Source organism: Liolophura sinensis, chromosome 13 (genome assembly GCF_032854445.1).
Source record: "Liolophura sinensis isolate JHLJ2023 chromosome 13, CUHK_Ljap_v2, whole genome shotgun sequence".
Classification (NCBI taxonomy): Eukaryota; Metazoa; Mollusca; class Polyplacophora; order Chitonida; family Chitonidae; genus Liolophura; species Liolophura sinensis.
This window is the reverse complement of record NC_088307.1, coordinates 27,177,392-27,465,749: the sequence shown is the minus strand read 5'-3', so window position 1 is coordinate 27,465,749 and position 288,358 is coordinate 27,177,392. Positions and strand designations below refer to the sequence as shown.

At 40.5% G+C, this 288,358-nt stretch overlaps 8 protein-coding genes across 9 annotated transcripts in view; 3 read left to right on the top strand and 5 right to left on the bottom strand.

The window, feature by feature from the left end:
* Positions 1-6,104: 6,104 nt before the first annotated feature.
* LOC135480657 (uncharacterized) lies at positions 6,105-9,625 on the bottom strand. Its single transcript, XM_064760552.1, has 5 exons — positions 9,522-9,625; positions 8,912-9,067; positions 8,510-8,656; positions 7,824-7,925; positions 6,105-7,021 (listed from the first exon to the last, which is right to left on the bottom strand). Exons 1-5 carry the CDS (start codon positions 9,564-9,566, stop codon positions 6,833-6,835), a joined length of 639 nt encoding a protein of 212 aa, XP_064616622.1. The 5' UTR covers positions 9,567-9,625; the 3' UTR covers positions 6,105-6,832.
* A 35,488-nt stretch (positions 9,626-45,113) lies between these two features.
* Positions 45,114-110,046, top strand: LOC135481081 (laminin subunit gamma-1-like). The gene is made up of 27 exons (XM_064761013.1): positions 45,114-45,539; positions 63,175-63,476; positions 68,036-68,166; positions 71,082-71,260; positions 74,897-75,085; positions 76,651-76,768; positions 78,833-78,940; positions 79,617-79,753; positions 81,163-81,282; positions 82,161-82,466; positions 82,970-83,197; positions 87,837-88,022; positions 88,698-88,827; positions 90,747-90,859; positions 92,100-92,255; positions 92,770-92,922; positions 93,358-93,495; positions 95,162-95,362; positions 95,746-96,055; positions 97,859-97,996; positions 99,221-99,398; positions 101,869-101,991; positions 103,069-103,183; positions 103,897-104,096; positions 104,993-105,151; positions 105,514-105,613; positions 106,220-110,046. Exons 1-27 carry the CDS (start codon positions 45,158-45,160, stop codon positions 106,486-106,488), a joined length of 4,869 nt encoding a protein of 1,622 aa, XP_064617083.1. The 5' UTR covers positions 45,114-45,157; the 3' UTR covers positions 106,489-110,046.
* A 1,614-nt stretch (positions 110,047-111,660) lies between these two features.
* Positions 111,661-112,425, top strand: LOC135481027 (uncharacterized). Its single transcript, XM_064760958.1, has one exon. It carries the CDS (start codon positions 111,661-111,663, stop codon positions 112,423-112,425), a length of 765 nt encoding a protein of 254 aa, XP_064617028.1.
* A 35-nt stretch (positions 112,426-112,460) lies between these two features.
* On the bottom strand, positions 112,461-174,391 carry LOC135481026 (laminin subunit gamma-1-like). Its single transcript, XM_064760957.1, has 37 exons — positions 174,321-174,391; positions 169,136-170,321; positions 167,054-167,251; positions 166,296-166,407; positions 165,419-165,607; positions 163,607-163,630; positions 162,025-162,051; positions 161,462-161,617; positions 156,975-157,087; positions 154,679-154,894; positions 154,181-154,330; positions 152,695-152,830; positions 151,319-151,431; positions 149,900-150,074; positions 148,798-148,947; positions 147,950-148,078; positions 147,339-147,462; positions 142,631-142,773; positions 141,808-142,039; positions 141,098-141,350; positions 139,366-139,488; positions 138,685-138,801; positions 137,134-137,347; positions 135,889-136,058; positions 133,529-133,691; positions 131,245-131,432; positions 129,988-130,084; positions 129,263-129,403; positions 126,770-126,802; positions 125,383-125,505; positions 124,676-124,809; positions 123,156-123,791; positions 121,669-121,949; positions 120,435-120,576; positions 118,777-118,953; positions 117,238-117,394; positions 112,461-116,073 (listed from the first exon to the last, which is right to left on the bottom strand). Exons 2-37 carry the CDS (start codon positions 169,805-169,807, stop codon positions 115,931-115,933), a joined length of 6,351 nt encoding a protein of 2,116 aa, XP_064617027.1. The 5' UTR covers positions 169,808-170,321; positions 174,321-174,391; the 3' UTR covers positions 112,461-115,930.
* Positions 174,392-187,753: 13,362 nt separating this feature from the next.
* On the bottom strand, positions 187,754-191,870 carry LOC135480647 (uncharacterized). The gene is made up of 2 exons (XM_064760542.1): positions 189,937-191,870; positions 187,754-189,477 (listed from the first exon to the last, which is right to left on the bottom strand). The coding sequence occupies exons 1-2, from the start codon at positions 190,124-190,126 to the stop codon at positions 188,450-188,452; spliced, it is 1,218 nt and encodes a 405-aa protein (XP_064616612.1). The 5' UTR covers positions 190,127-191,870; the 3' UTR covers positions 187,754-188,449.
* A 2,676-nt stretch (positions 191,871-194,546) lies between these two features.
* Positions 194,547-209,837, bottom strand: LOC135480179 (mitochondrial-processing peptidase subunit alpha-like). Its single transcript, XM_064759945.1, has 12 exons — positions 209,777-209,837; positions 208,059-208,270; positions 206,379-206,458; positions 205,328-205,410; positions 204,608-204,710; positions 203,387-203,479; positions 201,985-202,257; positions 200,528-200,739; positions 199,581-199,671; positions 198,253-198,315; positions 197,584-197,728; positions 194,547-197,236 (listed from the first exon to the last, which is right to left on the bottom strand). Exons 1-12 carry the CDS (start codon positions 209,830-209,832, stop codon positions 197,064-197,066), a joined length of 1,584 nt encoding a protein of 527 aa, XP_064616015.1. The 5' UTR covers positions 209,833-209,837; the 3' UTR covers positions 194,547-197,063.
* A 1,131-nt stretch (positions 209,838-210,968) lies between these two features.
* On the top strand, positions 210,969-266,727 carry LOC135480118 (laminin subunit gamma-1-like). The gene is made up of 26 exons (XM_064759881.1): positions 210,969-211,032; positions 212,350-213,380; positions 214,251-214,846; positions 218,071-218,237; positions 218,759-218,926; positions 220,263-220,442; positions 222,182-222,330; positions 223,519-223,820; positions 226,005-226,201; positions 226,522-226,701; positions 227,182-227,319; positions 227,895-228,041; positions 246,210-246,531; positions 247,494-247,724; positions 248,854-249,026; positions 251,415-251,543; positions 252,617-252,787; positions 253,649-253,912; positions 255,036-255,182; positions 255,695-255,870; positions 257,842-258,058; positions 259,181-259,359; positions 261,085-261,351; positions 262,132-262,366; positions 264,091-264,269; positions 265,013-266,727. The coding sequence occupies exons 2-26, from the start codon at positions 213,147-213,149 to the stop codon at positions 265,499-265,501; spliced, it is 5,637 nt and encodes a 1,878-aa protein (XP_064615951.1). The 5' UTR covers positions 210,969-211,032; positions 212,350-213,146; the 3' UTR covers positions 265,502-266,727.
* An 11,276-nt stretch (positions 266,728-278,003) lies between these two features.
* The window catches only part of LOC135480585 (probable E3 ubiquitin-protein ligase MID2), a 10,645-nt gene continuing 290 nt past the window's right edge, over positions 278,004-288,358 (bottom strand). The window contains exons 2-8 of one of the 2 annotated variants that reach the window (XM_064760456.1): positions 286,186-286,966; positions 284,222-284,317; positions 282,216-282,446; positions 281,423-281,442; positions 280,958-281,121; positions 280,064-280,136; positions 278,004-279,413 (exon numbers count right to left, since the gene is read on the bottom strand). In XM_064760456.1, coding sequence (XP_064616526.1) covers positions 279,239-279,413; positions 280,064-280,136; positions 280,958-281,121; positions 281,423-281,442; positions 282,216-282,446; positions 284,222-284,317; positions 286,186-286,866 — 1,440 coding nt within the window. In that variant the 5' untranslated portion in view covers positions 286,867-286,966 and the 3' untranslated portion in view covers positions 278,004-279,238. The remainder of the gene's footprint in view (positions 279,414-280,063; positions 280,137-280,957; positions 281,122-281,422; positions 281,443-282,215; positions 282,447-284,221; positions 284,318-286,185; positions 286,967-288,358) is intronic. The other variant, XM_064760457.1, reaches the window with a different exon arrangement.

Here is a 288,358-nt window from a genome sequence, read left to right as displayed (position 1 = left end):
AGAATATTTTTCTTTTGTAAATTTTTTATTCTTTGTGTAGGACAGTATTTTCCGTGAAAAATGTATTTGACTAACGTTCCCGACAAATCTTTTGAAAATCGCCATGCTAACCAGAATATGTAGAAAACCTACAAAAAACTCAAATGAGAAGTCAAACAGATTGATAAATCAACATGTTGTCAATATAGGCTACATGGATGTAAGACGTGTGTATACTGAAAATAAGAGATCTAAATCATTTCAAATTGTCGTAACAGTTTTCCAATACATCTAATGTTCACCTTAGCTTAGCTTACCACATTCCTTGAATCCGACTTTTCTGCCATTTTCAGTCCAGTCATCCTGCTTATTTCCAACCAGTGTATCAGGAAGCTGTCCCCAGTTCCCCAGATGTTCGAGCAGAGTGTTCACGCAGATTGCACCCAGTCCAGCAGCGGCTGCGCAATCACATCGGCGCGTTCGACTTTTATACAAATCTTGATATACAAAGCTTCACACCAGTGGAAATACTGTCAATAAGGAAGAAGTTCCTGATTGGTTTGGAAGCCACCAATGGTATCAATTTTCTTTGAGAATATGTCAAGCGTGTCTTTCAAAGAAGACACCACATCAATTCATTTCTGTGTTTAGTTTTCAGGTTGCGTTAGACACGGCGGGAGGTTCTTTGCTCAATAGAGGGAGGACACCGTCCTCAAGGAACAAAAGATAAATAAGGGAATACATAAGAGGTCGATCTAAAGTGTCAAACTTGGCAGAATGGTATGGAATTAATGTGTGCCTTCTTTATACAACTGAAAGCCTTTCACAAGAACACCGTTGGTCATAAATAAATAGCCCGTATTCTCCTAAGCTACTGAGTAATCCAGTATACGGAGACATTTAACTTGAGCTTCCAAATGGGTTTGGTTTTGAATTGGATTTGCCTTCAAATGTAAAACATATATCCATATCAAGATCCGATTCAACGGCATAACAGGATTTTTCATGAATGCGGGTCGTACAGAAAATATCTGTATGATGATTTGGATACTCAAAGAGCGCGTTTTAATCTGTATTAAATGCTGACGCATATAGGCCTACTTTACAGGATAGACCTGTGCGGAGTATATAGGGCCTATTGGCAGTAGTCAAAATTTCTCTCCAGAAATGTACGAGCGCCTGTCTCTATCATATAACGTTATACACCAAGGGAAATCTGTGAAAATCTTGTGAAAGTGTGAAAAAAATGCTCATTCGGTGAGATGAATTAAGATAGTTGAACTATACATGTACATTTAACGAAAAGGTGATTTCTTGTTTATTTATTTATTGATTTATTTATTTATTTATTTATTTATTTATTTATTTATTTAGTGTTTTACGGCGTACTCACTTATGCAACGGCTGACAGCATTATGTGGTGGGAGGAAACCGGGCAGAGCCCGGTGTAAACCCACGACCATCCGCAGGTCGTTTTTTTCTGCGCTTCGACCAAGTTTTATATATCTGATTCGGAAATGTACAAAAGTGAGCTTTGGGGCTCTGGGGCCGATTCTCCGCCTTACCGCACCACGATTTTTTAGCAAGGGTCGTAAAATTCCAAGACAACGAAGGCAATTTCAGAAGTCTTCAAACTATACATAACAGTTTATACATTAAATGTGTATTATTGTGTACAATGTGATTCGGGGCTCGGGGTAGGTACCGTTGTCGGAATCAGCTGTGTCAGTGTACGAAACGACACTACTGCAAATAACTTCATTTACTTCGACGTATATTCTTCAGGTTATTTTTAGTTTGCCGAAGTGAAATGCTACCATTATTGCTGTTCTTTAGGGCAAATGTTTTTTACCTGTATACTTACGTGGCCAAAATTCGAACTCCGATCATTCCCGAACAATATCACACTTTCTCACATTTTCTATGACATTGTCATAAGTGTGTTTATCAATGATGCCGCTTCCATCTTTGTGAATTATTGCAGGAATTTCTAACCCAAACCTGTTGTCTATCCTGAGACCGACAAAAAGTCATGATAATGTTTTAAAATAAGTAGTTAATATTATATATATATATATATATATATATATATACATGTATGCCTCGGGTTCTAATCTAATATTTGCTTTCACAGGGTGTTGGACATTTTGTACTATTTCTCCGTGTGCATCCTGTCGTGCTCCGTTTACAGCCATTCTACGTACGTGTATGCCTTGTGTTAATGACTGCCTGTGTGTGGGGGGTCTTGTCAATTGTTATTCAATCTTATCAGTTTACAAAGTATTGCTAATATTTTATTTATATCCTTCTAATGTTTAAAGCGAGTGGTTGTTCACTGCGAGTTGGTTGACGAAACTCCTGAATCATTTAACAGTGTCAGTCATATATGTACCCTGTGTGTGATTTTGGGTTACGGGTCATGCTGGTTGACGGAAGCCCTGCATCATTTCCCAGTGTCTGTCATACATGTACCTTGTGTGTGTGAATTTGGGTTACGGGATGTTTATTGTACCATAGTACGCATGAATGCCGTTCAGTCTTTTCTCACAATTGTCCCTATGCGGTCATTTTTAAAAATTCTTATCGCAACGCTATTGGAAAAAAAGACACGGTCAGCTGGTAGGAAAATTTCGTTTTGTGCTCTCTAATGAAAAGAGATTGGAATTTTAAAGAAATAAAAAATTTAGGAAAAATCAAAAGCCCAGTAATGTGAAGAATGGCCCATTTTTGGAGGGTGGGCCATGTGTAACCCAACGAACATATTTTTATAGTGGCCTAGCTGTCACTTTACCTAGTGAATTGCTAGGTGTTAAGTGTTTGTGAAGTCTTCAGACGTTGACTCTAAATTTTAAAACCAGTTTGAATTCTGCTGAAATCTCGCAAAATCTCGGAAGTCGAATACATTTATCTGTGTATTTGTCCATGTCGCCGATGGAGTAATCTGGCTTCCTCGCGTATATTTATTTTTGCAGGGACAAGTATTACTGCATCAGAAAATACATGTCCTCTTTGTTGCAATTTGTCTTTCCCACCTGAAAATAAGTAAATAAGTATGAAATTCTATCTACATTGTTAGATGCATCGATCACGAAGGCAGAAAGCGACAGAAGCGCTTGACTTCTGGACGGGTCTATGGTAGTTCTGTGGGTGGATAGAGGTTGTTGTTTACATTGAATAAACAGTGAGTGAGTGCTTGGGGTTTAACGTCGTACTAAACAATTTTTCAGTCATATGACGATGAAGGAATCCTTAGAGTGCATGTAAATGTGCCTCCTTGTTGCAGGACGGATTTCCACCGCTCTTTTATCCAGTGCTGCTTCACTGAGACGGCTTACCGAAGGCAAGTATGCCGCTCTGCCCGAACCATTATACTGATACGGGTCAATCAGTGCTGAACGCCAAGCGAGGAAGTTTCAGCTTTGTCTTTTAACGTCTTAGGTGTGATTCGTCCAAGGACTGATCCTGGATCCAAGGCTCCAGAAGCTCTACCAACTGTGTTATCCGGGCCGGTCACCTTGAATAAAGATTAAACGGGCCTAGAGTTCGTCTACATGGCTTTTAATGAAAATGACAAATGTCACAAAGGAATCAACAGCCGAGAAAATAATAAACAAACGAATGTATGCTTCGGGAGATGATACGCGCCCTGTGCACAGTATCAAGCTGTATCTGCAGGAAAAAATTCTTCCTGCGAGTCTTTCTTTCATCGGCCTCTCCAAAACGTCCCAGTTGACCACAAACCATGGTAGTGCAATCAACCAATGCGTCACAAAACGATCGGGTCCATGATGTCTGATCTTTCCCGCAATGCAAAACTTATCTGCCGTTACACGATTCACTGCGTCCGTGGTACGACAACCACAGTTCTTGCTGGTACCAGGGTTTTTGTGATGGACGTTATGCCTGTGACGGGCCACCCCAATGAATCCTGTGTAAGCCCTATGGAGTTATGTCACCAAACCGTCCGTCTCAAAACGCCGTGAAATCAGCAATCTCCTGCATGCTTGAAGTGTATAAGAAGACGCTGAAAGTGAAAAAGTGAAACGTCACTCCCAGTGCAAATGCCCGATGCTGTCACGCCTCAAAGTCTTGGAGGGATGTTCAGCACAGTTCACATCAACTTCACATCAACTTCACATCAATTTCACATCCTCTGGATAGCGGACTGGCTGCAGACCGTCCTTTTCAACTCCCAATCCTTGTTTGATGTTTATCCGTGTTAAACTGTTGTTTTTTTTTTCAGAATGTTAAGTCAGTTTACTCATGTTTTCTCTCCGCAAACGCTATTGCCTGACTGCCGACAATATATTACCGCTGACCCATATCTTCAAATTTGGTACATCATGTGACTTTTATGCATCAGTGTGACGCATATATTTTACGTAACAATTCTGGTACGGCGCACGGAGTGAAACATGTGCACGTGGCTGGTTTAATGTACATATAACCTTGTACAGATTGCGTGATTACAAATATAAATTGTGATAGCCATCCATTGTATTTCACAATACTACAAACGCAAATCATATTTATCCTCATGATAACTTGAACATATAAATTATAATATATTTATTTGCTTTCTTGTAATAACCATAAACACATAATCATAATGCTGTTATTGTTTTGACATTTTTCAATATATGTTGAGAAATTAACAATGAATTGAAAATGTGAACTGAAGTGCTCCATTATTTCAACATTCGTTACCCAGTGTCTATGAATTTGATATAGAATACAACACGACCCCAAAGAATTTACGCAAGCAAACCAAATAAAACTCAGTGTCCAACTAATTCAAACTTTAATTACGTTTAAACAGTTGAATTCCCCATTTTTGTTGTCGTTTTGCTGATTCCAGAGGTCTCCAGCTCCTTTAGCTCTGTGAAACTGAGTTTGAAAAATGTTTTGACATATCCGAACTCTCGCTGCCAGCAACGGGCTACACCGGCTCACCGTCAGTATGGTTGCAATTTGACACCGTGCCTGTCTCACCGAAGCCTACCCTGATAACAGCGCCTTAACTGAAAGCAGCATAATATAAAAGCATCTCTGCAAATGTTTTATTTTATAATGCTATATTTTATAGTCGGAATCTTTTTCGAGAAACAAACATATTCTTTTTTTTTATTCTATACTAGTCGTGAAGCACGTCGGTAATATTTACTATCGCATGTTAAACGCCTGTAAAACACATCATGGTTTCGTCCAGAATTAGGTCAAGCCTCTTGAGAACGTTCGGTTTGACGCAAACAACGTGTAAGGAAAAGTGAGGGCGTTTGTCTCTCTTAATCTATATCGCAAATGGCGTTTTTGTTATAATTACAAAACATTTTGCTGCTACAAATATAATAGTATAGAAATAATGTTTGCGTCAGGGTAGTCTAACGGTGGTTTGACATCAAATCGACCTTAGACTTAAAATATAAACTCTTACGCATCGATTTGATTATTTCTTAAACAGGCCACTCATTTATGCTTGACATCAATTCGCCATACTAATGGGAAAGTTCGTCAGTAACTTGTCAGTGGTCAATGGTGGAAAATTCTTCACTATGGTATTAGCCAACACTTAAAAATAAAGCTCTGCTGAGACTTTTACGTAAATGTCCGCTTGGTTGACTCAACACGTGTACACATAGTTAAACATTATATACCAGATCATTGACACAACAAGTGTAACATATAGTTTAACATAATATACCAGGTTCCTGACACAACACGTGTAACATATAGTTAGTGAAAAAATATAATGTATGATAGAGAGGCGATAACTCATTGACATTCTTCCGCCTAGTAATAAATACAATCGAACAAATAATCCCATTAATTATTTTACGTTAAAAGCGTATGGTAAGCTTAACTTTAAATTCCACGCGAATATGTATACAGGCGAGTGTGGGTTTCAAGTCGATTTTTGCTGACGCCTCCAGGCTCGCTGACAACTGTCGCTTCACAACACCTGTGGAACGGAAAATATAAAACTCGTAAGACAAAGAAACAAGAAAACAGGCTAATTTTTCAAAAACGTATGCGAAGGGGAAGAAGATCAAGAAAGCCATCCCTAAAACCAGCAAGGGCAACAACAACAAGGAAGACAACAACAAGGGCAACAACAACAAGGGCAAAAGTATCAAGTACAACAACTGCACCTATGTATCTGCTCTTCACAGCTGAAACAGTTTTTCGATTACAACTAAATTTATTTTAAAAAATGACGCGCCATGTATATTCCAATTTTATTAAGATTTGGTATTTATTATAAATCCTATTATTTTTTTTATTGTTAGCTTATCATAGGATATGTCGTGACGTACAAAAGTACTAAAATGTTCTGAGGATTATTGCCGTGTGGCAAAAGTGATTTTTACAGTCTTAATTCCTCAAACCCTAGCAATCAGTCCCAAAACTAGGAGGGTTTCTGTCCTGACGTAAACGAAGGGGGAGGGGGGTAGGGGGATGAAGGGAGGCATTCAACATAAATCGGTAATTAAGTTCACTGTCGACTTCATTTTCGAACTAAGTGGCCAACGGACCACAACAAAAACGCTTAAAATACAGGATCAATATTATGACAAAAAGCAGGCCACAAAAATAAAAAAACATTTTTGGGGGTGACATTTTCCCCCACATAATCAATATCTTTCTTGTTGGGTGCTTTTCGAGATTTCTTCAGATATGGTGATATTCAGCGTAATTGGTTGACTGACAGAGTGATTGATTAATGCATTGACGTTAAGAATATTTTTTCTTTATTCGAAGTAAACCACGTGAACTTTTCAAGAACCTTATGGAATTTCCAATAATTCCATTTTTAGTATGTGTTGAAAGGGTTTCACACTGAAGTTTTGAAAAATCAGGTAAAGAGGAATAAAGCAGGGTAAAAGATGAATGATGTAAATGATTCACCTGTCTCCTTGACATCGAACCAATGAGCTGGGACTCCATCACAAAACTGGCGCAACTTGGGCCCTAATTCTGATGACGTCATGTTGCGAACCTGGGCTTCACCTTCCATCAATGGCTGAAGATCAAGAGTCTTCCCCTGGAGAAATGGAATCATAAAAATATGATATGCTTCTTAGTTGACAACTGTAATATTTACCAAAGATTTTTGCAGGAAGACGAGAAAATGGTTCATTATGGGCGTGTGGAAATACTTGAACTCGACAAATTCAGATTTTCATTATGCCATATTTCAATTAGTTTATCTCTCTTTTGTCCCTCTTTGGGGGCCTCCGTGGCTCAGTTTAGCGCGCTAGCGAAGCGTAATGACCCAGCAGCCTCTCACCAACGCGGTCGCTGTGAATTCAAATCCACCTCATGCTGGCTTCCTCTCCGGCCATAAGTGGGAAGGTCTTGCAGCAACCTGCGGATGGTCGTGGGTTTGCCCCGGGCTCTGCCGGGTTTCCTCCCACCATAATGCTGTCCGCCGTCGAATAAGTGAAATATTCTTGAGTACGACGTACTCAAGCAATCAAACAAAAAAAATAAATAAATCAGTAGCGGTAGTATTTGAATTATTTAAATTTAACAAGCATTTAAATTTAACAATAATAGAAGTCATTGCACAAAACCACTTTTATCATATATGAAATATTGTATATCCATGACACCTGTGTGGATTTTCATCTTGTTTTCGTTGCTAGGGATATAGACTGGTAGTCAGTGTCTGTGCAGGCCACCAGGGTTGTAACCTCAGAAAAAATTGTTTTCATTTATTAAATCGTTTATTTGCAAACCATAAAACGGCGGACAAATCTAATAATCTATAAATCTGGCATAACTATAAAATAACCATTATAACAAAATTCAATCACAGAACGAGTGCTCATCAAGTGACTTACCTGTCTTGCTTCCAGCATTTGCTTAACGGACTGGAAATCCGGATTTTTCACCTTGGTAACCAAGCAAACGTTCTGCTTAAAGTCTCTCAGTGCCACATAGCCCTACATTAACAGCAAGCAAGCCATAAACATAGACTGTCAACATGCTGAAGAATGTACAGGCTTTCTATAACCAAGACTACATATATCTTTAAGACTTGTTATTCAGGAACCTTTTTACACTTATCACACACGGTTTGCAATAATAACCTTATAGCTGTTGCACAGATAGAAACATCAGCTGGCCATCAGATGAACCTTATTTTAAAGTTTACACTCACTTTAAGTCTTAAAGTTAAATGTGACAACCACACATCATTTTGAGTAATTCTAGACCAGTGACCAGTGACCAGTCTAATATATTGCAGTTAACATCATTGTATTTGTTTTATCTAATCCTACATAAGCCATGATGTTAGGGGCCGTGTAATTTGCTTCTGTTTAAACAATTGTATAAACAGTTAGAATAAAACTTTAACAGAGGTAAAAGGACAGGAGGTCGTATTTCACCGGTTACGTGTGACCAGTTGCCAGCTATCACACTATCGTCGGTTATCTGGTTTAACGTTGCACTTTTTCAGCCATATGACGACGAGCAGTCACTAGGTTTGTGAGAAGACACCAAGCACATGTATGCAGGTACTCACAAGTTTGAAGTCGTGAAGGGCCATAGAGTTCTCCTCGCGAATCCTGTACGCCTCCGCCGACACCATGAGAATCGTTTCTTCTTTGTCATCAATCAAAACCGACTCGTGGATGTCCACATTTCCGGTTTTCCGGATCCAAGATACCCACTGAGAAGGCAGAAATGCAGACAAAGGTCAGAACCATATGTTCGTGATATCAGAGTGCAAAGTATAACTAAATATAACCATACACTTTGTACCACCGAGATTTAAATGTTTAAAATTTTAGCTAATGAATGACATATTAAATGTATAATATTAAAACTCTTTAACGTGAAAAACATTTCACATGTACACATTTATAAATTCAGACACAAAATGTACTTGCAAAATAACACATTGGCAAATAATTATCTAGTTTACCTCCGGTTTCTCTTCAGCTTTCTGTTCTTGGAGGTAGAATATGACACCGAAGAATATTGAGCCAAGGACCAGTGCCGTGGAGAGTGAAGCAATCACACCTATTAGTACGGAACGCCTCTTCTCTCCTCTACTTGGCTGGCTTCCCTCTGGTGTTGCCTGAAAAAAAGCATATTGTCAGCCTTTAGTTTAAAACATGTATACAAAAGTAAGCCCCTTGGAGGAACAGTTAATGCTATTATTCTCTAATGGGCGCGGGGCTTGCTTGATCTACTGCATAAAATAAATTATCACCGATCTGAAACCCAGTAATGTGTAGAATGTAGAATTATATATTTATTTGATTGGTATTTACGCCGTACCCAAGGGAGGAAACAGGGCAGATCCCACGGTCATTATATATATATATATATATATATATATATATATATATATATACAATATGTAGAAAACCTACAAAAAGATTCAAATGAGAAGTTCAAACAGAATGATAAATCAAATGTGGTCAGTATGCGCTACATGTATGTAAGACCTGTGCATACTGAAAATAAGAGATCTAAATCATTTCAAACAGTTTTCCAATATATTTTATTTTCAACTTAGCTTAGCTTACCACTTTCCCTGAATCCGACTTTTCTGCCATTTTCATTCCAGTCATCCTGCTTATTTCCAACCAATGTTTCAAGAAGCTGTCCCCCAGTTCCCCGGATGTGTGATCAGAATGTTCACGCAGATTGGACCCAGTCCAGCAGCGGCTGTGCAATTCCATTGCTGCGTCAGACTTTTATACAAATCTTGATTTTGGCTGCCATTATTTCAATGTTTCGTCTTCCACCAATGGAAATGCTGTCAATAAGGAAGAAGTTCCTGATTGGTTTGGGAGCCACCAATGGTATCAATTTTCTTTGAGGGTACATCAAGTATGGCTTTCAAAGGGGGCCAGTTCATTTCTGTGTTTTCTTTCTGGGTTGAGTTAGGCACTGCTGGTGGTCGCGGACTTAAAACTCTTGTTCAATAGAGCGAGGACATCGTCCTCCGAGTACAAATAAAAACATAAAAACGTGAATACATACGAAATTGCTAAATGGTATCAAACTTAATAGAATGGCATGGAAATGATATGGGCCTCTCTTTATACAGCTGAAAGCCTTTCAAAAGAACACCGTTGGTCATAAGTAAATAGCCTATCTATTTATTCACTCCAAAACTGACGGACAACCCAGGCTACGAGGGCTTCCAAATGCAACTGGGGGTGCCTTTAAATGTAAAACATATATCTATATTAGATCCGGTTCAAAGGCATATCAGGTTCATTCATGAATGTGGGTCGTCCTAAAAATGCCAGCGCAGAGTGAACACAGTTTTCATTGTTTGGACATTCGAAGGGCGCCTTTTGAACAATATTAATTGCTGACACATATACACCTTTACTCTGAAAAGAAATTCATGTGTACAGCGCTACGGACAGACCTGTGCGGAGTATACAGGGGCTAGTTGCAGAAGACAAGACTTCTCTCCAGAGATGAACGTGTGTCTATCTCTATCACATAACGTTATACACCAAGGTAAATCTGTGAAAATCTTGTGAAGGTGTGAAAAATAATGCTCATTCGGTGGCATGAATTAAGATAGGTGAACTATTCATGTACATTTTCACAAAAAAGGATTCCTAGTTTTGTGTTTTGTCTTAATAATTTAATATTAATATTAATTTACACGACATAATATGTATAGATTATCAAAAGACCTGGTATGGTAAAACGTGTTACTGGACCCAGTGCAAGAAACTGTACACCTCAACAAGCAAAACTGATTGTAGTCGTGATTGGCAACTATTGACACCTTTGTGAGGTCACTTTTGTTTTCAGTTTGGTTTCGTTCCTCTGTTCTTGTTACATGACAAGCGTGCGATTTATGAAACTTGCGAAATTTCTATAAATGTTTTACCTACCAAATAAATAACTATATAACGACTGTAATATTCAACCTTGTAATTCAGGTACATATTACATATAGCGTGGCAAGTTAATGACAGACGACCAAATGGGCTCTCGAGCAGGATTCACGTGCGATTTCGGTCTAGTGGCCAAGTGTAGCATATTAGCCCACATGCACCTTAACAATTATTGATTCTGCTTCATGAAAATACATGTTAAATACAAACCAGACAATATCTTTACTTACACAAAATTATGTTTCCAAAGAAAAAAAGGTACGACAAAAAATCGAACTCTTTGTCAATGTGCTACGGGTACTCCACAGAGGATTCGTCTATTCACTGTACAATGAAGGATGCCTTACATATTTCGGGAAATAACACTGATTTTGAACTCGCCAAAGTGTTATTTGACACACAAGGCAATACATTACGTGAGAGTTTCAAAAAAAAGTATTTTTGGCCTAACGTCGATCTTCATACAGTAATTTTTTTTAAAAAAAAAACCTCGTTTGAAGAAAAATTTTCGTTTTGGATCGATAGTGCATAATTGTTTGGCTATTAGTAATCAATCATCTCTGCTAAAATTCTACGACAAAGTTTTATATATCTGATTCGTAAATGTACAGAACTGTGCTTTCTTATTGTACCTTTCTGGGGCCGATTCCCCGCCTTACCGCACCAGGTTTTTTTAGCAAGAGTCGTAACATTCAAAAACAACGAAAGCAATATTGCAATTTCAGAACTCTTCAAACTGTGTATGATAGTTTATACATTAAGTATGTATTATTGTGTACAATGAGTTTCGGGGCTCGGGTTAGGTACCGTTGTCGGAATCAGCTATGTCAGTGCATGAAGCTGCTGTAAATAACTTCAATCCCTTCGACATATCTTTCTCGGGCTATTTTTTGTAAATGCGGTCAGGACTAAATGCAACCATTATTGTTGTTCTTTAAGGCAAGTTTTTTTTACCTGTATACGTACGTGGCAAAGATTCGAACTCCGATCATTCCTGAACAATATCACACTTTCTCACATTTTCTATTACACCGTCAGAAGTGTGCTAATCGATGATACCGTTTCTGTCTGTGTGAATTATTGCAGATAGTTCTAACCCAAACTTGTCGTTTATCCTGAGCCCGGTAAGAAATTTTAAATGTTTTGAAATTCCTTAAGTTTATGAATTTTTTCTTTCACACGCTGTTGAACATTTTGTACCTTTTCTCAGTGTGTGTCCTCTCGTGCCAGTTTAACCGCCATTCTGCGCATGCCTTGTGCTGTTGACTGCCTCTGTGTGGACTTCTTGTCACTTGTTATTCAATCCTATCAGTTTACACGTATTGCTAGTATTTATTTATATCCTTCTAATGTTTGTGGCGAAGACACCAGTAACATCAACCAACCAACCATTCAAAGCCAAATTTTGGTGTAACAGGGATGTGTGTGGGTGTTTTTGTTCACTGCGAGCAGTTTGCTTTCGTATATTACGTTATGCCAGGGGTAGAAATGTCCAGGAGCACAGGACATGTGGAGCGTGACGACCACATCACGTAAGCTTGGAGTTTTTGACTTGATATTCCGTACGTGTATTTGGCCAATACCACGTGACGGGTAACTGAGATCATGATAATGAACCAACAGGGAAAATGTGATAGCTATTAAAATTTCACTAAGTATCTTGTCATAAAATGTACAGGTAGCATACGTGACATGTTTTACATTATCAGTAGTAACAAAAAAATAATTTCAGACTGCTGTTAATATGTACAGTAAATCCAAATTTGCTTCTAACAGGTATGGCATTGAGCCGACCGAACAGGACAGACCACGTGATCTATTAGCCCATAACTCAAGGTGTTAAAGCAGAAATTTATTACGTTTTCTGATATGTATATTTACATAGGTACGTTCACTCTTGAAATCAGCAATAGATTCAATAGATTTCTTCAATTCAACATAAGAAAACGAACCGAGACATTTTTATATACTTACATTTTTTATGAAATTAAAAAAAGTTCATTCAAATTGTGCTACAAAATAATTTCAAAACTTAAATCATAACATTCTAAAACTAAATTGAAATTGATTCAAGTTTTCTGTATGTTTTTTTGTTTCAAAGCACTTGACCAAAGAGACTATAAAAAAAGTGACAACAAATGCTTAAAAATATACCCACGATTGTCCATATCTGCTGTTTGAATTTTAAAGAATTTCTTGAAATCAACACTCCAAATATCAGTCCTAATAGGGAGCCCCACTGTGTATTTAAAATTAGTTTTCCTAGCATTCCTGGATCAGCTGTGTGATCCTCAAACCTTCTTTCACGCAGTACACAATTTATATGGCAGAATACAAGTTGAAAAATTAGCGTAAGTGAACAAGTTGCATGGAATTGATCATACCCACATATATATTGGATTATATATTATAAATTTATTTATTTATTTTGATTTGATTGATGTTTTACGCCTTACTCTAGAATATTTCACTAATACGACGGTGGCCAGCTTTATGGTGGGAGGAAACCGGGCAGGGAACGAAGAGAAAACTCTCGACCATCCGCCGGTTCCTGGAGAACTTTCTGACGTAAGATTGGAGAGGAAACCGGTTTGAGCTGAATTTGCGCTCAGAGTGACCGCATTGGTGAGAGACACCTGTGTTATTGCGTCTCACTGGCGTGCTTACCACCTTTGCCACGAGTCCTGCAAAATAAGCACTAAAACAAACAAGCTATTGTAAACAAAATAAACGTAAATCAGACAAACTATTGTAAAAAAAAACGTAAAACAGACAAGCTAATGTAAGAAAAGTCAAACAGACAAGCTATTTTAAAGAGCGTAAAACAGACAAGAGTGCAAGTTCCATTAATATAAACTAATATATGTTTTCTCTTAAGAAAGGCTACAAAAGACAGTTCAAAGACTTTCGGCTTGCTCCGTTATAATACACATGTGACAAAATCTCCACGACATCCTGGGCCTATGATCCAATGGTATGGATGAATCTACGAGCCAGGGACAACTCCACGAGCCAGAGACAAGCCCACGAGACGGACACAAGTCCATAATCGAGACAAAAGTCCACGAACCAGACACAAGTCCACTATCCAGACACAAGTCCACGAGCCAGATACAAGATCACGAGCCAGACGGGCCAGACACAAGTCCACGGGCCAGACAAAACCACGAGCCAGACACAAGTCCACTAGCCAGACACAAGTCCACGATCCAGACGAAAGTCCACGATCCAGGCACAAGACCACAATCCACACACAAGTCCGTGAGCCAGACACAAACCCACAAGCCAGACACAAATCCACAATCCACACACGTCCACGAGCCAGCCACAAGCCCACGAGCCAGACACAAATCCACAATCCATACACAAGTCCACCAGCCAGGGACAAGTCCATGGGCCAGGGACAAGTCCACGATCAAGACACAAGTCCACGATCCAGACACAAGTCCACGAGCCAGACACAAATCCACGAGCCCGGCACCGTAATTTTGATCCTCAGGCAATATCCCTCAGGCAATATCACATATATTTTTAACGAGGCATACACTCGTAATCATCAATAAACCTAAATCAAATGGTGAAGTTAAAATCACATTACATGTGCACTTATGACTAAATCCTCAAATATTGGCAATGTCCGACTAAATGTATAATGTGGCAATGTCCGACTAAATGTATAGTGATGGGGTGGAATAACAACTAGCCACGCTTTTTATTGAGTATTACACATGTATAAATAAATGGTCTTTGGTGATTCAAGGGAAACAACTCCGTCAGAACAGGGCGTTATTGTATCGCTTCATTCACGTTTCTTTGACATGGAGTAAAAATTCAGAAATGACGTTACATGTAAATTGTAAGATCAGGTTTCATTTGCCAGTTGTTCAGGCTATGCTGATACGTAAGTCTGTCCCCTAACTGAGAGAGACTATCAGCGGGTGGCCTTAGTTAAGCCATGTAACCCCTATTTCGAGTGTATCGTATTGTCTCTACACATGTAGGTGTCAGTACGAAATCTAGGGCACACGAGGCAAGGGTTTGAACCCAGCCTTGGACAGGCATTTTGTTCATTCACCCGTTTTCACTACTTGTGCGACCTTGAGGACAATAAGCGGTGGACGACGGTTGTGTGGGCGTTAGCCCAATCTGACGGTCGGTAAAGATCACAGTCCTGGCTAAAAATTGGAAAACTGCTTAAAATCAACTGAAATAATCATACACGTAAATGAATTCAGCTAAAATACACTATGGCGCTAGATTTAAAAATGTATTTAGAGCTCAAATGTAGGCCTACAGTGTACGTGTTGAAGGTAGCAATCAAGCGTTAAAATATATCCTGTGTCAGTAAAATTGCTCGATCACAGTAAATACGTACACTGCCAGAAACTCGTACATATATAGCGTACATATTGGATCTCGTGCGATTTGACAGGATCCCTGCTTAAAGATAGATCCAGGACTTCTTTTTACCTTTGCCCTCTCTTTCCAAATTACTGACCAAATGTCTCAAACAAGTGTACATTACAATAAGGCCGCTACAATAAGGTCGTATAGATAAAATATCGTAGACCTTATAAAGCGTTGGAAGTTTATTTGAGCGCTGGGGTAAGCCATGTACGAGCCGTCAGTCTGTCGATGGATCAACTCTGGGTGAGCGCTCTCGTCTTGATCAAACGATCTGAATCTCAAACGAAGTCAGAGAGAGAGGTTTGCATTTCTCAAAATACATTTTCCTAAATGCCAACCCATCAATAAAAAGAATAACATAGCTTTTTTGGTATTTTTGTAATATAAGTTATGGTATGTCAGAATATATAGACGTGACTATTACGTGCTCCATTTTGCTCGACGAATAACTCTGGATTGTCTGCTTTTATCGTCACGCGATCCATATTACTTGCTGGAGGTGACATCGGCGACATTCCGCCCAAGTGTATAACGCACTTAAAATGTCTGATACGCCACAAATCCACATGATGTTCGAACAGTTGTTACATTCCTCGTGAATGTGTGTGGTCCGTTATCAGCGAATTTGTTATTCATTAACGCCATTTGAGGAAGCACTTTAATACTACAAAACCGAGTACATGCAAATTTGGGGTTATTCGGGCAACTTATTAGGGAAATTTGGTTGCCATACATGTTCGGGTGACTTGGAGTGTAACCATGACGACCCAGTTCAGTGGTGATAACATAGAGTTATATCAGCACTCGCTTCTAGTCTAAATATATAGTATCAGTGAATCTGAATATGTAGCTCCGGTGCTCATTCCTGGGACGAGTGAATGTCTCAGAATGAAGTCAGCCCTTTGTCTTTTTGCAAAAAGGGATTATGCTTCCAGGTACTTACTGTAAACAGATAGGGATTGAGAGCCGAATTCAGTGGTAAGAATAATGATGCTGGTACAGACGCCATCCCTCTGTCGACAGGATGACCCAAAACGCACATGAGGCTTGTTAGCATTAGAGCTGCAAGATACAGTCCTATCAGGAGATCAGAAATGCTTAGATTAAACACCAACACGGATGGAACGCCAGATAACTGCTTATGTAGTCTCCAGAAAATGACGACAATGTTGCCAACTAATGATATTATCCCAATTGCTTCAACAACGACACGAAGACCGTCACTAGAAAGCAAATCTGAACACAAGCTGGAATCTCGCACTGCCGGAAAACAGAAATGAACATTATCGCCAACCACATAACAGAATTTGTACGAATCCATCTTTAATGTACTCACACTTAGATTTTGTAAGCTGCCCCCATTTGGCAGCTCCAGAGAGTGGTTTTCTAGTAGTAGCAGTTCCAGATGTGGAAGAGAGGCAAAGGTGTCTGAGGATAGATTATATATCTTGTTATTGGAAACGTCAAGTGACTTAAGATTATTCCGGACTGCGAAGGAAAGGGGACCTAACTCTGTTGACAATATTCCGCTGAGGTTAAGCCTCGACAGAGGCGAAAGGCCATGAAAACTCCCTGAGGTTATTTTGTGGATAGGGTTGCCCTGTAATTCCAGACATTTAAGTTCATCAGGCCCACGAATACAAAGGCCGGAATGACAGCTATGTCGTTGTCCCTCAAGTCTAAAACCAATAGGTTAGGAGTGTTAATAAAGGCTTCGAGAGGTATATATTTTATGTTATTTTACGGGAGGTAAACTTGTGAGAAGTAGGGAAAAAATTCCCAGGGTAACGTTGGATAAAAAGATGTTATTTTGTCCAAGATGAAGAACCCGGACATTTGTCATGATGTCAATATCAGAAATGTTTTGCAATTCTTTATTATTACAGTTGATTGAATATCCAATACAAGTGCAATTTAGAGGGCATGAAAAATAGAGCAAATCACAAAATCTTTCGTCTGACCAATCTTGCTTACAGTTGATCACCCCATCACAAACATTCGCCTGTGAGACACACTGAGATGTTGAGCCACATCTTAGTTTTCCAGGGCAAGGATTCTCATCACAGCCTGACTCGTCTTCTCCTCTCACACAATCCTTCACGTCATCACAGACTTTATGGTATTGGATGTAGTAAGATTTCGGACACTTGAACATATCCGGGCACTCAAACTCCTCACAATATTTTAAGTGGGGCATTTCGGCAGTATTTTAGGTGACCATACACGTCGTGATCGTAAACACAAGTTTTATCAGCAGGGTAACACTTTGAATGGCGTTCATGACAACGAACTTCATTAAGACGTCCAAAGCAATCAAAACCTAAATAGGCATAGAAGGTTTCGTCAGCCTGGGTTTTATCGGGACAGTCCGGTTGTAAGTCGGCAACAGCATTTGGCATGACACATCCATCCACAGGACATTTCATCCCTTACAATTCCGCTCGTAGTCACAATTCTCCTCGTCTGAGCCATCAATACAGTCGGCTTTCTCATCACACCATAATCGCTACAGAAACACACTGACCATTATTACAGCGCTGTTCATTTTCAGAACAGTTTCGGTGAACACAGTTAACTTCGTCACTTAAGTCTAAACAATCAATATGGAAGTCGCATCTGTTACTTGCAGAGACATTCTGACCATTATCACACCTGAACTGGTTAGTTATGAACAGATCACAGTTCCATTCATCGTCACCCTGTGGGCAGTCTCTGCGCAAGTCGCAGACACGGTCCGGATGTAAGCAGGTGCCGCCACGACAGGAGAATTGTGGGTAACTACGTACAATCTCAACAGGTTCCATTTTACAGATGCAGGCCCATCGAAGGTAAAAAAAGGCATACATACTATGGCGACGTGACAATGGAACACGCTCAGTCTTACCGGATGAATGCCTCATCCAGCAGCCATCCATATCGAGGCTAATCCCTCTGGAGGTCAGAAAGTAGTCGGTCCATGGCAATTTGGTCTATATTAGAAAGTCTCCCCCCTTGCACGTTACAGTGCTCATTAGCAACACTGAGTGAATTATAGTCTATCTGGGGATTAAGGATGGATCTTGTCAGCAACAACAAGCAGGTGTTGAAAACATAACTCCAACCTTCTTGACAGCGATATGCCGGTTGTGACATTGGAATTGCATTTTGGCTGCCCTTGTGCCGAGTAGATCTCGTGGTGTTGTACTCACACAGGCTGTAAACTGCCGAGGAGAAGTGAGACCTGTAACAGTTGACTTTGCGCCAATTTGTAGACTGGTTAGCCGGAACCATAGCTACACATTTCTGGGATGGATCCGTCACAGGTTGAAAGAGTCGATGATCAATGGGTGGATCCGGACCATACGGCAACGTGTCTTCGCCAAGTGGATAATACCAATCTGTGAATGTGAGAGGACTTCCCTCTTCCCTGCGAAAACCATCGGCCTGAAACGATAGCATCGAGAAAAGGATTCAAAGCATTTCAGTTTTAAATATAATTTATACACACGTATTATCAGTTGCATATCATAATTCATACCTTCCGGAAACTTTGAACATATACCGTTGTGTGTTATTTTCACAATATTTGTTATGATCACAGTTCCACTGATCCTAACCTCGAAATAAGAACAATTACGTTGTTGCCATCCACAGCCCTTCTTTTAGCAAAATGATTTTTGGACACCACTGGGTACATACATGTCTCATGCTATCACTTATTAGTCATTCTCCATTGATCAGCATTGGTACACCTTGTTATAACACCTTGTTATAATGTTATTTTACCTATCAGTGCGTTTTTGTACATAAATTGGTATGTGTGTAAACCGTGACTTTAGCTCTGTCATCGCATGTGTATGTACTACTTTGCAGTTTGCTACATGCATGTACCCGATGACAGATAAAATTACTTTCCAAATTGATTTCAAAGAAACGATCATGTTTCTGTCTTGGCGTTTATAACAAACATTCCTGGGGCTTAATCCACCTATTCTCTCTCTTACCTTGTTCTGTAGACCATTATAGATCAATCCACGGCCATTGCCGTAAAACGACTCGAACCAAAAACTGGAAAGGGCTTTCTTCAACAATTGTAATTCCTTTACGGTATTTATACTGACCAAATAGCCACCGCGTTTTGAACACGTGTCCTGAGCGGCGAGCGATGACGTGGACATGGCGTGATAGGTAAACGTGTAGCAGCCGTCTTGGAGTATGTGGCAGCCTTCATTCCATTTTGTTTGGCCCATCTTTTGATATCAATTATCAGGGTCTCAAAATCAATGTGTATTAAATTAGCATAAATCGCTAAGATCAAGTCAGTGCCTTTCATCAAATAGATATTATATGGCTCATGTCCGAACGTAACATCATGGATCCAAGTTGATAGCTTGACGTTAAGGCTCTTATGGCGTTCTACAATATCTAGACAACTCCCTTCCTAAGGTAGATAATAAATCAGATGCCAATAGTGATCTGTTGATGTTTTAGGCATGGGAAGCTCATAAACACATTTTTGTACTGGTGATTCAGGCAACAATGTACCACACGGCATTGTAAATGTGTACATTTTTCTGCAGAGCATTTTGTAATGAAGCCACACTGATCACTCGAAACAGAACCAAGATCAATTCGGACGTATCGTTGAGGCCATCCACTACTGGTGGAGACAGGAATGATAACTTCTCTTTCTTCGTTTCTAAGGAACGTTCTATCGGTACATCTTTCCTTTGTTTCAAGGTTGGAGACTGTGGAACATTCAGAGTGGTCACAGGGATCATGGATGTCCCAACGCCTGCAGACCCTGTAGCTAAACGTCCCCGTGAAAGATATCTTGATATCCCTCTTGCTTGTGAAGTATCGTAGTATTTGAACCTTTACGCAGTGTGTGCGGTTTCGTTATATCCAATGCTGATGTTCCACAGAGAATCTGTCATGTTAACCCTCACGCAGAAGTGATTTGTTGTGTATAATTTTACTGGTGGTAATCTTTCGCTTAGGGTAAATCCTGTGCATATCGAAAACAGAAGTTCTTTCGATTTCATCGACATACTTTCAGGGACAGAAAGCTTTGTATAATCATAAAACACTGACAGGTACAGAGATGAGCTGATGAAGAGATTTGCTACAGTGTGCAGATAAGAAGGATTTGTGTCACAGAATGGTCCAATCAGGTTCGCCGGTGTCATTTCCCCGTCATACATAGCAAAGCCAGTATAAGCATGGAATGTTTCATGTTGGCAGGGTTGGAAACATCAATCACTGCTACAAGATGGAACCCGTCCAAAGATACAGTATTCCCCCGGATCCGCGCTTTCTGAAATGTTAAGTCAGGGCCATCATAATATAATATATCGTAAAGGGAAGTCTCCTCTATTTGAATTTGTATGGCAAATCCTGGGAGCGTCCTGAACTTCCACCTAAGCCTCACACTACCGTCTATGTCTAATCCAGAGAAGGCTTTTGTCTGGGGATATAATTTCACTTGACTCTTCCAAACTGCCACTGGGTAACAAGAGACCAGGGCATCCAGTTTAAAGCCGATCAGAAAACCACCTATGCTATCCAATCTATCCGTGATAAAAGATTGGCGGACTTCTGTGAAAAAAGTGGCCATGGTCCATGGGTGATGACATCCACAAAGTCTCGCCAACAGTTTGTCATCATGAGAGTTATTTAACCCCTTCTTACCCCAGACATCTATCCTGTCATACAGACAATCGGGGCCAGAGAACTCGATTTCCAGTCGGTTAAAGCTTAATGTTTTCTACTTGTTGGGAACACCGGTCAGTTTCCAGTTACAGTTGAGATTGGCGGGGTATTGATCTCTTTCCTGATCTAGTTTGGTGCGCAATGGAAGCTCTTCCTTGCTATATGGATTCACAGAGTTGATGATCAGAAACGGGAATGCCTGTGACCTCCAGGAAAACCTCTGGTGCTGAACTGATGGATCAGACACAAATTCAACAGCAAACCCACAGCTTACGACTGATGCTGTCAGATTTGTCTGTTGGCTGATGTTTCCACACAAGGATCCCACACAAGGAGAGTTGTGACACCAGACACGTTATCCGACGATTTTATATGCAACTTGTCGAATTTACACCCCTCTGATTTTTCTATTGATAAGTATGTGACGTTGATTGTGAACGACATCAAGCTAAATATTTCAACATTCCACACCACGGAAATGTCAGCTGGGTAGTCTTCAGGAAAGGAAGGTGACGTAATCGTCATGTTAGCGCTTCTGACATCGTACTTCCGGTGGTCTGAAAAGACGTAGACAACACAGGAAAGGACGAAAACGGCCTTAACCGTCTTCATCGTGCCCGGATGCCCAGATCTAACGGATAAATATAAAAACAGGTTCAATTACGGGAAATAACGCGGGTGAAAGGGCACAGGCTTGTTTTCCTAACCCACCGGTCGGCTTGGTGGGGCGGTAGATCCAAGGTCAACCTTGGGTGCGATCAAACCTTACACGTTACAAGAGAAAGTAACTTCCCCTTATAACTTGTAACTTCCTCGCTTTGCGTTCAGCATTAAAAGGATAGCCCAACGACTGGTCGATCCATATCAGTATAATGGCTTAGGTGAGTCGTCTTCGGTAAGACGTCTCAGTGAAGCAGCACTAGATAAAAGAGCGGTGGAAATCCGTCCTGCAACAAAGATTCTAAGGACTCCTTGGTCGTCATATGACTGAAAAATTGTTAAGTGTGACGTAAGAATCCAAACAGTCACTCACTTTAACACAAGATTTTTTGTATCATTTATAAGGCGGTGATCAACTTTATGGGCAGCGGTAAAGAAGCGCTAAGAGCAAACTGTCCGTCAAGCACTGCCTGACTAATGGATATAGCGAGAGTTGGTTTCGAATCTGTGACCTATTGCTCAGCAGTAACTGGGTTACAACAACAACATTAAGGGCGAACGAGCCGACAAGCGAAGACCTTAAACTCTTTACTTCGTCGCCCAATAAATGCCCGTCTGCCTCATCCATTCATATACCTGTGAAAGTACCGTAAAGATCCCGAGTCTGGTGTGTTTTCGATCAGGAGAAAAAGACTTGATTAGAATTTTCAAAAGGTGTCCCTAAATACCCACAAATGGGGTTGTCGCATGATTAAAAATCTGGTTGCGCTCGTCCTACCTGCATGAAAATAGGCCTATATGGGAGGAATCGAGGTGGTTAGGAAGTTTTATCAGTGCTATACCTGGAGTCTATTCAAAACCATTTAATCGATTTGCGAGGAGGATTACAATCTGCCCTGCGATTTGTTACTTGAACACGACTCTAGACGTAGAAATCTATGCATGACACGTGCTTTCTTCTGTTCACTGCTTCTGTGTGTGTGTCAACACCATGTAGTCAATGGCTTTTAACATAGTGGACGAGACCAGATATGTCGTTCCACCTACAAATGCGTGTAATTTGTGTTTAATTTCAATGTTTCAGGCTACCCGTGGCCGGTAAATATAAAGATGTGTTTATATATGTGTCTTCTAATTTTGATAATCGTACATGTAGAATGCATTTATCCCTTAAATAAATAAACATATTCTAAATCACAAATAGAATTGTTTTCATTTTAAACTGACGGCCAAAAGAAATTTTACAAAGAGTTCGTCAATTTATTTTACCAAAGCAAAAACAGGATGACTGAAGGTTAATATACTGATACGACCAATGACTTTAGATATTGAAAGTCTTGAGTAAGAACGGACAAAGCAGCTCTCAAATCATTTTGCAAGTGAATAAATAGAGCAGGGGTAGAAAAATAGCCATTCCATCTTGGTTAACAATGGGCAGAGTATACAAAAAGTTGATTATTTTCAAATCAGTCAATATCAAAACAAGTCAATATCGCCTATCGATGCATACAAAAATTTTCCGACGCATAGAAAAAGTCAGTCGTCTGATGAGATGACGTGGGATTCCTTGCTATTCATCTTAAATAGCGAATGCCAGTAATTGTAGGTTGGGTGAAAGGTGTCGCCGTCTTACTCGATGACCCATGATATCCCAAAAGTGTTCTATGGAGGACATGTCTGGGAACCTGCAGGCCAAGGCAAGACGTTGAAGTTGATGCCGTCCAGGAAGTTCTGCATAACTCGAGCTGTATGGGGTCTGTCGTTGTCATGCTTGTACAGGACACAACGTGGCTGCTGTTGAACGAATGACAGGACAACAGGGCGTAGAATTTCATCCACGTAAGGTTGAGCTGTTAGGTTCCCGTAGATGATGACCCGTGGTGTCCGTTCCTCTCCACAAATCCCACCCCACACCATCACGCTGCAGCCACCAAACGGTATCACTTCCTGGACGCGTGATGTAGCCGTTCGATCGCCTCTTCGACGGTGAACTCGCTGTCTGCCTTCGTCTCGGAACAGGCAGAAGCGGCTTTCATCTGTGAAAACAACAACTGTCCTCTGAATGGCCGATAGGCCCTAATTCCGTGAGCCATGAATCTCCTGGACTCGGTTTGCCGACTGACCAGGTGACCTAAAGCATTGATTGATGATGACGTCACTGTCAGGAAGCGGTTCCTCTGGTGTAAGGTGCGCAGGTACCCGTCTTCTCAGGGCGTACTTACCCTAGGCTTGCCTGTTCTTGGCCTGTCCGATGTCTGCCCTGTCTGTCTGTAACGTTGCATCAGCTTTGATACAGTTCCACGAGAGCAGGCGAAGGCCCTAGCAATGTGGGAATGGATAGGTCCCAGCATATCCCATGGATACCATACCCAGGGCCCTCTCGCGTTGTTCTGGAGGCAATCGAGACATTACTTTGGTGGTTTTCAGTGTGCAAGTCCAGCACACTGTGTGTAACGTTTTTATACACTTATTACATGTGCACTTCCGGCCACCCATTGGTCACGTGATTTTTCAACTTTCTTCTTTGTCTCAAAACGGCTTCGTATGGGCGTACACGACGATTGTCGCACATGGGAATGTGCTTCGTACAATGTTTCCCTACAATAATTTGGTATTATTTGCTGAAAAGGCTGGTTAAATTTAACTCAAGCAATAATAAAGTGTCTTTTGGCCGTCAGTTTATTTCACATCCGTCCAATCGCTTTTGATGGTACACATCCTAGACATGTCAGCATTACAATTATAGGTGCAATACAGATACAGGATAGAAACCATACTCGTTAAAGACATCGAACATAAGTAGTATTCAACTTCAGTATGGCTTATAAAATGTTGTAACAATCAGTAACGGTGTGTTACACAGGGCACAGTGTACCTCTGTAATCAATACCGGTATGTTACACAGGGCACGGTATACGTCTATAATCAGTACCGGTATGTTACACAGGGAACAGTGTACCTCTGTGGTATGTTACACAGAGCCCAGTGTACCTCTATGGCATGTTACACAGGGCACAGTGTACCCCTATGATATGTTACACAGGGCACAGTGCACCTGCATGTTTTAGCACTACTGCATGTAGTATAATTTTTTTTTTTGATTGGTGTTTTACGCCGTACGACGGCGGCCAGCATTATGGTTGGTTGAAACCGCGCAGAGCCCGGGAGAAACCCACTTATAGTATAATCGGTATCTGTGTGTTACACAGGGCACAGTGTGCCTCTATGTTATGTTACACAGGGCACGGTGTACCTCTATGGTATGTTACACAGGGCACAGTGTACCTCTATGGTATGTTACACAGGGCACAGTGTACCCCTATGATATGTTACACAGGGCTCAGTATACCTCTATGATTTAGTATTGCTACATGTAGTATAATCAGTGCCAGTATGTTACACAGTGCTCTGTATACCTCTGTAATTTAGCATTGCTACATGTAGTATAACCAGTACCGGTATGTTACACAGTGCTCAGTGTACCTCTAAGATTTAGCATTGCTGCATGTAGTATAATCAGTACCGGTATGTTACACAGGACACAGTATACCTCTGTAATTTAACATTGCTAAATGTAGTATAATCAGTACCGGTATGTTACTTAGGGCACGGTGTACCTCTATGGTATGTTACACAGGGCACACTGTACCTCTATCATGGTATGTTACACAGGGCACAGTGTGCCTCTGTGATTTAGCATTGTTACATGTAGTATGATCAGTACAGGTATGTTACACAGGACAGTGCTAGCAGTATGGGGTATTATATATGTACGTATGTACACTTGGGTTTATACATATTCGTGTTACTTAGTGCTTGAGATGGTCTGTCGGCAACCTGTGGGATAACCACGGTTTCTGTTTTCCATCCTGAACTTTGTAGACTGGAGAGCATCAAAACAAGACGTTCTTGGCACACGACATTGTCTGATATGCAGACTAACAGGAACAAAACTTTGATTTTCACTGAAAATTTATTCTACCGAAATTTTAAGATTTTAAAGTAACCAAGTAATGTAGAATTTTCCATGTAAAGCCCTACTGTATAAGTGCGTATACAACATAACTATATTCAAAATATATTTATAAACAAAATATATATTCAAGACTACAGTGTAGAGAATAAAACCAGAGCATCAACGACAATGCGATAAACAAATGGGTCCTCCGTGGCTCAGTTAGTTAGCGCAGCGTAATGACCCAGAACCTTCTCATCAATGCGGTCGCTGTGAGTTCAAGTCCAGCTCATGCTGACTTCCTCTCTGGCCGTATGTGAGAAGGCCTACCAGCAACCTGCGGATCGTCCTGGGTTTGCCATGGGCTCTGCTTGATTTCTTCCCACCATAATGCTGGCGGGCGTCGTATAAGTGAAATATTCACTTATATATTGTGTAAAACACCAATAAATAAATGAATAAATAAATGATCTTGCACACAGGCATATACGATGAAATTCGTAATTTTCAATTAAGTAGGGTTTGACTATAACTGCATTTTCATGTAAATAGTAGCAACTTCAAGTTGCACGCCCCAAGCATCATGGTTTCAACAGGATTGTAGGATTAACTAAGGAAGGTAAAACTCGAGCATTTCAGTATATGGATACACGCCCGAAATCTGGGTGGGTAACATGTACGTGTACACTGGGGCTCCGTTGCTTTGTCTTAAGCGGGATCACGAAGGTGGCAATCCAAAATGGACGCTATCAGCCATCATATTTGCAGGTAAAGACAGTCCAAAATTAAAGTAAGCAGTGTCAGATATTCTGCTGAAACCTATATATGAGAGTAAATTGACATTTTATAGTGGAATTAAATGGATTGTGAACGCAGAATTCTAAATCTTTCAACGCAATTTATTCTCGTAAAACTTATATAAAAGAAAATATTTATAAGCGTTGGTTTCGGTTGTTCACAACTTTTATCAGATAACAATTAAGAAACGCACAAATGATGGACCACTATAAAAGATTTACAGTCTACAGAGTAAAACAAGAGCAGCGAGGATCATTGGCAAATGGGCGCAAGTACCACTGAAATATGATCTCATCTCTGGCGAATACTGCTGGTCACGGCTACGTGTTGGTTTCAGTCCCTTTGTAGATATTGACATAAAACTAGCCTCTTCCCAAAGCCCATTGCCAAACGGGCATCACTTTCTATATTAGCGTTAAGTTGGCCCTTTTTCATGTTTAGTCAAACGGCGCTATACAAGACTGATATTTGTGATCCGAGGCAGGTGTGTCGGTTGAGGTACACTATCTGACAGCAGAAAGTGTCCCAATGTCAGCGTGACGTAACACCGCACCCAATCACACTGTACATTGACTGCAGACGTAAAACCTCACGCAATCACACAGTACGTTGACAGCAGGCTTAATGCAGCACCCAATCACACAGAACACTGACAACAGGTGTAAAACAGCACTCAATCACACAATGCACTGACGACGGGCGTAACACCTCACCCAATCACACAATACACTAACAACAGGTGTAAAAACAGCACCCAATTACACAATACACTGACAACGGGCGTAACACAGCACCCAATGACACAGTACACTGACAACAGGTGTAAAACAGCACTCAATCACACAATACACTGACGACGGGCGTAACACCTCACCCAGTCACACAATGCACTGACAACAGGTGTAAAACAGCACCCAATCACACAGTACATTGACTGCAGGCATAACATAGCACTCAATCACACAGTTCACTGACAACAGGGGTAACGCAGCACCCGATCACACAGAACACTGACAACAGGTGTAAAACAGCACTCAATCACACAATACACTGACTGCAGGCATAACATAGCACTCAATCACACAGTTCACTGACAGCAGGGGTAACGCAGCACCCAATCACACAGAACACTGACAATGGGCGTAACACCTCACCCAATCACACAGTACACTCACAACAGGTGTAAAACAGCACTCAATTACACAATACACTGACGACGGGCGTAACACCTCACCCAATCACACAGTACACTGACAACAGGTGTAAAACAGCACCCAATCACACAGTACATTGACTGCAGGCGTAACACCTCACCCAATCACACAGTACACTGACAGAAGGGGTAACGCAGCACCCAATCACACAATACACTGACAACGGGCGTAACACCGTACCCAATCACACAGTACACTGACAACAGTACAAAACAGCACCCAATCACACAATACACTGACGACGGGCGTAACACCGCACATAATGACACAGTACACTGACCACAGGTGTAAAACAGCACCCAATTACACAATACACTGACGACGGGCGTAACACCTCACCCAATCACACAGTACACTGACAACAGGTGTAAAACAGCACCCAATCACACAATACACTGACGACGGGCGTAACACCGCACATAATGATACAGTACACTGACAACAGGTGTAAAACAGCACCCAATTACACAATACACTGACGACGGGCGTAACACCTCACCCAATCACACAGTACACTGACAACAGGTGTAAAACAGCACTCTATCACACAGTACACTGACAACAGGTGTAAAACAGCACCCAATCACACAATACACTGACGACGGGCGTAACACCTCACCCAATCACACAGTACACTGACAACAGGTGTAAAACAGCACCCAATCACACAATACATTGACTGCAGGCATAGCATAGCACTCAATCACACAGCACACTGACAACGGGCGTAACACCTCACCCAATGACACAATACACTGACAACAGGTGTAAAACAGCACCCAATCACACAATACACTGACGACGGGCGTAACACCTCACCCAATGACACAATACACTGACAACAGGTGTAAAACAGCACCCAATCACACAATACACTGACAACGGGCGTAACACCTCACCCAATGACACAATACACTGACAACAGGTGTAAAACAGCACCCAATCACACAATACACTGACAACAGGTGTACAACAGCACCCAATTACACAATACACTGACCACGGGCGTAACACCGCATCTCAATCACACACTGACGACAGGCACCCAGTCACACAGTAGCCTGACAACGATTCTTCCAACTTCATCTTCGGGACCGGTAGATCCAGGATCAATCCTTGGTCGAGTCACACCTAAGACTTTAAAAGAGGAAGTTGTAACTTCCTCGCTTGGCGTTCAGCATGAAGGGGATAGTGCAACGACTGGTTGACCCGTATCAGTATAATGGCTCGGGCGGGGCGGCTTACTTGCCTTCGGTAAGTCGTCTCAGTGATGCAACACTAAATAAAAGAGCGGTGGAAATCCGTCCTGCAACAAGGAGGCACAATTTCACGTGCATGCACCCTAATGATTCCTTCGTCGTCATATGACTGAAAAATTGTTGAGTCCGACGTTAAATCCCAAGCACTCACTCACTCACTCCAACTTCATCTTGGCTCCCTGCAGATCTTTTATGAAGTCTGTTACTTAAGGTAGCTTGTCGTCCATTCTGTCAACAAATTAAACAAACAACAAACAAACGATGCACTAAGTCAGGTATTTTAGAGCTGCCAGATTTACAACATTTGATTATTCGTAACTTTAAACTTAATAACCGGGGATTCATAATCAGCCGTCGCCATTTATGTTGTACATCAAGACTTTCATCGTTTTGTCATCGACTATCAAATTGTAAATGTAGACAGGTTATCAGCAATCAGCCTTCAAAGTGCACGTGTAGACTGTGAGTCAGTAATCACTTTCAAGCTGTACATGTGCATGGGTAATCGAAACTCCTCGGGGTACACTGAGCGACCCTGTAAAATTTTTCACAATTAACCAATATCACAAGTATGCTGTGCTCTCTTGACTGATTTAGGAGAGTCATTCACAAAACGAGCAGGACCGACGTTTTCGGCTCATTTATCGTGGCAACAAACGTGGAACACGTGTCTCATATCGTGACAGCAAACGTGGAACACGTGTCTCATATCGTGACAGCAAACCTGGAACACGTGTCTCATGTCGTGACAACAAACGTGGCACATGAGTCTCACATCGTAACCACAAACGTGGCACACGAGTCTCACATCCTGACAACAAACGTGCCACCAGTTGTAAACTTTTTATCTCAGACGACCCCAGCTGGCTTGTGCGCTGGTCTTGTTGGTGTTATGGTGCCAACGGAGAACGAGCTGTTACATCCTCAGAACCGATGTACAGGTTCGATCCGGCGTGATTAGCCGGGGTTTATCCTTTACAGATAGGACATACAAGATTGAAGTGAATGGCAATCCATATCTTTTACAACGCATCTCATATAACTTCAATTAACAATCACTAGATGGTCGTGGGATTCCCCTGGACGCCCGATTTCCTCTCACCATAATGCTGGCCGCCGTCGTATAGGTGAAATATTATTGAGTTCGGCGTAAAACATCAACCCAAACAACAAATAAATAAATAATCACTACACACTGAGGCTTATCTTGCAGTCAGATTCCTTGACATTTGAAAGCATAAAAAAGAAAAAACAGTTAAAATCTTTGCAATAGCAACACAAGTTGCTCATACATTACGAAACATTTACATGTATTGTCTGGGTCAGCCTATTGCAATGGCCATCTGGTTGAGGCGCTCACGTATGTTAGTGTGACGGCTCAGAGAAGAATTGACATGTGTTTTAGTGTATTGGGCTGATGTCACTTTCTGAACCCATCTGTCGTAATGGCCATCTGGTTGAGGAGCTCACGTATGTCAGTGTGACGGCTCAGAGAAGAATTAACATGTGTTTTAGTGTATTGGGCTGATGTCACTTTCTGAACCCATCTGTCGTAATGGCCATCTGGTTGAGGCGCTCACGTATGTTAGTGTGACGGCTCAGAGAAGAATTGACATGTGTTTAATGTATTGGGCCGATTTCACTTTCAGAGCCCGCTGGTCGCAATGGTCATTCGTGTGTGGCGTTGACGTACATAAATGCAAGTGTGATGGCTCAGAGTATTGACACATGCTTCAGCGTATTAACCTGTTGTCACTTTCTGAGTCCACTTGTAATGGCCATCTGGTTGTGGCGCTGGCATTCATGTATGCTAGTGTGGTGGCTCAGAGAAGTACTGAAGTTCCTGAGTCCACTTGTCGTAATGGCCATCTGGGTGCGGTGCTGACGTACATGTATGCTAGTGTAATGGCTCAGAGTGTTGACGTGTACAAGTCCATTAAAATATTTGACATGGGAGATTGTTATTCGCGCCTACTTTCTCTGCCTTGGTTTTCACGTGATAGTATGTTAAATGTGATAATCACACAGCATTTTGAGTAATTCTACACCAGGGACGTCTGATAAATGGCAGTTAACATCACTGTATTGTTTTCACCTTGTTTGCCTTATGCCTTGGATACACATAGCTGCCTTCGCTCAATTGGTTTTACTCTCTATGTGTTGTAAGTGTTTTATTACATAGTAATGATATGAACAGTTAAAACCAATGTAGTTGTAGTGTAGTTGGGATTTGTCTTTATGGATACTTAATACATGACTATATTTAAAAAAACGACGTATTCCTTATCTGTAAGATAGTATAAGAGAGGGAAGTTGGGAGATCCACTTCCTCTTGTATCATTTTCTCGACTTCTGCCAGTTTCATGGGAAGTTCCATTAAGACTGTCTTTGTCTGGTTGGTGAAAGGGGGGAATAAATATCGGTGCCAATAAGCTTCAGGGCATCTCTTCTCTATGAATTCAACACTTTCAGGCCTTGACGATAACCATTTTTAATCTCTGGTTTGTGTCTTCTTCCTTTCCCTGCGAATTGGAACGGCTGTTGTTTTTGTTTTGTAAACTTTATTATATTTTACTGTTTTCGTAATATTCGCTTTAAGTAAGTTCAAACGTTTGTTTTTATAGGGTCTGCTAAGCCTGTTTAACTACTTCCCTTTCTCGAAAATCTCTCGTCATTTTGATACCTGGATATTAAGTTAAGTTAATATGATACAACAATATACCTATGGGTCTCCTCGTACTCCATCCTGGTAGGCTGCAGGTCTGGATCTGGGATCACAGAGCGACCTTAGACTGAAGTAAAAAATTTCAAATCACTTTAAAATTGTTAGCTTTCATGTAGCAAGGTCAAAATCTTGCTGGACAACGTGAATCCTGGGTAAATTACAGAAAAGTTTCTACTAAAATAGCAGAAAGGAATATAACCAATTTAATGATTAAAATTTTGACTTAACTCTAAGATTACCTCGTGTTATTTGCACGACTGCTGTCAGCTTCTAAATTTAGCTTGCCACTGTTTACATATGCTGAGTTCAGGGCCTGCTGTCTGTCTCTACCTTAGAATGTTCCAGAATACCCTCAGTTCGGGGCCTGTTTGTTTACAACAAGTGTTCAAGAATTATCTTATTCTAGACAATTCCACGAGTCTATATAAGAACTATGAAAACAGGTCAAAAGAGGAGAAAGGAGAATTATTGAGACTTTTGGATGCTTTCGCTGTGTGTTACTTTAGTAGGCCTTTTGTGCTGAATTTTGGTGTCTTTATAGCCTCTGGCTTTGTTATATCCTATCTCCACCGATCACTTGTTCAGTCTGAACTTGTATATTTAATTTGTGCTCTTGTGTACACAGTGCTTATTAGTACACGGACCCTGCCTGTGGAATTTTGTGTATATTTCGTCATACACTCAGTTATACTGTGGATTTTCCCTCTTATTTGTGCATTTATGTCTGTATGGTTTTCCGCATCGTGGAATATATGCGTCCGTTTGGACTTGACACCGTTGTACATGTCAGTACTTTAGTATTTGTATAGATACTGCTATCCTTTCTTGTTAAACTTAAGTACTTTAGTATTTGTAAAAGTCTTGTTATCTGTTCTTGTTAAACCTAATAAATTTTTGTAAAATAAAATCTGCTGGTTTTGGTTACTTTTTTGTGCGGCTAAACTGTCGTGTATTTCCATCAAGCCATCTCTTAATAATACAGACAGTTTCGGTCGTAACAAATTGGGGGCTTGTCCGGGAATTTAATTTGAATTGGAATTGAAAGGATTTTGTGTAAGTTGTGTCATTTTTCTAGTCTTTGACTTTGTAGTAAATTTTGCCAGCAGATTTTATTCATCATGTCGGATTTTAAGCCCGACGAGTTTATGGAAGCGCCAGATCAGGACATTTTTGATGTGTTAAATAAGAATGATTTGTATGCTTAAGCAAGTACCTGAATCTTAATATCAAAAGATCCTTACGCAAGAAAGATATGCAGTTTAGTATTGCTAAATGTTTGGTAGAATTACAGGAGTTTGATGAAAGTGCATTAGATGTGTACAGGTCTGAGGGCGATGATTCCACTGTAATAAGACTGGAGGAGTTAGAACTGAAGGAAAAGGAAAATGAAAGATTGTTTAAAGAAAAGGAAAATGAAAGATTGTTTAAAGAAAAGGAAAATGAAAGACTGTTTAAAGAGAATGAAAATAAAGATTGTTTAAAGAAAATGAAAGATTCTTTAAAGAAAGGGAAAGTGAAAGGTTGTTTAAAGAAAGGGAAAATGAAAGAGTGTTCGAATTGGAGAAATTGAGACTTCAGAGCGAAATTGAAGCGAGGAAACTAGAAGGAGATAGGTCTGGCTTAAGTTTTTCTGATATGCCTCCAAAATTTGACCTCGCTAGAAACATAAGATTTGTGCCTCAATTTCGTGAGACTGATGTAGATAAATATTTTCTACAGTTTGAGAAGATTGCTCAAAATTTAGAGTGGCCTAAAAAGTTTTGGACTACCCTTTAGCAGAGTGTGTTAACTGGCAAAGCTATGGATATATACACAGAGTTATCAACAGAACAGGCTGCAGAATATGATTTTGTGAAAGATGTTATCTTAAAAAGATATGAGCTTGTGCCAGAGGCCTATCGGCAGAAAGTTAGAAATTTTGAGAAAAGAGATCAGACTTACATTGAATTTGCTAAGCAGAAGGAACAATTGTTTGAGCGGTGGTGTTCTGCTAAACGTGTAGATAAAGATTATGAAAAGTTAAAACAGATCATTCTGATTGAAGACTTTAAAACGTGTATTAATGATGATGTCAGAACTTTCATTGAGGGCAAAGAGGCTGATACTTTAGAAGCAGCAGCCATTATGGCCGATACTTACACAGTTACACATAAGGTTTCATTTCAGAAAAAGCCGTCTACATTTAGAAAGCCTCAATCTTTTTCCACAGTTTATTTAAATCAAATTCAGGCGCACCGAAACAGACTCAAAATTTTGACAAATCAAGTGAGCATAGAAGCCCTGTTAATTCGAACACTACTCAACGAAGGTCTGACCATACATTTACTGATAGACAGTTTAGCAGGGTTACATGTAATTTTTGTAGGAAGCCAGGCCATGTCATGTCAAATTGTTATACTTTAAAGAGAAGGCAAGAACAGGAGGGTGGCTTCAAGCCTACTGTTTTGTGTGTTACTGCTAAAAAGTCTGATATGGTGAACAATGTTGATGCATTTGATTATGTTAAGACTCCACCAGTAGATTGTACACAGAATTCACAGGATAATGTTATGAAGGTTTTTGAGCCATTTATTTGTGACGGTAAATTCTCACTTAAAAGTGACATGTCTTATGATACAAAGATCAGGGTATTAAGAGATACTGGAGCTTCTCAGTCTTTATTGTTACAAGATGTTTTGCCATTTTCTGATGAGTCATATTCTGGATCAAATGTATTAATTAGAGGTGTAAGCTCTGCTGAATTTGAATCTGTGCCTCTTCACAAAGCTTACTTGTCAGATATTATTTCGGGTCCTGTTACTGTCGGCATTAGGCCTACTTTGCCTTTTGATCTTGGTAATGATCTTGCTGGTGACAAAGTAATGGTTAATCCTATTGTGACTGATAAACCTTGTTTAAATCAAACTGTTGATCCTGTTGAGAAAGAAATTCCAGATTTGTATCCTTCTTGTGCTGTAACGAGGTCTATGTCAAACAAACTTTCTGATAACGGCAAAAACACAGTAACGGTCTTACAAGACACATTTCTTACACAAATGTTTAATCAAGGCGACTGCATTGATAATGATGAATCAGACCATTGTACACCCAGTGACATATCACATGTTTCTAAACATCAGCTTGTAACTGAACAGAATAAAGACCCAGAAATTTCATGTTTGCTTGACAGAGCTCTCGATGATTGTGTTATTTCATCTGAACCTGTGTGTTATTATGTCAAGTCTGATATACTTATGCGTATATGGAGACCACCTGATGTATCTGTTGATGGTGACTGGGCTGTTAAACATCAGATTGTTGTACCTAAGGCATGCCAAACTGAAATTTTGCGTATGGCACATGAAATGCCATTAGCTGGTCACCTGGGTGTTACCAAAACCTACTACAGGATACTGAACCACTTCTTTTGGCCAGGATTAAAGGGAGATGTAACTCAGTTTTGTAAATCATGTCATATATGCCAGGTAGTGGGTAAGCCTAATCAGACTATTCCTAAGGCACCATCAGAGCCTGTACCAGCTTTTCAAGAGCCATTCAGCAAAATATTGATTGATTGTGTAGGCCCTCTACCTTAGACGAAGTCTGGGAATCAGTATGTGTTAACTATTATGTGTACAGCAACCAGATTTCCCGAGGCTGTTCATTTAAGGAATATAAACACCAAGTCTGTTGTCAAAGCTTTAACAAAGTTTTTTACTCTGTTTGGTTTACCCAAATCCATACAGTCTGATCAAGGTTCAAACTTTATGTCTGGTATTTTTCAGCAAGTTATGTACCAGTTTAGCATTAAACAATACAGGTCTTCTGCCTACCACCCAGAAAGTCAAGGTGCAATTGAAAGATTTCACCAAACATTAAAGAACATGGTTAAGACTTATTGTTATGACACAGAGAAAAACTGGGATGAAGGTATTCCATTTCTTATGTTTGCTGTTCGAGAGGCAGTACAAGAATCATTGGGTTTCAGTCCATTTGATTTAGTATTTGGACATACTGTTAGAGGACCATTGTTAATTTACAAGGAACAGTTTCTCAATGATGACACAAGTAATGTAAATCTTTTGGATTATGTATCAGATTTTCGTGCTAAGCTTGTCAGAGCATGTGAATTGGCTAAAGCCAATCTTGAATGTACTCAGAAGAATATGAAACGTAGATATGATGAGAAATTTGTTGTTCGGTCATTTCAACCTGGTCAGAAAGTTTTAGTATTGTTTCCTGTACCTGGTAAATGCTTTGATGTCAGATGTTTTGGTCCATATGTTGTTGACAAAAAGCTGAGTGAGCTTAACTATGTTGTTAAAACACCTGATCGGCGCAAATCAAGTCAGTTATGTCACATTAACATATTGAAACCCGATGTAAGCAGAAATGACACTGACAACACTGCTGTACATTCTGTTAATGTTGTTGCTGCTGACATTGACAAGAGTTGCTGTAATACAGATGATATTGGCGAACAGTTGGTTGATTCTAAACTCAATTCTTCAAAGCTTCAGAATTCAGATGTTTTAAAACAACTTGATTCTAAACTGCAACATCTGGAACCCATTCAGCAACAGTAACTGTCTGAACTTGTTTATGAGTTTTCACATTTGTTTCCGGATGTACCATCAAGAACTGATTTCATTTTTCACGATGTTGATGTTGGTGATGCCTCACCTATTAAACAGCACCCTAACAGGTTAAACCCAGTGAAGGATAGGTACCTCTCTAATGAGATTAAGTACCTGTTAGACAATCTTGGTGTTGATCATCCAGTTTGTTTCTTTTCCAGTAAACTTAACAAGTTTCAGAGAAGTTATTCAACTGTTGAAAAAGAATGTTTGTCTGTTAGTTTAGCTCTGCAACATTTTGAAATTTATGTGACATCTTCGAGACAACCTGTGATTATATATACTGATCACAGTCCACTTTTGTTTCTACAGAAAGTTAAGGGAAAGAATCAGGGATTGTTACGGTGGAGTTTATTGTTGCAGGAATACAATCTTGAAATCAAACATGTTAAGGGAAAAGATAATGTTATTGCAGATTGCTTGTCTCGTGTATAAGTTGTGTATAAAATGTTTAATTGCATGTGGTTTTACAATGTTGTATATATTATTGTTTAGCATATATTGTTTAACATATATTGTAAGTAGAAAAAAAGTTAGGGAAACTTTTTTTCTTGAAGGGTGGGTGTGTTATGTGCACGACTGCTGTCAGCTTCTAAATTTAGCTTGCCACTGTTTACATATGCTGAGTTCAGGGCATGCTGTCTGCCTCTGCCTTAGAATGTTCCAGAATACCCTCAGTTCGGGGCCTGTTTGTTTATAACAAGTGTTCAAGAATTTTCTTATTCTAGACAATTCCACCAGTCTATATAAGGCCTATGAAAGCAGGTCAAAAGAGGAGAAAGGAGAATTATTGAGACTTTTGGATGCTTTCGCTGTGTGTTACTTTAGTAGGCCTTTTGTGCTGAATTTTGGTGTCTTTGTAGCCTCTGGCTTTGTTATATCATATCTCCACCGAGCACTTGTTCAGTCTGAACTTGTATATTTAATTTGTGCTCTTGTGTACACAGTGCTTATTAGTACACGAACCCTGTCTGTGGAATTTTGTGTATATTTCGTCATACACTCAGTTATACTGTGGATTTTCCCTCTTATTTGTGCATTTATGCCTGTATGGTTTTCCGCATTGTGGAATATATGCGTCCATTTGGACTTGACACCGTTGTACATGTCAGTACTTTAGTATTTGTATAGATACTGCTATCCTTTCTTGTTAAACTTAAGTACTTTAGTATTTGTAAAAGTCTTGTTATCTGTTCTTGTTAAACCTAATAAATTTTTGTAAAATAAAATCTGCTGGTTTTGGTTACTTTTTTGTGCGGCTAAACTGTCGTGTATTTCGAACAAGCCATCTCTTAATAATGCAGACAGTTTCAGTCGTAACACTCGTGATTCCGGGACCTGGACTGTGGATAAAATACACTAACTTTTGAATAAAGCACAAACCTCGATATCCTCAAAAAAAACAATTCACTTCAGAAACAAAACCAGTCATGTTGTCTTTCAGCTCTTTACACTGTTCAGTTCCCTTGTGCGTACGTGTGCGCGTTCGCGCGTGCGCGTACGTGTGTGTATACATCACGTGGGTCAAATCGGTGTCCACTACCATGGTGGTCAGTATATATGTATGTGTACGTCTATACGTCACATGTGGAGCAAATCGTCATTAATTTGATAAAATTAATTTTGTCAAAAAACTGGAGGAGATGACACACAAAGCTGGCCGACATAACACACAAAACTGGCCGATAAAACACACAAAACTGATCAACATAACACACAAAACTGGCCGATAAAATACACAAAGCTGGCCGACATAAGGCAAAAAAATTGCCAACATAACACACTAAACTGGCCTATAAAACACACAAAACTGACCGACATAACCCACAAAACTAGCCGACATAACCCACAAAACTGAGCGATATGACATATAAACTTGGCCGACACACCATATAAAACTTGCCGACATCGTGTAAGTGAAAAATTCATTGAGTATGGCCTAAAAGTAACACGCAAATCTAATTAAAAAATCTTCAGCAATTGAAGCCGATAAATTAAAAGAGGCTATACCGGAGACTTTGGCAAAAATCCATATTCGGTAATCAAGCCAGATTTTCCATATTCACCAAGAATAGCTCAAATTACCGTCTTTCAGAAAGTATTAGACTCTTACTTAAGCTATAATTGAAAGTTAAGAAGATATAAATTTTACCAACTATTCCAGATTGAAGACTAAATATTTCAAAAGAAGCAGAAGTATGACGGTTCGCTGCACCCTGTGCTAACTCCTTGTGTTAATGTGTAAGTCAATTGCCCATTGCTCCAGAATAACCTTTTTGGGGGGAGGAGCATATTTGAGTGTTATCAAGTGTCTTTCCTCATCTTCATCGTGAAAGGCAAAAAGGAACGACAATGGGAAACTGTAACAATCTGGCAAAAGATGAAATAAACAATTGCCAAATCCTTCCGGTGTAATGTGATAATCGTGTAAAACGTCTTGCATATATGACTGTGCAGCAAAGGGTGGGTAGACTGTTTATAGAGTGTCTTTGTTGGGTAAGGACAAATCGCGGCTTTTATCATGTCGCAAATTCTGTTTTTCTGCCACAAACACAACAAAATGTTCCTTTTTTACATTATATAGAGTTTATAATAGTTTTGAAAATTCTAAGAACGAGTCACTGATTAGTACTGGAGGAAATGCAGGCATGGACAACCATTAGTTTTCTATTTCACACTTCAGCAAATCAGGGACTATTCGGTATATTTCAGACTTGTTTAATAAACGAAACACTATACTTATCTGTAGTTCTGTAGCAATGCTTTTAGTTTTCTTCCCTTTGCCTCTACCAAGTTTAGTCAGTAAATTTTGTGATGGGCAGCATTCTTCAGAGCCTAGATTTGAGATGACATCTGAAAGTTTAGTTGTAAAGATCAGTGTATAACATCTTATAATAACTGTGTTATGACTGCGGAAGCTATCGAATTAATGATGCTTATTGACCTACATCCGAGTTACATCAGATGCTGCAGTTATTTAATGGAAAAGAAAACATAAAAATGATGCCAAAATCAGATGAAAGAGCGTCAAAAGATTTGCAAATATGATCTGTAATATTTTTTTGGGATATTTTTTTCAAGAGAAAAGGGTATTTGAAAATATTTCTCTAAGGTGGGTATTTGGGACAAACTTTTGGTAGTTATCGTTGTTGCATAATAATGTTTTAAATAAGGATGAGATGCTTGTCTAATGAATTTATTTGAATGTAAATTTGTTGTTTATATCGAAACATATGCATTTAATCCAAATTGTGATAATATTTATGAACATAAAATTGAGATTTAATACATTTGTTAGCAGAAAAGAAGAAATTCTAGTGCAAAATTATTTAAACCTGTGTTACATCCTCATTTATTACATTACTAAAAAAAGACTATAAATACCGAAAGATGGTCCAAATATCCACCATACAAAAATTACTTTCAAGTGTCTTTTTCTCCTTAAGGAAAAATCGGAAAAAATATTAAATACCACATTTAGGAATAACTTTTCGCACCCCTTCATCTGAACTTTATGTCATTTTTATGTTTTCTCCACCTTTATATACGCGTCGAAATATATTGTGATGGTGCGATGGGCACAATAAGTAAAAGTCAACGCACTGAAAGAACAAAATGGCAAGTACTCACCAAAAATACAAGGGTCGGTGGAAAAAGTAAAATTGCGCGAAATATGAACATATCATTTAGACATATGTTAATGTGCAAATGACCGCGATATGATTACCTCCCTTATAACATTTAAACATATTGTTCACACCTTAGTCTAAGCAAAGCGTTTATGAGAGATGATAGAATATTGCAAATACTTTGTGATTTGCTTTATTATTTTTTGCTCGAATAATGCCAGACACAACAATATATCTACCTCGGCGATAGGCCTACTGTAAGTTCTCAATACGGAGGATTTATTTCATAACTTGAAAAAAAATGTTTCAAAAACTTTTGTTAAATCGGACGCCTTTATTTTGAGAAAGTATCCATTAACTTGCAGAAAATAATGCAAATATATTCAGATTATGCGATGACGGTCATTGAGAACTTTTAACTGACTATAATAGGTCTAGATGCTCTCAATAAAGTGCATAGTTCCATGTTTGGCGGTGAACAGGCTGATCTTGAACACACTGATACGTTACGACTTCTTGGCAGACGCCGGGGATGAACGGGTTGATTTTTAGCACACTGATACGTTACGAATTCTTGGCAGACGGTATTGATGAACGGGTTGATCTTCAGCACACTGATACGTTACGACTTCTTGGCAGAGGATAGGGATGAATGGGTTGATCTTTAGCACACTGATACGTTACCACTCCTTGGCAAACGCTGGGGATGAACAGGTTTATCTTTAGAACACTGGTACGTTACGACTCCTTCGCAGACGCTAAGGATGAACGGGTTGATCTTTAGCACACTGATACGTTACGACTCCTTCGCAAACGCTAGGGATGAACAGGTTGATCTTTAGCACACCGTTACGTCACGACTTCTAGGCAGACGGTAGGGATGAACAGGCTGATCTTGAGCACACTGATACGTTACGACTTCTTGGCCGACGCTCGGGATGAACAGTTTGATCTTTAGCACACCGGTACGTCACGACTTCTTGGCAGACGCTGGGGATGAACAGGCTGATCTTGAGCACACTGATAGGTTATGACTTCTTAGCAGACGCAAGGGATGAACAGGTTGATCTTTAGCACACTGATACGTTATAACTTCTTGGCAAGCGCTAAGGTTGAACAGGTTCATCTTTAGAAAACTGATAGGTTACGACTCCTTCGCAGACGCTAGGGATGAACAGGTTGATTTTTAGCATACTGATAGGTAACGACTCTTTGGCAGACGCTAGGGATGAACAGGCTGATCTTGAGCACACTGATACGTTACGACTTCTTGGCAGACGCTCTAGATGAACAGGTTGACCTTTAGCACATTGATAGGTTACGAATTCTTGGCAGACGCTAGGGATGAACAGGTTGACCTTTAGCACACTGATAGGTTACGAATTATTGGCAGACGCTCGGGATGAACAGGTTGACCTTGAGCACACTGATAGGTTACGACTCCTTGGCAGACGCTAGAGATGAACAGGTTAATCTTTAGCATACTGATACGTTACGACTTCGTGACAGACGCTCGGGATGAACAGGTTGATCTCTGGTATACAAAACGTATAAGCTAAGACTTGAACAGTTTGATCATTGGTACAGTGGTATGTTACGACCCTTTGGCAGATGTTAAGACCTGAACAGGTTAATCCTTTGTATAAACTCCTTGACAGTTTGAGATCTGGTATACGGATACGTTACGGCGCATTGACATACGCTATGACTTACACAGGTTGAGCACTGGTACACGGATACGTTACGGCGCCTTGACAGACGCTAAGACCTACAGAGGTTGAGCACTGGTACACGGATACGTTACGGCGCCTTGACAGAGGTTGAGAATTACACTCGTTGAGCACTGCTACACTGATACGTTACTTCTCCTTGAATGCCTGCGCCATGGTGACCTTGGTCAGATCTTTGCGATTAATGCACACATCATGTTGTATGGACAGGATGTGATTATTATTATTTATTTAGTTAATTATTTGATGTGTTTCTAACGCTGTTCTCTATCAATGTCCAAGGGAACCTCCGTAGCCGATGGGGTTAGCACGCTTCATAACCACGAGATTAAAGTGAAAGACACCACCTGACTAAAGTTTATGTGCACTGAAAGACTGCAGTTCAAAGTACCTTAAACCGGCATTAAATATTTTTATGGAGTTTTTCAACCCAGTGAATGTTTAGTGAAGGTTTGTCTTGACACAGCTTTAGCATGTCTCCATTATCGAGAGTAATGTGACGTCACGTTTACTCTAGTTCTCTAACGTCGAAGGTATATTCCGCATAATAGCCTAAGCAGTAGCTTATGACAGATAAAGGTTGTGGACTTGGGCGATGAATGCTCAAGCGATGAAAATAGTTTTCTCGGAAATTGGACATACTGGAAGAATATATACAGGCCTGCTATATCATTTACAAGGAACTCCTGTGACCCTGTTTCAATAGCCTAGCTGCAGATGCACGGTCAGGATATTCTTAAATCAGGTCGTAGCCTCCGAAGGGGTGGTGCTGGTACTTTTGACCCAATTAAATGTTATCAAAATTACAATAGGATCGTTGTACAACTAGATTCATGCTCAGTCCTGTAACAAATGGAATTAAGTCTACCACTGAGCCTGATCAAAGCATTTGTGTGTCACTGGATTTTAAGCTTCAGTTTTGTAGCGGTTGCTTTTAAGATGAAAGCAGTGCTGACCTAGTTGTCCCAGAGGTCAGAGAAAGTACCTCGGCTTGAACGCGGCGTTTTAATAATTTTACTGTATTTTATAAGAGAAAAGGGAAAAAAACAACCCTTGTATGCGAGAAAGACAGAGGAGCAAAATTTAAGTTCGTAAGCTGTAATAAATTCAGAGAAAAAAAATTATTTTATAAGATTTTTAATTAATTTTAGGCATTGTCCAGTGAGATGCCGTTTTCTCATTCCCATAAACCTTCGGCATCCGTAATGAATTTTGCGCTGACCCTGATATTTGTTATTTACAAACTGCTTACTAAACGCTAAAATGAACGACAAAAAATGTATGTGGGGAGATGAATGTGGTTTGGGTCGAGGCGCACTGTCCGACGTAATTTGTGATACCGTCATTGAATATATATACGGCTTGTAAATCAACTGATTTTTCGCCTGTGGTGGTCTGTATGTGGTACAGATCTGCCCCACAACACTTTTGTGAAATGACCCTTCACCCACACACAACTAAATCGTTGTAAACGATCCTAAAATGATGTCCTAAGCAATAGTTCTGTGTTTTCATTTGTCGTTTCATGGAGTGAATGGGTGAAGGCTAAGTCACAGCTTAGGTCGCTCATTCTGATAGCAACATGTTTAATAGGAAACAAATATCAAGATCGCTGCCTCGGCTCACACCAGCCATTTGTGCAGTATTGTCATTTTGTTCTACATGTTATTCGATGAAATCTCATTAAAATGATCAAGTGTGTTACTTTTTACAAAGCTCGGGTATCCAGCTTTCGACTGAAATATATTTAGCCAGTTGCCGTCTTGTCCTTTAACAGGTTTGTCTCTTCATAATCACAAGATTAACTGGTTGCTTGAGTCATAAGTTTGATATACTGTCTTTCAGACAAAGTTTGACTGAGTTACTTCTTTAATTGCATGGCTGGCTGGTTTGATTGAATCATTCACTGAATTATGTCACTGATTGACTGGCTACCTTTTACCTTTTTACCTTTACCGATTTTAATGATGGACGACTCCTTTGACTATCTGACTGACAATTTGACTTGACTGAATGATCGACTGGCTAGACTGACATATTGTCCGTAATGAGGGGTGACTCCTTTGAATACTTGACCCACCGATGGACTTGTGAGATCGACAGACTATTTTAGCGAAGGCCAGGTGACTCCAACTTAATCATGGGTGACTCCAGCTTAATCATGGGTGTCTCCAACTTAATCATGGGTGACTCCTTTGAATATCTGACCTATTGGCATGACTGAATGACTAGTTAGTTGACTAAGCAAATGTTGTCATTTGATACTTGAGTGAAATCACTGACTGTATTATTGATGGATGGGTGGATTCAGAAAATTGGTGGATGGGTAGATGGGTGGATGAGTAGATGCATTCACCGGTTTATTAGCTTGCTTCACTCTAAGGGGTTGGTTAGGTCATAATTCCGGTTCATGACCACCGGAATACCCGCTTTGTTTTTTCATAATCCCACGATAAAGAGATTTGGTGATTCCTAATACCTCGATTACCAGGCTGGTGAATTGATCATAACACATATACCTGTTTCTGAGTGTAGTGATGTATTTATTTATTTGATTTGTGTTTTACGCCATATTCAAGAATATTTCACTTCTGCGATGGATTGCATTAAGCTGGAAGAAACCAGGCTAAATCCGCGGCCATCCTCAAGTCGCTGCCTGTAGTGGGATCACTTTACATAGTTACACATTTACCTACACACGCAAGCATATGTAATCCCGCGCAGAATGCAGTAGACGAGTAGGCGTTCATACAGGTTAACACAATAGTTTTTATACAGGACAGATTGAAATATCGAGAATAACCAAGCCCCGTGAAATTGTATTCATTCAAAAAATTAATCTGTTAATTTTAACAGAAAGTCTGTTATCTGAGTGATTCTGTTATTATAACACAATATTCTGTCATATTCAACACAATATTATATTATTAAGTCTCAAAGAATCTTTGTATTGAATTAATAGAATATGTGTGTTACAGTTAACAGAACAATCTGCTACAACAGCAGGATACATTCCTGCATCGCTCAGGAGACTTTCGATTTACTAGGCCTAAATAGGCCCTATGCGTGATTTCGCTTAGCTTGAACTGCGATTTCTCCGTTATCCAACATCACACCAAAAGAAAATAAAACAATATCTCTCGCAGTATATTCGATTAATATTTTGAACTGCACGCTGGGCAAAATGAGGAAGTTTGCTTAAGAGGGGTGCAAATATCATTAACACACGAGTTCACACGGGGCGGGTATATACTGTAGGGTGAGAGAAGAATGCCGTACCCGTTTAAATGGTCTTACTGCACTTGAACAGTTTATAGCGTATGTGTAAGTCGTAGATATCGTTTCGGACCGTCCAGCTGTAGCCGATACGTTATGTTGCCTACAAGCCCCCTGCCCTCCCCCACCCAACCTCTGTACGAACTGGGCCGGCGAGCTCTAAGTATGTGGGGTCAACTTCCTAAAGTTTTGTAAAGTTCAAGTGCTATCCCAGGATGCATCAGTCTGTAAGTTGATCCAGGCTAGTTGCGGATAGCATGGCGGCGGTGCGAGCTGCTGGTGAGACGAGAGGGGTGTGCAGGAAAATCGTGCCCAGGCTCCCTAAACCGGGCACGATGAGGGTTGCAAGTGTCATCTTATTGCTCCTAGGATGTCTGGTCAATTTCTCTGACGGACAATCCGGACGTTTCAGCTGCTACGACGAGCAGCGAAGGGCAAGACGTTGCATGCCGTCGTTCGAAAACGCTGCTTTTCGTTTGCCCGTCGACGCGACCAACACGTGTGGAATTAGTAAAGTGACAGAATATTGTCTTCAGACTGGAGTGACCGGGGCCACGAAGTCATGCCAGTACTGCGACGCCAGGGTGCCCAATCTGGCCCACCCTGCAGAGCATATGACGGATTTCAACACCCATTTAAACTGGACTTGGTGGCAGAGTGAAACAATGTTAGAGGGAGTCCAGTATCCGAACACAGTCAACTTAACACTACATCTGAGTAAGTATACCTTCTTTGTATGTGTGTCATATAGAACTGTTAAACGTCCCCACCCACCTCACTCCCTGAGACGTGGGGAACAGGGCTACGCCTTCGTGCGTCGAGAATTAACTCCATACATGTATATTCACCCTTTATTTTTTTGGTTAGTTGCACTTGCAATTCGGATATGTCGAGATTTCTTTTTCTTCCACACAAATCCAAGGAGATTACCACTGGTTCATTCAGGGAAATAATCGGATTTTCTGTGGAGTTTGCACTGCGATAAAATCCGTTTGGTCCGCTCTTATCTCTTTGACCAACTCCTATACCCACTTAACACTATCCCCCACCCCCTCACCACACTTCACATGCAGGCACACTTGACAGTCCTGTCTCTAGTAAATCGCTGGTCCACCAAACAAGAGCCCTGCCAGTCCTCTGTGGTCCGCATATGTTGTGGTCTGAAGTTGTTCGGGTGCTTTCAGCTCTGTTGAATGAGTCTTTGTTAACAGCAGACAGTGTAAGCCTGAGGGAAGCAAGTTAGATTAACCCATCCCTGATAAGAAAAGGAAAAAAAAAAAAATAAACAAATTCAAGAGTGTATTAGTCTGAAAACTCTTGGTTTTCTTAATTAATGTAGAGAACTGCTCACTGTGACTTACTCAGTACTTTGGCTAGTGTACTAAATTAATAAACAGGTATGCTGTTCATGAAAGGGTGGGTGTTGTGAAATAAGCTAATGTTAAGATGTGTTTATTTTGAGGTCAATATGTAGTGTAAATTTGTAAAATATAGCTTCAGTTAATTGACAAATATGAGACGATGTGTTGATCAGTTTAACACCGATTTTTAATGGCAAAATCAAGTTATGATTCTATTTATTTTCCTTCATGCCAAATGTCTACATTGTGTTTCGTAAACATTTTGCAATAAGTTCATGTTTTATATTGTTAAAAGGTCTTTGTTTTCAAAGTAACACATTTGCTATTCAAGTAGATTATGTACACAAAATTAGGAGTAGGGTGTTTACAGCTGTGTATCTGTGTGCAACAAATCAACTGTCATGTTATGAAATGTTGATAAAATATTAAAGTGTTGTACAAACATTGTGTGTGTGTGTGTGTGTGTGTGTGTGTATATATATATATATATATATATATATATAACTAGGTTCATTAAAGTTTGTTATTTCAATACTCAGTGTCTAAAAATGCCCTAAACAATGGACAAAATTTATACACTTCACTTCCAAAAGTTTGTCACAGACTTTTTTGTTTTAATTTGACAAAATTGTTTCAGTGAACAACTCTTTAAGTAGAATCAAGTGATAATGTGTATATATCACTAACATTTTAATTCCTGCCCTGGGGATCAATTTGATGCGCTGCTTTCCATTATTTTAGCTGAAATTTGTAGTACAATAACTTACCCAGAATTTACATTGTCAAGCAATATTTTGATCTTGTTAAATAACAGTCATAAGGTGTTGTGAAATTTTGACTTAAGTCTAAGATCGCTTTGTGATCCCACGGCCAGATATTTTGTTTTTCTTTCAAACTCTCTCAAGAATGGGATTACAAATTAGCTAGGAAACGTGGTAAAGCTTAGATTCGTTTGAATTTGAACAAACTTAGGCATTCTTTTGAGCATAGTTTTAAACTTGCTCTCTATTAATTTTAGGCCTATATGCATGGCTACACACACATACACTAATGCCTGCATGCTCAGAACATGTGAATTAATTGACATTAGAAGTGACTTTAATTAGAGGAAATGTGACCAGCTGATAAGTACATAGGAACCCCTCAGCGAGAACAGTGTCACCTCTCCGGGTATCTGAGCTTGTCAGCAGTGGTAGTGAATATGTAACTGGTCTGGCATAAGGACTGCTGGAATAGAACACTCAAAAAATTAATGTATTAATTTTAACAGAATGTCTGTTGTCTGAGTGATGCCAGAGCCAGAAAGTACTCTGTTATTATAACAGAATATTCTGTCATATTCAACACAATATTATTATGTTAGTCTAATAGATTCTTTGTACTGAATTAATAGAATATGTGTGTTATAGTTAACAGAGCAATCTGCCGAAATAACAGAATACATTCTAGCATGACTCAGACAACAGCAACAAATTAATTTTTTGAGTGAAGGGTTGGAAACACAAGAGTGCCGTCATGTTGTTGAGCCAGAGGAAACCTTCATTGTCCCTAGAACCTTCATTGTCCCGAGAACCTTCCCTGAAACCTTCATCTTCCCTAGAACCTTCATTGTCCCTAGAACCTTCCTGGAACCTTCATTGTCCCTAGAACCTTCATTGTCCCGAGAACCTTCCCTGAAACCTTCATCTTCCCTAGAACCTTCATTGTCCCTAGAACCTTCCTGGAACCTTCATTGTCCCTAGAACCTTCATTGTCCCTAGAACCTTCCCTGGAAGCTTCATTGTCCCTAGAACCTTCATTGTCCCTAGAACCTTCCCTGGAAGCTTCATTGTCCCTAGAACCTTAATTCAGTAGATACATGTACCACATTTCAGTTCACAGGGATTCACGTCAGTTTTACAAACTCATTCCGTTCGTAAACTTGAGTGTTAAGGTCAAGTTTCACGCCAAAAACAGAATAGTTTCAGTAAGAAAAATTCAGTGTTAACTAGAGAAATAACTTTACTCCCCAGTTTGATTGCTGATAACTGAATGTTGAAAGAGCATGATTAGCAATGTTTGATCTATACTTTTGAAGAAAACCACTCTAGTCTGAATTCTTCGAAATGCGGCATGTGGGCATTCTACTTTACGTCGTTGAAAACGGGAAGCTAGCCCCCTGTAGACCACTTCAAAAGTCCAAATGATGTTTTGGGTTATCTCCCTTAGAACCCCATTACCATGCGCACATGCTTCATTTCGCACCGAAAGTTGTAGGTTAAACGAATAGACCGGATTCGTGCAGTCATGCTATGTTCATATGGTAGGGAGGTTCATCTATCCACCATGGATAGATGCTTTGAAGCTTTCAGTTTGAAAAGGTTATGATAATCAGTGCACCTCTCAGGCAGTGTTCTGCGTGAAAGTGACTACTTATACATGCGTGAAAGTGACTATGTATACATGCGTGAAAGTGACTACTTCTACATGCGTGAAAGTGACTACTTATACATGCGTGAAAGTGACTACTTATACATGCGGGGCAGTAGGGTGTAATTATCCTAAAGGGAGAATGAATTCAGTTTTTATGTAAGTTTCTCTCAATGATATTACAAGAAGCAAGAAGGACAAATATGTATGGTAGACTATGGCTGAAAAGAAGAACTTACAAGCTAAAACTGCTGTGTGGTTTGTAACAAGAAATGAGCACAAAATACCAGTACAGTAAATGATACACAAAGTTTGCCAGGATATCGGGAGTGTCAGAGTGGGAGTTGAACCTTTGTTTTTACAATATGTCTTTATGTGAAATGTGACGCCTAATCCATCCACAACTGTCATTGGTTGTTTCAGGGGGCTGTCATTATATCCAAGCTCCCATAGTTAAACCTCTCCCATCCCAGTTATATATTTGCTACTAACTTTTTAGGGCTGAAACAATTTGTCTATACTGTGAAGTGTTCAGTGATTGTTTTAAGTAACATCAACTTTCTAAAACTGTCCAGATTAAACTTGTGACCTTATATATGAGGGTGTTCGTAGCATGTACAAGATTGAATCAGAGAGAATAGAGATGTTATTTTTTCAAAATATGTTGGTGTTATACATGTTGTTAAGTTTTAATACATTTCAGATTGTAAATTTGTGAATCCATGACTGTTTGTCTATTGTTTGACCTTCTGTGTCAACCCCAAACTATGGTGTGACTGCATGTCCTCTGTGAATATCCCTCCTCAAGAGTTGTGTTGTTTAGTCATTCATATTTGACTGTTTGGCGGTGTGTATTTACTGAGACAAACCCAGACATGGAAAATTGTGTGTAGTATACATATATGTGTGTATGCATATGCTTATTATAGTACATACGTGTACCTGCTGGTACTAGTGGCTGAGCTATGGGCACAAATCATTCGTCAGAATGGGGCGGCCATTAAACCAATATATATATGCATATATATATTATATATATGTATATATATATATGTATATATGTATATATATATATATATATATATATATATGTGTGTGTTGTGTGTGTAGATATCAGATATGTATAGGTAATGCAAATAATACAGCATAAAGTTTAGCTTGGTTGTAAAACATATTTTAACCCAATACAGACTCCAATTGATCGGTAATTGTTTTTTTAACAAAATCTGATTCAAAATTCAATTTTTGAGTTTCGGTGTGTAAAATTTGGACTTGTATATATCCCTGGTTCATTGTGTGATCATTGTTAAATCTTAATAGCTTATATACAAAACTGGTACAAAATGGCCTAGCACTTCCCCCTGGCTGTGAGCTCCACATTTGTCTAATCCAAGACAACGTGACATCACACTGTTTGGAGTAAATCTCGACCAGAGACATTGAAAAATTGCAACTAACATCACCAACATGTGTTTTACTTGATTCTGCATAAGCCATGGTCCTTAGTTGGGTGTGTGTGTGCTTGTGTGTTGCTACTTTTTAAGCATACATGTAGTATGGACAGTCAAAATAAAACACCAACTGGGGTAAATCGTGAGGCCAGATTATATGAGATCAGCAAGCCAACTTGTGGATGGTCTTGAGTTTCTTCTGGGGTCTTCCCTCTTTCTCCCCACCATAATCCTGGCTGTGTTTGTATAAGTGAAGACATCAATCAAAATTAATTAATAAAATAACTTGATTCTCAAAACAAGTGTACGTTAGCTGTACTTTTGCTAATCTGGCAATCTTCAAGTAAGCTTTATAAAAAAGTGTAGAAACATATGCCTAAAAATATTGAAATAAACGCCTTGTAAATTAACGTGTGTATTCCAGTGGTTGACCTGGCATTGCCGTTGTGTATGGTAGGTTTATTTGCACACAGTGAAGCCTTTGTGGTTGACACAGTGTATAGGTAAGGAAGGAAATGCCTGGCTGTTGGTTTCCTTGGTGAACCCCTGGGTCAAGTGGTTCCCAAGTTTTCTGAGGTTGGTATTTTGAACCGCATGAAAGCTGTGGTTTGTAGGGGGACATGCACATACTGTAGGCCTGTGTGTGCTCTACCATCAATCATCAAGCTGGCCCGCTACAATTAAATGGCTATTACGGATCTTTAATGGAGCATTATGACATTATTATTCAGTATAATAACAGATCATTCTATACATGTGTGTGTGATTTGGTAATTAGAGCACAGTAATTGATGAAGTGGTATATATAGCCGTAGGTCTGCATAGCAATGTAGCTTAGGGTGTGCTTGTCTAGACAAATCAAAGTTAAATTGACAAAAATCAGTCTATACTACATGTAATCTAATCTAATTTTTCATGTTATTTTAGAGTAGCCCAAATAATTCACTGATTACAAAATATCAGCTTCATCTGTGCACATTTTACTGTTCAAAATCAGTAATAAATGCCCTAAAATTACAGGTTGTATTAAGTTTTTTGAGCTTCAGGGGCCAGTTTTACAATAAGTCCAAAGGCAATGATTATAGGCAACTGTCTCAGCTGACTAGAAAATATGTCTAACCGCTACAAAAAGAAACCATTGCCTACATCGACTAAAGCTTTTTGTCTTAGATGTTGAAAGATACCCCAAAACTTTAGTCACATCCAGAGTGGCTGGGATGAAAGAAATTCAGCTCCAAAAGTCTGACTCTGAAATCAAACTGTGTACATGTCTCACTTAAATGATGATGTTTTTGCTTTCATGTACTGTATTTCATTTAAAATTTTGTCACAAGCCTCCCTAGTGGAGGGGGGTTAGCAAGCTAATGTGGCGCAATGACCCAGGAACCTCTCGCGGATGATCTCATTGTGGGCTTTCTCTTTGGTTGTACGTCGGAAGGTCAGTGAGCAACTTGCGGAAAGTCGTTGGTTCCCCCCAGGTTCTGTCTAGTTCCTTCCTACCATAATGCTGGCCACCGTGGTGTAGGTGAAATATTCTTGAGTGCAGCATCAAGCACCAATCAAATAAATAAATAAATGATTATGTCTCCATCTACTTTGCGTTGTTAAAAATGGTTCTTGTTGCTGTCTTGCTTGGTGCTCAGCACTAAGGGGTTAGAGCAAGGATACAAAACTGGATGGCCTGGTGTCAGTATATTGTGGCTAGGTGGGTGTCATGTCTGGTGTCTTCAACATGATACTTCAGTGGCGGCAGCTCCTTGGCGGCATGGACTCACCCAGCCACAAGAAGACACAGTATATGTGCGCACACCAAATGGCAACCTCGTCGTCATATGACTGGAAAATTGTTAAGTACGACGTAAAACACCAAGAATTCATTCATTCATTCTACTTTGCATTGTCCAGTCCTTAGCCTGTTACACTAATGTAAGTAAACAGTATTAGGATGAAGGAGAAGAAATGAGTCGATACATTTGTGAAATATACCACTATTTTTCCTGGTTTTTCCTGTAAATGTTTTATCCACCTCAATACCCTTGTATTGAACTAAAAGAAGACCTCTCTATTCTGATTAAGTCATCACACAATCAGTACCTTGCCCAAGATGGTGTCCTTGTGCCGGGCAGTTTGGTTTTCTGCACCTATAATACATGAAAACTTTTTCTGGAACACGGAGCGGCGCAACATTCTGATAAACAAATGTAACTGTAACAGACTTCCTGTCCAATATACATCTGTTTAATATCCAAGTTTCTATGCTGTGTTTTATACATACACTGTGGTAATATCCAAGTTTCCATGCCGTATTATATACGTGCACTGTGGTAATATCCAAGTTTCCGTGCCGTATTATATATGTGCACTGTGGTAATATCCCAGTTTCCATGCCTTGTTATATTCGTGCACTGTGGTAATATCCAAGTTTCCGTGCCGTATTATATACGTGCACTGTGGTAATATCCCAGTTCCTGTGTCGTATTGTATACGTGTACTGTGGTAATATCCAAGTTTTCATGCTGTATGATATACGTGCACTGTGGTAATATCCAAGTTTCCATGCCTTGTTATATACATGCGCTGTGGTAATATCCCAGTTTCCATGCCATGTTATATAGGTGCACTGTGGTAATATCCAAGTTTCCGTGTCATATTATATACATGTACTGTGGTAATATCCCAGTTTCCATGCCGTATTACATAACTGCACTGTGGTAATACCCAAGTTTTCATGCCGTGTTATATACATGCACTGTGGTAATACCCCAGTTTCCATGCCATGTTGTATAGGTGCACTGTGGTAATATCCAAGTTTCCATGCTGTATTATATATATGCACTGTGGTAATACCCAAGTTTCCATGCTGTATTGTATACGTGCACTTTTGTAATATCCAAGTTCCCATGCCATGTTGTATACATGCACTGTGGTAATATCCAAGTTTCTGTGCCGTATTATATATGTGCACTGTGGTAATATCCAAGTTTCCCTGCCGTATTATATACATTCACTGTGGTAATATCCCAGTTTCCATGCTGTATTATATCATGCATTGTGGTAATATCCCAGTTTCCATGCCCCATTATAGACGTGCATTGTGGTAATATCCCAGTTTCCGTGCCGTATTATATACGTGCACTGTGGGTAATATATAGGTTTCCCTGCCGTATTATATATGTGCACTGTGGTAATATCCCAGTTTCCATGCCGTATTATATACGTGTACTGTGGTAATATCCCAGTTTCCATGCCATATTATATATGTGCACTGTGGTAATATCCCAGTTTCCATGCCGTATTATATACGTGTACTGTGGTAATATCCCCAGTTTCCATGCTGTATTATATATGTGCACTGTGGTAATATCCCAGTTTCTGTGCTGTATTATATACGTGCACTGTGGTAATACCCAAGTTTCCGTGCCGTGTTATATACGTGCACTGTGGTAATATATAGGTTTTCCGTGCGTATTATATATGTGCAACTGTGGTAATATTCCCAGTTTCCATGCCGTAATTATATACGTGTACTGTGGTAATACCCCAGTTTCTGTGCCGTATTATATACGTGCACTGTGGGTAATACCCAAGTTTCCGTGCCGTGTTATATACGTGCACTGTGGTAATATATAGGTTTCCGTGCCGTATTATATTATGTGCACTGTGGTAATATCCCAGTTTCCATGCTGTATTATATACGTGCACTGTGGTAATATATAGGTTTCCCTGCTGTATTATATATGTGCACTGTGGTAATATCCCAGTTTCCATGCCGTATTATATACGTGTACTGTGGTAATATATAGGTTTCCATGGCGTATTGTATACGTGCACTGTGGTAATACCCAAGTTTCCATGCTGTATTATATATGTGCACTGTGGTAATATCCAAGTTTCTGTGCTGTATTATATACGTGCACTGTGGTAATACCCAAGTTTCCGTGCCGTATTATATACGTGCACTGTGATAATATATAGGTTTCCCTGCTGTATTATATATGTACACTGTGGTAATACCCAAGTTTCCGTGCTGTATTATATACGATGCACTGTGGTAATATATAGGTTTCCATGGCGTATTGTATACGTGCACTGTGGTAATACCCAAGTTTCCATGCTGTATTATATATGTGCACTGTGGTAATATCCAAGTTTCTGTGCTGTATTATATACGTGCACTGTGGTAATATCCCAGTTTCCATTGGGCGTATTGTATATGTGCACTGTGGTAATACCCAAGTTTCCATGCTGTATTATATATGTGTACTGTGGTAATACCCAAGTTTCTGTGCCGTATTATATACGTGTACTGTGGTAATACCCAAGTTTCCATGCTGTATTATATATGTGCACTGTGGTAATATCCCAGTTTCCATGCCGTATTATATACGTGTACTGTGGTAATACCCAAGTTTCCATGCTGTATTTATATATGTGCACTGTGGTAATACCCAAGTTTCCATGCTGTATTATATATGTGCACTGTGGTAATACCCTAGTTTTCATGCTGTGTTATATACGTGCACTGTTGTAATATCCCAGTTTCTGTGCTGTATTGTATACGTGCACTGTGGTAATATCCCAGTTTCCATGGCGTATTGTATACGTGCACTGTGGTAATATCCCAGTTTCCTTGTTGTATTATATACGTGCACTGTGGTAATATCCCAGTTTCCGTGCTGTATTACATACGTGCACTGTGGTATATAGTCACATGACACCTGTCACTTCACTATCAGACTTGTGAACTTTAGCTCACCTCCTGCAGACCTTTCTTTTGCACCTAGCTCGGGGACATGTACCTCATATCGCATTCCTGGCTTTGTTTACCTGGTGGTTATCAGGTAATAACGAGGTAATCTGATTTTAGCGTCGGCAACATGATCTTTTTTGTGTGACCCAGTGATGCGGAAGAGCGTGGCGCAGAACATTAAACACGATGACGTGACAGAAGCGTTTTGTCAGAGTGGTAATAATGGGTTCGCTTTGTTGTGAGGATGTGTGTAGACACTCAGTCTAACCCCCCAAACCTTTTAAGGGTCTGTAAGATTTCATAGTTACCAATCTTCAGGAGGAGATGGGGTACCACGTACACACCAATACTTGGAGTATATTTATGTTAATATATTCTCTAGGTGACACCAATGTTAATTTGTGTTTTGTGAGTGAGCCGACATTAATAAATCCAAAAAGACAGTAGATGTAAAAATTTGACTGTGTTTTGGGCACTAGCCAGCTTGAGCAGATTAAGCACTGGCCCACTGCAACTGTCCCACCCTTGTCTAGTGAGGCTGTGTCTTGTGTAAAGCAGCTGTTGGCTGGAGCTTTTAGTCAGGTTCTTTGTTAGGTACATGTATCTGAGAAAGGGTTGTGTATGATTGTGGGTGCTGAGTTTTCCTTGGCTAATAAAATAAAACTCAAATTCTTGAGTGGGGCATTTAACAGGAGAGATTCTAGAGGAACATTACTTGGTGTCAATAAATATAACCGTCTGATCATGTTGTCTCCACCTAGACGATTTGTAGGAAGTGGAAGAAAAGGATAATATATTTTTCATGAGGGATAGATTAGACATGTGTCATCAGTGTCGATTCACTGCAGAAGTGAAATTTAGCCACCTGTTCAACGTGCTTTGTTTGCTAACGAACATTTGCGGTAGGTGATGATTCTTACGTATAAGGTTTACATAAACACCACTTGGATTATGTTGCCTACGCGTATTGTAATCCGTAGTAGTGAATGACATCTACATGTGGATTATTTGGCAGGTGTGTATATAGCAGGCCTAGCTATACTTCACTCTGCTGAAACCCTGTGTTACTGATAATGTAACGCAGGAGTTAGTGATAAAAACAAGATTCACCTGATGATGATATAATAAAGGTGCCAAAATATCAAGTCAAAATGGAGTTTTGTTTTATGGTGTTACTCAGCTCATTCTGTTGGTCAGACTACTGAATGTTCTGATATGGAGAACAAGTATAAAAGAACAACATGCAAGGAAACCTTCTCAAATTTGTACATCATTGTATAACGATGCGAGTTACTGTCTCATGTATTCAGAACAGGGACCAGTACTCCCCAGTATTGATGTTATTTCTTCCATGTTTTTGAAAGTATCCCTCATTGTGTTGCTGAACAGGTCTGTCAAACAGCGCTGTCCCCCCATTTCCCCTGACACCCCAAAACTCCCCACAGAGCGAATTAATTGTTACCATGCGGTGTCATTTACATACCAGCTCATATGGCTTACTGACTTGTGAAAGGAGTCCAGTTTGCTGAGGACTGGCCATTTCTATAGGAAGTGTCATCATTAGTCATGGTTCAGTTCCTGACCCTGGAAGTCCATACAGGGGACTGATGGAGGGAGGGGAGCGGGGGGGGGGGGGGGGAGACAGGGCTGGCTATAATGTGACCTGTAACTCACACTGCATTGCTATAGCACTGCCACATACCCTCTGGCCTCTTGTCTTCTCCTTCAAACTTAGATTTTACAGCCAGTTTTCACCATTTTTAAGAGTACATATATATGATGTCAGTGGAGGTCATATGATGTAATATATATATAAATGTGTGTTTGTTCAGGGTGTATAATATGTCTCTATATTGTCTGTATGTCCCTGTGTGGTATCTTTTATAGTACATGTATATCACAGGGCCTCAGTTATGCTGTCAGTCTGTAGTGTGTTTGAAGCAGGATGTTAAAAGTGAAAAACAGAGCAACTGTCAATTTTTGCTGTCAGTTTTGATGCACCTATTGTGAGTCAAATTTGTATAAAATACAGTCCAAGGTTAAATTTGGAAAGCACCTGTGAAAGGGACCTCCTGTTGTTTTGTCGATTTGAGGCTTAAAGCTGGTTCATTGTGTAAAGATGAGATGAGGCAGACACGGGGACATGTATGTGCAAACCTGTTCTCCATGTCTATCCTCTCTGTCTGACTCTTACCATGTTATTAAGGCCAATAATAGTTGTGTTTTTATACACGGAGACTTGCCATAGACATGTTAAAATGTGCCTAGGTACATATACATGTCAGTCTGTGTACACTGTACAACATGGTATGTGTATATGGGACAGATATACAGACAGGAGTTTCAGATCTGTGCAGAAAGCTTGCTTCTTCCACTTTGTGCCATATTTTCAGGGTGTTTATTTAAGGATATTCTGAAGGTATTATTCCTTTTTGACTGATGAAATTATACTTTTTATGAAGCCCTGATATTGGCCAATCCAACCAATGTAGTTTTATCTCTGAAATCTGGTGATGAACATGCATACATTGGACTGAAAGTTGCACTTTCCTGTACGAGAAGGTTGAGGAATTTGGACATACTGAATAGGGTATGTGATTGACCTAAAGTTTTGGCCATGACAAAGTTACACATGTAGTTTCCCTGACCCTGTGACCTCTGTGAATCTTATTGAAGGTGTTTTCATATTTCTTGGGCAGTTAGGAGGATATCCTTCTGGAAAAATTTAAATTTTAGCTCCAAAAGCAATGTACATGTAAGTTATAAAATTTATTTGCATTCGAAAAATGCACCTTTTGAAGTCAAAATTTGAGGTCATTCACCATATATATTCTGTTGATGGCTCTGCTGGAAGTCCACTAGTCTTTGGGTGCATACATGACGCCGTAGGCGAAAATCCAACTCTCCACGTCAAGAGATTTGTTAGGTACATGCGATTGGTCTGCAATGGTGGTTTACACCAAAGCTCTGACTAGATTCTTTACTTGAATGCATTTGCTGTGAGATCATGTCCAGTTTGCGCTGTCTTCCTCTCTGGTCGAACATGGGAAGGTTCTCCAGCAACCTAGCGGATCGTCATGGGTTCCCCCCGAGCTCTGCCCGCTTTCTTCTAACATAATACTGGCTGTTGGTCACATAATCGACATATTCTTGACCAATCAGCAATCAGATAAATAAGTAAATCCTTTGGACCTTGCATGAACTTCAGCGTACATCTGACGCTGAAACTGTCTGACCATACGCCTGGTGCAACATCCTTGGCCAGACGTATACAGTATACAGATACATGATACCCTGGTAAATGCTCTTGGCATAGGGATGTGAAAGCTTAATTTTTGTAAGATGAACCTCTTATCCTACATGTATACTCCTGTACAGTTTAAAACAAACAAACAAACATTTGAGAGAAGTAATACATGTATATGCAGTAATTTACAATGTAGGTATTTTCTTGCTAAATTCTGCTCGGATTTACAACATGCGACTGACATACATTGCATGATGTCCACACGTGTTTTTCCCCAAAAAACGAATTTCCTTATTTATACAAAAATTAGTTTATTGCAAAAATTATTTTGGTGAACAGTTTTTAGAAAATGGGGTACTGTTATTTATGTTAGGAATAAATACATACTGTGTGGGTTAAGTACCACTTCAGTGCACTGTAGGGAGAGCTTAAAAACTTAAGTTTTTCTCCATACTACGCTCTACGTTAAAATGTTTCCAATTGTGAGCGGATCACAAAATCCGTAAATATGTCCTGTTACAATCTTGAGAGTTTAGATAAGGAACTTTCAGTAGCTATATATGGAGGTGTGTTGAGAGAAATGCATCACAACCTGGACTTCAGGAGAATTAAAACTCCCCTTGTTCATCAGTTTTAAATTTTGTGTTTAGTAAAGTCCGGTACCCTCTGGGATCTGGCCGTTATGGCCTGCTACATTATACATGTACTGTACATCTTCAACATTTTCCACCAATAAAGCAGTTTTAATGAGTGGAATTATGGATACATTTATTATGAAAATGACACTAAAATGATTAGTTTGTGTCGCTAAAGATTCAAGCTTCATAAAACTGAGCAAGTTATTTTTCTGCAACTTATAGTTCTCTCAGAATGTTTCAAAATGTTGGTGCAGAAGTGTTTGAAAATATTGAAGAATGAGGGTATACATGCAGATCAAGCCGTCTACAGACTATTGGTAGATGGTGGGTGGTTAGGGTTAATGGAGTATGATTCATGCAGTTCCATGTACATGTACATTATGTAGCTATAGCTCTGCTCTCAGTGTACTGAACTCAGCATGTTAAAGGGGCTCTTGTCAAGTAGCAGGCAGTTTTTCCACAGGCGCATTTTTGTGGTTTCACCCCCATTCATGTGTGAAAAGAGCTGCACACCAACGCGTCTGGCCTTTCCAACCTGTATGCATTGAGTCTTGTCTGTGGTTTTCATGCCTCCTATACTTGAGCAGGGAATTGAGGATCTGGTGGGGGATTTCTCTTAGTCTGTTATTTACTCACTTCTAATCCTTTTATTTATATCTATGGGGCCTCTGTGGGTTGGTGGTTTAGCGTGCAAGTGTAGAACAATGATCATGACTCAGTAGTCTCCCACCAGCATGCTTACCGTGAGTTCAAATCCAGCTCATTCTGACTTCCTTGGCGGTTGTACGCAAGACAGTCTGCTTGGAACCACCATGGCGTTGGTTTGCCCTGGGTTTCTATCTGGTTTCTCTCCACTCGATTCTAAAAAAGAAACTTGATAAACATTTGTATCTCTGCGAAACCAGTTATAGAAGAATAACATGGTGAATATTAGACAACAGACTAAGGCTTGATATATATTGACCAATTTCTGCTGTTGTGACCCACACCAGTGTGAGGTGAACTTTTTGGGACTCACTAACAGTATGGTATAAATTATAGACCTAAAGTATCTCCCATGACTGAGGTGCACGTTTTGTTTGATTATGAGAGTTTAAGCCCTGGGATCATGAAGCAATATTAGACCTAAGTCAAAATTTCAAATGATTTTAAGATTGTTGATTCTTACATTACACCTGTGTTCACTATATCATTGGTCTGTAGCCCTTACAAGACCATTTTTCTTATAAGGTTAAAATTTTGTCTGACAACATAAATTCTGGGTGAGGTATTGTACAAGAAATTTCAGCTGAAAGAACGAAAATGTGTATAAAGCAAAAGGGCTGGTGCTATGTGTGCACATTAATTACAGAAAATTACCAAATTCACAATTTCAGTTCTTTATACATTGAGCTGCATGAAGATTTGCATTCATGTGTCTCCCACAAACCAACCGTTTGGTAGCCTTGTTCAGAACCTGAGCTTTTGATATAGTTTGGTTGCTTTTCTTTGTAAAATTTCTGCCTTTCCGTTGGACCATTTGATAGTCAAATGAGAGCACGAAGTAGTGCAGCATTCACTTGTACAGGGAACATCTACTGCACATCTGTACATGTACATCTGTGTTAACTATGTCGTTGGTCTGTAGTCTTTACAAGACCATTTTAACTCCGCTGGGAAACTATTTGGGACTGGCAGCACGATCATATTTCACCATGGATAAATCTGATACTGCTAATCTGAAATGTAGGTTGAAATTTAACAGCTGTGAATTAAAATACCTTCGTCTCTGACAACAGATTTCATATTGCTAATATTCTGTGGACTTGATACACCTGTCTGCAGTCATCATCGCCTGGATCAGAGTGTGTTTTCATTAAGAATTAGAGACAATACATGCAGGTTTAGAACTGGTGTAATGTACCAAGGGTGTGGAAATAAGGGCGATTTTGATGTAGTGCTATGTATGTATTTCGTCGCAGGATTCTATAGATTTCAAAATTTCAAAATAAACATCAAGAGCATCATTAAAGCTTTGTTAGGGTGTAAGATATCCTGTTTTCCAAAACAGCACCTTTCTTTAAATCTTTTAATTGCATTGTTTTTGAGGGTTTTTTTTGTCTCAAAATATTAATTTAAAAAAAAAAAATCTTTTTCGTGGGCAAAAATTATTACCAGATTTCCCACCAACAAAGGATGGCATGGCTTTATACATGTGCACGACCGACAGATTTGTCGAAACTTACATGTTGTTTCTTGTCAAAAATTCTCTGCACAATCAGCCATCATTAGGTCAGATTGTATGTTTGAAACCTGATCCACTTTGTTGCAACTCCCTAAGTCTGCAGTGACAGCAACTTTGTGTAAACATAGCGGTTTCTCACATGTAAGCCTTGCCATTTCTTACATGTGTTTGCCTGTCTCACATACAATGACCTGTTACTCACATGTAAACTTGCCTGTTTCTTACATGAAAACGTGACGGTTTCTCATATGTAGACTGACTCGTTTCTCACATATAAATTTGCCTGTTTCTGACGTAAACTTGCCCATTTTTCACATGTACATGTAGGCCTACAAATGTAACTTTGCGACTATTGTACAGTTAAGACAAGTCCAAAATTGTCTGGTTTGCCTTACCATTATATCTGATGGCATTAAAATTTGGTCATGATATGATCTTTTTAGTTCAGTATAATTTATGCCAAACCCTGAGTATTGGCATTAGCGTTCAGCAACAGAGAAAGCAATGTTAACATAAATGATTTGGGTGGTTTATTATAAAGTGCTGCAGATATTGAGTTAAGGTTTTGCAAATATGTGGAGCACACAATAACACTGTGTCCTAGAATGTGGTCATAGAATGTCTGCCTTGAAATCTGGAGACCTGAGTTCAAACCTGGGTCATACCAAAGGCTTCAGAATGGTACTTATTGCTGCCTCCCTTGGGGGGTGCTCAATGCTGAAAGGTTAGAGCAAGGAAACATGACTGGTTGGCCCGGTGTCAGTATAATGTGCATGACTGGGTAGGCTGTCATGTCTGGTGTCTCCGCAGGGTTCACACAGGTTCTTGAAAAGCTTGAGAGTACTTGAATTTGACCATTTTTATGTGGACGTCCTTAAAAGTACTTGATTTGTTTGTGTCACATGCAGAAAGTTATTCTGTGGTAAAAATCTATGAATCAACTGGCAACGGGCATGCACCTAAGGCGGCCGCCAGTGGTATGTACGGGGTCGTACTTTTGTGCCACTGCAGATTTCTTTTCTCCACCAGAGGGCGCTAAGATCGCGATTTTTTGATTTGGCTGTAAGAACTTACGCTGTAGTCATTAAGAGTGATTTGGTGCATGAAAAAAAAGCATTAGAGATGCCAGGCAACTGTCGTTTCAGCAATGAATGGCTGCGGTTCTCAGATTTCAAGAACTGGCTTGTGAGCGACGCCAGCAGTGTCAATCGGGTGTACTGCCGATTGGGTCTCAAAAGTATAAATGTCTCCAGTAGGGGCAAGTCCACCCTGGAGTCCACCTTTAAGCTGCACTTTTTATTCTGACGGACAGTGGAAAATTTATAAGAATCAATGAAGGGTTGTCTGATTATCAGTGATGTCTGCACGGACTGAAGGTTGAATACAAGGCTGCGTACCGGTCGAATGACATGGCATGGCTGTACCACGCTTACGAAAGGACCTAAAAAAGTATTCAAGCTGCACCTGTTGTCGTAGTTTGTACGCGAAAGCGGAGATTGTGACTGTTGTTTGAGGTACTTGAATTTGTATTTTAAGTACTTGAATTTTTTTGGCCTTCAGGTGTGCGATTCAGTAGCACTTTGTAGCACTTTTGCAGCATGGACTTGCCCTACCACAAGAAGACACAGTACATTGTATTTGAAAACAAATCTAATGTCTCCTCGTTATCGTATGACTCCTCGTTGTCGTATGACTCCTCGTTGTCATATGACTCCTTGTTGCCATATGACTCCGCATTGTCATATGACTCCATGTTATATGACTCCATGTTATGACTCCATGTTGTCATATGACTATGCCTTGTCATATGACTCTGCATTGCCATATGACTGTGTTGTCATATGACTCAGCATTGTCATATGACTCAGCATTGTCATATGACTCGGCATTGTCATATGACTCTGCGTTGTCAAGACTGAAAAATTGCGTATTGCATATTGTGTATTAGAATTGATGTTAAAGTAAATGTTAGGAGGTGGTGTCTGTAAAAGTACTGTATGTACTGAAGGAAGGTTTTACATCCATGTAAAGCACAGTGACACCAGGGGGCTGTTCCATTGTTGATGCATTGTGTGCTTATTAATTACCATAGATTACAGAATTCCTGACTTCAGGGCTTTATGTATTGAGCTGAAGTTTTACATTTGTGTGTCTCCTACAGGTGAGCTTTCTGCTAACCTTTCTGCAGTGTCTAAGATTTATGGTTCTGGGATTAGCATTTTTGTTCTACGTTAAAGATGAAGTAATTTTTCTTTTTTATATTTTCTTCCAGAAAAAGCCTATGATATCACATATGTAAGGATTCGCTTCCACTCGAGCCGTCCTGAGAGTTTTGCCATCTACAAGAAAACAAGGGAAGACAGTGGGTGGGAGCCTTTCCAGTTCTATAGTGCTTCCTGTGAATCTACCTTCAGCATGGGAACGGACCAGGTTATTCGCCGTGGTAACGAAGCGCGGGCGATATGTACCGATGATTACAGTGACATCTCCCCATTGACGGGAGGGACGGTGGCCTTCAGTACCTTAGTGGGACGACCCAGTGCTTATGACTTCGACAACAGCCCAGAACTTCAGGTATGTAGTTAGTGTTAAAGTGTGATGAAGTCTATGTAATGTAAAGCCTGGGGCAAAATTGTTCATTTATTTTCTTATAAGGTTTGCTGCACTATGAAGAGCATGTAAAGCATGATAGATTTTGGTGGTGTTTTGGAAGAAAAACCTGTGACTGATGTGACAACATTCTGAAACCTTTGTATAAAAAATCATCTCTGAAGAATGTTCTAGAATCTTTCTAACAAGTTTTAGTGGATTTTTAGACGCTCAAAATATTTTGAAACAAATCGAAACATAGGGTCTCAAAAACCCTCGTTACAAAATAATTGTTTTTGTTGAAATTCTTGGTGAAGAAAATGTTCATGCACTGTTCTCTGTTACATTTTATTTGAAACGCACTAATTTAGACTTTATGTAGACTTTAATCATCGGGTACTTTGACAGCAGGATGCAGCCGCTTGTCTTCCAGGCGTATGGTTGTCTGTGTGTTCTGACTGGGGACAGGAAGTTGATCAATTCTTGTTTAAATAACAATATACAAAGAAAAACACAGACTATTATTGCCCATATTGCTGTTAAGAATTGTCTGGCTTCCTACTGATCCTCATATTTTTTGACTTGACAATAGAACTTGCAGGAAGGATGCTGAAGGTGCGAAGACCTTACATACACATGTAGATATCATTGTGGGGGTCAGACGAGATACTTGTTAACTTTTAGTTTTGACCCAAAAATCCTGTATGTCTCCCAAAGCTTTGCAATTAATGAGACACGTTCAGAAGCATGCAAAACTATAAAATGATATTTTGATGCGAGTGCATAAGTCATTCTGATAACAAATCATTCAAATTTTAAAAAAAAATATTCTTAAGTGACCCTACATTGATAATTTTGAGGAATCCAGCAGAATTACTTAGAGAAAGTAATTTAAAGAAGTGTCACTTAGAGAAATAACTTCATGCAGGTAAAATACAATACCTGTTAACTGTTTTCTTAAGTGACAGAAATATTTAAATATACACTGAAAGTGTGAGTGAGTGAGTGAGTGCTTGGGGTTTAATGTCGTACTCACCACTTCTTCAGTCATGGGACGACGAAGGAATCCTTAAGGTGGATTTCCACTGCTCTTTTATCTAGTGATGCTTCACTGAGACGACTTACCGAAGGCAAGTAATCCACCCCGCCTGAGCCATGATACTGATGCGGATCAACCAGTCGTTGCAATATCCCCTTGCTGAATAATGCCAAGCGAGGAAGCTACAACTTGCTCTTTTAAAGTGTTAGGTGTGATTTGAGTCAGGATTGATCCTGGATCTACCGCTTTCGAAGCGGATGCTCTACCAGCTGTGCTATCTGGGCCAGTGACACTGAAAGTAAAAACAGTAATGATCTTGTTACGGTAAATTAGACAAGAGATATGTACTAATGTTGAAGACTTTAATGTGACATCAATATTGAACATCACCTCCCCCTCCTCACACACACAGAAATTAAACTTACCTCTCCATCCCAAACACGCAAGCTTCACCTGTACAGGTGGTACTGCTAGACCCCCCCCCCCAGGTAACTGGCTCCCTGTTTAATTAAAAGGGGATGATTGGGACTGCAAGATTTGGTTGATTAAAAAAGGTACTATGAAATAAAGAGTATGCTTTGAAGGAAAATTAAGACAGATATGCCAAAAAGAATATCTCGCTTTTGAGGCATATTTTATGTTTCTTTTTAATCCCTGTATTTTATGCATATTTTCTGTCGGTTGTCGGAAATATTCACAAAGGACATTGTCTTTGAACATACTGGGAAAGTAGCAGCAGCTTGGCTCCCCCAGTTTGGGCTCTGCTCTTAGCAAAGCTGTTTTGATGCCTGTCTTCCTTGACGTCACCACAGCAGGCTACATGTCCTTAATGTCCAGATTGGTAGTTTTACACCCTAAGCAGAAAGATGAGAAGCTTTTTTTGGTACTTTCGTATGTTGGGCCTGTCATACACTCAGTATAAAAACCAAACCTTTCATGTAACCTTTAATAGTTCAGGTGTGGCAGTTATTTGCTAAAACTGTGTTATTAAACTTTGGTGTAACGCTAAATTATAGACTTGCCATTTTAACGGACACATTTTAACTGTCACATTTTTGAAAATATTCCAAGTAAGTCCAAAGTTCAAATTGACAATAAAACCATGTAGCAAACACGAGGTGGAGTAAATCCTGCATAGCGCGGTGCAGTGACCCAAGAGCCTCTCATCAGTGCAGTCAGTGTGAGTTCAAACCTATCTCATGCTGGCCTCCTCTCTGACCATATGTGGGATGGTCTGTCGGCAACCTTTAGATTTTTGTGTATCTCCACTGGACTCTTCTTGGTTCCTTCCATAGCACATTCAGCTATGGCGTTGTCCTTGTAACAGCCAGTTAGCTTTCAGCTATGAGGTCACAGGCTCAATTCCAGCTTTTGCAGATTTAGCGATGATTTTCAGTCAGGGAATATGTCTGATATCTGGCCAAAGAAAAGTCCCTCCTAGCCTTTCTTATTAGCAGAATGATTGAGAACAGTACAATTAAGGATATCAGAATAAAATTTGTTCTACAATGTACATGTATATTGCTCAAAAGATGGCTGAGTCTGTCATTGGTCTACATGTACATGTATATATCAATAAGTTGTTTAACAGGCCTAGAGGGCCGCTGAGTGGCTGAGTTATCATGCCAGCGCCGCAATGATCCAGAAGCCTCCCACCAATGTAGGTGCTGTGAATTCCAAGTCCAGCTCATGCTGGCTTCCTTTCCGGCCATACACAAAAAGGTTTATGAGCAACCTGCAGATTTTCGTGGGTCCGTCAGCAACCTGCGGATAGTCGTGGGTTTCCCCCGGACTTATACCGTGGTATAAGTGAAATATTCTGGAGTACGGCGTAAAACACCAGTCAAATAAATAAATATATATTCTTGTTTTCTCTGTATTTGTCTACACTGCTTGTATGTAAATTAGGATTTTCTTTGTTATTCTTCACTTACTCAATAAGTATGGTAGAATATACATCCAAACGTCGCAAGAAAAAACTGAGAAGTTGTTATTCATAAAGGAACTTTGTGATGTCATATATGAACAAACCAAACAAAATGTGTAAATGAAGTATATTTGTAGTGGACAAATGCCTGATGATAGTAGAGAAATAATTGAATCGTAAAACAGTGAAAAAAAGTTGTCACCAAGCATTAATTATTCAGGTGGATAAGATGTCTAGCTGATGACATTGTAAAACCTGTTCCTGCTCCACAATGATGTCCAGGTACTTTTCTACATATACTGTGTACCTGTATATATACGCCATGAATATTCATGAGTGTGCAATGACATACAAAGTGGTCTACTAAACACCTGGATATACATATATTAGCAGCCTTGGACCACTTTGGTGGCCTAATGATTTGAGAGCCCGCCTAGACGTTGGCATACCTGGGATCAAACCTGGGTCAGGTCACACCAGAGGTTTTGAAAAAAGGTACTTGTTCCGGCACTCCACACTGAGGGGTTGGTGCAAGGAAACAGTACTGGTTTGCCCATTGTCACTATAATATGAGTGGGTGGGTTGTTATCTCTTGTGTCATCGGTATGATACTTCAGTGCCGGCAGCGATTTGGTAGCATGGACTTAGACTGCCACAAAAAGACACAGCTAGTATGTATGTGTGCACACACCTAATTGTCGCCATTGTATACACTGGTCAAATAACTAAAAGTTGTTAAGTAAAACCCCAAGTACATGTGTAGATACATGTCCCTACATCATCTGTTATTCTCAGTTGCCACTGGCTGATCAGATGGGTTAAAATGTTGACATACAGTATGATACACTTGTCAGAGCTGCAGGCCATGCCCATAAAAGGTATATTCAAACCCAGCAAAACTGAACTAACTTTTGGTTGACGTCATTTTTAAAAATTTCACAACCAGGGTTTAAATCCCCATATTTCCTTCTCAGCATTCTGATAACTTAAAGTACACAATTGGCAGTGGTGAGCTAGTGGCATACGGCACCATATACTCACCAACCACAACCATAACTTGTATACTATAGGCAGAAGTCTAGAGGAGTGATTGTGGAATGCTAGAAGCCTACTACAAGTGTGGTAGTGGTGAACTAGTGGCATACGGCACCATATACTCACCAACCACAACCATAACTTGTATACTATAGGCAGAAGGCTAGGGGAGTGATTGTGGAATGCTAGAAGCCTACTACAAGTGTGCTAGTGGTGAGCTAGTGGCATACAGCACCATATACTCACCAACCACAACCATAACTTGTATACTACAGGCAGAAGTCTAGGGGAGTGATTGTGGAATGCTGGAAGCCTACTACAAGTGAGCTAGTGGTGAACTAGTGGCATACAGCACCATATACTCACCAATCACAACCATAACTTGTATACTATAGGCAGAAGGCTAGGGGAGTGATTGTGGAATGCTAGAAACCTAGCTACCAAGTCTAAGTTTATATTGTGTTGAAACTGTTACCAGAGAAAACGTTAAATGAACAACGTGTATGTTTCCTGGCTTACCATTCCCCTGTTCATGTCTTCCAGGAATGGGTAACGGCCTCAAAGATCATGATAGTGCTGACTCGACTCAACACATTTGGAGACGAAGTGTTCGAGGACCCACAGGTGCTGAAATCCTACTTCTATGCCATCTCAGATTTGGCTGTCGGCGCCAGGTAATGTCAAAGCACAGGTGTGCAGTTCAGTTGCCCTTTCATGTGGCATATTTTATAGCTCTTAACAACCCCTGTATTTTATGCATATTTTCCATCAGTGTATGCAGAAATAACTTGATTCGGTGGGGAGAAAGTTTAGATCATTTACCACATGTTTAAGTTACGGTAAATTCAGCTGCTGATTTTGAGGTTTGACATCACGGCATGGTTAAGCAAAGGAAATTCTTCAACCTTTTCAAATGTTTGCAAGGTGTATATGGAAACATATTTTGAAGACATTATTATGTGTAGACTGATTAACTTATATTTTTTGTGAAGCCCTGAAATTGGCAATTCCACCAATTCATTGTAGTTTTGCCTCCAAAATCAAATTAAAAATGTGTATAAATTTAACTAAAAGTTGCTCTTTCATATGCGAAAAGGTTGTGTGAGACATTGGACAGTCTGGAATATTAACCATGGTTTTTCCAATTCGCTGAACAATCCGCTGAACTGGGACATTTTCAGAGGCTCATACAGGTTCTAAAATATTAATATTGAAACTTGTATCTTTGCACTAAGATATACCAACCCCAAAACACCTTTCTTGTATCTAAAATCAATGAAACTCTGTGGTAATGAGGCAAAATGGGTATAAAGTTTGCTTGGACAAAATTTTACATTATTTATGGTAATTGAAGGTCAGTTTGAGGAGTAAGTTACATATAAGACCTGTATGAATACCAGCATGTACTTAACCATGCAGTGAAGATAAAAGGTTCAACCAGGAAATCTGTGAACAATACGTGACCTTTTGACCTAATTATTAAGACTAGTACTTGAAAATGCTATTACCAGCATGTGGGCCTTGTGAAGCTGGTGGTATTACCCGTAATAAGGATTTGGAAATGTTCTGGAGAAAAGCCTGTACCATATGGATCATGTTAATGGTGTAACACTTGTATGAATATCCATGTTAATAAGTGAGGTGATTATAGACCCACTGGCTCTGTTGTGTTCGGCAGAGTCTGTCAAAAACGAAATCAGTCACCTGTTTAAAACAAATGACATCACTAGACCAAAGGTATACATAACATAAGTAAAATATCTCGTGTGAAATTTATAAAAGTAACTCTTTTTATTTTGATAATGTTGCATAACTGAGGTATCACAGTTCAAAGTAAGCAAAACATTGCGGAGAGGAAAAAATCCTTACCAATTTTTATAGATCAGTATAGAATGAGTTGTTTCTGTCCAGGGACAAAGCAGTTTCCGCTAAGGTTGCCCAAACCCTGTTTTACGTCTTAACCATATTTGCCTGAGGTACAAGTGATGCGACATCATGTTCCTGGTTGCTTTAAGATGGCCTTGTGTAAATTCCAGATTGAAACTTAATTCATAGAGTTACCAATTAATAGAGAATAAAGATAACTCTAAGAAATTCAAGGCTGTCATTGTGGTACCCTAATTCCTCAACCTTTTCAAACATGAGCAACTTTCAGTGCAATTTATGCACATTTTTAAGTTGATTGTGGGGACAAAACTACATTGTCTGGATTGGCCAGTTTCAGGGCTTCATAAAAAGCACAGTCTTATTAGTGTATATGCAGAATAAAGCTGTAAGACTATGCCTGATTAAACTCCGTGCAAACGTCTGAAACGGTTGAAAGATTACAAGAGATCTATATTTCAACATACATTCATGCCATCATCAGGGAATATATAATTCATACAACAATTAGTTCAAAAGTTAGATAAAAAGACCTAACAATGTTCACGGCAGCTAAACCAGCAATGATACCATGAAAAGAAAAGAAAACAAGTAAACACAAAGGTGAAGTGGAGGGTGAGGGCCTTTGACTTTCTTCAAAGTTATGTTTATTCTCTATTACTTGGAACGAATAGGTGCATCCTACAGAGTTGTCAAGCATGTTAGAAAAAAATATCTGTGGACGTTTTGTTCTGTTTTCACCCTCTTCCTAAATATCACAGGATGCATGGTTTCTTGTGTATTCTGTTATGTGTATCTCTGTGTTAGGAGTTGTGCTATAGTATATGTTGCCAAGCATTTAGATATGGTAGATACGGACATATACCCGAACAGGCATTTGTGAATGGAGCTGGTTAAAATCTTACCAACAGTGTGGCATAATTTTAAATCACCAATCAAATAAGAAGGTAGATAAATAAATGATACCTTTATTAAATGTTACATATAAAAGTGGAAGATGAGTACATATATTTGTTGTGTTTTGAGTGAATAAACTTTGTGTGTTTTAGTCATCCTGTGTTCTGTGTATTAAAAGGTGATGCCCAGAATGCCCTATTCCAGGTGTAAATTTAAGATGCTTGGTAACGGTATCCAAGTGTTTATGTGACTGAAACTACGATTTTACTCTAATTCAGTTATAAATTTAATAACTTAAACTGTCTCCATTTCATGTGCAACTATAACAACCACGTTTCGCTATTTCAGGTGTAACTCTAACAACCATGTTTCCCTATTTCAGGTGTAACTGTAACAACCATGTTTCTCTATTTCAGGTGTAAAAGTAATGGCCTTGTTTGTGTGTTCCAGGTGTAAGATTAACAGTACATTACTGTACTTGCAGGTGTAAAAGTTCATGTACTTTTACACCTGTTTCTTTGTTCCACTTGTAAATGTAAAAATCGTGTTAGTGTAACGATTTCACATATTTGCAAGGTGTTTAAATCAAGCATATTCTGAAGGCAATTTTGGGCGTATACTGATAAAATTATACTTTTTAGGAAGCCCTGAAATTTTGCTAATCCAACCAATGCAGTTTAGTCTCGTAAATCAAATTCAAAATGTGCATGAATTGCAGTGAAAATTGCCCTTTCATATATGAAAAGGTTGAGGAAATGGTGTACCTTACTCTACGTGTAAAACTAGTCACTGTCTTTCTTTGTTCCAGGTGTAAATGTAATGGCCATGCCAGCGAGTGTATCAGCCAGACCGGTCAGGGTCTGGAGGATCGTCTTGTGTGTAAATGTGAACACAACACCATGGGGCCAGACTGCGGCCAGTGTCTGCCCTTCTACAACGACAGACCCTGGCGAGTAGCCACCACCACAGATGCATTTGAATGCCAACGTAAGTTTTTATGGAGGATGCAGACTCCACTCAGAAGATCTTCACTTTGCCATGCGATATTGATTTATTTGATTGGTTATTTATTTGATTATTTTTACATGACACTCAAGAATATTTCACTCATACAACTCATACAAGTTCATATATGTTGTCAAATCTAATTTGCATACATATAAGTACATATATATTGTCACACCTAATTTGCATACATAACATAGTGCATAAATGTTAGATGCAAATCTAATTTGCATATATACAAGTACATATATGTGGTCAAATCTAATTTGGTACATATAAGTACATATACATGTATGTTGCCAAACCTAATTTGCATACATGTAATACATTATATGTCGTCAAACAGCATTTATTTATTTACTTATTTGATTGGTATTGTACTCCGTACTCAAGAATATTTCACTTATAAGATGGAGGAAATTGGGCAGAGCCCGTCAGAAGCCCATGCATACGCAAACAGACCTTCCCACGCATGAGTCAGACATAGGTACATATGTGTGGAAACAATCTAAGTTTTTTGACTTGGATACAAAGATGCCTACATGTACCTCGTAGTTATCCGTTCGCACATGCGTCTGTCGGTCTGTGTAGAACTATCAGTTCTTCTCAAACATGAAGTTTAGCACAACCTTTGTTTGATATAGTATTATCAAGAAGTGTTTTCTTGTCTTTTTGCCTCACTCATATCACAGGAATGAAGGATCGGCTGTAAGTACATGTAGTTTCAGTCAGCTGTTTTAATTGTCAAATGTTGTGTTTTGTTGTCATAAGTGTCTTTAAAGCCGGTGTAGGTGAGTGAGTCTAACTTGTGACTCGACCTGGTGGTTCAACATTGTGACATGACCTCATGACTTGACCTGGTGGCTCAGCATTAATTGTGACTCAACCTTGTGACAGCATTGTGACGACCTTGTGACAAAGCATTGTGACTCGACTTTGTGACTTAACCTTGTGACTCAATATTGCCACTCATCCATGCCAGTGAGCAGGGCTTTTCACGACCTGAAGCATTTCTGAACATCTGGAAGTAATTTTGCTGAGAGCATCTGATTGATGGCTTCATCATTAATTGTCAGTTTCGTGGAGTTCTACTTACTGTGACTAGAAGCATCCAGTTATTTCCAGATAACCTTGCCTGCACCCAAGTGAATCTGCAAGGTTTTGTCAGTCATTTCATCATAAGCATTATGTTGATGATTGACTTTGTGGAGTTGGACCCAGATGTTGATTGACTTTGTGGAGTTGGACCCAGATGTTGATGATTGACTTTGTGCAGTTGGACCCAGATGTTGATGATTGACTTTGTGCAGTTGAGCCCAGATGTTGATGACTGACTTTGTGCAGTTGGACCCAGATGTTGATGACTGACTTTGTGCAGTTGGACCCAGATGTTGATGATTGACTTTGTCCAGTTGGACCCAGATGTTGATGATTGACTTTGTCCAGTTGGACCCAGATGTTGATGATTGACTTTGTGCAGTTGGACGCAGATGTTGACGATTGACTTTGTGCAGTTGGACCCAGATGTTGATGATTGACTTTGTGCAGTTGGACCCAGATGTTGATGATTGACTTTGTGCAGTTGGACGCAGATGTTGATGATTGACTTTGTGCAGTTGGACCCAGATGTTGATGATTGACTTTGTGCAGTTGGACCCAGATGTCGATGATTGACTTTGTGGATTTGGACCCAGATGTTGATGATTAACTTTGTGCAGTTGGACCCAGATGTTGATGATTGACTTTGTGCAGTTGGACCCAGATGTTGATGATTGACTTTGTGGATTTGGACCCGGATGTTGATGATCGACTTTGTGGAGTTGGACCCAGATGTTGATGATTGACTTTGTGGATTTGGACCCAGATGTTGATGACTGACTTTCTGGAGTTGGACCCAGATGTCGATGATTGACTTTGTCCAGTTGGACCCAGGTGCTGATGATTGACTTTGTGGAGTTGGTCCCAGATTTTGATGATTAACTTTGTGGAGTTGGACCCAGATGTTGATGATTGACTTTGTGCAGTTGGACCCAGATGTTGATGATTGACTTTGTGCAGTTGGACGCAGATGTTGATGATTGACTTTGTGGATTTGGACCCAGATGTTGATGATTGACTTTGTGCAGTTGGACCCAGATGTTGATGACTGACTTTCTGGAGTTGGACCCAGATGTTGATGATAGCAAGTTGACTGATGCCCGGCTTTGTGTCATTTCCTTCTTTTGTTGGAGTGGGGTGGGGTTAGGATGGATAGACTGACAAATGACCAAAATATAGTATATATAAACTGCAACATTCTGATACAGCAGTAGGGTTGAAGTACAAGATGACCAGCTGTTGTACAAACTTTGGGATCATTTAACACACTACAGCTATAAATTCCAATATTTCTGATACAAAAACTTGTAAATGTTATACTTTGTTGTAAAATTTCTTAATGATGTACATTGTAAGAAACCACCCTCAACTCTGAAGTGTAACAACATTCCTAGTTTGCAGAACAACAGTTTTCAGTGAGACTAACATTGATACAGTCATGTTGACGGGATGACAGGATGATTTTACAGGACGAGCAATGATCTGTTCTTGTGGTATTGCATTGTTACTGTTCATGATGCCACATCTCTCAGAAATTGTTTTTTCAAGTTTAGTATTTATTTCATTTGCTTGGAGTTGTATGCTGTATTCAAAAATTATAAACATTATGGAGAAAGAAATCGGGGCATAGCCTGGGGGGAAACCCACAATTAGGCCTCTGCAGGTTGCTGACAGATCTTCCCTTGTATGCTTGGAGGGGAAGCCAGCAAGGACTGGGTTTGAAGTCACAGAAACCACATATGTCAAAGGCTCCTGAGTCATTGTGCTGCAATTATGTTATACCACTTAGCTACGGAGGCCATTCAGATTTTTTTTAGAACTTTCTTCATCACTCGCGTGATGAGTTTTCTGAATTCCTTTCATGCACTCTTTTACAACGAAAAGGACGTACACTTTGGTGTCCCATTGGGTAGAGGGTCTACAGTGAAGTAGGGAGACCCTGGATCAAACCCGGGCTGGGTCATACTAAAGACTTCAGCACTGAATGAAAGGTTAGAGCAAGGAAGCGTGACTGGTTGGCCCAGCATCAGTATAATGTGACTGGATGGGGTACCCTGTCTGGTGTCTTTGGCGTGATACTTCAGTGACCTCAGCTCTTGGGCAGCATGGACTCGCCCTATCAGCTGTGCAATTTAATGTTTGTTGAAGACAACTTGTGTTCAGTGTGGTGGTGTGCATACACATGTACACATGAACATTGCATAGGTTGGTGGCTTACCTTGTGCTCTCTGAAGTTCTTCCCTGTAAAAACTGACTGCTAGCCTGTGAGCTAGGAGTTCTTGAGTATTCTTGAAGATTTATCTATTTATTTATTTGATTGCTGTTTTACTCTGTACTCATGAATATTTCACTGATACGACAGCGGCCAGCATTATGGTATGAGGAAACTGGGCAGAGCCCGGGGGTATTCTTGACTGTATCTATTAACACATTTTAAGCATATGAAATAGAGCATCCCAAGCTCAACAGTCACAAAGAATGGACAATAAAAGTTACTTAATTTGACGTATTTCATTGCAGCGTGCGAGTGTAACAACCGAGCTACTGAGTGTTACTTCGATGAGGAACTCTACCGGCGCACAGGACGGGGAGGCTACTGCAAAGATTGCCGGGACAACACTGCGGGGGCGAACTGCGAGCTGTGTAAGCGGAATCACTTCCGTCGCCCTGCGGATGACAGGTGTACTGATTGCCAGTGTAATGAAATAGGTAAGAAGAGATTGGTATCAGTTAATTGGTTTAATTCAGTTAATTTCATCATGAACATCATGCATGACTGACCCTATACAGCCCTACCCAGATCTGAGATCAGTGAGGAAAGTAGCGTGATATTTCTCAGCTGTTTGCGCAAGCATAAAGTTCAAAGTGAGCGTCTGCATTACTTTGGATGAATGACACACTCAATGGCTTGGCCGTAAAACCTGCGTACTTGCACATAGCATGCGTACGGTCAAAACATTCTGCTGTGCTCAACAATTAATTAGCTGATATGAATGGACAGTGTGATTTTGTGATATAAAATGTGCTGTAAACTGAGCAGTTTATTTAATAAACACTGGAAAAGACATTTCAACTGGTTTGTTTTTATCTCGGTTCAGTAAAGTGCAAAGTAAAATGTTTTGGAGATTTGTTGGACAAACCTGGGCTTTCTTCCGTGAAGCTTCAGGAATCAATTATCATTTCTTATCTTATCTTAGCATAAGATCACTCTGCTTATAAATCTGAACTGATTTGGTGGCCTGATGGATAGAGCATCTGCTGCGAAGTCGGGAGTCCCAAGGTCAAACCCGGGTGGAGTCATTCCAAAGATTTTAGTAATGGTGCTGGATGCTGCCTCGATTGGCACTCAGCACTGAAGGGTTAGAGTAAGGAAACAGGACTGGTTGGCATGGTGTCAGTATAATGTGACTGGCTGAGGTTTCATGTCTGGTATCTTCGGCATGATACTTCAGAAGTGGCAGCACTTTGGCGCCATGGACTCTACCTGCCACAAGGAGACAAGTTATACATGTATGTCCACACACCTAATGACTCTTCAATGTCATATGACTGGAAAAGTGTTAAGGATGATGTTAAAACCTCAAGCATTCATTCATTCATTCATTCATTCATTCATTCATTCATTCATTCTTATAAGACTGATCACCTCAAGGAGCTATCAATCAATAGAATGTTATACATTTATGTACAAAAATGTCAGAAAAATGTGATATGCAAAATTGAGTTTCATGAAATTGGCCCCTGCCTGCTGTTCGTTATCAGTGAAGATTGTGATCTCAGGTGGTCAGGAAGCGGATTGCTTTTTAGGGTTATTTTAATTTCATCTTACATGAAGGCCATTTGCTTTTTACGAATATGACATATAATTTGCATATGAAAATCTGTCTTGATTACTTCGGCCGCTCCATTTTGTCCTGCGCCTGTAACTCATCGCTGTTTTTAACACGATCCAAACACAACACAAGCTTAAAATCATGCTAGATACAAAGAAAACAGATGAACAGACAAGTCTACTTTAGCCTAGAAAAGATTATGAAGTTCACACAGGACATAATTGTAAATGTTCCAGCTGTTCTTATTAGTAGAAAATTTACGTCGCAGTTTTATCCTGTACCTAACAATTTGTCCTTTTTAAAATAATATTTGGCGCAGAACATTGCCCTTGTCTTTGTGCTTACTTCCACTTTAGGGAAATATAAAAACTTGTGCAAAGTGAATTGATTGTCGGTTGTCAAGCCTGTCGGTTTCCTGTAGTCTTAGTCTCTCTGCTTCAGGTTCTGTCACGTTACAGTGCGACGCTCTGGGACGTTGTCGTTGTAAGCCGGGAGTGACGGGTGACAAGTGTGACCGGTGTCAGACGAACTACTACAGCTTTGGGCCTCAGGGATGCAGGTGAGCTGTCAGCAAAGTGAAAGTGAAAGTCATATGTAAATCCTTTGTCAAGAAGTCTGGTCAATGTGAATGTTATGAATCGTAAATCATTTTTGGCTGGCCTGCAAGAAGATGGTGGTGTCCATTTAAGGTTTGTGTTTTATTGTTTTATTTTTTAGCAACTGTATAAAGGGATCTCATACATGGTCTGAAGGTTAAGCTTTTTTTTTGTAGCACTTGTATATTGTACTTGCATTGAAGGTTAGGCTTTTACATTTTGTTCCCTAGTGTAAGGTACGGTGTGTAAATGCACATTCTCACAGTCTCGGATTGCTGATTAAGCTTTTTTTTTAACCTGTTGTATAATGGCAATCATTATAAAGATCTCAAACATACAGTGATTTAAAGTTATGTTTTGTTGTTTGATTTTTTATTTTTTTTTTTGCCTGTGTATGAAAAGGGCCTACTGATGGATTGAACTGTTTTATTGGTTTTAGTTTTATAGGCTTTGTGAATGTTTTTTTATGATTTTAATTGATAGACTTTCAGTGCAAAAGTTCACCAGTTATATTAACAGTTTGTTTTCTGTAGTAAACATGTTCTCTAGAATTAAGCCTCCATGCAGGGCAACAGTTTCTTGTAAAATGGATTTCTGTGACTTCCTTGCTTATGAGATTTATGGACTTTGCCACATTTTGTAATCAAGAAAAGTTTCATGTAGGGCTACAATTTTTATGTCTACCAACATGTAAGAGAACAAGAAGGGTATTGGGTTCGTCTGGTGATTTTTTCCAGATTTGTCACCATTTTCCATGTTTTGTGGACACGCAATCAGATTGACTTCATTTCTACAAGCCTTTCTTGCAGGGCTACAGTTTCTTATGTAATCACTTATCTAGATAAGCTTTCTGTCTCTCCAGCTACTTCACCAGATTTGAACAGAGTAAGAATTTACAGCAGATACACCAATGTATCTGGTGTACTTAGTATCTGTAGAAAGCCTTCCACATCTGTATCAGTTTTAGCAGCCTATACTGTGACGAAATTGTTAAACCATCCGCGCAGACATTGACTGTTGTCAGCTGAGTTGTTGCTCAGCCAATCAGAGGGCTACAGTGGCCACCCATAGTACACGGATAGCCCATCATGGGAAGCAATTTGCATATCAAAGACCACTCCAACGAGTTAGTACTCGAATGAAGTTCTTTTACTACCATAGCTGAACATTTGCTCAGCCATTTTCCATTTTATCTTACATGCCCAACAGACACAGTCTACTGCCAGCATGAGCCCAGTCTTCCAGTCCCTCACAAAGGTTTTCCAGATTATTTATAACACATTTAATCATACTGAACTGGGCCTTGGGGCAATGTACTGGACGTCACTCTAAACAAGTTACAGATCAAGTTTGAATTTCCAACTCTTACATCCAAAATGGGCAAAATTTTGGTCCTTTTTTCTAAACAGTTTTCTGGACTTTTCGCAAAACAGTTCATAGTATTTGCAAAACAGTTAATTGTAATTGCAAAACTGTTGATTGTGTTGAATTGGAACTTGGAAGATGGCTTCAGCATAACAAGTTACAGATTAAGTTAGAGTTTTCAACACCTACATCAAATCTGGACAAAATTCTGATGGTCATTTCGGCACATTATTAAAGTCAACTATTCATGAATGCTCCAGTGAAATAAAAACACAAAATACAAATCTGAAATACAAACTTACGGTACATGAAAATCAAATTTGTTAAATTAGAATTTGCAATGACAGTGTTTTTATGTATACAATGAATCTGTTCATAGGGGGCCTTGTGGCAAAATTGGTTAGCGTGCTAGCGCAGTGTAATGACCTAGGAGCCTCTCACCAATGCGGTTGCTGTGAGTTCAAGTCCAGCTCATGCTGGCTTCCTGGGAAGGTCTGCAGCAACCTGCGAATGGTCGGGTGTTTCTGCCCGGTTTCCACTCACAATAATGCTGGCTGTGGCCGTTTAAGTGAAATTCTTGAGTAAGGTATAAAACACCTTTTTCTTGCTAGCATTATTCATTGTGAACTGATATTATTGTTTTATTTTTTTTTGGCCCACAGATCCTGTGCCTGTGTGGAGGCTGGTTCCCTTGACAACAACCCTCGCTGCTCTCCTGACACAGGGGATTGTTCCTGTAAGGATAATGTGGAGGGGCAGGACTGTGACAGGTAGGCTATTACAGAGTCACACTTGTATCACGCTTGATTTCACTGGAGACAGATAAAAACACCTGGAATTATGACCAAACTGAATATATAGTTCACAAATCTGTTCTTACTAGCACTGTAGCTGTAGAGTAATATGGAGGACCTGTGTTCAAAATCCAGTTCACAACTACAGACCTACATGTACGAGACACCATGTGCAAGACATGATGTAGGAGACCTAATGGGCATGTTCAAACCCAGCACATTAAGGTCTTAAAGTGCTACTTTGGATAACGTTTTTCTGAAACAAAAATTGATCAGTCTTTACGAAAATCTCTTACATAGCCCAATAAGGTGGATGAATAAATTAAGATAGGAAATTGTAGCTTCCTTGGCTTGGCATTCAGCATTAAGGGGATAGTGCAAAGACTGGTTGACATGTTTCAGTATAATGGCTCGGGTTTTCTCAGTGAAGCAGCACTGGATAAAATAGCGGTGGAAATCCAGCCTGCAACAAGGAGGCACATTACGTGCATTCTAAGGACTTCTTCGTCATCAGATGACTGAAAAATTGTTAAGTATGACATTAAACCCTAAGCACTCACTCACTCTCTTGAAAAATGCTAAATTTTGATGTTTTTCCCATTTCATGCAAGTCTGGTAAATTCATTGATTACACAATTCCTTCTTCATTCAGATGTAAGCCCGGATACTTTGGCCTGTCCTACAACAACCCGTTTGGTTGTGAGGCTTGTTTCTGCTACGGCCATTCATCCATCTGTAACTCGGCTGCAGGATACTACTCCAGGATCATAGAGTCAAACTTTGAAAATGGTAGGGATTACCTATCCTCTTGTCTTCCACGTATACGGTTCACATATCTGTATATCACAGGATCATAGTCAAACTTTGAAAATGGTAGGGATTACCTATCCTCTTGTCTTCCACGTGTATGGTTCACATGTCTGTATATCACAGGATCATAGAGTCAAACTTCGAAAATGGTAGGGATTACCTATCCTCTTGTCTTCCACGTATATGGTTCACATATCTGTATATCACAGGATCATGGAGTCAAACTTTGAAAATAGTAGGGATTACTTATCCTCTTGTCTTCCACCTATATGGTTCGCATGTCTGTATATCACAGGATCATAGAGTCAAACTTTGAAAATGGTAGGGATTACTTATCCTCTTGTCTTCCACCTATATGGTTCGCATGTCTGTATATCACAGGATCATAGAGTCAAACTTTGAAAATGGTAGGGATTACTTATCCTCTTGTCTTCCACCTATATGGTTCGCATGTCTGTATATCACAGGATCATAGAGTCAAACTTTGAAAATGGTAGGGATTACTTATCCTCTTGTCTTCCACCTATATGGTTCGCATATCTGTATATCACAGGATCATAGAGTCAAACTTTGAAAATGGTAGGGATTACCTATCCTCTTGTCTTCCACATATATGGTTCGCATATCTGTATATCACACGTAGGAAAGTTTGTCAGTAACTTTCCAACGATCAGTGGTTTTACCCCCACAGCACTGTGGTTTCCTCAACCCATGAACTGATTGATCACCAACAACGTTCAAGAGAAACATTTTTAAGTATGGCAATTAATCTGTGTGTGAAAATGTGTGTTTTGCGAATGGGGAAAAGTTATGATAAAGATTGTTTGTATGCACTTGTGTAACGGACCAATAAGTGATATTAACCCATATACTGATTGATCACCAACAACGTTCAAGAGAAACATTTTTAAGTATGGCAATTAATCTGTGTGTGAAAATGTGTGTTTTGTGGATGGGGAAAAGTTAAGATAAAGATTGTTTGTATGCTCTTTCACTTGTGTAACGGACCAATAAGTGATATTAACCCATATACTGATTGATCACCAACAACGTTCAAGAGAAACATTTTTAAGTATGGCAATTAATCTGTGTTTGAAAATGTGTGTTTTGAGGATGGGAAAAAGTCAAGATAAAGATTGTTTGTATGCACTTGTGTAACGGACCAATAAGTGATATTTTCTTCACTGTTAATTAGGAAATAGATAAAATAAAAAAATCCTGGACACTGTGTCTCTCACTGGTTTCATCTTTATTATGTCTCTGTATTCACTTTATGTATTTAATTCCTCCCAAGAGGTGCTATGATAGGTATATGTACGAACAACTCTGTCACTTCTCCATGTTATTAATCTATCACCTATTCATGCTTTTCATGCTTATTTGTCCAGGTAAGGACAGGTGGGAGGGTACGGACAGACAGCACAATAAGATCTCCACACAGTACAGCCTTACCAAGGAGCTGGGCATATCCTCCGATGGTCAAGAAGCAGCCTACTTCAGGGCACCACGTAAGTTAAGGAGATAACTCTGTATCCGTAATTGGTAACAAGCTGAAAAGCTGAAATCTTTGGTCAGGTGAGGCAAGTAATTAGCAGAAATCTTTGGTCAGGTGAGGCAAGTAATTAGCAGAAATCTTTGGTCAGGTGAGGCAAGTAATTAGCAGAAATCTTTGCTCAGGTGAGGCAAGTAATTATCCATGGCAAATGTGGGCTAATAAAATATTTCACCATATTATGTTTTTGCACGTGGGGCTACAGCTTTGTACATCTGTCTCTCCATCTGTAAACTCATGAACATTACGACTATATCTGCCCAATCACTTCACTTGGCGATATTCCAGACAGTGCTCATGGAGGAACTTGCTTGCAGCAGTAGCTACTGTAGCAGATGAGGCAGTGAAAGACGTCATGGGAAGATGTAGAGAAATGAACAACACTGGATGATATTGTGACAACTGTGCCTGATATAATAATCGGAAATTATAGTGTGGTAGACAACAGATCAGTCTGCATAAGTAAATTGTGACTGTTAAAAAATAAATGGGGTTTTTTGTGTTATCTAGGCAATAAATACACAGCCATGCCTCCATGAGTAAAGTCTATTAAAGTGAGTTAAGTTTTCAGGACAGATTTTCTGGTAAATTCTGTGTTTGAATAATTATGTCATTATCAGATCAATATCAGACAATTTGGGGTCTAATTGTTCAACGCCAAATTTCCTGTCATTGTCTTTATCGCTGCATCGACTTTAGTGATGAGCAATTATTGAAATTCCGAGACTCTAGATTCTTGTTGAACCCATGTGCAGGCAAACATTTTGTTGATGTAAATGGAACATTTGCATTATGCTTTTTGCTCACATTGCTTTCAAAATTTTTGTTTCACAGCGCGTTACCTAGGTGACCAGCGATTCAGCTACAACCAGTATTTGCGATTCACGTTGAGAATTGGGGAAGAGCAGGCTGTCAGGGCGTCCATTTTGGATGTTGTGCTGGAAGGAAATGGACAGACGCTGTCCATTCCCATCTTTGGGCAGGGGAATTCCCTACCCAAGGTCACAAGGCAGAACTACCAGTTCCGCTTGCACGAGCACACCAATTACCAGTGGACACCTCGCCTCAAAGCTCAAGACTTTGTGGCAATCCTGTCCAATCTGACAGATCTGAAGATCAGGGGGACATACACACCAGGAGGTTTGTGGCTTCTCTTCCACTCTCACATTTTGGTAGCCACAAACATACAGCCCTAAAGCAAACATCCGGGCCATCAAATAAGATAAGTAACTCCATAGGAGTTCATTTTGACGGTATTCCTATATTTCAAGTCGGTCCTGCAACCTGCGGATGGTCGTGGGTTTCCCCCGGGCCTCTGCCCGGTTTCCACCCACCATAATGCTGACTGCTGTCGCATAAGTGAAATATTCTGAGTACGGTGTAAAAGACCAATCAAATAAGTAAATATATTTCAAGTCACTCCAAGGAGAATTGACACCTTGCTTCTCCTGAGGTTAACTTAATTAAATTCGAAATATTGAGATTTCAGAGTGAATTTCGAAACTTCCTAAGCTAAACTGTTAAGTGGATGAACTAGATTTTGGGCCATCAAATAGCTAGAGGAATTTAATACTCTTCATTAGTCGATGCCACATCAATCAAATACATTTTGACAATAATCCATTTCTCACTTTTTGTTTCAGGAGTTGGGTTCATAGATGACATTCAGCTGGATACAGCGCGGCGAGGATTTAATGGAGGCGAGGAGGCAGGGTGGGTTGAGCAGTGTACATGCCCAGAGGGTTATGTGGGGCAGTTTTGTGAGTCGTGTGCCCCAGGGTATAGGCGTGATCCAGCCAATGGAGGACCTTTCGCAAAGTGTATCCCCTGTAACTGTCATGGCCACTCTGACGTCTGCGAGGTCAACACAGGTAAGCTGACGGGAGTGGGGGTGAGCGGGGTGGGGGTGGTCGTCTGATGAGGAAGGACTAAATGACCTAAAATTTCAGCCACAAAAGTGCATTTTTATAAGTAAATAAAGGTTACAAAGTATTAGTTTTGGGGCTGAAACTTACAATTTTCCAGCAGAAATGTCATCTCATGTTCCAAGCAAACCTCAAAACACCTTCCTGAAATCAGTAGAACTCTCTGAATCATGAAAATGGGGCAAGCTAGTCATAGAAGAAATTTATGGACATTTAGCGGTATTGAAGCATTAGTGACACATATTGAAGCATTAGGGACACATCACTTCAGCCAAAATCTTCTTCAGTCTTGACGAATGTAAGGATAGGTTTCTCACTCCTTGGTTTCCTCAGGATTGTTTTACCTGTTAATCTCCTTTGTAACATGTTGTACTTTGAGCAGTTCCAAGTGCATTTCATGTTATTAAGATAATGCACTGCTCTCCCCAATTTGACTGAATCTCCTGTTACTAAGGTAATGCACTGCTCTCCCCAGTTTGACTGAATCTCCTGTTGCTAAGGTAATGCACTGCTCTCCCCAGTTTGACTGAATCTCCTGTTGCTAAGGTAATGCACTGCTCTCCCCAGTTTGACTGAATCTCCTGTTACTAAGGTAATGCACTGCTCTCCCCAGTTTGACTGAATCTCATGTTACTAAGGTAATGCACTGCTCTCCCCAGTTTGACTGAATCTCATGTTACTAAGGTAATGCACTGCTCTCCCCAGTTTGACTGAATCTCCTGTTGCTAAGGTAATGCACTGCTCTCCCCAGTTTGACCCAATCTCATGTTACTAAGGTAATGCACTGCTCTCCCCAGTTTGACTGAATCTCATGTTACTAAGGTAATGCACTGCTCTCCCCAGTTTGACTGAATCTCCTGTTGCTAAGGTAATGCACTGCTCTCCCCAGTGTGACTGAATCTCATGTTACTAAGGTAATGCACTGCTCTCCCCAGTTTGACTGAATCTCATGTTACTAAGGTAATGCACTGCTCTCCCCAGTTTGACTGAATCTCATGTTACTGAGGTAATGCACTGCTCTCCCCCCTGTTTGACTGAATCTCCTGTTGCTAAGGTGATGCACTGCTCTCCCCAGTTTGACTGAATATCCTGTTGCTAAGGTAATGCACTTCTCTCCCCAGTTTGACTGAATCTCCTGTTACTAAGGTAATGCACTGCTCTCCCCAGTTTGACTGAATCTCCTGTTACTAAGGTGATGCACTGCTCTCCCCAGTTTGACTGAATCTCCTGTTACTAAGGTGATGCACTGCTCTCCCCAGTTTGACTGAATCTCCTGTTACTAAGGTGATGCACTTCTCTCCCTAGTTTGACTGAATCTCATGTTGCTAAGGTAATGCACTGCTCTCCCTAGTTTGACTGAATCTCCTTTTACTAAGGAAATGCACTGCTCTCCCCAGTTTGACTGAATCTCCTGTTACTAACAGGCATGGGAATTTTCCGTCTTTAGACGGAATTCCGTCTTTTTTTTGTATGAAAATGTCGTTTCTGAGATTCGTATCAATCCGGTGAGAAAATGGGGGGGGGTGAAGAGCTTGAATCTGACCTGAGCAAGAGTTTCAAACCTGCATTGACTTTATTTAATATCTGTAATCTTTCACTTCATCTGGTCTTCCGACTTCCCGAGTTGCGCGTATCGGGCATTCGTGTACTGCCGTAAACTGAAGTGATATTTGGTTGTCGCAATCCGGACAACCCCATTCCCATAAGACACGTACAGAAACTAAATGATACAAATAGAAGTGGAGATTGACCTGCCTTCGAGACTATGTGAACTAGAATGAGTACAGTTTTCGGTAGTCGTTAAACCGGAAATCGCCAACCGCGTGTGCGTGAAGGTCGGTCCGTGAAGGTCATCGTCGTCCGGAAAGAAATTGTATCGATCGATCAAAGATAGATGTGAGTACTCCCTGAATTTCAAATAGTCAGAAATATATCTTCTTTATAAATGTGTAAATGTAACTTTTTTTGTGATGCTCTGCGTGTTTTACACACAGTGAAGATAACATTTCTAAATCTGTCTCCTCTGCTTGATACTGAGTGAACTTCTCCAAAGTTGTCTCCCCTGAATATCGGGTTACGAAAACAGCAGGCTTTTGAATTGATTGATCAAGACAACGAAATATTTTTATTCAACAAATCTGAGTATTTGGTTTATGAATAGTGAGACAGATTACATTATAATTAACAGTGTTAGTAGTCTCCTATCGGCGGAATAGATGGGGACTTTACTTCAGGGTTGCACTCTCTCTGTCTGACCCATCTTTGTAGGCTATCTATTCTTTCTAATTTTATTTTTGTTTTACTTTTTGATATTTTACTGAAACTTGGTATACAGGTCAATTATGAATAACTGTCATATGTTGCATAACCAATTGAAGTTTAAGAAAAATTTGCGATTTTTTTTCTCAAGGTAATTACCAGTTTTCCCACTTTCTGAGCTTAGAAAATTTCACACAAAATCATCCTCTCATCCACAAACTCCACGATGAACAGTTGCAACTGACAAAAGACTTCCTGTCCTGTTTCGTCCCACCAGAGAAGGTCAACAAAACCTCTAAACAGCTGAAGTCCCTCAACCTCTCTGACAAGGATAATCAACTATCAGATGACCTGGTTTTCTTTGGCGGCGAGAAGGTACAGACAATCCTAAAAGAAGCAAAGAAACAGGATTGGGCTGTAGAGGATTTCAAGAAGAAAGCCAAAGCTGCTTATATTGCTTGTGGTGCTTATTTACTAAAGAAGATGCCATTTGGCAATCGTCTCCTAAGAAACCTGTCTTCACTTGACCCATTATGCAGAGGCCATAAACTTGCCATGAAGTACATGGAAAACCTGCCTACAATTGTTACAAACGTGCTGAAAGAAGAAGAGAAAGGTTTGTTTTCCTCGGAAGTGAGGCGGTTTCATGTTGATGACAGTCTGCCATCTTATGAACCCAATACACGACTGGACACATGGTGGACATTAGTGTTCAAGAGTGGCAAATATCCGTTATTGTCAAAGATGACAGCAGCTTTGATTGGGTGTTTTCATGGGCCACAGGTTGAGAGCTCATTCAGTGTGATGAACTACGTACTGGACAGTCACTCAGCCGAAATGAAGATTCCCACATTCAATGCCATACAAACTATCAAGTACACTCTCAAAGTAGCTGACAAATGTTCTGTTGATTACTTCCGCAGAAATGATTACCTTCATGATCCTATCAATATGAAAGTTGTCCAGACCATACGGGGAGCTGCAAAGGATTACAAACAAGAGAAAGAGGTGGCTCGTTTGGCGTTAGAGGAGAAAAAAGCTGTACACTCCGTAACCCAAGAAAAGGCGATCAGCAAAAAAGCAATCCGTATTGTTGGCAGGGAAAGCTTCCAAACGGGCTAGGAATGCTCACCTTCGGGGTGTTCTGGAGAAGCTAACAGCTAAGAAGAGGGCAGGGGTACCAGGTACAGATACCAGTCCGAGGAAGAAGGCCAAACGTGTTTGATGGGATGGGAAGCTGACGGTGTTAATATGTATATACAATTGTTGTAAATAATCAGTAAAAATGTTGTGACAGTGTGAGGCTATGGAAATGGCCCTATCCGTGAATTTATAAATATGTGAAGTCCTGACTGAACTTTCCAGAAGTGAAGGTGTGTCATTGACCAGAAAAAAAGCGGCCAATTTGGAAGGTAACATTTGTGAAAAGTAAATAACATCTGAAAGCTTTTATTGTATGTTAGGGTAACTGAAGAAGATCCAAGAAAAACACTTTTTTTTTCACCTATGGTCACGAAACATTGTTATTTCATCTAAAATTCGCCCGACGGCGAGAGGGGGGCGCAACCGCTCTCGGCTCCGGCGCTTTCGCGCCGTCAATTTATCAGTCTTTTTTATTATCACCTGTTCCCATGCCTGTACTAAGGTGATGCACTGCTCTCCCCAGTTTGACTGAATCTCATGTTGCTAAGGAAATGCACTGCTCTCCCCAGTTTGACTGAATCTCCTGTTACTAAGGTGATGCACTGCTCTCCCCAGTTTGACTGAATCTCATCTTGCTAAGGAAATGCACTTCTCTCCCCAGTTTGACTGAATCTCCTGTTGCTAAGGTGATGCACTGCTCTCCCCAGTTTGACTGAATCTCCTGTTACTAAGGTGATGCACTGCTCTCCCCAGTTTGACTGAATCTCCTGTTACTAAGGTGATGCACTTCTCTCCCCAGTTTGACTGAATCTCCTGTTACTAAGGTGATGCACTTCTCTCCCCAGTTTGACTGAATCTCATGTTGCTAAGGAAATGCACTTCTCTCCCCAGTTTGACTGAATCTCATGTTGCTAAGGAAATGCACTTCTCTCCCCAGTTTGACTGCAGCTGTAAAGTCAGATGGTTTTTCAGGTACCTTTAATTCATAGGGCCATTAACATGATTTGCGTCTGCGCAAAAATTGATTTGTGCGGTGTTGAGCACTGATCAAGTCTGTGTGTCAATAATTCTCATTACTTCTCAGTGTAATTTCTTCTCAGGTCTGAATTTTCTCAGAACCTGAAGAAATGAAGTGTTTAAGACTGTAACAATTCCATACCTTGCTAACCGTCTCTTTCTGTAGGACGCTGCATCTGTGAGCACAACACTATGGGTGGCAACTGTGAGCGCTGTGCATCTGGTTATTATGGAAATGCACTGCTGGGTAACCCTGACGACTGCCAGCGTTGTCCGTGCCCAGGGGGTGGTCCCTGTGTGGAGCTGGCCAATGGCGAGGTTGTTTGTACAGAGTGCCGTGAAGGATACACGGGTAAACACATAACATTGCATGTCAAATGGTCCTGTAGAAAGATTCTCTGTCCACAGTCTGATGGAAAATCCCCATATCACTTATTGGAGAGAAAAGCTCACCATTCTAGAAAAGCATTTAGCCTTTCAGAATAATGTTAAAGTCTTTCTCTAATCAGTCGGTATTTAAAGTAGCTGATGCTTTAAGAATCAAAAGTTGGCTGGCATGCAAACGTCAGTTCATACGTGGTACTGCCAGCAACCTGCAGATTGGTTTCCCTCTCTCCGGTTTAACCATAATGCTGGGTGCCATAGTATAAGGACAATTTTCTTCAGCATGGCATGAAGCACCAATTATATAAATAAATCAAATGTAATCATTTACAGTCTAATTAAAAACTCTCAGAGAGCATCCTTTTCACTTTTTACTCAACTGTAAATAGTAGCTAAATGTACATGTAATTCCGATTGGTGGCATCGATTTCCAATTAAAGGGAAAGAAATGTTTAAGTAAATTTTAGGGGGGCTGTCCTAAAAAGTCCAGGTGCAGCATGTTCTGAGCTCAGGTTTTTCATACATGTCCAGTAGAAAAAAATTCCAAATGTGAAGGAGATCCTGTTGTAGTGGAAAGCTAAAAAGAAAGAAGTTGTGGGCCTTGTGTTATATTGTCTAATTTTTTTTTTTTTTTTTTTTTCAGGCAGTCGCTGTGAGTTCTGTGCAGATGGTTACTATGGTGATCCCACTGGTCGCTACGGTGCACCTCGGCAGTGTGAAAGATGCAGTTGTAATGACAACATTGACCCCAATGCTGTTGCTAACTGTAACAGGTACTAAAGCATGAACTTAGAATGAGTTCAAGTCCCTTAATGCAAACTTGACAAGGTTGAAGGCGTTTACAGGTGGCTTGCAGGTAAGGTGCATGACTGGCCGCTGTTGACGAACTACAGATAGAGGTACAGGTATGTGTGCAGGCTCATTCTCCACTTTGAACTTAATGGGGCTGTTGGTATGTTTGTGTTGACATATACCTTGCTAATTTGTACGTCATGCCTTGATGGGGCTGTTGGCACATTTCTGTTGACATAGACCTTGCTAATCTGTACGTCACGCCTTGATGGGGTTGTTGGCACGTTTCTGTTGACATAGACCTTGCTAATCTGTATGTCACGCCTTGATGGGGCTGTTGGCACGTTTCTGTTGACATAGACCTTACTAATCTGTACGTCATGCCTTGGTGGGGCTGTTGGCACGTTTCTGTTGACATATACCTTGCTAATCTATATGTCAGGCCTTGATGGGGCCGTTGGCACATTTCTGTTGACATACACCTTGCTATTCTGTATGTCATGTCTTGATGGGGCTGTTGGCACGTTTCTGTTGACATATACCTTGCTAATCTGTCCGCACGCCTTGATGGGACCGTTGGCACGTTCCTGTTGACATATACCTTGCTAATCTGTATGTCACGCCTTGATGGGGTTTTTGGCACGTTTCTGTTGACATATACCTTGCTAATCTGTATGTCATGCCTTGATGGGGCTGTTGGCAAGTTTCTGCTGTCATATACCTTGTTAATCTGTATGTCAGGCCTTGATGGGGCCGTTGGCACATTTCTGTTGACATATGCCTTGCTATTCTGTATGTCATGCCTTGATGGGGCTGTTGGCACGTTTTTGCTGACATATACCTTGCTATTCTGTATGTCACACCTTGATGGGGCTGTTGACAAGTTTCTGTTGACATATACCTTGCTATTCTGTATGTCATGCCTTGATGGGGCCATTGGCACGTTTCTGTTGACATATACCTTGCTAATCTGTATGTCATGCCTTGATGGGGCTGTTGGCAAGTTTCTGCTGTCATATACCTTGTTAATCTGTATGTCAGGCCTTGATGGGGCCGTTTTCACATTTCTGTTGACATATGCCTTGCTATTCTGTATGTCATGCCTTGATGGGGCTGTTGGCACGTTTTTGCTGACATATACCTTGCTATTCTGTATGTCACACCTTGATGGGGCTGTTGACAAGTTTCTGTTGACATATACCTTGCTATTCTGTATGTCATGCCTTGATGGGGCCATTGGCACGTTTCTGTTGACATATACCTTGCTAATCTGTCCGCACGCCTTGATGGGGCCGTTGGCACATTCCTGTTGACATAGACCTTGCTAATCTGTACGTCACGCCTTGATGGGGTTTTTGGCACGTTCCTGTTGACATATACTTTGCTAATCTGTACGTCATGCCTTGATGGGGCTGTTGGCAAGTTTCTGCTGATTTATACCTTGCTATTCTGTATGTCATGCCTTGATGGGGCTGTTGGCATGTTTCTGTTGTCCAAACTTCCACTGTTAGCGGGGTGTTGGTGGCAGTGAACAGATGGCTTGCCTAGCCGTATAAAACAAGAGATCTCTGTGCGCTATGTCGCATCTGTACATCTGTCAGTCAAATTGGGAAAAGCTCACGTACAGCTAATGCTGTCTTCCGCTGATCATGTGGGAAGATCTGTCAGCAACCTAAGGATGGTTGTGGACTCTTCCCACCATAAAACTGGCAGCCATGGTATAAACGAAATACATGTATTCTTAAGTGTAGTGTAAACCACCAGTGAAAAAAAAAATTGAAATGTTATAATTAAATTAGTAGCATATCAGAGACACGTTATCGGTGTTATTGGTTTCTTATACTCATATTTTTATGTTTTAGTGAGATTGTGTATTGACGAATGTCTCTAATCTGTGCAGGACCTCAGGAGAGTGTCTGAAATGTATCTACAACACAGCTGGATTCTACTGTGAGAAATGCCTGCCTGGTTACTATGGCGATGCACTGGTTTTGCCAAAAGGACAGTGTCAATGTAAGTTTCTCTGAACGGCTGTAAATTTCAAGGTAAAGGTTTTGTGCCTTTTTCTTCCGTCTCATTTATAAAAAAGACATGTTTGTAGCAATCATTGGAAGAAAAACTGGAAATGTTGGCAAGAAAGGAAACTGTTGTAACGTTAAATGAAGGAAACAACTCTGACATTATAAGAAAGAAACAGTTTGAACGCTCCAAGAAACAGACAATTAAAATACTTCCAAGAAAGAGACTATTCTATCATTGAAAGAAACAACCAGTTGAAACCCCTCAGGACAGAACCAGTTGAATACCCCCAGGACAGAACCATTTGGAATAATTCAAGATACAGACAAGTGTATCAACATTGCTGGAATGAAATAAGTGTAATAATACAAAGAAGAAACAGTAAAAGAAAGGAAAAAAGAAATGGAACTTTCCACATAACAACCAGTTCATGCTAGTACAAGACAGAGAGGAGTTGCAAAACACCAAGAAAAAAAGAAGTCAACCTTTTCTTTAAGGTTCCATCCAAGCCCTTCTATCTTGGAATTCTCCCACTGTTTCATTCTGAGTGTGTCTAAGAAACAGTTGGAACATTAAGAAAAAAGCAGCTATTTCTTCTTGTTAGTAGTATAGTGCGATCTGTAGTATTGACCTTTTGTGTGTCACATTTGTGACATTGTAATAATATTGCCAAGATGTTAGCACTATATACCTGGAGAATAATGTCTGCGTACAGCAGCTCCATTCTACTTCATTTAGTTTTATTTATTTATTTATTTGATTGGTGTTTTACACCGCTCTCAAGAATATTTCACTTACACGACGGAGGCGAGCATTATGGTGGGTGGAAACCGGGCAGAGCCTGGGGGAAAGCCACGACCATCTGCAGGTTGCTGGTGGACCTTCCCACTTACAGCCAGTGAGGAAGCCAGCATGAGCTGGTCTTGAACTCACAGCGGCCGGATTGGTGAGAGGCTCCTGGGTCATAACGCGCTAACCAACTGAGCCACGAAGGCCTCTCATTTAGTTTTAGATATGTAAGGCATCAATATTTGAACTCATTAGCTGACTTCATGGTACTAAAATAATAATTCCTATTATTTAAACATTTACATTAGTAAGAACAGTTTGAATAAGACCTTAACTGAGGTAAATTGACAAGAGGCCCGTATTTCACGGTTTGCACGTGACCATTTTATACTGTAGTCTGTGTATAATGTATTGTTTGCACTCCTCTGTCTGCCTCACCCCACAGCATGTAACTGTAACCCCCGGGGCACCCTTGTAGGAGATCGTGACCAGGTTCTTAGCTGTGACCCCCTCACTGGCCAGTGCCCGTGTCTTCCCAACGTCCTTGGCAAGTTCTGCGACCGTTGTGAGGATACTTACTGGAACCTTGAAAGTGGAACAGGTGAGTAGGTTCTTTTGGACTGGCTTTTCTTCTGAGGTAGAAAAGCTGTGGAAATTTGGGGGGATGCAGAGGTAGTTGTCAAAAAGTGTATTAAAAACCCAAGCCAGGTAAAATCAGTCTCCTCATAATACGAAGTAAATATAGCACTTTAGTCTGGTGGTACTGGATTTAAGTCGTAATGCCTATTTTAGCAACTGCCCCCATGTCTTAAATAAAGCCTGTCGACTAGAAAGTTGAAAGTGGAAAGCATAGTTTTTTAGGAAGAAAGTTCATGGTTAATTTTTTGAGAGGCAGCCATACTGGAACCTTGAAATTAAATTTACTTTACATTCAGCTGAATGCCTTCCAATTCTGCAGGGTTTTGTGAAATGCTCATGGTTTAAAGATGTGAAAAAAACTAAATATAAAGTTTTGGTGTACCATTAGTGTCTGTGAGAAAGTACATGACAAAATGAATTTTTTTGTGGAAGCTGTTCCAATTGTTCTTTATGGTTGTCCGAAAACGTTTTTGCAGGTTGTGAGCCGTGCTTTTGCGACAGAATTGGCTCTCTGAATGGGACATGTGAAACCCGTTCTGGACAGTGTATCTGCAAAAATGGCGTTGCAGGACGCAAATGTGACCACTGCCGCAGCTACTTCTGGGGATTCAACAGGGACGGGTGCAGAGGTAAGGACTTGACACAGGTGCGAGAGACCAATGCTGTTTCATGTGCTGCCTGTGGAAGATTAACTGGACTGTTACATTGGAAAGTGTTTACTTGAGGAAGTTCCCCAGCTTTTCCTGGTATTCCTAAACATGTACGCTCTCAGTAGTGAGAAATAATATTGATTAGGCACCTAAATTTAGAAGAAGAATAAAACAAATAGGCATTGCAGCTTTCAGTGTTGTTCAATTGGTCTATACTTGCATCTACTTAAGTCAAGAGTAAAAGCCAGTGCACCATGACCTTAGTGCATAATAATGGTGATTTGTCATATCAGCGTGCATGTAGTCTGCGCCAGGTATTGAATATCTACAAACACACTTTATTGTAGGTATCGGAAAAATTATGTGCATGATGAATTTAATTTCTAATGCTTCTTTGACCTTGACCTTGACCAGAGTGTGCCTGTGATCCTGAGGGCTCGTTTGACCTCCAGTGTGACGAGTACGGGAACTGCCCCTGTCGGCCAAGCGTTGGGGGTCGCCAGTGTGACCGGTGCGTGGAGAACAAGCACAACATCACAGCCGGGTGTGTGGGTAAGTTTGCGCACGACTGACCACGTGTACAGGTAGCTAAGGGGTCAGCAGTAGCAAGAAATTAAACCACAGTTTCTTTTAACCACAATATTTAAAAATTTAGTTGTAAAATGTAGTCTTTAACCATTTTTTTTCCTATTTACTTGAAAAGTGAAAAAACACCTTGAAATAATTTGTGTATAGTGGGTATGTGGGGCCATCTATTTGGTATATATTGTCTTGGTGTAATAATGTTCTAAATGAGGATGTAACACATGGTTAATACATATATTTGCACTAGAATTTGGTCTTTTCAGCTATTAAACATGTTCATCCTGGATTTTGATCATATTTATATTTTTAATATATTCATAGATATGGTGGCAATTTAGATTAAATGCATGTGTTTGGATGTAAACAATAAATTTACATTCAAGTTAATTTATTAGACATGTGTCACATCCTTAATTAGAAAATTAAAATGCATGATATATACCAAGCAGTAGTCTCAAATACCAACCATACCAAATTATTTGAAACTGCGGAAGGTCGTGGGTTTCCCCCGGGCTCTGCCCGGTTTCCTCCCACTATAATCCTGGCCGCCGTCGATAAGTGAAATATTCTTGAGTACGGCATAAAACATCAATCAAATAAATAATACATCAATCAAACACCCTTTTCTCCTGAAAGAAAAAAATTTTTTAAAAATGGTTAAGCGCATACTTGCAAATACATTTTCGTGCTCTTTTAGTTGATATTGGCATAGTCTTTTTTATACTTTCTTCTTCTTTAATCGGATGGAAATGATATTAGATGTTTGTTGGAAAAAGTAGTCAACAATGTACACTACAGAGCGCCTTGACTTCACCGTCCCCATCTTCATGTCCAGATATTAAACATGGTTGCCATCTTTTAAGATTTTGGATTTTTCAGCAGATTTATTAAATTTTCAGCAACCTGCGTAGGCGAGGTCATGCACGCTTCAGTTGTATATAAGAAATGAACATGAGATGACAGAGTTGAGACATTAAATAGTTAGCATATCAAAGGCGATGATTAAGGCAAATTGAATACTTCATCATTGGGAACAGTAAGTCAGATTGTCAGACTAAAAAAGTGGATGCCTATAGGAGCAATCATGGGTCTTCAAAGTGCACAATTTTGGTATTTCCTTTATTGGTACTCAGCCCAAAATAGGGAGTGTTATTCATTGCAAGTTCCTCTTGACCTTGGACTTCCATATCGGAGGTATTTCTTTCATGTCAGTTTGGTATTTCTGCCAAGTTTCTTCTGGAACTGGAGTAGCATTTTAAGAACTAAATTACTTTTTCAACCTTTTCACATGTTTGCAAGTCGTTTATTCAAGCAAAATCTGTAACCGTCTCTTCCTTTCACCTTGTTCTCGCCACGATATGGCTGAAATATTGCCGATGTGGCGTTAAGCCATAATCATTCATTCATTCAAGCAAAATCTGGCATTATTCTCTGTGTAGACTGATAAAATTCTACTCTTTGTGAAGACCTGAAACTGGCCAATCCAGTCACTGTAGTTTTGTCTAAGAAAGTAAATTTTAAACGTGCATAAATTTCACTGAATTTGCTCTTTCACCTGTGAAAAGGTTTAGGAATTAAGGTACGTTATTAAATCTTCTCAGTATCACCTCCATGAACTCTTCTATTTTCACAGATTGCGCCCCGTGTTACAACCTTGTCCAAGACCGTGTCAACTATCACAGAGAGAATCTGAGAAAACTGAACGACACGATCAACCTGATTGTCACGAATCCTCAGAAATTCAACAACACGGAGTTTGTGAAGCTGTTACGTGTTGTGAACTCTTCAGTCATAACGCTCCTGAACGATGCGAGGACTGCGAGCGGACAGCCAGGTAAAGCTGACTCTGTTAAGAGTTTATGAGAGTTCAGCAGCTTGATGTGGTGCTAAATTTGATCTCCTCACAGAAAATATAATGGATCGCTTTGATAACAGATACAATAAACTTTCGAAGATCCAGGGCCCAATTCCACAAAGCCATTTCTGAATTAAGTGAAAACTTCATTTTTTGAAGCTTAAATTTTGATACATTTTGCCTTATGATACGTTGAAATGATGAATGGAATTTTGACTAAGGCTTAAAAATTAGTCGCAAAAATTTATTTCAAAATTTGACTTCATTCAGGAAGGCTTTATGGAATTTGACCCTAGCAACATAAGGACTTGCTTTTGGGTGATTAATTTTTCTGAGGTAGGAGAGCTCTTCTCTTCCTGAAGGTGGAGATGGTGGCATGGGACGACAGTTGGAGGAGCTGCGCCGCTCTATACGTGATGTCCTGGGCCAATGTGGGCGTATCTCCCTCATGGTGCGCGACGCGGCCTCTTCGTCGCAGCGCAGCATCCGTGACATAGACGCAGCGGAGGAGGCCATAAACAGAGCGGAGATCATTCTGCTGAATGCTGAACGTTACCTGCTTGATGAGGGCAGTGAGGCGCTGAAGAGAGCTAAAGACGCTGTCAAGATATTCGGTGACCAGTCCTCTGAAATGAAAGTGATTGCAGAAAGAGCCCAGCGGGAAGCCAAAAGGTAACACCCCAGTCTGTTGACTTAAACCCAGTATGTGAGTTTCAAGTTTTGATATTACAACACCATGTTTGATAACCCCCTTGTCTGGGGACTTTATTGCTTTATGGCAGGTGGCACAAGTCCGTGCATTTTAAATTGGTGGTAATTAAGTAGTGAAAAAACCTATTCACAAACAGTGGCTATTATTATTACCTGACTTGGCTTGTAAATCCTTTAAAAGAAATATTTCAGCAGAATTAAGTTCATTCTCCATGAAAAATTTTCAGCACTATATATACTATGTTAAAAATGCACTTATTTGCCCCATTGCACCACAAAGTAGTAATATCAAGGCACAAAGCAGTAATATCAAGGCATGAAAGCAGTAATATCAAGGCACAAAAGCAGCAATATCAAGGCACAAAGGAGTGATATCAAGGCATGAAAGCAGTAATATCAAAGCACGAAAGCAGTAATATCAAGGCACAAAGCAGTAATATCAAGGAACAAAAACAGTAGTATTAAAGCAAGAAAGCTGTAATATCAAGGTACAAAGCAGTAATATCAAGGCACAAAGCAGTAATATCAAGGCATGAAAGCAGTAATATCAAGGCACAACGCCGTAATATCAAGGCACAAAGCAGTAATATCAAGCCACAAAAGCTGTAATATCAAGCCACAAAAGCTGTAATATCAAAGCACAAAGCAGTAATATCAGGGCACAAAGCAGTAATATCAAGGCACAAAAGCAGTAATATCCAGGCACGAAAGCAGTAATATCAAGGCACGAAAGCAGTAATATCAAGGCACAAAGCAGCAGTAATATCAAGGAACAAAAGCAGTAATATCAAGGCACAAAAGTAGTAATATCCAGGCACAAAGGAGTAATATCAAGGCACAAAGGCAGTAATATGAAGGCACAAAAGTAGTAATATCCAGGCACAAAAGCAGTAATATCAAGGCACAAAAGCAGTAATATCAAGGCGCAAAAGCTGTAATATCAAAGCACAAAGCAGTAATATCAAGGCACAAAACAGTAATATCAAGGCACAAAAGCAGTAATATCAAGGCAGCAGTAATATCAAGGCACAAAAGCAGTAATATCAAGGCACAAAAGCAGTAATATCAGGGCACAAAGCCATAATATCAAGGCACAAAAGCAGTAATATCAAGGCATGAAAGCAGTAATATCAAGGCACAAAGGAGTAATATCAAGGCACAAAAGTAGTAATATCAAGCCACAAACAGTAATATCAAGGCATGAAAGCAGTAATATCAAGGCACAAAGGAGTAATATCAAGGCACAAAAGTAGTAATATCAAGCCACAAACAGTAATATGAAGGCATGAAAGCAGTAATATCAAGGCATGAAAGCAGTAATATCAAGCCACAAAGCAGTAATATCAGGCCACAAAGAAACCTGACCCAGAAGGTGTCGCATCGAAACTGTAGTATTGGTTTGTACATAAATGTTCAGTTGTTCAGAAATGTGTGAAGATTTGAGCCTGGAGTTGATGTTTGTCTGGTCAAGTTTGTATGGGACCAAGGCTGGTGTTATTACCAGTTTTGAAGAGCTGTAATCAGATATAAGGCTTAAAGTTGGGAACTTTATTTTTGTGCTCAAAGATTAAGCTTTAACTACATGTAAATGTATTGTTACTCCTAGAGAATCGTGAAGAAATTTAGAAACTGCAGAGAATTTGAGATGATTCAAACTGTTGAAGCCTCTTCATGACATAAAATTCTAGACATACTAATGTTTCGTGGATCTATAACTATTTGTGTCTGTTTATGCTACTGTCTATTGCTGGTTGTCTTCTGCAGACAGATGATGGAAGCAGACAGGATAGACATGGTAGCCAACGAGGCCCTGAACACGTCGCGAGAAGCACTGGAGCTGGCCATGCAGGCTCTGAACATGCCAGGCAACATACAGATAGAGATACAGCGTCTCAGACAAGAGTAAGTCACACTCCCTTATCTCGCACATCACAGGGTGTGAATATGACAGGCAACATACAGGCAGAGATACAGCATCTCAGACAAGAGTAAGTCACACTCCCTTATCTCGCACATCACAGGGTGTGAACATGCCAGGCAACATTCAGACAGAGATACAGTGTCTCAGACAAGAGTAAGTCACACTCCCTTATCTCGCACATCACATGGTGTGAACATGGCAGATGATGTACAGACAGAGATGCAGCGTCTCAGACAAGAGTAAGTCACACTCCCTTATCTCACACATCACAGGGTGTGAACATGCCAGATGATGTACAGAGATACAGCGTCTCAGGCAAGAGTAAGTCACACTCCCTTATCTCACACATCACAGGGTGTGAACATGCCAGATGATGTACAGACAGAGATGCAGCGTCTCAGACAAGAGTAAGTCACACTCCCTTATCTCACACATCACAGGGTGTGAACATGCCAGACGATGTACAGAGTTACAGCGTCTCAGACAAGAGTAAGTCACACTCCCTTATCTCACACATCACAGGGTGTGAACATGCCAGATGATGTACAGAGATACAGCGTCTCAGACAAGAGTAAGTCACACTCCCTTATCTCACACATCACAGGGTGCGAACATGCCAGACGATGTACAGAGTTACAGCATCTCAGACAAGAGTAAGTCACACTTCCTTATCTCACACATCACAGGCTCTGAACATGCCAGATGATGTACAGACAGAGATACAGCGTCTCAGACAAGAGTAAGTCACACTCCATTATCTCACACATCACAGGGTGTGAAAATGCCAGACGACATACAGACAGAGATACAGTGTCTCAGACAAGAGTAAGTCACACTCCCTTATCTTACACCTCACAGGTTGTGAACATGCCTGATGATGTACAGACAGAGATACAGCGTCTCGATCAATAGTACCCTCAACCTCTTTTTGCATATGAAAAAGCAGCTTGCACTTCTATTTTGGAAGCAAACTACATTGGTTAGATTGGCCTATTTCAGGGCTTCGGTCACACTCCCTTATCTTACACATCACAGAATGTGAACATGAAATTTCCATTTTGTTCTACAGTTTCCTTCAACCATAAATTTTATTTTGCCATTATACATGTAAGCTCTGTATTGTTGAGTCGTGATCTAATACAAGTATGTAAACATACACAGCCACAGGTAAACTTTACTCCAATGTCTTGTTTTTTTTTATCCAGGTATGGTGATGCTGACCGCTTGTTTAAACAGACGCGTATCTACGCAGACAGTGCACGCAGCCTGTCCCAAAGGGCCTATCAGGAGGCTCTAGATCTCTATGCAGAGGCCAACGCCTTACAGATCCCTGGGGCAGACGTGACACTGCTGACAGAGGACTCGGAACTCATCAAAACTGAGGTAAATAGCTCAGGTGATAGCCTGTCTTTCCGAAGCTTTAAAGGAAAAGATGTTCAAGGTTGTTTGAAAATAACGCTTGTTTCCAGTTTGTCAACCTTTAGGTTTTAAGAATATCTCCAGCAGAGATCAGAATGATTCTTTTGACATAGTAAAAGTAATTTGAAATAGTAAAGTTTTTGTATAATATTTGAGCTAAATAGCCCCAGCTCAAGCCCCCTGTGTGGTGGATTTACATGTACCTTCACCCTCACCCTACCCTGGCCCAGATGATTACCCAGAGGTACATGGCCATTTGGTGGATTTACATGTAGCTTCACCCTCAACCTGCCCTGGCCCAGGTGAATTACCCAGTGGCACATGGCCGTTTGGTGGATTTACATGTAGCTTCACCCTCACCCTGCCCTGGCCCAGATGATTACCCAGTGGGATGTGGCCGTTTGGTGGAATTACATGTAGCTTCACCCACACCCTGCCCTGACCCAGATGATTACCCAGTGGCAAGCCCCCTGTTTGGTGGATTTACATGTAGCTTCACCCTCAACCTGCCCTGGCCCAGGTGAATTACCCAGTGGCACATGGCCGTTTGGTGGATTTACATGTAGCTTCACCCTCACCCTGCCCTGGCCCAGATGATTACCCAGTGGGATGTGGGCGTTTGGTGGATTTACATGTACCTTCACCCTCACCCTGCCCTGGCCCAGATGAATTACCCAGTGGTACATGGCTGTTTGGTGGATTTACATGTAGCTTCACCCTCACCCTGCCCTGGCCCAGATGAATTACCCAGTGGTACATGGCTGTTTGGTGGATTTACATGTAGCTTCACCCACACCCTGCCCTGGCCCAGATGATTACCCAGTGGCACGTGGCCGTTTGGTGGATTTACATGTAGCTTCACCCTCACCCTGCCCTGGCCTAGATGATTACCCAGTGGCACATGGCCGTTTGGTGGATTTACATGTAGCTTCACCCTCACCCTGCCCTGGCCCAGATGATTACCCAGTGGGATGTGGGCGTTTGGTGGATTTACATGTACCTTCACCCTCACCCTGCCCTGGCCCAGATGAATTACCCAGTGGCACGTGGCCGTTTGGTGGATTTACATGTAGCTTCACCCTCACCCTGCCCTGGCCTAGATGATTACCCAGTGGCACATGGCCGTTTGGTGGATTTACATGTACCTTCACCCTCACCCTGCCCTGGCCCAGATGATTACCCAGTGGCACGTGGCCGTTTGGTGGATTTACATGTACCTTCACCCTCACCCTGCCCTGGCCCAGATGAATTACCCAGTGGCACGTGGCCGTTTGGTGGATTTACATGTACCTTCACCCTCACCCTGCCCTGGCCCAAATGAATTACCCAGTGGTACATGGCCATTTGGTGGATTTACATGTAGCTTCACCCACACCCTGCCCTGGCCCAGGTGAATTACCCAGTGGGATGTGGCCGTTTGGTGGATTTACATGTATCTTCACCCTCACCCTGCCCTGGCCCAGATGATTACCCAGTGGCACGTGGCCGTATGGTGGATTTACATGTAGCTTCACCCTCACCCTACCCTGGCCCAGATGATTACCCTGTGGGACGTGGCTGTTTGGTGGATTTACATGTAGCTTCACCCACACCCTGCCCTGGCCCAGATGATTACCCAGTGGCACGTGGCCGTTTGGTGGATTTACATGTACCTTCACCCCCACCCTGCCCTGGCCCAGATGATTACCCAGTGGTATATGGGCGATGTACATGTATGCATGGAAATGGTTCCAGTTGCAGTTGACAAAGCATGAAATTGTGTGACTGTCAGTGGCAAGATCTGACCCTGAAGTGTTTGCTTTGACAAACTATCTATTTTACTTGATTTTATGTTTTTAACCTTCGTCGGTGTCCAATAGGGGGAAAGCAATTTTAAACAAACTTTTAGGGGTGTTGTCTTAAAAAGTACTCCCTGTCTAGAAATCAGGCTTTGAACACATGTAGAGCACAACAACACAAGAGGAATGTTCCATTGTTCTATCGATACTTATTAATGCATATTAATTTCTGTAAATCACCAAATTCATGATTTCAGTTTTAGATGTGTTGAGGTTTTGCGTTCATGTGTTTCCTACACATAGCTTTGGTAGATTTGCTGCCAAACGTAAGTTTTAGACGATCATATTCGAGAGGTTTTGTTTTTTCCAACATTTCCTGTAACAAATATATGGTGTTATAAATATAAGTTGGAACATGTACATGTGTTCCTTAATTGGTATATTTGCTGGTGGTGTTTAACTCGTAGTTGCTAAAAAGTGGACATAATTTACTCCAGTTTTGTTAACGTAAAAATTGAATGGAAATTGTGCCTGGTAATGAACTTGAATAAGGCTCACCTGGGCTTGGAAATGTTGGCTAATCGACGAGTCAGGAGAAGAGGAAGTATGCCAGTGTGTTGAAGGTACCCATTGTATTGTATCCAATTTGGTTTCAGTCTCAGCAAATCAAAACACGTGCAGAAGAGCTGATGGACAAGAACAGGAACCTGATGGAGGATGTGAGACAGCAGAAGTTGGAGGCTGAGGCTTTGCTGTCTTCTGGTATACGACAACAACAGGTGCGTGCAACAACTCTCGGCAATACCTGTAAACACAGTAAAATGATAAAACGATGTAAATACAATAGCACGAAGGAGATATTCCATCATTGATCAGGTGTGTACATATTAAGTACTGTAAATTACTGAATTTCTGACGTGTTGTATTAGAATCAGTGTTTAACAAAGTGTTAGCAGTGGTATCTCAAAAAGTACAGCATGTAAACACCAGAAGTTTTACATCCATATAAAGCACAGTGACACAAGGGGAATGTTTCATCTTCGATACTCTTTGTGCATATTAATTTCTGTAAATTGCCAAATTCAGGATTTCAGTATTTTATGCATTGAGCTGAAGTTTTACATTCATGTGTCTCGTACATGTGTCTCCCCCTCTTTGGTATCTTTACTATCAAATGTAAGTTCCAGAAGACTAGGGAGTAAAGGTAGAGAGGTGAGAACAGTGTGGAAGTTGGCAAAAGGTCACACATGTAACTGATGACACATGGCCTCTTATGAATTTATCTCAGGGTTATATTCTAACTAATAGTGTCAAATTGCACGACCCCTTAGCACAATGGCTTAAGCTGAATTAGGTCAAATTATCTAGATTTGCATTTAAGAAGACTAAATGTCACAAGATCTCAATACATGTATATGCAGGGTCTATGTGCTAATTTTCGTTACAGGGAAATTTTCTTGATCTGTCGTCAGAATCATTTCTGTTATGGTAATCCTGTTCCAAAGACTTTAAAAACTGCATCGCTTGGTGCTCACCACTGAGAGGTTAGAGCAAGGAGCTAGATGTGCATTTAAATAGGCCCAGTGTCAGTATAATGGGACTGGGTGGGTGTCAAGGTTCGGCATGATTCTTCAGTGGTAGCAGCACTTTGGCAGGATGGACTGGCTCTGAAAACGCAGTATACATCCACACACCTAATGACACCACGTCGGCGAGTGTACTGAAAATTGTGAAGTACCACATTGAACCCTAAGCATTCATCCATGAGTTATGCATGAAGGGATGATATTCATCACACATGTACAGTGTAAGTGGTCATTACATACACATTATGCCCCATGGATTTGTATTTGTAGAGAGCAGATGAACTGTTGGCTGAAGCTGATGCGGCTAGGGCCAAAGCACGAGAGGCAGTCAGTCTGGGAGAAGACACCCTGGAGGATGCCAATGTTACTCTCAACATTTTACTGAGTAAGTAACTTGATGTTTTATCCTCAACATACACATATTTACATGTTGACCTAGGGTCAATTCCACAAAGCCATTTCTGACTTAAGTCAAAATTTGAAATATGGTTTTGGACCTTATTTTAGAGCTTTATAAGTTAAGATTTTGGCCGCCTCATAAATATAATCGGAGGACAAACGTGTCAAAATTTCATTTTCCCCGTACCGTGCATTGAGTTCTCTGAGGAGGTTTAAAGCTTTGGCTTAAGGTAGAAACGGCTTTGTGGTATTGACCTCTGGTGCTGTTGAAGTGGAATTTTCAGGCAGTCCTCTATGATATGATTGAAAAAAAGTATATTTTTTTACCTGATTTTGATTCCTACATGCTGGCAAACCCACACAAACCTAAATTATCTGCATATCGAAAAAATTAACAAAGATAAATTGCATTCAATTTTCTCTTAAACATGCAAGACAGCTCATGGAATAGTGTATAGAATGTTATTTCAGCAGATTTGTGATTAAATAAATTAAGACTAATTGGCTGTTCTTAACCAACACATTAACTAATGACTGTTAAAGTATTTGACTGTATGTACATCAGTATGCTTTAGACACTAACATGACGTAAACCTTGTGTATGTGTAAGTAAAAGAACTGAAAGAAATGACTATTTCAGTACCACAGCAACTTGTATGTTACAAAATGGTGTTAATCAGCATCTGTTTTGTATGACAGAATTTGACAAGAAGGTTTCCGAGAGCAAAGATGAGGCAGTGAATGCCCTGGGACAAGTCAGTGTCATCGAGCAACTAATTCGTGAGGCAGAGAGGAAGTCATCGGAGGCAAGAAATGCCCTGAGTGGCGCCGAAACTGACGCCAACATAGCCTATGACCTTGCTGAACAAGCCAAAGAGACAGCTTACAACGCCTCAAATGTACGCCCATTGTTCACGTCTCAGACGTTTTGTTTTAAATGGTGTTCGTTTAAAAGTGTTCATGCATTGAGTATCAGACATTTAAACATGTTTACTCTCATTAACCTGAGGTGTGTCATTTTTCAAGTGGCACATATTGATGGATTCTTTTGGATTCATTCGCCTTATTGGGCCACATAAGACTTTTTCTTGAAGTTGGCTTCAAAAGTATGTGCTTCTGAAAAGTCATTTTTGCATGCCAAACCTAAAAATGAAAACACAGCATTCTCTGTTTCATGTAATGTACATGAACGTTGACTCTGAAATCCCCACTAGATAAATAGAAGCTACCCAACACAAGGTTTGGACTTTACCGGAAAATCATGTCCAGCTACTGTTAAATTTTTTTCTAACATCCGAGTATTAGTAAATACACTGCCTTTGGGCCTTACCCGGAATGAAATTATGAAGTATATGTGTATGAGAAGAAAGAAGACGTTGTGTGAATTCTGGTTTCAAATTCTCTCTGTAAAAATAGAAAATGTCTATGGGATGAGAAGTATAGTGACTATCTCTTGTTATTCAACAGTTCTTCCTTGAGTTGAGTAAATGTATAGCATTAGCCCTCAATTTAATCTTGATTTTTCAATAAGTTTGAAGGACGGGAAACACAAGGTGATGCTTGAGTCTCAGCAGTCAGAAATGGCTTTGTGGAATCGTCTTCTGGAAACCATTTTCGTTCTCTTACAGAACCTGCACACAATGCCATCAAGTGAAATATTCTTGATTAGGGTGTAACACGCCAATGAAATAAAAGAAATAAATCAAATCATCAGCGCTGTACTTTCACATAAACATTGAACATTGTATTAAATTGTTTACCTGAGGTTGATAATGGTCTGTGGTTGTTTTTGTAGGAAGCCAGCCGTATCCGTGGCGACTCGGAGAGCACCAAGACAAGGGCGTCAGATCTGAAAGACAGAGCTGACGAGATCGCTGGAAACGTCAAGATTGCCAATGAGAGTATTGTGCAGTTTGAAAGTCAGGCATCAGATGATGAGAGACTGGCCCAAGAGGTAGGAAAGGGCGAGGGCACTGGACGACTTGGTTAATCCTTTGAAATTCTTGTACTGTAGCTGTCATTTGCTAATGAACAAAAGATATCGCAAAAATGAAATTGTATGTCTTTGGGTTGGCTTTTTAACTTGTCCCAATGTTATTGATTATTTTGCCTATGTTTATTTTTGATGACTTTAGCAACATGTGGAAACTACAAGTTTTTCAAACAAAAGTAGTATAATCGTGGTTTACATCCAGGCAGTAACAAAATTCTGAAATTCTATTTTCTTTTTCAAATAATCTTGCCTTTTTGTTTTTATTTTTTTTGCTAAATGAATCTCAATAGACTTGTTTGATGGAATGATATGTTTTACAATAGGCATTGGAAAAGGCTAACCAGGCCAAAATTATAGCCCAGGATGCCTCCAGCAAAGTTCAGGGAGCACTGCAGACTGTGAATGATATCCTGAAGATTCTTGGTGAGAATGTGGCCCACTTGTGACTTGAAAACTGGTCCTTTTTCATTGTTGTAATGTTATTGTGTATTAAGTGTGATGAGAGCCTCAATACAGTCGCTGTGAGTTCAAATCCAGCTCATGCTGGCTGCTTCTCCGGCTGTGCATGGGAAGTTAAAACAGCTACCGGCGGATGGTCATTGGATGTAGCTGGGCTCTACCTGGTTTCCTACCAGCTTATTGTTGGCTGCCATTGTATAAGTGAAATATTCTTGAGTATGGCGCAAAACACATATAAAATAAATAAATAAATGAGAACCCAGCATTTTGAGTAATTCGAGACAAGTGATATCAAATAAATTTGCAATTAAAATTTTTACCTAATTCTGCTTTAGACATGATGCTAGGGAATGTGTAATTTGTTACTGGTTAAGTATTTACATGAACAGTTAGAACAAAACTCTGATGTAAAGTGACGAGGCCATATTTCTCTGGTTAGGTGTGATCATTTGCCAATTATCACACTATCGTCACTGCTATGGTTTTACCCTCTATGCCATAGCCATATTTCACAGGTTACTTGTATGAATTTGCCACATGTTACCACATCATATTCTGTCTTCCAAAAAGGTCAACAAGAGGACGTGGACATAGCCAAACTAGAGGAACTGGAGAGAGATTTGGATGACGTAGAGCAGCAGATCAAGGATGCTGATTTGGACGCCCAGTACAACGAACTGAAATTGGCCAAAGAACAGCAGACGATTCTCGTCCAGGAGTTCCGCGTTGACTTAGAAAAGTTAAGGAGGGACGTGAACAACATCGAGGAGATCAAAAACAAACTGCCAGAAGGTTGCTTTAAACGGGAGCGACTAGAAACCGAAATTGTAGGTCGCTAGCAGTAGCCCCGTGCTGCACTCTAGCACAAGATAACAGTATATTTTGTATAAGGGGGAAAACTCTATGTTTTCTGGGATATGTACATAGATGTGTAGGGACAGCTGTCAAGGCAGGGCCCGCTAGCGCTTATTCTCTTGCAACGGGTGACAGGCCTTCGAAGTGTTTAACCAGGTAACCCCTTAAAGGTCGTCCACGTTTGTCAATGTAGGGTGGAAGCATTAGCATTTTACACGTCTGGATCTACTTCCACTTCTCCAGTTCCTATTCCTCATTTTGTGGATTTGAACCTCTAACCATTCCAAGCGTAGCTGTCTTGAGTTATTTTGTTTTCGTGGACTTCTGGCTTTGTTTGCGATGAATATTTCATGTTTCAAATAAACCCACATGTCGTACAATCCTTCTAGACCATATTTTATGGACAGTTAGAAAAGCAATCAGTCATTTGTGTCTGCCAAATTTGATCACAAAAACATCCAAGGGATAAATTCCTGTTGATGATAGACCTATACTTAAATAAGTATTTATTGAACTTACATAACTGTTGGTTGTTAAAAAGCTGATTTCTCAATACAATGCTTCATTGCTTCAAAGTAGCCTGGTAGATATGAGAGAGAACTTCGGGTGTCCTGGTTTGACAGCTCCACAGAGGGGTGGGGACAAACCCTGTGTTAGTTAGACATATACATATTAAAGTTTGGTGTGTTTGTCAGCCTGTATGTGTGTACGTCCATGTGTTCAGTGTCACATACATGTACATGTAACTGTGTTAAAACGACAAAAATCAACTAAACGAAACCACGACCTCATATTTATTTTACATAACCCGAATATGATTTCTGTACCTTACCTAGTCTCATGTTACTTTATATCCTATTCAATTCAAACTCCACCCAACCAGTCAATCACTCAATCACCCAAACAATCATATTCAGTTGTCTTCATCATTCGACAAGTAGATCTGATTAATTATTTGTCTATCTTTTTTTCGTGAAGTCACCGATATTATATCGGTTGATTGCGTCTGGTTGGTAAATACTTCTTTGTTGGTGGCGTTCTAAACTGTTGCGTATATGTACATGTAGCCTACATTAAACTTAATTACAATGAGTTTAAGCAAAAGGGTCCAGAAAATTTGTGATGTTCTTTTTGGTGAAATTAGCTCATGTAATTTCGTTTGTGAAGAATCCATTGTGGGGGTAAATAATGTAGATTCTTAAGGATTTTTTGTTAAACTGATTTTATGGATACGAAAACATTCGGAAGCATCTTATACAAATTTATTTTACGGATCAAGCGATATTATAAGACTGACTGGGGTCAGCGACCAGACTTCATCAAGTGTTTATCATTTTGACAAGAATGATTCGGTAAATCTGTGTCAAGGCATTCTCCATGTAAACAGAAATGTTTCCTAATGAATCGTGCGTTATGGCTTTTACACCAAACTGATTTTTGCAAAAGCATGAATGGTCCATTGCGGATAGCTTCCTTTTATGTCAGTATATCAACGAGATTGTCCTCCTCTAAGGAATAATTTACAACTCATTAGTGGCCCTAGTAAAAAGCAGTTTAAACATGTTTTGTTGGTGGCTGAAAGTAGTGCTTACATAAGTGCCAAATATAAAACCATTGTCCCTCGGATGGGTTGAGGAATGAATTTCTCTCGAGCCGAAGGGTAAAAAAGGCCTTTCCGTTGCTAAATGTTGTTTGATTCTAGAAACATGTCCACAAAGTTGAGATTTGGGAAATCAAGAGGAAAATTTAACTCTTCAGTTCAAGCCCAGGAATGAAAAAAATTGTTGGAAAGTTTCGAAAGACATCAAGATCGGTACTTACGGGATCAAGGCATTGAAGATGTTTTTACATTGTTCAACGAGAAAGGCGCTTTTTTTTTACCTCCGTGCACAGGAGAATATTTCATCAACCTGTATATAGACCTCAAATACCTCATGCACTTTACGGAACACCTAAACAGGTAAACTTACTGTGATTTGGATAGTGTTTTATTTGTTCCTTTAAACTTGTGTTAAAGACGTGCCAGTTCAGCTTACAAGTTCGCTTGAAACGAAGATTTTTCCACTGTATATATCATGTATTGTACTTCACTGTGGATAGCTATCATCCCCGTGACCTTGTCATCAATGAGGTACATTTTCCCATGCAATGGCGACTCGGGTCCAAGCTGGATGAACCACCGGTTTAATGTAATACATGAGTATTATGTTACCAGATTGCCCATAAAAATGGTCAAGGCAAAGAGAGGAATTTACAGTAGAGTGCATAGCTACGTCCCGGGTTTAGGCGGGAAATGTTCCTCATTGCTGTACTGCTCGTAGGTTTAAAATCACCCCAAGTGTACACTTGGATTACTTACAGCGATTAAACCTTTAAAGACTTTACAAGGTAGATTAGTTAAAGTATTCATGCTGCACAGGATTTTGTCGACGCTGTTGTCTTGTTTCGGGATCTAAATATCCCACGTTGAATGTTTCGTGTTCTTCTGATACTCACAAGTTAAAAAACAGAAGCTCTCTCTGTTATATTTTCGTCAAAACACTTGTGGGTGGCTAATGACGTATTTAAACTCTATGTTTAGGGCACTTCTTAGAAATAATAATTTTTGTTTCGTGTGTTTGCACGTGTTTTAATATTTACTGTTTTATAAACCTTCATTATGCATCTAAAGTTAATGAAAACAAAAAAGTGAATGACATGAGTGAAAAAATCACTTCAGAGTGTACCCAAAGCTACCCTATGTGTTTTTGTTAGATTTTTTAAGATTGTTTTGAGTGTACAATCCATTCTAATGTTTGGATTCCAGTTCAAATACCCAGCATTGCCAATGTTGTCGATCAAGCCCACCATAGAATTCAAGAGGTACACTATTTTATTTAGCTTCCGCAAAATCTGAAAGAAAAATTATAAAGGTAGTTTTGGACGTAAATGGTCTTGCCTCTTGACACCTTTGTTCCCTTTTACTTTAGCCAGTCATATATGGACATTAATAATCCACTGGAAAGCATATTGCGTCGCATGTATATATAATATTTACAGTGAGCATTCAGAGCACATTACCCTTTTTTGAATGGGGTATTTACTGTCACTTTACTATGTTTCTGTGAAACTACATGTATTTACATGCACATGATCCAGTGTGGACTAGAATTTTACAATTGCATTTCGATAGATAAATTTTAAAATTTGGTAGCATTTGTATGTTGCATAATGTGAGGAACAGTTTCCATATAGAAAGACATTTTTAGAATTTTAAAAGTTGTTGTTTTTTTTTTTCTCTGAAATCAGAATTAGGCGATAGAAGTAAACAGTTGTTTATGGTATGTATAATGCTGAAAATTTTTACATCAATTCCCAGTGGTTGTTACGTCGTGTGGTGGCTAAAATATGTTTTATTGGAATGGCGAAGCAGATTGTTTGGTGATTCCTTAATGTCTCCTTATGCCTACTACACAGCTTCAAACTTAAGTTTTCTTCTTAGTAGTACCCAGTTAATTGTAATAGCTTTGTGTTTATTAAAGAATATTAGTGTGTCAGAAATATATTTTATTTGAGTGAATGGAGATGCAAGAAGTTATGGAGATTCAAGAACAAAATTGCATAATACTCTCTTCTTTCTGTGAATGCTTTCTTTGTCTGATTGTCGGTCTGTCGATCTGTCTGTCTGTCTGTCATAATGTCTCAGCGTCAAGTTGTCATCTTGTTCTGAATCTCGTGTAAAAAAAAAACTTAAAAAATTGAATAAAAGAATGAAAATTGGATCTTAATGAAAGAGGCGACATCAGAGATTCTGGCCAAAATGGGACTCAAAAACAAATTCTTCAGCTGTCCGGAGAATGGCGTTAAAATCAAGCAGTCCTTTTTCAGGCGTCGTGCGTTTCTGGAGCTTACGTATGTGAAATGGAATTCACATAACCCAACATCACGCTTTATGGCACGAAATTTGCATGTAATAAGATATGACTATAACAGGAGTGAATACGAGAATTTAGTAAAGTTGGGTCAAATTTTGTCCAATAATCTCCGGAGAAAGTCGTCTCTATATGTATACCTGTTCCATGAAACCATTCACTGCCACATAACTTGTTTACTTCACGTTCTTTCCTAGATGTTAAACTGTGTGCCATGTGGACTCCCGTGAATGTGCGTTATGCTAAACAAACCCGAGATTTCAACAAACTGTCTTGCATTTTATGGATTAACCCGTAGGTGCAGAACGTTACACGTTTTTTTTTTTTCACTTGGTAAAGGATTATGGATCTTGATGAAAAGAAGACCAAAAGGAATATTGCTCATGCCTACATGTACAAGCATAAAAAGTAAAATTCCAATTGTCAAGAATTTAACACTTGTACAAATCAGCGATTCTTTGTGACGAATAAATTTTTACCCGTCAGTCCAATTTTTGGGGGAGTTTTTTTTTTGTCTTCAAGGGTATGTGACTGGTTTATGTTTATACCAGTAGCGGATTTTCCTGTTAGGTAAATATGTAGACGCATACATGTAGCTGCCGCTTGGCGTTCAGTACGAAGGGGACAGTGCAACCACTGGTTGACCCGTATCAGTATAATGGCTCGGGTGGGGCGATTACTTGGTAAGGCGTCTCAGTGAAGCATCACTAGATAAAAGAGCGGTGGAAATCCGTCCTGCAACAAGGAGGCTCATTACATACACTCTAAGAAGTCCTTCGTCGTCATATGACTGAAAAATTGCTAAGTAAGACGTTAAACCCCAGGCACTCACTCACATGTAGCTGCAGCCTATCGGGTCGTGACCACGTGATATGGGGCTTGCCTTTGAGTCGATAGGTGACCACGTGTTAGGGGGCTTGGCGTTCAGTCCATAGGTGACCATGTGGTAGAGGTTTGCCTATTGGTCGATAGGTCACCGAAAACATTGTACGTGGGAAGGTGGAGCAGCAACCTGCGGATGGTCGTGGGTGTTCACCATGACAGCCATCCTATTAGTGGAAAAATATGGATTACGGATTGTGGAGAGTAATTTTCTTATATCAAGATATATCAATGCGACCATATGTACATACGCAATCAAAGTATGTGAGTTAGACCACGTGGCTTTATTGTCTAAGTGGGAATTTGTGGTACTGTCATCCAGTATATTGTGTCTTGGGTGGTGCTCGGGGGGTTTGGGGCGTCATGTTTGGTGATACTGTCATCCAGTATATTGTGCCTAGAGGCGGCGCCATGTTCGGCGGTACTGTCATCCAGTATATTGTGCCTAGGGGCGGTGCCATGTTTGGTGATACTGCCATCCAGTATATTGTGCCTAGAGGCGGCGCCATGTTCGGCGTTACTGTCATCCAGTATATTGTGCCTAGGGGCGGCGCCATGTTCGGCGGTACTGTCATCCAATATAGTGTGCCTAGGGGCGGCGCCATGTTCAGCGGTACTGTCATCCAGTATATTGTGCCTAGGGGCGGCGCCATGTTCGGCGGTATTGTCATCCAGTATATTGTGCCTAGGGGCGGCGCCATATTCGGCGGTACTGTCATCCAGTATATTGTGCCTAGGGGCGGCGCCATATTCGGCGGTACTGTCATCCAGTATATTGTGCCTAGGGGCGGTGCCATGTTTGGTGATACTGCCATCCAGTATATTGTACCTAGAGGCGACGCCATGTTCGGCGGTACTGTCATCCAGTATATTGTGCCTAGGGGCGGTGCCATGTTTGGTGATACTGTCATCCAGTATATTGTGCCTAGGGGCGGCGCCATGTTCGGCGGTACTGTCATCCAGTATATTGTGCCTAGGGGCGGTGCCATGTTCGGCGGTACTGTCATCCAGTATATTGTGCCTAGGGGCGGTGCCATGTTTGGTGATACTGCCATCCAGTATATTGTGCCTAGAGGTGGCGCCATGTTTGGTGTACGAAACCAAAGCTCGTCAGATGAACACAGATAAAAACTCTAGATAAAAGCAAACATACAAAGTTGTTGTCAGGTTATAACAACGTGTTTATTGAGATAGATTTGTAAACAAAATTAATGACACTCAATGCCAAAAGTGATGTTTTCTGACAAAACTTTAAACAAAAATACCTTCCTACTAATGACAGCAAACAAGACAAAAAGTTATAAACACGTATTAAGTCATTAAAGAAAAACACACATTTTCCGCTCAACTCGTTGCTAATGAGCGACAATCATAACGATGCTGTTCAGTTACAAATGAAACGCTAGGCCTGGTAACTGGCATACACAAAACCACACTCCTGAATTTTTTTAATGCTGTAAAGAATTCCGTTTTTAAGACACTTTAAAAACGGAAAGCTAAAAGTGTCTTGTCCAATACCGATTAAACACAGAATGACATTTACGCTATGTCAGAAAACCTATGACCCTTCACCTTGTAGTTATGGCAAGAGAAATAATGCTCTAAAACGAAATAAGCGACAGAATATAAGTTGCTGCCATTTGAAGCTTGCATATATATGTACATATGAATAAAACGTGTTATGGAAGCATTTAACCCGGCAAAGTATAATTAGGCCTTTCTATGTGTAAGACGACGCATCTTTATGTGCATACACTATAGTACGTACTTGGTGACGCGTTTTCTTCAATACAGGAAAAAGTCCTACGAAGTGAAAATGGGGTTATGTACACGCACAGCCATGGCGACCGAAGACAATTTCCTGCAACATACGATCAAATTTCAAAAGCTTTCATGGCGTGATGTGCAAGCACTACTTTGGGCGGTGTAATACGTCTCTACAATACGCGACCGAGTTTCACGAAGCATTCGTGGCTTTACGTGCACCTGCTACCTTGGTGGTGCAATATGTCCCTACATTACATGATCGAGTTTCACGAAGCATTCATGGCTTTACGTGCACCTGCTACCTTGGTGGTGCAATACGTCCCTACATTACACGATCGAGTTTCACGAAGCATTCATGGCGTTGCATACAGGTAGCACCGGGTTAGCGTAATACACCCCTACAATACACGAGCGAGTTTCACGAAGCATTCATGGCCTTATGTGCAGATACTGCCTGGGTAACCTTTTACGTCCTTACATTACACGATCGAATTTCACGAAGTATTCATGGCAATATAAGAACAGGTACTGCCTGTTAGGCGTATTGCTTCTTACTGCTATACACGACCAACTTAAACGAAGCATTCATGGCACGCAAAAGTTTTTAAAAAAAGCGCACAAAATCTGTTGACAGGATGAATCTTTACAAAAGATGTGAAAAGATGAAAACCTACACGTGTAGCATGAGTGCAATGATTATTCCTGGTGTTTTCAAAACGTAAATACTCTTACTCAACAAAGAAACTACTAAGCATGTGAAAGTGTCTATACTACAAAAAATACGCATCAACGCTGAGCAGGCTGCACGATTCTAGTAACATGGCACCTTTACTGCATCTCTTTCATCGCAAAGTCACGGACTTAGGCACAGTCGTTTTCTTTCTCTTTTTGCTTTTTGTCGCTAGTAGGCAGCCGGATGTCTTGATGCTTGTGTTAACATATCCACAAAGCCGAGATATAAAATTTACAACTCACGAGGAATTTTGTTGACAGATTTACCCATGAACAAAACATCATCTATTCAACTATGCGCAATTTAAAAAACTGCGTTTAACTGTTCCTTTCTTGACTTCCGGTTTCGTTTTCGACATAATGCTACATGTATCTGGACAAAGACCTGCCTGTTATCATTTAAACTTTAAAAATTACACCTACCGCCGTGACTTACAAATGGATGACCATACATTACCCAGTTGCAGGTAATGCTCCGCGAGCTTTATGAAATGCCCAGCAGTAGCCCATTGACTGATGCCATTTGCACCTCTGATATACCCGTAATCATCCACAAACTACATTCAATCACAGAGCCTAACTGTCGGCTGTAAAGGTCAATATCAACACCGTTATGTTTTACAAAGGTATTAGTAATTATGTTTACTTCATATCACAAATTAAATACGATTTCTCATATGACTAACAAGTATTGGCTTCAGTGTACTCTCGTCAATGTTTTCAGCAAGAATAAGAGAAAGGTAAGATTTGGAATACCAGTATTGTGAATTAAAAACAAGATTTCAGTCACTGCTCGGCTCCCCAGTCACCAAACATATACATCTGATAGCTCGTGCTAAAAAAAAACTTGACCCTCACAGAGGTTTATCATGTTACACGTTGCCTAACATATGTTGACAGTTACTCGCACTAAATCATACTGCTCAATTTGGACGGGTTCACGTCATTGCCAATCCTCCCTCTCCTGAACAAAAGTAATTATCGCTTAAATATTGCATGTTACCAGTTGCTTTACATACCTAAATAAGAGAAATATTCGATTACGAATATTGTTGAAATAAAAACTGTTACGGTAACAGTGATAACAGACATATAGCAGATTACAGATATATATTGATTGAATATTAAATAACGCCTAACTGTGAAAAAGGCAGATATGTGTTCCTGATCATCAATATGATCATAAAATCGGAAGTTTTAAACAGTGAATGATAAAAAAGCTACTTTCACCTAAGGAATGTACGAAACGGGACAAGCGATATGTACAGATAGCATTTACTAGAAATATAACAAACAAACTTCTCAAAGTGAAAGTCTGGCGTTTCACCATTTACATGAAACATACATAATAAGCACTACGGTGCTATTTGTCTAGCCGAGGGCAATAAATCATTTATTGAACTCTTTGTTTCGTACATGTACCTTTCTTTTCTCTCTCACCCATCTCCGGAGATATCGACTTTACAAGTTCAATGTATGAAACGAAGACTCCCTAGAGATTACAAATTCAAGCAAGAAAAAACAACATAACTAATCTGAATATGAACGCTACATGTTCAAAAGAAGACTGCTTTTCCACAGGACATGTTCTGACAATGACGAATGATATTGCGACATTAATCATGCATTATAACTGGGAAAGTGATTTTCGAAGATTGTTTTTTACAGAATGTTTTTGTAATCTAATCTAGTTTACTTAACAATCGGGATGTACAAACCTAACCTAAATATCAAAAAGACTTGAACTTAACTGGGTTATGCGTGTGCACAAAGAGCAAAGTTTTTATGTTACACGTGTGCACTAACAGCAATGTTGTGCTATACGTGTGCACAAACACCAGTGTTGTTGTGTTATGCGTGTACACAAATAGCAACTTACACGTTGTCTGACACGTATACATAAATAGCAACGTTGTGGTATTGCACGTTTACACAAATGACAACGTTGTAGTATTGTACGTTTACACAAATGACAACGTTGTAGTATTGTACGTTTACACAAATGACAACGTTGTAGTATTACACGTTTACACAAATGACAACGTTGTTGATATGTTTTCGATGAATCAGCTCTTCACGTCAGTTGCTACAAAAGTGACAGATACTGCTCCTGGTTAGCGACTTTCACGCATGCTCAGTTCTGGTGACATATGGTATTGTCAGGATCGTATCCCTCTAGATTGGTTATCATATTTTCCATTTCTGATTCCATCCGTGAAATGTCGTCCTGAAGGCCGGTTATGGTAGATTGCTGGTTAGTCAGAGTGTTGATGATATCTAAAAGAAAAATAAATTAACATATTTTTCATACATGAATCATGATTATTTCAATAATTAGAGCATGGTTCATATTATACACAAATTTCAGACACTTTCAAAATGTAAAAAGACATTTATATTAATCATTTCTTATTCAAAATTATAGAGATTTTATTGTACCAAGATATACATGAATATTAAAATATTTTCAATAATAATTAGCATTATATCTTAAACTGGTCGTCATCTTTGACAAATTAAAGGCGGTCAAGATTGCGTCAGTTTAGACCTATTGCCCCTGACCAATGAGATCGCGTGTTCGAATCCAGAACTTGTTGCTGGGTGAATGAAGCTTAACACAAGGTGATCTGTTCGGTGATTTGCCAAATATCCTTACGAGTACGGAGTAAAACGCCAGTAGGAAGTGGGACGTGGCCTAGTGATTAGAAATCCTTTTCTTTCAGACGCTGGGGCTAGAGGCTTGGGCTCATGCACATGCCCTTGGGCTGAAAATTTGTAGACTCCCTCACCCTTACTGACTGAGGGATACTGGTGGCAAAAGGCGGTCGACGACACTTGTGTGGCCGTTCTTTAAAGACCACTTGTCTTCCACTAGTATTGTGTGAATATCTTGTACGCCACCTGTGAGAAAGTTTATCAGTACCTTGCCTAAGGTCGTTGGTTGCCCTTCCGGTTTTCTCCGCCATAAAACTGACCGACATCGTATACACTCAAAAAATTAATCTGTTGATTTTAACAGAAGATCTTTGTCTGAGTGATGCTAGAATGTATTCTGTTGTTGCAGCAGATTGTTCTGCTAAATATAACACACATTTTGTCTTTTAATCTTACAGAATATTATGATGAATATGACATAATATATTGTGTTATAATAACAGAATACACTCAGCATCACTCAGACAACAGACTTTCTGTTAAAATTAAAAGATTAAAATTTTTTTTGAGTGTAAGTGAAAATATCTTGAGCATGGCGTTAAGCAACAATCAAATAAATAAATAAATAAACAAATAAATAAACGTCTGTGGGGGGAAGGATATGGCTCATTGACTATAGGATCGGGATCAGAGTAAGGCGTGGGTTCAATCACGCCCTTGGACTAATCCGTGGACCAGCCCCAAACGGTTTTGTACACAGACGATGTGTGACAGGATAAGTCGTACCTTGTAGCTCAGCCACATCGGCAGCCGCAGTCAGATCGGCGGAGAGGCTGTCTATGGCACTATTGGCCTCCACGGCCAGCTCGTAGCCTGGACGTGACTTCTGAACGTTCAGCACAGCGCTAATGTTCGTGATCAGGCCACTGTTCAGGTTGTGTTGCTGTAGAAGAATGATCAGATTTATAGTGTCATTTTGCTCAGTCAAAGTCAGAAAGCAAATCTGTGATTAGGCAATTAAGTAATCGTAGTCTTAGCCGTCAGGATTTTGTAGGTAGGTGATGAGTGCGTGGGCACTCCGTCAGAGCTCTGTCTGCTTTTTATTCATTCATTCATCCATTTAATTCACCGGTGTGAAAAAATACAATTTACCCTATGTAGTGAAAACTTTTTATTTATTATATAGCATACTGTTAACGCAGGAACAGAATCAATGTAATTCAAGATATAAAGTCAATCAAATTGCTATATATTGTAACTTCAGCACTTTGAATGGGACGACACCAAATCCGTTAATGAGAGTGTACTTTTGAGTAAAGGAGGCAATCTGGTGTAGCTCTTCGAACCTCTGAACTTATATGAAAATCTTATGTTCTTCTTGTAGTAGGAGGTATACGCAATTTGTACATAAATAAATTTGCCCGCTGCCATGAAAATCAAATATTGCTGAGTGTCTTTAGCATAATATATTTCACATTTAAAAGACAAACTCTGATGAATTAAATAACTGACGAATAGGCTTTTCACGCCGTATTCGGCGTAATTAATATTTCCCTTACACGACGACAGTTAGTCTCATGCATGAATATAGCTCTGATAAGCCTGTGATTACGTATGCTGTGTCCTATTTTTAACTATGAAGGATAAAGGTCAGAGGAATTATTTGGTGCCCAGCAGTAGTATATTATAGCTAGCAAGGGAAGTACAGAGGTGTTCAAGGTAAGCTTATGGGACAAGACAGGGCTGTGATAGTATACGTGATGACAGCTCCACAGAGCTAGCATGAAGTCTGGTGGAATGTGTGGAGCAGACGTTTTCACGTGTAGCATAGTACCTATATCCTTCGTAGTTAAACTAGGTATGTATGCTTCCTCAACATACAGAAAACGACGTTACATGTAATTAAGCTAGATAAAAATCTGGTGAATAATGATTTCTTTTTTTAGAGTTATTTTGTTCATGCGGTGAGAATAAAGACCAAAGGTTCAGTCGTCGCCAAGGTTGGTGTCAGATAGAAAGCAATCAGTGTATTAGTGACAACTGTCAATCATCGGCAAACAGGAAACTGCGTCCTCATGCCAGTAAGATGGCAGGTTCAAATCCAGCTCTCTGAGGTTCGGTGTTTCCACGTTTTTCCTTTCATGAACTCCACGCGCGTCGTGTACATATCAGTTAAATATTACTGGATTGATGATTTGAGTATTGATGAAAAGTCTTTATTTGTGGATAAGGTTGTTACTGTATTTAAAACGCGTCACAATGCATATAAACAGCATAAGCTTAACTCAGACTTTATATCGTGTGGTTTTATAAAGCCAACGTTACCTGTTGAGCGCTTTCCTGTATCGCTTCCGCCTCCAACGCCACCTGGTGAGCACTGTTAGCATCAGTAGTTGCCGTGGACAGGCAGCTTGTAACGGTCGCTATGGAAAGAGAAAGGCTGTTGGCCTGCTCTTCTGTTTCTAGCGCTCTTTGGTGCGCATTGGCAGCCTTTGTATTCACCTTTAGGTACAAAAAAATAGGTTATATTACTACAGTTTCATTCATGCATGAACATTAAGACTTCATTTTCATATGGCAATTCCCCTAGCTCTCCAAGGAATATTTGAATTACACATTTGGATTTCCACCCACTATTGCAGTGTCGTTGAAAAGCTTCATTGCCTAACTTGAAGAGACAATTTTTGGATACCCGACACTGAATTTCCTTGCGTTTTGAGCAGTAAGCCAATCGAATGAATGCTTTTATGGAACAATAACGGATATACAGACAAACAGAGATTCCGTCTTTTACTGTAAGATGTGTGAACCGTGCGTGGAAACACACGATACATGGCAGGTCACTCGACTGAATCTGCAATTCTGCTTTTCCAAGAAGGAAAGCTATGATCACGACTGATCCGCAATATGAAGCTCAGCTTTAGTAAGAAATAAGGCTATAAACACGACTGAACCACAATATGAAAAATTACCGATCATAAAACAAGCAACTTTTCCCCGCCTAAGGCTTTTCTGGGCTAAAATGAAAACGCGGTCTGCTCCTCATTCTTGCCAAACAGGTGAAGGATTACTCATGTTGTCTTTCAGGAAAACAATGGAGAATTGTGCTTAGATCCGAGTGGCGATTGTCTGGGTTAAGACCCTATTGATCACGTGATTAATTTCCAAGGGAGATAATACAAATGCATGCAGTATCTACGTGACAGCAAAGATTGATCAGGGGAAAATGGGTCCTGGTCTTCAGAGATAATACAACAGTCCTGGTAACAGGAATAAATAACAGCTAAGTTGCCCAATCCCTAACGAGACCCCTGTACTAAAATCTGTGTTGTGCCTAATTTAAAGGATACACGAAAATGTACTATAAAACCAAAGCGGGACGACCCTATCACCTTCAATAAGGGCCTCATGCTGGCTTCCTCTCCGGCCGTAAGTGGGAAGGTCTGCCAGCAACCTGCGGATGGTCGTGGGTTTCCCCCGGGCACAGCCGGGTTTCCACCCACCATAATGCTTGCCGCCGTCGTATGAGTGAAATATTCTTGAGTACGGCGTAAAACACCAATCAAAAAACAAAGCGGTTTTCATAGCTATCACGTTGACGTCAGCAGACTACTTACTTTTTGGACTGACTCATGGGGCCTTAGGTAAAAGTGAATCTTCAAGAGATTTTTACCCCCAAGAAGAAACTTAAGCAAGTTTTTTTGGTGTATTTTTAAATGTTACGCAACATCATACACTCCGTATTAAGAAATAAAAAACCAAGTGATTTACCTATCCTTTCAAAGCAAATTACAGATAACCATTATAATACACTTCAACGTCGGGCATTGGTGACAATTTGCGGGCTGCCGGCGCCAGGAGAGCATCTGGTTTTTGCCAACACGGCGTGAAAGTAACTTGATAGAAGTCGATAGTTTATCTCCCGACCCTCAATAATATGACCTACACTAATAATGAATAAATTACTGTAGATGGTTTCTTGCCTGGTCAATAACGCTTTGAATGTTCGTTTCCATAGTATCGGTGTCTGCAACCAAAGACTGAGTTGTTCCCCTTAGGACAGCTGAGGAGTTCAGATTACTATTGAGGGCGTCCAGCTCATGCTGTGCCAGTCGAGACTCGGATCTGAAAAAAAAAAAGATGTGCATGTGGCTAAAACAGAGTACAAGAAGTCTCATTAGATAAACAGACATGGACATATTAGAGAAGCCGAAAACACTACGTCGCGTCACCCGGTACAAGCCCACATGGCTAAAAGGCGAAACACATACTCCTCACAGCATATGCGCACCTCCCTACTTTCTCTTTACATGACCGCCACCACTAGCAAAATGTGTAAACAAAGCGAGAACAACACCGCAGTCACTAAGTTCACGGCGATGAGGCAGGAAGTGATGTCAGAAAACACAAAACATCTTCGAAACTACTGTGCTGTCTTGTGGCAGGGCGAGTCCATGTTGCCAAAGTGGTGCCGCCACTGAAGTATCATAACGAAGACACCAGACATGATACCCCACGCAGTCACATTATACTGACACCGGGACAAGCAGTCCTGTTACCATGCTCTAACCTCATTGTGCTGAGCGGCCAACTTCGAAGGCTGACAACCTGAAGGCTGATGGTCGTGTGCTTCCCTCTGGCTGTGATATGAGTGAAATTTTCTTGAGTTAAACATCAATCAAATAAAGAAATAAACAAATCAAAGGCTGACACCTAGGCCACCGAAGAAAACGTTGGGGCACGATTTTTTGCAGCACGTGACCCCAGTAACCTTGGAGTTGTTCAGTATTTCTGTTCCAAATTTTTGCTTGATCTGATAGTCATTTTAAAGTGAGCATAGGGAGTGGCTCATGCGCCGAAAGACAGAAATGTTTTGTACAGAAATCTTGGGAACAACGCCGAGGTCACTGGGTTCACGGTGATGAGGCCAGAAGTGATGTCAGAAAAGGGCAAAATTTCTGTTTCTGCTTTATTGCTAATACTATTTTAAACATTCTACTTCACCTAAAATATAAAGAATACGATTCCAGCCAACACCTGAAACAATTTTATTGATGAATACCAATTAAATAGTTCCGCGCGATAACACCGGTGGAGAGCATAAGCCTAAACACGCCTACGCGCATGACACAGGCTCTAAAGGTCAAGAATGTCTAGGGCTGGCAATGATGTGGAGTTAGCATAGAGCGGCGCATGCGCTGTAAGAACTGTACTTACACGGCCTGAGAGGTGACCTCTTCTACTTCCAGCGCCGTCACCAGAGCACTGTTTGCATCCTGGTTGGCGGTGTCCACTTCAGCTGCTTGGACTGGGGCTCCTCGGATGTCGGCAGTTATAGCCTGCATGTCGGAAAATGGGCGCAGAGATGTTGCTTGGATGGTTTGCACAAGTGTCCTAGCCTTGTTCACGTTCGTGTTGGCGTTAGTCACCAGCTGTAATCCTTCTGCTAAGTCCGAGACCGCTTTCGTCAAGTCTGTCTTGGCTTGGGTGGCGACATCCTGCGGGAGGTAAACATCACGACAATGTCGTACTGAACAGGATATACGGTCGTCAGAGATTTGCTCTAACGTTAGGTTTGGAAGAATTTTGTTCAACAAGGATGGCCCCAAATCAAAGTCCATGTAAAAACTTGAGGTACTTGCTGCTGCCCTGTGTCAATGCATTTGAGATTTTCCAAATACGTCTCCACGGCCATTACATTGCACACATGTTCCTTATGTTTACGTCTATCGATTTATCGTAAGCACATCGTGAATCTGTTATTTTCTCGGCTGCATGAGATTCCTTGGTAATGCTCAAAGAGAACAGCTATACTGACAGCATATTTGACAAGGACAGGTAACTGCATCAGGTTTTTACATGGAACCCGCTTTGAGGTTGATTTGAGCCCATCCTTTGCCGAACAAAATTTTGCCAATCTCGGACTAGACACACGATCGTAAACCAGACGTCGTGCAGTTTACTCATCGACTAGCAAATAACGCTTATGAAGCTACAGTGTACAAAATAGGTTTTCTAATGGTGTCATTTAACTTCTGTCACATTGGGGTCAACGAAATTGCTACAAAAATACGTCCATGCCTGTTTTCAAAGATGCTTTGAAACTGCTCAGACCATATTTCAGTCAAAAAGAGAACCCACTAAGATGGTCTTACATATTTGGGTAACATTTTACAAATCCTGTTTCCGTTAAGTCTTTCACATTTGCGACTAACAATACCAAAGGCGGCAGCATAGAAAATAAGACCCGAGAGTGTGATAGTTGGCAAATGGTCACACGTATAACCAGTGAAATTTGGGCACTTGTCAATTTACTCTTCCAGCTGTTTATATACACTCAAAAATAAATCCGTTAATTTTAACAGCAAGTGTGCTGATTGATACAAGAATGTATTCTGTTAACACAACTATAAAATATGACAGACATATTCTAATAATTCAATATAAATATTCTGTTAGACTAACAGGATATTATGTTGAATATGTCATTACGTTATAATAATAAAATACTTTCCAGCATCACTCAGACTCAAGGTTTTCTGCTAAAATAAACAGATTAATTTTTTTTAGTATATAGACTTAAAAAGTAGGATTTTGGGGCAAAATTACGCAAAACCTGCAGTGAAGATAATTACACTTTAATACACGTCACCGGTCTAGCCAAAATGCTTAGCCAATCATATTAAAACACTCTATATACATACCCTAAACCCGCTGACTTGACTTTTAGCCCCATTGGTCAAGCTCAAAGCATCCGTGGCATTTTGATTGGCTATCAAAGCTTGATCCATCACCTTGGACGTGTCAGTACTTTTCGTCTGAAGTAGAATCTGCGCAAAACCCAGCGTCTGGTTGGACGTTGCTAAAAGGTTTTCCGCCAGGGCGATGTTGTTGCTCGCCCCTGTGTTTACTCTTTCAATGGTGTCTAACTCGCTGGAGACGCTCAGCAAATTGTCCTGGTTGGTTTGGAAAGCCGTTTGAAACGTAGGTCCAATCTGGTCCTGAGCGTTAGCGCGACTGGTTTTCGCATTCTGTAAATCATTTTTTGCCGAATCTACCCGCTGCTGCAGAAGGCTTATCTGATTATCCACCGTTTGCACAAGGTCCGCCAAGCCCGACAATTCTGTGAAGGCGGCGTCACCTTGAGTGAAGAGGTCGTCTTGAGAAGTTGCTTGCGTAGTAATCTCAGACTGCAGTTGCTGCAGAGACAAGGTTGTACCGCTCGGTGAAACGCCGCTGCCGACATACTGACGCAGGCTGTCCAACTCGGCTTGGATTTGAACCATTTCAGCATTCAAGCCGTCCAGATCTTGATGGGTAGCGTTCACAGACGATTTAACCTGCAGAATCAAGGAATTCACTGAAAAAATAATCTGTGAGATTTATCAGAATGTCATGTACATGGCAAGGCACGGTGCTGTGATGCTAACGGTCGCTCTACGTCTGGATTTTATATATTTACTTGATTGGTGTTTTAAGCCATACTCAAGAATATTTCACTCATACGACGGCCGACAGCATTATGGTAGGGCATAACGTCTGGAGGTGTGTCAAGTATCGGACTTGGTGAGGCGCTTTAATGGTGGTTTATTAAAAGGGAAAAAAGTTGCGCCCAACTTCCTAAAAATGTGTTTGTGAAATCTGATACGGCCGACCTATTTAAATTTCGGTTCATTTGGCCAGAAGTTTGAGGAATTTTAATTCGCACCATTCATATTCTTTTTTAACATTTGATTTCGTTGGCATAACCTTAGTTGCTTTTAATAGAATTTGATTTAGCTGGAACAGATGAGGTTTGCAATTAATGCGGTGACATTGCAATAGTTCCATATTCATCGGTTGACAAATAAGTTGGTGACTTTTAATTGGCTACAAAATTACAGTTTGAAAGACCTTTAAATCTATCCATACATAGTTTAGTAATCCCATGAAAAACAGAAAACACAGTGGTGTAGCTTTCACCCTATTCTCTTTGGTGAGTGTGGTGAGTGTGGTGAGTGTGGTGAATGTGGTGAGTGTGGTGAATGTGGTGAGTGTGGTGAGTGTGGTGAGTGTGGTGAATGTGGTGAGTGTGGTGAGTGTGGTGAATGTGGTGAGTGTGGTGAGTGTGGTGAGTGTCGCAACGTAAGATAAATCTGCATGACCAGGCTTAATGCTCAAATTAAGGTTTATTGTATTCTAAATAAATAAATTAATAAATATACGACCTGTATTAGTCACTTACGTTATCATAATTCTGTTGTAAGTTACGCAGAGTTGACAGGAAGCCCTGCAGATCCTGGACCCCTTGGAGAGATGACTGCACCCCCGTAGCAGTATTGTTGATGGTTATCTCTACATCGCTGGCCTGTCGATTATCTAATAAAGGATAAAGAATAATTTATACGTTTATAGGTATATTACCATTCATTAGGGCCTAGGCTCAACTAATAGCACGAATACCTTAATAAAATACTGCAAACTGTTTCATCAACAGACCATATAGCTACTCCAGAATGTTCAATCAAAACACCATATTTACTTCAGACAGTTTGGCAAAAATGTAATAGCTATTCCTCAGTGCTTAATCAACACACTATAATTACTGTTTGACCAACAGTTCATAATTATTCCCAATCTTTAATCAAAACACCATAATTACTTAGGACAGTTTGATCAACTATTCCTTACAACACACTATAATTGCATGTTCCAACATATTTACTCATGACTTAAGACTTGATTAACATACATGCATATACTCCAGAAAACTGGATCAAAAACTGTTGTTACTCCACTCTATTTATTCATGTCACAGTTACTCCCGTCTGTCTGATCAACATGCCATAGTTCTTCCAGATTGTCTGATCAACATGTCTTCATTATGAGTTTAAAACCCTAGACTGTTAGATACACAAACTACAATTATTCTAGACTGTTTGATCCACATACCATAGTTACTCCAGATTGCTTTGGCATCCCCATTTAACGTGTCAATGGCACGTCCGACCTCGTCAATTTTGGTTGCCCAGTCGTCGAAGCAATCACCACAGACTTCACAGTTAGGATACACGCCTGCAAGAAACAAGCTACACACTGAGAAGGCGTTTCTGGACACGAAACACAAAAGCCAAGAAAGGAACCGAGAACATACTTTCTGAATCTCACTTTTGTAATTGTCATTTTTATATATCATTTTCATTTTTATATATCATGTTTATGTGAAATCATGTTACTATAATCGCTAACAATAAAACTTGAAGAAATACTACTATTACAGGTGCGACAAATTTGTGCACTTTCCCATAAAAGCATGAAACTTTGCAGAATTGCGGAATGTCCTTCTGCAGACTTTCAGATGTAGTGTCATCGCAGATATGCTCTCTGTCGATCATAGCGGCCAAAAAAGATATCTTTGCAACTGAGCATGCCACAATGATAAATTTGGCATCTATAGTGTTGTTGTCGTGGTCCTACTACAAGCTCGCAGATACAGAGATGTAGAGCCATCGCAAATATACTCTCTGTCGACCATGGTGACTTTTTAGCATTCCGCCATTGCCGAAAGAAATTTTCTTAAATATTTTTACAACTGAGCATTCTATGACGATAAATATTGCATCTTTACTGGAACTGTGATGGCTCTACGGCTCGATGGCACATTCTGCACTACACAAGGTGTGTATTGCGGCATTATTTGTACATCCGTCGATGTCACCTGCCACCGATGTCACCTGCCACCGATGTCACCCGCCACCCCTAATTTGTTTGCATGTATATGTATATGCGACAGACAAAAGGGCTGTTTCACACGCGTGTGCTCCTCTGGATTGTGGCAATCTTTTATGCTGTTCAGCTCCAAGTTCTAGCAGCAGTCTTTTTTAATGTTCATCCTCAGCACACTGGTATCCGCTGTGCCCACAGTTACACTGCGCCATGGCATGTGCTGTGTGCAGAAGTATACAGGTGCTACATTTACAAACACTAAGTTGATATTTGTGTTGTATTTGAGTGCATAAAATACTGGATCCGTATGCTGTCGCTATTGTCTGTCATAGTCTGTTGGAATCGGCTGTGGTCTCACCTGGCGGACGGTGCTTCCCGTTCAGTTACTGACACACGAGGTACCGTTCCAAAACCGGTCTTGGACTATGAACTTACAGATTCACCATCTTTCACTGCTTGCATAGTCATGGTGGTCACATTGAATAGTTCACGCATCAAACCCTCAATACTTATTTCATCAAATTTGGGATCTCCATTGATCACAGCTTGTCAGTTATATATGTACAAATCAATGGAAAAAAAAAACATCACTGAAAACGTTCATTAAACTTACCCAAGTCGAAAACCGTAACATATTCATAGGTGTCTGAAACAATGCAGAATAGCACAGATTAATAATAAACCCTACATTTGCTACCGACTAGTAGAATGAAAATTCAATGAAAAACGGGGTGTTGATTTTCATGGAAGGCAATTAGAGAAAGACAGGACACGATTATTAAACGTGTTGATCGCAACATATACACTGCCTGGTATGTTACAAGAATCTTTACTGTAGGCAAAATCGCTGTCGGGAAAGCGGGAATTAGTTGGACCAAAAACTGGTTGTGATATAAATATATGTACGTGAACGTAACTATAAAGGTATTATTCTAGCCAGTGCTCGTAATATTACGTCGACCAGTACTTTGACTTATTGATAATGCGATGTGTATACTTTCAGGCCACTGAAGAATCCTTGTCTTTTGGTAGGACTTTGTTAAATCAAACTTCGAGATCATGCTAAACCAGCACCACCAGTTCTCGGCACTGTTGACATCAATATCAGTACCCCAGAAAAGTTATCTGGATACAGAATATCAGAATAGAATATGTGAATAGCACGTGACTACCACGGCAACCAATTCTGTTTGAGTATATACTGTCTCGCCATGATCGTTCAGCCTCAAATGTGGCGGATTGACGGTAAAAATTATTTACCGCTGTTCACATGCGCACTGAATGTCCTATAGGTTAACCGATGTCAACAACATGTTTCTACAAATTAGCTAATCTGTTTTTAGGTTGGCCAAGGCCAAAATAGTCCATGACAATGACAGACATGGACCAATAAGGACATTTGCAGGATCTACCGCGGTCGCCATCTCTATAACTCACTGTTAGCCATGGTAGAGGTTGGGAAAATCGGATTTCTTTTCATGAACATAACATGATTGCCATTGACCCTGTTGGTTCGACGAGTCTCACAACAGGTGTGTTAAGGGCAGAGACCACACGGTTGACGTCGATTTATGTTACAGAAGATTTACAGCGCCTGTGAACAGCGGTGAATGTTCCCTGGCGTCAATCCGACACATTTGGAGCGGTTTCTCTCCGTAATTCTAGCAAATGCGTTGCTCGATGAGAGTTACCCCATTCTGTAACTAGGCTCTTACAAGTGAGTTTTAAGCGTGACAATCTCACCTGATCAGATATGAAGAACCTTTCAGACAAGACAAACAGGGAATGCAAAATGATGTTTCATTTCGAATAGAAAGACATGCTTTCAGAGAAATAAGTTTCTAGGTAGCCAATATATTTATCCGTATTATTACAGTTAATTTTCCAATTTTAACATTATATTTCTTTATCTATTTGATTGGTGATTTACGCCGGCCTCAAGAATATTTCACTTTTTGGACGGCGGCCAGCATTATGGTGGGAGGAAACCGGGAACAGCCCGGGAGAAACACACGACAATCCGCAGGTCGTTGATAGACCTTCCCCCAGCATGAGCTGGACTTGAACTCACAGCTATCGCACTGGTGAGAGGCCCCTGGGTCACTATGCTGCGCTAGCGCGGCAACCAACTGAGCCGCGGAGGTCCCTTAACATTATTTAAGCGTCAGAGTCCATTGTTATGTAGCTGCCGATTATTTTTCAAGAATCAGCAGTTAATGTTCTTTTGTCCTCTGGAAGGAACTGTCAGTCAGAAATGCATTCACTTTATAACCCTGGCAGTACCAGGACGTACCTGCATGTTACAAGGAAACACTTATTTCGTGTCGCTTTATACAAAGAACTTTACATATCCATTCACTTTAACATCTGAGCATACACTAGGCGTGTAAGATTATGGACGGTGACTCGGTGTTTATCTGAATTGAACGAACCTCACTCATAAAATGGCGAAATCTCATAATAGATTACACAATTTCTGTGACATTGACATGTCAAGGCATCGAGATATCCAAGATATTCGTAACCAGAATGCCACAAATTATACCCACCAGTTCACCGTAGTACAAACTCTATTTTGCTGTTTCATATTTTCCCTTAAGAAAATTGATTACGCCACTCTACCTCACTCTGGCAAAATTTGGTGTATTTGAAATAAAGGCGAAGAACAATACTGTCAGAAAATAAATTTCACATTCATCAGCAACGAATGGACCCTTCATATATAACATTCCTATGTCAGAGAAAGGACTGTCGTCACAACAAAAGTTTAAAGTCGCCTAAAAGAAGTAGACTTAATGGACTTACCGGATAGTTCAGTGGGAAATTGATATTTTTTTTAAAGCCTAGTGTTCGTGAGTTCGAATCCCACCCTGCCGTATCCTCGGGTTTACAGATCGTTACCCTTCATCACTGAGCCCACAACCAAGCAAATGTCGATTCTTAAAAAAAAATCGACCGCGCATACAATGGCATGACGTCACGACTGCCGTTTAAGACACTCCGCGCCTCGCCCATCATTTTTCATTTGCTGAGCGTTTCACTACTACATAATCGTCTGATGTTTAGTTGTAAAACATAATACGCTAATTGTAACAAATAAACTTACTTTTGGATGACTTGGAACACCTGTCACATGTTCTGCCAATAATGCCTGGTTTAGCGCAGTCGCACTGGCCGGTGGTGACGTTACAGGAGCCGAAGGTTTTACCAGTGATGTTGGCAATCCCTTCCGGCCTGCATTCACAAGCTACAACATAAAGACCATGTACTCGTCATCGTTTGGACACAAAATATTACAAAATTGTAAAGTGTTGTGAGGATAGATCTATTCGTTTCAACCTTTTACCTTTTCATTCATTTTTTATCTGTTTTGCGCCACACTCAGAATATTTCGCTTATACGACGACGGCCAGCATTATGGTGGGAGGTACCACTTCAGCTTATCAAATTGTAAATGATTTAATAATCCATAAATTTACCTGTGTTTATCGTTAATAGAACATTCAGCAGCTAGTTGTGTAGCCATCAAAATAAGTGTTTTTATTTACTGATATCACCGTTGTCTAACGCCATACACAAGAATTCCGCAACTTGAAAGGCTTATGAGAGTTATGCCAGAGACTCTGCACACTCCGGCCATATTTACCTAAACACAACTGTACTCATAGTACCGACAGTGGAGGCCCATGATGGAGTAACAATGACACACTAGTTTCTGTAGTTACAACTCGAGACGTTTAATGAGACTGTTAATGAAATAGGATATATATATATATATATATATATATATATATATATATATATATGTAGATAAGGACATGATGAACATACGTTTACATCCAGTGTCTGTCACAGCATAGAAAGTGTCTTCACAGAAATCACATCGCCTTCCTACCACATGATCTCTACAAGCGCACTGTCCAGTTGTCTGAAAACAGAAACATTTTAAAAACGCTGTACAATGTAAGTACACATGTCAATAATCTTGCTAGCCAGGGAAATTCATAAATTTTGAGCTGCTGATATCATTAGAAAAAGTTCTTTTTTTCGCACATGAACATGTAATTACATGGAGTTGAATGCTCCGAAATTTTTCCAGTTTCTTTTACCTTCTAAGGTAATAATGAAAGAATCCTGATATACATAAAAGGATAGAAGATGATCATTCTAACAAGACTTATGTTGGTCGATGATTTTGGTATAAATCTGTAAAACACAACCCAGGTTGACTGTAAATGGGAGAAAAGAAACTAACGCGCTCATTAACGACAATCCCCTCCAGACGTATGTGAGAAAGCCTGACAGCAACCTACGGATTGTCGTGGGTTTCCCTCGGGTTCTGTCTGGTTTCCTCCCACCTTAATGCTGGTCGCCGCCGAATAAGAGAAATATATTACGGCGTAAAACACTAATCAAATAAATACATTTACGTGCCACATGTCCTGGCATGGGGGTGGAGCCCATTTGGATAAAGGTGAACTTCTTGAAAGAAAGGCAGCAAGTGTACAATGATACTCGACCCTCCGAGTGAGCCGACCTAAAGCTGTTTTATCTACAGACCAACTTCTCTGTTTCATATGCTGTTCAGTCGAGATGTAATTTCTGTTTTTTTTTGTTTGTTTGTTTGTTTGTTTTTGTTTTATCATCAATGAAGACACACCTCCACCTTGCTCAATGCAAATTTATCCTTCTAAGCCGAAGTTTTTGGGGCTCGTACATGAAACGTTCTGTAACTATTACGTCACTGTCAGCTATGTCAGAAAACCGGCTGTCGTGAACCGTTAGGTTTGCATGGTCTGTCTCATAAACCGTGTACACTGTACAAAATGTACAGTATAGACAGTAAACTGAAGCAGCGTCGGCAGTATGATAGTTGGTAAATGATCACACACGCAACCAGTGAAATGCGGCATCTTATGGTAGTTTACCTCGGTTACGGTTTTATTGTAACTGTTCATGTAAATGCATGCACGGTACCAAAATACAGGCCCTCTTGCACAACGACTTCAGAAGAACTGTGTAAAATGTAAGGACGTTATTTACAAATTTGTAGACGCCGCAGTGCAACTGGACGTATACATGACTTACCAAGTTACACGCCATTCCAATCCCACCTTGGGGATGGCAGTCGCACTGGGTACAGCCCGTGTTGGTGTAGTTGTAAGAGTTGGCCATGCATCTATCACAGTAAAATCCCTTAACATATGGATGACACATACACTGTCCACTAGATGGGTCACAATCTCCAGTAGCTCCTATCATGGAGCAATTACACACTGAAACAATAAATTAAACAGTTAGGTAAGTTTTGAAATCACGCCCTATCGGGGAACGTCTTACCCTAAATGAATTTGTCCCCAACATCATCCGAGATTTTCGATTGCATTGTTTGATCAGGCGGATTTAAATACTGACATACACTTGTGAGAGCTGCAGGTCATGTCCACAAAGTGTATATGAGATTTAAAACCTGCGCAATTGAATTACTGCGCAGGCTGACGACATTTTTCTTTGTGACACTACATTCCATGGTGCGTCATTGTGCCGTCACACCACTATACCAGCGGTGTCTGCAGTTGACATAGCTGGCATGATTTTTTCTTAGCTCAGCTTTACATATACGCGAGATTGGCTTCTGTTTGATAAATATTGCAGGGACAAATCGTTATCGGCATGTTGAGAAGGGTATATGGGGATTTAATCCCTGGGAGTAAAAATTTACTACTTCGCCTGCGTCTCAGGGTTAATAGTTCACCCCCATAGTCTTAACCCCTATGTTCAACATGCGGACAACTTATAGGTCCAAAACGTGAAATAGAATATTTCCTCACGATGATGGCAATTTGTCAGACCAAAACATTTCAAAACGCTTTAAAAGATTTCTTATCCGGTTGTGTGAAACCCTAAAATAATAGACTAATCCAGTTCAAAAAGTCTCGGAAGACAAGCCTTATAGGTGGGTGGTATATCCTTAAACAATAGACCAATACAATTCAGAAAGTCTCGGACGACAAGCCTTATGGGTGGATGTTATATCCTGGAGCAATAGACCAATACAGTTCGGACAGCCTCGGAAGACAAGCCTTATGAGTGGGTGTTATATCCTGAAGCAATAGGCCAAACAGAAATGTTGAAAGACAAGTCCTTGTTAGGACAGAACAAAGGGTACAGTAGCATGTACAGCTCCTTGTGTAGGGGCGGTAGTAAACAGAAACAACACAGGTGTGGAATGAAATGCTTGTTGCACATTTACACTCTAGTTACACTCTAGCTACACTCTAGTTACACTCTAGCTACACTCTAGTTACACTCTAGCTACACTCTAGTTACACTCTAGCTACTCCTTATCCAGAAAGAGCAACACATTAATAAAGAATACAAATACAACTCTCTGTCAATCGGCCGAAACTTTGACGCCTAGATTTACAAATACATGTACAACCCACAGAAGAATGAAAAGTAAAAAAAGGCGGCCTCCGTGGCCGAGGTGGTTAGCGTGCCAGCGCGGTGCAAAGGCTCAGGAGCCTGTCACCAATGCGGTCACTGTGAGTTCAAGTCCAGCTCAAGGTGGCTTCTTCTCTTGCCGTACTTGAGAAGGTCTGCCAGGAACTTGCGAATGGTCGTGTGTTTCCCCCGGGCACTGTCCGGTTTCTTCCCACTGCAATGCTGGTTACCGTCGTATAGGGGAAATATTCTTGAGTAAGGCGTAAAGCACCAATCAAATAAACAAATAAAAATGAAAAACATCAGCATGAAGAGTAAAACTAGGACAACCAAAAGAGTGTTAACAAGTGTGGACGCGTAACCGGTGATATCCAGCCCCTTGTTAATTTTCCCTGTAGTTTTATTCTAACCGCACATGAGAATGCTTTAAAAAGTAGTAACTTCGACACCCCCTAGCATGGAGGCTTTAACTGAGTCAGGTAAAAATGCTGAGATGTTAAAGGCAATTTATCCCACGTTACTGGTCTAAAAATATAACGTGAAAAGCATGCTGCATATGATATCCCGTAGTTCTTAGTTCCTAGTATATCTGATGCTCATAGAAAAGCATTTAAACAACTAAATCTGCCACATTCCATCCTCAAAAAAGTACTGGGAGAATTTTGATGACAGTGCTAGTTATTTATTAAATCTGTCTGTGTTAATGGACCTCACATTTCCCCTCTAAATTTTACAGGTACATGTAAAAACTGGAACTCACAAGACTGCATCCGGTATCTGGTTATTGAATGAGTAGTTTTTATGACATTGCCAAATAATTTACAAAGACCTTAAGGAATGATACCATGTTCTTCTTCCAAGTTTTTTTTTTTTTACCTTCAGCATTAAAACATTAACACTGAACCTTGCAGGAAGTAGGCGTACTTACGCGAACAGCTGTTCGACATAGCATCCCCAAAATATGGCTGATCACAGATGTCGCACTCTTTCCCACTTGTGTTGTTACGACAGTTTATGCAAACTCCTGTCTGCGAATCGCACGTGTCCGCTCTCCCATTGCACACGCATTGCACACAGCGTCCATTATTGTTCTGAAAGTGAAAAGGGAAGTATAATGCAGGGCATTAATTAACTTATTTATTTACTAAAAACCTATATACTTAGGGCATAAAGCTGTGCTCAAGAATATTTCATTCACACGATGGGCGTAAGAACCGGAATCCAGACGATACCCACTTCGCCTCATCAGGTCACAGAAATCATCAGACACTGTGGTTGAGATTAGGTGGCGATTTCGAGGTCGAGATTGCCCTCCCTCAAATTACCATGATTTTGAGACCGTAACTATGAATCCAACCATCCTTTGACTTGTTCGTAACTTTCAAGCCGCAATTACGAATCCTAAGGGTTGTGACTCTCTGGCAGTTACGAATTCATCCTTCCATCAAATCGATCGTTGATATTCATTGCATGATTATGAGTACATGTATTGGAATCAATCGTGTGCGACTCAGAGGCCGAGTGTAGCCCTCCTTCAATCCAATACAACTTTGAGGTCAAGATTATGAATGCAGCAGTCTGGTAATTGACCGTGACTTTTACACCTAGATAACAAATACAAGCCTTAAATCAATCGTCCGTGACTTTGACACCTAGGTGACGTATACATCCCTCTCTCAATTGTCCGTGACTTTGACGCACAGATTACAAATACACCCATCTCTTAACTGATCGTGACTTTGACACCTAGATTACTAATACAACCCTCCCGCAATCGTTCGTTATACGGTCACTGTGAGTTCAAGTCCAGTTCATGCTGGCTTCCTCTCCAGCCGTAAGGGAAAAGGTCTGCCGGGAACCTGCGGATGGTCGTGGGTTTCCTCCGGGCTGTGCCCGGTTTCCTCCCACCATAATGCTGGCAGCCGTTGTATAAGTGAAATATTCTTGAGTACGGTGTAAAACACCAATCAAATAAATAAATAAATAAATAAATAAACAATCGTCCGGTACTTCGACGCTTTTATTGCAAATATAACCTTCTCTCAATCGGCCATGAATTTGGCACCTAAATTACAAATACAACCTTCTCTCAATCGGCCGTGACTTTGGCACCTAGATTACAAATACAGCCTTCTCTCAATCGGACGTGATTTTGGCGTCTAGATTACAAATAAAACCCTCTCTCAATCGGCCGTGACTTTGACGCACAGTTTACCAACACCACGTTCTGTCAATCGGCCGTGACTTTGACGCCTACATTACAAATACATTTCTCTCTCAGTCATCTATAAATTCGACCGCTATATTACAAATATAATCCGCTCCCAATCGTGGCTTTGGCATCTACATTACAGCCTTCTCTCAATCGGCCGTGGCCTTGACGCCGAGGTTTTGAATACAACCCTCTACATTGGCTATGAATTCAAGATCACGCTTACGACTACAGCCCCCTCTCAGTCCGCTGTGATTTTAATGCCGCCCTTACGAATACAGCCCCCTCTCAGTCGGTAGTGATTTTAAGGCCGCCCTTACGAATACAGTCCTCTCTCCGTCGTGATTTTAAGGCCTTACTTACGCATACAGCCCTCTCTCGACAGTGATTTTAAGGCCGCGCTTAGGAATACAGCCCTCTCTCAGTCGGCCGTGATATTAAGGCCGTGCTTACGAATACAACCCGCTCTAAATCGGCAGTGACTTTGTGTCATTCCTACAAGTTGCGAATGTGGTTACACAATACATGTAGAATATTGTTGACCATTTGATGAGATTTTACAAAGTGAATATTGAAAGCTACTCTACATCACCAATCGACCGCTCAGGTTTCCTCTCTCACACACTAGCGTTTCCTCACCCATACACTCGCGTTTCCTCACCTATACACTCGGGTTTTCTCACTTACACACTCCGATTCTTCCATTCTGCAACACCCTCATTTGTGTGAAATATTCATGATGACAATGCATACATTACAGGAATAAGTTTGTGTTAATACATGTAAGCACACTTCAGAAATTTTTTCATGAGCAGATCAGTTCTTACTCTCTAAAAAAAGGACTGTTTTACAAATTTGCACAACCGCAGCAATATGCGTGTCAGTGGTACACATTCTGTTTACCACAAATACACCTGTCTATCAACACAATCCGCCAGTACACATAATTACGTGAAAGGTGTATTTTTTCACAATGCTATATCGTACGTAAACTGTAGTTTTTAGAGTACTCACTTATATTCATCTATGGTTCTGTTGCACTTTGCTGTCTTATAAACAGTTAAATGTACACTCACTGTTGCATTTTCAGGCACCCCGTAATAGCCCTCAATACACATCTCACAGCGGTCTCCTTGGTGACCAGCAGTGCAGTTGATACACTTGCCCGTGGCGTCACATCCAGAGGCAAAGGCGTTCACAGTGCCATCTACCACATTTCCCGGGCACATGCATGGCTTACAAGCGTCTGCAAAAAAAAACACAAAGATGTGTCACACTTCGAACAACACACCAAAATCTAATCATAATGTAATCATTTGTAATAAATAGGAAAGATTATTTCATCCAGGTTTATTATCTATCCCAGGGTCATCTAAATAAACATTAACAACTTAAACTTTTTTGAATATTTTCAACAATTACATTGTAGAAGCCAGGAAGTATTTCGCCGACAAAAATGGTTCGGGTTTATCTTAAATTGAATTAATACTCAGAAAATATGGAAGCGTTGCAAACTATATCCAAAACTTTTATTTGTTTATTTTCAGAGTTTTCTTTCCGACTACATAAAATGCAGCTAAATGATTGGATTTCATGATGGACTTATCGATCATATATCGATAAAATCGAACGCCAGTGACATCAAACTAAGCTTTAGAATTCTTTTTTTTACCTTTGGATGGCGTTCTTGTAATGAGTACTAGTGTAGTCTGCTGCTACGCAATGCATCAACCTAACTGTGAAATGTCAGAAACTGAACTTGAAAAGTTGGTTTTACTGTTCAAACGCTACATGGATTTCTGGTAAAGCCAATCAGCAATTCAGTTGACCAGCCATCTGCTTCACACACGTACGTCTGCCATCGTATAGCAATTTTTCTTAAGATAAAATATGACAATGCTTTTAAATGGCGTGAATGCGCCTTATAAAAAAAAAATAAAACAGGAAACCTTTTAAAATATATTCACAGGAAATACAGGGTTTGTCCGCTTTTCCTAATACCCATTAGAAACGTGAAACGCTTGTAAACAGGTGCTAATATCTACTTCGCCATATGATTGATAAGCCCCATAATCCTAAGCGATATAAAAGAAATATGTTAAGATAAATGTGAACAAGCATGTAACCAGAGCAAATGTGCCTGATAAAAAGACCCCTTTTAAAATATATTCACACGCAATGTAGTGTTTGCCCGTTTTCCCTACCAGCAATTTACACGTACCGCTTGTAAACAAGTGCTAATATTACGACACATGATCCTTTAACCACATTGTCCCATGTGGGTAGAAGTGAAATATGAAGAAATATAGGCTGAAACTTACCTGGAGTTCCAAGGCCGGCGTCGCCATAGAAACCGGGCAGGCATTTCTCACAGTTGTCTCCCTCAGTGTTGTGTGTACAGTTACACTTGCCCGTCTCTGCGTCACACGCGTCGAGCTCGTGGCCGTTACATTGGCACCCCACACATTTACCAAATGACCCGGGGGTGGCAGGATCTCGCCGGAAAGAAGGGGCACATTGCTCGCAAAACTGACCCTGCGGACCCCAAGATATATATTATAATACAAATCTTTATTTAGTCTACTTGCCGGTCGCTGGTTTAGTCTTTTCGTTATTTGACTGGTGTTTTATGCCATTTTGAGAGGTCTTGCTCCCATATCATGTCGCTTAGCTCAGATGTCCCATCATACAATGCGTTACACGTCATACGTGTACGTGCACTAACATATTGCATGTACACATATACTAAACACTACAAGAGTCACAAGTTTTAGGATGATGTCTCACGAGTCAACATAGCGTGGCTATTTCAACTTTTAGTGTGAAGTCTGTGGAGTCAGCTTACCGTGTCCACAGTCAAACGAGTTAGGGTGAAGTCTCAGAAGTCAACTTACCATGTCTTTGGTTATGGTGAAGCCTTAGGAGTTAACTTACATTATCTACAGTCAAAATTTTTAATGGTGAAGTCTCAGCCTACAGTGAAATGTTTTAACGTGAAGTATAATGAGTCAGCTTACTATGTCTACAGTGAAATGTTTTAGGGTGAAGTCTCAGAAGACAGCTTATGGTGTGTACAGTCAGAGGTTTCAGGGCGAAGACAGTGAAATGTTTTAAAGTGAAGTAGATTGAATCAACTTACAGCGTCTACAGTCCAAGGTTTTAGAGAAGCTTGAGGAGTCAACTTACAGCGTCTGCAGTCCAAGGTTTTATAGAGAAGCTTGAGGAGTCAACTTACAGTGTCTACAGTCCAAGGTTTTAGAAAGAAGCTTGAGGAGTCAACTTACAGCGTCTGCAGTCCAAGGTTTTATAGAGAAGCTTGAGGAGTCAACTTACAGTGTCTACAGTCCAAGGTTTTAGAAAGAAGCTTGAGGAGTCAACTTACAGCGTCTACAGTCCAAGGTTTTAGAGAGAAGCTTGAGGAGTCAACTTACAGCGTCTACAGTCCAAGGTTTTAGAAAGAAGCTTGAGGAGTCAACTTACAGCGCCTACAGTCCAAGGTTTTAGAGAGAAGCTTGAGGAGTCAACTTACAGCGTCTACAGTCCAAGGGTTTAGAAAGAAGCTTGAGGAGTCAACTTACAGCGTCTACAGTCCAAGGTTTTAAAAAGTAGCCTGAGAAGTCTACATTATAAAAAGTGCCTACAATATAAAAGACTTTACGGAATCCTGAGGCAAAGTTGACAGTAGCAACGAAAAGGTTTTAAGATGAAGACTCGAAAGTGAACTAACTGTCTCTAGAGTAACAAGTTTTGGGGAGATGTCTCACGAGTCAACTTATCTTCTCCAGTTAAAGGTTTCAGTGTAAAGTCTCGTGAGTCAACTTACCGAGTCTTCAGTTAAAGCTTTTAGAGTGGAGCCTCAAGAGTACACTTACATTGTAGCCATCAGGACAAACGCACTGCTCTACGTTGTTCACGGGAATCCCGGAAGAGTTGTCACGAGAAGAGAACTGCATGGAAGCTTGCGACAATTGGACAAAGGCGTCTGTTTTCTGAAACAGCGAACAAAGTTTGGATAGATCAGCTCAAGACTATAGCAACATCTTGAACGTATAGTACGGCCAGAACGAAACATTTGCGCCGGGGCTCATAATACTAATACACAAACAATGCTCGCTGAATTTAATGTTAATAAAAATATTACGAAAACAATTGAATGATACATTTACCTCGATATGTACATAAGTTCCTCGTCGAGCAAGCATAGATTCGTATCCCATTTGTTTTGGTGGACTTCATGGTCTTTATTTCTTAAATACATGATCACAATGACTTGGTTTGGATGCCGAAATCAATTAAATAGGTCTGCAACTGTGTGAGAGAGGAGGCCAAACACTTTGAACGTCCCATTTTACATGAAGTATTTTACAAGAACGGGGTTAATCGTTCAAAAGTTCAGTCTGGATTATCTCCCAACATTTTCCCAGGCATAAGTGAATGATAACACCTAGTATACATTTGAATATTTGCTTTGTAATCTAAAAAGCTTAAACTCCTGTCGTCTGATACAGTGTCCTTGATACCTCTGTATCTCAGTGTTTCAAACGCTGACTTACATTGACGTATTTAGCTCGTATCTTGATAGCCTGCAGAGAGGATAGCGTTTCCATCATCTGCAGGAAAGTGGCTCCAACTCCATCTGTTCTGTCAACTTTAAACTCACTTTCAAGAAGAGGAATCTGAAACAAAGTAACAATACTTTCCCATGGAACAGCGGACAGTTTCGATGGCGTAGTGGGACAATGTCTGCTCGTCCACGGTAGATGCGGGGTTCAACCCCGGATGGAGACTAATACTTAAGTGAGATTGGTCATAATTCAGATCTAGTGAGGGACAAAACAGCAGCTACTGGAGCTGGATTTTGTGAAAATGGTTATACTTTAGATTTAGTTAACAACAAATCAGCGGTCATTCGATCTGAATTTTGTGAGATTGATTATACTTCAGATCTAGTGAGCGACAAACCAGCGGTTAATAAGTCTGTCTTTCGTCAGATTGGTTATAATTCAAATCTAGTGAGGGACAAACCAGTTTACTAGATCTGACATGGATTTACGTGTGTACCTGACTGTCCGGTGCCCTCAGTCCTCCTTATAATTACAGTTATAAGTTACTTATTATTTTTTTAGTCATTCTGTTTAGGGAACGGCGCTATTGTGCTAATACATATACAGTAAGACTTGCATAAACCGACCTTGTCAGTAACGCGAGAAAATGACAAATGTTGATTTATGGAGGTTCTATATGCAACAACAAGTCACTTCGTCGCTTAGGTTCTACAGATGTCACAAATAACTAACTTTGGTGACTTAAGTTTCATTTTTCTCAAATTGTATTTCTTTCAAATCATCTATTAACACATTTTTATACAGCGTCTGTTAATTACTCTTAGCAGCCTGATAGGCTCAACGAAATATGGGAAACAAAGTGACAAAGGTTCGGCAATACTGCATTATTTGATCGCCTGAAATGCTCAAAATCTTCTAAGCTAATGATTAACATCAAAAGTAGTGTGCCCATCATAATCATGTTGTTGAGAATGTTTTCACTAGCAGGGTTATCTCCCTTCTCTGACAAGAACGCGGTGTCGGGTTACACAAAGGTGGTTTAACATGCATTAGATACAATGGGGACTGAAAATCGCAGTTGATATTCTCGATAGTAAAGTATGGGTTTATTCAATAAATATAACATGGGTTGTAAATGAAGATATAAGTGGACCAATCGACATGGTCGGTATTGACAAACTGTCGGTTTTTAATGTTTTTCTGTATACGTAGAACTACATACTATTACACACGACGACTTGATGTACGTCGCATTTAATTTACAGTATAGGAGTCTGGTACCTTCACTAGGAAAATAGTCCATCTAGAACAAATAAATAATCAGACAATACTGTCATAAAGAAAGATATCAAAATACTGGCTTCACTGAGGATCGATCTCTTGACTTGTTGTAGGCCTATACTTTTCCAAATTATCGCGTCAATCGCCAGTGGAACTCCCGTTTACACATTGAAGACGCGTCTAGCATTTCTGTTGTTTTAGTGAAAACCTTTCATTGCACATACTGGAAGCTACTAAACATACAGCGGCCGATCTTTTGTCTACCATACTAAATACCTGAACCTCAAGGAATGAGTTCGATACTCGCTCATGCCGGTGTTTACGCATGAGTTACGATCTCAATTTTATTCTGTGTTTGTAGATGTACCTACCGGACACGCTCCCTGACAGAAATCACAAAACAGACACTGATACTTCACTAAAATTTTTCACCACTTACCCTATATTCAGTAGGCCCGTCTCCTGGGTACACACTAAGCTTCGTCACGAGTGAGTAAGCCAGTGCAGTACCGCGGAGAACTAAGTCTCCTAAGGTATCTTCTAGAAATCCTTCTAGGGCAGAAGAGCGGAGAAAAAAGGTGAGAAATCGTCCATAGGCCGAGCGCTTGTCGCCCAAATACTTGGGCGGCGCCAGAAAGTAGAGCGCCTGGCTTTGCAGGTACTGAGGCGAATTCTTTATCTCCATGACGTACCTGTGTGAAGAAAAAAAATGAAAGGATGTTTTCAAAGGTAACTAATGAATGACAAACCCATGTTTAACCAGGAAAATATCTAAGATACATGTATTATTTCATTGTTATATTAACCAACTTTTCACTTGTTCGTTGGCGGTTTTTTTTTGGGAGGGAGGGGGGGGGGGGTGGAGAGAAAAATTGTACATGGAAAGCCACTGGCCTTTGGTAAGTTACTGATGATCTTTCCTGTGATGTGATGTACATATATATATACACCGTGTTTTTGGAGGACAAGTGGTTTTCTGTGAACGTTTAACTGCAAAAACGGAACAACACGAGCGTCGTCGACGGCTTAAGGGCGCTGGAATCTACAGATTCCCTGTCTACACCCGCTTTTGAACCTTTATCTCGTGTGTCCCAATGATTAAAAGGTAATCGCATTTAACCAAGAAATGAATGGCACAGAACCACTTACTGTGCCGTTGTCTGACCGGAGAAGAAAACAGTAGGGTTATCAACAAAGACCTCCTTGCTGTCATCGTCTTCGCCCAACCATCTTGCATCAACGGCGCTCGGGTTCGACAGAGTCCACGTGCTCCTCGCCATGGTGTCATAAAATCCCTCCGCGGAGGAACAATTGGTGGAATGAGAGGAACACAGGCAAGGGAGGCAACCGTCCGGGTGCCAGAGACCCAGGCCGTAGTGACCTGTGAGAAAATAAAACAAGACAGATTAGACGAGATGTGAAGATATTCAGTTAGCCAACCAGAAAGAAAAAAACAACATGCATTCAACATCATAGCATTCGGTGCAATGAAGCAAGTGTGTTTGTTTGAGTGGAATGTAAATACAACTTTTTCTATGACGACGGATGAGCTTTGAGTAAAACAAGAGAAACTCCAAATATTGAAGTCAACATATTTGGTAGTTCACATTCTTGAAAATGGCTAAATAGTTACGTCCAAAGAGATACTACATTCAGTGTGTCTCTTGTTCATTTATTTATTTATTTTACGCCGCAATCAAGAATATTTCACGAGGGCGGCTAGCTTTATGGTTGGACGATACTGGAAACAGGCTGGAGAAAGCCAAGGTTACTGGACGACATTCCCACATACGATCGAAAAGGAAGTATGAATGAGTTTGACTTAATCTCTAAGGGATCGTTTTAGTATAAGATATCGCGAGTCATACGCTAGCGCTCTAACCACTCGGCGACGGAAGCCGGCTACGGTTTTTGTGTGGCGATTTGTGATGTCCTTCGTAAATGGTCCTTAATGAGCAGTACAGGTACGTACCTGCGTTACACTGGTTACAGGTGTTGCCCTGTACCTGGTCCTTACAGTGACAAACGCCTGTATCTTTGTTACAGGCGTCAGCAGTTCTTCCACCCGGGTCACACCCGCACGAGGTGCAGCCATCCGTGGTAAGATTAAACCATCTGAAATAAAGGTAGCTGAACTGTAACTGACATCTACATGTCCACAGCGTAATGCAAAAAAAGAGAATCTTTTTTCTTTTTTTGTCATATTCAGCCTTATACTTTGTTGCTTTCATCAGGCTGCTTATAGTATCCTAACCACAGACATGTACAATGGACTCAGCGACAACAGACATGACCCTCATCCGTTACAATGTACGCCCACACATGACGACCCACCAAGTCACAGTGTACTAACACCATACATGACGCCCCAACAAGTCACAGTGTACTAACACCATACATGACGCCCCACCAAGTCATATTGTACTAATACCATACATGACATCCCAACAAGTCACAGTGTACTAACACCATACATGACGTCCCACCAAGTCACAGTGTACTGGCACCACACATGAAGCCCCACCAAGTCACAGTGTACTGACACCACACATGACGCCCCACCAAGTCACAGTGTACTAACACCATACATGACGCCCCAACAAGTCACAGTGTACTAACACCATACATGACGCCCCACTAAGTCACAGTGTACTAACACCATACATGACGCCCCACCAAGTCATAGTGTACTAACACCATACATGACGCCCCACCAAGTCACAGTGTACTAACACCATACATGAAGCCCCACCAAGTCACAGTGTACTGACACCATACATGACGCCCCACCAAGTCACAGTGTACTGACACCATACATGACGCCCCGCCGAGTCACAGTGTACTAACACCATACATGACGCCCCACCAAGTTACAGTGTGCTAACACCATACATGACGCCCCGCCGGGTCACAGAGTACTAACACCATACATGACGCCCCACCAAGTTACAGTGTACTGACACCATACATGACGCCCCACCAAGTCACAGTGTACTAATACCAAACATGACGCCTCGCCGAATCACAGTGTACTAATACCATACATGACACCCCACCAAGTCACAGTGTACTGACACCATACATGACGCCCCACCAAGTCACAGTGTACTAATACCATACATGACGCCCCGCCGAGTCACAATGTACTAACACCATACATGACGCCCCACCAAGTTACAGTGTACTGACACCACACATGACGCCCCACCAAGTCACAGTGTACTGGCACCACACATGAAGCCCCACCAAGTCACAGTGTACTGACACCACACATGACGCCCCACCAAGTTACAGTGTGCTAACACCATACATGACGCCCCACCAAGTCACAGTGTGCTAACACCATACATGACGCCCCACCAAGTCACAGTGTACTAATACCATACATGATGCCCCGCCGAGTCACAGTGTACTAACACCATACATGACGCCCCAACAAGTCACAGTGTACTAACACCATACATGACTTCCCACCAAGTCACAGTGTACTAACACCATACATGACGCCCCACCAAGTTACAGTGTACTGACATAACACATGAAGCCCCACCAAGTCACAGTGTACTGACACCATACATGACGCCCCACAAAGTCACAATGTACTGACACCACACATGACGCAATACCCATTCACAGTATACTGCACCCACATATGACGACTCACCCAGTCACAGTATGCTGACACCACACATTACGCTCCACCCTGTCACACTATACTGACATCTCACATGACGTCCCACCCAGTCACAGTATACCGACACCACAAACGACGCTCCACCCTGTTAGAGTATACTGACACCACATACGACACCCCAACCTGTCATAGTATACTGACACTACACATTACGCCCTACTCTGTTATAGTATACTGACACCACACACGACGCCCCACCATGCCACAGTATACTCACACCACATATTACGCCCCATCCTGTTAGAGTATACTGACACCACATACGACAACCAACCCTGTCACAGTATACTGACACAACACATGTCGCCCCCCGTCATAGTATACTGACACCACACATGTCGCCCCACACTGCCATAGTATACTGACACCACACATGTCGCCTCAGCGCATCATAGTGTACTGACACCACACATATCGCCCCACACTGTCACAGTATGCTGACACCACACATGTCGTTCCAACCTGTCATAGTATACTGACACCACATATGACCCCCCACCCTGCCACAGTATACTGACACCACATATGCCGCCCCACCATGTCATAGTATACTGATACCACACATATCGCCCCACCCTGTCATAGGGTACTGACACCACACATGTCACCTCAGCCCGTCATATTATACTGACACCACATATGACGCCCCACAATGTCACAGTATTCTGACATAACACATGTCGCTCCACCCTGTCATAGTATACTGACACCACACATGTCGCCCCACCATGTCATAGTATACTGACACCACGCATGTCGCCTCAGCCCGTTATAGTATACTGACACCACACATGTCGCCTTAACGTATCATAGTAAACTAATACCACACATGACGGAACACCCTGTCACAGTATACTGATACCACACATGACGGAACACCCTGTTATGGTATGCTGACACCACACATGTCGCCCCAACCTGTTCTAGTATACTGACACCACACATGTCGCTCCACCCTGTCACAGTATACTGACACCACACATGTCGCCCCACCCTGTCACAGTATACGGACACCACACATGTCGCCCCACCCTGTCACAGTATGCTGACACAACATATGTCTCCCCACCATGTCATAGTATACTGACACCACACATGACAGAACACCCTGCCACAGTATACTGACACCATACATGACACAACACCCTGTCATAGTATACTGACACCACACATGTCGCCCCACCCTGTCACAGTATACTGACACCACACGTGTCGCCCCAGCCTGTCATAGTATTCTGACACCACACATGTCGCCCCGCACTGTCACAGTATACTGACACCACACATGTCGCCCCACCCTGTCATAGTACACTGATACCACACATGACACCCCACACTGACACAGTATACTGACACCACACATGTCGTTCCATCCTGACACAGTACACTGACACCACATATGACGCCCCACATTGTCACAGTATACTAAAAGCACATATGATTCAACCTGTCACGTATGCTGACACCACTCATGACTCCCCAGCGAATTACGGTATGCTGACGCCATACATGACGTTCCTCCCTGTCACAGTATGCTGACACCACATATGACTCCCCAGCGAATTACAGTATGCTGACGCCATACATGATGCCCCACCCTGTCATAGTATACTGACACCACATATGACGCCCCACCCTGTCACAGTATACTGAAACCACATATGACGCCCAACACTGTCACAGTATACTAAAAGCACATATGATTCAACCTGTCACAGTATGCTGACACCACTCATGACTCCCCAGCGAATTACGGTATGCTGACACCATACATGACGTTCCACCCTGTCACAGTATGCTGACACCACTCATGACTCCCCAGCGAATTACGGTATGCTGACACCATACATGATGTTCCACCCTGTCACAGTATGCTGACACCACATATGACTCCCCAGCGAATTACGGTATGCTGACACCATACATGACGTTCCACCCTGTCACAGTATGCTGACACCACTCATGACTCCCCAGCGAATTACGGTATGCTGACACCATACATGATGTTCCACCCTGTCACAGTATGCTGACACCACATATGACTCCCCAGCGAATTACGGTATGCTGACGCCATACATGACGTTCCACCCTGTCACAGTATACTGACACCACATATGACGCCCCACCCTGTCACAGTATACTGAAACCACATATGACGCCCAACACTGTCACAGTATACTAAAAGCACATATGATTCAACCTGTCACAGTATGCTGACACCACTCATGACTCCCCAGCGAATTACGGTATGCTGACGCCATACATGACGTTCCACCCTGTCACAGTATACTGACACCACATATGACGCCCCACCCTGTCACAGTATACTGAAACCACATATGACGCCCAACACTGTCACAGTATACTAAAAGCACATATGATTCAACCTGTCACAGTATGCTGACACCACTCATGACTCCCCAGCGAATTACGGTATGCTGACACCATACATGACGTTCCACCCTGTCACAGTATGCTGACACCACTCATGACTCCACAGCGAATTACGGTATGCTGACACCATACATGATGTTCCACCCTGTCACAGTATGCTGACACCACATATGACTCCCCAGCGAATTACAGTATGCTGACACCATACATGACGTTCCTCCCTGTCACAGTATGATGATACCACATATGACTCCCCAGCGAATTACGGTATGCTGACACCATACATGACGTTCCTCCCTGTCACAGTGTACTGACACCACGCATAATGGGCCACCTTGTCACAGTGTACTGAGAAAAGACTGACAGAACGCCCCACCCTTACATGTAGCATTATGACACACGACATGACATCCCACCCGTCTATGTATACTGAAAGCAGACATGACGCCCCACCCCTAATTTTCTCTAATTAATACATTTTTTTTCTGGACAGCGTTTAACAGTTGAATGACCATTAAGTATGACACAAGGAGATGACACTTTTAGACATGCACTATATGACAATGCGACTTTTAAGAAACTAGAGGCTTACCCATCGTCACAGTCGTCACAGAAGAGGCCCGAGACGCCGGGTTTGCAGTCGCACTGGCCATTGTCCTGACAGGCGTTACTGAGGCTGTACTGGGGGTTACAGGTGCATATCTGACAGCCGTTACCTGACGAAATATACACAGTTAATGTTAATTACCTAATTTCAGATAAGGACCTAAAGGCGAACTTATCATAATTTTACAACGTGACGGACAGTGTTGGAGGGGCTGTTCATACAATGTAACTGTGAATAGAGACGAACGATTTAAAATACATCAACGTAGTTTACTCATTTATTTATTTGATTTGTGTTTTACGCCGTATTCAAGGGTATTTCACTTATACAATGGCGCCCAGTGTTATGGAGGGAGGAAACCAGGCAGAGCCCGGCGACCAGCGTCAGGGTTGGAGGAAACCAGGCAGAACCTGGAGGAAACCCACCTCACCAAAGTAATAGAAAATATCGCAGAAGCGTTTGTACATGGTGTAATTTTAAAAACAGATGAACGATTCAAAATACATCAAAGTATTAGAAAATACCATTGATGCGTATATAATTGGAAATGTACGCAATCCATGATAAAAAAAGAAAAGAAAATGCAGAAAAGTCACCTGTCGCGAGGCCGTAATGTTCAACAAGACAGGTGTCACACTTGACACCGGTCACATTTGTCTTGCAGGAACATACTCCTGTTTCGTTACAGGCCAGGGACAAGGATCCGTTAGGGTCACAATCGCATGCTGAAAGTAAAACATCACATACAGAGTAATTCACCTGTGTGGGGAAGGGGGAAGGGGGAAGGGGAGGGGGCAGAGTAGGAGCAGGGCTTCTTTCATAACGAATCTTAGAGACACACCCGTATCGATTAAAGGCAATTTATTCAAACCTTTGGAGGCTGTCAGAATTCGTTCATTTATTTATATATTAAATTATTCAGTTACTCGTTTCTTGCTTTTCATAAACGAGTGACCTTTCTGAATTCACGTATATATGCCATGTATACTTTCCTCTATGGCATTTAGGTGAAATCGGAAAAGTCCACGTAATCAAGCGCAATGGTCTATATATGGGTAACAACGCCCTCTTCGACCCTTTGACCTCTGTTCCCGTGGAGACAACTACACTGGCCTGCCCTTTGACCCTTTGCATGTACATTGGCAGTAACTCTCCTTTTAACCTATAATCCAAAGTCGATTATACAGGGATACATCAAAATAGCCAGTGCGCTGTCTTGATCAAAATAAATAATTTATTGGATTCCATTTATCTTTTAACGAACTAAGAAATTCAAAACACGCAATGAGGAAACACCAGAGTCGATTTTATTACTAGCTTATTTCTGGCTGCGACGAATAGTTCTGTTACTGTGGTTGCTGTTGATAGTGTCCAGTTCTTGATGGCAGTGTGGATTTTAGACATGTTTATGCGTCGCCGTCTCGTTTTCTCCTGTTTTACTCACCAATGCATCCATCAGCAATAGTGGTGTCGTAGTGGAACACTTTGCAAGTTGTGCAACCCGGCATTATTACCCCTTTTTTACACACACACTGCCCGCCAAACGGATCACACACCGTGCCTGGCTCCACGCCTTCAGATCCACAATCACAAGCTAAAGAACAACACAATACACATTTCTCATTTTGTTATTTCATAACTTAACAGAGCTTAAAAGGTACAAGTTTGGGAACACGAAGGAAGTTACTTCAAAAAGTCAAATTTACATTTTCATTTGTCAGTCATATTTTATATGTGTTAATAGCTCTTCTAGTTTATGTATATTTTCTTTCATTCGTCGGACATTTTCGGAAATGACGTCATCGCGGAATCAGCTTAGCCCCTTATATCCTTTCTCTCCTCCCTCACGGGGTTGTTATGACACCGCTGACGTCACGACTGCAGCTATTTAATTTTCTAATTAGCCGCTAAGGCCTTAGGAAAAGTGGAGATTAAAGTCACTTTTGCACAAAGAGAAGAAAGCTGAAAAACTTGGTGGTATATGTATAAATTAGAACAGATCTCAAACTTCATATTAGGGAACAAAAACAAACAGTTCCATGTATCCTTTAAGAAAATTTGAATTTTCCGACGACGGTCAGGCTATAGTGAGGAAGAAACCGGGATTAGTCCTCACAAATGCACAGCAGTATAACAACATGAATTACCTACTTTCACAGACAGTCTTTTCAACGAGTAAGCTTGATTATATACTACCAGTTTAATTTTTAATTTTTCGCACGACGTGACATTACAGACAAATATAGCCTCCAACGACGGTTAGACTGGAGAAATGGCCACACAAGTGTCGTCGACCGTTAATGGTCACCAAGGCCCCACAGACTACGGGAGAGCGGAACATTGGCAGCATGGATGCCATTCCACAAAAAACACACAGTAGACCCATATTCCGTCATATGACGGAGGGGTTTGCACGCCAGCGCTGCACAATGACATAGGAGCCTCTCACCAAAGAGGTCGCTGTGAGTTCAAGCCCAGCTTAAACATACAAGCATAAATGAACATTCAGGCAGTGAGAGCGGACCATTATTGTGCGTTATACTTACGTTGAGCGCCATTCAGCAGTTCGGCCATGGCAGAATAACCGAGTTGTGCACATAGAGGATCTACTGCTTGGGAACCTAAGACTGATTTCGTCGCCTCGTAACACTGCAGAGCCAGACTGGTGTTGCCAATACGACCGAACATCTGTAACTTGGTAATATCAGGTAGAAGGACAATCTACGATAAAAAAAGGAAAACATGACTGATTAATTGACTTGTTTATTTCGCCGTTCATTTCACTTGGATAACGGCGGTAAGTTTTCGTAGACGAAGCTGTGGTTCTTTTCCACTTGTGACGTTCACTGCTTTCCCCAAGAGAGCCATCTCAAATATTATTACAATCTTGGTGAAAACTACCTTCAAAGGAAACTACTCACAACACTCCAAACCTTCGTGTACAATAGGCTGACAAAATACAACGTTATTGCACAGTGCAGAAACCTAATTGCAAATGCCCCCCCCCCCCAAAAAAAAAAATCACCTCAAACTTAAGGAGTGAGTGAGTGCTTGGGGTTTAACGTCGTCCTTAACAATTTTTCACTCATATGACGACGAAGGAATCCTGACCCAGGAGCCTCTCACCAATGCGGTCGCTGTGAGTTCAAGTCCAGCTCATGCTGGCTTCCTCTCCGGTCGTAAGTGGGAAGGTCTGTCAGCAACCTGCGGATGGTCGTGGGTTTCCCCCGGGCTGTGCCCGGTTTCCACCCACCATAATGCTGGCCGTCGTCGTATAAGTGAAATATTCTTGAGAACGGCGTAAAACACCAATCAAAGAAAAAAATAAATAACGAAGGAATCCCTAGAGTCCATGTAATGTGCCTTGTTGCAGGACGGATTTCCACCACTCTTTATCTAGAGCTGTTTCACTCAGACGACTTACCGAAGGCAAGTAAGCTGCCCCACGTAAGCCATTATATTAACACCGGTTAATCGGTCGTTGTTGTTCCCCTTAATACTGAACGTAAACCGATGATGCTACAACTTTCTCTTTTAAGGTCTTAGGTGTGACCCGGCATCTGCCGCCCCCGAAGCGGACGCTCTAACAATTGAGACAACGGGGCCGGTACCAATTTTAAGGATCTTTAATTTGAATGACTAATTAAAATGTGCATCTATACCCAAATGTAGTTACTTTTTGAGACTTCAAATAATTTCCAAATCAATGTTGCTCTTGAAAGTCAAGTTTTGAACTTAAATTTTATCCCTAACTGTACGTACACATAGTGTACTTTTAATCGTCCATGGAGGGTTGAAAACATTATAATTATTTCACAATTAAAAAAGGACAACAACTGAATTAATATACATGTATTCTGTACGTTAACTGGAATTTAAAGTAATAAAGAAATATAATTGATTGAATATAATATGGCACGGGGTGGTAATGTTTGGAAAAGGTCGGGGGTAAATCATCACTTTACCGAATCGACGAGAATCCGTGCCCCTGAACTCCCCACAATGTCGTTTGCCAAGGTGGTCGTCACGGTGTAAGACTCTCCTGCAGACAGACAGGCCTTCAAGGCGCTTACAGCTCCTGTAAACGCAAACAGTTAGTCCATTTTCAATTCATTTATTTCATTAAAATTCCTCCAGTAAATGGGACAGTCTGCACGTGCATGTGAGTTTATTGTAGGATTCGAAAATCAGGGTAGTTATGAATTAGTTTTATTTCATAGGTGGCCCACTTCTGCAAGTACAAAACTTCGATAATTAATGTACGCAACTTTCTTCCGTAAATCACGTCATCTTGAGGCGCTGTAGCATTGGACAACGTCGTTCAAGAAACCATATACGAGAAATTAGAGGCTTCGTAGCCGAGGTGTTAACATGAGAGCTCGGCAAAATGGCCCAGGAGTCTCTCACCAGTTTAGTCGCCGTGTTGAAGCCCAGCTGATGCTGACTTCCTCTCCGGTCGTGCCAGCCATGTTTCTTCCCACCATGATGTTAGCCGCCATCATATGAATGAAATATTCTTTAGTACGGGGTAAATCAATCATATAAATAAATAATTACCCGAAATTAAGTTCGGTCAAGGTCGTGTTCTGCTACACTTTACCAATGCATCAGGAAGAATCTTACATTTCTTTTGTGAATCCGTTTTTGACTATCTCGAAAACTATTTATTTATTTATCTATTTATTTATTTTAAGCCGTACACAAGAATATTTCACTTATACAACGGTGACCATCATTATGGTGGGAGGAAACCGGACAGAGTCCGGTGAAAACCCATGACCATCCGCAGGTTGCTGTCAGACCTTCCCACGTACGACCGGAGAGAAAACCATCCTGTCACGGAATCTACTTCTCCATGTTAACAATCCAATAAACAAACACGAGGTCTTGAATTGTCCTAGCTTGTACAAAGTGCAAACTAAATTATTGGTGAAACTGGACACAGATTTACTTAAAACTGTTCCATACCTGACACGCTCTAAGTAGCTACTTATTTAACTGTCCTTCTTAAGCCGTGCTCTAAAATATTTCATTCATACTACGGCGACCAGCATTACGGCCGGAGGAAACCGGACAGAACCCTGAGGAAGCCACGACCCTCTGCAGGTTGCTAAACCTTCCCCCGCCTGAGCGCCACGTTCGATTCCACAGACTGAATAATCACAAGACCTATTTGCAATGATGCAGGGGACACAGTCGATATTCTAGGCATGACACCGAATTAAAACTTCAAACTAGTTGTCGGTTGATAAGTTCAAGGTCGTTGAGGAAACAACATTATAGTTGTACATGAAACAGTGAGGCATTATTGCATGTAAATGTATAACCATAATAATGGTACCAGCTGATGGTGCGATCGGGATTTCGATAGATCCAGTAAACTGTTCTCCCGCTGAAAAATCTTGTCCATCGCAGGTATAAGGGGCGCCACCAACCATAGCTACCAGGACTCCAACATCAGGCCAAACGGTATCAGTCTGTAACAGATTGAGTGATTTCGTGTCACGAATGGTGCCGTAAACGCTCTCAACAAGTTGGAACTTCGACTAAAACTTTAGGTCAAGCTATATCGCTCAATGAGGCTAAAACTCATACCTCATACCTCATGTCACATACCTCATACCTGATGACAATTGCCTCACAAATCATGTCACATACCTCATACCTGATGACAAATACCTCACACCTGATGACACATACCTCATACCTCATGTCACATACCTCATACCTCATGTCACATACCTCATACCTCATGTCACATACCTCGTACCTGATGACACATACCTCACACCTGATGACACATACCTCATACCTCATGTCACATACCTCATACCTCATGTCACATACCTCATACCTCATGTCACATGCCTCATGTCTGATGACACATACCTCACACCGGATGACACATACCTCATGCCTGATGACACATACCTCATGTCACATACCTCACACCGGATGACACATACCTCATGCCTGATGACACATACCTCATGTCACATACCTCACACCTGATGACACATACCTCATGCCTCATGTCACATACCTCATACCTCATGTCACATACCTCATGTCTGATGACATATACCTCATACCTCATGTCACATACCTCATGTCTGATGACATATACCTCATACCTCATGTCACATACCTCGTATCTGGTGTCACAATCCTCATACCTCATGTCACACACCTCATACCTGATGACAATTACCTCATACCTCATGTCACATACCTCATACCTGATCACCCACACCTCATACCTCATGTCACATACCTCATACCTGATGACACATACCTCATACCTCATATCACATACCTCACACCTCATGTTTGATGACATATACCTCATACCTCATGTCACATACCTCACGTCTGATTACACATACCTCATGCCTGATGACACATACCTCATACCTAATGACACATACCTCATGCCTGATGACACATACCTCATACCTGATGACACATACTTCGTAGCTGATGACAAATACCTCATATCAGATGTCACATACATCATACCTGATGCCACATACCTTATATCTGATATCACATACGTCATACCTGATGTCACATGCCTCATACCTGCTGTCACATACCTCATATCTGATATCAGATACCTCATACCTGATGACAGATACCTCATACCTCATGTCACATACATCATATCTGATGTCACATGCCTCACATCTGATGTCGCACACCTGGTATTTGATGACACATACCTCATATCTGATGAAACATACCTCATATCTGATGACACATACCTTATACCTGATATCACATACCTCATACCTGATGTCACATACCTCATATCTGATGACACATACCTCATATCTGATGACGAGCTCGTACAGCTGTGTGGCCTTCACACTGACGCTGAATGTGACAGACTGGGAGGGGCCTAGCTCGACAAACCCATGACCTGTTACTGTGGCACCTTCCAACCCGTGGCCTTCTCTCTCGACGACTGTCCCACTCTGAATAATAATAAAAATACTAATAATAACCACATAGAAAAAACAAAATGAAAAATACTCAACATATCTTTCTTCAAATCAAATGATATTATCTGTAAATAAACATTTTTTACTGAACAACCCGCTCAAAAATTAAAAAGCTATAGCAAAAAAAAAAACCCTACAAATGCTTACTTTTGTGATGTGAATTAGAATATTAACCCTGTTCACAAAAATTATATTTTAATACATGATTTGCAATGCTGTTTTAAATGCACAGGAATGGTAGTCAGTATACATGCAGTTCTCCATCTTACGCATAAAAAAAACAAGAGTTTTTTGACTTTTTAAAACTTTAATAAAACTTACCAACGGAGTCTGGAATTCTGCCTCAAACAGGTAGTAGTCCATCTTCGGGATGAACATGCCCGTGTCGGGTTGTTTGCATTGCAGACCTGACAGACCTGGGCGGCAATCACACTGTCCCCCAGTAATGGGACACGAGGGGCTTAGCGCTCCACCGGGGTCACAGTTGCACGGGCTGCAACCGTCCGGGTTATCGATGTTCAGATTGTAGAACTCGGCCTAAAATGATTGATTGATTGATTGAATGGTTGGTTGATTGATTATTTGTTGATTACCGTTTAACGTCGCGTTTCAGAATTTGTCACTAATATGGTGGCTCTGAAACTTATGTGTAGCCGAAACCGGAGTGCCCTGATTAAATCACCAGCAGTTTGCTAGGTTCCTGACAAACCACATGACTTAAAACCGCGGCCAAAGTCAGATTCAAACACGCGACTATCAAGCAATTTAGGTCAAGTGCCTGGTGGACGCAGCCAGACAGTGATTTAACTTTCTGAGTCAACGAGGCCCCCTGGGAATCAGACAGGGTCAATGTCTTACATGTAGACAGATTGTTTTCGCTTACACCGTAATCAGGCGACATGTCAAGCTGTTTATGGTGCTGCCTAACTGTAACATCCTTCCATACTCACCAGACATAATATACTAACCATCTACAGCTACTATTGTGATGTGAGTCATACAAAGGCAACAATAAAAGATACGAACATATGTGTACAGAATGTAGTGCTAGCGCTATCAAGAAAAGAGCAATGGACACGAAACAAAAGTGGTATTGGTAAGCGTGCGTCACCACATAGCAACACAGAGATGGGAAACCAAACATGCATGGGTAAGCGTGCCTCACCACTTAGTAACACAGAGATAGGTAACCAAACGTGCATGGGTAAGCGTGCGTCACTACGTAGCAACACAGAGACAGGAAACCAAACGTGCATGGGTAAGCGTGCGTCACCACGTAGTAACACAGAGATAGGAAACCGAACGTGCATGGGTAAGCGTGCGTCACCACGTAGTAACACAGAGATAGGAAACCAAACGTGCATGGGTAAGTGTGCCTCACCCTTTTGCAACACAGAGATAGGAAACCAAACGTGCATGGGGTAAGCGTGCCTCACCACGTAGCAACACAGAGGTAGGTAACCAAACGTGCATGGGTAAGCGTGCGTCACCACGTAGCAACACAGAGACAGGAAACCAAACGTGCATGGGTAAGCGTGCGTCACCACGTAGGAACACAGAGACAGCCCCAAGGGATACAAAACCAAAGGTGTTTGGCAAAGTGTGAATTCACCAAGTATCAAAAGATACAAAACTAAAGGTGTATGGGAAAGTGTGCATCCCCAAAGTAACACCAAGGGAAAGAAAACCAAAGATGTATGGGAAAGTGTGCATCCCCAAAGTAACACCAAGAGATACAAAACCAAAGATATACGGGAAAGTGTGCATCAGCAAAGTAACATTAACACCAAGGGATACAAAAAGCAAAGGTGTTTGGGAAAATGTGCATCCGCAAGGTAGAAAGAAACAAGGTAATAAACAAAATACAAAATGCATAGAGTCACTTGAAGCTTTCTCGTGGGGCTTCCAGAGTATAGACGAAACAGTTTCGTTAAAGAGCATATCGTAATGACTTGCCACGTGGTTGTGCTTCAAAAGAAATCTAGAATGGAGACCTCCAAAAGCGGGTAATACCAATATTACTTTAACACATTCTGGTGAAAACGGCCTTACAGGGGATGGATATCGCCAGTATATACTCGCTACATTGTAACTTTCTTTCAAATGTTGACTATTCTTAAGCGCAGATTTCAATATGCTAAATGAACACGCATTAGAGAGCATAGAATCAGAGATACAGAAGCTTGGGAGGTGTAAAACTGGAACTGGAGGTGTAAAAACGTGACAGAAAAGTGTATTCAAACTGAAGTCTATTAGCAGACTTATTCTGCCAGCACGTGTGCAGTATTGCAGAAGTAGGTACACGTGTAATGGGGTTTAAATTCGACTTTTATCATATTTTAATAAGCCGGTACTAGACAAGCATGATGTTTTATCAAGGTTGGTGCATTTGGCCCCCCAAATATATATAATAATAAAGTGTATATATAATATAAGCTTCAACAGACAGTAGAGTGAGAACCTCAGGGATTTGCAAAACTCACAACCTCACCTACTTCATGAGGCTTTCTCAAAATTCCACTGGGCCAGTGCGACCTCATTATCAGTGGTAGCTTTTTCCTAGCTGCAAGTAAAGTAAAAGTGGCCATGTTCTGGTGATGCTGAGCAACCCGCTTACCTTACACCTGTCACATCTTTCCCCTTCGGTGTAAGTTTTGCACAGACACTGGCCAGTTGTCTTGTTGCACAGATTGGTGTTGTTCTGAGTACCGCTAATGTCACAATCACAAGCTACAAAGGATGAAAACAATAGACAGATACAGGCTGTAGTTCAACTGTGCTTACACATACCGCTGATGTACGGTGAGGTGCTCGTGTAGTTTGCACGCGAAGAAGAACGTTTTCTTTTGGGGTTTAAAGCGTTTGCACTTTACTTTCCTGTTCCGTTTGGGGTTTGTGTAGCTTGTGCATATGAAGCGGAATCTTTGCTGGTATGGTTCAAATGGTTCGCACGTGTAGCAGAAAGTTTGCTTGTATGGTTCAATTTGCTTGCACATATAGTAGAGTGTTTATTTGTATGGTTCATATTGCTTACACGCGTAGCACAATGTTTGCTTGCATGGTTCAAATTATTTGCACGTTTAGCAGAACGTTTGCCTGAATGGTTCAAATTCCTTGTACGTGTGGCAGAATTTCTGCTTGTGTGCTCCAAATTGTTTGTACATTTAGTAGAATATTTGATTTTGTGCTTCAAATTGTTTGTACATTTAGTATAATATTTGATTTTGTGCTTCAAATTGCTTGTACATTTAGTAGAATATTTGATTGTGTGCTTCAAATTGCTTGTACATTTAGTAGAATATTTGATTTTGTGCTTCAAATTGCTTGAATAAGTAGTATAATGTTTGCTTTTGTGCTTAAAGTTGCTAGCTCATGTAGCAGAAGCTGTGCTTGTGCGGTCCAAACTGCTTAAACATGTAGCAGAAGCTTTGCTTGTGCGGTCCAAACTGCTTAAACATGTAGCAAAAGCTTTGCTTGTGCGATCCAAACTGCTTAAACATGCACCAGAGTTTTTGCTTGAGTGGTTCAGATTACATAAACATGCATCAGAGTTTTTGCTTGAGTAGTTCAGATTACATAAACATGCACCAGAGTTTTTGCTTGAGTGGTTCAGATTACATAAACATGCACCAGAGTTTTTGCTTGAGTGGTTCAGATTACATAAACATGCACCAGAGTTTTTGCTTGTGTGGATCAGATTACATAAACATGCACCAGAGTTTTTGCTTGAGTGGTTCAGATTACATAAACATGCACCAGAGTTTTTGCTTGAGTAGTTCAGATTACATAAACATGCACCAGAGTTTTTGCTTGTGTGGTTCAGATTACATAAACATGCACCAGAGTTTTTGCTTGTGTGGATCAGATTACATAAACATGCACCAGAGTTTTTGCTTGTGTGGTTCAGATTACATAAACATGCACCAGAGTTTTTGCTTGAGTAGTTCAGATTACATAAACATGCACCAGAGTTTTTGCTTGAGTGGTTCAGATTACATAAACATGCACCAGAGTTTTTGCTTGAGTGATTCAGATTACATAAACATGCACCAGAGTTTTTGCTTGTGTGAATCAGATTACATAAACATGCACCAGAGTTTTTGCTTGTGTGGATCAGATTACATAAACATGCACCAGAGTTTTTGCTTGTGTGGATCAGATTACATAAACATGCACCAGAGTGTTTGCTTGTGTGGATCAGATTACATAAACATGCACCAGAGTTTTTGCTTGAGTGGTTCAGATTACATAAACATGCACCAGAGTTTTTGCTTGAGTGGTTCAGATTACATAAACATGCACCAGAGTTTTTGCTTGTGTGGATCAGATTACATAAACATGCACCAGAGTTTTTGCTTGAGTGGTTCAGATTACATAAACATGCACCAGAGTTTTTGCTTGAGTAGTTCAGATTACATAAACATGCACCAGAGTTTTTGCTTGTGTGGTTCAGATTACATAAACATGCACCAGAGTTTTTGCTTGTGTGGATCAGATTACATAAACATGCACCAGAGTTTTTGCTTGAGTGGTTCAGATTACATAAACATGCACCAGAGTTTTTGCTTGTGTGGATCAGATTACATAAACATGCACCAGAGTTTTTGCTTGTGTGGATCAGATTACATAAACATGCACCAGAGTTTTTGCTTGAGTGGTTCAGATTACATAAACATGCACCAGAGTTTTTGCTTGTGTGGATCAGATTACATAAACATGCACCAGAGTTTTTGCTTGTGTGGATCAGATTACATAAACATGCACCAGAGTTTTTGCTTGTGTGGATCAGATTACATAAACATGCACCAGAGTTTTTGCTTGAGTGGTTCAGATTACATAAACATGCACCAGAGTTTTTGCTTGTGTGGTTCAGATTACATAAACATGCACCAGAGTTTTTGCTTGTGTGGATCAGATTACATAAACATGCACCAGAGTTTTTGCTTGTGTGGATCAGATTACATAAACATGCACCAGAGTTTTTGCTTGAGTGGTTTAGATTACATAAACATGCACCAGAGTTTTTGCTTATGTGGATCAGATTACATAAACATGCACCAGAGTTTTTGCTTGTGTGGATCAGATTACATAAACATGCACCAGAGTTTTTGCTTGAGTGGTTCAGATTACATAAACATGCACCAGAGTTTTTGCTTGTGTGGATCAGATTACATAAACATGCACCAGAGTTTTTGCTTGTGTGGATCAGATTACATAAACATGCACCAGAGTTTTTGCTTGAGTGGTTCAGATTACATAAACATGCACCAGAGTTTTGGCTTGAGTGGTTCAGATTACATAAACATGCACCAGAGTTTTTGCTTGTGTGGATCAGATTACATAAACATGCACCAGAGTTTTTGCTTGTGTGGATCAGATTACATAAACATGCACCAGAGTTTTTGCTTGAGTGGTTCAGATTACATAAACATGCACCAGAGTTTTTGCTTGTGTGGATTAGATTACATAAACATGCACCAGAGTTTTTGCTTGTGTGGATCAGATTACATAAACATGCACCAGAGTTTTTGCTTGAGTGGTTTAGATTACATAAACATGCATCAGAGTTTTTGCTTATGTGGATCAGATTACATAAACATGCACCAGAGTTTTTGCTTGAGTGGTTCAGATTACATAAACATGCACCAGAGTTTTTGCTTATGTGGATCAGATTACATAAACATGCACCAGAGTTTTTGCTTGAGTGGTTCAGATTACATAAACATGCACAAGAGATTTTGCTTGAGTGGTTCAGATTACATAAACATGCACCAGAGTTTTTGCTTGAGTGGTTCAGATTACATAAACATGCACCAGAGTTTTTGCTTGTGTGGATCAGATTACATAAACATGCACCAGAGTTTTTGCTTGTGTGGATCAGATTACATAAACATGCACCAGAGTTTCTGCTTGTGTGGATCAGATTACATAAACATGCACCAGAGTTTTTGCTTGTGTGGATCATATTACATAAACATGCACCAGAGTTTTTGCTTGAGTGGTTCAGATTACTAGTAAATATAGTAGAATATTTGCTTCTGTTTTTCAAATTGCTCATACATGTGCTGGAATGCTTTTTTGTGTGATTCAGGTTGCTGATCATGCATTAGAATTTTTGCTGGTGTGGTTTAAATCACTTGAACGTGTTAGCAGGAGGTTTGCTCTCGGGGATCAAACTGCTTGAACGTGTAGTGGACTATGTGCTTATGTCATCCAAACTGCTTGAACATGTAGTAGACTACTTGCTTGTGTGATCCATACTGCTTGAACATGTGGTAGACTATTTGCTTATGTCATCCAAACTGCTTGAACATGTAGTAGACTATTTGCTTATATCATCTAAACTGCTTGAACGTGTGGTAGATTACTTGCTTATGTCATCCAAACTGCTTGAACATGTGGTAGACTACTTGCTTGTGTAATCCAAACTGCTTGAACATGTGGTAGACTATTTGCTTATGTCATCCAAACTGCTTGAACGTGTAGTAGACTATGTGCTTGTGTCATCCAAACTGCTTGAACATGTTGTAGACTACTTACTTGTGTGATCGAAACTGTTTGAACATGTGGTAGATTACTTGCTTATATCATCCAAACTGCTTGAACGTGTAGTAGACTATTTGCTTGTGTAATCCAAACTGCTTGAACATGTGGTAGACTACTTGCGTATGTCATCTAAACTGCTTGAACGTGTAGTAGACAATGTGCTTATGTCATCCAAACTGCTTAAACATGTGGTAGACTATGTGCTTGTGTCATCCAAACTGCTTGAACATGTGGTAGATTACTTGCTTATGTCATCCAAACTGCTTGAACATGTGGTAGACTACTTGCTTATGTCATCCAAACTGCTTGAACATGTGGTAGATTACTTGCTTATGTCATCCAAACTGCTTGAACATGTGGTAGATTACTTGCTTATGTCATCCAAACTGCTTGAACGTGTAGTAGACTATTTGCTTATGTCATCCAATCTGCTTGAACATGTGGTAGATTACTTGCTTATGTGATCCAAACTGCTTGAACATGTGGTAGACTACTTGCTCATGTCATCCAAACTGCTTGAACATGTACTATAACGTTTCTCTGTGTGTTAGTACATACGTCTGCATCCTAACGGGTTTTCGGAACGCAGTTCCCAGAAGTTGTCCAAACACTGGCCACATCTGTCACCCATCACGTTATCTTTGCAGTCACACTGACCGTTGACATCGCACGTGTAAACGTTGTTTTTAGTCCCGTTAACATGACAATCACAGGCTGTAACAAAATTTGATACTCATCAAAAAGAGATTGAACGATTTATTGATTTACTGATTGGTTTGTTGTTGAGGAGAAAATGAGTTACACTTAGTGTGCAACGATTTGTACTAACTTGATGGGAAGTTACTCGAATGCAAACTACTTCTTTATTATTACAGGGAAAGGGAATAGATGGACAAAGATATAAAAGTCAAAGTTAACCATACATTGAATTTTAACCCCCAATATTTTGTGTCAGCAAGAGCAGAATGCATTAGACCTTTTTTACCGCTTTCTGCTAAAGCTCTCAAACTCTGGCTACATGGAATATAAATGAGTTTCAGCCAGCTAATATCAAACTGTGTTGTAAATAATACACATGATCTAACATCTTTTCTTAGCTGAACTGGACAATGTTTACTTACGGACACACCAGCTGCTACAGTTGTAATCTGGAAGACAAAAGTGTACAGAGTATGTCAGTAATACAAATACAAGTTACTAAAGAATTTCAGAGAGTTAGGGGGCACACGATTATGGGGTGTCCAGTGTCGCCAGCCTGGCCTAGCCAATCGTGTGACGTTATTTGCCGTTATTGTTATGTGACTGGCCCTCATAAGACACCTGTGTTGCCAGCCTGGCCTAGCCAGTCGTTCAACGTTATTGGCCGTTATTGTTATGTGACTGGTCCTCATAAGACACCGGTGTCGCCAGCCTGGCCTAGCCAGTCGTTCGACGTTATTGGCCATTATTGTTATGTGACTGGTCCTCATAAGACACCGGTGTCGCCAGCCTGGCCTAGCCAATCGTGTGACGTTATCCACCGTTTTTGGTACGTGTCTGGTCCTCATAAGACACCGGTGTCGCCAGCCTGGCCTAGCCCGTCGTGCGACGTTATTGGCCGTTATTGTTATGTGACTGGTCCTCATAAGACACCGGTGTCGCCAGCCTGGCCTAGCCAATCGTGTGACGTTATTGGCCGTTATTGTTACGTGACTGGTCCTCATAAGACACCGGTGTCGCCAGCCTGGCCTAGCCAGTCGTTCGACGTTATTGGCCGTTATTGTTACGTGACTGGCCCTCATAAGACACCGGTGTTGCCAGCCTGGCCTAGCCAGTCGTTCAACGTTATTGGCCGTTATTGTTATGTGACTGGTCCTCATAAGACACCGGTGTCGCCAGCCTGGCCTAGCCCGTCGTGCGACGTTATTGGCCGTTATTGTTACGTGACTGGTCCTCATAAGACACCGGTGTCGCCAGCCTGGCCTAGCCAATCGTGTGACGTTATTGGTCGTTATTGTTACGTGACTGGTCCAATATACACATATATGAAATGCCACATGTCATAACACTTCAGTACGCTAAAGACCGGAAACTATATTTCGATTCGTCCTCACTGAATATAGAAGAAGCCAATGCCATAGACTGAATTCGACTTAACCCCTGTCAATAATTATGTCTGACTTTAATAGAAAGTGTCTGACATATCTACCCACATATAATGCTGTTTATGTTAATTAGACTACTGACGAATGCTAATTTCCAGCATGACGTACAGTTCTTTTCAGGAATCAGTAAATCTTAATATTTTAAAATCATTTAACCTCCTATTGTCCGCTATAAGCAATCTGAAGCTTGAATATCATCCACGCCTGCTGGACAACTGACTATGTGTTGTGTATATCAGTAAGTAGGCAATGATTACAGCTTAATCAGTCTATCTATCAGAACTTTGCTGGCTCAGATGGATAAAGCGCGAAAATCCAACCCTAGACCAGCAGATCACAAGTTCGAAACCAACACTCAATAGTTTGACTGCGACTTTAAGTCAGGTGGCATGTAAGATACCTGGTGAAGGCGGTGGTTCACTCCAGGCACTGATTCAATAAACCTTCTTTCTTTAAGCCCTTAGAGTTTGTTTACGACTTTTAAGGGAGATGGAATTCTGTTCCATACGATTACACGTGAGCACTTTCCAAACCAATAAAGCCAAAAGGAAATACTTACTGACAACACTCGAGCCGTTGAAGCCTGAAACAGTTAAAAAAAAACAACAGTTATTAAGGATGAAAGATAAATACCAGTTTTGCTGCACATTGGAAGTGCACACAAGCAGAATCTTGTTCGTTGTTTACGTGTCGGTCGTTTTCTAATGCATGGAAATTTACACTTAAAAGTGTGGCAGATAGTTTTTTTACTACGTAATCGTCATTTATGCCTCAAATTTACTCCATGAAAATTTCATCACAAACTTCTTAGTGTGTGGTGAAATACATCAAATAAACAAATAAATAAATAAATACAGAGTCAATCTGTGTGATGCAAAGACATGTTTGATAAACCGTGGTTTAGTTGTTAAACGCGCTTGACGGCCAAAGCCAAAGACACACGATGGGCGGAGTCAACCCCGAGAACAGGCAGGGAATTTATAGTACCCCCTTCTCTCATTTCAGGGCCTTGGTTACCAAAAGGGGTTGACGATGTTCGGGTGGCCATTTTGCTGCCTATGGTTTCTTAAAGACTTCATGTGTCACATTGAAGATAAGTTTGTCAGTAAACTGACCATGGTTTATTTGGCGCACTCCGGTTTTCTCCACCAATAAAACTGAGCGCCATCAAATAAGTGAAAAATTCTAAAGTATGGCGCTTAAGATTAATCAATTATAAGTAAAGAAAATTATGCAAAAGACCCACCCTTTAAAGGAATAATCAAAACCTACCACTGCTTATGGATAGCTAAACATTTTAGCAGCATAAAAATTGCTTTATTTCACAAAACAAAATGTCTGATTTCAGTGCATACGTTCTATGGTAACAACTGTTGTACTTAGAATTATGTCAAAAACTCCACCTCATTTATTTGTATGCTAACCGGTTACGAGGTGAACGCTTTTGCACAGTGCGTGCAAATGGGACAGCTGTTGATATTGATTCAAGATGTGCGCCTGCGACAGGAGAAAACTGCCCTGCGCAAAATGATATAGCCTAGAAACAGCACAGAGGAACAAAATCATCCCTGCCTTATATACATACACGTGCGACTAGTTAGTAGGTAAAATCAATAACGGTAATTGATCAAAGTAACAGTATATACCGAATATGCGCATTCATATATCGCCTGTTAGTATAGGATGAGGTCACGTGGACACCGCCTTTGCGTATTGATCGAGGATGAGGAATACTCCTCGAATTCATGCATTCATGAAACGTGATGTTTTTTCTTTCTGTTCTGCACTCTGTATTCCGTTTGAGACATGTTCTATCCTTTAGCATTTCAATCTCAAGTTGGCTTTAAATGTAAGGCTTTATCAGCTCTCGGAAGTCTAAGATTGTGAACGCTGTCAGTGAGGGAATCACAATCGAGTGGTAAATAAGCCTACGTCTGTTCTGTTGATAAATTGACCACGACTCTGACGTCTCTTATTTAAAAACTCCGGAGTACTCACGAAAATAAGCATAAAAGGATTTTACAATTTCAATGTACAATAATTGTATTCATTTGTTTTCTTCATTTCTGTAGTATTAGCTCTGCCCGGTTTCTTTCGACTTTGTCTTTCGAATAATGCTGGCCGCTACCGTATAAGCGAAATGTTCTTGAGTACGGCGTAAAACACCAATCAAATAAATAATTAAATAGTATTAGCCTAAACACTGACCATTGGCAATAACCAATGTGACACTTTGTGATACAATTCACGATTAAGATTTTCTGTGTAACCGGTGTATGCGTACATATATAAAATAAAGCATCACAACGTCTCGGTACAAGAGTACCCCTCTGGCGCCGTGTTTTTAACATCATAAAAATGATTATCTTACCAGAGCAAGTTCCTGTTTCGAGTCCAATCATATTTATTCTGGGGTTTTGATTGGATGGATTTCTGCGATATCCAGGGTTACACAGTTCACAGAAATCCCCAGCGGTGTTTTCCTCACAGTTGTCACAGACTCCAAAACCTTTGACGTCGTCAAAATGACAGGCCGATGCATGTTCGTTACAGTCACATTCTGCAAGAAGTATCACACTCACCTGAACCACAGAAATTTATAAAAGTACATGAAAAAAGTCTAAAAAGCAAAATGAGCGCCCAAAGCTATGTCATTACACAAGCCGGATTAAAGGCGTATCGCATCTTCAGGAAATATGATACATAAATTTATCATTTGATTAACGGTTGTGTAAGGTGTAACAGTTCAGCATTGTACTTACCCAACGCCCACAACAACCTTTGATTAAACGTGTTCATTATAATCTGGCTTTCTACCGTTATACGAGAGTTTTAGACAGGTAAATTAGAAAGCGTAATACTTGGGTAAAAGGAACATAAATCTCCCAGTTTGTTTTAAAACCAAGACAGAGTTGATAAAAATTTGTGTATAGGTTGGCATTGTATCATCATCATACCGTCCAAAGCGCTCACATCAAAATCGAGCCGCAAAATGTACATATGCCCATAATAACGGTAAGGACACATTTTTTAAAGAATTCTACACTAAAGAAGAAAATACTTCTTTGTAAACAGTGAAAACACAACAGACATTCTGAAATGTGAGCAAAGATTCATTTACTTTTTTTCCCTTGTGATCTACAGGGATTATGCTCATAACGCTAAGGCATCAAAGTGAATTATTTGTGCAATAATTATGTTATAGCAAATTTAGCCAATTGATGTGACAAACTTTCCTGTCCACTCACTTTCGCACTGGAAACTGGGTCCCATTTCCCACGTCTTGTTGTTGTACAGAGGAAGGCATTCCTTACAATGGGGCTCCATCGTGTTGTGCACACACTCACATTCTGCTGCATTCTGACCAAAAAATGCATAATTTGATCGGTGCTCTCTATAATGATTCACTTAAACAGAAGGCCTGATGTAGGCGTATATATACATGTATGCATCGATAAAATATGTCACATAAACATAAAAATGTTTATTTTTGAGATGTTTCAAAACCGGGATATCGCAGTTGTGTGTAGGCAAAATTGCCCGTCAGGAAAATCAGCTATGGCGTTTAGTTTGTGGACTGAGGAGATTGGAGTGTTCGCAGTACCAGGTACGTGTGAAACCACCTCCCTTTGCTTATCGGTTGCCGGAACACCATCGCTTTAGGTAGACGCATGAGCTATCAAAGGTCCATCACAGATTTAATAAAACGATCCAAAAATTTTAAAACCAGAGGGTCATAAACATGTGTTTATCTTAGAGCGCTTTGTTCTAAACACTCTTCCTGTCTCCATTATGAAACACTGCTCTCACATTTTCCTAGATGCCATGCTAAAGTGCGAATTAAATGTACATAAAGTTACATACAGACTTGATACCGGTCCCTAAGCAGGCACTGTTGTGATCATAACAGGCACAAGATGTCAAGCAACACGCAGGCCTACCGGTGCTAAACAAGTAGTATTGTGAACATATCAGACACAAGCTATAAGGCTACATGCAGACTTACGGGTCCTAAGCAGGCACTACTGTGATCATAACAGGCACAAGATCCGTCAACGCCTAGATCATACACTCGGTAATAAGATCTCAACGGTTCTGACGACGATGGTTGGGTCAGTCTCACTCTGATAGCTGACGTTGTGTAGTAATCCCGAACTTCCACCTTACTCTTGTACTCCCCGAATTCTTCCCATGGTGAAAAACTCTGAGCAACAGACGCAAAAATGTAAATAAAGAATACTGCACTAGTGAAGTTTGAATACTACACACACAGACGTCCCTTTCGATCGAGCCCTCTTCTGCTAAAAACAGTTTTTTCTATTGCAGACAAATATGGTTTCCTTATCATATCGGCTGTGAAAACCATACGATGAATTGTACGTCTTGTTGTGGCGTACAACCAAGCTCCAGTGTTGTGCGCCACAAAAACAGGCTCCTCGTAATCTTAAAGTAAATCTGAATTCATATCATCAAAAATAAAACCACACAAATGTAACCGATGCACCCACTCGGACAGCCAAGCCCTTCACGCATATATACACGCCACAAAAACGCACATACAAGTGCCAAGCCCTCCATGCGTATACACACTCCACAAATACGAACATACAAGTGCCAAGACTTCCACACGTATACACACTCCACAAATACGCACATACAAGTGCCAAGCCCTCCACACGCATACGCACTCCACAAATACGAACATACAAGTGCCAAGCCCTCCACACGTATACACGCTCCACAAATACGCACATACAAGTGCCAAGCCCTCCACACGTATACACACTCCACAAATACGCACATACAAGTGCCAAGCCCTCCAGGCGTATAAACACGCCTCAAATACGCTCATACAAGTGCCAAGTCCTCCACACGTATGTATACACACGCTACAAATACTCTCATACAAGTGCCAAGCCCTCCACACGTATGTATACACACTCCACAAATATGTACATATAAGTGCCAAGCCCTCCACACGTATACACGCCTCACAAATACGCACATACATGTGCCAAGCCCTCCACACGTATACACACTCCACAAATACGAAAATACAAGTGCCAAGCCCTCCACACGTAAACACACTCTACAAATACGCACATACAAGTGCCAAGCCCTCCACACGTAAACACACTCCACAAATACGCTCATACAAGTGCCAAGTCCTCCACACGTATACACACTCCACAAATACGAACATACAAGTGCCAAGCCCTCCACACGTATACACACTCCACAAATACGCACATACAAGTGCCAAGTCCTCCACACGTATACACACTCCACAAATACGCACATACAAGTGCCAAGCCCTCCACACGTATACACACTCCACAAATACGAACATACAAGTGCCAAGCCCTCCACACGTAAACACACTCTACAAATACGCACATACAAGTGCCAAGCCCTCCACACGTATGTATACACACTCCACAAATATGTACATACAAATGCCAAGCCCTCCACACGTATACACACTCCACAAATACGCACATACAAGTGCCAAGTCCTCCACACGTATACACACTCCACAAATACGCACATACATGTGCCAAGCCCTCCATATGTATACACACTCCACAAATACGAACATACAAGTGCCAAGCCCTCCACACGTATACACACTCCACAAATACGCACATACAAGTGCCAAGTCCTCCACACGTATACACACTCCACAAATACGCACATACATGTGCCAAGCCCTCCATATGTATACACACTCCACAAATACGAACATACAAGTGCCAAGCCCTCCACACGTATACACACTCCACAAATACGCACATACAAGTGCCAAGTCCTCCACACGTATACACACTCCACAAATACGCACATACATGTGCCAAGCCCTCCATATGTATACACACTCCACAAATACGAACATACAAGTGCCAAGCCCTCCACACGTATACACACTCCACAAATACGAACATACAAGTGCCAAGCCCTCCACACGTATACACACTCCACAAATACGCACATACAAGTGCCAAGCCCTCCACACGTATACACACTCCACAAATACGCACAAATTAACGGAATTAGGTTTATTTAAATGTATGTGTGTATTTATATTTACCAATATGTACGGCGCTGTTCCAGATGACCTAGTTGCACAGTACGCGGACATTGGTGAAGCCTTGGTGGTTACACCTGGGTACGACTCGGAGCAGTCAGCTGCTTCGTACTTCAAAGGCACCCATAGGTTTTGTGAATCATACTTTTCGTAAACCACGGCCTTGGGACGCCCGTCTGTCGTGGAAGTGAACTGTCCGAAGACAAGTCTTATTATACGGATCTCAAATTTGTTAGTAAAATTCGCCACGATCGTCACGGCATCCGGTTCAGCGCCAGCGGTAGAGATGGTGTTTTTGGTTTGCCAGAAAGTGTCGAAATTCGGGATCATTTCACAAGTGTTTTCATTGTTTTTATCCGATAGCCCCGTGGGCGGGAAGGACGTTGGACTACACGTTAGAATGTCACTATTTGAAGTGTCAAGTGACTGGTACTGCGTCTGATTGTCTATACCACATGTCTGTTGCCCAACGTCTACGGTTCTGAAGGAGTTGTAGTTTACCAGGTTTACCAAGTCTACGTGTGAGCACTCAAGTCTTTGTGATGAGCTTTGAGGTACTTGTACTAAGGTGAAAATCGTGACTAAAGTCAATGTAAACAACGATGACGACCAACGCCTCGAGTCAATGCCGTGATATGGCCTGCACAGAAAACTGCACACTCTGAACCTAGTCATCGTGTAGTCAAATTTACCTTTGCAACTACGGTCACAGCAGAGAACAAATCGAAACAAAAACGATTCCCGTAAAGTCTGCCCTAAGAATGCTTTGTTAAAGGCCTGTAGTCTGTTAGACCCCCTCAGATGAGTAATCCAAGACAATCATTTCTAGGATGTCCGTAATCCCATCCTTGGGAATCGACTGGTAAACACATCAGGAAATCATCTCATCGTCAGTGGTAAGGTTGATGGTAAGGTCGATGGTATGGTCGATGGTACGGTCGATGGTACGGTCGATGGTAAGCCGGGATTCCCACACTTTGTTCACGGTACAAGTGTTTTCAGCAAATATCCCCCAGGGCAATTGTCTCAACCAATATCCTCAGAACTCACGGAATTCGCTGATTAGCATTATATATCCAAAAATTGATATTGAGGTTAATTTTCTTCCCTCAGGTAAATCCGTCAGTAGTGCTTCATTTCAAAACTCATTCCTCTGGAAAAATATCCTTTAGCAACTCAAGGTCCAGATCTGAAAATTCAAGGGAGATAATTAGCTATATAGTAATCTTCAAGCGCACTAGTTATTGTAAACTTTCTGCTCGGTGATAACAGATGTGGGAACAAAAGATGGGCTAATAATTGTACAGAAATTAAAGCTGTTGATACAAAATCAATACTGTCACTCTTTTTACTTATTTGATGGCTTAGTTTTTCTTTTACTCCGTAATTAGCAATATTCTGATCACGTTATTGTGGCCAGGCTTATTTAGTGGGAAAATACGTACATATGTTAAGGCGCAGCCGATCTTTCCCAGCTGGAGTCGAACAAACAACCTTAGAGGTAGAGAGCACAGAAAGAAAACATAACTCTTTCCTAATTCTAATTTCATAAAATGTATTAGTGCTTTAGTGGTTTGTGGAAAAAGGTCTCGCGAGTATTGATCTGAGACGTTCGGTATGCCTCACGTCTGACGTTCTTTTACTATAGCCAATGTCCCTCCACGTGAAAAATCCTTAAACAATACCACAATGGAATGAATGAATGAATGAATGAATGTGGCTGAACGTCGTACTAAGCAATTTTTCAGTTATATAATCACGAGGAGTCATTAGATGTGGGTACATAAACTGTGTCTTCTTGTGGCAGGGCTCAAGTTTTTGCCGCCATTGAAGTATCTTGTCCAAGATACTGACACCAGGCCAACCAAACCTGTTTTGTTGCTCTAACCTCTTAGTGCTGAACGTCAAGCAAAGCAGCAGCAAGTACCATTTTTAAAGTCTTTGGTATGACGGGTTTGATACCGAGTCTCCCGACTTTGAGGCGGACGCTCTAAACATTTTGCCACAGAAGCGGTCAGTACCAACATGGATATCAAAATATTCGTGTGTGACATAGCAGCCGTAGATGTGAAAAATTACTGGAGATTTTTTTTAACTTTCATGCTCAGCCACGTTAGAAAAAACAGTTGATTATTCAGGTGCTACAAGCAAGTTCATTTATTCATTTGTTTTTTATTTGACATATTTTACGCCGTACTCAACAATTTTATACTTTAATATAAGATGGCGACTAGCATTATGATGGGAGGAAACCAGACATGACATGGAGGAAGCTTGCGACCACCGCAAGGCTGATTTGTTCAATGTGTGGACTTCAATGAAGTGATAATTATGAATGGAACGTGCTCAAGCAGAATGTCAGCATCAATCCTGGACTATTCAAACACGGTACAGTTAAGCTAAAAGAAGATGGGATTGGGATGACGATTGGTCATGGACGTGTTACCGCCGTGATTGACGGGACTGACGGGGCTGATGCCCTTAGCACGGTGTTCCAGTGCGGTCATGCAACGACAGCACACAGACATCTCTCTCACGAATGAGATGGCAGACTCTAATCAAATCAAATCCTTGCGCTTCAAACTCAAACATGTGAACGTGTGACCATTTGCCAATTATCACAATATTGCCACAGCTCTGCATGGTTTCTGATTTATCTTGTTGGTACTTTACCCTGTACACTATTTCACCTCTACGATGGCGGCCAGCATTATGGGGGAGGCGGGGGGGGGGGGGGGGTGATGGTGGTTACCTGGCAGAGACTGGCGGAGCCCCATACAACCAGTAGATTGCTCTGATTTTACTCTTTATGCTGCAGTCTTTTATATTACCTCAAAGTCAGGGCCTTTTTTCGGCGCGCAACAAAAGGTAAAAACCGCAATGAACAGGGTAAACCCCCGAACTTTGGCAAGTTTCTGATGAACTTTCTGAAGATATGACGTACGTATGTGAACACAAATTTGGTGAAAGACAAGTGGCCTTCAACGAAAGGCCGCACAAACGACCAACCCAGCGACGTAGACCTCTTAACGTCACTAAGGCCCTCACGAACAGTGAGAGATGGGAAATCTATACAAATTCTCTGCCCAAGGGTGGTTTTGAACCCGCACATAGAGGATGAATCGGTCAAATGAACTGTATGTCAGTAGTAATGTTGAGCAAGAATGGCTGCCCTTGTGGTGCACTGCATTCTCAATTCACTGAATTATTTTGTTTTTCACACCAATCATCCCATTTCCTCCACAGTGTTATAGTTTCTTACTTCGTTACATAAAGCTAATGAAATTTACACCATCAATACCCCATAACACTGGAAATATAATGCATTTATTTATCTATTTATTTATTTGATTGGCCTTTTACGCCGTACTCAAGAATATTTCAATTGTAAGGCGGCGGCCAGCATTATGGTGGGAGAAAACCGGGCAGAGCCCGGAGGAAACCCACGACAATCCGCAGGTTGCTCGAAGACCTTTCCACGTAGCCTGCATGAGCTGGACTTGAAGTCACCGCGACCGCAAGGTGAGAGGCTCATGGGTCATTATGCTGCGCTATCGCGGTAACCAACTGAGTATGTTCGCGTGTTCGAATCCAGCCCTCGCTGTGTCCGTTGCGATTTTACGTGAAGAAGTTTGATGAGAAATCAGTCAATCAATCAACCAGACATCACGTTTTTTGGGGACATATTTACTTGCAAATGACACTTGTACACAGGTATTAGGTGACGGTCGTGTGTTATGTAAACCCAGGTCTGAATAGTTGGGTGACATAAATCATTAGCTAGCAGTCTAACTTTATGTATTAGTAAGGCTTAGTTTACCGTTATTAAACCTCAGAGAATAACTAGAAATAGCAGACAATTTTGTGTAATTTTTTTTACAATCACTAGCTGGACAGGTTTTTTACCGGAAAAATTTAGGAAAAGGCTATACGCGTGAACAGAATATGGATCATTTCTTATTAAGGCGACATTGTTAATGTGAATGTACTGTGTATTTCGTACCATTTAATCTATTCTACACGATCATATTGCAGCGTAATCTGCATGGGGTAACATTAATATTACACACTTAAACCTACTTCACCTTGTAAACCTACAAAAACATGCCACACAATAAGCATTTCCTTCAAAAGTCGGAGACACTCGTTTACATTCTCCACACAAAAAACACTGAAATTTGAAATGTAACTCAACAACTTGTGTTGTTCTCATTCAACGCAGAAATGTGTTACCCCAACACCGAAATGTGTTACCCCAACACAAACATATCTCAAAATAAATGTGAAGTACACAAGTTTGTGATACAAAATAATGAAACACAAGAGCTTGTATTAATTCATCACAAGACAGAGTTGTTCATATATGACACAAGATTTTGTTGGAAAGAACACAAAACAAGTTTGTGTTCATAAAACACAAATGTTTTTTTCTGTGTCATTCTGCGAGCTTATTAAGTAATATGAAAACACCATTATTTTGGTGCCATTCCATTAGGTTTTCAGATTTAGCAAAGAGCGTCATAAGGCTATCCGGGGTAACACGTGCATAACTCATTTACTACAGCTTGTAATTATGTTTAGAAAGCATGCTAACTTACTTACCCGGAATTAAATTGTCATTCTGTGTTGACATTGTTTATAATTTTGATATCTCATATTATTTCATGATTGTAAAAGTTATTGAAATAAGTTAGACATATTAAGTTAGACAGTGACCCTCTGAATAGCTAATCACATCTGTAAATAGTTGATATAGGGTAAATACCACAAACTTCACACGCACGAGTTCAGTGTGATTTGGCTAATTTTCACAATTATTTCACCATCTTCATAAGAGTTTTTTTCTGTTACTTGTTCTGGGGTACATCAAGCCTTCTGTGGGTTTACTCCCACTGGTTAACCTTCTCTAGATTAATACTTGTATTTGCATTGTTGGTGAATAAACGAAATGAACCGCTCAGTGTACATAAGACAGAGCAACAAGGCAGATTACCCTACATAAGACTCTATCAATCACATCCGCATGTCCCTGTCTGGCCTTATTGGACATCTATGTACATGGCTTGACGCGACAATACAGCAATATCTGTAATTTTCAAATCCTTAACGCCACACATATTATAACAAAAACTTTAAAAACATAGCATTACATTTTAGACTATTAAATCTAGCAAGTTTTAAGACTTACTTGTCAAGTAGTCTCTCCCGAAGATATCGTAATCCTTTATGAAGGTGAGTCAAGATGAAAGCTTCTCCTTATCTCGTATCTAACATATACATCCTTATAGCTGGGCGATACATGCTTATCGGGTTCCTGCCTGTGATGCACATAGGGGATGTTTGACGCACGCCAAAAACGTCGATATTAACGAACTGAATAAACGGGGTCTATCCCCATACAACCAAAAAGGGCGTTGATCAAATGGCAACAGGTGTTTAACATCGAACTTACGAAAAGTCCAGGCGAGGGTAAGGAGAATCTGGTATCGGCACGGCGAAGAGAACCGCTATTATCCAGGAAAGAGGAAATCTATTCACGTCGTTAATTTATGCGCGCTTTGCACCTCGCTCGCGGACGACTGTACTGGTGAAGCTCACGTGCAGCGTCTTTTGTTAGTCTATTGATGTGCGCACGCGTCTGAAGCCGGGGATCTATTCATAAACTGCCAGCATTTAAATGGCCATTGTGTTTAAATATTAATAGAATAAATGAGCTTCAAAATACCAGCCTCATAAAGTCAAAGAAGTTTGTATTTAGAGTCTGTCTATACGTCTGTATAATCCTGTAGAGCTTATTGCCTGCCCAATATCTTCTGTATGATGTTTCCTGCCACCATAATGCTGGCCGCCGTCGTATAAGTGATATATCCTTGGGTACGGCGTAATACACCAATCATATAAATAAATAAATAAATCTTTCCTATGATGAAGTTATGAGTTCGAACCTAGGCCTTACCGGTTTTTGTCCTTTTCATGCATACACAAAAAATTCGTAAACCCACCACTCTTTCCACCTGCACGAAGAAGTTAAAGTATAAGGAAAGCATTCGCAAATTTTCCTAAAACAGATAAGAAGTCAGACATAACCCTTGTGTTTCTCCCCCCCCCCCTCCCCTTAATATTAAAGGTGATGTGGGCGAAATGTCCCAAACACATGTTTTAACAAAGCAAATAAATGTCAGAGATACGCAGAGATTGACTAAATAGGTGTGCCGTATTTGTCTGACACGATATCGATTTTATTGTGCGACTATGTACAGTCATCGTTATATCATACACATGCGCCTATGGTGGCTGGGTGGGGACAATGAGGGTACCTGATATAGATTTTACCACCCTAATTCAACGTCTAGTCACAGTGATTTCATATTTCTGTTTCCGTGGTAGCATATTGGGGACAGAGTCTCAGTGAAGTCACCTCTATTAGCAGCACGTTTATCATGTTTGGTTATCATGAGATGTAATACGTATATAGATATGTATGCTTTATGGGTTTTACGTCCCATTTATCCATTTCTCAGTCATATTCCGCGGAAGAGTGATTAGGTGTGTGTACCTACACTGTGTCGTCTTTTGGCAGATCGAGTCCATGCCGCCAAAGTGCTGCCGCCACTGATGCTTCGTGACACCCCAGCCAGTCACTTTAAACTGACACTGGGTTAACCAGCCCCGTTTCCGTGCTTTAAGTTGTCTCTGCTGAGCGCCGAAGACAGACCATTTTTCAAATCTTTGGTGCGAGCCCCTCCCGGTTTGATCCCGGGTCTGCCGACTTCGAGGCGGAAGATGGACACAGACCCCCATTACAACTTCCGTTTTTCGGTAGGGACGATTGTAGTTCTGTGAATTTTAGGGTATAAAGTCTTTTTTTGCTCCCAGGCGTCCATTTTTGGTGCACAGGTGCATGCTTGGTATTAAAATGCTGGAAACTGTCTAAACTTTGAGGAGGTATGAGCTTTATTGATGAAAGTTTGAAATTCTGGGCGAGAGGACACAAGGTGTGAGGTAGTGATGAGGCTGCGAGTGACGTCCCCTTGGCGTTGCTAGGCACGCCTCCCAGCTGCCGGCATGGAAAGGTCCAGATTTTGACGGTCAACCTATGTCAAGATTTTTATGGCTTCTTTCTCACAGGCTGGGCCAGGTATGCACTAAAGCTTAATGGCCACGGAATGTTTGGGACTGAGCTACAGCGCTAGACGTTAACATTGTCGCTTATGGAAAATTAATGGGGGTCCGAGGCCTGTACTGACGAAGTCACCAAAATGTGAAAAATGTCACTATGCGCTTAGATTTCGCAGCAGCCTGATAATTTTTGGTGGGTATGTCTGTGATGTGTTTTGCATTGATTGGGCCGTTTCATAGCTTCTTGGGGCTATTTACATTTTGAAAATATCCATTTTGATGAAAAATCGGTAAAATGCTGTTCAGCGTAGGGTAGCATGTGTATAGGCATCCTGAAATGGACAACATGCAACGTTCTAGTATTCCTACGCTTGAAAATGGAGACGTTCAGAGCAGAAATTGCTGCAAAAATTGAAAGTTTCAGTGTTTATAGTGAAAACGGAGCCTGTCGAGTGTGGACTGGACCATTGACGAGGGATGGTCGATATGGTCTTGCCTCCTACAAAGACCCCGTCACACATAGATGGAAGAAGAAACACATCAGTAGACTTGTTTATATGGCCAGACAGGGGCTGTCACATTTAGATCCCAAGCTTGATTGTTCACACGTGTGCCACAACACACGCTGTGTAAATGTGGACCACATAAGCATGGAACCGCATTGTGCTAACAATAACAGGCAGCGCTGCTGTCTCGGCCATGGGCAGTATGCAAGGTGCATGTTGCATTTAAGACTGAGCAGGTTGGTTTCCCCTCATTAGAAATAATAAATAACAGATTGTTTTAGATTTTGCTCAATTTCTGTTATCATTTTTTAATTTCTTTCATAAGCAACAACAGCAGTGACAAATTATATACAAAATTGGCGGTTACAAATATCTAGTGTATGTGTGATCTGTTTGGGTGTTGTCCAGTTGTCCCTTGGCATAGTCAGTTTTTTCTTCTGGATTTGAAAGCCTGTACTCAATGTGCTCTCGGAGTTTTCTGGCTGTATTGCGGAGTGATCTCCCCTTAACTGTCTGTCGCTTCTTATAAACCTTGTGGTACTGGTTCACCCTTTCAATCTGTTGTACTGTTCTCTCGCTCCTAGGTGAAATACTGGCGCCGACCGCTTGGAGTTTGGCACCCGTGGACTTGTCCTGGCCATTGTTAAGTCTGTGGATTGTGGACGCCGCCTTTCCTTCCATATTTCTGCTGTAGTTTACATTCTTGGGCAAGGAGACGATGAGTGATCTGTTGACAGCTTCACACTTTTGAGTGCTGGTGTTCATCCGGAGACTGGTGACTGCTGTCTCGCTCAACCTCATGTGCAGTACTTCGGTCAATAGTTTCCTGTCGTTGTCATCCATGTTAAAAGGGCAGAGTTTACTGGTGGATAAAACAGGGACCTCTCCCACCAGCTGCTGGTTTCCCCTCCGGAACAAACCACACTGTTCCTGCGGCATTTGGAACAGTCCCCACCGTAACACCTGACCGTTGCATCCACAACCCTGGGTAGGCAAGTTTTTATTTTCCTCATGTCACCAATGTGCTCAGACATAAGCTGAGAAAATATCAAGCTACACCTGGCCTTAACATCCTGACTCAACACCTTCTGTGCTTTCTTCCTGGCTTCCCTCGTTCGGCCCTGTCCTTCAAACATGGCATCGCTGAACTTAGCCTGGTTACATTTCTTGAACTGGGATCTACCAAGGTGCGTGGGGTCTGCTAACCGTTCGACCTCCCACAGTGGCTCGACCAGTCGGATGCCGTCCTCCACTCCCTTGGCTGACCTGGAGTCGCCGTCTGTGGTTACATGTTTGGCTAAAACACCTTGCCTCGCCAATCCCTCGCCAATCTCGTTCCCCATATTATACTCGGACCAGGGGCATGTGGGTTTGTGTTCGCTGTGCACTCCTCGTGTCCTCCAGGGCACTTTACTTGGAAGCCTTTTCCTCTTAGCCAGGAGCCAGTCCAACACAATTTATTCTTCAGTGCTGCGGAGACAATGTATTGCTTGTCTGTTGATGTCTCCACAGCCAGGGAAATTGCTTGTGAAGCATTCTGGCCCGGTTTCTTGGGACTGGTTATGGTAATGCTGTTGTAGCGAGTGTCTGTGGCCAGATCTATTGTGCTGTCATCCTCTCCTCTTTGCCTTTTGTATGCCTTTACCTCTTCCACCTTATTTGCCATATCCTCTCTGTTCAGCTTTGCGATTGCAGATGCGACATGGTTTGCAGTGCGATGCATGTTCCTACGAGTGGCAGGCGGCACGTCCATCGCTGCAAATAATAGTCTGGCTCGGGTGTTCCCCATTGGTGTGTCCTGGAGGCCTACTTGAAGAGCTCGGTTCACCGCCGCAGCTTTTTGGCCAGGTCTGTTGCATTCTACCTCTTTGTAGAATTTGTGGAAGCCAGATACAAAGTCACAGTCACAGCACTTAAAACTGAACGCCCAGGCTAAACCCCACTTTTTCTCTGCAGCTATCTCTAACCTGGGCAGTGGACAGTGGTCCTTGGTCTCACTGTGCTCAAGCATAATGTTCCATATACACACCATTTTCTGTATATCTATGAGTCGCATTCCCTCAGCAGCCCATTCCCGCTCATGTGTATCTCTGTCTGATCCAGCCGTGGAATCTACCTTGCACCGTCTTGACCGCTGTATTCTCTTTGTGTCAGGCTGGTGTGTTCTTACAGCCTCCTGATTGGGCTGGAAATCTGTGTCCATCAAGGAACACCCAGGCACAGGATTCAGCATGTCTGTAACTGCTGACAGGTTATTTGAGCGATCCTGGGCCTTTCCAGCTTGAAATCTAGACTGTTTCCTCTTTCTGTCTCCCTTCATGGTGTTTTGGGGTAGATTGTTTGCCTTGTTAACTGTCAGACTGACCAATATAGGTGTACTTGGTGGCTGCCTGATTGGAAATGTTAAATTCATTTTTTTTTTTTTTTTTTTTTATTACTGGTTTTAGGGCCACTTTCCTGGCGGATATCGTGGCCCATCAAATCAGTGTTTTATTTTTTTTTTTAACACATGAATATTTTGGTTACATAACAGCAGTGCGTTGGAATACTATTTACATATGTACATGAGTCAATTAGTGGGATTAACCTCTTTGTGGTAGCATGTTACAGCTTATTCTATAGGTTCAAATGCTGCCATGGTCATTTAACAGAAAGGGGATAAATAGTAAGCTATTTACAGGGATTAACGTTATCTTTACATTAGAAATACATAGATCTGCATTAAAAAATTACAATGAGTTGCCTATACAGAAATCTACACAGAGAGAAAACAACAGTAGTGCCTTTATTTATTGGTTAACAGTTTTGTTCTCTTGCTTCCTCCTCTGTGGCGTGGAGTTAAGGAGCTCCCGCCACTTATACCGGACGCCGTCCAGGAAAAACCAGCGTACTGGAAACCTGTGCCTGTAACAGGTGCGACAAGTATAAATGAGGAGCAAGGATGTCAGGCCTCATCCACTTAGTTGAAGCAAGAGATAGTCCTATTGTCATGATGTCTTTCATGTTTCTGGTCTTCGTTTCCTGGTTGTTAAGTTTCTTTGGTCCCATGGGTCTTCTTATTGTTTTCCCTGTCTTCTTCTTTAATTGATTTCCTTCTCTATTTCCAATTTTTATTTTTGGCCTCCCATGGCGGTGCAGACAGCACGTTTCATAGACCGGTAGAACAGTTCCTGGCCTAGAGTGTTTAGGTGCACTCCGTCGTTGGTTAGAATTTGTTTTTGTGGTCGGATCAGTCCCCGGTGTCTCCAGAAGGTGGCCAATTGGTTGTTTGTCAGCTTCTTGTTAATTTCATGGATTTTTGTATCATAAATGTGGACCGAAAATCGCCGAGTTACCTGACGGTAAAGAAGCTGGCTGATGTAGATCCTTGGAATTTGGAATTTCGTTTTAAGTGCACCAACATAGTCTAAAATATCAGCGCAAATTGCTGCTGCTGATTTGTGAGAGTCCGCATCGTTTCCCCCAACGTGAAGGATAACTAGGTCAGGTTTTGTCTCCTGAAGGAGACTTTCCAATCTTCCAGAGCATCTAAGTGTCCCAACTCTAGCTCCCCCAATGCCAAAAAACCGAATGTCCTGGCCTGTTCCAAAGTCGATTCTAGAGTTTGGGATCGAATTTCGAAGGATACTATTCTCCAGTCTATGAACGTAACTGCTGCCGATAATAAAGATTTTCATCCTTTTTATTTTTTTTTTTTCCCTGTGAAAACAAATAGAGAAAACAAATATACAAGATAGTTGTATTTTTGATTTGCGAAGGGGTTTTGTTTATGAGATAATGTATATCTTAAGCAAGAAGATATTTGATAAAACAGATATTTAGGAGCAAATTAGTGGTATACCTACCAATCAGAAATTGATAGAGGGTCTGCCCTCGTATGATATATACACATTTGTAAATAAATAGAAAATAAATATCAAATAATAAGAATAGATAAATAACAACAAATAAAAGGGCAGATTAGTTAATGGAGAAATATTATTAATTACTACAGTTATCAACTTTTGTGGTTACATTGTTTTCGTGTGCTATGTTTTTGCAGATTGGTTTCATGGACGTTTTATCGGCCCTCAAGATCAAGGTATCGCCGATATAGTTGGGGATAAAGTTGTAGGGAGGAATTATGTATCTGTGGAATAAACGGCCCTCAAAATCAAGGTATCGCCGTTGTTAGTATATGTGTTTGGTAATTACGGAGAATGCACCGTTTTTAATCAGAGAAGGTGACGTATTGTTGACTAGAGCAGAAACGGCCCTCAGAATCAAGGTATCGCCGTTGTTGGTCAATTGTGTTTTATCAGATTCGGCTTTCGTAACCCGTCGATTTGATGTATTCTTTTAGTAAGGAGAATATTTGTGCTCTCAGGTGTGGTTTGGGGTTAAGGATAGTCTGAAGGTCAAGTTCACATTTGTAGATTTGCAGGCATTCTGCCAATCGTCTTCGTTCTTTACTGTGTTTAATACATTGTAGAAAATAGTGCTCTATGGTTTCATCATGCTCTTGACAGGCTGGGCAAGTTGGTGAAGAATTTTGGATTATAGTTGCTAGATGTGCTTTGAGCCCTGTTTTCCCTAGTCTCAGGCGTGATATGTTTTTGTCATCTTGGTTATTCAATAATTGGAACGAATTTAATTTTGTAATCGTTCCGTTTAATATTTTATAGTGCCACCGTCCGCGGGATTCTTTATCCCATTCCTCTTTCCACAGATTGTTAATTTGGGTATTGATCAATGTATATATTTCATTTTGGCTCAGGGGGACGTCTATATCTTGTTCATATTTTCGTAGGCTCGATTTTGCTGCCTGATCTGCAATTTCATTTCCTCGAATATTAACGTGCGCTGGAACCCATGCTAGAGTCAGGTCGGTTTTTTGTTTCTGTATTTTGTCAGTTAGCGAGATTATTTCTTGTAGGAGGTCTGGTCTACTCTCAGATTTGGAGTTTTGGATGGAAATTATTCCGCTGAGGGAGTCGCTTAGTATGGCTACTCGGTTTGGTTTGTTCTCAAGAATCCATTGTAGTGCCATTGTAATTGCAACTAATTCACTAGTATAGACGGAGAGGTGGTTGGGTAGTTTATAGTTTTTAACTATGTTTAGATCTGGTATTGCAAATGATGATCCAGTGTGACCCTGCACATTTTTAGATCCGTCAGTATATATTTTTAGATGACCGTTGTAGTGTTCGTGGAAGTGCTCTAAGGCTTGAGCTTTGATATATACTGGGTTTTCCAGTTTTGAAATTTGGTCGTGGAGTGCAATGTCTATTTGGGGAGTTTGCAATAGCCACAGGGGTTGTTGATATACATTTTCTTGTTGCTTTGGCAAGGCAATGTCATATTTGCAAAGTAGTCTGTTGATTTCATATCCTATTGGAGCTGAGTGTTTTGTCCATTTTTTTTCCAGATATTCATATTCAGAATATGGGAGGATTAAATTGTAACATGGATGTGTATTACCGTAAGCGCTTATTTTTCCTGCATATTTGAGGGTTAGTTGTTCTCTTCTAAGGTGAAGGGGTTTTTCAAGTGTTTCTACTTGGAGACTGCAAAGCGAAGTGCCTTTGAAGGCTCCTGTTGCTACTTTTAAGGCAGAATATTGAATACTATCAATTCGCTGTAGTAGAGTTTTGCACGCGGATTGATAGACTATTGCACCATAGTCTATTTTGGAGCGAATTAGACACTGGTACATTTTTATGAGTGTGGTTTTGTTGGCTCCCCATTTAGTGCCTGAAATGCATCTCATAAGATTGAGATCGCGTTGGCATCTAATTGTGAGGTCATCAATATGGTCTTTCCATGTTAATCTACTATCAAGAATCATACCTAGGTATTTCACTTTTTCTTTGATTTCAATTTTCTTTTTACCTAAGAAAAGTTCAATATTCACTTTTCTTCTGTTTGTAAAAACAATACCTGTCGTTAAATTCATATTTTTCCTCTCTGTTTATATATTGTAGATGCCAATGTGACACCCTTTGATGTTACTGTGCAGAGTAATAACCTGCTGTGAGACAACAGCAAAGGTGCAGGGAGGTTTTTACACGGTGAGCTGGTCAGCCAATCAACAGTCATGGGGGAGGAGGGCAGGCGGGGGGGTGCCTGGCTGGGTGGTCTTTTAAAGGGTTTCATCATGTTATTCAGTGGGGATCTGGGATACTAGTCTTTTCTTAAGTCCTGTCCACTAAAAAAGTGCCTGTGAGTAGGTCTTCATCACTTTGAGGCATTATTCTTGCTTCGATTTTGGTCACAAATGATTGTTCCGAAATCGTGACAATCCGCTTTGATACCCCCTACCACACTGTCAGTCAATTTTTTTCACATAGTTGCTAAAGTAAATGTCTTATATTTTGACATTTAATTGTCAGATAAATTGCCTATATTTTGATGTATGCTTTGACACTTTTGGCTTGTAACTTTGATATTTAAAGCTGCTCTGAGTAGAAAAGTCTTCTTAAAAATGTATATTTCTCTAAATGGTTGCTTTTGAAAAGTCTAAAGTGCTCTGTCAATGTGATTTTTTTAACTTTTCTTGCAGATAAACATCTTGTCTTTCCAAAACAGTTGACCTGATGGAGATATCTCAAACGGTATATGCACTGCAAAGCTTCAAAGTTTACCCTTCAGAGTTTTTTCACCCTGGAAAAAAAGACACATGTCCAAGATGGGGGTACCCCAACTTGAATTCATTCAACTCCAAAGTTTCTGCATGTATCAAGCCCTAATTTTGCCTGTGAGGTTCAGAAGTGTCAGGAATTGTGTGGTGCAAAAATTATTGATTTTGAAAAAAGGTGGCTGGTGTGATAGGACACAGACCCCCATTACAACTTCCGTTTTTCGGTAGGGACGATTGTAGTTCTGTGAATTTTAGGGTATAAAGTCTTTTTTTGCTCCCAGGCGTCCATTTTTGGTGCACAGGTGCATGCTTGGTATTAAAATGCTGGAAACTGTCTAAACTTTGAGGAGGTATGAGCTTTATTGATGAAAGTTTGAAATTCTGGGCGAGAGGACACAAGGTGTGAGGTAGTGATGAGGCTGCGAGTGACGTCCCCTTGGCGTTGCTAGGCACGCCTCCCAGCTGCCGGCATGGAAAGGTCCAGATTTTGACGGTCAACCTATGTCAAGATTTTTATGGCTTCTTTCTCACAGGCTGGGCCAGGTATGCACCAAAGCTTAATGGCCACGGAATGTTTGGGACTGAGCTACAGCGCTAGACGTTAACATTGTCGCTTATGGAAAATTAATGGGGGTCCGAGGCCAGATGCATGGCGAGTAAATGCCACCAAAGTATCACGCCGAAAATACTAGACATCCTGCTTACACCGAAGCAACCAGTTCTGTTTCCTTATTCTAACCCCTTAGTGCTGAGAAACAAACAATCATAATGCATAGCACACGCTCCCAACACGCTCTCTTTGGTCGGAGAGGTCAAAGCTCAGAGCCAATCAAAAGCGTCGTTTCAATACACAAACGTGTAACAGAGCCGACATCACTTTACAAAATGCGCAATCAAGATTTCGACTGGGCCAACAGTAAGCATCAAGTCAGTATACATATTTGAAGTTGCCGAGATTGGTGATACCTCAGATCTAGTTAGTGACACGTGTATACTTCACGCAACTTTGTTAAGACTGCGGATAGGTTTAATTAGTGACGAATCAGTAAAGAAAGTGGCTACTGGATCTGACTTCATGGACGAATTACCGACTCGTTATAATTCTCCTATTATTAAGTCAATTCAATATATAGTTTTCTTCCCAGTTAATATAAGTTTATGCTATTGTCAACCAGGTGCCTCCACACAGGTAAACAGAGCAATGCTATCAGTATTATGCTTACTATTGTTCCGTGATCCATACGAAGTATGTTTAAAACAAATCACCGAGCATCGCCAGAAACCTGACCAACGCACTGACTTAAAGCAGCTGTCGAAACCACTCGCTAGCACTGTCTCGCAACCTCATTTGTTAAGTTATAATCATTTCACAATGCATCATGACGTCTAAGGCAAAATGCTTTAGTACTCTTAGTAGGTTCATTATTATTTTATGACAACGTTCGATTATGTATTCACAGCGTATTAGTATTAGTACTATTTTTATTCACTATATTTACAAGGATATACAGATGTAATCTTTAGAGATGACAATCGTTTGGCGGGAGTCAAGTCTGACTAGAGACTTGTTGTATCCCATATACTGAATATTATAATTATGTGTATTCAGTTTATGTAAGCTATTCACATAATTTCAAAAAAATTCGATGAAATTTATACTTCTGAACAAGTCAAACCGATACGGAAGAACAGCTAAAGTTCCAACCTGCTCGCATTGCACCGCCGGCAAGTAGGACGCATTTCACTGGTGTGACTTTTTTGTGTTTTTTGTGCACGGTTTGTTAAAATTTTCATGTGGTCCTTTGCTTGCACCATAATTATTCGATGTGAGCGCATTCCGCCCCAGGAATCAAGTCTTGATAACAAACACTTCTGTTTGTTTTCCGCCTGACTTCTTCAGCATGTGAACAGATGGTTGAAACGAATAACACCGAGGTTGTATATATATATATATATATATATATATATATATATATATATATATATATATATATATATATATATATATATATATATATACGTGCATGGTATATACACTGAGTGCATCCTGGACATGCATGGACTAGATGTCGCATCCCCGTGGCTCTAATGTTACTAAGGTCATAGCCACAATTACCGATCTACAATATTGTTGTTGTGTTGTCTTCCGCTTTGCACCAACATAACATCTGTCACACGCGGAAAAGTTTCAGCCATGGCACCCCTGTTTACTTCACACATAAATTAACCATCATTAAATAAAAAGTAAAAAAAATTACAAGTGCGATATTAAAAAACGATCAAATAAACAACTAAAACAAAATAGGTGTTTGTACAGAGGCCTGTTTCCCAAAGCGGTCGTAACGTTACGTAGGTCGCAAATGCCGAGGCGGTGTATGCCCTCAGTATGCGACGTCATGGTGATTAGGCCGGCGTAATGTTACGACCCAATTGAGAATCCGGGCATTGCATGTAGTGACGTCACAGACAGCCCGAACATAGTTAATTGCACATGTTTCCTACATGCCTCCATAAAGACTTTTAAAAACGTTTTTCTGCAAGTATATAGGACATTGTAATTTTCGCCATATATGAATCAGTACGCTTACTTATTTGGTGATAATATGCGTATCATGTTCACCTGTGACTACAGGAGATTTCTCAGGTGCCCTGTCAGTTCCTTTCTTTTCCCAGAGCTTTGTCTGGTTTCCTCCACTGGCGATATGTACATATTTTATTTCATTGTTGTTGGAATCAGTTAAGCACACCCTGATTTAGAGTGTTACGTCTTTCCCCCCTGCCATCCTGTCATTTTGGTGCACAGGAGCATGCTAGTATCAAAATGATAGAGAATGTCTGAGCTAGTGGCAGGTATGAGTTTTAATGATGAAAGTTTGAAATTCTGGTCGAGAGCACAAAAGGAGACAGAGTGATGTCCGCGTGGAGTTGCTATGCACTCCTCCCATCTGCTGACATGGTAAAATCCAGATTTTAACGGTGTATTCACTTCGACCACACAGATGACACACAGATATAAGATTCCTATGTTTGGAAGTGTAACATTTGTATCGTTGTCAATTGTGTAAAACACTGTTTATTTTTCCTACTGGCAATCAGAAATTATGTTACTCGAACTAAGGTGTTCGGTTGTCACAGTGACTGCTATTTTCTCCATAATTTGGCTTATCAAGGGTAAAACAGAAATTCGCCTATAGTTTTCAAATTATTATTTAATGAGGGTAATCAAAGCTTTTGAAAATATACTGGGACAGTTCCAGATCTGTTTATTTATTTATTTGATTGGTGTTTTACGCCACACTAAAGAATATTTTACTTATACGACGACGGCCAGCATTATGGTGGGTGGAAACCGGGCAGAGCTCGGGGGAAACACAAGACCATCTTCAGGTTGCTGGCAGACCTTCCCACGTAAGTTCCAGGACTAAAAGATACATTTATGACATGCGCAAGAGATTCACTAATATAAATGTCAACAAGTTTTGAACATTCAATAATACAACTGACATCAGTGCTGCTTACAATAAAGATGTTTGCAAGGGATTACTTTTGTTTCGATTCATCACCTCTTTCAGAACTTTGCTGGCTTGATTTGTGTCCTTAATTTTGCTTTCATAGTATATTTTTTGGAATAAAGATAATAATTTATTAAGCTTAAATTAGTACGCTAAATTTTTTATTGATATGCGATTATATGACCATTTGATTTGAAATTTGTTTATCATTAATTATTTCGATTTCGATTTTGTCTTACTAAACCCCTTTTAAAAGTCTGAAAATTATTCATGGTTGAATTATGCCACTTAGTAGTTATGTACAGTAAAAAGAGGAAAGGTTATGTCATCTATTTCGTGCAACGTTTATTACATTAAATGCCTTCTCCGCGGATGGATTACTCTGTGTGATCCAAATTAGTTCTAGAAAATCGAGTAGGATACTATCTTCTGTCCGCCAGGATATTAGGTGTTAATACTATGTAATGCTGAATGCTGTAGGAGTGCCATAACTAAAGGCAACATCTTAAATTAAACGTTACGAGGTTTCTTATTGTGTCTTTGACACGATTTTTCACTGAGGAATCACTGTAAACGTTAAATATGTCAACCGGCTGCGGATGGTCGTGGGTTTTACCTGTGCTCTGCTTGGTTTCCGCCTACCATAGTGAATATATAAATACCTATGTCTGCATTAGAACTGGTCTGCAACAAACATGTAAAGATCTCGTCATAAGAAATAAATACAACAAAAACCATACCATACAGAGGAAATCGAGTGCAGCCACTACAGTGTGATGATTGGTAAATGATCACACGTAACTGGTGAAATGCAGCTTCATGTCAATTTTTATATATAAGTTTTATTATAACTGTTCATGTCGATGTTTAAACAGTATCAAATTACACTCAACTACTATCATGGCTTTACAAGACAGAAATGGATAAAAACACACAGTGATGTTATAGTTGAACAACAACGTTCAAATGCAATCAAATAAAGGAATCAATCATGTTCTCCAGAAACTCGTCATGAAAGGTTTCTTTTCGATATATTTGTTGACTTATATTGATCAAGTTTATTATTGTAAATAAATTAATCCATGTGCAACTTAGAAGCCCAGTGGACCATCTGTTTGATTATTTTTAAGAATGAAGCCATTCGTTAAGTTAATGAACAAGACATGACCCACGAGTGTAATTTGTATACGGATGAACATTCCCGCGCGTATCGTACACGTACATGTACGTGTACATAACTGCACGCAGCATTTGTGGAAGACTGCCTGCCACCTTACAGCGACATACCCAGGAGAGCTAAGGTGAATCTACAACTTTTCTGTTCAAGACCGGGTTTGCACCCCTAGAATGACTGTTTGTTCTGCTGAAAAAAAGTCCCTACTGACACCACAAACATGACAAAACAAGCAACAGCACTAAGTTGACCAATAAGAATCACATAGCGCCGCTATCATCGTCAGATAGCTGTATTCTCATTTGCTCATACGCTAAGCTAGGATATATTTTGGTACGGCTTGAATTCAAAGCTGGGTCCAGTTCTTATATACACTACCCGATATATTTAAGTCTTGTCGCTAGGAAATGGCGGGCTGGACGACTCATTATGGCGAAGGCTTGAAGATGAGAAACGTTGCCGTAGTCGACTATAGTTTTCTGAGATTACAAAGTTAAACGTCTGAATAACGATGACAGAGATGGTGATACCCAGTAACAAACGGAAACACCAGTAAAAACATACTGTGCCCATGCAATTCTTCCCGCTTATGCCACTGTGTGGTATTTCAGCATCGTAGAGAATACCCATAAACAGCTGAAGAAGGATCTGGTAAGTCGCTGACACAGTGTAGAAACAACCTGCCACGGCACTGTAATGGGAACGTCCATAACGAAGCAGCAGAATGGACACCGGCGTGATTAACCCGGGTGCCATGCCTACTCCAATCAGAATCGTCGTCAAGAACATGGACGTCGAACTGAGATAAAGTATGCTAATAGTCATGGCGGCGACAAAACTGGAGTAGGCTACCAGAAGGAGGGCAAAGCCACACCACATGGAGGCGAACCGATCGAATGTCGTCCCGAAACACACTCGGACTGTGAAGATAACGACCGTCAGGACGAATACGGATTGCAAAGGGTCGGCAACTCCTGCCGATTGAGCTATGGTGGTGATGTTGGTCGTACAAGTCATACCACAGCCGTAGAACAGCGCAGAAATCCAAAACGTGACGTGAAAAAATGGAGAGCGTAATATATCCCTGACGCTTGTTGATGTTGTTGACGCGTTGCCATGTTCTTCTGCGCCGTCTGCGCATGTGGTTTTTGTTTCCGGTTCGTGTTTCTGCTCTGTGTACAGAGGATACTGGAGAACGAAACAAGGAACGTAAGTCAGTGTTGACGCAATAGCGCAGGACATGAAAAATCCTGCCAAGTTTTTCCAAAAGAACAACTCCATCAAACCACCGAAGAACATCTTCCCACAGCAGCACATAGCCATGTACAAAGCGACCAGTTTTCCAGTGTGCTTCTCGGGTAAGATTCCAACGAACACTCTTGATACCGCGAAATAGGCATTACAGTTGATGGTTGCTGGGGAAACAATGTGTCCTTAGTTATTAAGCAACATTACTGATAGAATAAAAGCATCTATGAGTTCTATTCGAAATACTGTATCTTACTAAAAGTGGAAGCTTTAGCGCAGCGCAGCGTTAAACTCAACCGCCATCATAAGCCAATATATGACTAATTTTTCAGTAAGGCTTCAAAACAAAGGACTGCACTATACAGAGGAAATCTAGAGCAGTGACGACATAGTCATGGCGGACATACGGTCACATGGAAATCCGGCCTGTTTTCAATTTATACATACTTCAGATATGGAAATCCGGCCTGTTTTCAATCTATACGTACTTCAGATAAGTCTTACTTTAACTGTTCATGTAAATGCTTAAGACATCAGCAACATACACCAGGGATAAAGAAATTAGGGAGAAAAACAGATACTTTTAATAGTTTAGTGAACAGAATTCTTGAAAATGCCTTTCTTACCCAAAACGAGCTGGATGAGACACACTATACTGGGCCATTTGTGGACGAAACCGTGATAATAAGCCGCTAATGCAAACAACCCACAGAATGTAGGTACCCCAATGGCTATAATCGTACAGGTGACCTTGAACCCGAGTAGCGAAGTACACAGAGCCTCCAAGCAACTCAACGCCAAACCTGCAGATCCCATCGAGGCAACTAACTCCACTGAAATGGACAGAAAGAGGAAGAGAACAATTGCTATATCACAAATTCATATTCGCAATATTGGACAGTCCTGCCGATAGGCATACAAGCGACTTATGTCGCCGCCGAAAAAAGTCGTGGAGCCCAGTTATAATACAGGCGTATTCATATTGGGCCGATGAGTACTTAGTCTATCCTCTTATTCCGGGCGCGAAAACGACGGGTGCAAAGGTCATCGTATTGGAGGTTCTAAGAGGCTTGTTCCAACTCATGTAATGTCAATCATTTCTGATCAGCTCACGCGCGGAAACCAATGAGCCAACCAGAAGTCACTGACATTATCGCCTTGAACCAAGATTTTTTTCTTTTCAACCGGTATACTGTATATTCTCATCAGTCCGATAATTACCGCTACACAGTGTGTACTAATTCCAACATTCATAGCGTCTTGCAGGATTCAGCTGATGTTTCAAAATGATTGCCATTCTAAGACACCAATAGTGTTTCGTCCAAAAATGTCTTAAATAAAATTGGCGACCGCTACTTTACCGTCAAAGGCAACCAAGCCTTCTTCGTCTCCACTACATATAACGGTTACTAGGGATGTTTCCTGTTCGAATTTCTCATTAATAATATCCATGTGAAATTCGGTGAAACCATATACCAACTGTGTATACGTATTCCCATGGGTACAAATTGTGACCTCCTTTTGGCTGACCTATATACATGTTCTCGTATGAAACAAGACTATGTGCAGAAACTATAATCAGGAGCGATCTTTCTCATTCACTAAACGCTTTATGATGACCTTCTAAACAATCCATAGATAGCAAAGGCTATGAAAAGATATTTACTTTCGTTGGGTTTAAAGGAAGCCACAGATACTCTAGATGGCAAATCTTATCTGGACCTAACAGTACGGTGTGAAACACCAATCAAATAAATATACATCAAAGACCAAAACGATTTCCTCTTACACAAATTTAATGAGAAGAGGTATAGTTTCAATTTTGACATTGTAAATAACCTTACCTGGACACCAGTATACCGAAGGGCTCTGCATATGTCGTGGTCTCCTTGGAGCATTTATTAGCATTTCCTGCGTGTTAGATGACGACTTCAATCAACGTCACAATTTTCATTACTGCAAAAACTAGTGTGTCACGGTTATTTCATCAAACGCCTTCATTCAAAGTTTCGTAACGTTTGCACGCAGTAAGTAAATATGGACAGAGCGTCCACAATCTGTGACCACTGTTTCGTGATGGTGTCCTGAGTTTCGCTTAACCGCGGGGCTGGGGGACAGTATCTTCATCGTGTTGAATTAGATAACCACACTGGATACATGAACAGTTGCAATCAAAGCGTAACTGAGATATATATTTTATAATCGGCACTTTATATATTAGCAAGATACACGATCTAAATACTGAGTTCACTTATTCGCCTACAGCATACCTTGGGCCACGTTGTATACTTTCGTACTTTGTACACTTTCGTACTTTGTACACTTTCGTACTTTGTATACTTTCTTAGTTCTGGTGGTTTGTGTTAAACGTCGTTTTCGCCATTGGCCTTGCGATTATTGACTGGAATGTGCATAACTGTTTACAACTGATACACGAATATCTGTTTCAATGCATAGATTACAGATTAGATTAACTAAAAGTCTAAGTGGTTTTATCGACTCACCTTGCGTTTGAGTGAAATTGAAGGTCTCTTTTAAAGGTAACGCATAGACATTAAAAGACATCTCGAGTCCACTTATGATGGCGGCAAGGAGACTGACGACAAATCCCATCCAGAGACGCACCCTAGGAGAAAGACTGTAGAACATTATAGATGTATGGCCTGTCCACCTGTCCCAGTCTGAACGAGAAGAATGTGAGTATAGTGATAACTAAATTCCTAAAAAACATAGTCACTGCTCCTGTCTACAAATACCGACGTCACTCGCTTTGAGACCTCGTGGGCATTACACCTTGCATTTGCACTCATTCCAAAAGCCACAGCCACAGATTTCACTTGCCAGTAGCTGATGCAATTCCTGTCAGAATTGGCTATGGGACGACCGATTCAAAACAAAGGACTGAACTTCTGGCTATTAGTTAGTATACAATTTGTTAAATTCATTGTGCTTTGCCGGGAGGATATGTTTATCAAGCTTTCATCAAACAATGCCTGCATTTGCCCTACCACAGTCGTGGCTAGCGGGGTAGGGTGGTGGTGAGCTTTGCGGACAGTTGTCGCCACAATGGAAACATTTCTTACCCGCATGAGCAAGAGCACTACAGAAGTTTTTTTAGTACGAGTAAAAAAAAACAATCAAATAAAAAAATAAATGAATACAGTGCAGGCTGTAGTCAGGTTGTGGTGTATGGTCTTCACGGGAAAATACATTAGGGTATATATATTTCCCCAAGATATACTAGGACATTGCAACGAAGAAAAAACAGTTGAATCTAAGAATGAAATGAATTCATGTATGTTGTGTCGGTCAGAAGAACGATGATTGCAAATCGAAATAAACGCATCATCACAAGCGCACGCGTCACCGAAACCGGAGCTATGTATATGAGAACTGTCATTATAGTGACTTAAATTATAATTCCCGGAGGGAACCCATCACCATTGGCAAGCTGCTAACAGACCTTTCGACGTACGACCGGGGAGGAAACTAACATGAGCTGGACATGAACTCACAGCGAACGTATTGGTGAGAGGCACCAGAGTATTTGCGCCGCGCTGGCGCGCCAACCACCTCAGAAATACTAGATGCTTGAAATGAGGCAGTGTACATACCACTTGCATCTACATTGTTGTTGTTGTCACAACACGGTCGGCTAATAGACATATCCAGCTCGAAATGCAGATGTCGTTGAATACAGCAATACATACTGAGAACAGATTATCAACTATTCTGTTCAGCAAGACAATGGAGGTAATTAGAATCTAAACGAGATATATATCTGGGACCTTAGCCTTTTGATTTTTTTTCTTCCGTGGCGAAACAGTTTATAGATTTTTTCATTTCACTGGCGTTTAATTCAAGAATTGTTCACATACACATGAACGAGAGGGAGCAGTAATTACGCTTGGAGGAAATCGGAGAACCCGAGAAAAACCACGGACCTTTGACAAGGTATTACAATTTTTCTCATCTGCATGTGGTTACCCTGTGGTTTTCAAAGAACGTCTGGCTGTGCAAACTGTCACTCATTATTGTCAGTAAGACCCCACAACCATCGAGAGCGGGGAAAACTATAAAATCCTCACTCCGTGATTCCCGGATTCGAAACCACAGCTAGTATGTCCAGTGAGTGAAAGGCAAGACCGCTAACCAATAGACCACGGTGTTGATATCATATCGCATATTTAATACATGTACCTTGGATGACAAAATGGAGTCTTTAGATCCGTGGTGAGTTACCCTAACGTAACGTTTCGCTCAGTCGCCCAGAAAGGTACCAAATTGGAAGGCTGGAAAAAGGGCCAAACTGTACAACTAGCAGAAGTACCAAATTGGAGGAATGGAAAAAGCGCCAAATTTGAGGAGTGAAAAAAAATACGGCCAAACTAGACGACTGAAAAAAGTGTCAAACAGTACAGCTGGCAGAAGTACCAAACTGGAGTAATGGAAAGAGTACCAAACTGTAGTAATGGAAAGAGTACCAAACTGGAGTAATGGAAAGAGTACCAAACTGGAGAAATGGAAAGAGTACCAAACTGGAGTAATGGAAAGAGTACAAACTGGAGTAATGGAAAGAGTACCAAACTGGAGTAATGGAAAGAGTACCAAACTGGAGTAATGGAAAGAGTACCAAACTGGAATTTAAGCGAAATCAGACACAATCATGAAGCAGAGTGCGAGAGATTCTGAACGCTCTGTTTAAATTTACTTACAAGAAAATTGATGGAATAGCCTCGACACACTAGTTTTAGCAGTAATAACTTGTGACGTTGACTGAAATCGTCACAGAACACGCAGGATCTAACAAATGCTACAAGGCCAGATATGTACACGCCAAATTCGTAAAATCTGTACCCATCGCAATACCTATTCACACAGATGTTAATAATGAGTAATTCAAGCAACTCAATGAAGCTGAAAACATCCCATGAATGGTAACCTTTGTATGTAGTGGAACTGAAAAAGGCTTGGTTGCCTTTGACGTTAATGTACTGGTGACCAGTTTTATTAAACAACCATACAATTACTGATGAGATTCTATCAACTAAATCTTATCAATTAAATTGGGAAGGCCTAAGGACTGAACCAAGGTCTACCTTCTTGTACATTCTGGTTTCTCCGCTGACAAGATAACAAAATAGAACACGAGCAAAACTGGGAAACGACTGAGAGAGAAAAGGACACAAGTGAACGTTGGTTATAGCTGAACAGAACGTATCACACAGACATTACGTCAATTTTTATATATTTATTTTTTTTTTGGCTTGTCAGCACAGACAAGACACATACGTTCATTTTTTTCTAAAATTAGAAACATTTGGAACGATAATTGCAGATAAGGTGCGAGTTTTAGTACTTTTCGCGATGAGAAAAATGTTTGAATTTCTTTCCTGAACAATATACATTCAACAAGATTTATGTCTAACAAGAAAAACCTTGGCGTCAAATACATGGCTTACGAACCATATCGATCAAATCATTAATATACACATATCTGTATCTATCGTATGGAACAGCTTATCTTTGTCAGCCAGGCCTTTTGACTTCTACTCTGTCATCCGTAATTCACATACACTTAATATTCATGGAACATTGTTACAGGATGTGTTCGTTTCAGTTTAAAATGTTTCCATAAAAGCTTCACACATCACGCGCGTCGCGGGGATTTCTGAAAACCAAACCGACTGAGTATTCAGTCCGCGAGGGAAGGGTTAAGGAGACTTGCAGGTTTCCACACATCATGGATTTTAGACGGCTATAAATGCAGTTTGGCCATTTTCGGCAATAAACACAACACTTAAAATGTAAATGCATTAATTCCACTCTTGCTGAACGTCGCATTGAAGAATGTTTCATTTATAAAATTGGGGAAAGCCACTGAGATTACGGGTTTTCAACGAACGCTGGACCGCCAAAATATCGTCGACCTCTTATTGTCACTGTTAAGGTCCCAGAAATAGTGAGAGTGGGAGGGGGGTTAGGGGAACCGTCAATTTGTAATACAAATGTACATATTTTTCAATAAAACATTCGTCATTATTCTTGATTGTCTTACTCCATGATGAGTACATAGGTCGGCAGAAAGCTGCACAGCATTATCAATAACGTTTTTCACATCCTTTTTTAACCAAAATTGTTTTTTTATTTTTGGGGGAACATTCATAACCCATTATTTTATGCATATTTTCCGTCTATAGTCGGAAATTTTCGGAGATGACATCAGAGACTAATTTACTCAGCGTAACATTCAGAATCTCGCCACCAAAGAGTTTTCATCGCTATTACTGTTCACATCTCGACTGCAGGCTAATTTTCGGACTGACCACCGGGGCCTCAGAAAACTGCACTTTGAAGCTATTTTTACTATGGGGAAAAAGCTGAGAGGTCTTTTTTTCCCCTTTTGTAAACTTTTATATGCTCAGACACATCCTAAAATGCGTATTATAAAAAAAAAAACAAACAAACGTTTCCTGTACCCTTAAAATCCTGAAACCATTTTCTGAATACATTCGACGTTGATTTTATACAATAACGTCTACATATAACGCGAGCCATTCGTTTCCATGAGTACATTCCTTATCATATACTGACGCTCCTGGCGTTTCCCACCTGCTGCTTTCTCAATCAGCAGGGTAAATCCAAGAGCACTGCAAAGTGCTGGAGACGCGCTCCGTTATCAATAAGCCTGCACTGATGATTATACAAAATGTCTCCAGGCAGCCAAGTCTCCTTTGCTAAATAAGTTATTTTACGTTATGACTACGTGTTACTCGCGAAAAGTTCATGGTGCTGAGAAGTTAAGAACCCATCCAGGTAGTAAAACGCGCGAGTGCGAGTTCTGCCAATACTGGTTAAATGTGAGGAAGCTTAGTCATGCGTGGAAGCTTAGTCACGCGTGGAAGCTGAGTCACGCGTGGAAGCTTAGTCATGCGTGGAAGCTTAGTCATGCGTGGAAGCTTAGTCACGCGTGGAAGCTTAGTCATGCGTGGAAGCTTAGTCATGCGTGGAAACTTAGTCATGCGTGGAATATCACGCTAACATTCTCAAGCATACATTATTCGACTGCTAGCCATAAAGCCGTTCACCTTAACAAAGAAAAAGTCCTGAACGACCTGTGAAAAACGAACTTCAAAATGTCGTTATTTAATATTGAACATATTGGTTTTCCTAAGGTCAGATGTACTTATAACTTGTGCAGCACTCTGACAGGCTGAGACATTATGACTGATGATAAAAACATTCAGATTCATTACAAAACCGTCGCGCAGCGGACTGAAAATCTCAGTTCCGTTAAGTCTCGTTAAATCTCGCAAAGGTATCACTGGCAATGTGACATTACATGTACATTTCATACATAACAAGTACACCGCAGGCGAACACAACGTCGCCTTTCTCACTACAAACATAAATAAATGGCACGTATGATGACAAGTCTTAACGAAGTGGGCTTGTGGGATTGAACATGACTTTAACAGTTATTTGTAACTTTCTCAGCAAAACGTACATTTTGAGCCTCCATGTCTAAAGAGCTCTGATCTCCATAAATAACATACACTGTGATGTACTGTCTGGTTTGTACCATCTTTTTTAGCAAGTTTACGACAAGTTTCAACTAAGTAAACGATTCTTGCATGTAACAGTAAAAAGCATACGTGTACACCTGCATACAATAACATGTATATAAAATATAAACGTCAAGACATACACACTGAGTTTTGTTACGCTATGTACAGTTCAGGCCATACTAGCATTATCTACTAAATAATGAAAATCGGCGCCGCATACGACTGTCTCGACTAGACAGCGCCCCCTGTATCGTGTCAAGGGAAGGCAGCTTCTCTAAGGAACCAAGGGCAGCAACTGTGGGCGCCGAGGACAGCATTCGAGTGGCCACTCGCTGAATATCGGCTTCTGTGATTTTACCTGTGTAACAAAAATAAGCGACATGCAGCACTGTGGAAACTTTTTCTTAACTTAATTTCTTTAATTTTTGCATTCAATAGTATCACGTTCAGACAACCAAAACTTCATTAAATATTTGCATTCACACCTACATCATTTGGAACATATCATGTACAATATTTGATTATTTATCAGCTGGCTCAAGTCGACGAGAATACCTTTGACCAACTCAGACAGGTAGAATTCCCTTTAGCCAACTCAGACTGCGAGAATCCTCTTTAGTCAACTCAGTCGGAAAACTTACCAGGTAATCCTAAGTGCAGTCGAATACTTCACCAAATGACATGACTGAATTGGAGCAAACATACCTATTTCATCAAAATAATACTTGGGTGGATGTCTGTAACCATTGGCCAACACTTGTCTGCCGATGTCCTCAAACACCACCGGACGGGATTCTAGGTTCATCATTAGCATGGACTGGAGCTGTGTCTTAGCCCTGCTTAACTCCGTCTGTGTAGAAAAGATAGTCAAGTCACGTGAGGGTCGATGTAATACACGCATCACCATCCTTTTAACCAGTGCACTGAAATAAGTCGGTCTGTGCCGCCATTTTGTAAATCTGGCAGCACTGTGTGGAACATTAATGCTTTATGTTTTGTTTATTTTTTTTTTGATAAAGTAAAACCCCTTTTGATAATAATCTGTGACAATCTCAAACACATGCTGGAAAAATATAGGATAGGACTTCGTAATAGGTAGTACAAGTGCTTAATTTCTAGAGAAAATAAAATTAATCAACTTTGAAGATGAAAGTGGAATGGAAATAAATAGAAACTCGATTGAGAAGAAAAAAAAACTCAACGGAAACCTTATATACCTTATACCTCACATAGCGCTTGTAGAACTGACTAACTGGTGTCATAGGCCCTTCTCAAGACAGAAAACATATTAGTCCGACATCCTGCTTGGCGTAGCAACAAATTAAAAACAAAAACAACTCTGTCCTGATTCTTCAAGAGACAGTGTATACAAACCTCTGACACTCTCCCAGCTGTGTTCACCAGTTCCCTCACGATCACCTCCACTAAATCCTTCAACTGAAACATACAAAAAAAAATTTGCTAATGAAAAAAAACACCGCAAGTTCATGCCTTGGCAGTTGTCCTGTATTGAGTAATACTTGTATTGACATGTAGCTGCGACTAAGCATTTGTGCAGGCATGTCTGTGTTTCAGTCAAATTTGTGATACCCTATCTTCTAACCTCGGCCAATCATTTAACACGGGACCTACGTGCAAGACCACACGAAATCGAACTGGCAAGTTGGAGCCATTGCAAATGTGCGCGTCTTTATACTCTTTACTGCGCATGCGTCGCTCTCTACCTTTTCGCTTTACATCACTGACAACAACAGCAATTTTTGTACAGAAATCTTGATGAGTCAGGAAGTGATGTCATAAAACTCAAACAGTGTTGAAAGCTGAAATCAAGTCGGCAACCTTGAAGGTGATCCATCACATAAATGTAATGTGGGCATTTTATAATTATTTATTTATTTATTTCATCGACTGAAGCATTCGCATTACTCAAATATATTTCAATTAAATGTGAGCGGTAAGCATTAGGGTGGGACGAAACCAGGTAGTAATTTTTTACATGCATGTCCACATTTATCCGACAGGTACAGTCAACAATGACATTCCAGCCTTTTTTCAGTACTTTCAACGTTTCATCTACTTTGATTTTTTTTTTTTTTTTTTTTTTTTTTTTGATTGGTGTTTTACGCCGTACTCAAGAATATTTCACTTATACGACGGCGGCCAGCATTATGGTGGGTGGAAACCGGGCAGAGCCCGGGGGAAACCCACGACCATCCGCAGGTTGCTGGCAGACCTTCCCACTTACGGCCGGAGAGGAAGCCAGCATGAGCTGGACTTGAACTCACAGCGACCGCATTGGTGAGAGGCTTCTGGGTCATTACGCTGCGCTAGCGCGCTAACCGACTGAGCCACGGAGGCCCCCATCTACTTTGAAATATAATGTTTAATTTTAATGAATACAATTTATGGATATATTATGACTTGAATGGGAAATGTGCATAAAAAGAAATGATTTATTCACATCTTGTTTTGTTTATTTGTTTATTAATCTGAATGTTATTTTACGCCGTACTCAAGAATATTTCACTTATATGACGGCCGCCAGCATGATTGCGGAGGAACCAGGTAGAGCCTGAGGAAAACCTTTGTGTGCTGTTTATATCAATCCCGATCTGCATTGTACATTTACATCCTTGTTGAGGCCAGCTGGACCAACCTTGGCGAAAGCTTTCAGTATAAATTTACCCATTGAAAATTTTTACCTGAGATGGATGAGCACTGGCGTGGATACAAAACAGCCCCGAGTCTTCGTAGGCATGGTTATAGGCTGTGGCAGTGTGGATCCAGTGGTACCTGGGAATGACGTGAGCACAGGATTTCAAAATCATGTTCTTAGCTGGTTTGTGTAGTGGTACTGGGGAATAAGGTGAACACTGAATGAGACAATCGTTTCTTGATCGTTTCTTACATGGTGCCTGGGAATGAGGTGAGCAAAGAATTGGACAATTGTTTCATTTCCTGGTTTGCTACATGGTGCCAGGGAATGAGGTGAGCACAGAATTGGACAATTGTTTCATTTACCGCTTTGTTACTTGGTGCCTGGGAATGAGGTGAGCACAGAATTGGACAGTTGTTTCATTTGCTGGTTTGTTACTTGGTGCCTGGGAATCAGGTGAGCACAGAATTGGACAATTGTTTCATTTACTGGTTTGTTACATGGTGCCTGGGAATTAGGGGAGCACAGAATTGGACAATCGTTTCATTTGCTGGTTTGTTTCATGGTACCTGGGAATGAGATGAGCACAGAACTGAGCAACCGTTTCATCTGCTGGTTTGTGGCATAGTAGATTTAGAACATATCCGTCAACATTAAATCTGTTCTGTGTCAACAGTGCCTCCCAGCAGGGTGACATCAATAATGCCATATTGTAAATGCTGCCTCACTGAAACAGCAGCATGAACATCACCCAAAAGACCCCAGATGAGACACCCCCCAATGACAGGACAACAATGATGGTCACGGCTAAATGTTGCATCAGCAATACTTCAGGTCTATCTCTGTGACAGTTCCCATCAAACATGATGGTATACACAGATACAATACTACATGCCCTTCCAGGCCACCTGACAGAGAATGCTCCTCCCCGGACACAATCTCCTCTGACGATCCCCCTCCACCTACCATCATGTTAAGCACACACAATCTCACCTGTTGAGAACATTGAGATAGAGCCGCGTGTACATGCCCTTCCCTGGTCCCCCGGCAGAGAATGACCCCCCACCCCCCATCATCATGTTGAGCACACAGAAGGCGATGAAGTCATCATCTTTGTGAGAACAGCTCTCTAGGCCAATCACAATGTGAGCGAGCTCAGGCATAGGTGTTGGCCCTAGGCTAACAGAGGACAAGTCCTTCTCCACCTAGTGATAGAAAATGACAATATAAATTAGTTCTTGATATTACCCACATCATTTTCTACAGCTGATTGGTCGTCAAGCTGCATAACGATGCTGACTATTTTCCCTAATTACTAAAGTAAATGCAGCAACTAAATCTGAATTAATTAATAAAGCAGTATTCCAGAAATGTTCTCAAAATATTTAGAAAAATTCTACACCGCTTATCAACAAAATAAATAGCAAATGATCGTCAGTTCCTGGCCATTCATTTCGTGTGACGCCATTTTGCCCTGTTATAGATAACCAGAGTGACGTCACAAAACTTATAAGCTCTCCCATATCATCGTTATTAAACAATGTGACAATGAGAAAATACAAGCAAAAACGCCTGATAAGCAACCAGAGAGTATCAGTTCTCTTCCGCTTTCAAAGGGCTGATGCTTCTTTTAGCTTGGCACTCGGTCAGGACGATCTTCGTCCCCACAACGGTCATCTTTTAGCGGTCCTGCTCGTCATTGTCGTGCATGGGTGTAAGCATTAGGCGTAGCTGGCTGTATCAACATCAGGGAATTTACCGAACATAACAGGACCTTCTGATTCGGAACACTCTTTCGTGCAGATTTTGGGAAAATATTTTCGTAATAAATTTGACTTTGCTAAGGAAAAATTTCACCCTTACAAGTTACTGCAGTATCCTGCCCAACACGTACATAATGTGGCCAGTCAGCCGTTCTCAGTTCCCTGCTCATGTGTGGTCCAAAATGCCTAAGTTTAATACATAAACTAACCGCAAAGTCCGACTTATTGCATCGATATGTCTATTCACTATAATAAACCACAATGACAATCGAAAGTTAATAGGTTTTTTGACGCGACAGCCTATTTTCATGCGACGCTTTAAGCGCTAGTGATTGGATGGTTCATATATGGAGGGTTTCCACAACATGGCTCCTCGAAGTGAACTGTCCATCAGCGCCTTATCCCCAATGCTGAACTTCTCTTCTCAGCTTTCAAACCTTTGGAGAATTTTTACATATTTTTCTGTGATGACTGTGTCCTACATCCTTTTTAATATGTATACATAGAGGCAGACTTTACATTCACTTTAACAGGGCATTTTGGATTTAATTTTTCTTCAATTCATTACAGCCACCATTACAGTGGGAGGAAACCGGGCAGATCCGCGGGAAAATCCACAACAATCCGCAAGTTGCTGGCAGACCTTGCCACATATGTTCTGTAAAAGTATTAGATACACTGGCATACCTGTAAAACTCCACCTGTATACTGGGCTAATGAGTTATCTCTCTCAGGCGGCTTCAAAACAGCTGATTCCTCCCAGGTGGGCATTTTGCTACAAAATATATCAGTTGCCATGTCGACGAGGGACTGGTGTTCCATGCCTACCCCGGCTAGCACCATCCTGTCAGGGGTGTGGAAGCTCTGCATGTATCTATACAGTGTCTGCTTGTCTATTACCTTCACATTATCAGGTGGACAGAACTTGGGCAAACCCAGAGTGTTGTCCCGGTAGGCAGCCTGAAAATAGCCCACATGCATATCTTGCAAATACTGTAATCTGCACTTAGGAACAATAAGTAAAACAATTACATGTATTTCCAACTACACTAGTGCTCTGTGCCACTGATTACACACTGGTGCTCTGTGCCACTGATTACACACTAGTGCTCTGTGCCACTGATTACACACTAGTGCTCTGTGCCACTGATTACACACTAGTGCTCTCTGCCACTGATTACACACTGGTGCTCTCTGCCACTGATTACACACTAGTACTCTCTGCCACTGATTACACACTAGTGCTCTGTGCCACTGATTACACACTAGTGCTCTGTGCCACTGATTACACACTAGTGCTCTGTGCCACTGATTACACACTGGTGCTCTGTGCCACTGATTACACACTGGTGCTCTGTGCCACTGATTACACACTAGTGCTCTCTGCCACTGATTACACACTGGTGCTCTCTGCCACTGATTACACACTAGTGCTCTGCACCACTGATTACACACTGGTGCTCTCTGCCACTGATTACACACTAGTACTCTGTGCCACTGATTACACACTGGTGCTCTCTGCCACTGATTACACACTAGTGCTCTGTGCCACTGATTACACACTAGTGCTCTCTGCCACTGATTACACACTAGTGCTCTCTGCCACTGATTACACACTAGTGCTCTCTGCCACTGATTACACACTAGTGCTCTCTGCCACTGATTACACGTCTATACATACACAAGTATATGTAACTGTTTTGTGCAATTTTCTTGTGTACAATGCCTATCCAGAACAATGCTTATCCAGCACAATGCCTCTCCTTTCAATCATTACCACTTTCCCTTCATAGTAAGAACTAGCTATATTAGTACTGGTTCATGCTACTGAGTGCTCAACATTACTCCTGCACACTTTCACCATGAACAGTCTGAAGTCTTGCGCATTAATGCTGAACACCAATCTTGCACACTAACTGCTGAATCTTGCAACAGCTCTATACCTGCACACTAATCTTGCATTAACATTACCCCTGCATGAAACAGCTCTATACATATACTTGCATACTACTACTGCACACCTGCAGCATGAACCAGTTCCATACCTGCACACATATCTTGCACATTTATTATACTTGCGCACACTTACAGCATGAACCAGCTCCATCAGTAGTGGCTCTGGGTCAGGCCTCATCTCCAGCATCTCAAGCTCAAACAATATGGCGGACTTTGCGTCCTCCATCTGTCAAATCAAAGAAGACAATAATGACTGAGACAACGAAAACTAAGAGGAATACAGTGTAATCTGTGTCAGGCAGGTTTTATCACCTAAAATATTTGAAAGCATAGATCACACTGGTCAACTTCTCAGACCTTTCAAAGCCTGATGTTCTCTAAGACTTTGGAGAAAACAAAAAAATTACATTCAGATAAAAGAATGAGAAAAGTTAATAGTAAATGTGCTCTTCAATATGCTTTTCGATTTCCTTTCGTGAGAAAAAAAGACACTTGAAGATAATATTTGTATGGTGGGTATTTGGCACCACATTTCGGTGACTCATATAGTCTCATATAGTCAGAAGATGACAAGCCCTGGACCAGCCAGTCACATGTCCAGCTTCCAGCCATTCATCTGTGGTTAGGCAACTTTTGTTGATACTCATGTACTAGTCACCTTGTTCCCATACTATTGTAAATGTGATTCAAAATAATTGCCTAACATTTCCGACAGGTCACATGATACAATAAGACATTTTTTACCTTCAGCAAAAAGAAAAGAAAAACTTCCCCATTGGTTCAATTAGTTGCTTCTACAAGTTTTCCCAGTTTCCTCTACTCATAGTAAATGAAATGTTTTCAAGCACGTAGTAAAAGACCCATCAAGTAAATACACCAGAAGCAAAGCCATCCAAACATCTCCAAGCTACATGTAAATACCAAGCCACATGTACACGTAAATACCAAGCCAGATGTACATATCAATACCAAGTCACATGTACATGTAAATACCATGCCACATGTACACGTAAATACCAAGCCATGTGTACATGTAAATACCAAGCCACATGTACATGTAAATACCAAGCCACATGTAAATACCAAGCCACATGTAAATACCAACCCACTTGTAAATAAAAGCCACATGTACATGTACATACCATGCCACATGTCAATACCAAGCCACATGTACATGTAAATTGTAAGCTACATGTAAATACAGAGTCACCCATTTAATAAAATGTAGAAGTACATGTGCACTTCTATATGTGCATAGAGTATGGCATAACTCAAAGTGTTAACAAGAATCAAATAAATAAACAGATCAACCAAAATTAAACGTAATATTCACATCAGCACACCTTAGGCTTACCTCATGATCAAACATATTTGGGCGGAGCACAACTTCTGATAAGATGTCAATCACTGTCGGCAAACCACTTGTCTCCGCGGAAACTGCATATATTAAGGTGTCTCTACAAAACAACAAACCTTATGATCACCTCAGACCAAACATCAAACAAACAAACAGTTCTGTCGTTTGCACAATCTGTGGCAAAATATTATTTATGGAGTACATTTTGTATGATCTTGCAGAAGACCACTCCTCAATATTTATTTCTTTATTTATTTAATTGATACCTTATGCCTTACTCAAGAATATTTTACTTATATGACCATAGCCAGCAATATGGTGGGTTGAAACAAGCCAGAACATGGGAGAAACCCACGACCATCCACAGGTACCTTCCCACGTAAGGTCGGAGAGGAAGAGATCATGAGCTGGACTTGAACTCACAGCAACTGCAGAGGTGGGGGCTCCTGGGTCAGTGCGCCGCGCTGGCGTGCCTAAACCCCTCAGCCACACAGGTACAGTACCACCCTACTTCTGACAAGTAGACTATAGAGTCCATGTATTGGTATGTTAACAATAAATTATTCATAAAAAACTTCAATTAGGTTCAATCCACACATTTATATATCTTATTTGTATGTTATTTTTTCTTATTTTTACATTGTTCTTTTTTACAGAAACCTTGTGAAAGGATATAATTAGTTAACAAATATCTTGAGACTAGTACACTTTCCATACCTGGATCCCTGACAGTCGCAAATCCCTCCATGTTTTTCCAGAGCTTGGAGGATGGTGTCACGATCTTCAAATTTTGATGTCGACTACACAATTGAAAAGTCAAATAAACTTATCTCATTCAGTAGTTTCTTAATCATAAAATGGCAGTCAGGTTTGAGGGAACAGAAAACAAAACAATCTCATTGGTAAATGCCCAAGCCAACTTTTTAATTTATTTATTTATTTGATTTGTATTTTTCGCCGTACTGAGTATTTCACTTTTACGACGGCGAACAGCATTATGGTGGGAGGAAACCGGGCAGAGCCCGGCGGAAACCCACAACCATCCACAGACCTTCCTACATATGGCAGAAGAGGAAGACAGCATGAGCTGGTCTTGAACTCACAGCGATCGCATTGGTGAGAGACCCCTGGGTCATTACGCTGCGCTAGTGCGCTAACCAACTAAGCCACGGAAGCCCTGCCCACCTTTAAACATCTTTCGAACGTAAAACCTGACACAGATACACCTAAGATCACAAAGCTGTCTTAAGACTTACGTCAGATTTTAGTCTTAACTTGTGACATGATTCCTGACCTTACACTTGAATTTAAAGGCTAATTTTTTATTTTGACTAAGACAACTCTCGGAACTGAAGTAAAAATTTCAAATAAATATCACAATTTTTGTGCAGGAAACTATTTTAAAGTTAAGACTAGCTCCGACTTAAGTCTAAGACAGCTTCGGGATCTGGGGCCAGTATTAATCAAGCAGCTTTAGACTGGAGTCATAAATTACAAGTCCTTAAAAACTCAAACTAAAACCAGGCAAGAACTCAAATTGTAGGTACATATAAATTGTTCTGCAGAAAAGAATCAGCCTGCAATTTTAACCTTCCTAGAACATAACATTATAACTGTAGCCGTGTTTGAATTTTTGGTTCGTGTCTTAAGGACGCTTGATCAATATAGTCTCTTGGACCTGCAAATAAATGTTCAGATGGAAATTGTTGAACAGCTGCAGGCTCTTATCAAACCAAAGTTTCAAGCCGTTGCAGAACAGGGTGCTTACTGAAAATGCCAGCTTTTCTAGGAAGTGTGAAATTCCACTAGGGTAGTCCACTTCATACCTTGATCCAGAGTCAATCAACACTGAAACCCAGAGTTAAATTACATGACAATGCTGAGTTAAATGGTTTCAACATGACAAAGGTATTAATGATAAAAACAGGAAAATATAATTGGAATTCGACCTGAACATCCCTGGGCTCAATGTTTTGACAGCATGCCAGGAAACCAAATCCCAAAATATATCTATATTAAAAGCAAAAACCTGTCTGGCATAAATAAACACTGCCACATATGATCCTACATCTGAACTGATCAGTAAGGTCATCTGTGTCTGCATAAAGATTATATTAAAGCTAACAAATGCCTTAAAAAAAGGGAGAGAACAAGAACATGGTCATACAGGAATCTGAACTGGATTCCCATGACACAATATGGGAAATCCAAATTCATTAGAAAATGTGGCAAAAGTTGACAATGACAAACAAGTCCAGACATCCATTCCTCACCTCAATAAATCTCCCAAGGTCATTTAACCGTTAAGTTACAGGAAAGTCTCGTCCATGACTGCATTTCATATTTTGTTTGATTTTGAGCGTTTTAATGATTTTAAGACATTTGTTTGGCAGATAGTGGAAACCCTACTGTAAAAATGTATGGGAACAGTTTATGGTATGTCATTTACTGTGTATTTCTCTATAAAATAGAAATCTAGCATTTCCAAATGTCCAAATTTCTGGAGCCACTAGCCATGTTACATGGATGAAGATGTTTCCTGCTCCAAAATAGAGACAAGCAGCGAAGCCCATCCAACAAAATATTTCTTTCTTTATTTGGGGTCTAATACCATTATCAATAATCATTCACTCATATGAAAGCAAGCAGGTTGAACCCAGCAGAGACCAAACCTCTGCCACCTGATAAAATTCCCGACATCAGACCGCAGCCATCAAACACGTACGTATGACCTCATTGATCAAGGGCAGGTTGGTAGCCACACCTCAGCTAAATGAACCTATGACCAACACAACTCTGTAGGCAGTATAAAGACTTCCTCATATTTGAAATTTGCACAACTTAATGCAAAATTTAATGCAAAAATAACAGAATTGTGTTAAAACCTAAAGTTTATAGGCACCCATTTTTTGTTTTTCAGAATTAAAGGCAGGGATCATTTAATACTGCTGACCTGTCACCATCATTAGGCAACAAATACACTCCCCACAGCACATGCTCCGCTCTCTACATTCACTTTACATCACTGCCCTCATTTGCATATTTTGTACAGAAATCCTGATAAAGGCCAAAGTCACTGGTGTCCTGGTGATGAGGCAGGAATTGATGTCAGAAAACACAAAAACTCTCTATGATCAAACTTTATTTCTCATAATACCTTACACATGTACACATGCATTCTCTGAATCTAATGTAGGCTATGCATGTTAATTATGATTCCAATTAACACCTGAAACAATTTTACTGATGAATGCTGATTTAGTGGTTCTGTGCATGGCACAGGCTCCAGAGGTCAAGCTTGTCTAGTGGTGGCAGTGATGTAAAGTGAGTGTAGATAGCGGCACATGCGCTGTACAGACTATAGGCAGCAACGCGTAGCTACTTGTACAACATTCTCTTTAACCACTGACTTGCTCCTTTTGGAAAAAATGCAATCTCAAACCCTTACCTCCAACAGTAGAAAATTGTCCAAATTTGTTTTCTGAGGCGACCACCAGTCCATTGTCCAGTCTGGTGACCTTGGTTTCTGACCGGTCCTGATTGACTGTGGCGTATTTGGGGGGAGGCATTCCCGGAACAGCCTGCGACAGAGGCACATTGAGTATTCCCGTGGGTGTTTGACCTCCACTGCAGAATGTGCGCTTGTTCGACACCTTCAGTCTAAACAGAAATAACAAGACACTGATTTGATTCATGTCACTTATATGACAGGGACCGGCATTGTGGTGGGAGGAAACTGGGCAGAGCTCCAGGGGAAACCCATGACCACTCACAGGTTGCTGACAGACCTTCCCACGTATCACTGGAGATGAAGCCAGGATGAGCTGGACTTGAACTCACAGTGACCTCATTGGTGAGAGGCTGCTGACGTGCCAACCACAGAGGATATGGAGGCCCCACAAGGACTTTGAAAGCCAGATCCACAAAAAATAATGGTTCTGCTCTCAAATTATAAAGGTGACATTGTGACTATGTATAAAAAAATAATACTTTCTGAGAACCCTTCAATCTGTTAAAAAAAAAGAAATTTGTGGGAATTTATTTGTAAGCCATTATATACCTGTTCATCATACACTGTTTTACTACAGCTTGATTAGTTTGGATGCCAAACAGTTTAGGAGCCTAAACATTTTAATGAACTAAAATGGATCTAGAAATGGCATGGCCATTTTACATCCATATTGTTTTGATATTCATAACCCACCAGTGGGAAAGTCCATTCAGCAGTTGAAGAATTTTTTATACTAAAGGAAAATCAAAAAATAAAATGACATAAAAATATATATGGTTTACACAGAAACTTGAAAATTCTACCGGTACCTCAGTAAATCTTCAACTAACTTTCATGCAAGAAAAACCATAATCATAATATCTGAAAGCCAATGCAAAAATTGTTCTTACAAAATTCATACCAAAAGGTCAGAATTCCATAATTATTAAACAGTAATTTATTTTACTTACATGTACTAGTATTTAAATGTTGCTTGGTGTCATACTAAAGTATTGATAACGTATGATATATCTGTATGATGATGGTCAGCATTGTGGGTGCTGGAAACCAGAATGCCCGGGGTATCTTGGCATTGACGTTTCATATATGTTATTGGCAGCTTTGCCACAGGTAATATACAGATTTGTGCGCAAAGGTAACACTGCATAATTTTTTAATTTAACTAGCGGTGTTGATCTTCAGTATATTACATAAGTAGAATGGCACTTCTCACACCGTTTCATTTTTCCGGTGGAATAGGTTACAATGAATGTCAGAATCTTAAAACAGCACTCTGAGTAAATCATACATATACTGATATAGACCTATTTTTACACAAACTGTACTGACATATAGGGTTATAGACGTTCCCTTTTTTTAAATCAACTAAGTGTTAAAACTCTGCCATTTTAGGTAAAACACCTGGTGAAGCAAGGCATGCAAAACTTTGTAACTTCCCTATACATACTATGTCGCATGGTAACATTGCATCACGCATAGAACCATTAACACTACTTGTATCAGTCCATGTCCAGTTCCCGTCACCACGCTTACGTTAGATGTGCACTTTGAACGCTTGCTACTACTTAACCTTGACCATGGTTTAATTAACAGTGAATTGTGATACACAGAATATCTGCTGACAGCATTACATAAAAGAAGTAAGCATAACTTACCGACACAGTCCAACTGCGTGACTTCGCAAGACCGTCCTGAACATGCGGGCAGCCATGCTTGTCATTGATCTCCGGTATGCGGAAATATGCACCGAGGCCTCTGGTCATGGGGAATATATTGTCGACGGATTGGGCACCCCACGCAGGCGTCACACTTTGTGCAAGCATCACAACAAGTGTATTTTCCATCTCCCTTATGTACGCACTGCACCCAACTCATAACTCACTCCACTGTGAGAAAGCTGACAACTCACTTGAATAAAGCAAAAAGTGTAGTTTTTCTTTCCCACTTCTTAATTATTTTTCTTTCCACTTTGGTGTAAAATTATAATGCTTGTACTTTTGTAGGATAGACTAGGCCTACATATTTGAACATTTCAAAAAGTCCTACAGGGGCTCGTATGATAAAGTTTTAGAATTTTCTTGTTTTTTTGTTTGTTTTTTTGTCTGTTTATTTGTTTTTTGTTTGTTTGTTTGTTCGTTTGTTTTCTTTATTTAATCCCTAAATTTAGTTGTTTGAGACATAATTTTTAGTTAACAGTCACCTTCATAAATATGTACACTCAGTACACTAATCTATTAAATTTATAAATGTTATCTGAGTGATGCATGTATTACAGTAGATCAACACACATATACTATTAGTTCAACATAACGATTCTATTAATAATTAGACTAACAGGATATTAGGTCGAATATGACAGAATATTATGTTATAATAACAGAATACATGCTAGCATCCCTCAGACAACAGACTTTCTGTTAAATTTAACAGATTCATTTTTTGAGCGTATATGCCGGTCCAGTGACGTATTATATGTGATACACATTGCAAGCCAATACTGACGTAGATCTATTCACTAGTTAAGGTACATTTGCAATGTGCCCCATGACCTATCTTGAACTTTGTAACTAATTAGTATATTCGCACTTTAGTCATTTCATAACTTAAGTTCGTCACTTCTAGCGTAAATGGAAATTAATTCACAAACAAGCTGTGATACTTGTATAAATGAGAGAACTCTATTGTTATTGGATCCTCATGCCTGCCTCTGAATTCTCCTTACCCGCACAGCCACAATGCGCAGGGTGACGCTGTACTCGCCGTCAGTTGTAAAGTCACTGCGCCATATGGCGTCGTTGGAAGAAATAATCAATAAGCCCAAACTGAGTGCATACAGCGTAGGTCTTATCTTCTTACAGTGACGAGAAACATTTTAAAGACAGAACCTCTCCCGAAGGAGATATACAAAACGGTAAGTGCCTACTTTTACGTTATATAAGAATACAGTAACATTACAGATATATTTTTTCAGCTGTGTATATTTTGCCTATGTTATATATCTGCCAGTATTTTCTGTTGTTATGTTATGCACATCTATAGGCCCACGGGTTAACACAGTATCGGCCTATGTCGCTATTCAGTACGCAGTTACATGGAAACTTGCTCGATCGTCTCTGTTATAGAATGTTACAAGATATAGCCTAGTGTAGAAACGGCTGTGAAAGGACGAATGAATATGGTATGATCGATTTATATATTTATTTAAATGGTGTTCTACACCCTACTCAAAAATATTTCACTTATACCACGGCGGTCATCCTTATGGTGGGGGGAGCCAGACAGAGCCCTGGTGAGGGTATGATCGAGCGCTTAAGGATAGAGGGACAGTAGGACACGGTCCCTTAGGAAACGAGTCATTAGCCCTTATTTTATTTCTGGACAAGGGCCAATAACTACATATTTTATACGTAGAAATGTGTTTGTTATTTGCAAATCATTTAGTTGTTTACTTTTATAGTCCACAAAAATTTATATTATTATGTAATCCTTTTACTTTCTAATGACTATTTTTTCCTGTTTTTCTGACAAAAGTTCTTGAAATAAGATACTCCCTTAGAGAGAATAAATATTCTTTTCCTAGTTTTATACAAATTTTGTCCAAGATGCAATTAAAATATATTGATGTTAATTTTATCTCATTATATATTTAAAACATTTAATATTTTTAAAAGATTTTTTCCAGCCCCCACACACATTATAATGTTTGTATCCTAATGTCGTCTAAAACTCTATATATGCATTTTAATGGAAGATTGTTTTTAATGCTTCGCATAATTTTTTTTATTTTATTAAGAAGCGAAAAAAATATTGAAAACATATTTTGCACATTTAAAATACATGTTCATACAGTCGTGGGCTTACAGTATGTCCAAGATTAAAATGCGAAGTAAGAAGAGAGAAATAAGTGTCCAAACCGTGTACCGTATAATTATATATAAGTCGTCGATGACAAAATATATGTGTCTCGGAATAATTTTGCCGGCATCTGTTCATATCCACTGTGGGGATCTAATTCAACTCGAGGGTTAAGCGGAATTAGACACTATCATGAAGCAGAGTGCCAGATTCTGGACGCTCTGTCCACACTTACTCACAAGAATATTATATTCATTGTAAACCTTATTGGCGGAATAACCTTAATTGACACTTAATAATTGACGTCATTTAGCTGAATATTTTATTGCACGGGCAGAAATTTTATTTTACTGGTTTATCTTTAACAATTCAGGGTAACATCGAATACAATAGAAGGATCAACTAGCCTACATTAGGAGAATCATCCACATTTGGATAACCAACCAAGTTAGGAGAATCGACTGGCCTACACTCAGAGAATCAACTACATTAGGAGAATCATCTGCACTAGGAGAATCGACTGGCCTACACTCGGAGAATCAACTACATTAGGAGAATCATCTGCACTAGGAGAATCAACTACATTAGGAGAATCAACTGGCCTACACTAGGAGAATCAACTACATTAGGAGAATCATCTGCACTCGGCGAATCAACTACATTAGGAGAATCATCTGCACTCGGCGAATCAACTACATTAGGAGAATCAACTGGCCTACACTAGGAGAATCAACTACATTAGGAGAATCAACTGGCCTGCACTCGGAGAGTCAACTACATTAGGAGAATCAACTACATAAGGAGAATCAACTACATTAGGAGAATCAACTGGCCTACACTAGGAGAATCAACTACATTAGGAGAATCATCTGCACTCGGCGAATCAACTACATTAGGAGAATCAACTGGCCTACACTAGGAGAATCAACTACATTAGGAGAATCAACTGGCTCACACTAGGAGAATCAACTACATTAAGAGAATCAACTGGCCTACACTAGGGGAATCTGAAGTTGTTGCAATCTCTTCACAATATCAACAATCACGACCATGACTTGAATGAAGATGTGACCATAGACGAACAATCCGCAAAAAAGTAGAAATTCATCAAGTAAATAGCTGGCTAAACCAATCCGTGACTTTTCCAGCTTGTATATCTCAGACACAAACATGGCGTTTTGGAAGTTTCTTATTTCCTGCCTTGTGGTTGTTGTTGTTACCCTCGCACCGGTGCTGTGTGACATCCTAGATGGGGTTTGCCAAACAGGGGGAGGTAACACCTCAATCACATACCAAGCCTGTGCTCCAGCCGCCTCCGCCTTGACGAGAAGTGCTCCCTTTAACCTCACCATTATTCCAGAGAGCGCCACATGTGGGGATCCACCTACTACGTTCTGTAGCAAGGTATAAACACTTCTATTCAAATAAATATACTGTGTACACGTATGAATGTTAGTACTGCATACACGATTGAAAAGTGCTTTCCCACGCGATCTCATGGCCATAACTACGGTAGTTGCGCAGTGGGGTAACTTTCGTTCGAGCAGCGCAGCTGCCAGAGGTATGGTTGAAAACTTTACCGCCTGGTTTTCTTGTCTTCCGTCAATATGTTGAGTCCAATTGTACACCACTAGTGGGAAAGTTCGTGAGTACCTCTTCGGATGGTAGTGTAGCCTACCTCAGGTCCCGGGGTTAAGATCCGGTCTTAGGCCTAAGTCAACATTTCAGTCATTAACTTGATCCTTTCCGTTGTTTTAGCTGAAATTTGCTGTACAATAACTTATGCAGAATTTACGTTGTTGAACAATGTGAAAACTAATAAAGTTGATGTGATTTGAAATTTTGACTGAAGTCTGAGATCACGTCATGATCCTGCGGCCCGTCATTCGGATTTGCACCACCCATAACACTGATCGTCAGTGGGACAAGTCAAGAATTCTTGTGTACGACGTGAAAAAAGCCCAATCAAATAGATAAATAAATACTACGTAGGCCTATTCAAGGTTGTAATTGCGTACAATATTCTTGTATAATAAGCCTAGTATAAAATGTTCTATGTCCACAGTGAAAGATGATGTGAACATCGCTCACTGGACTCAAAACCATTGCATATCGGACTGTCATGCCCCTAGAAACCGCTGGTTTTCTCTAGAATTTGATGCTCACGCGAGACACTTGAACTGAATCCGCATGAGACTTAACTTATCAATATTGACGCATATTTCATGCACACTATGCGTACCTTTTAACAAGTTTGTTCTTCTTTTACGTTAGACATGGCAGTTTGGCTGTCTTGAATTCGACACGTGTGATCGGAATAACCCGGATAAAAGCCACCCGAAGGATTTCCTCGTTGATGATAGCATGGAAACATATTGGGCCTCGATCTCAGCCTCCAGCCGAAATGAATTGAAAGTAGTCATCCAATTATCCTTCGACAAGTTATACGAACTCAGTGGCACAATAGCGTTGCTGTTCTTTTCGGGACGTCCGAGAGAAATGATCATCGAGAAGTCGATCGACCACGGCGCCAGTTGGACGGTCTTACAGTACTACAGTCAGGATTGTACCAAATACAGCGGCGTGGCGCGAAGCAAAGGGGATTTGACAACGACAAACCCCACGGCTGTAATCTGTACAGGGGACTACACTACTGCAGAGCCCTACACTGGGGGAATTGTGAAATTTGATGACAGACACCTGATGTTTTTAGGCCCAACGCTGTCGGACTATCAGAATCTATTCAATGCGCTCGAGAATGATCCAAACTTCCACACTTTCCTCTCCTTCACTGGTATACGTATCACTCTCCTCATACCGCCTGCCCAGGGAGGATTTTACGGTATTTCCAACATTGACATTAGTGGAAAGTAAGTATAACTGTGTTACCATTGTGCCGCGTGACTTCCTGTAAGTGGAACGTGTTTTATAGCAGATGTGGGTCCTAACCTGAAATACAAAGAGCTTTAAAACCCACAATCTAACCTGAAATTCACGAGGTCAAACAATGCAGAGCTTGAAAACCCACAAAACCACCTGACATTCACGAGGTCAAACAATGCAGAGCTTTAGAACAAACAAAATAACCTGACATTTACAGGGTCAAACAATGCAAAGCTGTAAAACCCACAAAATAACCTGAAATTCACGAGGTCAAACAATGCAAAGCTGTCAAACCCACAAAACAACCTGAAATTCACGAGGTCAAACAATGCAGAGCTTTAAAACCCACAAAACCACCTGACATTCACGAGGTCAAACAATGCAGAGCTTTAGAACCCACAAAATAACCTGACATTTACAGGGTCAAACAATGCAGAGCTTTAGAACCCACAAAATAACCTGACATTTACAGGATCAAACAATGCAAAGCTGTAAAACCCACAAAATAACCTGAAATTCACGAGGTCAAACAATGCAAAGCTGTCAAACCCACAAAACCACCTGACATTCACGAGGTCAAACTATGCAGAGCTTTAGAACCCAACAAAACAACCTGAAATTCACGAGGTCAAGCAATGCAGAGCTGTTAAACCCACAAAATAACCTGACATTCACAAAGTCAAACAATGCAGAGCTATAAAACCCACAAGACAACCTGAAATCCACGAGATCCAACAATGCAGAGCTTTAGAACCCACAAAACAACCTCAAACTCACGAGGTTAAACAATGCAGAGCTTGAAAACCCACGAAACCACATGAGATTCACGAGGTCAAACAATGCAGAGCTGTCAAACCCACAAAACAACCTGAAATTCACGAGGTCAAACAATGCAGAGCTTTAAAACCCAACAAAACAACCTGAAATTCACGAGGTCAAACAATGCAGAGCTTGAAAAGCCACAAAACAACCTGAGATTCACGAGGTCAAACAATGCAAAGCTGTAAAACCCACAAAACAACCTGAGATTCACGAGGTCAAACAATGCAGAGCTTTAGAACCCACAAAATAACCTGACATTCACAAGGTCAAACAATGCAGAGCTGTTAAACACACAAAATAACCTGACATTAACAAGGTCATACAATGCAGACCTTTAAAGCCCACAAAATAACCTGAAATACACGAGGTCAAACAATGCAGAGCTTTAGAACCCACAAAATAACCTGACATTCACAAGGTCATACAATGCAGAGCTTTAAAACCCACAAAATAACCTGAGATTCACAAGGTCATACAATGCAGAGCTTTAGAACCCACAAAATAACCTGACATTCACAAGGTCAAACAATGCAGAGCTGTTAAACACACAAAATAACCTGACATTAACAAGGTCATACAATGCAGACCTTTAAAGCCCACAAAATAACCTGAAATCCACAAGGCCAAACGATGCTGAGTTGTAAACAACCTTACGTGAGATTCACGAGGGCAAACAATGTAGAGGTTTAAATATAAGCGTCATGCCCGACATTCATATACCATTCGTAGTCCGTAAAGGGTGTTCCAAGTCGATAATCGCAAGATCCATTTCCAAAACAACGTTTAACACTAGCTCCCAAAGACAAAGTAATGTAAGAAATTATACAAATAAGAAATAAAGCCGGTAACACACATGAGAGAAGCGATCATCAGTTTTCAATGATGCTGGGCAGACAGTGGATATTCCAGGCATGAATTCGATATCAAAGTTCAAATTCGTAGTCCGTGAATGAGTTCCAGGTCAAATAACAATTAAACAAGTATCTCAGTCGCGCTTTGATTGCAACTGTTCATAAAGGCATCATGCTGATGTAATTAGCATGGCTACCTTTACGGCCCCTAGCCCCAGGTTAAGCGATATTAGATACAGTTCGAAAATGACGAGCGAAACAGACCTTAAAACACGATGATTAAAGCCCACAAAATAACCTGAGATTCACGAGGGCAAACAATGCAGAGTTATAAAACCCACAAAATAACCTGAATGCACAAGGCCAAACGATGCTGAGTTGTAAAACCCACAAATTAACCCGAAATACACAAGGTCAAACAATGCAGAGTTGTAAAATTCGCAACCTAACCTGAAATACACTAGACCATAGAATACCTGAGATATACAATGTGAATCAATGCTCATTTTTAAAACACACGCCGTCAGATGGAACTTCTTCCAATGACACTTTGAAGCTGAGCTGGATAACATAGCAAATATTTGAATCACAATTTCTTTTTATTCAGTGATTTTTTTATTCAGTGAGCTCACTGAATGAAAAGAAGTTGATTCATGTATTTGTAATGTAACCAGTGTTTTCCCTTCGTCCTACTCTCTGAGTGAAGCCAGCACTTTCCGTGATCGCCCTAACCTCCAAATGTAACCAGCATATTTCCTCTTCGTCCTACTCTCTGAGTGAAGCCAGCACTTTCCGTGATCGCCCTAACCTCCAAATGTAACCAGCATATTTCCTCCTCGTCCTATACTCAGAATACAACCAGCGTTTTCCCTTCACACCCTAAACGTTGAATGGAAGTAGCATTTTACACCCGAGTTACAAGGTCCGAATATAACTAGCTTTTTACACCCTGGTGCATTTACTAAGCTCTGAATGTAATTATTATTATACACCTTCATTCCAAGGTCAGGATATTAGCATTACATATCCGTGTTCCAAACCCAGAATGTAACCACCATTTTACACCCTGCTTTTTAGGTCAGGATGTAAACATTGCATATCCGTGTTCCAAACCCAGAATGTAACCACCATTTTACACCCTGCTTTTTAGGTCAGGATGTAAACATTGCATATCCGTGTTCCAAACCCAGAATGTAACCACCATTTTACACCCTGTTTCTTAGGCCAGGATGTAAGCATTGCATATCCATGTTCCAAACCCAGGGTATAACCACCATATTCAATTCTCAGCTTGAGACTGGGCTGGTTACAACATACTGTATATATGCCAGGATAATTCGTACCTAAGAACCGCTGTCCGAAGATCAGAGAAGCAAACACAGCGTGTAAAGTTCGAAACTATTCAGCCTTCATGCGGACATTCATGGGTGAGTTAAAACCAAAACTACATGTATAGACGGAAAAACACATTTTTAGACGAGGACTTTCACATTCTCGGCTGTTGATATGATTTTTTTTGTTATGTTTTGTTTCTGTAGGTGTAGCTGTAACCTACATGCATCATCGTGTTCACTGGTCAATGGCTTCACTGTTTGTAACTGTTCGCATAACACTGAAGGCAAAGACTGTGAGCGGTGTCTGCCTATGTATAACGAACGGCCCTGGAAAAGGGGAAGCTACCTCGGCGAGGCTAATGAGTGTCAAAGTAAGTCTAAAACAGGGCAAGGCACAGGGTTGGAGACGGGGGCAAATTGGATAGGAAAAATGTCAACTATATGGAGACTTGGGGGGGGGGGGGCAGGGTTAGGAAATGTTAAATTTTTTGCCATGGTAAGTGATTTTATCTCTGCCATGTAAGCTGGTGTGTTTGAAATATTATAGTCTCTCAAAATCACATGCAGCCTTCAGTTACCTCTGGGATCCCGTGGACAATCTGCATGCATTAACGTTCCGCTAAGTTCGAAATGCAACAACAGTAAAGCAAGATTTCAATTGGAGAGTGGATTCTGATTGGCATACAGCCACTTGACCTGCGTTCAGATCATCTTGCTCACGTGCCAAAAGCAATAAACAAATACTAAATTTGTTGAATATTCCATAGAAGTAGGCACTCTACTAGTATATTCTATATAAACAAAATCCAACTATCACGAGATATTGCGAGATTTCTAGTGAAAGCTGTAAAATCCACATTACTCTACTCATAGTTCGGTCTTCTCTTTTCAGAATGCGAGTGCAATGAGCATGCGCAGAGCTGTACCTACGATCCGGTGTATATGCGGGGAGTGTGTGACAACTGTTTTCACCATACCAAGGGGTTTCATTGTCAGGAATGTATTGACGGATACTACCATAACACCTCCTTGCCACTAAATGATCTCAACACCTGCACCCGTGAGTTTGGCGAGGTTAAATATGGTTCTTATGACCAGTAGATGCGATACAGTTCATTTAAATGCAAAATCCCGCTTCTTAACGTAAACATTCGAGATGATACTTGTACAGAACTGACACGTGATCATCAGTCTATATGATAACATACAAACCTTGCTCTATTAAACGTGTTTTCGCAATGATTTTTCATTAACCTCATGACATGGGAAGCAAAGCTCTCGAACTGGGGGTTATTTTATTATTGGAGACTAAATTGTCGCTTTAATCTATAGAAAAAATCGGCATGTGGTTTATAACAAGATGTACTGGCTTTATTTTTGTTTTTATTTTGATGACGAAAACGCTTTAGAAACGAATGGCCCTGGGTGTGATCCTACTTTATGACTACCAAATGAACCCAAAGCATTTTATTGTCTTATCTTGTTCAAATAATACACAATATCATACTCTATTTGTTTGATTTTGGTTATATACACATGTATGTACTGGGTATAGAAAATTGCACAAAAATTGAATTGATGCTCTTTTATTTATTTTGCCACAGATCTGTGTCGCACCTGTTATGTAAACTTTATATTAGGAAAGTTGAAACCCACTGAGACTTAAATGTTATATCCACATGTACTAACAATCAATGTCTCGCTGGCTCAAGGATGGCACTTTGCAGCTATCAGACTTTTAACCAATGAGGTCGCGTGTTGGAGTCCAGCTCTGACTGTTTCGACTGGGTCATTGTCGGGCACATAGCGAAGGTCAGTGGTTTACTTCGGGCAAACCAGTTTCCTCCACTCGTAAGCCTGACCCCCCTCGTTTTAGTAAAAAATTATCTACATGGGCGTTAAGCACCAATCAATTAATCTATCAACCAATCAATCAACCAATCATTCAATCAACCAATCAATCAGTCAGTGCATACACGACGACGGCAAATTCATACTGTTGTTAAAAGACAACCATCACTTCATTCCGCTGTCAGATTGAGTGAGCGAGTGAGGGACTGAGTGAGTGCTTGAGGTTTAACGTCGTACTTAACAGTTTTGAGGTGCTGTGTAGAACATCTTGTGGCCGACAGGCTCCCAGAAAAATGATATTTTTAAATAATACACAGCAAAAATTCTCTAGTTACCTTTTCCATAAAAACAGTTGTCCCCATAAAACGTATAAATTCATAACATCCATAAATGTATTCGTGCAGTTTGATAGACCCACAAGAAACCCGCATTTATAATTCATTATCTGTAAGATGAATAAAACAGGCCATTTTAGTCATAACATACTGGCCGAGTCCTATATAATTAGAGCAATCATAAACTTGTTAATTTGTTTCTGTTGTAAGTGTGCGACTGTGAACCGTTGGGTGTGACTCAAGGATCGGTGGGATGCAGCCAGACTCCAGATGGAGACAAGCCCATCGGACAGTGTCCCTGCAAACCACAGATCACCGGACGTCGATGCGATGTGTGTGTGGACGGCTTTTATGGACTGTTAGTCGGAGACCAGCCTGGAGAGTGCAAACGTAAGAAGTGCAAAATCTTGTGGGCATTTGAATGTATCACAACTCCATAGTAAGCAGTGTTGTAGTCTGGCAGAAGGATGCACAATAAGTTACGTCATTCTTTTCACAATTCGTTGGGAAAGATGCGGTATGATAACACAGCTGATCAATTTTCTTAATGTCTGTAGCAGATTAATACTTACATGTGCTTAGGTTCCGCTTAAACTGGGGCTTTCGGTCGTATTCCGCTTAACTCGGGTCTAGGGGTGGTATTCCGCTTAAACCGGGACTTTTGGCCATATTCCGCTTAACCCGGAGGTAGGGGTCGTGTTCCACTTAACCCGGGCTTATGGGTCGTATTCCGCTTAACCCGGGCTTATGGGTCGTTTTCCGCTTAACCCGGGACTAGGTGTCGTATTTTGCTTAACCCGGGACTACGTGTCGTATTTTGTTTAACCCGGGACTAGGTGTCGTATTTTGCTTAACCCGGGACTAGGTGTCGTATTTTGCTTAACCCGTTGCTAGGTGTCGTATTTTGCTTAACCCGGGACTAGATGTCGTATTTTGCTTAACCCGGGACTAGGTGTCGTATTTTGCTTAACCCGGGACTAGGTGTCGTATTTTGCTTAACCCGGGACTAGGTGTCGTATTTTGCTTAACCCCGGACTAGGTGTCGTATTTTGCTTAACCCGGGACTAGGTGTCGTATTTTGCTTAACCCCGGACTAGGTGTCGTATGTTGCTTAACCCGGGGCTAGGTTCAGTATAGTCATCGTGTTGAATTAGATCGCCACGTTGGATTGATGCAGTCAAAGCGTAACTGAGATACATATTTTGTTATCGACCGTTAACTGATGTTCTAGCATGGTAGATGATTTGAATACTGATTTTACGCAATCTCCTGAAACATACCTTGCGTTCTTTCCAACATCATTGAAAACTGTTGACTGCTTCTATTCTAATTGTTTGCTGGTATGTGATATACGTCGCTTTTAGAACTGGCCTTGCGATTATTGACCTGGAACGTCCTTATTGATTGACGGCCGGCATACGAATGTCTGTTTTGACGCATAAATTCAGTAGTCCGGGATTAAATGCATTCCTTAGCTCCAAGAAGCAGTATGCCCGATGTCAGTAAACTGGTCAACTCACTCATCTTTAAAGCCCTCATATTGTGTCACTGTGTTAGGAAGTGACATCATTTTGCAGCAAGAATATTACAAACTATGCCCCCCCAATTTGTGTCTTAACATAATAATTAAGAGTACACCGAGCATGTGGATATATGATGCGAACGTCTCACAACGCGGCTTTTTTTTATCATGGAACATGTTATAAAGCAGACATTTGATAATGTAGACATTTGATAATACGGACATTTGATAACGAGAACATTTTATAATAGAACAGTTCATAATGCGGACATTCGTTTAAATACGGGATTTTGATAATGCGATTTGATAACAAAAAATTTTGTATTGTAACATTTGATAATGAGGACATATGAATGTGTGGATATTTGATAATGTGGAGATTTCTAACGACGATATACAATAATGCAATGTGTTATAATTAGGACATTTGATGATGTGAATATCTGATATACGGACATTTGATAACGAGGATTTTTTTATGCTGGCACAGTTGATAATGAGAACATTGCTTATGCTTAGATTTGATAATGCAGATATTTGATAATGCGGATGTTTGATAATGCAGACTTTATCACCTTACTATATCTTCTTGTCATGTTTGTTTCAGCATGTAACTGTAACACCCGGGGCACTGTGGGTGGGAGTACCACTTGTAACAAAGAGACAGGTCAGTGCCCATGTAAACCCAGCACCGATGGTCGCCTGTGTAGTGTGTGTAAGCCCGGATATCATGGCTTTCCTCTCGATGTGACACAGGTAAATTTGTCTTTTCATTTATTTGTTTGATTATTTTTAAACTATGGTCAAGAATGCTTAATTTGTACGATGGTTGTCAGTTTTAAGGGTGAAAATAGACAGACAAAAAGATAGAGAGACAAACAAGATGGATAGTCAGACAAACAGATGGACAGTCAGACAAACAGATCAACAATCAGATAAACTGATGGATACACAATCAGACAGATAACTAGACAAACCGACAGAAAAAATGATGGACAGTTAGACAAACTGACGGACAGTCAGACAAACGGATGAACAGTCAGACAAACAGATAAATTCTCAGAGAAACAAATAAACAGACAAACAGATGAACGGTCAGACAAACAGTTGAACAATCAGACAAACAGGTGGACAGTCAGACAAACAGATGGACAGACAGACAAACAGATTGACATTCAGACAAACAGATGAACAATCAGGCAAACATATAGACAGACAAACAGATAAATGATCAAACAGATGAACATATAAACAAGCAATCGGACAAACAGAAAAACAGGTAGTCTGATACAGACAAACGGATGAACAGACGAAGAGACAGACAAACCGACAGTCACAGAGATAGTTAGACAACCAGATGGAAAGGCAGACAGATAGAAGAATAGTTATAAAGAGATAAGAAAGAACGACGTGGGAGTCTAGGGCTGGTCCACAGATACAGACTCCGAGGAATGTGTCTCACATTTTCCTGATGAAAATATTATAACTTTATTTCTCAATTCTTATCTGCACATATAACATTAAATGTGACTCGGAATGTACCCTGTCATGTATGCGTTACAAAACTATTGTAAAAGGTTTGAAATTAGCCTAGTTGGATGTAATTTTTTTCATTCAGTTGGATAGTTTACTCGCTATGTTTAGAAGTAAGGCGCTGAGTTCGATTCCAGCTCCTGTTTGCTTGGCTGCGGCTTTACTTAAGGGGGATTTATTGGCAGGTGATGGTCAATCCACGGAACACACGGCCACCATTGTACAACCGTTTAAAAATACCACCTTCATATCATATGGTGTCAAATGTTCTTTTGTATCATTATATACACATGTAATTCAAATAAATCAAATCTAAACATGATAGACTTCATATATTGGAAGAACATGCATCATGAAGAAGAAAAACTTCTTAGAAATCTGTATAAATGGAAAACTTAAATTTACTTTCAGGAATGCACTGCATGTGGTTGCGATTGGGGCGGAAGTATGTCCGAAGTGTGTGATGCGGTTTCGGGAGAATGCAATTGCCGTGACAAAGTGCAAGGAGTCAAATGCTCTCAGCCAGAGCCTGGAACTTATTTCCCTTTCTTAGACGTTAACGCTCTGGATCCCGTTTCCGGTACCTGTACTTTGGACAGCGCCATGCAGTCGACTCTGTCGCATGACGGACAAAGTTTTGCCAGGTGTCAATCGAGTCAGTCAGTGGTATTCGCTGACGTGGCTGGCCAGATAAGACAACCTCAGATACAATGGTAAATTCCTTTAACCAGTGCAGTGCCTGTTCAAAAAACTCGGCGACACTTTGTAAATGGCATGTCTCTATTTCATGTAGTAGTCTTTTCACAGCTAAAACCTCTGCCGTGAAAAATGCTCTGTAATACATTTCAAAATGTTCTTTTAAATATTTTAATATGGAGTTTTGAGTTTGAACTCTTTATCGCTAAAATGAAATAGAAATTATCATATGGCAACTATTACTAGGTAACTATTACTAGGTAACTATTTTTGATTTACATATATTATAACATGGGCGTCTGGAAAAATATCCTCAAAAAGTTATTCAGAGGACATGGAGATTTATGACGTCATCACAGCTTAATCTACATACGTTTTCGCATTTTGTCTTTTTTGTAATTTTTTGTGTTTATTTACTTATTTGATTGGTGTTTACGCCCTACTAAGGAGTAATTTTGCTTATACGACGGCGCCCAGCATTATAGTGGGATGAAACCGGGCAGCGGATATCCATGGCCATCCGCAGGTTACTACCAGACCTTCCCACGTACCGCCGGCGACGAAGCACTTTTTAGTAAATGACATTACACTTCCTTGGATCCTCGGCATCACACCAGTGTTATCCCCAAAGTTATTGAAGACAATCTAAGGACAGATATACTGGAGTGCCTTCTTTTATAACTAGATTATTTTAAACAAAAACTTGGTGAGCAAAATAGTAAATCTGTTAAATACTCGGCATGTTGGTTGATTTTGTTTCTCGACTGCGACATTAACTAGGTTTATAATGGATAATTTTTAACCCTAGGCATGATGGTTGATTTTGTTCCTCGACTGCGACATTTACTAGGTTTATAACGGATAACTCTTAACTCTAGGCATGGTGGTTGATTTTGTTTTTCGACGGTGAGATTTATTAGGTTTATAACGGAAAAACTCTAACCCTCAACATGTTGGTTGATTTTGTTTTTCGACTGCGACATTTACTAGGTTTATTACGGAAAACTCTTAACTCTAGGCATGGAGGTTGATTTTGTTTTTCGACGGTGAGATTTATTAAGTTTATAACGGAAAAACACTTAACCCTCGGCATGTTGGATGATTTTATTTTTCGACGGTGAGATTTATTAGGTTTATAACGGAAAAAACTCTTAACCCTAGGCATGGTGGTTTATTTTGTTTCTCAACTTCGACATTTACTAGGTTTATAACGGATAACTCTTAACCCTCAGCATGTTGGTTGATTTTGTTTTTCGACTGCAACATTTACTAGGTTTATAACGGATAACTCTTAACCCTAGGCATGGTGGTTGATTTTGTTTCTCGACTGCGATGTTTACTAGTTTTTTTATCGGATAACTCTTAACCCTCGGCATGTTGGTTGATTTTGTTTTTCGACTGTGAGATTTACTAGGTTTATAAAGGATAACTCTTAACCCTCAGCATGTTGGTTGATTTTGTTTTTCGACTGCGACATTTACTAGGTTTATAACGGATAACTCTTAACCTTCGGCATGGTGGTTGATTCTGTACGTGTACTGCATCATTTGACCAAACCAGACAGACTCGGAAATGATTTCTCGTTTACTAGCCTAGGTGTCCAACCGCACAGTCAACCAGAATGTCGATTCTGCGCGACGCACGTTTCCACTTTGTTTGTTCATGCTTATCAGCTATATATGTCGTACTTGAATGTTCAACAATCACAAAATTTTGTGACGTCAAAAGTGCCCATCCTAATCATGTGTCACACTAAAATGCTTAAGGCAACAAACAGTGACATTTTAATAATGTTTGACACCTTTTGTTGACGTAGATTTACAAATCACATGCCTTGTTCTGGAAGCACACATGAAGCCTCTTTCCTTCAGAGACTTGTTCAGAATGGTCACAAACGCTTTGCTCCTCAATTTTTCTCCATTGCTTATCGTATAGTCAAAATAGTTGGCCAACATTTGTTAAAGGTCACATGGTAGAGTAAGACTTTTTATTTATTATTAGCGATGAAAGAAACTTCACATGGGATACTTAATCGATACATATAATTATATCTGGTCTAGTAATATCTCTCCTTTAAATTAACCAATATCATCAATCAGCATTGCACACAATGCAAACCGACACGCAGATTACCACTCCTCATAACTACACCCGGACTCACCTGTCTTATAGCTTGATGTTTCTGTGCCCTTTCTCAACAGGCCGTATCGACTGGCTGTCCGATACTCACACAACTCTCAACTACCCTGGCCCTCCGGAACTTTGACCGTCACCACCTCCAGGATCTCCGGAATTACGGACACGTCGGAGTATCTTAGCAAACAGACGGAGCCTATCAACACATCGCTGTGTACAGGGATTGGCCAAACCAAAACATGGACGGTTGATTTTCAGCCAGGTATACCTGATTCAAAAGTCGATAATAAATAATGAAATAAAAAGAAACATCATCCAAAACTATCTCAAAGCATGTTGCAAGCTGTCTCCCCTAGCAACTTGATACATGAACTTGGTGACGTTGATTGAACATAATTGTGACTTAAATCTGAACTATTAAATTGTAACACAGAGATTTGGAACAAACAAGTTAATCAAGTAATAAAACGGTCTCATGAACTAAGCAAATAGGGAAAAGAAACAATGGGATGAAGAGATAAAAAAAAAGTTATTAGTTAATCAAACCAAATCCTAATCTATCCCCAACACGGTGTATTTCAGGTTCTGGTGTGGCCTGGCTCAGTTCCGTGGGTGATGAAGTCATTCTGGACGTGAGATGTCAATATCGATTCACCCTGGTGGTAGGACAGAAGGACCTTAATGAAGTGAACGACGATATCGTCATAGATTCTATCGTCCCATTGCCGTCTTTATCGCAGTATCCCTCCTACCGGTCTGCAGGTAAAGGCCGGGAAACAAAAACATCAAGAAAAAAATGAAGAAAAGATGAGAAATGTTTGATATAATTTTGTTTTCTGTGAAACTGTTAATCTGACGTCCGGATAGTCTGAGCTCCTCCTCAAATTCCTTTCAACGGAGAGGTATCGAGTTCAAATGCGGCTCCCACTGATCTGGTTGCGGCTTTTAGTCAGAAGTTTTATTAAGTTCCTGTCAATGTGTGGTGGTTTCTGCCAGTCTCTACACGTCCTCCCTCTATCGAAATGGCTAAAGACGTAACAAAAAATAATAATCTTGATATGATACATACACACCAACAAAATAATTTTAAAAACTATAAGCACAATGGTTTCCTTCCACCACGAGATCGGTCACTGTCGTATCAGTAAAATATTCTTGAGTACGGCATAAAACTCCAATCAAATAAATAAATAAATGGGTTTTTTTTTTACATTTTATACACCCCTTAATTTTTTCTTTTAGATAACGAGACAAAGCTTCAGTACGACGAATGCGTGACAAACGTTGCTGCGCTCAGCACCAGGAGTCAGCACGTGCAGTCCCCAACGTGCCGTGCTCTCAGCTTTTCTGTGGGGACACAGATCAACCTTGGAGCAAGTGGTAAGTCGACGCTTGTCTTGCTCAGCTGTTATCCTCCTATACGGCGACTTACGAAGTTTTTGAGAAATTTGATTAACTTCTTACCAAAAGGTGTTAGGAACAAACGTATCATCTTCAAGCCTTCATATCCTTCCGAAAGTGTATTTTCTTTCCTTGAAATACACCTCGGCTGCATGGAAAGAATCTGGGTTCCATATTTGATACACATAACCAGCATAAAAACCGAAAAAAAAGCATGAAAACTTCTATCAGATCGATCAGTATTATCAAATTAACATTCATAAGAAATATACACAGGGGTCTGAGTTTGAAATAAAATAAGCAAATTAGAATAGCAGAGAACGACAAAGGGCTTAGTGGAAAAACATTCACAATATGACTAGACATACATAATTCATTATTCAAGCCAAATTGTAAGTTTATGGAGAGGGAAAAAATTATTCCTTTAATTCCCAATTGTGTAATTTACACGTGCAAGTTTTCATTAATTTCTTGTACACAAAACTCTGAGCCATTTTCATTGGTGGTTGTTTACCTGAGCGGCAGATTAAACGTTGTTGTTGTTATATTTCTAGACTGTGGCTGTGACCAGGTGGGCACCCAGTTAGGCACCCAGTGTAATGGGTTTGGAGGAGAGTGTGCCTGTAAACCAGGTGTGGCGGGAAGGACCTGCAACACCTGTGACCTTGGGTATTACAACTTCACCGATTCGGGTTGTACAGGTGAGTGAAAACTACACTTCTTGTATAAAAATGATCGGACGCAAAATAAGTTTCCGGTCTTAATTTCAGTTTTCACATGCTACATTTTCAACGCAACGTCATGATTTCACTCAGTCAGTATCATGTTTTGACTGGAATTAAGATCTACCGTCGGATGACGCAAACTCACCTTTAGGACAGTCGTAGAGGACTATTGGTCGTTTATGAAGTAAGCACCAGGTGAAAAACGGAAACCAAAAAATACACTTACTTAGTCTTTTAGATTCTGTTTTCATTTTTGATGAAGAAAAATGCAGTCAAATATTTAGCGTAAGGTGGGTTTTATGGGCCGTATAAATAATGCGCCGATGTTGGCGTAATGCTAACTTTTCTCTGGCTCTAAAGTGAGTATTTCGCAGTATATTACAGGAAATAGATTTCAGATTTAATATCAAATTAGCTTTTTCGCATTCACATTGTAGGTCAAATACAGTAATGTTTACCAAAGTGATATTCCGAACCAAACACATAGGTGTAGAGATGGTTGTGTGACGTCATGTTTGTCATACAATACGTGATCTAGATATATGGCTCATATCACAAAGAACACGCACCGCTGCGTTTCCGTAGATATCATGACGGCGTATATGTAATACCTACAGTGGTTGTTGTCATGGAAGTTGCGAGCTCGCAGCGCTGCATACGTGTTCTTTGTAAAACGGGCCTCAGATCCCTAAATCTTGCCTTATCCGAACATTTGACTGACTTTCGTTCAGCGCAGAAAAAATTTTAAAGAAATAAGTAAACATATTCTTGCTCAGATCCAGGATTTAACGGTCTTTTCTCCAAATACCCAATTAATGTTGAATATATCCTTTTATTTAAGCTTTCTAAAAAAGTCTGTTTTTAGGTCCTCTAATCCAAATAACGTTTTATATTGATGAAGCGCAATCTTGAAGATCAAGATTTCTGCACATACATTTGGTATGTGAATGTTGTGTTTTTCTTATTTATCTTATCTATAGGGCCTAGATATTACGTACAGATATCTTTTTCTGATTTATCTTACTTTAGTATTATCCAGTCTGTGATACTGTTAGTGATGATCAGTGATCAAACAGCTTAACCATAATATTTTGGCAGCATCGGCATTATGTCACAGCAGTTGTTGACGTAGCAACGTGCAATTGATCTACTTTAGACAATGCCTTACATGTATGTACATGCAATCCTAATACTGTTTGCTTATAGAACCATATTAAAATATCGTATTTTGACGTACAGCATAGAGGGTAAAAAAAAAAAGAAAACAAAAATCCCAAAAACAGAGCAGCTACGACAGTGTTATAGCTGGCATACGGTGACACGTAACCGGTGAAATACGGCTACAGCATAGAGAGTAATACCAGAGCAGCGACGACAGTGTTATAGCTGGCAACCGCTGAAATGCGGGCTCTTGTCAGTTTACCTCAGTCAGGGTTTTATTATAACTGCTGGTGTAAATGAATAACTAGTAGCAATTTACAGCCCCCCCCCCCCCCCCCCCAGCAACATGACTTAAGCAGAATCAGACAAAAAAAATGCAGTGATGTTAAATGCAACCTTTTAAACGTCACTGGTCTAGACTTTCTCAAAATGCTGTGTTGTCATCACATTTAACATAATTCACATTAAAACAATGCAAAGGTACCAGGCCTAGTGGATGTTTAATCCATCAGCAGAATCCTAGTTTATACAGGAGTTTAAACTAAACTAAACTGAGTGTTTCCTTTGGGAACCACTTGTTGTTAATGGCCACACTAACACCACGTTAGACGAAGAATGACAATCACTATGCGATTTCTGCAAAAACCGTCTTGACCATGCAGGGCTTGTGCTTCCAGAACATTTTCATCAAAGAACCAAAGACGTAATATCTAGGCGCTGTAATATGCAGTATAAAAGACTTTAGCACGAAGAGCAAAGTGCTACAGTAATGACGATAGTGTGATTGCACATGGCCGCATGTAGCTGGTGAAATCAGACCTCTTACCATTGTACGTTATGTTGTAACTCATGCAATGCTTAAACCGTCGCAACTCACACATCTCCTGGTATATCGTTGCATACAATGTAAAAGACCGCCGCATGGAGAGCAAAGCCAGGGCAGCGACGACAGTGTGGTAACTGGCAAATGATCATACGTATATGGTGAAATATTTCCTCTCTCGTCAGATTACCTTAAGCAGGGTTTTGTTCTCATCGTTCAACTAAATGCAATTAAAGAAATACGTGCACGTCCCCTAAACAGACGTAGGAAAAGACATACAGTGATGTTAATAGTAGTTTTTGATCATTCAAAGCTATTGGTAAACATAATGTAGAATTTTTCTCACTGGACGAAGAGTATCATTATAGATAGCAATTCCAGTTAATTGATGAATCAACCCATACCTTTGATGTCGATATCGAGAATGTTCTGACAAGAAAAGGCCCCAATCTCTGTTATCACTCACACTGGATTCCTGCAACTATATTTTGAAAAGACGACGGTTAATTGGTAACATTCCAGAGAACTGCAAAAACATCGGTCTTCAACAGATGCAGTCAAAATTATGGAAAACTGATGGCTGCTTCTTTCTGCATGATTCCTTTCTTAGCTCTTTGGTGGTTTGTGTTATACGTCGTTTTGGGAATTGGCCTCGCAATTATTGACCTGGAAGATCCTTAATGGTTGACGGCTGGTATACGAATGTTTCGAAGCGTATACTCTTACCTCGCACCTGTAGGAGACGGTTCAACACTGAAGACTAGATGGATGTGACCACTTTGATGGTTATACGTTCACCTGTTTGTGGATGAAGTGGGTGAAATTATTAAAAGTGATACACACATCATGCCAAAGGCTGTAAAAGTTATTTGTAAATGTGGTCTTTGAGGGGAAAACGGACACACGGAAAAAATTTTGTTTAGTGGGTATTTGGATCTGCCTCTTGACGGAAGATATGGTTTTGAAATAGTCTAGTTTGTCGGGTTCGTCTTTTGCAAAATGAAGCTCAGAGAATGATTTGTGAAAAATTAACAATGTTAACTGACAAAGGAGAGCGACAATGTTCCTTAAAGGGGCGAGGGCAAGTAAGATTGGAGTCGCAGCTTACCTGTTGTAATAACTCAGAAATGACGCCCAATCGATAAGTTTTCTCTGCTTTGCACAGGGCTGATTCACTGCATCGGTCACGGAATCAGGGTGTCACTAATGCCGCTTTTCTTTTGACCTTTGCAGTGTGTCCAGCTTCTGGTTGCCCTAAGGCTACGACCTCAAAGCCAGAAACCTCACCACAGGCTACAACAACAGCAGCGGCCCCGACGACCACCCAACAGGACAACACGACTGCCACGACAGCCGATCCGAATGACGACAACTCCTCCATGCTCTTCGTCTACATCGCTATTGGCGTCTTCCTCTTTGTTCTCTTCGTGCTTTGTATCATCGTCGCCGTGATTCTGTTTCGCAGGTGTCTTGCGGTGCGACGTATGAAAGCGGACGAAGGTAACCAAGAGCGACTCCAAGATGGCGTGTCGTCTAGACACGCTTATAAGCAGTTTTCTGACGAAAAACACTCGATGAAAGGAGAGGAAGATGACATGTCAACAATGTCAGTTCACTCGCTAAACCTTCAGCTTAGAAGTGACGGCAATGGTGGGAGCGGCTATGATTCCAAATCTTCGAATCTGTCTACTCCTACTATAACCATGAAAAATGAAACTCTGTCTATGGTAACTTTGAATTCTAATTCTGTTCCCAAAGGTAACCACAAGCCTGTTCGCAGCAGTCCGCTAGAACAGAGAACTGAATTCAGCCTTGAAAGGAATAGTAATGGCCTGTCCCTTCATGGTCGTCTACCTCCAGATGGAATGTCTAGTGGTGTTAGCGATGAGGTAAAGGGAAATAGTCCTAATAAAACCATACAGCAGCAAAATCCCTCTTCTAATGATAGACATTCCGGACAGAATCTAGGGCTAACTCTCGGTGACGCATCACTGAAAAATAGTTCTAATCCGTCAAAGTCAACTGCAAGTGTTACAATTCCAAGAAATAGTCCTGCCTCAGTTACACCTTATAGTGCTGCCTCAACACAAAGCAGCCCAAATGTGACATCTCTAAAGTCGCCTGACACTGGGATCACTCCAGTTACAAACAGGGCTACGACCGTTCCAGCCAGTCGTGAACTTACCCCGAGTTACACCAGGATTTCACCGGCGCCTGCAAGTAGTTCCGGGCCAAGCCTGTCTCAGAACGCGAGCGTTTCTACTCCAAGTTTATCACAAAATTCACTGGCATTAAGAAGTCGTCCCACGGAAAATCCGTCCACAAGTTTACCAGGTTCAGCAGCATGTTCACAGTCAGATCCATCTCAACGGGCCGAAACCTCAAGAATTAGCTCCGTCCCTATCCATTCCAGGGTGCACAACAGCCAAGGTAAAGTCCTGCAAGCGGAGAAACAACCAACAATGTTGAACGGCCTTCCACAATCCGCTAAGATTGTTACGCCGCCCAATAATCCTGCTGACGTTTCGAGAATACAGAAGAGTCCTCTGCAGATCAGAAAAGCCAAACCGCCACGAGATATCAAGGGACTTGATCCCCGAGTTCTGTTCACGAACAATAACCCAAATCTGAACTATGCTGGGTTTGGGGAGTTCGACGAAATCAATGGATCCTTAGTGTGACGGATTTAAATGGGAAAACAAACTTTTAAGTTGTGATAGTATAATGTTTAGTGCTCGTAATCAGTGGTGTCCATTTCATGGCACTTTTAACACTAGAAATGAAAACAACAAGAAATTATCACGTTTGATGTTCGTTCCGTAATTTTAGCATTTAAAGCCACTCATTTATCAAAACCCTTTGGCTCGAACTTGATTCTTAGAATTTACCACATTTCTATCACAACTGACTTGTATGGTTTATACCCATTTTATCAGCAATTCGGACATTTTCTGGTCTTGCCAGTAATCATTCATGGTCCTTGGACGATAAACAATGTCTGCGACGTTTCTAAAGACTTGATTTATGTTCCAATTTGGATTTGTTCGTGTGACGGTACATATGGATGCTAAATCTGCATTGATCTCAGTTGTCGTGATGTCAATGTGGAACATAATTATACCTCGTGTTAATTTGACTTACGAAATTCGATACGTCCTAGGAAGACGAGTAGGTACATCAATCGGAGGACACAAATGTGTTGTTGATGTACGGATATTACCTAGCTGCTCTACATAGCCATAGGATTAATTTTGTTACATGAGATCTGAAATGTATATAAAAAGTTAAGATGTTGAATCAGATTCTGATTTCGGTGTCTTTGAGAAACTTAACTGATATAACTTTAAATGAAGACGAACAGCCGGGCTCCATGCTGCATGCTGTGCAATAAAGCTTCGCAAGTAAACGTTTACTTTTGCAATGAACAGTAAAGATTAACACTGGTAAACTTTTAGCGCTCATGAGTAAACCTTTACATAAACATTAATTCAAAAAGATGCAGCCTTTTATGCAAAAGTACTGCATGAATTCCTCTAGCTTCAGTCTGACAGAGCATTTACACAGTTTCTTTCTATAAATTGAACTGATATAGCAGTTTTGCCTTTGTTTAATTAGCCTTTTGTGCCCGGCGGCAAATTTGCCAGGTTAAAGTAATTCGGCGTGCATTTTTTTTTTAATTTTTCACTGGACAAGCCTATCAATGAAAGGTGCAATGACCAATCAAAACTTCTTATTACTTTTATAATGTGTGGGGTATCCAACTTATTTCTTTGTTGTTATATCGTATCACAAAATTACTGGATAAAAAGTTTAATCTGCCTCTGTGAAATCTGTGAAGATAAATGCTGAAAAAAGAAACGCGTGCAAAGTTTTATGTGAACCGAAATCAGGAAAAAGGGTGGCCAGTGCTTATTGCATGTGTAATAACATATATTTCAAAGACATTTTTAACTTATTTTATTGAGCAATTTTTGAACATAATGTCTTTAGACAGACAGACGTTTGTATACAATTCTATCTTACATAATATTTATTGTGCTAATGAATGCAATGTCATGATTTTGTAACAATAATTATAATATTTAATAAAACTTTTTATTATTTCCATGTTCGGTTTTAAATCAGAGTTGTATTACGAGTTACTGACACACAAGAAAACACTTATGTTAAAGTCAAAGGCAGCAACTTGCGTTGGTTCATTCAACACGGAAATGCGTTTGTGTTCATACAACAGAAGTGTTTTTGTCTGTATCAAAATCAATTTTATTTAGTAAAGTGATGTTGCGTGTTTATTAAGGAAATTTCAGGAATGAATACATGTGTATGGCATAACAGCATGAAATGTATGAAAAGTGTAGCAAGGCCTAAATGTTAATGCAAGTCGTGTTACATGCCAATGGATTACGCTGGTCATTCTTGTTTCCTTCATCCTTAAAAACTAATATGAAATAATCTGGAAAGATTGAGAAGAGAAAAGCCTATTTCCTGTAGTTTATGTCTGTTGCTAGATTCTGCTGGATTCTTCAATTTCGTGTCCTTACCGCAAGCTTTCGTTTAATCTCTGTACTGAATGAATCAGTTTTTGTTGTCAGTTTAAGTACAGATTCAACAGTTGGAAATAACTCTTGCATCGGCGCAGAAAACATTGTGAAAGGTTGGATATTGTAGAATATTGTCATCTATTTTTGTAGTACTATAAAGTTGACCTATGCAGTTTGTTGTTGAGACTATTTGCCCAACATGCCCACTTCTCCCTCATTCCTGAATAACGCATGTGCTCAGTGACATAGTTTATGGAGCTTTAACCTCAAAAACGTATATTCTATAACTTTCGCGTGGTACCATGCCATACCACGACATGCAGCTTGCACTTTTTTCTCGAACATATGAAAAAATTAGCCAAGTATGACCATCATTTTCTAAGCTGTGATTGCTGGAAGTGAAGTCATAGCATTTTGTTACCTTGGTAACCTGGTGAAAAAGTTTTCAGTTCTATCCAAATCAGACAAAATTCTGATATATTTTAACCAGGTGCAAAATAGCTGTGCCATTTTTTATAGAGTATCAACAACCTAAACGGTCTGTGTGGCAGTATTATCCAATCAGTGCTGCTTCTCTCTTCAGTTCGCAGACAAAGCTTGGACCTAGTTGCCTGAATTGCGCGTGTGTAACCTTAAACCCTCTTATGATCCGTTAGAGCAGAGACATCTGGTGGAGAAGGGCCAAATACTCTTGCCTTCACAATTCTTTCTGTTTCTCTCGTGTGATCACGTCGATGTCCTTGCCTGTATTCTCCTCTAATGCTACACCACTCAAGTACTCTAGTTGTGTAGCCAATGTACAAAAAGGTGTAGATGTTCAAGTTTGCCACAGTTCCTTTGTGTCTGTAGTAAAAAGTGGTTTGTGGAATTTTACCCGCTATGTTAACTGTTCCTTTATTTCATATAGGTAGGTCCTGTAACTTTTGACCTGGAAGCATTCCGATTTTAGCGGTCAAGTGGTGTGGTATGGTTCGGTTTCAGGCCTCGGTTTGAACATATTGCGTCTGTATGAGTAACAGCCCTGCCGTTAGCCCAGGCCGTGACCGCCTGCAGCAGGTGTCAAAACGAGCAGTTCATCAAGTATATCGGTACTGATCGATAACCCAAACAAAACGAGAAATCGATCTTAGACCTGACGTGAACACGCCCAAATATTACACCGTGTGACTCACCGTATTGTGCAGGGAAATGTGACAGGAAAACTTAATGATTTATTCGTGGAAATTCACCATCAGGTGACTAGTTTTCCGTTTTCGCCACTTCGTATTAGGTGGGGAAAAAATGGTACAAAACCCACACTCCAGATTTGGACTTTCTCAGACCGATTCACACTTTCATGATTTTCGTGCACCGCCTTGTGAAAAACCCAACATTATTAGATCTCAAAAATTTGAGGGTGAAGTTACGAATTAAGGTTTGCTTCACAGCGGTGAAGTTGGGGCCGAGGTTTATAAATGTGTTTGTTTGTTTAAATTTTTTGTGGTTTTGTTCAACAATGAAGTAATTAAATGTTGATACATGTTTCTTCATCCGTCATCTCTGTTATAATAAATAATATATATCCTTGTCATGAATCAATGTGGATTGGCACACCCCTATACCTTGTGCAATGTGACTCATCGAACAATGTGTCTTTTCACGGGATGTAAATTTCTGAGCCTCACACATGTAAGACGTGGTATTTAATGGTTTCCGACCCACGTCAATTTTCCTGTACTCATTATGTAAAACTTAGTTGTGAAGTCTACATTCACTATAACCTATGTAAACATCACAATAAGCCATTAGTGATCTATGAACACATTTTTGCACAACCCATATTCAGAGGTCTCTCACCATTGCGGTCGCTGTGAGTCCAGCTCATGCTGGCCTCCTCTCCGGTTGTATGCCGGAAGGTCTGCTGGCAACCTGTGGATGACCGTGGGATTCTACTTGGCTCTGACCGTTTTTTCCTCACCATAATGCTGGCCGTCGTCATTTAACTGAAATATTCCGTATTTTTTAATGTAGATGAATGAAGTAATAAAAGAGCAGATATTTCGCCAAGTCTTCATTCATAATGTATTTTCAAAACAGCTGTAACAAAACTTCAAATCGAGATTTCTGTTATTATCAGCTTGTGCTCCATTCTTCTGTATTCTTTATTAAGGTTTGTTTGGTCATGGTTAGTTATGACTTTTTTCAAACACGTTTTGGATCTGTTTTTTTTTTAACTTTTTTATGTGTCTTTCCGCTTAAATTTGCGATTTTAAAAACAACATTTATCATTGCTGATAAGACTCAGAATAAATATAACAGTGTCGGACACAAAACAGTGTATGTGCTTGAAATATATCGCTCTATACATAAAGCCAGATTAACTGGTCAAAATATTGACGATAGCTATTGATAATTGCGTTTAAAGCTGTATTGTAGCAGAGTATCGATCGCTATACATCTTCCTGGCAATACAAGAAGTGAAGGGAGAGACTGAGAGCGTAGTGCAATCATGTACAACACTCTTAGCTTAATAATAATAATAATAATAATATCTTCATTTAAAATGAAAGCCAAACAGTAAAATAGTTTAGAGGTTAGACTGAATACTTGAATGTTGTTAAATATAACAGAAGACAGTCTAACAAAGAGAGTAAAATTAGGACATCGAGGACAGTATGATAATCGGCAAATGGTTACACATAACCGATGAAACACGGCCTTGTGTCAGTTTACCTCAGTTAGGGTTTCTGTTGTCATCACATTTAACATGCAATATAATATTTTTAAAAAATGACTCACTTCTATGACGGCAGCCAGGATTATGTGTGGGGGCGTGACGTATAGGCTTTCAAGCCCCATTTATTTATTTTTTTGTTTATTTACTTATTTATTTATTTATTTGATTGGTGTTTTACGCCGTACTCAAGAATATTTCACTTATACAACGGCGGCCAGCATTGTCGTGGGAGGAAACCGGGCAGAACCCGGATGAAACCAACGATTATGCGCAGGCTGTTGGCAGACCTTGCTATGCACGGCTTGCAAGTCCGATTGGTAGAAGATAAGCGATCATCAAAGAACATTAAAACCGTTATCGGCCTCACCAATAATTTTCTTTGATCTAATCTTCACGTGAGAAAAAGCAAGTACAATTAATAAACATTCTGTTAAATTGAGGCTGTTGTCTGACTGATTCCAGATTGTATTCTGTTATTATAACACAATGTATTTTGTGTATACATAACACACATATTCAGCACAATTCTGTTATGATAACACAATGTATTTTGTGTATACATAACACACATATTCAGCACAACATTCTGTTAGTGTAACGGAATCGCTATGTTGAATTTAACCGATTTTTTGAGTGTAGTATCCAGTGGATATCCAGGAAGATTGCCTATTGAAGCGCCCAGAGCTCGAGCGACCCTTATTGACATTAAGACACCGAGAGAAATGGCGCGACTGCCGCACCAAATACATCCAATGCTGATCGCAAACTTCGTGTGTCCAGCGTGCATATTTACCCCACAGTCTGTACATGTGTATCGCGTTATTCCTTGTGTCAGTTTCCTGTGTGATCTAAAAAACAAAAAATTTGATGGGCTATGCTAGATTCGATTTTCACCGTTTGCGGCCTAGTGTATCAGCGTTTTCTTGGAACTCTGGGCACATAGTGAGAACGCGAGAGCAGAGTATACCTGGTCAAAGGGACAGAACTCTTTCTGTCTCAAGGTTAAACGAGCGCAATAAGTTTCCCTACTACTTATATAGTACATTTCTCAGCTTCATATCGAAAAATCAGCCTCGCATAACCACCAGTTTTCGTGACAGCTTGTGCATGAAGTGAAGACATGCCCCTATAGCAATTTTTTACGTGTAAGAACTCATATCGATAATTTATTTTTCAATTGATTTCATACTAAAATTTTGTGATGTCATAATTTCGCCATATGGTGCTGTATTGGCGTTTTACGTGATTAATTTACAACAGACCTACATTTATTTTACCTAATTCTGCCTAAAACGTGGTGCTAGAAAGCATCTAAATTGCTACTACTTAGGCATTCAGATGGACTGTTATGATTGAGCCCTACCTTGTATGAATTTACAAGAGGCCGTATTTCACCGGTTACTTGTGACTATTTGCCAATTATCACACCATCGTTGCTGATGTGTTTTCCGTCATGCTGTAATCTCTTATATTGCGGATGCACAGGTAAGTAGGAAATCAGACGCTGCACCTCGTCCAAACGGCAACGTGGGATTATTAACCCCTTTGGCCATGCGGGGTTTTCACAACCCATAAGCTCAACAGTTCTCCTGGAATAGATAATAAACTGATTATATTAAATGTAAACAAAACAGTGGCCGTAGTTAATTGGTTCAAGTACCCAGAGACTGCTTGATAGATGGATTCATTAGTATTCATGTATTCAGATGTGGTGCATGTACGACGGCATATTTCACGTACTTTCCCTGTTCAGGTATTTTAGCTGATCTTCAAGCGATTTACGTTCGGACGTTGTACGATCCCGTCATCGTGACCGTCAGGAACCTTCAGATGAAATCAGTTGACGAGGCTGTCGATGGGGGTGGTCGCCCGCCGGTTGGTTGCGTGGTGTTATATGGAGGGGTTATGGGGTCATAATTACGTTTTACGTTGCCTCATGGAGGTGTTATGGAGTCATAATTACGTTGTACGTTGCCATATGCAGGTGTTATGGAGTCATAATTACGTTTTACGTTGCCATATGCAGGTGTTATGGAGTCATAATTACGTTTTACGTTGCCATATGCAGGTGTTATGGAGTCATAATTACGTTTTACGTTGCCATATTGTTATGTATGACTATTTAACGTCTTCATGTACTGTTAGTCTGCGGACCTTTGTGTTATATGTTATAAGCATAACAGGCCCTGTTATATATGTACAGCGCGGACCTGGCCGAAAGCACCTTGTTCAATGCTCTGTTTATTTAACTGGATGTTCATTGGCTGTTAATTCTGTGTCTAAGAATAGTTGAATCCACCTGGACCGTATATAAGCCGTGTTTTCTGTGCAGAGTGGAGGTATTTTTGCTGCATCCACTGGGAGCCAGGAGAGTGTGAGACGCTCTCGTATCGAGTCCATTATTTTGATATGAGCTGGGGATGCCAGTTTCATTTGGGAGGACAGTTTTTTTTTTTATGCCGGCACCGTTTGTGTACCACAGTAGTACTGATGTCTGGTTTATGTGAATTTCTGCGGAAGTCACGTTTATTGGTGTTCGGATCTTGATTATGATTATACAGTGTGGACTGTGTAATTTGTTTAACACGCTGACCTCACCTGACCGACAAGGTCGTCAAGGACTCTAAACTGAAGTTTTCAGTTTTGCAAAGGACGTTCGTTCTGCCACAAGGTGACATTACTCTACGTCTCTGAACGGCTCGTTTGTGAGCTTCTGCGGGAGCTGTGACTGATCTGAAGTGGATTATACCTCCATGCCTGTATTTACCCTGTGTTGTGCTCTGCGGGTGTGACGTCATTCAAAGGCTTGACTGTTCCAGACCTGTGTACTGTGTTCGTGTTCGCTAACCTGGTGAAGTACCTGTCTAGGACAATTTGTGAATTGTGTGTTTATCCCATGGTCTTTACATTGGATTTCCTGGAATACATTCCTTGGGATGCAAAGGTGAACTGGAAACTTGTAAAGACCGGTAATACTGATGTGTATGTTTTTTTATGTTGCTGTTGTTGAACTGTCTGTAAAACTGTACGTCTCATTTTATATATAAAGCATTGTTTACATTGTAATATTGAGTCACTGAGTCTGTTTTCTGTTGCCGTTTTCAATACCGTAACAGAAATTAGGGGCTTGTCCGGGAACTGATTGTTTCCCTTTTGTTTTGCACCGGATATTTGAAATTAAAAACAAGTGAGAAGCGATTGCTTAATTTTAACGGTGAAAGATTCAGTGGCTAAATATTTACAATGGGAGATTTTGATCCTAAACAGTTTGTTAATGCGCCCGATCAGGATGTTTTTGAGAGTTTAAAGAAGGAAGACTTGGTTAAGTTAGGGACATTTTTAGGCTTGTCCGTAAAGTCTTCATGGAGGAAAAGAGATATGCAGTATACTTTGTTGAAACATTTAGTGGAGATAGGGAAGTTTGATAGTTCTGCATTATCTGATTATGAGTTCGAGAGTCAGTCTGATGCCGAGCTTAAGTTTAAGCAGTTTGAGTTAAAGTTGAGATTGGAGAAAGAGGAAAGAGAGAGAGAGAAAGAGAGGGAACATGAGAGAGAGAGGCAAGAAAAAGAGAGGGAACATGAGATAGAGTTAGAAAAGTTGAAAATGCAAGAAAGAGAGAGGGAAAGAGAATTGGAGTTCCAAATGAAAAAGTTAGAGGTTGAGAGAGGTGAGAAACCGGGTCCTTCCGGTAGACAGGATTCCGGATTTGATGTGACCAAATACATTCGGTTAGTTCCATCCTTTCAGGAAAAAGAGGTGGATAAATATTTTCTGCATTTTGAGAAAATTGCAAATAGCTTGAAGTGGCCTAAAGAGTTCTGGACTATGTTATTACAGAGTGTGCTAATTGGAAAGGCCAGGGAAATTTACACTCAGTTAAGTGTAGAGAATGCTTCCAATTATGACTATGTGAAAGAGGTAATTTTGAAGGGTTATGAATTGGTGCCTGAAGCTTACCGCCAGAAATTTCGTAACTGTGAAAAAGGTAGAGATCAGACATACGTTGAGTTTGGTCGAGCTAAGGAGCAGTTGTTTGATTGCTGGTGTAAAGCCAAGAAAATAGGCAAGGATTTTGAAAGTTTGCGTCAGCTTGTGCTGGTAGAAGAGTTCAAGCGTTGTATTCATAGTGATGTAAAGGTGTTCGTTGATGAGCAGAAGGCGAGTACACTTGAAGAGGCAGCCAGTTTAGCTGATAATTATTCCTTGACACATAAGGTTACATACACGGGTAAGCCATTTAATTCATTTACACGTAGAAATACCCAGTCACATGCAACAGGTAGAGGTAGCTCTACACAGAAGAGTTCTACACCAGGCTCCAATGGATCTACAGCTCATGGTTCACGTAGTTCAGATTGGAATGGTAGTCCTCGAAATAGGGTCACTTGTAATTTTTGCAAGCGGGTAGGTCACGTGATGAGTGAATGTTACAAGTTGAAAAGGATACGTGAAGCTCAGAATGAGTCTAAGCCCACAGGTCTTTGTGTTACAATGCACAAAACATTGCCGGAAGTTACATCAGCAGTTAAAAGCAGATCTGAGTTAGCTGATACAGGATTGGATAAGATTCCCAAATGCTCTATGGATAGCTTCGCTCCGTTTATCAATTCTGGTTCAGTGTCGCTTAGAAGCGACATGTCTTGTGCTACCCCTATAAAGATATTAAGGGATACTGGGGCATCTCAGTCTCTGTTGTTGATGAATACTCTGCCCTTTTCTGAAGAGTCATACTCTGGGGTTCGTGCCCTTATTAGAGGAGTAGAGTCTAGTGACTTTGTCAGTGTTCCCCTTCATGATATTTATTTGTCATCAGATTTGATATCTGGACCTGTCAGGGTAGGCATTAAGCCTTCATTACCTTTTGAGGGTATTCATTTGTTGTTGGGAAATGACTTAGCACATGATAAGGTTACTGTTGATCCCTTAATGGTTGATAAGCCTTCTCTGAATTCAGTCACAGAGCCAGTTGAAAGCGAGATAGCGGGTTTATATCCGTCCTGTGTTGTTACAAGAGCTATGTCTAGAAAAGTCAGTACGGACCAGGGTAGTTCTGTTGATTTGAGCGAGACTTTTCTCAACAACATGTTGGATGGTGATTCTTCCAAATTAGACAGCCAGCAGGAAGTAGATACTAATTTTGTTAGTGGTGATCAGCCATTTTGTAGGACTGAGTTGATTGCTGAACAACACAGTGATCCAAGTATTTCTTGCTTGTTTAATGATGCAGCTAAAGATGGTGAATCTTTACCTGACCCATGCTACTACTATGTCAAGTCTGGCATATTGATGCGGCAGTGGAGGCCTCCCGATGTTTCGTTGGAGGATGAATGGGCAATTAAGCATCAGGTAGTTGTGCCCAAGTCTTATCGTAAAGACATACTGACCATAGCGCATGAAACGCCGTTAGCAGGTCATTTAGGTGTTAATAAGACCTATCATAAGATTCTCAGTCATTTTTATTGGCCAGGAATAAGGAAAGATGTTACTGAATTTTGCAGGTCTTGTCATGCATGTCAGTTAGTGGGGAAACCTAACCAGACGATCCCCAAGGCAGCCTTGAGGCCTATTCCTGCAATTGGTGAGCCCTTCAGTAGAATCTTAATAGATTGTGTTGGTCCGCTACCTAAGACAAAGTCTGGAAATCAGTATATGTTAACCATAATGTGTACTTCAACTCGTTTCCCTGAGGCAATTCCACTAAGGAATATTACTGCCAAGACTGTAATTAAGGCTTTAGTTAAGTTCTTCACCATGTTTGGTCTGCCTAAGTCAGTACAGTCAGACCAGGGTTCAAATTTCATGTCTGGTGTGTTCCAACAAGTTATGCATGAGCTAGGTATTAGCCAGTATAAATCCTCAGCTTATCACCCACAAAGTCAAGGAGCACTAGAGAGATTCCATCAGACACTGAAAAGTATGATAAGAACTTACTGCTTTGAGACGGGGAAAGATTGGGATGAGGGTGTACCTTTGCTAATGTTTGCTGTAAGAGAGTCTGTACAAGAGTCACTTAGATTTAGTCCATTTGAGCTGGTGTTTGGCCATACTGTGCGTGGTCCACTACAGTTGTTGAAGGAAAAGTTTGTGTCTGGTGATAGTGACAATGTTAACTTATTACAGTATGTGTCAAGTTTTCGTACTAAGCTCAACAGAGTATGTGAGTTAGCCAGAGAGAATCTTACAGCTTCTCAGAAGAGTATGAAAACTAAGTATGACAAAGAGACAGTAAGACGCAGATTCGGAGTTGGTCAGAAGGTATTGGCCTTACTTCCAGTTAGTGGTAAGCCACTTGAAGCTCGTTATTTTGGACCTTATGTAGTAGACAAGAGGCTAAGTGATCTTAATTATATTATTTTCACTCCTGATCGGCGCAAATCTAGACAACTTTGTCACATTAACATGTTAAAGCCATATGTAGACAGAGATGGCACTGATCTCAATGTTGTACATCCTAGTGGAGCTGCTATCTCTTGTTTTCCAGTGCCAAGTTGTAAGAGAGAGTTAAAGCGTTTTTTGGGCATGGCAGGTTATTATCGTAAGTTCTGTAGGAACTTTTCATTTGTTAGTGAGCCATTAACTCAGCTGTTAAAGAAAGGTGCTAAATTCTTGTGGTCCATTGAGTGTCAGAGATCTTTTGATAGATTAAAGGCCATGCTAAGCAGCGGCCCCATACTTGTAGCACCTGATTTTAATTTACCATTTAAGCTAGCTGTTGATGCTAGTGATATATCTGCTGGGGCAGTTTTGTTACAAGAAAATGAAACAGATCACGTTGATCACCCTGTATGTTTTTTTTTCTCGAAAATTTGACAAGTGCCAGAGAAATTATTCGACAATAGAAAAGGAGTGTCTGTCCTTGATTCTAGCGTTACAGCATTTTGAAGTATATGTGACTTCGTCAAGTTACCCCATTGTTGTGTATACAGATCACAATCCCTTAACCTTCTTGCACAAACTAAAAGGTAAAAACCGAAGATTGTTACGGTGGAGTTTGCTTTTGCAAGAATTTAATCTAGAGATTAGACACATAAAAGGGAAAGATAATGTGATTGCTGATTGTTTGTCACGTGTCTAGTTGGTTTTCTGCAGCTTTGTTTTTAAAGACTGTGGTAAACGTTATTATTATTCATAATTATGAATATGTTAAAGAAAGTTTTATGCAAAACTTTCTTTCCCTGAAGGGTGGGGGTGTTATGTATGACTATTTAACGTCTTCATGTAATGTTAGTCTGCGGACCTTTGTGTTATATGTTATAAGCATAACAGGCCCTGTTATATATGTACAGCGCGGACCTGGCCGAAAGCACCTTGTTCAATGCTCTGTTTATTTAACTGGATGTTCATTGGCTGTTAATTCTGTGTCTAAGAATAGTTGAATCCACCTGGACCGTATATAAGCCGTGTTTTCTGTGCAGAGTGGAGGTATTTTTGCTGCATCCACTGGGAGCCAGGAGAGTGTGAGACGCTCTCGTATCGAGTCCATTATTTTGATATGAGCTGGGGATGCCAGTTTCATTTGGGAGGACAGTTTTTTTTTATGCCGGCACCGTTTGTGTACCACAGTAGTACTGATGTCTGGTTTATGTGAATTTCTGCGGAAGTCACGTTTATTGGTGTTCGGATCTTGATTATGATTATACAGTGTGGACTGTGTAATTTGTTTAACACGCTGACCTCACCTGACCGACAAGGTCGTCAAGGACTCTAAACTGAAGTTTTCAGTTTTGCAAAGGACGTTCGTTCTGCCACAAGGTGACATTACTCTACGTCTCTGAACGGCTCGTTTGTGAGCTTCTGCGGGAGCTGTGACTGATCTGAAGTGGATTATACCTCCATGCCTGTATTTACCCTGTGTTGTGCTCTGCGGGTGTGACGTCATTCAAAGGCTTGACTGTTCCAGACCTGTGTACTGTGTTCGTGTTCGCTAACCTGGCGAAGTACCTGTCTAGGACAATTTGTGAATTGTGTGTTTATCCCATGGTCTTTACATTGGATTTCCTGGAATACATTCCTTGGGATGCAAAGGTGAACTGGAAACTTGTAAAGACCGGTAATACTGATGTGTATGTTTTTTTATGTTGTTGTTGTTGAACTGTCTGTAAAACTGTACGTCTCATTTTATATATAAAGCATTGTTTACATTGTAATATTGAGTCACTGAGTCTGTTTTCTGTTGCCGTTTTCAATACCGTAACAATATGCAGGTGTTATGATGTGATAATTACGTTTTATGTTGCCACGTGGATGTGTTATGTTGTCATAATTACGTTTTATGTGTTGCCATATGGAAGTGTTATGACGTCACAATTACGTTTTATGTTGCCATATGGAGGTATTATGACTTCGTTATCAGCGCTATACTACAGTATGCTAATGGTGTTCTGTAGTCTATTTCATTCAATAATTATGACTTCACTCCAAGAAATGGGTTCTTGCCGTCAAAACCCAGCTTATGGACTTTAACATTGTAGTCCGATTGGACTTCATTTTCTTGCAATAATGTGAACTCCAAGCATATCTATGCGTAGAGTTTGTGTTTTTATGTGTCACTGACTAAAGGCAATTTGGGTAGAGGGTATGACTGATTTTACAGACAGCTGAATAGGAGACTCTCTATAAGACATAGACCACAGTACATGTACACTTAGCGCCATTAAAACACACGGGTAAGCATGTTACACCAATTTGTAACACATTAGCGGTTTCTTTACTGTTTTTATATACACTGAGAAACTACAGGAAGCCATCTAGATTAAAGATAAAAGCACGGACTGAACAGAGAACAAGGCTTTTATCTCCCCTCAGCTTATGATCTGTTAATCCTCCAAAACGACCAGGAACCCCACCTGCTAATCCCCAAAGTACTGTTTAATCACATCTATCCATTGCTCTACCCCCAGCATGCAACTGTGACCAGACGGGATCACAGAACGGCGTCTGTGACATCAGAACGGGACAGTGTCCTTGTCATACCAATGTAGCTCGGTACGGGGAGATAACCCGAGACGACGTTGTGGCCGGTACGCTCTGTAACGTCTGCAAGGTGAACCACTACGGCTTTGCTGAGGGCAGTGGCTGTCTGCCGTGCAACTGTAGTTCTCTGGGGTCGCAGAAACAGCAATGTGACGAGGAAGGACAATGTACGTGTAAAGACACCATAACGGGTCTGCAATGTGATGTGTGCGAGCCAGGCTACTATAACTTCACTGTCACGGGATGTCTGTGAGTTTGATCAGTATACACTAATTTTAAACATGTTATAGACATATTATTTTTATTTCGTTTGCTGACATGTTAATCAATCTAAAAATAATACAGCACGGAGAGTAAAACCACAACAGTGACGACGGTGAGACAGATCACTATCTACCACCAACATCCATCAGGTATTTCTAAATCCGTAATAGTCCTGTACCTCTACCCTGTTTACTTCCCGCGCTCTAACAAAATGTTTCATTGGCGCTACATTCAAAATTTTCAACAGCTAAGGTTGAGCACAATCGGGTCAAGCGTCTGAACTAAATCGATAATTGCCGTGTATACATGTAGTTTCACTTTCGTTTTATTGTGGTTTTCAAATTGTAGACTATCCGAATTTATCACTTAGCCTACATCGACCACTCTGCTAATAAATTGGGAATAAGAGGTTCTGTCTTCAGTTTCGTCTTCCTTGCATTAGCCAACTAAACCAGAAATGATTTTGTTTGCCATTGTGTCTCAATGATTACATGAATATAACCCTAAAACCGGCCATTCGGTGTTATATCAAGGTATTCTTGTTATATTATGTTTTCTCTTTCTGTAAAGTGCGAAATTAAAAAGTGTGTATTTTGTAAGTACTCTAAAGGACCTCCGTGGCTCAGTTAGTTAGCGCGCTAGCGCAGCGTAAAGACCAAGAAGTCTCTCACTTGAACACGCTGTGAGTTAAAATCCACCTCATGGTGGCTTCCTCTCCTCCTGGGAAGGCTTTTCAGCAACCTTCGGATGGTCTGCCCGGTTTTCACCCACCATAATGCTGGCCGCCATCGTATAAGTGAAATATTCTTGAGTACAGCGTAAAACACGAATGAAATGAAATAAGTACTCCGGTCAAAAATCTGGAATATGGTGTAAGCTCCAAATAAATAAATAAGTAAATAAAAAAATAAACTTTTCATATCTCGTTCGGGCTTTTTTTTCACCAGGGCATGTGATTGCACCTCTGACGGAGTAGTCTCCTCGGACTGTAATAAGGACACAGGGGTATGCACGTGCAGGACTAACGTAATGGGGGATAGATGTGATCAGTGTAAACCTGGATATTTCAATCTCTTACACTCGGACCCTAATGGGTGTCAAAAATGCTTCTGCTACGAACACGGAACACCCTGTACGTCCGCTGGTGGCTTTGTGGAGGCCTTCGTCTTCACGGAAAGGTGAGTCCTGGAAATGATTTCAGTCTGAGTTATTAAGAAAAAAAAAGACACAAATTGGCATCAGCTGTGAAAATTCCGTGCAAGATTTCGTGTCATCTTACATCCTGGGCTTACGTCATGTGTTACAAGATAAGTGGCTGTCACAAATTTGACCCGACTGCTTGACTGACAGACGGAAGGACACTACTTACAGAGCAGCAAACGCCCAGGTGTTGAATCACAGTAGCTGTCACATGCCACACAAGTCGACCGTCTAGGGTTTCGTACCTCTAACTTATCTGTATTATTTTATTTGTTATCTTATTGCTCAATTTACAAATTGAATTATTTATAAATTTTATTTATTGTATTTGTTATCTTATTGCTCAATTTACAAATTTATTTCTTTGTTTTTAATAACTTTGTTTTGCTAATTCCCATTTCTATAAGGTGTTCTGATAGACTGAAATAAGAACGTCGTGTTTTAGCGAGGAACTTGCGCGTCTATAATTCGGCTCTCTGCTCAGTCAAATGCTTGCATAATTATGAATTTATAATGTGGAGGTACTCCATACATATTGGAGATCAAATCAAATCACCGCATCACAGTCATGCGACTCATTAACCGTCATTAAAGACTCCGTTGTAATTCAGTTTAGGTACTTTCCCTTCTGCAGCGATGTCTGATGTATGATTGGGATTTTACTTCGTATCGGTACAGCTTCACAGTTTTTCAGTCATATGACGACGAGATATCATCAGGTGGGCACATACACTCTGTTTTCTTGTGAAAGTGTGAGCCCGTGCCGCCAAAATGCTGCCGTATTTGAAGTATCATGCCGAAGACAGCAGACATGACACCACACCCAGTCACATCACACTGACACCGGGCCAACCAGTCATGTTTCTGTGCTCTAACCTCTCAGTGCTGTGCGCCAAGCGAGGCAGCAACGAGTACAGTGACGTTTAAGGTGTATATATCAACGAAACTACGCAACCATGTATGCAAAAATTGCCTGGAGTAAACAAAGACGTTTAATTTCCCTGAAGACATTTAATGTAATTGAATTTACCTATTTTCTCGCGTTAAATTGAATGTATCATCTGCAGAAACAAATGATGACCATTTTCCCCCTATGATATATTCCAGCACGCAATTTTGGGAAGTGGCTTCTTCGTTCGACTCCAACTACATCATGGCCCCTACCGAATTCCTGGCCTACCAGGCACGTTCTTACAACCAACCCCTCTCGTTCGAAATGATGACAGGGTCGGGTAGCGTACAATTGTCAGGACGCCGCCCCATAATCCTAGAAAGCCAAGGTATACTATGTAATACTATACCGCATCATATTATTATTGCTTTGTTTATCTGACTGACATTTATCGTATAGTATTTCACTTTTACTACCGGAAAAAAACAAAGAGTAGCCAGCGTTAGTCGCCGCCCTTCGCTTGATACCTGATAAACCCCGGACTGATAAAGCCCTCGGCCGAATTAGCGAGAGCTGAAGACGAGCCTGTGACTTTATCAGTCAGTGACTAAAACGAAGATTTTGTGAAAAGAGTGTCTTCAATTGTGATAAATAAGATAAAGAGATGGTAAAATACGAAAAATCACTCTAGTCTGTCTTCTCAAACCCACTATACCGTGGCTTATTAGTGCCATGTAATTTCCAAAATATTTTCAAAAGTTGTATAACTTTTGTATTAGTGAAACAATTAGGAAATCTTTAAAAAAATTCAAGTTTTGAGTTTAATTGTCGAATTGTTTAAGTGCATAGTTTACTATTTAAACTGAAAAAAACTGTGTCACAGGTTTTTAATATTCATCTGGAAATGAAAAGTCAGAAATGATCGACGGGCATACTGAATTACATTATTGTTTTGCCGACAAAAGCTTTTACTGATAACAGTCTTAGAATTTCCACTTAGTTAGTTTTTAGTTTAATCTTTGTCATTCCTCTCTTTCCTGTTTGTCGTGCCTATTTTCCATCTTTGTGGCTCCTCTGTGTCATGTTTGTCGTTCCTATGTTCCACCTTTGTCACTCCTCTTTTTCATTTTTGTCGCTCAGTTGTTTCATGTTTGTCGCTCCTCTGTTTCATCTTTGTCGCTCCTCTGTGTTATGTTTGTCGTATCCATGTTCCATCTTTGTCACTCATGTGTTCCATCTTTGTTGCTCCTCTGCAAACATGACACAGAGGAGTGACATGTTTGTCATGCCTATTTTCCATCTTTGTGGCTCCTCTGTGTCGTGTTTCTCGTTCCTATGTTACATTTTTGTCGCTCCTGTGTGTCATGTTTGTCATGCCTATGTTCCATCTTTGTCATTCCTCTTTTTCATTTTTGTCGATCATTTGTTTCATGTTTGTCGCTCCTCTGTTTCATGTTTGTCGCTCCTCTGTGCCATGTTTGTCGTTCCCATGTTCCATCTTTGTCACTCATGTGTTCCATCTTTGTGGCTCCTCTGCAAACATGACACAGAGGAGTGACATGTTTGTCGTGCCTATTTTCCATCCTTGTGGCTCCTCTGTGTTATGTTTGTCGTTCCTATGTTCCATCTTTGTCGCTCCTCTGTGTCATGTTTGTCGTTTCTATTTTCCATCTTTGTCGCTCCTCTGTGTCATAATTGTCGTTTCCATTTTCCATCTTTGTCGCTCCTCTGTGTAATGTTTGTCATGCCTATGTTCCATCTTTGTGTCTCGTCTGTGTCATGTTTGTCGTGCCTATTTTCCATCTTTGTCGCTCCTCTGTGTCAGTTTTGTCGTTCCTATGTTCCATCTTTGTCTCTCCTCTTCGTCATGTTTGTCATGTCTATTTGCCATCGTTTCCATTTGTTTCATGTTTGTCGCTCCTCTGTTTCATGTTTGTAGCTCCTCTGTGTCATGTTTGTCGTTCCCATGTGTTCCATCTTTGTGTCTCCTCTGCAAACATGACACAGAGGGGTGACATGTTTGTCGTTCCTATGTTCCATCTTTGTCGCTCCTCTCTGTCATGTTTGTCATGCCTATGTTCCATCTTTGTCGATCCTCTGTGTCATGTTTGTCGCGCCTATTTTCCATCTTTGTCGCTCATGTATTTCATCTGGTCGTTCCTGTGTTTCCGCCTTGTGGTCCATGTTTTATCTTTATAGGTCCTCTGTTTCACCTTCGTCTTTCCTCTGTTTCGTCTTTGTCGTTCCTCTTTTTCATCTTGTCGTCATTCAGTCTCATACTTATCTTTCTGTTTCTGTTATAGTTAGTTTTTAGTTTCATCTTTGTGGCTCCTCTGTGTCATGTTTGTCCTTCCTATGTTCCATTTTTATCACTCCTCTGTTTAATATTTGTGGTTCCTCTGTGTCATGTTTGTCTTCCCTATGTTCCATCTTTGTGGCTCGTCTGTGTCATGTTTGTCGTCCCTATGTTCCAGCTTTGTCGCTCCTCTGTGTCATGTTTGTCGTGTCTTTTTTCCATCTTTGTCGCTCCTCTGTGTCATGTTTGTCATGCCTATGTTCCATCTTTGTCGCTCATGTGTTTTATCTTGTAGTCCCTGTCATCTCGTCATTCTGTTTTATCATTGTAGTTTATGTTTTGTCTTTGTTGTTCCTCTGTTTCATCTTTGTCGACATTCTGTTTCATCTTTGTCGACCCTCTGTTTCATCTTTGTCGTTCTCTGGAGTCGTTCTTCACGTCTGAATCCTTCAATGCTTCGGTGTGTTGTCTCATCACCAGGAGTACAGATACATTCCCAACAGGACGAGGAGATCACCAGCTTAGAAGTTACAACCATTACTATTTCGCTCCATGAGGACTACTGGTATTATAGCAACGATACGCAAGTAACTTCTTCACACATGCAACGTAAGTTTGTCTTATTTTACCATTTAAAAATCTCCCTGTAAATTCGTTTTTGTGAGCTCTGTTATCAGCAACCGATGAACTGGTTGTCAGATCGGTTTAAGTCGTTATCAACAACTATGTAAGTCGAAGTCATTAACTGTTGAAGTCCTTATGAGGAATAGAATTATCAGGTTAGAACGAGAATTCAATTCGTCATCACTCAGGTTGCATATTTACCGATAGATTATCGAGTTTTTTTTCCTGTAGTAACATTTCGATGTTAATGTATCCAAAATGGTGTACTGCCTTTGATTACGCTGCATTCTGATGTAAACATCTGTTGGCAAACATTGTGTTTATATTAGCTTGTGTGATATTCCTGCAAAAGAATGGCCGCACGGCTTTGAATTTAATTTAAGGCTGTGGTCGATATTCACTCACTCATTAAACACATTTGCCACATTTGCGTTGATTTTAACACACCAGTATTTATTTTACCTAATTCTGCCTAAGACATGGTGCTAGAAAGCATCTAAATTGCTACTACTTAGGCATTCAGATGGACAGTTATGATTGAGCCCTACCTTGTGTGAATTTACAAGAGGCCGTATTTCACCGGTTACTTGTGACTATTTGCCAATTATCACATCATCGTTGCTGATGTGTTTTCCGTCATGCTGTAATCTCTTATATTGCGGATGCACAGGTAAGTAGGAAATCAGACGCTGCACCTCGTCCAAACGGCAACGTGCGGGGTTTTCACAACCCATAAGCTCAACAGTTCTCATGGAATAGATAATAAACTGATTATATTAAATGTACACGAAACAGTGGCCGTAGTTAATTGATTCAGGGGTGGCAGCAACCTGCGGATGGTCGAGGATTTCCCCCAGGTTCTGCCCAGTTTCCTCCAACCATAATGCTGGCCGGCGTCGAGTACGGCGTAAAACACCCATCAAATAAATAAATAAATAAATAAATGAAATAATTGATATAAGTACCCAGAGACTGCTTGATTGATTGATTCATTAATATTCATGTATTCAGATGTAGTGCATGTACGACGGCATATTTCACGTACTTTCCCTGTTCAGGTACTTTGGCTGATCTTCAAGCGATTTACGTTCGGAAGTTGTACGATCCCGTCATCGTGACCGTAAGGAACTTCCAGATGAAATCAGCTGCCGAGGCTATCGAGGGGGATGGTCGCCCGCCGGTTGGTTACGTCGAGCAGTGCAGCTGTGAGCCTGCTCAAGGGGTAACAGGTAAGCACTATCAAAGACACGTCTTTTTAATATGTACTGGTAAAACGAAAGTGTAGCATTAGGTCAGGTTTATGAGCAGAGCAAACTAGACAGCCCGGAGAAATCCTGCGGAAGCTAGGAGAGCTGGATTCCCAAATATATTTTGGGTGAGATACATGCTTAGTCAGCGTTGTATTTGACTTGTATTACAATCTGGCCTTAATTATTATTTTACAGGAACAGCTCACGATATTGTTGACTCACATTTTTAGTCTACATGTACGCTCAAAAGGTTTACTTAAACTGAAAACAAATTGGATCCAGAGTGTGAAAGTTTTTAAACGTATTTTTATTCATGCAGCCTCCTCGTAAAATTTGTGTTTAATTATGATTTTTAGTATAAAGTATTATAATATGGTATATAATATATTATAAAATATTAATATGTAACATTTAACACATAAAATTTATCATAAACTACTGTACCTTAAAAACTGAATTTCAAATCACGCAGTATTATGGCTTACTTTTGCAGCCAATTTTAATCAAAGATTTTGTCTTCCGAATGATTTATCATAATTTCACAGAAATACATAGGCCAAAAAAAACTAGCACTACTAGTAGTAAAAAAAATGAAATTATTACGGTTTGATGTAATAGAGAAAGTGTGAGCCGCATTGATTGATAAGAACATCGGGGGAATAATACGTCAGGACGCCAGAATGCCATTATTTCCAACAAGTGTTTAGTTGCGAAGGTTTTCATCAACTTAAATGATGGTCTAACATTGGCCAGACTGCATGCACACTGTTTTTCGCAAAGGTCGAGGTATTTGTTTCTCAAAAGGAAATTCTCTATGTCCTTTTCCAAACTTTCTTTTAGGTCTGTCGTGTGAGACTTGTTCTGAGGGCAACAGACGACCCACCAACACGTCATCGCGTTTTGAGAGTTGCGTCCCTTGCGACTGTAATGACAAACAAGACGGCGCTGCTATTTTGTGTAACGAGACGACTGGGGAGTGTCTCAACTGTCGGAATGGAACTGAGGGCTTAAACTGTGAGAAGTGTGCCCCAAACGTCGTTGACAGCTCTGAATGTGACGTTTGCATGGATAACTACTGGGGTTTATTTAAAGAGGGGTGCATAGGTAAGATGGAGCTGTTTCCCATTAAGGTTACATATCACATGTATCACCAAAAATTTATTGGTAACATTACCATGCCTATCACCCCGAGTGTGTTACGTCTCAGTAAGAAGACATACAGGTAAACAGTTCAGTCTTACTATTTCGTTTTAAATCTATTTCTTCTTCAGGTGAATTCAATACATTTTGTCACCATGATAACTTTCAGTAGGGCGGTTAGCTATGGTAGCTTCATTTATGAAAATAAGGATATTTTTGCAATAATTGAAGTAGTGTAAAACTCACTTTGACAAAACGGCGTCTGTGTTCCCTATTCCTGTGGTCTTCTAACGCACACATGCTCGCCAGTTAGTTTTCAGTAACAAACCAGAAATTAAGGAAACAAACATCGTCGAAGAAAAGACAGCAATCTAACTTTCAACATGATTCTAGATATTATCTAGAAAAGTCGACGACAAAAGCATCATACTTGTCCCACATTTCCATCCTGTATGTTGTGGGATTAAACGGTTTTGTTCACTTTAATACTTGTATAATACCATTGCTACAAATCAGTTAAACTTTTAATAGAACGAGTAAGAAATTTTGACTAAGGCGTAACATTCCAAATAAACAAATAAATATGTATGCAGGATTTTTTCTGTGATATCTTGACTCCTCCACATTGAACCTGATTCGTTATAACGACATGCGCCATGACACGATGGTATTTGATCACAAACCGTGTACTTTGCCGATAAGTGGGAGTTTGAGGCTTCCATACTCATCTCGAATTTTAAGAACAAATGTAAACTAAAGAATAAAAAATATTTTTTCATGTCATTTACTTCAACAGTTAACGACTGCAAACGTCACTGAAATGGGTTGGACGTGGGAAGGCGTGCCAGTAACATGGGGATGGTCATAGGTTTCCTATGTCCCCTTTCCTCCCAACAAAACGATGGCCATCGCCATATAAATGAAATATTCTTCCGTGCGGAGCCAAACTCCAATGATGTAAATGGATAAATCAGTGAAATGAAAACTACATACCTCGCAAGAAAAATTAAATTAAAACAACAATTGGACGAGGTCATCTAATTTACTTAACGACAGTTTATTATATGAACATTCAAACATATTCCAGCCTGTAACTGCAATGATATTGGCACCATCGCTGCTACCATTTGTGAGAAAAGTACGGGAAAGTGCTCTTGCAAAGACCACGTGACCGGAAGACAATGTGACGTCTGCCAGGATAATTACTTTAATCTAACAAGTGCAGGGTGCACCGGTGAGTATAACACGCCACTTTAAGCAGGCTTGAAAATATATGCCTAATATTAGTCTTTTTTCTGAAGCAGTGTTTGTTTTAACAGGACATTTGTATCAACTTTTCACACCTATCTATACATTGTAATGCTGCTCTCAAACGAATACAAAGTTTAAAAACTGAGGTGATGTCAGTCTTCAGCCTACATGTATTTGCAGATCAGAGTAGCACGCTCACACAGTGTAACTCAAGGGAGTTCACGGGGTTTGCCTGGAATTTGTACCGGACTCGGGCCTCGTGGCGTGAATGTCAAATAAAATGGTTACATCATCGTGTCATATGGGTGGAGAATCGATGTGTTTTCTCTAGACGTCAACAAGACCGCCGTTTATGTAACAGAAAGATTATTAAATAATATGAAATTGAATTAACTGAATTAAAATGAAAATTAAATGAATACTTCCAGGAATAATCTCTGATAAACTATAAAATCAATACATTTTATTCAGGCTCAATTTTTTTTCTGGTTTCAGTTTGTGACGATTGTTACGTCCTTGTTGAGACGGAGGTAAACGAGCTCAGGCAGATGAGAGATAACCTGACCAGTCATGTTCAAGTGCTGAAAGACAACGACAAGAATGCGGAATTGGGGCGGTTTACTGAAAGACTCAATAAGGCTGTAACAGATCTGAACGATCTGCAGCAGTTTGTAAGTTTCAATTAGGAATTAGTTAACAACCTGAGGTGAAAAGACAACATTTAGTCCCCACTTTCAGTTTAAATTGAGGAAGACAATCGTTTACAGTAGTTTAACGTCATTGCGTACAGTATGTCTACATGATCTTGTACAAAATGGCACCAAGATCGTGTGGGGGCCTCCGTAGCTCAGTTGGTTAGCCCGCTAGCGCAGCGTAATGACCCAGGAGTATCTCACCAATGCGGTCGCTGTGAGTTCAAGTCCAGCTCGTGCTGGCTTCCTCTCCGGCCGTACGTGGGAAGGTCTGTCAGCAACCTGATGGTCGTGGGTTTTCCCCGGTCTATGTTCGGTTTCCACCCACAATAATGCTGGCCGCCGTCGTATAAGTGAAGTATTCTTGAGTACGGCGTAAAACACCAATCAAATAAATAAATAAACTAAGATCGTGTAAAAGGTATCGACTTGGTTGCGTTCAGCGTGTCAATAAGATCGTGTACAAGATGTCAACATGACAGTGTACTACATGTCAACATGACCGTGTACTACATGTCAACATGACCGTGTACTACATGTCAACATGACCGTGTACTACATGTCAACATGACCGTGGACTACATGTCAACATGACCGTGGACTGCATGTCAACATGACCGTGTACACGATGTTAACACAATCGTACACAACATGTCAACATGATGGTGTACAATGCGTCAACAATATCGTGCACTACATCTGAACATGATGTATACAAAGTGTCAATATGATTGTCTACAGCATGTCAATATGATCGTGTACTACATGTCAATATGATCGCGTGGAACGTGTCAGCATGATCGCGTACACCGTGTCAACTTGATCGTGTACATCGTGTCAACATATCCTGTGTGTCGACATGATCATGTCAACATGATCGTGTTCAACATGATCGAGAACATCTTGTCAAACTGATCATGAACAACATACCAATCGTTCAGAAGAGAATCATAGTTGACATTTAACAGAATTTTAAGAACACAGCTGTTTACGTTAAACGATGAATGATGTGTCAGCTGAATGGCAGAAACAAGACGTATTTAGGCGAGCCCTCTCTGATTGTGCCAAAGAAACCAAGTTCATAATAACCATGAAGCTATATGCGTTAGAGGGAATGTTGTTTAACCATTTGCAAAGATAAGTGGGAGAGACATGAAGTCTTCCAGGAATTTTTATCGTTGCCAGATTTTACACTTTAGTAATTTCATTATATTTTTTATAGTTAGTTAACGGGCGAGCCGACACGAAAAAATGAACAAAATGGATTAAATGTAAAAATCAATGTTTTTATTTTGTTTGACCTTGGGGTTTTGTGAATTTCCTGTTTTTTTTTTCAGGCTTTTTGATTAGACACACATGCCTTCAACAAAAAATTTGCCGAGTTCATATTTTCCACAAATTTCTATTATATTTCTCAATAAATTTATACTCTTCTCCGACATTGGTATCTGATTTATTCTGCTCGTTAAAAACAAGTCCAGCTCATGCTGACTCCCTCTTCGGCCCTAAGTGAGACGGTCTGGCAGCAACCTGTGGATGGTCGTGGGTTTCCCCCGGGCTGTGACTAGTTTCCGCCTATCATAATGCTGGCCACCATTGTAAAAGTGAAATATTCTCGAATACGGCGTAAAAAACACCAATTAAATCAAATCAATCAAAGTAAATAACATTTTAAATTGGTTTGGCCATACGGAAAAAATCACCAATTGTTTGATGTTTATAATTCATGTAACATGTACTGAGCACGGAAATCACATTATATGACTGTCTAATTTGAATGCAATAAGTAAACTATGGGAATCTGAGAGCAAATTAATGTTTAAAAGCTGTACTTCCCGTAAGGTGTCAGATGCAAAGTAACCATGTGGAAAAGACATTGATGCCATCCTGTCTTGAATACAGCAGCAAGCTTGGAAACACTAAGAAATTATGTAACTGCTCTTTCGTTAGGTGGACGATGCAAAGAACATGGAAGTGACAACAGCTGACACGCTGTCTGATTTGAATGCGACGCTCATCATCTTGTTGGCTGACCTTGAAGGCAATACCGCCATCGTCGCCACCATAGCGTCAGAGCTGCGTCAAGCGCGTGTAAATGTCGACGTATCTAAAGGCGCTGTCAATGCAATAAAAGGAACCGTAAATACAGCTTTGATGCAACTTGAAGGTAAGTGTTAGCCCACCAGTTATATCATATCATGTGAGATACCGTTATAACGACGCATGAGCCTCTCACCAATGCGAACGTTCTGAGTTCAAGTCTACCTCATGCTGGCTTTCTCTCCAGTTCTACTTAAGACGGTCTTTCAGCAACCTGCAGGTTGTCGTGTGCTTTTCCCGATCTCTGCTCGGTTTCCTCCCTCTACAATGCTGGCCGTCTTCTTATGAGTGAAATGTGTTCTCTGGTGCGAAGTAAAACATCACTCAAATGAATACCATGTCATATATACTATGTTTGCCATTCATTAACCTACTGGGAACATTACTTGACATTGAATCAAGTGTCAGTGTAGTTTTATGTATTTAGCACACATCAGGCCTCTTGTTTCACTAGCGATAGAAACTATCTTTTCTATATCGTGCCTTTATATCTGTCAAATACATGTAACTTAAACTCTACATCTTTGTACAGTTTTTCTATTATTTATGATGTGGACAACTCAGTCTAAAATAAAGAATTATTATAATACCAACAACTTAGTGTTAATCGGTATTATTGTCACTTACATGCACCATTGTATTTTGTTCGTTTACTTTATGTTCTTCTCCTTCAATACGCAAATTACTTTCAATGTTTAAGTGCCCATCTATTCCGGAGTCATTTCAGCAGAAAACCGGGCAGGTGCTTGTATATGTGATTGGTATTTGACAACCTTTTCATTAACATTTTACCTAAACGTAAGGGACGACTTTCAGGATTATGGTGGCATTGTCCCTCCAATCCCCATTACACGAGGTATACGACACACATTCTAAATTAAGGTCAAGGATAACCAGCGGGAGCTGTATTCGAACTTCCAACACCGAGAAATGTAATTTTAATTCACTTTGATCAAATTGATTTTCACTGCTATCGTTCATTGGAGTACACTTGTCTATACGGTCTCCCATCTGGGAAAGGTCGTCAGTAACTTGCCAATGGTCGATGGTTTACGCCTGGAACTCCGGTTGCCTCCACTCGTGAAAGTGGCTACCGTCTTAGAAGTGAATCTTGAGTTTGGCATTACCCAAAAATCAAAGAATTAAATTAATTATTAAACTGATTGTAAATTTGTGTGTATCATTTCAGCCTTGCGTTTGGAGTCTAGGAAAATAACGGACCTGGTGAACACCCTGGTGTCCATGAACCAGGAGTTCAGCACCATGGCTGGAGCTACAGCCAATGAGCTGCAAAGACTGGATGGGGAAGTATCTGCGATAGAAAATGTGGTGACAGACGCGAATAACGTGTCCAGTGCATCTTTGGAGGTTTGTTCATACAAATGTTCTGTTACAGCCATACAGGCACCAAATCAAATCTTAATGGACTTGCACTGCTCGGATTTCTTCTATTTCTTGTTTTTTTTTTCCTTTGGTTATTCCCATGTATGCAATGTCTATTGTCGTTGTAAAATGTGTGGTTGGAATAAGATCTTTTAAATACTAGATCGTCTTCATTTCATCGATCAGACCATCACCATACCGCTGCAGACTTATGGCCGTTGGGTCCCTCTTTTTGATTGTTACAATTCCTGGAAAATAACGTTGACTTAGAGACAATCATGTAGGTCACTAACAAGGCCGCAACAACAGTTACGTACGTCACTCACCTCAAAGACATAAACACAGTTAGATTAGTCATTGTCTAGGGTGCAAGCACAGTTAAGTAAGTCACTGACAAGGACGAATTCACATTTACGTAAGTCACTGACAAGGACGAGTTCACAATTACGTAGGTCACTGACAAGGACGCAAGCACAGTTACGTAGGTCACTGATTTCAAGGACGCAACCACAATTACGTAGGTCAATGATAAAGACGCAACCACAATTACGTAGGTCACTGACAAAGACGCAAACACCGTTACGTAAGTCACTGACAAGGACGAATACACAAATACGTAGGTCACTGACTTCAAGGACGTAAACACAATTACGTAAGTCACTGACAAAGACGAATACACAAATATGTAGGTCACTGATTTCAAGGATGCAAACACAATTACGTAGGTCACTGATAAAGACGCAATCACAATTACGTAGGTCACTGACAAAGACGCAAACACCGTTACGTAAGTCACTGACAAGGACGAATACACAAATACGTAGGTCACTGACTTCAAGGACGTAAACACAATTAGGTTAGTCACTGACAAGGACAAATACACAGTTACGTAGGTCCCTGATTTCAAGGACGCAAACACAATTACTTAGTTCACTGACAAGGACACAAACACAATTACGTACATCACTGACTAGAACACAAACACAATCACATAAGTCACTGACCAGGGCGCAAACTCAGTTACATAGGTCACTGACAAAGACGCAAACACAATTACTGACAAGAACCTAGAGAGTGGGCGCTAAACCATGTTTGGAACATTAATTGTGGAGCCATGCGTCGCTTTTCCAAGTTTCTTTGGCGATTAGTGGATTGCTGGAGAAAGGAACCATACGTTACGTGACCCTCGCTCGTATTTTCGTGGTGAAGAAATGAGCGTTGCGTTATGTAGTTCTGTTTCTCACGCAACAATGCTGGCCGCCGTCATGTAACTGAAATAATCTTGAGCACGGCGTAAAACGCCAATAAAATAAATAGATAAATAAATCTAATTTTACCCAGCTTACGCTTAAGTCTGTGTAGGTCTAATTTATCATGTATGACTTGCAGAATGCAGACTTAAACCACAGTAGCGGTGATGATTGGCAAATGATCACGTACTGTGTCGGGTCTATTTATCTCAGTCACGGATTTATTCTAACTGTTCATGCAAATAATGCTTAAATAGTGGTAAATTACACTGCCCCTAACACCATGGTTTAAGCAGAATTAAGTTTGAAATAATACAGTGATGGTAACTGCAATTTACTGGGCGTCACTTGCCTAGAATTAAGCGAAGTCAATGCTTTTTGAAAATAAACTAAACATTACTTCTTGAGCTCGCATTTTGCCGCAGTATAACTTGGAGTATATTTCCTTTTCGTGCAACAGATGGCAACGCAGACCTCAAACGCTCTTGGCGCCGTCACGAGCAGGGTAGGGGCACTGCAAGCATCAGTCAACCAGCTCAATAGCTTGGTAACGATGATCAACAGTAGTGCTGCCGGATCTTTAACCAGAGTGAAGGACCAAACTGACAGTTTCACTGCCATCAACGAACAAGTGGCAAATCTGGCCGTCCCCAGTGAAAGTGTGGCCAAGAATCTACAGTCCCAAGCAAGCCAAATCCGGCAATCAGCCCAGTCCTTACGAGAACAGGTAAACTAACGTATTTCCTCTAAATCAGGACAACCTCACATCCAACCCATGCTTTGTGCGAGTGATTGATATCATCTTTTTGGTATATTGATAAGCAAATCAAGAGAAGGTAACCATGTGAAAAATCTTTGTTCTTTGCTGATTCTTTTGCCTATTAAAATGGTTTGTTTAAAAATAACCTAGCTTTGTATTCCTCTCAAGAGTAAGCGAGTAATTTGAAACGTGGACCAAGTGAGTGAGTTTGCGAGTGACTGGTCTTAACTTATTTACAAAATGATTAAAATAAAAGGCACCGGAAGGAAATGAATGGTCGACTTTTCTTATTTTAAATGCTTTTTTATTTCGTTTTGGTTTGTGTTGGTGGTTATTTTGGAAATTGGTGTTGCGTTTTCCACCTTTACATCATCGCAACTACTACTTTTGTACAGAAATCTAGAAGAGGTCACTGCCTCACGATGAGGGCATGCAGGAAGTGATGTCACTTTGGGGCCTCCGTGGCTCAGTTGGTTAGCGCGTTAGCGCAGTGTAATGACCCAGTAGCCTCTCACAAATGCGGTCGCTGTGAGTTCAATTCCAGCTAATGCTGCCTTCCTCTCAGGCCGTACCTGGGAAGGTTCTTCAGCAACCTGTGGATAGTCGTGGGTTTCCCGCAGGCTGTACCCGATTCCCTCCCACCATAAATTCAGCTGGAAAGCCTACAAACACCACGGTAAAGCATTCATGTGATGCCAATTCATCAAGTAGGTAAGGATGTTGTTGACTTGTCCTTTTCTTTTACAGGCTTTAGAAAACGCTCAGAGCACGACATTAACCAGTCAGGTCAGCAGAGCCGTCACACAGTCAGCTGACTTATTAGGAAACATCCGGGTCGTGCTAAGTACATCAGAAATTTTGTTAGAACAAGTTCGGTCAGCCGCTGTGCGCGCGGAGGAAGCGGCGACCATGGCTTCAAATGCGTTTACTGCAGCAGAAGATATGCGGAGCACATTGTTAAGTTTTAGCGCTATCATTGCTGGTGAGTATGGTTTTAGTCTTTGTATTCTGTGAGTTTAGTGAGTCTGTTTTCTAAGGTAAAATCTTTGAATAAAGATGTCGAAATGCTTGTTGGCAACCCGTGCCCAGGTTTGGAGAGTTCGATGAAATATTAACTTGACGCACGAGGCCTCACATGCTTATCAGGTTACTTTGTGATACCACCCTCACGCTGATCACGAAACTTTGTTGACTATAAAAGGTGGACGAGCTTGGTCTGGCTGTTTGTGTAGTCTAACGTTCGTTATAGGGCACCTCTCAGCCATCAATATGGCGGACAAATCTGTTCTAAAAACCTTACCACTGTCATGTAAGCGAAAATTCCTTAGTATGACGTTGAATACCAATCAAACCAATGAATAAATTCTGATATTAAGCTGGTGTCCTTGGCGCTTTGAACGCCTTTGAATGGCGACCCCAACGACTTACAGGGTTGTAGGAAGCAAATGGAAAAGTTGCGGTGTGTGTGGGGGGGGGGGGAGGGGGGTCGTGCATTATCCCAACCAATGAGGCGAGGGTTCAGGGGCTGCAAGACCCTATATAGTGTTTGAACGTGTTTTAAGAGAAAAATAAGGCCATCCACAAGGTTGTGGTGAAGAAGGCCTATACTGCACATTTTGGCACAGATGTAGTTTTCGGATCGCTTCCATACTACTTGTTTATCATATACCGACCAGCGTAATCCGGCCTGTGGGCAGCGAGGTGGAGAGCTGCTAAGGTCGTACATAGGCATGCGGAACGACTATCCCATCAATTATAGGCTAGTATCCAGGGCCACCGAGGCCCCGGAAGCTCCGAGATTCCAGACGTACGGCGACGTGCCCTAAATGCCTTTTTTGATCAGTTAAAGTAAATACAAACAGATGTACGGAGCCTTTAACTTGAAAATATGGAAAATTTGTATGCTAAGATGGAGAGCATCTGAACGGGGAGCTGTAAGCATCCAAAAAATCGCAAAAGGAAATTCCTATCCAGCATTATGATAAATATCTAGGTAAACTGGACATTACTTTCTTTGTGATGCAGGCATGGCTTCATAAAATATTAGCGTCGTTGTGTAAGTATTGTCACTTTGCTGAAAATATGCCATAAAATAAAGAAAATATTGCACTGAGTTTTGCTTGGTGCTGGGTAATAAGACGTCTTGTAGGGGAATGAATAGACGTGAGTTTTCACTCCGTTTGAATGCTGAGTTACTTTGCCCAGTTTTGCAAATTACAAAAGTTCCAATACCATGACGACATGAACGCTTTTCCCCGAGGTTAAAATATCTGACTGCAAAACTTAACCAAAATTAAAAAGAAATGTTTTAACATTCGATTCAACACAATGTAGAAAGCAACAGAAATTCACATTCGCTCTTGTTAAAATTGTTGGTTACACCCATCTGGGATTGCTCTGTGGAACTGTGGGCTGTCCCTCAGTGGTCGTCACGTTACGCCGGTCGCAAATACCAAGGCATCACATGCCTTTAGTATGCCACGCCTTGGAGATTAGTCAGGCATAACGTTACGACCGGTTTGAGAAACTGGACCCTGTGCCCAAGTCGTTCCAACACCATGGCTTGCAGAGTAATCCACAACGCTCCAAAATGAATACAAAGAGCACAATCCCTGCTTGACATGAAGAAATAGGATAACAAGTATGATATTATGTACTTAATACAGCATTTTCCGCAACTCATGATCCTTGCCCCGAATTTTTCAGATTTAAAGCAGCAAGCTCAGAATTCCCTGAATACCGTAATGGAAATCCGCAACCTCAGTGAGGCCGCCATACAAACCGCCCAAGCCTTAAGGGAGCAGCTTCGCGTCGCCTTTAACAACGCACAATTGGCCCATCAGCAAATGATGACTGCAGAGGCGTTACAAAGGTCAAAACGGGATGTAAGTGACGCGTATTTCGTTATATCAATTATGCATATGTATATATGCATATATATATATATATATATATATATATATATATATATATATATATATATATATATATATATATATATATATATATCTTGAGCGTATTCCTAAATGCTTAAATTTTTTTTTACTCTTACATTAGTGGAAATAAAGAGAAACTTGTATTGGGAAATCGGAGCCTGTTAATGGAAGTATTGAGCTACATATATGAAAAAAGTCAAAGCATTATGATGGAAATTCAGCGAAAAATAAAAGTGTTACACCATACAACTTTTTTCAAAATCAGAAAGAGATAAATTGAGCAAAATGTCTGGAAGAGCCTCATGTGTGACAAAATCGTTCATTAATTCGTTTTCCTGTAAACACCTCCAGTGACAGAACACGAGATCTTTAATTTGTTGACATTTTACATTTATCGGCTTTGTTGCTAAATATGCATACATATGTTTCGTTGGGTTTTTTTTTCTTTTTTTTTGGTTAATTGTACGTGTATAACATGTTCCTAAATGTAAATTTATCTGTGGATATGTTGCTAAATGTAAATTTATCTGTGGATATGTTGCTAAATGTATTTGATTTTGTACTCAGCGTATTTGTGACAGGCATTCTTCGATGAATCAAACCTAAGTGCTGTTACAAACCCTCAAATAGATTGCGGCCAGAATGCTATGCAGCCACCGGGCCTGACAAAATTTGTGATATTTACTTCACAGGCGTTATCTCCCGTGAATGATCTGGCCAATCAACTACAAACGGATTCCAGTGGGGTTTTGAATGATCTAGAGACTCAGGCCGGACGCATCATAGCCGCTAACAGCACCTACGTACAGGTTGGAGATAGCACGTGCAAATCTGAGCAACCATTGCTAAGCGAAGCCCGAAACAGTTCCGAGGCTGCCAAGCTCAAAGCCCAGGAAGCGTTTACTAAAGTTTCCATCACAAAGGACAGAGCCGAAAGCCTGCTACAGTCGTTGCAGAATTTACAGGAGATCGACGTTGCCCGAATCCAGCAACTGAAGGACGAGATTCAAGCTAATCGGGAATACTTTGATCAGAGGCAGCTGGCGGCAGTCGTGACAGAACTGCGAAATAAAGTTCAAGCGCAGAAAGACTGGATTGACAGTGCTGTTGTCCGCAAAGAACAGTTGCAACTGGATATTCAGAATCTACGTGCCACTCAGTCACAACTAGTGCATAACTGATCGAAATTCTAGATGTGTTCACGTGATCTTAAACCACGTACACGCTGCATCGGCAGAAGATGTGGTCAGTTCGCGCAAGATCTCACCAAGTCACGCGAGACCAGGTTTTGAACGCCAGTAGTGCGTATTAATCTATCAGCTCCTTGTATAAATGAGTTAAATTACAATATGTCTTGGCTTACCGATTTCATTTAATGTATAAAGTTTCATCCTTTTGTCTTCAATATCAGGTTCAGTAACTTTATTTAGCTTTATATCAGCGACTCGTCTTTTGTGCAAATCTTTTTATCTTTGATTTACATTTTATTTTGGTATATTTCGACCCATATGGAACATTAGGTTTACTGTGGGATATTTGCGACAGTCTAATTGTTTTGCCAAAGTCATTTCACCATTTTTTCTAACGAGAAGTAGAATCAACGCTGTTTAAATGTTCTCTCTTGTAAAATAAACAATGCTAGGCTGAATTTGAATACTGATACAGTAGTGTAATCATTGAAGATGCAGCTTGTTAGCACGCATGTGTGTTCCGCAGAAACCTTCAACCTGAGGCCTAATTTCGTCGCCTTCAGCCAATCAATAGCAATTCTGAGGAGTGCCTTACAAGGTGATTGGCTGATTGGATAAGAAAGTTAAGGTTTGAATGACTGAATTCAAAGCCGTACATTCATATTTTACCTTATAAACAACTTTAGCTCAGCTTTGAAGCTTATGACACGCTCAATAACAACCATTTTCATCTAATCCCAAAATGTCTCCAAGAAAAGAGCGTGCGTTTCCATTTTTTGATCGTATGTATTGTAAGAATAAAGCTATAGGAATTTTTATTGATGATGAATGATATGAAAATATTTTTTGTATTTAGACCTTTTATACATAAATTGATCGTGCTCTTCCATCTCAAACATGTGACTTGTCTCGTATATAAAATTGATGCATTTTAGTTCCATTATGCTCCCTTCTGCTACTTTTTTCTGTGCTAAAAGGCGTTGCTTCATGTTCAGCGACGAGTGTTTATAGGAACTCAGTTCAGTTCACATTTATATCTTTCATGTATTCAGTAAAGAAGTTTAGCTATTAATTAGATTTTACCTTCCAAGTTAAAAGCATCAAGCAAGCTGTAGAGCAGCTTCGAAGTAGATATGCCTGAAAAAGTACATAAATTTGAGTGTTATAACCACTTTGTGTACACTTTCTCTATTTTGTTAATAAAACAGTGGTTTAAGGGGTGAACTGAATTTGGAAACTTCCAGCCTTATATTTATTTATTGCATTGCTGTTTTACACCGTATTCGAGAATATTGCACTTATACGACGGCGCCCAGCATTATTCTGGAAGCCAGGTAAGCACCAAAAATCAAAATGATCACGACAGCCACGTGACGTAAGCATTTACTGAAGGAAATATTTATACAAACGTCCGTGGTCACCCCTGTATATATGTATCCATTAGCACTCCCATCTACATGAGCAAACAACTGGAGTTGTAGTTAAGAGAGGAAATTATATCTTTTTAATTCACATATAGGAGAAAAGGAAAGTTTTCGGTTGTTTTAGTTGCCTTGATAACCACATACGAGATAAAAGCTGAGATGTCCTACGTCGATACACCTGTATCTATGTATCCACCAAAAACTAAAACTGTGCATGCAGATCAATAGGAATTGTAACCCAGACACGAGGACTTACTTATTTACATAATACATATACGGAAAATGTCAGTGTGGTTAGCATGGCAACTCTGGAGATGGACACATTTCGATAAATCTTCACCTTCAATATGTTTATTCGTTCTATATCTAAGTATTGTAAAAAGAATTAAAACTGCACATGGAAAGCAATTGGAGTTGTAGCCTGGACACGAAGTTCATACCTAAATATATATTAGATAGAAGGGCAAATTGGCAATCTGGTTACCATGGCAACGGAGGACGTGGAGAAATGTGGGTCGCGATACATCGTCACAACGTATCTACATGTATGTGTCCATCAAAAATTAAAACAGTGGGGAGGGGGGGGGGACGAAAGTTAAAATTCTACGTGGAAAATAGTTGGAGTTGTAGCCCTGCCAAAAACCCATATGGGAACTGACCATGTGGGTCACGACATATCATCATATCAGTATCTATGTGTTTACTATGAATTTAAACTGCATGTAGAAAACAATTGGAGATATATTGACCGAACACGAATGCGGACGGGCAAATAGGCAGAGAGACGGATAAAACCGCTCTATTATAACACGACCCACGTAATGACGGCTGGCGTATGAAAATGGTACTTATTGGTGCCTCGCCTGGCACTCAGAACTGAGAGGTTAGAGCAAGGTAACAGAGCTGGTTGGTCCGGTGTCAGTATAATGTGACAGGGTAGGTGAAATCTGGACAAACCATTTACCAACAGTCTACAGTCACATTTAAAATAATATCCTGTTAGTCCAATCCGATCTCTATATTACGGAATAATGGCCCATGATGTGTGATGTGTAATTTCATATATAGTAGATCTTGACAGAGATAGTAAGCAATAAATTGCTCAGTTTCAGTGAGGGTACACCAGTATTCTTTTCTCAGTACAAGCATTTATATCGTCATCGTTGTTGACAAGTATTGATTGGTAACACAAAGGGTGATTAATTTATACCGGAAAAACTGAAGTGATTTGATTCGCAAGCACATGCGATTTGTAGCATGAAAATAGAACTTTCCCTCTTTCCACCAGCTCACAACTTGTTGTAGGCGACAGATGTCGAAACGGTTCGGGTGCTGTACAAATTGGTATCACAAATCGCAGCCAGAGAACGGGCCGTAACGTTACACCAGAGCATACGATTATTTCCCATATAGTTATGCACTGATTACATGTAGTTACACTTCATTATATGCATAACCAATTTTTCCTATATCAGGAAGAGAGGAATAACAATTCTCATAATAGCCTTAACCACGGTATAGTTATTCTTCTTTTTGTGCATTCGGCACAGGAAGTTTCAAAATAAGCCATAAAACATATGGTAAGTGCATATAATTAACCAACAACGTAAATTCGGCGGAGTTGTCTCCCGTCAATGATCTTGCAGAGTTGTCTCCCGTCAATGTTTTGACAGAGGATGTGAGTCAAGGACTTCTTATTTAAAGAGCTTGGGTATCAATCAGGTCAACAGAGACGTGTGTTCATCCCCATTTCCTGACAATTTTCAATATTCCCGACAGTCGCTTACTTTCTTAACAGGGGCTCCCTTGCGCAAGTATTAAGCGGACAACGCCGCAAGTTCGATGAATGGAAACCGTTTGCTTTCCATCAATACAATTATTTCACACGTGTGAACATTCACCGCTAACAGTATCAGTTTCCGACCAATTTTAAAACTGTAAAACTGGAGCAGTAACACTCAAGAATATTTCACTTATACGATGGTGGCCAACATTGTGATGGGAGGAAACCGGACACAGCCCGGGGGGCGGGTGGGGGGGGGGGGGGGACCCACCACCATCCTTCCCACGTACGGCCAAAGAGGAAGCCAGTATGAGCTTCAACACACATCGGCCAGATTGGTGCGCAGTGCTGGTGGGCTAACCACCTCGGCCACGCAGGTCACTACCTAAAATGGACTGTGACAGTCAACACCAATTCATGCTAATACTCAAAATTTTAATTCCTTTTACAAAAATGATCACCGTGGTACCACACCTGTACATTTAAATGTCAATGTTCACAAATTTTAGTGAAAACATTTGTACACCTATACAATGTAACAATTTCAGTTCAGAACTGAGTACCAAGACAAAACTGTTAAAACATGACAGACGAGACAACTGTGGAGTTTTCGCAAAACGATCAAAACCAACTTGGTAATCACTTTAGATATAAAACCGCGTGATTGGAGTGTTCTGTGTGCATGGCATTTGTTTGACGCCGCCAGTGGTTTCGTGTTGAGTAGCAATGACGCCTCTCAGAGAGATGAGGATATCCTGTAGGTGTTCTGTGTTGTGGTACCTCTCTAGAAGGTCCAGCAGACACTGGAAAAACCAGGAGCCCTCCTGCACTCTTCTCCAGGCCTTGTACTCTGTAATTACATGGATTTTGTTTGTTTTTGTTTTTTTTTTTGTTTTTGTTTTGGGTTGTTTGACTGGGTTCTAACAGAGTTTTGTTCAGTGGCGACCTAATGTAGACATAATGAAATATACATGTGTAGTGCTCCACGAATGGAATCCCATTCTTGACCTGATGGCCAACCGGATCAAATTTAACTTGGCATGCTTCTCTCATAATGAACACCAAGTTACGTACATGTGACAACCAATGTTATGATTTCATAGACTTATGTATAACCGACTCTCAACTTAAAGAGTCATGTTCAGAAGACCATGTCATCCATGAATGAGTTTTAGTTTGATTGAAGACGTTGCAGATTACGTCACTCCAGGAAAAATCACGTCACTCCAGGAAATGACGTCACACGAGGGATCTGTACAGAAATGGCCGAACATTTTGCTTGTGTAAGCACTCGATATAAGTAGGATTGGCATGCATGAAGATCTGAGAAAATCCATGCATGATATATGAATAAACGCATGTTGTGTTGGATAGGATACATCCATTCATCAATAGAAGAATCTTGGCTGAAAAAGCTCTTCATCACTATGTCTAGGTCCTCTTATTTATTTATTTATTTGATTGGCGTTTTATGCCGTACTTAAGAATATTTCACCTATATGACAGCGGCCAGCATTATTTTGGGAGGAAACCGGGCAGAACCCGTTGTTGTTGAAGACATTGTCTCAATCAAATTATGATGGTCTCTCGTGTATATATATGTAAGTAGACATCAGCGAGAAATGCAATAAACACATTTAAGTGTGCTTTATTATAGGCATTCTGTTGAAATTAAACAGGTAAGACAATCAAAAGGATAGACAAGCGACATGTAAAAGTTGGACAGGTAAGACAGTGATAGGGATAAACAGACATGTAAAAGTTGGACAGGTAAGACAGTGATAGGGATGAACAGACATGTAAAAGTTGGACAGGTAAGACAGTGATAGGGATAAACAGACAAGATGTAAAAGTTGAACAGGTAAGACAGTGATAGGGATAAACAGACATGTAAAAGTTGGACAGGTAAGACAGTGATATGGATAAACAGACAAGATGTAAAAGTTGGACAGGTAAGACAGTGATATGGATAAACAGACAAGATGTAAAAGTTGGACAGGTAAGACAGTGATAGGGATAAACAGACATGTAAAAGTTGGACAGGTAAGACAGTGATATGGATAAACAGACAAGATGTAAAAGTTGGACAGGTAAGACAGTGATAGGGATAAACAGACATGTAAAAGTTGGACAGGTAAGACAGTTATAGGAATAGACAAGCATGACCGAAAAGTTGGATAGGTAGGGCAGTTGTAAGCATGGACAAGTAAGATGCAAAGCTGCGCAGGTAAGATAGTTGTGGGGATAAACAAGTAATATGTAGTTTACTGGTAAGTCAGCTGTAAAGAAAGACACGCAAAATGTAACAATGAACAGATTTGTGAATTTTAAAGATAGGCAAACAAGATATAAAGTTCCCGGTAAAACTGAACAGGTAAGGCAGCTGTTGGGAGAGACAAATAAGATGTGATGCTGGACAGGTAAGACAGCTGTAGAGATGGAAAGTAGGTCAGGATAGACAAACAAAGTTGAGTCAGGAAAGAATTTGGTGATTACAGACGTTAAGACATAAAGATGGACATGTACGGTGATGGTATAGCAAACTATAACCATGGACAGGTTAGGCATGTCTGTACAAATGTGAACAGCTGAACAAGTAGGGTACATACACACGCACTTGTAAGTGCGTGAACATACACACGCACTTGTAAGGCAGGAATAGACAAGTAGGATACCAATGAAAAGTAAGACAAATATTAAGCACATATTAAAGGACAGATAAGTGAAAAGTACATGTTATATAGCAATAGAGAAGTGAAGCATTATTAAAGTTAATGGAGTAAGGTTAGGGTTGGACAAAGGTAAATATGGCCATATACCTAAATATAACAGGATAGAAACAATATATACAGTTGAACAATCGTGTTTAGATACTTATCTTGTCTACCAAGGACGTCTTGTAAGTCTTTATTTGTGAATTTGGTAATCGCCTCTTGATGTCTTCTTTTTTGTTATTTATTTATTTATTCATTTGGTTGGTGTTCTCAAGAATAGAATTTTCATGTAAACACCAGAGCCCCGGGAAACCCATGACCATCAGCAAGTTGGTGCGGGGCTTTTCCACGAATAGAAACCAGCATGAGCTGGTCTTACAGCGACGACATTGCTGAAAAACCCTTATGTCAGTGTACATGTAAAACCAGTGCATATGTTCAACCAGTGTACATGTACAACCAGTGTTGTACAACCAGTGGGTCACGGTATGTACATGTAGGCTTATGCTTGAGTACAGCATAAAACACGGACCAAATAAATGTATTAATCATGGAATTTACACAGTGGTACTTGGCGTCAATTGTTTTTATCCAGTTGTGATGGAAAGTAGGTCACCTATACCTCTCTAGGGCTGTGATTACCTATACTATCACACTGAAGAGTAACAAGAGTCACAACACACTGAGAAGTAACAAGCCTCACTTAGGAGTAACAAGCCTCACAAAACACTTAGGAGTAACAAGCTTCACAACACACTGAAAAGTAACAAGCCTCACAACACACTGAAAAGTAACAAGCCTCACAACACACTGAGAAGTAACAAGCCTCACAACACACTGAAAAGTAACAAGCCTCACAACACACTGAAAAGTAGCAAGCCTCACAACACACTGAGGAGTAACAAACCTCACAACACACTGAGGAGTAACAAGCCTAACAACACATTGAGGTGCACTCAGTCTCACTGTACACATGACGGTCTTCGCGGAAAAGCAAGTTGGTGAATTATCTTGGTGAATTATGTATAAATTACCCGTGCCCACTACAAGTACAGACAGGCTGTATTTAATAGGTAAGCTGTATGCACACAGACAACATGGCAAATGGCTAACATACTTCCAGATATGCAGTGTCGCATGACATACGCGTATATAATACAGGCAAGCATATGTATCATAGGCCTAGTACGCTAAACTGTCCCACAAACACTAATTCCAAACAATTTGTGGCCTGAAGAAATAAGCTATAAACGGCAATGATTTAATGTTTACAAAACGATTAAAATAAGATTGAAGGCTGTGCACAAGGAAACGTTTCTGTCACGCACTATTACATGCGCAGACATTGCCTGACAACACACATCCCGACCCACTTTACCACAACTACAAAGATGTAAATATCGGTGTCCACAAACCCTGGCAATGTTCCAGGACTGGTCCATCTAAAGCTTGCCCCAGATGCATTTTTGTGACTGCACAATAACTGCTAGTAAGGGGTGAAAATAAACCATTAAAATCATGACGAAGCGAGCGGTATTATCAGCTTTAACATCGTCGTAAGTGGTAAGATGGCATCTTCAGACGCATTTATTTCCACAAATATCCAGTAAAAAGGACATAAAAGAAATCACTGCTAAAGACAAATCACTGCTACCTGGAACCAATTGTTATTAACAGTATTTATCCGCGTAAAACACATTACATCAAAGCTTTTATAAAGCTGTATGTGCCGTTCGTTAAACTAAAAAAACAAGAGTTCTATGAAACACCTCTATTCCACTTACAAACTCCCCACAGAACACCGTGTACACGCCGATTGCAATCTCCTTGCAGGGACACCTATTCTATCCGTCACTAGCATCAGCCTGCTCACACGTATACTAGTCAGCGTCTTTTTGTAGCAAGCCGACATACCGTATGCCGACATACTTACATTAAGTTCTTCCACACTAAAGATAGCAAACGGCAACGAACCAATATCACAGGTACACACTGACGTTAAACCGCCCAGTTGTTTCTTTGTCCCCTGGTGCCTTGATACAAAACTTGTTCATTTGATATTCTCTGCCGTGACACGCCTCGAGATTTGAACTCCAGTCTGAGGGGGCACTGACCGCCTGAGGGGGCACTAACCGCTAGATCACTGCTGTCAGTCTTGTCTTAGGACAGCAATGCTGTTTATGTTGAAAACACAATAAGAAATAAATGCCCAAAGGCATATTGGCTCCAACTTTTCACATTTGAAACACATGGTTGTGACAATAGCTAGCCCACTTTATTTGTAGCGGTCGTTATTTCCGTTTTGGGAATTGGCCTTTGCGACAACTGACCTGGATCGTGCATCTTCGTTGACGGCTGGTACACGAATGTCTGTTTCGTCTCATAGATTTATACATAAAGGCGTGATGGTTTGTAGTTTTTCATCAAAATAATGCACTTAAGAAAACAACTATATTTTTGAGCCTTCAAAAATGAAATGTTCTCGCTACATATCAAGTACGAGTTAAACAACAAGGGATTTTTTTTAAATGAATGATTTTTTCTTAGCAACAATTTATAGCTATACATGTATGATCTGTCTTGCATCTTATATTATGGTGTACTCGGATTGATCTCCCCTGATACATGTAACTCCTGATGAGTCTGGTAGGATTGATCTCCCCTGATACATGTAACTCCTGATGAGCCTGGTAGGATTGATCTCCCCTGATACATGTAACTCCTGATGAGTCTGGTAGGATTGATCTCCCCTGATACATGTAACTCCTGATGAGTCTGGTAGGATTGATCTCCCCTGATACATGTAACTCCTGATGAGCCTGGTAGGATTGATCTCCCCTGATACATGTAACTCCTGATGAGTCTGGTAGGATTGATCTCCCCTGATACATGTAACTCCTGATGAGTCTGGTAGGATTGATCTCCCCTGACACATGTAACTCCTGATGAGTCTGGTAGGATTGATCTCCCCTGATACATGTAACTCCTGATGAGTCTGGTAGGATTGATCTCCCCTGATACATGTAACTCCTGATGAGTCTGGTAGGATTGATCTCCCCTGATACATGTAACTCCTGATGAGTCTGGTAGGATTGATCTCTCTGATACATGTAACTCCTGATGAGTCTGGTAGCGTGCACTGCGCTCTTGAAGTCTTCTAGCAACAGTGGGATTTACAAGCTCTTTCGAGGCCTCCGTGGCTTAGTGGTTAGCGCGGTACATCGATCCAGGAACCTCCCAACACTGTTCTCGCTGTAGGATACGGTCGTGCATGGGGAGGTCTGCCAACAGTCTGCGGATTGTCGTCGGTTTGCTCCAGGCTCTGCCCGACTTCCTCCCATCATAATGATGACCGCCTTTGTGTAAGTGAAATATTCTTGTGTACGGCGTAACACTTCAGTGCAATAAATAAATAAATAAATACACGTTATTCAAAAGACACGGAACAACAGTGGTCTGCTCCTGGGTAAAACAGACTTTATTTCGTCGCTACCTCTGCTGTGCATCAATATAGTTATTTATTATTTATTTATTTATTTATTTATTTCATTGGTGTTTTACGCCGTACTCAAGAATATTTCACTTATACGACGGCGGCCAGCATTATGGTGGGTGGATACCGGGCACAACCCGGGGGAAACAACCACGACCATCCGCAGGTTGCTGCCAGACCTTCCCACTTACGGCCGGAGAGGAAGCCAGCATGAGCTGGACTTGAACTCACAGCGACCGCATTGGTGAGAGGCTCCTGGGTCATTACGCTGCGCTGGCGCGCTAACCGACTGAGCCACGGAGGCCCCCCGCATCAATATAGAATGGATGTGTTTCAGTGTATGTAGAATATCATCTTCCATAATCTACATATACTCCTCCGTGTACGTGATCGACACGTTCACGGCCGAGAGATCAGGCTTGGAAATTTTGTCGACTGTTAATTGATTTCATTTTTCACGACGGCCTCCAGCTTTATAGTGGGAGGATCGGCAGTGCTCGGGACAAACCTACGACAATCCACAGGTTGGAGGCATACGCTTCGTCGTGCGACAGGAGAGGAAGCCAGCATGAGATGGACTTGAACTCACGGCGACAGTATTAGTGAGCGGCTCTAGGGGTCATTGTGCCGTGATGGCACGCTAATTACTAGGCCATGGATGTCCCCTCCGTCAATAATTGAAGAGACCAGTTTCACCAGACGTGGCAAAATATCACACATACACAGAGGAACCTGACAGACCGCATGATTTTCCACACGATACCCTCATCCGCACAAGAAGAGAGAAGGGTTATGAGAAAAGCAACAATCCACTGATTAGTAGAACAGTTTTAATTGCATATACACAAATGTATCTAAACTGATATATTATTTCAGATTTAAGTTAGACATTTCTTCAAATATGTTCAAAAAGCCTTAAATTAAGATTAGGTGAAAACTGTATGACAACATGTATTTGATCAAAATATAAATCTTTACGACGGGACTACATGCACAGAAATTGACTACAATCTGATTATGATGGAAGAAACTCTAACCAAACATACAAAATTAAGATACTGCTTTTTTTTTCAAAGTATGTTTAACGAAGGCTTGCTGAAAAGGGTACGACTAATTCTCCCCAATATACTGTAAAAACTTTCTCTGGGTGTACAAGCATACGGAATTTGAAAAACACATGGTAATTTGGGGGTAAAAACACATATCGACGGAAAATGTAGTCTACATCTTCAAATCTGACTAACCACTACCATAAAATGTCCTAACGACGCAATCAAAACTCTAAGACTAATTGACCCAAACAGGAAATCTTACTCTTTGGTTTCTTGCATATAGTAATAGGCTACTCCTACACCCGGGATAAATAACACGTCATTTGTAATCTCAGAATTACATTTACGAGGTCTACATCTTCAAAACTTGTTCATGGAGCGAATATACTGACAACTAAACACACAAAAAGCTTATTCTGGGGTTACATTGAAACTGAACAGTGGACCTTAACAAACAAGCACCACAACCTAAGCCAACACTGACACCAAACACTCAGGGTACTTTAAGCCCCACAATCACACTCCTTTGGAACGGTGGGGTAATAATTTGTAATAGGTAACGGAAGCCCCGTTGATATGTTGTTGATAAAAGAAACAGAAGTTACGCGTTGTAGATATAAAAGAAAACATCCGTCATAGAAAAAGAACAGACATATCATCGCGCTCTGACGTGGGTTTGGGGACATCCTTGCCCGAACAAAGTTTTGCCAAAGCTAACGTCAGAGCAATCTTGGTCTAAGGGTCGCCCTGTGGCTGTTGACGCTGCTAGCGAGTGCGTTTTGTTGAGTTGGCGAGGTACGGCTAAAGTGCAACCATCGATGGTTGTTGTTGGTTCCCGCCACTTGTGAAGAGGGCACGACGGATTGTAAATATAGCAGGGTAGAATATACCGTAAAAGAGCGGTATTTAGGTGTTAAGTCGTTGTTAATCTACAACAGCTGGACTTTAGAGGAGGGGGGAGGGGAATTTGTAATGACGTTTTTCGCCCCAACGGGCTCGAAGTTCTTTACCTTCAATTCAAATAAATTTCATTTCATAAGGAAAAAAATATCTGTAGTTCATTAGATTAAGTGACCATAATCATTTTGTCATTTCATTAGAACGCCTAGATTCTATGGTATCGAGTTAGAAATTTGGCAACAGCCTGAAATACCTTATTATGACTTTTTATAGGGTTCAACACTCTTACTTCATTAAAACGACGGATGCAGCGGGAGCGTAATTCCGCGTAAAACAGATGTCGGGTGTGTGTGTGACGTAGGCAACGAAATATAAGATGCGGGATCGAGTACTCGACCAAACACTCCTCACAAAGCTCTGTATGGGGGAGAACAACTCTGAACAAGTACAGACTGGTTGGTAGATGACCAGACAGAAGACAAAATAATAGTACTTCATCTTCACGACGATTAAGCGACAGGTCATAGCATAAAATATCAGATGCGTAACGTTCATGGAAAAACCTACATTTGTCGGAATTATTCCATTCGTTGTGCCAGATATCTGTGATCTTTTGCTTTATTGAACTAATTGCCTCTTTCAACGATAGAGGGACAGCGACGGTTATATAAGGAAACAGAAGAGCCTGTTCAACCAACTGGTCGGCCAGCTCAAAGACAGTTATACCGATATGAGCCGGCACTCAGTCGATCGACACAGGCACTCCACGGTAATTACGCGTGGTACATAGATAAAATATTTCGAATATTATTATAGATGATTCGTTCCACAAAAAAAGTAACAAGAGCTTTAAAAGAAGATAATAAGTCCGTGAAAATAACAGCGCGAATTGGTCTTAGTTCCATAAAAAACTGGAAAGCACTAATAATCGCCGTGAATTCGGCAGTGAACACAGATAACGAGTTTGTCAGTATAAAGGACTGGCTATACTTTATTTCTTGCACACAAAATGACGCCCCCACTACACAGGTGTCAGGGCAGTAAGATGCATCAGTATAGATTTGCAAATAGTAATGTTCGAGGATACGAACAAATCTAAACCATAGCGCGATAGTGCGCATACCTGCATGACATTGAGCGGGGTCGTCGGCATTCACCTGTACAGATCCGCAGCGCCGCATACTGATTGGCATTACAGGCAGAGACATATGCCTCACAACAGTAATCCAGCTTTTTGCGAATAAGGGAATGGTACAATAATAAGTGGCAATGCCAGTCAGCACCCCATTCTCTCCCAGAGACACACTTCGTTAAATTGACAATTTTTTGGCATTTGGTTACCATGGAGTCAATATGTTTAGACCTAGTGAGAGGTGCATCAACATCATCCCGAGATATCTGAAAGAGGATGTACAGACTGGACTTTACCTTCGGAACTGGGTATTTACAGTTGCATAGGCTCACGTGACCTGCCGACGAAAACAGCGCCATTTATTTTCATATAACAACAATTGAAAGGGGAATAATAGTGAAGTGACAAGGTAATATATGTACACGAGACAATATAAACACGTAAAGATAAACAGTTTGTAACATTAACCCAAAATTTAATAGAACTGATTGCTTCCCACCAGGTGGCGTTCAATGTCATGAATACTCATATTAAAGTGTTTAAATCAGAAGTACACTGCAAGCAATATAAATGACGAAAACATTTAAAAAACACATAATTCAGGTGGCGGAAAATGACAGCTGTACAATACAAAATCTACTATCAAATATATGCCTAAGGAATATGTCTATGAAAAGACCAAGCAATGGCAGAAATTCCCATGGCGTTCTGGGTGGCCTGTGTTATCGGAATGTCTTTGGAATATCTTGAGTAAGATAGCACTATAAACATTACTGGAATTACATTACCGAAATAATGCAGGAAAACAAATACAAACCAGAAACAGTGAATGAAATACTGCCATTTCTTCAGTTTTAAGAAATACGTCTCTTTTCTTTATTTATGTTTTTAAATATTTGATTTTCATTGGATTCTGTTGACTTAAAAAAACATATCAGTAAGCTAAAATCGCATATTTACGAGTACATAAAACTCCAAATTCAAGAATTCAGAAAGTAATCAAGGAGCAAGGGAAAGGGTAGATCGCAAGATTCCATGGTAAAATGTCTGGTTTAGCTCATGTACTACACATGCGAGTGTTCCGTCCACACAGATATTTGATCAGCTTGTTTGAATTGAAGAACACGGACTTTTCGTTGTCGGTATTTTGGTAGGCCTATATGTAAGATGAACGATGCTAACTGGGATTGAGTTGCAGCGATATTGAATACAGCAAAGTCAAGTGTCAGTTCAGGATGAAGGATTTTGAGCGCCATACAGCTTGGAGTTGAGGAGTGGTACAAATCCTCCCTTAACATAGCCAGCCCCAGGCCGAGGTCGTCTGAGCTTCAGAAACACGTGATCAGGGTCATGGATGCCGATCACCTTCTCGCAACCCTCACATAGATCATAATTAGGGCAATTCCTGAAACATGAAAGATCCACTCGATGAGTATTTAGTTCTTATACATTCAAAAACCGAATCTCTTAATTTTAACAAAAGTGATGTTATAATGTATTCTGCTACTGCAGCAGATTATTATGTTAGATATAACAATACAGATATTTAATTTAATTCAGTACCCAGATTCTATAAGTCTAACAGGATGTTATGTCGAATGTGACAGAATATTGTGTGATAATAACAGAATATATTCTTGCATAACTCATACAACAGGTTTTCCGTAAAAATTAACAGATTACTGTTTTTCTTGCGTTGTCAAGAAAACTTCCCTTACATCACATCGCGGCGTTCGTGTTCCCTTAACTCTCAGCGCGGTGTTCATGTTTCCTTACATCACAGCACGGTAAACGAATGTGGTCACAGTTTGGATACGTTACATGCGGTATCACGTCAAAGATCTGCAAAACCGCTTACGTCAGTCCTCTGTCGATCGGTCAGCAGGCATGCCATTGAGCACGCAACCAAAGAGGCTAAGGGCTAGTGGTCCAGAATGGGCAACCTATCTCATTCTTCGAATTTTAGGGGGGGTGGACTGGTTAGACATCGTGTGAGACATTGCTGTCCAAGCGTCAGGTTTATTGTAAATTTATTTTCGGTATAATGCTACTTACCCACATTTGTAGCGAATACCAACTACTACCTCATCACAATTGTCACAGGTTACCGGATCATGATCACAGGCAGCTGACAACAAATGATTGTCTGATTTATTTTCATTTTTAAAGAGTCCGCTCAGAGCTGGACATTACTTTACCCGAGTTCCAATACATGAAACACGATCAAGATTTTACAAACGGCTTTACAATGTACGTGTATTTTAATGTTCAAATTCTGCCTATTTTAAATATTTTGCACCAACACACGCCGATTTACATCAACATATAAAAAAACCCATAACTATATAACTGTTTTTTTAGAAGTGCAAAATAAAGATATCATCATTATAACAAGTACTGTTCAAACTGAAAAATACGCGAAATTGCCCGGCGAAACAAAGCCTCCTCACTTAAGCCCTGTCGATCCAGTGAGACAACATGGGTAATGGCTTGACCACATGTGGAGAGAAGAGCGCTTAAGGCTACTGAGCCAGCGGTTTCTGGTTTATTATTGAAACCCGCCGTGCAGCATCATGGTAACTTACATAATGGCTCTACAAATTCTAAGACACACAAGTCAAAAAGATTCTGTTTGGCATGTGGGAATAATGCTATAAGGATACTATCATATACTAAAGGGAGGTTTCAAAAGTGAGGGTGGCCTGTCATCCATGTTAAATATCCACCTTACCTTCAGGCACCATTTTTAACCCAACAGCATTTTTTGAAAAAAGGAAGGAAAAACCCACACACTCCACAAGGAATGCCCCTGGTCCTCTATATAGATAGATACACTCGGTACACCCGAGCACTAACGTAATAGTTGTCAAATAATCCGCAGACACTAAGGTCAGTAAACAATTCAGGCTTTTGACACTGTTCTAAAAAGTGCAATGAAAACTGACGTACTGGACACCTCTTCATCCTGCGCAAGCTCTCCGACCGTTTCTATAAGTGAGATGCGTTTCTTCACGACAACGTCTTCGTATAGACCCAATTCCTCCTCGCAGGCCTCGGAAAATTGGATGAGTTCTCTCACATCTTTATCTTTGTCGAACTGGATATCGTATTTCCTGCAATAAAAATACATAAAATTTGGCTCAAACGAACATATTGATGACGGTATTTGTCTTATGTAGAGGTCATGATGAACATGATGGTTTATGAATGAACTTTCTGTCTTTTTAGAAATTTTCGGAATAAAAATTTTGCCCACATCCTGCCTAAACTATTCATCGGGAAAGTAGTTTATAACAAATCTGGTAGAAAATGCTCTTCCCAGGTAAAATGATACAAATATATAAGACCTTTGGTTTATCAACATCCCTCAAGGATTGGATGTTTCCATTTTGAGTATGGGTATAGGCTACTTACGTTGTCAAATGGTGGTGTTTCTGAAAAGCAAAGAAACAGTGGTGTTACTGTTACTCGAGCCCTTGTGTTCTAATACGTCATAAAAATATTGTTGGGTATTTAGGTTTAGTAATGCATACATTTAAGCGAAACCGCCTCCCCGGTCGCACGGTGAAAGCTCTGTCAGTAACTTGTGCATAGTCGTGGGTTTCTCCCTCGGGCACTCTAATTGCAGCTATACAAATACCCGCTTTTATAACACTGGGATAGGCAGTACCGAAATAACCGTTTCACAACTCATGATATAGTCCACAGCTCATGCATGCTATATACGTCATGAATAAGCAGTGGTCCTACTCTACAAGTCGAAACCAATGTATATTTAACTCCAATAATCAAGGTTAATATATGACACTGCGTCACCAAAACTCTGAGTGTAAGGCTACATAAAGTTATATGATTACAGCATTCCCACACCTATAAAAACACATAAGCCCATATTTAACATGTGTTCTGTATATAACGCCAAACAAAGCGAGGCAGACTGAATGGGGAATACCAACATTCCAGAGCCATCGCTTATTACATATATACATTTAACTCTAACAAATTTATTCTGGAAATTCTAGCACTGTTAGATTGGTAGACCTACTACAGTGAGGCAGCATCATACATATAACGTTATTGAGGCCCCCCTATTATATACATGAATTGTGGTGATGCATCCAAAGCATCCAAAATGTCGTGATTTGTAGACTACATGCACCATATATCGTACACAATCGATATTGTTGCAACGAGAGAGATTTTTCACCTGGATGAAGACGACATTCCGAGCACCTGTTAACTCAGTGGCTTCCTTTATCATATTGTCCATGTCTTCTGCCAGCCGCTCCATGTCACCCTTAGCTGTTTGGCATGTGGAGTACCATTCACGGTGGCGTGTTTTCACCGCTTCCAGTGAACGGATCCGCCATCTCTGGAGAGCTTTTAAGGCGATGTTGTAAGCATCTTCCACTGCTTCGCTATGTAAATCTTCTTTTTCCTAAACGATTTATTTTCCTTTAGGATAAAGTACATTTGACACATATCTTGACTAGGCCATATTTAGTTTTATCCTAACACATTTTAACAAACAGAAGTTGGACAAAAATTGGGTTAAGTGGAGAAGAAAGAAATACGGATCGTTCAATAGTTCTCCCTATTGAATAAACAGGTAGAGTACAGGCGATTATTTTCTTGTTTTCTTCACGTGTTTCCATTTCGTAAGCAGGAAGGTCGCTGAGTAAAACAGAAAATAAACGCCACACGATGCCTATTCTTTATTTCCCATTGAGTGGAATGTCCCTTTGACGTTTCATTGTGATCATGTTATAACAGTGTTGTGCTGCTGTGCCACATGTATATTACATGTCTGGTGCACTCATATTAAGTCTGGTCCACTCATATTAAAACTGGTACACTCATATTAAGTCTGGTACAATCATATTATGTCTGGTGCACTCATATTTAGTCTGGGACACTTATATTAAAACTGGTACACTCATATTAAGTCTGGTACAATCATATTATGTCTGGTACAATCATATTATGTCTGGTGCACTCATATTTAGTCTGGGACACTCATAGTAAGTCTGGTACATTCACATTAAGTCTGGTGCACTCAAATTTAGTCTGGTTCACTAATATTCAGTCTGGTACACCCATATTTATTCTGGTCCACTCATATTAAGCCCGATGCACTACTATTCAGTTTGGAACACTGATATTCAGCCTGGTACACTGATATTCAGCCTGGTGCACTCATATTCAATCTGGTACACTCATATTCAGTCTGGTGTACTCATATTCAGTCTGGTACACTCATATTCAGTCTAGTGCACCAATATTCAATTTGATGCACTAATATTCAGTCTGGTGCACTAATATTCAGTCTAGTGTACCAATATTCAATTTGGTGCACTAATATTCAGTCTGGTGCACTCATATTCAATCTGGTACACTCATATTCAGTCTAGTGCAATCATATCCAGTCTGGTGTACCAATATTCAATTTGGTGCACTAATATTCAGTGTGGTGCACTCATATTCAGTCTGGACATTCACTTTTAGTCTGTTACACTCGTATCCAGTCTGGTACCCTAATATTTAGTATGTTACATTCTTATTCAGTCTAGTGCTCTAATATTCAGTCTGGATTCATTCATCTTACAACAGACCGCGCAGTACATGTATTTTCGGAAATAATTTGCTGTGTTGTTGTTGTTTAATAAGATTCTTGATCAACCTCGGCTGACAGAAGTGTCATTCGTTACGAGTGTGTAGGATCTTTGGACAATTCCTTATGAACAGTTTATCTTTTTTCATTTATTTATTTGATTGGTGTTTTACGCCGTACTCAGGAATATTTTCACTTATACAATACAACGGTTCCAAGGTTGCTCGGTTCCAAGTAAGTTCATCGATGACGTAACTTTTGACAAAATGTATAAAGCAGAAGGGTATCAGGGTATACATGTAGAGGTATAAAATATTTCTGAGAAACAATGCTATTTCCATTTCTGTGAAATAACTTTCTTTATGACTTTTAAAAGAAAACTCCCCACTTTAAAATTCCTCTTCATGTATCCGTTAGGGCACCGCCAACTTTGTGTATAATCGACCCCAGTTTAGCTATGTGTCTCCGGCAGAACACATCACCAGAAGATTGGCTAGTGAGCATTCTCGTTACACACATGTAAAACTTTCATGATGAACTTCACTTCCGGACAACAAATACACTTGTATGCAGCCAAAGGGAAAACGCTAAAGCAGACAAACCTGGATTCGTTCCATCACAACGATAAGCTCTGAAACCCCGTCATTCAACGTCTTCCTTTGTTCTTTCCAGCTTTCTATCTTCCGAGAAAATTCCACCTGTAATGAAACATATATAAAGTCGATTTAAGTCAATGGGAAAGAAATCTATGAATAAGCGTATGTGATATATCTGACGTGATACAAAAGTACAACCGATGACGTACATGTACGCGTACATACAGGACAGATGTATACACTCAACGAAACAGAAAACCTGTTGAGTGATGCTAGAATGTATTCTGATATTATAACACAATATTTCGTCATATCCAACATAGTATCATCTTAGTGTAATAGAATCGTTATGTAGAATTAAAAGAATATGTGTGTTATATTTGACAGAATAATCTTCTGCAAATACAAAATACATGTACATTCTAGCATCACTCCGATAACCGATTTTTTAATTAAATTTAACAGATTATGTTTTTTTGAGAGTATGGGGTGCTACAGTGGTTATTCAGCTTTAAAACAACAAGTTTATGGGATGTTTTCAGTTACCATGTCACATCTGGTAAATAATATCTTATTTAAAAGAGACAAATGGCTTCTGTTACTACAGTCATACAATTATCCCTTAAAAAAGATATGAGTCGTCTACATGTAACTTGTTCGACTCTCACATATCGGTTTATGGTGGCAACTTTGTTTAGATTAGTTACAACAGGCTATTACTCAGACTAGACATGATTGAAGTCAGATATCAGCCCCATTTCCGGCTTGCTTAATGTGGAATTCTGACAAATGACACAGCATTAAGTATTAAATAATTGTGTCTTGTAAGTAGAAGACAATGTACGAAAAAGCCGCGTCGACATTTCGGGACTCAAGTTCACGAAGGTTTGTACGAGACAAGTTTGGGGGCTTTCGCAAGCTCACACGACTGGTAGACGTGATGTTACGAGAGATGCCGCTGAGCCGCTGAGCCGACATATATATGTGACTATGCAAGATGAAATTCGCCTTTTATCCGCGTGAGTTTGCGAGAGTCCCCATCTTGTCCCGTTCATTCAACACGTCTGAAATGCCGACTCGTCTTACACGTACAATTCAAGATAGAAAGTTCACTGATGACATGGACAGAGTGTATTGTTTTTCATTGTGTGTTTAGTCATGAAAAACTTAAAATATCCGAGACAAGGAATCAAGTGGGTCGCTGGAACAGTTGGAATGTACGCTGCGCCATTGTTGTGGTTGTCCTGTTCTAAGTCAATTTCTGTGCAACTAAAGTATTATGACAGATGTGGAATGAAAAATATAAGGCTATACAAACCACAGCATAGTGAGTTTTTTTTTGTAATTTCGAAACGGTCATAATGGAGTGGGAGTGCTAGAGTGCTAGAGGTTTAACGTCTTACTTAACAATTTTTCAGCCATATGACGACGAAGGAGTCCGTTAAGCGCATGTAGGTGTAATGTGCCTCGGATTTCCACCGCTCTTTAATCTAGTGCTGCTTCACTGAGACGATTTACCGAAGAAAGGTAAGCCGGTCCGCCTGAGCCATTATACTGATATGGGTCAACGGATCGTTGCACTATCTTCCTTAATACTGAATGCCAAGCCAGGAAGCTACTACTCCCTCTTTTAAGGTTTTAGGTGTGGCCCGATAAAGAATTGACCATGGATCTACCGCCCCCGAACGCCCCCGACGATCTACCCACTGAGACATCGGTACCGGTATCAGCCATCATGGAAAAAGATATAGTCCACTGCAATTGACTGCTTTGATCTCGTATTTTCATAGGCGGACCCATTGACGTAAGTCGCGTTAATCACAGGTACCTATGCATAAATGATTCGAAATAATAACTACGCATATATATGCACTGGAATGACAAATGTGCGGTATATGAAAATAGGACAGTGGGGAACAAATCTGCAAACGCGTCAAATTGTAGTTTTAAACGAGATCCCAAATTCTTACCTTCATAGAATCAGAGGCTGTGGGTATATCGCTGAAAATGTGCTTGTTATGCTGTGCAAGGCAATCGTTACATATGAGCTTTTCACAGCTGACACAGTAAATGGTCAATACTGACGGGTGTTCAGCACACTTCCCTTCAGAGTTTAACTCTTTGGAAACACCGTCCTGTTCCACAGGCTCTTGTAGGGATCTCTGTGTGAGGTACTCCCCCACGGGCATCACAATGTGCCTCCTCAGTGGACCTCTCTGGGGGTGGGTCTCATTCAGGCATCTATCACAGTACATAATACGACATGTAGCACAGGCCCTGGTAGCTGCAGCCTTACTTTCGCCCTCGCACATCTCACATGGAAGGGATTTGAATTCAGTTTTACCGTCTTCTTGCAATTTCTCGATTATCTCGACAAGCTGGTAACTCGGTGGCAAACCCTCCACCCCTCTGCTGCCTAGGTTGATGACAGCACGACATGTCGGACATGATAGTACATGTTCATCTGTGTTTAAGAAGGCGGATGAGGATGCAGATGTGATACGGCTGTCATCACCTGTGGTGTGTCTGGAACTGTCCGCGAACTCTTGAAGACATGCCCTACAAAAGGTGTGCTGGCAGGACAAAGTAACGGGCTTTTGGAAAACTTCCAGACAGATAGAACATGTAAGGACATTCTGAAGTTTCTCCATGTTCCTGGGAAGACAAAATCGAGATGGATATTTGAGACTCCCCTATGCTGTTTCTGCTTGACCAGTAGTCCAGTACATGGGCCGTTGTTTCCTCCCTGTTCTAACAACAAATGATTCAGGACTCGTATTTATTAAGCAACTGAAGACTTATGTCTCAAAAAAGTTCTTGAAAAGCCAAATTCAGAACAGAAAATAACTCACATTGTAGTTCGTACATTGTTCTGTGGAAAAGAACCTGTGTTCAAATTTCAAACTTCCTAGAGCAAAATATTTTAAATGTTGCTATGTTTGCATTTTCCATTTAAATCTTAAGAATTTTTATGAATAGGGAGGCAGTAGTGGTTACCCTAACTTGCTGCTGTTTCACTGACCAAAATATTCTCAGATCAGAGGCGCTAGAGTAAAAAGTTGTGATCTGGTAGGGAGAGCGCAACCGCTTGAGAGTTCTCCTGTCAGAAGCACTACTGTGTTATAACACCACATGTGTTAGTACATCTCGTTTTCGCAGACTAGGTTTCCCTTCTAAAATGTCACACAAACATGTTAGGCAACACAACCATGACTACCTCATAAAAAAATTCATTCAGACAGATTTTTCTTCCTCAGGTGGGAAATAATTTCAAAAATGAGGGACTTTCCGTTTCTCGTTTGCCACTTCAGCAATGTCAGCCAAACACACCTTCAAAAATTGCGCCTGTCTGGGTTGAAGGAAATTAACGTTTCTTACTTTGTTAATGCACGACAGACATGGTGTCCTCTTAAGGACAACTGCTAGGTCATGAGTGGATGAACCTGTTAACGCGGCAGCAATATCTGTAGGGAAATGTCACCGAGGGATTCCCCAAAGCCTTGATCCATAAATAGCTGAACGGTATGCGAAAACGAGGCTGTCAAGATGAAAAGAAAGAGTTGTCAACTGCCAGTAAGAAAGCCACCTCGGAAGCAATGGCAGTGATGTGCACGTGACCCTACATATCAATGGGGTCGAGCGTCTGGACTATGACGCTGTTGTAGTGATACAAACGATTACAGCTCAGATTGCCACACCAGACGAGCAATGACAGTGTGATAGTGTGGCAAAATTGCATCATGTAACCGATGACATTTGGCCTCGTGTCATTTTATCTGAGTTAGCTATTTGTTCTGCTCATGTAAATGATTAAACTGTAGCAACATACAGCCACCCCCACCCCCTCCCCCTCCCACACACACACCTCACCAATCAACACGATGGTCAAGGCAGAGTTAGGTTAAAAAATGCAGTGATATTAAAATGTCAACGTTTAAAACCTAACCGATAGACGCAATTGATAAATTTGTAACGTGGTGCCTAGGGGTAAGCACGCCAGCGCGGCGCTATGACCAAGGAGCCTCCCGCAAATGCTGCCGCTGTGAGTTCCAGTCCATCTCATGCTGGCTTCTTCTACTTTTTTCCCGTACCTGGGAAAATCTGACAGCAGCCTGCCAATGGTTTTTCCCAGGCTGTGCTCGG

Coding starts and splice junctions, on each gene's coding strand:
- LOC135481026 (XM_064760957.1), bottom strand. CDS start 169,807: ATGACTAGGTTCAGAGTGTGCAGTTTTCTGTGCAGGCCATATCACGGC. Junction 163,631..165,418: donor CGAAACAGGAACTTGCTCTG/GTAAGATAATCA, acceptor TAACTGTTTCAG/GCTTCAACGGCTCGAGTGTT. Junction 137,348..138,684: donor TTTGTCCTGATGGCTACAAT/GTAAGTGTACTC, acceptor TGGGGTCCGCAG/GGTCAGTTTTGCGAGCAATG.
- LOC135481027 (XM_064760958.1), top strand. CDS start 111,661: ATGTTTGGTGATACTGTCATCCAGTATATTGTGCCTAGAGGCGGCGCC.
- LOC135480118 (XM_064759881.1), top strand. CDS start 213,147: ATGGCGTTTTGGAAGTTTCTTATTTCCTGCCTTGTGGTTGTTGTTGTT. Junction 251,544..252,616: donor AACTTCTTCACACATGCAAC/GTAAGTTTGTCT, acceptor TTCCCTGTTCAG/GTACTTTGGCTGATCTTCAA. Junction 253,913..255,035: donor ATTTAAAGAGGGGTGCATAG/GTAAGATGGAGC, acceptor AACATATTCCAG/CCTGTAACTGCAATGATATT.
- LOC135481081 (XM_064761013.1), top strand. CDS start 45,158: ATGAGGGTTGCAAGTGTCATCTTATTGCTCCTAGGATGTCTGGTCAAT. Junction 95,363..95,745: donor GACTGCGAGCGGACAGCCAG/GTAAAGCTGACT, acceptor CTCTTCCTGAAG/GTGGAGATGGTGGCATGGGA. Junction 96,056..97,858: donor GCCCAGCGGGAAGCCAAAAG/GTAACACCCCAG, acceptor TGTCTTCTGCAG/ACAGATGATGGAAGCAGACA.
- LOC135480179 (XM_064759945.1), bottom strand. CDS start 209,832: ATGGCTGCCCGCATGTTCAGGACGGTCTTGCGAAGTCACGCAGTTGGA. Junction 204,711..205,327: donor TGCGACTGTCAGGGATCCAG/GTATGGAAAGTG, acceptor GTTGTTTTGTAG/AGACACCTTAATATATGCAG. Junction 198,316..199,580: donor CCAGTGCTCATCCATCTCAG/GTAAAAATTTTC, acceptor TGTATGTTTCAG/TTGAAGGATTTAGTGGAGGT.
- LOC135480657 (XM_064760552.1), bottom strand. CDS start 9,566: ATGACTGGAATGAAAATGGCAGAAAAGTCGGATTCAGGGAAAGTG. Junction 8,657..8,911: donor AAGCTGAAGAGAAACCGGAG/GTAAACTAGATA, acceptor CTGCCTTCTCAG/TGGGTATCTTGGATCCGGAA. Junction 7,022..7,823: donor AAATGCTGGAAGCAAGACAG/GTAAGTCACTTG, acceptor CCATTTCTCCAG/GGGAAGACTCTTGATCTTCA.
- LOC135480647 (XM_064760542.1), bottom strand. CDS start 190,126: ATGGGATCTGCAGGTTTGGCGTTGAGTTGCTTGGAGGCTCTGTGTACT. Junction 189,478..189,936: donor TCTCATCCAGCTCGTTTTGG/GTAAGAAAGGCA, acceptor TTGTTTCCCCAG/CAACCATCAACTGTAATGCC.